At 38.5% G+C, this 240647-nt stretch overlaps 9 protein-coding genes, 1 non-coding gene and 1 pseudogene across 11 annotated transcripts; 6 read left to right on the top strand and 5 right to left on the bottom strand.

Annotated features, from left to right (window-relative positions):
* Positions 1–18557: 18557 nt before the first annotated feature.
* Positions 18558–22982, bottom strand: LOC137283381 (uncharacterized; annotated as a pseudogene).
* Positions 22983–45790: 22808 nt separating this feature from the next.
* On the top strand, positions 45791–53431 carry LOC137283346 (integrator complex subunit 15-like). Its single transcript, XM_067814801.1, has 7 exons — positions 45791–46029; positions 48295–48503; positions 48936–49145; positions 49713–49881; positions 50985–51449; positions 51984–52035; positions 52873–53431. The coding sequence occupies exons 2-7, from the start codon at positions 48312–48314 to the stop codon at positions 52931–52933; spliced, it is 1149 nt and encodes a 382-aa protein (XP_067670902.1). The 5' UTR covers positions 45791–46029; positions 48295–48311; the 3' UTR covers positions 52934–53431.
* A 450-nt stretch (positions 53432–53881) lies between these two features.
* LOC137283621 (ribosomal RNA-processing protein 7 homolog A-like) lies at positions 53882–58855 on the bottom strand. Its single transcript, XM_067815215.1, has 8 exons — positions 58784–58855; positions 58388–58524; positions 57917–58042; positions 57226–57352; positions 56373–56470; positions 55629–55778; positions 54136–54184; positions 53882–54005 (listed from the first exon to the last, which is right to left on the bottom strand). Exons 1-8 carry the CDS (start codon positions 58833–58835, stop codon positions 53920–53922), a joined length of 825 nt encoding a protein of 274 aa, XP_067671316.1. The 5' UTR covers positions 58836–58855; the 3' UTR covers positions 53882–53919.
* Positions 58856–59387: 532 nt separating this feature from the next.
* Positions 59388–87529, top strand: LOC137285304 (N-alpha-acetyltransferase 60-like). 2 transcript variants are annotated; one of them, XM_067817639.1, is made up of 6 exons: positions 59388–59484; positions 64048–64269; positions 66127–66256; positions 72833–72929; positions 73591–73825; positions 75945–87529. In XM_067817639.1, exons 2-6 carry the CDS (start codon positions 64160–64162, stop codon positions 76087–76089), a joined length of 717 nt encoding a protein of 238 aa, XP_067673740.1. In that variant the 5' UTR covers positions 59388–59484; positions 64048–64159; the 3' UTR covers positions 76090–87529. The 2 variants fall into 2 exon arrangements, with proteins under 2 accessions (XP_067673740.1, XP_067673739.1); XM_067817638.1 differs by having other exon boundaries at positions 59388–59511.
* A 1177-nt stretch (positions 87530–88706) lies between these two features.
* On the bottom strand, positions 88707–113280 carry LOC137285290 (RNA exonuclease 5-like). Its single transcript, XM_067817620.1, has 14 exons — positions 112979–113280; positions 107730–107909; positions 107221–107384; positions 99839–99965; positions 98474–98570; positions 97139–97345; positions 94600–94685; positions 94266–94384; positions 93676–93814; positions 92805–92905; positions 91718–91806; positions 91156–91344; positions 89686–90002; positions 88707–89095 (listed from the first exon to the last, which is right to left on the bottom strand). Exons 1-14 carry the CDS (start codon positions 113108–113110, stop codon positions 88955–88957), a joined length of 2088 nt encoding a protein of 695 aa, XP_067673721.1. The 5' UTR covers positions 113111–113280; the 3' UTR covers positions 88707–88954.
* A 136-nt stretch (positions 113281–113416) lies between these two features.
* LOC137285291 (ERI1 exoribonuclease 2-like) lies at positions 113417–122093 on the top strand. Its single transcript, XM_067817622.1, has 9 exons — positions 113417–113593; positions 114044–114129; positions 114323–114403; positions 115029–115156; positions 116163–116301; positions 117474–117574; positions 118024–118105; positions 120008–120096; positions 120433–122093. Exons 1-9 carry the CDS (start codon positions 113556–113558, stop codon positions 121417–121419), a joined length of 1731 nt encoding a protein of 576 aa, XP_067673723.1. The 5' UTR covers positions 113417–113555; the 3' UTR covers positions 121420–122093.
* A 341-nt stretch (positions 122094–122434) lies between these two features.
* On the bottom strand, positions 122435–128975 carry LOC137285301 (serine protease 33-like). Its single transcript, XM_067817634.1, has 7 exons — positions 128866–128975; positions 126550–126956; positions 124968–125056; positions 124161–124453; positions 123683–123828; positions 123428–123482; positions 122435–122952 (listed from the first exon to the last, which is right to left on the bottom strand). Exons 1-7 carry the CDS (start codon positions 128963–128965, stop codon positions 122807–122809), a joined length of 1236 nt encoding a protein of 411 aa, XP_067673735.1. The 5' UTR covers positions 128966–128975; the 3' UTR covers positions 122435–122806.
* A 7853-nt stretch (positions 128976–136828) lies between these two features.
* LOC137285302 (diphthine methyltransferase-like) lies at positions 136829–149076 on the bottom strand. The gene is made up of 8 exons (XM_067817635.1): positions 149008–149076; positions 143642–143805; positions 142330–142646; positions 141229–141377; positions 139948–140017; positions 138330–138395; positions 138000–138163; positions 136829–137035 (listed from the first exon to the last, which is right to left on the bottom strand). Exons 2-8 carry the CDS (start codon positions 143789–143791, stop codon positions 136851–136853), a joined length of 1101 nt encoding a protein of 366 aa, XP_067673736.1. The 5' UTR covers positions 143792–143805; positions 149008–149076; the 3' UTR covers positions 136829–136850.
* Positions 149077–149310: 234 nt separating this feature from the next.
* Positions 149311–168801, top strand: LOC137284506 (Golgi to ER traffic protein 4 homolog). The gene is made up of 9 exons (XM_067816331.1): positions 149311–149423; positions 156713–156791; positions 158848–158929; positions 159743–159898; positions 160605–160743; positions 162506–162646; positions 163336–163411; positions 163636–163702; positions 164063–168801. Exons 1-9 carry the CDS (start codon positions 149320–149322, stop codon positions 164176–164178), a joined length of 960 nt encoding a protein of 319 aa, XP_067672432.1. The 5' UTR covers positions 149311–149319; the 3' UTR covers positions 164179–168801.
* A 1173-nt stretch (positions 168802–169974) lies between these two features.
* Trnas-cga (transfer RNA serine (anticodon CGA)) lies at positions 169975–170056 on the top strand. Its single transcript has one exon. It is a non-coding gene; the product is annotated as a tRNA-Ser (tRNA).
* Positions 170057–218662: 48606 nt separating this feature from the next.
* Positions 218663–227407, top strand: LOC137284261 (homeobox protein unc-4 homolog). The gene is made up of 3 exons (XM_067816007.1): positions 218663–218990; positions 221376–221551; positions 225939–227407. The coding sequence occupies exons 1-3, from the start codon at positions 218663–218665 to the stop codon at positions 226758–226760; spliced, it is 1326 nt and encodes a 441-aa protein (XP_067672108.1). The 3' UTR covers positions 226761–227407.
* Positions 227408–240647: the final 13240 nt, after the last annotated feature.

The raw sequence follows: 240647 nt of genomic DNA, 5'->3' as shown, positions 1-240647 counted from the left end.
AGTTAGTATTAAAACTAGCGTGGAAACTTAAAAAATGATAGTTCACTATTTGGACAGTACAATATAAAAACAGGCCATAGATCGCCAACAACAGAGGGTAGATCACCATACTAGGGAGCATGGGGACTTACAGTACCTCTGTTACATGCATGGTCCCTGGCTGGATTTACACCATCCCCTCAGCTGTTGGCGACTGTATGCAAGATTAGCCACAAATTAAAATGACACATATTCTACGATTAAAAACGTGGAAGATTAAATTTGACTTAAACCGTTTTGGGACTTACGTATCCTCTCAGGAGGACAATAATTTTACGGTACTTCAACCCCCTTCGAGGATACAGCCACTAACAATCTTAGCTGCTAATTCAACTTCCAGTCATAAAATACTTATTTATTTACATGTCAGTCAATAAATTCAATTCTTTTAAAATTGCAACAATTAAATGAGAACGTACGTTACTAAAAAGGTCCTTCATAGTTCTTGATTTAAAATAATTGTCCCCTGTGATGGAATATTCAACACAGTCAAGCAAGACATGCTTGACCGTGATGATTTCATCACATGGGATGCACAACGGAGGATCCTCACCTTTCAAAAGATATTCATGCGTATACCTAGTGTGGCCAATACGACATCGTCGTATAATGACCTCTTCAAATCTGGACCGACAATCCAAGTAGGTGTAACCAACACATGATTTTATTGCATGTAATTTATTGATACCTACTTGGGTGCCCCACTTCTTCTGGTGGTGGTGTCACAGATTTGTTTAGCGCTGCCTTAGCAGCAAGGTCAGCAAAAGTGTTACCAGAGATTCCAACATGACTGGGTAACCAACAGAAGACGATGTCGTATTGGCCAGTCGCAAGATAGTTATAAAGTTCAATGATTTCTATTAAAAGTGGATGTTTACATGCTAGGTTTTTAATAGTCTGAAGGCAAGAAAGAGAGTCTGAATAGATTATGTACTGTTTATGTTTAGGATGTCTTTCAATATATTTAAGAGCCGTTAGTATCGCGTTAACTACTAAAAGTATTATCTGGTAATCTAGACGATATTGTTCTGGATCCAATGATAGTGGCACAAGCCACTGCGCCACCGTCCTTAGACCCATCTGTAAATAAGGATTTATAATTGCTATATTTATGTTTCAACTGATTATATTCTTGTTTGCATTGTAATTCATTAGTTTCTGATTTTTTTAAATGTAGTTAATGTTAGGTCGACTTGTGTGCCAAGGAGGAGGAGAAAGAAGACGGGAAGGAGCTATGTTTTCCAGCTCAATGCCGACCGAAGAAAGAAAGGATTTAATTCTGTGCCTGAGCGGTGGAACTAGAGAAGACTTTTTGTTGTACAAGTCCTCGTAGAGAGGATTGAAAACATAGTTATATGCAGGGTTAGATTCGTTAGAGTATAGCTTTATTATATATTGTAAAAATAGTTTTATACGACGTTGTGTAAGAGATGGTTCATCGGCTTCAACATATAGACTGTCAACTGGAGTCCGAATTATAAATAATTAGTCTACCAGATTGGCCCATGAGCCATCGCCTTCTGGCATAAGACTCTAGGCAAAGTTCAAAGCAACATAATTCAACATCAAAAATGTTTTAGACATTAAAGCCAAGACCAAAACCAATCAAAATCAGTTTCAAATCATACTTGTGCAATGATAAATAAATTTATAATCTATGCACAGGGCGTGGCATGACCAGCCGATTGGTTGAACCGGGCCCATTCAACCTCCCGTCTAGGTGAAGTAAGGGTCGAAGGGGTGTGTTGAGCAAAGGGAGTCACAGGCCCCCAGTGCCCTCAACCCCCAGACTCCCGTCCTCCACCGACACAGGGTCGCAACCCACGGCAAACGGGTTGGTGGACCAAATATCCCTCCGGGTCCACTACAGGGGTGTCGGCAAGCTCTTGGCGCTATCCAGTACCCACCACGCCCTTCTGGCATAAGACTCTAGGCAAAGTGCAAACATCATACATCAAAATCATAAACATGTTTAGAGAATAATTCGGCCAAGACCACTAGTAACAACATTTTGCAAACAGATTAGTGTAATGACAAAAATGTAAGTCCATACACAGGGCTTGGCATGACCAGCCGATTCATAGAATCGGGCCGATTCTACCACCCGTCTAGGTGAAGTAAGGGCCAAAGTGGTGTGTTGGGCAAATGGAACGCAGTTAAAAGCCCAACTGCCCTCAACTACCAGGATCTCGTCCCCCACCGACAATCCACGGACGCAACCCACGGCAAACAGGTTGCCTAATTTAGAGAAATAAAGAAAAAAAGAAGTACATATGTGAATGAATGAAAGAGTAAATGATTCGCCACGGCCAATCCTCCCAAAACATGTGTAAGAACGCAAAAGTATCGCAAAAGTAACACATGTGTTAAAATCAGCTGTCCTTTTTAAAAATCTGTTTTGAGAGATTTTTGTTTACATTGATAATTAATCCAGATACCTTACTGCATGTGGGGAATGGCATGGACATTAACAAAATGTTAACTGACACTGTTACACAGCGCTCAAAAACAGAAAGTTTAAATGAGTGAGAGAGTGAGTGAGTTAATATTTGACGTCACATCGGCCATATCGTGACGAGAACACTTAAATGAACACTTAAATGAAATATATGTATATTGTAAAAGTCTGTCAACGAAGGACAGTAAAACAACTAGAATATCACGATTTTAATTAAAACTAGCGTGAAAAGTTAAAACCAATATGACTATTTAGACAATACAACATAAAAACAGGCTATAGATCGCCAGCAACAGAAGGTAGATCACCATACCAGTGACCATGGGACTTACAGTACCTTTGCTATCTGCATGGACCCTAGCTGTATTTACATCATCCCCTCAGCTGCTGGCGAGTGTACAAAATGCTAGCCAAAATTAAAACAACAAGAATACTACGATTAAAAACCTGGTAGATATAAATTTACATCGAATGTTTTGGGACTTACGTACTCTTTCAGGAGGACAATAATTTTACAATACTCCAACCCCCTTTGAGGGTACAGCCACTAGCAATTCTTGTCACTAATATAAACTACCAATCATAAAAATACATCTGTTTACAGCACATACTACTCATAATTCAATCAAGAAATCAATTTTCTTTAAAAAAAACCCCCAATGATTAAATGTGATTTAACAGTGTTAAAAAGATCCTTGACAGTTTTGACATTGAAATATTTATCCCTTGTGATGGAGAATTCAACACAGTCAAGCATATCCTGACTCTCTCAACACAAGGGATACAAAACGGAGGATCCTCAAATTTAGGTTTAGTTTTAATGGTTTCTGAAGATTTTGGAGAAGACTGAGAAGATGACTCATGATCAGAGGATGCTTCTGATTGGATAAACTGTTTATGTTGATACTAAACAGTGTTACAGACAAAATACTGCCTTGCGGAACACCCTGATCCTCATTATAATGGTCAGACAGGGTTGAACCCGCTCGGACTTGAAATTACCTGTGCTTTAAAAATTGTGATATAAAAAGAGGTAAACGCACCCCTTAAACCGAAGTCATGTAAATCCTTCAAAATGCCATGTTTCCAGGTGGTATCGTATGCTTTCTCGAGATCAAAGAAAATCGATACTGCATGTTGTTTATCATTCTCTTCCCACAGAGGTTAGTTGTATAGCTTCCTGCGAACCTCGGTTCTCATAAAATCCCCTAGCAGCAAAAAAATGGCAGCAGATTTACCTCCCTTTTGCTGTCCAATCAGCACACGTGTTACATTGACTTAGATTCAACTTGACAAATGCAAGCAATGTGCAGAAACAAAAATGACATCACTGAGTTCTGTCTAGAAGAAATATTTGAGTATTGCGTTCGGGAAGAAGTTCTAGTTTTCACGATGCATCCGGAAATTACCGAGATCTTTCGAACGATCACTATTGAAACAAGGTCACTGATTGTACCATTAACTCTGACTGCCTCCAATCACGAGTCTGGAACACTCGCGCAATGAAAGGGTCGTATTAGAACAGAGGTTACGTAGGAAGATGTGACAAGTAACCACTGTGGGAAGAGAATGGTTGTTTATTTACCAGAGCATTTTAAACAAAGGATTCTAGTCGTACCAGATGACCAATGGTACTACGGTTTTTCCTGAAACCACATTGAATATTTGTGATAAGGTTATTGGTTTCAAGATACCATACTAATATATTATTCACCATACGTTCCATGGTTTTATAGATACAACTAGTGAGAGATTTTGGTCTGTAATTAGACGGATTTGTATGATCCCTACCAGGCTTTGGTATTGGGACTACAATGGCATTACGACATGAAGGAGGAAATTTTCAAGACGTCCATATTTTATCAAATATATCTAAAATTGTCATCAGATATGGTTCAGGCAAGTGTTTCAGGAGCTGATAATGAATATTGTCATCACACGCTGCAGTGTCGTGAGCCTGCTCAAGAGCTGTATATAACTCGTGTAATGAAAAGACTTCATTATAGTCTTCACCATTATTGGAATTAAAGGTTTTTCTTTCCTCTTGTTTCTGATATTTCTGAAACTCTGGGACATAGTTCGCCGATGAAGAATCTTTGGCAAGAGGTTCGCCTATTTTATTTGCAATTTGAGTTTTGCCAGTTAATAATTTTACCTCCATCTTGGTGAACAGCTGATTTTGAACCTTTGCCTTTTATTCTCTGAACCGTGTTCCACACCTTTGACATAGGCGTGCGTGAGTTAGGTTTGAAGACATAGTTCTTCCAAGAAAGCCGTTTATTTTGTTTGACGTGGCTTCGCATTTAATTTTTTAAATTTATTGAAGTTGTGGACAGCTGGATGGTGACGGAAATAATTTTCTGTCTTTTTCCTCGCTTTCCTGGCTTGTCTACAATCTGTATTAAACCATGGTTTTCATTTAGAATGTCAGAAAATGTCTAAATGGAATCAGGTACATCATTGAAACATTCTGGTCGTAGTTTCGAGTTACACATAGTTTGATACAAGGATCAATTAGCCTTCGAAAAATTATATCTTGTAAATGATGGAGAATCGGATAGTGTTGTTTCTGAAAGTATTGTTGGCAAGTAGTCACTTCCGCAAAGATCATTGTGAACTTTCCATTCAAATTCAGTAAATAGGTTAGAATCTGAAACCGACGGATCTAAAGAAGAATATGTGCTAGTGGCTGAATGCAGGTACGTGCTTGAATCGTCATTAAATATGCACAGGTCGTTGTTAGAGATAAACTCCTCAAGTATTTTACCTGGTGTGTGTACCTCCCCAGAGTGGGTTGTGGCTGTTTAAGTCACCCATGATAACACATGGCTTCGGTAGTTGATCATAGAGAGACTGATCAGTCTGGTGAAGTACTGACAAAGGTGGGATATACAGAGAGAATAAAATAAATTAAACGCGACACCGGGAGTGAGTCGTATTGCTACTGCTTTGAGATTTTGCAGTGAGTGTAACAGGGCTGTGTATAATATCCTGTCGCACAAGGAAAGAAGATCCTCCAGTGGCCCGATCACCTTGGAGAGAAAAACAATGATAGCCTTTGAATTGACGTAATGTAAAACTGTCTGTCTGTTTCAGATACGTTTCCTGCAAACAGAATGCTGATGGTGTTAAATCCTGGACTAACAGCTGTACCTCATTGAAGTTAGTCCTCACACCTCTACAGTTCCACTGCACAATGTTTTTTGAATAAACTATCTTTTTGGTTGGTTAATAGGGGATCTACCCCTCATCTTTTTCGAGGGCGACAAGTTATGTGCCCTTGGATGGAAGTTTTCAGACACTTCCATGGCCTCAAGCGATCCGTATTTATTGAATAGTTTTACAGGATTTTCTGAACCCTTCTGGGGTCTGCCGCTCTTGTCTAACTGCGAAATGTTTTTTGGACTTTGAGGATTTTGCGTTATTATTACAAAGTGGGTTGTTTCTAGAGTAACCCATTTTGTAATAAAATCGTCTAAATGCAAAACTCTTTTGGACATAGAACATCCTATTACATAGTGCGTTAAGGCGTGCAAAATCTTATTACATTCGCTTCTCAGCCCGATTTGCAACATAAAAAGCGTTTTGTAATAAACTATCAGAAAACTCAGAAGAGACGTGTTTAAACTTAGGTTCACGCTTTTTTTTCACATATTTTTTTCAGTTCAGAAGTATACATATGTTTATTTAGTCTTTACATACTCTACACTGGATCCATCCGGATACATTTCAATGTCAAATGCATAAATGTCAAATACATTTACAAATAATTTTACAGCCAAGTCGTATATTGAGACTGCAACTATTGATCACTGAGCATACCACCAGTGGTCTCCATTTTTGCTCGAATTTGTGTTCTTTCTTGTTCTTTGTTGCCCATATATCTTTCTATTTTCATTATCTCTTTGAGAGATTTCTTGAATTTCCAAACTACCGGAATTTTACTTTTCATGCTCATGTTATGTATGTATTTCTTGCTAGGAGAATGATATGGTTTATACAATAATCTGAGTATTGGGAACGAAAAAAGCTTGTGGAGTTAGTTAAGACAAAACGTGGCATTTTTGTCTTTCAAAAGATCTAGAGCTTCAAAGTGAAGTCAGAAGTTTTTGGTATTGCTGACAGAAATAATATACATGTTCTATATCTTCTCTTTTTTCCGTACAAAATGAACAAACATCATCATCAACAATTTTCAGGTTAGGTAAAGCATATATGCTCTAGTGTTGACAACGAGAGAGATTTGGCGGAAATTATCTTGTGGATATATCTGTATTAAACTCGATCAGTTTGACATCCTTAGTACATGTTATACATTTAGTGAATATATAGAGAATATACTTCTCCAGTTCATATCTTCTGGCAATTGGGTTTTCCATTTTGTACATACCTGAGGTGGATTGTCTATTTTATAAATATATCACAAGTGTGTCTACAACCTTTAGAATATTTTAACATTTCTTAAAGGTTCACGAAGGTTAATATTTTCTCCGATGAATTCTCTATTAGATATAGATGTTCTCCATTGATAAGGAAAATTCAATAACATTTGTACTTAAGTACAGTACCATTCAAGACATATTTGTCTTTTAATTGCGCAAAAAGGTAATATACCTTTTATTAGAGTGACATATATCTCCTATGGTGCAGAGTCCTTTAGAATGCCATGGTTTAATCATGAAACTTTGATGAGTAAATTGGTGGTTAGGCCATAATGTTCTGTGAGAATATCATTTACCTTATTTCTATCACATTTATACAATCTATAATACACATTCCAAGATTCCAGTACATCTTACCAAAAGGGGTTTTCCAGTGAAACACGTCACGATATGGTGGAAATATTGCCGATGTGACATTAAATATTAACTCACTCACTCACTCTCCAGTGAAACAAAGGTATTAGTATTGGCTCCGAGTTTAAATATATTCATCTGCAGGAACACATTGTATATGATTATTGTGTCTCATATACCTTTGGAGATACGACAGTTTTACGGGAGAAATAAATAAAGTGAAAATATCATTCTAGGTCCCCCCCCCCCCCTTCATCATAATCTTGCGTTATAATATCCCGTTTATTTTTATCTCTTTAACCATTCCATAAAAAGTAAAAAAAAATATCTTACGTAACTCTTTGATGAAAGATTCTGGTGGGTTAGGTAAAGCATATATGCACTAGTGTTGACAACGATAGAGATTTAATAACGATTATTTTGCCAATTAAAGTCAAATTGTGTTTTCTCCAGTTTCCTAATATTCTTTTAATATTATCTAGCTTTTTACATGTGTTAATCACCCAAACGGTCTTTCAGACAGGTTGTAGACAGGGTGACCTATTGTCCCCTTACCTGTAGCAGAAATATTGGGGATAATGATTGGACAAAATAAAGAAATCAAATGTATTGCTTCACATGATATTGAACATAAGATAGGACAGTATGCGTATGTTTACACAATCTAAAAAGGTTGTATGGCTAGGCCCTGTGGCAGGGAGCAGGCTACATATTTGCAAAAACTTCCGGCTACATTGTGAAGAAGGTAGTTTTAATGTTTTGGGAGTAACATGAAAAATTAAGTTTACACTCAGTAAAGGGTGCAGAAGCCGTATTGTGTTCACCTTTCAGTCATTTTCGTCTAAGTGCAAAAATCTTTTCAACTTAGAACATGGTATTACAAAGTTCGATGTTATTACAAAGTTCATTGTTATTTCAAAGTGGGTTGGTTCGAGAGTAACCCGTTTTTTGTAATAACCTACTATGTAATAAAATCGTCCGATTGCAAAACTGTTTGAGGCTTAGAAAATTTTACATCGTCGCATGTTGACCTCCTGAAATCTGGACTGACAACCCAAGTAGGTGTAACCAATGTACGGTTTTATTTCATGTAATTTATTGATACCTACTTGAATGTCCCACTTCTTCTGCATCAGATCACGGATATACGTTCTAATGCAAGCTTTGTAATCTGAATATGGAATAAGAAGTAGTGTCACAGATTTGTTGAGTGCTGCTTTTGCAGCAAGATCGGTCATCTTATTCCAAGAAATACCAACGTGGCTGGGTAACCAACAAAAGACGATGTAGCATTGGCCAGTAGCAAGATTATTATATAATTCAAGAATTTCAATTAAAAGGGGATGTTTACATGTCAGGTTTTTAATTGCCTGAAGGCAAGAAAGAGAATCGGAATAGGTAATATACTGTTTATGTCTAGAATGTCTTTCAATACATTTAAGAGCCGTTAATATAGCGTTTGCTTCCGCTGTGAAAATAGAACTATTATCAGGTAATGTGAAAGATATTGTTCTGGATGTAATGACAGTGGCACAAGCCACTGCGCCACCATCCTTGGACCCATCTGTAAATAAAGATTTGTATGTATTATAGTTACTTTTTAATTGATTATATTCTTGTTTATATTGTAATTCGTTTGTTTCTGATTCTTTAAACCTCGTCAGTGTTAGGTCAACTTCGGCTCTAACTAACTGCCAAGGAGGAGACGAAAGTAGACGGGAAGGAGATATATTGGCTAGCTCAATGCCGCAAGCAGTCAAGAAAGGGTTTCACTTTAAGTCCCAGTGGGGAAACAAAAGAATACATTTTATTGTATAGATTCTCATAAAGAGGATTAAACACACAGTTAAATGCAGGATTGGCCTCATTAGAATATAGTTTTGTTATATACTGTAAGGAGAGTTTTATACGTCGTTGAGTAAGAGATGGCTAGTCGGCCTCGACGTGAAGACTGTCAACAGGAAAGGTTCTAAATGACGCAAGACATAGTCTCAGACCTTGATGGTGGATGGAATCAAGTATTTTGAGGTTGCTTTTACAGGCTCCACCATTAACGATGGAGCCGTAATCAAGTTTCGAACGGATGAGAGATCTGTATAAGTGGAGTATGGTAGTTTGGTCTCCTCCCCACTTTGAATTGGAAACAACTTTTAACAAATCAAGTGCCTTCAGGCATTTAGTTTTAAGGGAAAAACTAGATGTGAGTCGAAAATAAGACCCAAGAACTTAGCCTCCTTTCCTACTTTGATGGGGGTGTCATTTAAAAATAATTCTGGATCTTTATGCGGTTTACACTTTCTACAGAAATGCAAGCAATTTGTTTTTGTTATAGAAAATTTAGACCCGTTTTCAAGTAACCATTTTTCAATTTTATTGAGACAAATTTGTAATTGCATCTCTGTTGCATATATATTTCTACCTCTACAAGAAATATTAAAATCATCCACAAATAGTGATCCTTCTACTGAATCACTTAAAACCTTAGAAAGACTATTTAATTTAATAGTAAATAAAGTCACAGACAAAATACTGCCTTGTGGAACACCCTGATCTTGATGAAAGTAGTCTGAGAGGGTTGATCCCACACGCACTTGAAACTGTCTGTCATTTAAAAAATTAGATATAAACTGAGGTAAGCGACCTCTCAACCCAAAAGAATGTAAATCTATTAAAATACCATGCTTCCAAGTAGTATCATATGCTTTTTCGAGATCAAAAAGATTGATACTGCGTGTTGTTTTTTAATGAAAGAATTTTTAACAAATGATTTCAAACGGACCAAGTGGTCAGTTGTACTTCGTTTTTTACGGAAACCACATTGTATATCAGTAATCAGATTATTGGTTTCCAAAACCAAACTAAGTGATTATTTACCATTCGCTCCATGGTTTTGCAAACGCAGCTAGTGAGGAAATAGGTTGGTAATTTGATGGATCTGTATGATCCCTCCCAGACTTTGGGATAGGAACAACTATGGCTTTTCGCCATGAAGGGGAAGATGTTGCGTTATCCAAGTTTGGTAAAAAATGCCAAGTAACGTTTCGAGACATGATTCGGGCAAGTGTTTTAAGAGTTGGTAGTGGATATCATCTGGACCCGCTTGCACAGGGCAGTCTTAGTTACAATCAATCTTAGGTCCCTATAATCAAGTTTACAATCACCATACAATTGCCCTAATCCATTTGCACATTGACGATCTTAAGACAGCATGGATTTAAGATCGCGATCTTAACTGAGATCGAACTCTTCAACGTTGGACGTAGAAATTTCCTGTCTACAGTTGTCTTCAAGTAGGCATAGCATGTAGCACAAATACGTGGAACTGGTTACTGCACACAAATGACATTCCTTCTTTAATCGCTCCTTGCAGATTTTTCATGACAACAACAAAAAACAACAACAACAAAAACCAACCAAACAAAAAAAGAAAAAAAAAAAAGCCCAAACAACCCCAACCCACACGATAATAACGTTGAAGAAGGAAGCGATAACGTAGAAGGTAACATGTATAATCACTCGTACCTCAGGGGCATTCTCTAATTTTTCTACATTCTAATTTTTTTTATGAACTAAACATGTGATACTGCAACCACAGAAATATCATGTTTTATGCAAATATTGAAATACTAACACATACATTAAAAGATTGGGTCTTGAGTTATTGACCTAATAATCATGAAATTAAAAGATAACACATAAATAAAATTTCCTTATGATATAACACTTAAATGTGCCATGATTTGTCAGTGGCTGTCAGTTGAACATAGTTTGGCATCGGTGTTATTTAGAGTAAAATCCCATATATATCCCACAAGCATTAGATTTGTAAGGATATGAAAGTGTGACATGACTGTGGGAGTGTTTCTTGATAATTATTTTTTCGCTTTGTTGAAAAAACCCGTTTTATGTAAAGTTCACATAGTGTATTTTTCCCGTTTGAAAAATACTTGTATTATATTTAAAATGCATAGATTAAGTTTCAGGTTTTTCAGTCAGATTCAGTTTTTACAAGTAGAAAAAAACATAATTTTGTAAGTTTTCCAACTGTAGATTATTTCAATGATAAACTAACAGAAAATCATTAACCGAAAAGAAATATGTGGATATCTGTTCTGTCAGAACATGCATTGTATTTGGGCATGGCAACGGCATAATCTGCAAAGGGAAACCACTCCCATCTTGCGTAAAAACTAAAATTAACTGCCCTTGAGTTATTGAAAAGGTCATGGCCACTGCCAATCGCATGCAGACACCTTTCGTTACTATCCTTTCCTTGTTTATCAAAAAGGTATGGTGATCCTACTTTTTCCAACACTGAATCGGGTGAGAATTGTAGTCTATGATATCGACTCAATAATGACGTTGTTCACTACCGCAAATAACGATATTTCTGATGTTAAATCGATGTTGCATTCTCCGTGTCGCTGAAGTATCGAGGCGAATCATACAGCTTTATGCAATATGAAAGCAATCCCCAAACGTAAAGCTAATTATTTACGTGAAATTGACACCAACTTGGATGCCATTTTGCTACTGACTACACTGATCTTAGCTCCTTACAATTGGTTCCGACCAATTGTAAGTTTTGATTGTAACTTACAAAAACTTACAGGGTTTTGGTAATTGGTCATACAAATCTTGAAGATCAGTCTGATGGAGAATGGAAGAAGGGGAGATATACAAGGAACAAAGAGTAAGGGTTATATGTAAAGTAGGACGAACAGCAACAGCTTGAAGATTGGTTTTAAGAGGAACAGGACTATGAATAATACCAAGTCTCACCAATATGGAAGATCCACCCCAAAGGGGTGAAAAGGAATGATAAGAATGGTGTTTACGCAATTCGAACAAATCATTTTGTTTCAAACAGGTTTCTTGAAAAAAAAAAAATGCTGATGGTTTAAAGTCCTGTGCTAGTAATAGTACTTCATTAAAATTAGTCCTAAGTCCTCCCATTGGATTAAGGAGTTACTGTTCATTTTATAGCAGGTGGTAGTACTGGGGACCGACTTTTCCCCTTCCGAGGCGAACTGCTTCTATTTCGCGCACGGGGATGAGGAGAGACGTCCATGTCTTCTAAAAGTTGAAACTTGTTATAGGCTTGTACAGGATCACGTGATCCCTTTTGTACTCGATCAGATTTTTGTCTATAATCTACTTTATGACAAGGACTTTTCACTGCAGGAGATATTGTTTGTGATTCAGTCTGGCAAGCTGATGTGGCATGATTCTTATCACCAGCAGAATCTGATGTACTTAAAGTTTGTTTGTCAGCTTTAACCCAGGTGATATCTGTCTGACATGAAACAGACAGCACAGATTTAGCATGAGGGCGAGCAACGACAGCAGAGTATGTTATACTTGATGACTGAGGCAAGGCTGCATTTACTAAACGTTTTGCCTCATGATAGGTAACATTCTTTTGAGTTTTGATTTTGATAATTTCATATTCACGTTTCCAGATTTCACATGACTTTGATGAAGACATATGGTCTCCCAGACAATTAACACATTTTGGAGAAGACAAACAGTCAGAACCTTCATGATCTTCTTCACCACATCTGTAGCATGTTGCACGATTCCTGCAAGATTGGGCACCGTGACCAAACTTTTGACACTTGTAACAATGAAGTGGATTTGGAATATATTGTTCCACTTCGATATTACAATATCCAGCTGATATACTTTGGGTGTTTCGGTTGTGAAAAAGAAATCAAATAAATGTTTGTATTTAAAGTTTCTCCATTTTTCTTAAATGTGATTCGTTTGACATGAGTGACTCCTTGATTTTGTAGTTCAGTGGCGATTTCTGTTTCACTCATGTGGGCAAGCCACCGGTCTCTGTCTCTCAAGATGCCTTTGCTGCTGTTCAGAGACTTGTGTGGAGAAACAGATACTGCAGTATTTGCAAGCTGTTTTGTAGCTATGAGGATAGCTGATTGTTTCGCTGTTTTACACTCTATGAGGGGAAACCCAGCTCTAATTTTTGTAACAGCTTGGACATCACCAACAAGTCCATAAATTGCTTTTGGTGTGGCAAATGGATTGAGCTTTAGAGGTTCACCATCGGTAGAAGATACAACCAAAAATCTATTCCATGTATCCGGTGATCTGTTTCTAGCACTGTCCTCATCAGAGGACAAACACTCATTTAGTGCTCGTTTATGTTTTTTGGGTTGAACCATGGTTAATAATAGAAAGTTCACCATCCCAGCTCCCCACTCTCCACCGAGTATCACATGGACAATGCTATATACCAGTGGCTCTCCGACTGGCAGCACCAAGGATACTGAAATGGTATACTCTAGCAGAAGATTAATTCAAAATTAATCGATCCACCAGACTGGCCCATGAGCCACAGCCTTCTGGGCATACGACTCTAGGCAAAGTTCATAACATCAGTTTAATGAATCTTGTGATTTCAAGCATTTGGCTTTTAGGGATTTAATATGGGGCAAAAAAGGTCAAATGTGAATCAAAAATAAATCCCAAGAAGTTAGCCTCCTTGACAACTTTGATAAGGGTGCCACTTAGAAATAGTTCTGGCTCTTTATGCGGCTTATATTTACGGCAAAAGTGTATACAGTTGGTTTTTGATTTAGAGTGAGTGAGTTAAAATTTAACGTCACATCGGCAATATCTCAGCCATATTGTGACGAGAACATTTAGCAAAGAAAAGGACCATATGTATATTATAAAATCTGTCGGCGAAGGACAGTAAAACAACTAGGATATCACAGTTTGAATTAAAACTAGCGTAATATCACCATTCGGACAATACAACATAAAATCAGGCTATAGATTGCCAACACCTGAAGGTAGATCACCATACTAGGGACCATGGGGACTTACAGTACCTTTGATACCTGCATGGGCCCTAGTTGGATTTACATCGTCCCCTCAGTCGTTAGCAATTTAGTCCCATCTAGCCAAAAATTAAAAAATACACATATGCTACGATTAAAAACAGTGGAAGTCTAAACGTACAGGAAATGTTTGGGGACTTACGTACCCTCTCAGGAGGACAATAATTTTACGGTGCTTCAACCCCCTTTGAGGGTACAGCCACTAACAATTCAAGTTACTAATCTAAACTACCATGAATTAAAATGCAGCTATCTACAGAACATAATAATCAAAATTCAACGATGAAATCAATGTCTTTTAAAAATCCAAGAATTAAATGAGAACTTACGCTGTTAAAAAGGTCCTTCATTGTTTTGACATTGAAATATTTATCCCTTACGATGGAGAATTCAACACAGTCAAGCAGGATATGCTTGACCGTGGTTCTCTCATCACAAGGCATACAAAACGGAGGATCTTCACCTTTCAGTAGGTATGAATGAGTATATCTAGTATGGCCAATACGACATCGCCGCATGATTACATGTACCTCTTCAAATCTGGACTGACAACCCAAGTGGGAATAACCAATATAGGGTTTTATGGCATGTAATTTATTGATGTCTACCTTGGTGTCCCACTTCTTCTGCATCAGATCACGGATATAAGATCTAATGTTAGCTTTATAATCACTGTATGGAATAAGAAGTGGTGTCACAGATTTGTTGAGTGCTGCCTTAGCAGCAAGATCGGCTGTTGTGTTACCAGAAATGCCTACGTGGCTGGGTAACCAACAGAAGACGATGTCGTACTGGCCAGTAGCAAGATCATTATATAATTCAATAATTTCAATTAAGAGTGGATGTTTACAAGAAATATTTTTAATAGCCTGAAGGCAAGAAAGAGAGTCGGAATAGATTATATATTGTTTATGTTTAGAATGTCTTTGAATATATTTAAGAGCCGTTAATATGGCGTTAGCTTCAGCTGTAAAAATAGAACTGTTGTCTGGTAATCTAGAAGATATTGTTCTGGATCCAATGACAGTGGCACAAGCTACTGCACCACCGTCTTTGGACCCATCTGTAAATAAGGATTTATATTTACTATATTTATGTTTTAATTGATTATATTCTTGTTTGTATTGTAATTCATTAGTTTCTGATTTTTTAAATGTACTTAATGTTAGGTCCACTTGGGGCCTAACCAACTGCCAAGGAGGAGAAGAAAGAAGACGGGAAGGAGCTATATTTTCCAGCTCAATACTAGAAGCAGCAAGAAATGGCTTAATTCTGAGCCCAAGAGGCGGAACAAGGGAAGACACTTTTTGTTATACAAATCCTCATAGAGAGGATTAAAGACACAATTAAATGCAGGATTAGACTCATTAGAAGCTAATTTTGTAATGTACTGTAAAGATAGTTTTATACGACGATGGTTGAGAGAAGGCTCATCAGCCTCGACGTACAGACTGTCGATAGGAGAAGTTGTAAAAGAACCGAGACAAAGTCTTAGGCCTTGGTGGTGCACAGGATCAAGTATTTTTAGGTTGCTTTGACAAGCTCCACCATATACGATGGAGCCGTAATCAAGTTTCGATCGCACGAGTGATCTATATAAGTGAAGGAGGGTAGACTGATCCCCTAAAAAGAGTGACAGACAAAATACTGCCTTGTGGGACACCCTGATCCTGATTATAATGATCAGACAGGGTAGAACCTACACGGACCTGGAACTGTCTGTCATTTAAAAAGTTGTCTATGAATTCAGGCAAACGACCTCGCAAACCGAAGTCATGTAAATCCCCTAAAATGCCATATTTCCATGTTGTATCATATGCCTTCTCAAGGTCAAAAAAAGACAGATACAGCGTGTTGTTTATTGATCAGTGCGTTTTTAACAAATGATTCCAAACGCACTAAGTGATCGACAGTACTTCTATTTTTACGGAAACCACATTGTATATCTGTTATAACGTTATTTGTTTCCAAGTACCAAATTGGTCGATTACTTATCATGCGTTCCATGGTCTTGCAAACACAGCTAGTTAGTGAAATTGGTCGATAATTGGACGGATCCATATGATAAATATATGAATGCCATTGAATGTAGTGTCTGTTTACAAGTCTATCACCACTTTCCAACTATATTATCAGAACTCAATCCACCTGGCTGCCCATCATATACGAGATGCGTCTGTAAAAGCATGGAACGTATGGTAAATAATAGAATAACTAGGTATCTTGGAACCTATGTCTAAGGTGTGGAACATGATTCAGAGAATAAAAGACCTAGGTTCAAAATCGGCCGTTCACCATCCTAATGATGGTGATAATTTAATAAAAGACACATCTAAAATTGCAAATAAAATTGGCAAAACTCTTGCCAAAAACTCATCATCAGCAAATTTTGTTCCTGCGTTTCAGAGGTATCAGAATCAGCAGGGAAAAACAAACTTAATTTAGATTCAAATAACGTGTTTTCATTACATGAGCTATGTACAGCTCTTGAGCAAGCTCATGACACTGCAGCGGGTGATGTCAACATGCATTATCAGCTACTGAAACACTTGCCTGAACCATGTCTTATGGCACTTTAAGATATATTTGACCAAATATGGACGTCTGGGGAATTTCCTCCCTGGCGTATTGCCATTGTAGTCCCAATACCAAAACCTGGCCCGGATCATACAGATCCGTCGAATTACAGGCCGATATCTCTCACCAGCTGTGTCTGTAAAACCATGGAAGGTATGGTGAACAACAGATTAACTTGGTAACCAATAACCAATAATGAAACCAATAACCTGATCACAAATATTAAGTGTGGTTTCAGGAAAAATCGTAGTACCATTGATCATTTGGTACGTTTAGAATCCTTCGTTAAAAATGCTATAGTAAATAAACAACATGCTGTATAGATTTTCTTTGATCTCGAGAAAGCTTATGATACAACCTGAAAGCATGGTATTTTGAAGGATTTACATGATTTTAGGTTGAGAGGCCGTGGGTTTGGGTTGAGAGGCCGTTTGCCTCTTTTTATATCACAGTTTTTAAAAGACAGGCAATTTCAGGTCCGAGTAGATTCAACGGTGGTGTCTTGAAAACAGCTTTAAATTTTCTAAGTCCCAAACTAATTGTATACACTTTTGTAGAAAATATAAGCCGTATAAGGGCCCTCCCATCAAAGTTGTAAAGGAGGCCAAATTCTTTGGTTTAATTTTCGATTCTCATTTAACCTTCTTACCGCATATTAAGTCCATCAAAGCTAAGTGCCCGAAGACTCTAGATTTGTTGAAAGTTGTTTCCAACTATTGGATTGTATTGTAATTTATTCTCCTCTTGAGAGGGTACGTAAGTCCAAAACATTCTATTTAAACTTAGTACGACCAAACTTTTAATCGTAGTATATTTGTTGTTTCTAATACTGGCTGAAATTCAGTATAATCGCCAATGGCTGAGGGGGTGGTGTAAATCCATCTGGAGTCCATGTACTGTAAGTTCCATGGTCCCCAGTATTGTGATCTACCTTCAGTTGTTGGCGATCTACAACCCGTATTTTATATTGTATTGTCCAAATAGTGGTATTTGTTTTAAGTCTCCACACTAGTTTGAATTGTAACTGTGATAACCTAGTTGTTTTACTGTCCTTTGAAGACAGGTTTTTATAATGTATACATATTTCATTTTAGTATCAAAATGTTCTCGTCACGATATGGTTGAAATATTGCCGATGTGACGTTAAATATTAACTCACTCACTCATATGTCTATCATAGGGTAAACAGTGATATAAATATCTACATACTTCTGGATTATGTAGTAGCATAGACCTTTCTACTTCCATTGACTGTGAAATAATATATGTCTTTATCCATATTCATGATTATATTGCATGTGCACATATCAGTAATTAAATAACAACGTAATTTATGTTGCTTGTAGTATAACGTCACACTCGACAGAATTACAGATATATGGTGACGGTGTGTAGGATATGGAGTCTGGACCAGATAATCCAATGATTAACATAACGTATAACATATGTTAATTTTGAATAAATAAGCATGGCTTCCATATATTGTCTTGATGGTAAAAGCTCAAACCAATTTATGAAATCAAATGAATGTATGCATTGTTTTATTACATACTGAGAAACAGAGGCATGTGAGTTTCATAAAATGTGTGTTTTATAAAACAATGTATTCTCGGTCACCTCTTGTTACATTGACAAGAGGGATAGATCGTATTAAGGACACTTTTCATGATACCAGTGGTGTCTGGCTGTCAGTCATTGTGTTGGTGTGAAATCAGACAGATTGTCATCAAAGATCATTAACAGGAACTTCTAATTAAAAACAAATGGTCAGTCAGTTATATGACATACATGACCGTGACACACCTTACTGCCGAATTTTTCTCACTCGGTGAGAGCCCTCTGGCAGTAGTACCCGTCCAGCGCAGAAACGGACCCAGCAGGACATGGCTTGCACGTGAAAGTCATCTGAGATAGGTACTGTCCTTCTGGGCAGCAGGATTTGTCACAACCAAAGCTGCTGCCAGTGCGTTCAGATACGGAATATTTGGACGACGTATCTCGAATGCTCTCTTGAGTTATCTGCCCTTTGGTTGTCTTATTGTACATGGTGCACATGAGTAGTCCAACTTTGATGGGGAGCTCAGTTGCAGGCTCAGGAACTGGCGAGAACTTGAACCCCTGGAGCTGAATCTTCCAGGTGGAGAACACTGAAGGGAACAGCAACGTTTTGGTTTTGTGTTCGTCGCAGGTTGTCAGGTCGTTACTGAGGGGACAAATATAAGAAATTTTGTCATTTGTGCAGGTGGTATATGGGTTCTGAACTGTCCCTTTACGACAGTTATGCAGCAGTAGTCCTTCTTGGTACTCAAAGATGATCGGGTGCTGTGGGACAATGACGTATTCCGTTTGCCCTGGAATTAGCTCGTTGTGTAATAAGGAAATAACAGTTGATTTTACACGCCTGTAACTCGTCGTTCTTGTTGGTGCATAGACTACAAACTCTTTGACATATGATGCAATGATGTTATCATTCACCCCAATCCAACCATTATCTTTCAGCCATTGTTGATTCTCGATCTTAAACGTAATTTCATTACCAGCATATAAGTCGGATATGTTAACATAGGATTTGTCAGAGCCGTTTGCAGGTACGGTTGGGATATTGGCATACATGCGAACTTCGTTGTCACAGACCACATCCGGTTGTGAAAGGAGAGCGGGGATTTCCGTTTTTACACCTTCACATGCAGCTGGTCTTCGCCCACTTCGTCTTTTTGTACTGTAGGATATTGCAATACTGGTCTACGATAACCCAGGTCTGAACCTTGTGGGTGACGATCAGGACAGCGGTCATTTGCTCCATCACCATCAGCTTGTCTTCAGCAGTTCCTGCCTTGGAGATGATCGTTTCGAAGTTGGCATTCATAGACTGGACTGCGTTAACTGCAATATGGGCTCTCATGTAGGACGCCATGTCCTCTATCAAATCAAACTGAAAGTCGTATATTTCGGAGAAGGTCTCCATCATTTTGGCAATTTCACTTTTGGTCTTCCAGCATATGCCACTTTTCCCTACCTCTCTCTTAAAGTGTGCTGATGCTGATGCCTCTGAGTTCTCGATGACCTTGCAGGCTTCGTCCACAACAGCATCCCAAAATGCTTCAACGCCTACCAGTTTTGGTCGGGTAATTCCAGGCTGATAATTAGCATATTTGGTTAAGAAAAATGTTTTGTCTGCTTCCAAATTGGAGTAAGGGGAATCTATGTTATCGATAACCCGACGGATAATTTTCAAAAAGTCATTGTTTTGGGCAAAGCCAACTGACAAGGCCTTTGTTTCTTTGATTAGACTTGATACTGAGGACTTCAGTTTTTCTACAACACCCAAATCTGCAATACTGTTGGCTAACAGTGCTGCAGTCTCCATAATTTCGCTGGCAGATCCACCATTTATAAGCCAGTCCATAGGGTTACATGCCTCTGCTACCTTCAGTGCTAGCATAGCCGTCTGCTCTCCGATCTGTGCCTGCGCCGTCTTCAGAGCATACTTGACAACCTTGTCTATGTTATCATTGACAGTTCCTTGCAATTTCTTGGAGGATTTTGTGAATTTGTCCAACATCCCCTTAACATATTTCATATCTGCCATAGATTTATCCCGACTGAAAGACTCCAGTTTTGTGAAATACCTTTTCAGTCCTTGAAATTGATTGGCCATGCTCTGACCTATATGGACAGTGAGATAATTAGCGATGTTTAACAGATCAGACTTTTGACCTTTCACAATATCAAGGATCTTTTTTATCTCCGTGTTGAGTAGTAAAGCCTTGAAATCAACCTCAGTTGTTAGGACTTTTCTTGTCTTTAGTGTTTCGTGATACTGATTAACAACAAGATGAGCTTGTTCCACAAGTTTGTGAAGGTTGTAGAGGAGCACCTGTTCTGTCGTTCAACTCAAACTTTTGTCTGCGAAATATGTAGCCTCGAACCTACTGTAGATGGACATCAAAGCATTCAGTCCAGCAAAATCATTTTTCTCAATGATGGCATATATTTGTCGCGTATTCTCCATGTATAACGTTTTTTCCGACAAGGATACGATATTCTTAAATTCGTTTGGACTATTTTTCTGGAGGTCATTGAGATGCATAAAAAAAGCAGCAATAGCTGCTTGAACTATGTCGCTTTCCCATTTATATTTGTCAGCAAGTTTCTTAACTTCTCGTATTGGCTCAGACAAGAGAAACACTTTCTTGTACACACAAAATTTGTCATCAGGGTTACTTTTACATACATTATCCACTTCGGTTCTGAAGGGAGCAGTTACATTGACAGGCCATATGTTGGTGTCTAAGAGAGGCACAATTTGGTCTTTTAGTGTTTTGATGGAGGCTAGTTCCTTCACATAGTTCACCAGTTCATCAGACCTCCCTGGACACAAAGATCTCAGTTTAGGATGCCTATACCAAGCTTGGGTGAGGTATTTGGACAAATGTAGTAGTCTTGCTTTCCTGTAGTTCACAAACTGCCTCAGGATTTTTTCACGTATCCCAACGATTGTTACGATCTGACATTTCTTCAAATGAGCATTTTTGGTGTCTTTACATGTTTGTATTATTCCATGCATGGGGTCCTTGTGACGTGTTGGGTTAAGAAAATGAGGTAGCCCTACTTCTGGGTATATTGCTTCAGCAAATCCTATGTCCGTTTCGGTTCTTACAGTATGGTTCAAAATTATTGAGAATAGCTAAAGCATTTCATATTATTAAACGAGAACAAATCAGATAAAATTGAATGTATTGTGAAAGTGAACTGACCTTTTCATGTTGTGTAGGTAACAATTTAATATTTTATCAAGTCTCCTTGAGCTTCACGGCACAATCTAAGACGGGTAGGCATACTTCCTATCAGAGAGGTTAGTGTTTCGTGGGTTATGCTGTCACAGTATCGGACCACTTCTCTCTTCATGTCTTCAATTTCTGTCAACCCCTTTTGATTCACACATTCCTTCATCATCCCCCAAATGTTCTCAATGGGATTAAGTCAGGACTATATGCAGGAAATGGTAATGCAGTCACATTTGTCTCCTGAAACCACTGCCTGGCATGTTTTGCGATGTGTTTAGGATCATTATCTTGCTGCAAAATCCAGTCATTTCCATAAAACACATGTGCACTTGGAAGGAGAAAATTATCTAATATGTTAGTGTAGCGTTGACTTGTCAGATTTCCCTCAAACACACACAGCGGGGTCGTTCCTAATAAGGATATCCCTCCCCATACATGAAACTTTGGGCTGTATTTAGGTCGTTGATACAACGGTGCTGATGCAGACTTTGTCCATATTTTCACATTATTGGGATATACCCATATTGAGCTTTCATCAGTAAAAATCACATTTTCCCAGTCAAAGTTTTCATGTGCCAAACACCACTCAACACGCCTGTCTTTATGTTCTTGTTTCATGAGAGGAGAAGGAATTCCAGTCTTTTTCTCCCATCCAAGATCAATCAAATTTCTTCTAACTGTAGATTTTGATACAACTGTTGATCCCCTTTCTATCATTTCATACCTGATGTTGGAGATGCTTGCCCTTTGCTTTTTAGACGCTAAAATTCCCAGCCGGACGCGATCTGAGAAGTCCAATTTTCTGGGTCTCCCTGCTCCTTTCTGGTGCCCCAAATCCTTTCCCTCTTTAAAATTCTTCCTAATCCTATACACAGTAGAAAGAGGAGTTCTTGTTCTCTCTGCCAATGTATTTACATCATCAATTCCTTGATTACACAACTCAAAAATCAACCTTCTTTTATCTTCAGCAGACATTGTTGACAGTGCTGAGGAAAATGACGTCTGCTACAAATTCAGGGGAGGTAACTCTAATTGTACTATACTCAGTAGGCCAAGATGAGTTACCTCCCTTATACCATTACTTAGTTTTAAGTATCAGTGAATCAGTTGAGGTGTTAGGATAGCTCAAAGTAAGAAGAAAAATTCTCAATAATTATGAACCAGACTATATCTGCTTGATTGTGCATGCAGGGTACATGCGTTCAATTTTGCACACCATGGACTCACCATAAATGATGTTGTGATAGCAACGTTTAACCTTGTTGGGGCCCATATAATGTTGTTCAGAGTAGACTATGTTATTCTGGAAAAAACTTATCCTCTTAGATATTCCTTTGAAAGGTTGTGCTGCGCCAGGGTCTGTTTGCAGATCAAGTTCATGGAGCGAAGGTCCACTTTGTGCGGATGATGTCGCCAGATACAGGATGGATACAGTGACGTTTAGCCACAGTTGATGCATGCCTGCCAGAGATTCGTAGCTCACAATGTTCCAAACACTTTGTTTCCTGATCGTCTGACACCTGTAAAGAATGCAAATACCTTTAGAGGATGTAAACAGTGTGTTTGGGTGGCGGTGTAGTTTAGTGGTTAAAGCATTACACACACGGGCATGATGTGTGAAGCTCTTCACACGACCTCTGTTGTAATATTGATATAGGGATATTGGGGAAAATACAAGCGGAGTAAAAACATACTCACGCAAGCAGGAGTATTTAGGGAATATTACGATCAGAACATTCTGTTGATTTATGGTAGACTGTTTGTCAAAAATTAAACGACCTATTAATTACAGTTGAAATAATAATCACTGGCTATGACTGTGGTGACCAACAACATTCACTTCCTAACTCAGATGCACGCTGCTGAATGTGAGTGAGTGACTTAATATTGATCGCCATATTATTGCAGCAATAATACAGTCATACCGTGACGAGAACAGTAAATCAAGAATCACTGTATATCAAGAATATTAGAAATTAAAACCCTGTTGACGTAGAACAGAAAAAACCACCATTATATCACAGATATCTATTTTGAAGCCGCAGTACATAAATCCAAAACATTTTAATTATAGAGGAGAATACAATATATAAACGGTCTATAGATTGCCAACAACTGAAGGTAGATCACTATACTAGGAACATGGGGACTTACAGTATATTTGCTACCTGCATGAGCCCTAGCTGGATTTACACTATCCCTTCAACTGTTCGCAATTTAGACACACCTAACCATACATCAAAACTACACATATGCCACGATTAAAACAGTGGAGTGAGTGAGTTAACATCACATAACTTCACATGGGCAATATCTCAGCCCTATCGTGACGAGAACATTTAACAATTAAATGGAATGTAAGCATATTTTAAGAATCTGTCGACAAAGGACAGTAAAAAAAACTAGAATATCACAGGTGTACTTGTAAAACTAGCAATTAAGTCTAAAACATTTTAGCTATAAGGGACAACACAATGCAAAAATATAGGCTATAGATCGCCAACAACTGAAGGTAGATCGCCACACTAGTGACCATTGGGACTTAAAGTACGTTTCCTATCTACATGGACCTTAGCTGGATTTATACCATCCCTCAGCCGCAAAGTTTACTTTGACCATTTTGGGGCTTATGTACACTCTTCACTAACAATTCAAGTTACTAATCTAAACTACTAAACATAAAAATACATCTGTCTGCAGAACATATTGATCAAAATTCAACCAAGAAATCAATTTCCTTTTTAAAAAAACGATAATTAAATGAGAGCTAACTGTTAAAAAGGTCCTTAATTGTTTTAACTGTAAAATAATTATCCCTTATGATGGAGAATTCAACACAATCGTGCATATAATTAGAAGAGGGAGAGTGTTTGACAAGAGTTTCACCCAGTTTATTCACCCAGTTTATTCACAATATCTGATTTATCTCCATGTTTAAGATGATGGACAGTAGATTTAGTACCTTTACCTTTTCTGGACCATGTTCCATACCTTGGACATGGGTGTCCTAGAATTAATATTGGATACATAATTTTGCCAAGATTGGCGTTTGTTGTGTTTAAAAGTACGCCGTGCTTTAGCATTTAAAATTTTAAATTTATTTAAATTATGCACCACAGGATGACGACGGAAATAATGTTCTGCTTTTTTCCTTGCCTTCCTGGCTTGTTTGCATTCATCGTTGAACCATGGTTTTCTTATGTATGGAACTACGGAGGAATTTGGAATACACTCATCAGCTATGGAATTCAATTCATCGGAAAAGCATTTAACAGCATCGGGAACGTCAATAAGACGTTCAGGTTTAAGTTTTGCAACACACAGTGTTTCATATAAAGCCGGGTGGTAGAACTGTCCCGGTTCTATCAATCGGCTGGTCACACCATGCCCTGTGCATAGTAAATGATTTTTGCACACTCAGCTACTTATTGGGTCTTGGCCATTTCGATTTTTCATTTCCAAACTATTGATATATTTAATGCCTAGAGTCCAATGCCAGAAGGGGGTGGCTCATGGGCCAATCTGGCAATGTTGACCTCCAAGTTCAGTATGTGTCCAATCATTTGTCACGGGCAGAACCACCCTGGCAATTTATTTGGTATACAAATGTTGCTATTTGTGTCATAGTTGCAGGAGTATAGCATCCCTGTATCCCTGGTGTTGGCATCTTGGAGATCCGATCCTATTTGACATCGTCCTTGCTGACACTCCATGGTGGGTGGGGAGTAGGGATGCTGAATTCTTTTCCTTCAATCATGGATCCCCAATCATCTGGTTCATGGTGAAATGAAAAAAAGAGACAAATTGAAAATATTGATGAATCAACAAGAAGTGTTTCTTCCAGTGCTGATTCCTTGGCACGTTTCTTAGTGATTGAGGCAACAGACAATCTTCCTATCGAATGAAACCCCTTTGCCATTTCCTAGGCTGTTTCAGGTATTTGTGGAGAGGTTCGCAATGTCACCCGTCTTCGTGGTGGAATGCGCACGGTGACAGCAATCTCTAAATATTTTATCTATAAAATCATTTGCCAATATTGAGGTTGCTGTGTCCGTGCAAAGAACATTAAATTCCTGTCGAGGCATTGTTCGGGACAGGGCTCACTGCCTGTCTGACATATCTGAACAAGACATAGTGACTGAACTTCATGATCAGGGAGTCACAGCTGTAAAACGTTTCACCGTCAAAAAAGCAGGAATCAGTGTCAATACCAATACATGTCCCTTGACGTTTGCTCGTGCAACCTTACCACCTTCAATCAAAGCAGGGTATTTCAATACTGGAATGGACGTGTGTGTCCCAAGCCCGCCTCGCTGTTTTAAATGTCAGAAGTTCGGTCATGTGATTAGTTCCTGTGGTGGTTCGGCTGTCTGTCATCGTTGTGGTGAACAACGCGATAAAACAGACTGCAACAATGAGTTCAAATGCGCAAACTGTTCTGGTCCTCATGCTGCTACGTCAAAATCTTGTCCTGTTGGGCAAAAGAAGTCCAAAATAATAAAACTTAAACGTGAAAGGAATATCTCATACTTTGACGCAAAAAAAACTGTTGACAACTGAAACCACACTTCCATTAAATGAGACCTACTCTGCTGCCGTCACCCACGCTGTTAGGACATCTCCTGTAAGTTGTCAGACAGACTTGACATGGGTTGTCTGCAAAACCCATTACCTTATCCTTAGTTGCAAAACCATCTTCCCCCGGAACTCAATCTACATCTGGATCACAGACTGAGAGACAGCCTGGGCCCAAATCACAATCGTCTGACAAACAGACCGACAGTCAAAAACTGAAAGGAAAAAAATTAAATAGAAAATCAATTCCCATCATCCCTTCATCTTCAGAAGTTCCTGTAGAAAACTCTTTGTGGCCTCTGGATATGGATATCACTCTGTCCTCACAGGACAGCAGGAGGAATGTACCCTCAACACATTCGCGTGGAAGATCACCAACTGAGCCACCATGAACCAGTCCAATCTATTGCAATGGAATTGTAGAGGACTAAAAACTAATTTCAATGAGGTACAATTGCTGATACAGGACTTTCAGACATCTACCCTATGTCTCCAAGAGACATATATAAAAAATAATGATACCTTGAATTTGAGACAATATAGCGATTATCATTCTTTTTCTCCTCCGGGAGATCGAGCTACTGGAGGCGCTTCTATTCTCGTTCATCAGAGCGTAATACATAGCCCTGTCACTCTAAAAACAAACCTTCAAGCAGTTGCTGTTCGCCTGACTTTACACATTGCTTTGACATTGTGCAGTTTGTATATCCCTCCATCTTCCATTATTTGCCAATCAGATCTTCAAAGTCAATATGATCAGATCCCAAAACCATGTATTATTATGGGTGACCTCAACGGACACAATCCACTATGGGGAAGTGACCATACTAATAATAAAGGAAAAATCCTTGAGGAATTCATTTCCGATAATAATTTGTGTATTTTCAATGATGACTCAGCCACTTATTTACATCCAGCTACGGGAAAATACTCTTCAATGGATTTATCACTAGCTGATTCCAACTTATACAATGAATTTGAATGGCTGGTCCATGCATATGATGACCTATGTGGGAGTGATCACTTCCCCACCATGCTGAAAACCATCAACCCTGGTGATGAGCCACCTGTATCAAGACTGAACTTTGCTAGGGCTGTTTGGTCATTATATCAGACTCTGTGTGCTGAACACTTGAAGAGTGATCTTTTTAAGAACAGTGAAGATCCCATACAGTCTTTATCGGATATACTAAATGCCATTGCTGACAAAACAATTCCTAAGTCCTCTGCAATTCCACATATTCGTAAACCATGGTTTACTGACGAGTGTAAACAGGCCAGAAAATGTAGGAAGAGATCCGAAAAATATTTTCGCAAACATCCTACAGTTCATAATCTAGACAAAGTCTAAATTACTAACGCCAAAGCTAGACGTTCTTTTAAACAAGGTAAACGTCAGTCTTGGCGAAATTATATATGTTTCCAAAATAAATTCACGCACACCAATGTCAAAGGTGTGGAATATGGTCCAAAGAATAAAGGGGAAAGGTTCCAAATCTACTGTGCATCATCTGAAGGAAGGGGATACTATATTAACTAATAAAACTGACATAGCAAATATACTTGGCGCAACTTTAACCAAACATTCATCTTCATCAAATTATGTCCCTGAGTTCCAAAAGTATCAGAAACAACAGGAAAAGAAAAGAATCAATTTGAACTCAGACAATGTGAAGATTATAAAGAATTATTTTCGTTGCATGAGCTCCATATCGCCCTTGAGCAAGCTCATGATACAGCTACAGGAACTGGTAATATTCAGTATCAGCTCCTAAAGCATTTGCCCGAATCATGTTTAGAAATCCTTTTAGGAATTTTTGATCAAATATGGACGTCAGGGAATTTCCCAACTTCATGGCGTAATGCCATTGTTGTCCCTATTCCAAAGCCTGGCCGGGATCATACTGATCCGTCTAATTACAGACCAATATCTCTGAGTTGTGTCTGTAAAACCATGGAACGTAGTTAATAAACAACATGCTGTATCAATTTTCTTTGATCTTGAGAAAGCTTATGATACGACCTGGAAGCATGGTATTTTGAAGGATTTACATGATTTTGGTTTGAGAGGCCGTTTGCCTCCTTTTATATCACAGTTTTTAAAAGACAGGCAATTTCAAGTCCGAGTGGGTTCTACCCTGTCTGATCATTATAATCAGGATCAGGGTGTTCCACAAGGGAGTATTTTGTCTGTTACTTTATTCAGCATTAAAATCAACAGTTTATCCAATGTTATAAATGATTCGATTGACGGATCACTTTTTGTGGATGATTTTAAAATCTCCTGTCGTGGTAAAAATATGCATACTATTGAGAGGCAACTGCAGTTATGTTTAAACAAAACTAATAAATGGTGTCTTGAGAACGAAAAAATAATCGAAAAATAATTGATTTTTGACTCACATTTAACGTTTCTCCCCCATATCAAATCCCTTAAGACTAAATGCCTGAAGGCACTTGACTTGTTGAAAGTCATTTCTAATTGTAAGTGGGGAGGAGACCAAACCACCCTCCTACAACTTTATCAATCACTGATCCATTCGAAACTTGATTATGGCTCCATCGCATATGGTGGAGCCTGTAAAAGCAACCTTAAACTTCTTGATTCTGTCCATCACCAAGGTTTAAGACTTTGTCTTGGATCTTTCCGAACTTCACCCATTGACAGTCTTTACGTTGAGGCCGATGAACCATCTCTTACACAACGTCGTATAAAATTATCCTTACAGTACATTACTAAATTATACTCTAATGACTCTAACCCTGCATATAACTGTATGTTCAATCCACTTTATGAGGATTTGTACAAGAAGTCTTCTCTTGTTCCACCTCTAGGGCACAGAATTAAACCCTTTCTTTCTTCGGCCGGTATTGAGCTGGAAAACAAAGCTCTCTCCCGTCTTCTTTCTTCTCCTCCTTGGTAGTTGGTTAGACCACAAGTGGACCTAACATTAACTTCATTTACAAAATCCGAGACTAATGAATTACAATATAAACAAGAATATAATCAATTAAAAAGTAAATATAGCAATTATAAATCCTTATTTACAGATGGATCCAAGGACGGTGGTGCAGTAGCTTATGCCACTGTCATTGGATCCAGAACAATATCTTCTCGAATTCCAGATAACGGTTCTATTTTTACAGCAGAAGCAAACGCCATATTAACAGCTCTCAAATATATTCAAAGACACCCTAAACATAAACAATATATAATCTATTCAGACTCTCTTTGTTGCCTTCAGGCTATTAAAAATATTTCTTGTAAACATCCACTTTCAATTGAAATTATTGAATTGTATAATGATCTTGCTACTGGCCAATACAACATCATCTTTTGTTGGTTACCCAGCACGTTGGCATGTCTGGGAATACACTGGCTGACCTTACTGCTAAGGCAGCACTTAAACGATCTTTTTTTGTCACGTATGTTCTCGTCACGATATGGCTGCAATACTCACCTTTACATGATAGAGTTTCTTGAAGAGAATCGGATCGCCACACAAAGCGATTGGCAATGCCAGATGGCGTGGGGTGTCAGATGGTGTTGGACGACCTTTTTGTAGTCTTATGTAAAACCAGATTAAACCACATTAAACCTCTCCATGAGCATGACCTGACTCGTGCTGAGGTCATGCTTCTAGACAATATCTTAACGAATGCAGTCAACCATCTGTCTGATGAGTCATACCCTCCAGAACCTTGTGATCAGGGCTTCCGAAATGTCATACCTTCCAGGACGTTCAACGTCATCGTGATGAGGTCAACCTGATCTCCCTTTGAAATCCAAAATTAGACCTTATCTTATGCATAGCAACGGGTGATCACAAAATGAAGTGACGCAGGTGTTTAATTAGGTCACCCAGGTGCCTTATTGAAAAAGCAAAATGGCAAAACAATTTTCCAAATACACTTAGTCGCCTCATATGACAAGCATGGATTCGAGATGACCAGGTCAAACTTGCATGATCACGGGCGTTTGCAGAAGGTAAATACTACTTTGCCTTTTCTTCCTACTGTTTTAGCTTTAGTCTGGTTAATAGTCTTGAAAAGAAGGAGGGCCAGCGTTGATAGCATTGGCCATCACGCCAGAGCATTTACGTGAAGACTATTTGTAGTTGCTTTTGCTATGATAAGATCCATTTCTGCAGCCACAAGAAACCACCTCCTGACAAGACGGTGATGCATGGTGAAGTGTCATTCATTAGGAAACATATGTACTACTTTCCTGCTGTATCCAGAGTTAAGGCAGTGGAAGATATGACTTACCTCATACACGTATTGTCTGCTCAAGTATCTTTTACATGTTGTACAAGAGCTGCATGCGTTGGTACCTACTAAACGTCACTGCAAGCACTACAACATCTGCAACTACCGTTTGTAACATAATCTTTTCATGGCCATGTTTTTCAGCATGAGCAATATGAAATATCATGTCAATATCGGTGAAAACATATTTCTCAAATGTTTTGACAGTGCCAGGTTCCAAGTTTTGAACAGTGACAGCTCCGTCAATTTAAGTGGTAACAGTTGGCTCTTCTATTATTGCTGTAACACAAGGTTCTATGTGTGCCAACAGGTCCATTTTCTGATAAATCGTCTAAATTTCCCTACATTACTGATGACTAATATACAGTCCGAAAAGAGTTCTTCGTCACTCTTCTTTGTTTCCAGCTCTTCTTAACCTCATTTATGGCTTTGTTTTAATCAACCAAAGTGAAAATAATACGTAAAAGACACATGCTGTTAATTTGCTTTGTTCAGTCCACAGACTTGCCTGTATGAAGGTCTCAAGCTGTTCTTTTCCTGTCGGTGCCATTTTCACATGATGCAATGGTCCCGACAAAATGGAGTATAAACTTCAACAGTTTCCTGAAATGATTTTAAAGATGAAAGTACTAAAACGACACTATTTTCTGACGTTCAGAAAACACATGATGGCAAGCTATTTGCTTGTATGATGTAGGGATTTGCTATATACATTTTGTTACGGTTACAAAATGCTGGTACAAAAGGTTTGAGAAATCCAATCAGTACTGGCAAAATATATAACACTGAGAAGGTTGATATTTTCAATAACTCCTTATATTAAGCAAAACAAAGGGAAAAATATACAGATTCACAAGTCGAGTTTCATATATATGAGTCAGCTGTGGTCGGGGAGAGTGATATTCCCTTCCAACCTTGTGTGAAGTATCTAGGGGTGCACCTGGATGAATCACTAAGTCTCCACAACCACATCACCAGTGTATCACGTACTTGCTTCCTTGAGATGCACCGACTTGCTGTCATTAGACCCTACCTCACTGAAGATGCAGCAACCAGTCTTGTAAGTTGCTTTATCACTTCAAGGATGGATTACTGCAATTCAGTGTTCTTTGGTCTCCCTCTTGACGACATCGCTCGACTCAAACGAATACAGCACAGTGCAGCTCGTCTCGTGATGAAGAGAAGGAAGCATGATCATGTAACACCCATGCTGCAGCATCTGCATTGGATGCCTATCGCATTTCGATGCAAATACAAGATTGCAAAACTTGTTTCGCCATTTTGATGGTTCACTGCCACCATATCTGTCCACAGAACTTTCTACATACAAGGCTCCATGAACTCTCCGTTCTTCCAGTGAGAAACTGTTAAAAGTCCCAAAATACAACTTAAAGTCAGCAGGACAGCGCTCTCTCAAATACAGTGCGCCCTCAGTCTGGAATGCTCTTCCAAATGAACTGCGCAATTCCCCTTCTCTAAGTTCATTCAAGACTGGTTTAAAAACATTCCTATTCAAACAGGCTTTCCCTTAACGTGTTCTTTTCCATTCAATTTTTGTGAGAGAAATGCGCAAAGAGTCCTTATGGAGATTAGCGTTATATAAATGCTATCCATTATTATTATTATTATTATTATATACAAAGTAAATGAGTCAGATCTACAGTAATGGGTTACAATTACAATCTCAACTCACCGAAGTCTTGATGTGAGATTGAGAAACAGTTATGAAGAATGTAACACAGTGAGCGGTCAGGCAGCGGTTATGTAGATCAAGCATTGACGGAGATTGATGATGTATACTCTGTGTGTATCTCCATGTCGACAACACGGCAAGTAGCCTTTACAAACACATTCAGTCATTTCCTGAAAGTTCGAGCACATACGACCATCGCCACTTACGTGGAATACTCTAGAACAGTAGTATTCTCGTGTTTACCTTTTTTTCAAACGGAGATAACTCTAGAGAACTACCTTAAAGAACGAATAAACTCAATTTTTTGGTACTCTTTTTACCACTGCATTTGAAAGACTTCTGGTTAGGCTAGAGTGTTATGCCAGGAGGCGATGGCTCATGGGCCAATCTGTTGGACTAGTTATTTATAATTCTTCGGCTAGTGTACATCATCTGAGTATCCTTGGTGCTGCAAGTCAGAGACCTACTTGCGTTTAGCATTGTCCTTATGATACTCTGTGGTGGGTGGGGAGCTCAGATGATAAATCTAACCAACTAAACATGGCTTACGGTAACATCAACGTTGAAATGTACATTCCAAAGCCTCTTCGGTGCTTCAAATGCCAAAAGTTCGGCCATGGGGGTTAATAAGTGCACATTGTATGTTGTTTGTGCTCCCTGTGGCGAAAAGACACATACAACAGAAGATTGTGACACTAACATTAAGAAATATACAAACTGCATTGGTGCCCATTCATCATTTTCTAAAGAATGCCCTGTCTGGAAGTATCACATGAAGATCATCAAACTAAAATTCACCCGTGTGCCAAAAAAAATGGTCCAAAGTTCTGAACCTAAAGAAAGCTATGCTTCCATAACCAAAACACCATGTCGGAAGCAAGTATAACAAAATAAACCACAAGCTGTCAAACTGACTTCACTTGGATTACATCAGAAGCTCCTATGACTTTTTCACCTACAATATCTACTCAAACGCCAGAATCACTTTCGTCTCAAATCCAATCAGTAGCATCATCTTCTCACTCAACTTCAAAATCTTCAGAAACCGTTAAAACAAACCTAAAAAGTCAGATCCTTTGAAAAAAACTATGTGGCTGAGCCCCGAAAGGGTCAGAAAATAGAATCAAACTGTACCACAAATATGGTTCACTCGAGGACATGGATGTGTCAGAAAGCATCCGCCCCAGGGCACATAGCTTGTTGCCCTCCAAAAAAGCGAGGGGTAGATCCCCAATGAACCCACCAAAAAGATAATGTCTTCCAAACATATAGTACAATGGATGAAACTGTAGAGGATTGAAAACTAATTATAATGAGTTGCATCTATTAGTCCAAGATCTAGCAGCAGCAGCATTCTGTCTACAGGAAACTCATCTGAAACGGACAGATACTTTTAACTTATGTCAGTACGATGCATATCATTATTTTTCACCTTCAGGTGATAGGGCCATTGATGGATCTCTAATTCTTGTTAAGCAGAATGTTCTCCACAGCCACGTACCACTTACAAATAATCTCCAAACCGTTGCAGTGAGACTTACACTTCATGTTGTCCTTACATTATGCGCAGTATATATTCCGACTTCTTCAACACTTCACCCGACTGATCTAAAGCTCTCTATGATCAACTTCCGAAACCATGCATTATAATGGGTGATCTTAATGGTCACAATCCACTCTGGGGCAGTACAAATACTAACACTAAAGGTAAAATACTGGATTTTTATCTAATAAAATGACCTGTGTATTTTTAATGATGATTCAAGCACTTATCTGCATCCTGCAACTGGCATCTACTCTTCTCCAGATTTGTCTCTTGCAGTCTCTAATCTACTTAATGAATTTGATTGGTCAGTTCACAACGATCTCTGGGGAAGTGATCACTTTCCAACGATATTATCTGAATCTTCTGCGACTGAGTCTTCATCTTATACAAGATGGAATTTTTCCAAGGCGGACTGGTCCCTATTTAAAACTCAACGCACATCTAAACTAAGACCCGAATGTTCAAGTGATATTGCTGATCCTATTCAGGTATTTTCTGACATTTTCAATGTAATTGCTGATGAGTGCATATCAAGATCCTCTACAACTCCACATGTACGCAATCCATCATCCAACTGTCCTTAACTTTAACAGATTACAAAATACTGAATGCAAACGCGCGTCGTACCTTTAAACAAAGCAAGCGACAATCTTGGCGGAACTATATCTCCAAAATTAACTCACGCACGCCAATGTCCAAAGTATGAAATATTGTTCAAAGAATTAAAGGCAAATGTCCAAATCTGCCATCCCAAAAATGGTGATAATTTAATTACTGACACATCTCAAATTGCAAATAGGATTGGCTAAACACTTGCCAAAATTAAAATTCTTCATCGGCACATTTGTCCCTGAGAAATATCAGAAACAACAGGAAAAGACAAAACTTAATTTTGAATCAAATAATAGTGAAGATTATAATGAAGTGTTTTCATTACATGAGTTATACACAGCTCTTGAGGAAGCTCTTGACACTTGCCTGAATCATGTCTGATGACACTTTTAGATATATTCGACAAAATATGGACGTCTGGAAAAATTCCTCCTTCGTGGCGCAATGCCATTGTGTCCCAATCCCAACATCAGGCAGGGATCATACACACCCGTCGAATTATAGACCGATGTCTCTAACTAGCTGTGTCTGTAAAACCATGTAACATATGGTGAATAATAGATTAGTTTGGCATCTTGAAACTCATAATCTTATCACAAATAGTCAATGTGGTTTCAGGAACAATCGTAGTACCATTGATCATCTGGTACGTTTAGAATCCTTCGTTAAAAATGCTATAGTAAATAAACAACATGTCGTATCAATTTTCTTTGATCTTGAGAAAGCTTATGATACAACCTGGAAGCATGGTATTTTGAAGCATGGTATTTACATGTGTTTGGGTTGAGAGGCCGTTTGCCCCTTATTATATCACAGTTTTTAAAAGACAGGCAATTTCAGGTCCGAGTGGGTTCAACCCTGTTTGATCATTACAATAAGGATCAGGGTGTCCCTCAAAGTAGTATTTTGTCTGTCACTTTATTTAGTATTAAAATCTACAGTTCATCCAAAGTTTTAAATGATTCAATTGATGGGTCATTATTTGTGGATGATTTTAATATTTCTTGTCGTGGTAAAAATATGCACACTAATAAACGAGAACTGCAGTTGTGTTTAAACAAAATAAACAAATGGTGTCTTGAAAACGCCTTTAAATTTTAAGTCCAAAACTAATTGCATACATTTCTGTAGAAAATACAAGCCGCATAAGGACCCTGAACTATCTTTAAGTGGCACCCTCATCAAAGTTGTAAAGGAGGCCTAGTTCTTGGGGTTTTTTCGATTCTCATTTAACCTTCTTACCGCACATTAAATCCCTTAAAGCCAAATGCCTGAAGGCACTAGATTTGTTGAAAGTTTTCCAACTCAAAGTGTGGAGGGGATCAAACGACCCTCTTACACATATATCGATCACTGGTCCGTTTCGAAACTTGATTATGGCCCCATCGTATATGGTGGAGCCTGCAAATAGTTTATCAAAAGTTTTAATCGATTCAGTTGATGGATCGTTGTTTGTGGATGATTTTAATATTTCTTGCCGTGGTAAAACTATGCATACTTCCCGTGTGGACCCGGGATAGAATGTGTCCACAGCACCCCTTTGCTTGTCGTAAGAGGCGACTAAATTGGGCAACCTGTTTGCCGTGGGTTGCGTCCCGTGTCGGTGGAGGACGGGATCCTGGTAGTTGAGGGCACTGGGAGTCTGGAACGCGTTCCTTTTGCTCAACACGCCACTTCGGCCCTTATTTCACCTAGACGGGTGGTAGAATCGGCTGGTCATGCCGTGCACTGAGCATGGACACATTCGTTCTGAAATTGCGTAGCATCAAAATTATGAGATGCTTTCAATGAATGTCATCAATAACCTGTTGCCTTTACTATTGCCTAGAGTCCTATGCCAGAAGGCGGTGGCTCATGGGCCAATCTGGTTGATCCTTTGGTTCAACTGGAGTATAACATTCCTGTATCCTTTTGGTGTCAGTATGCTGGAATACCGCTTACGTGTGGCATCGCCCTTGTTGGCGCTCCGTGGCGGGCAGGGAGCAAGAATGCTGAACCACAATACATATAACCATGGGAAAACTAAATCCAGAAAAACCAAAGCGGCAATTGTCTGACTCAGATTCAGGACTAGATTCCTCTGATGATGAAGAAGTTACCAAATTACTTTATTCTGAGAGGGATACTTGGCCTCGTTTTCTAGTTATTGAAGCTAAGGGGGAACGTACCCTTACTTCATATTCACCATTTCTTTTGGAAAAAGGACTTCAAGGTAAAGCTGGAGATTAAAAAGATGTGACAAAACAGATGTCCCAATCCCTAAACCTGGACGTGATCATACTGATCCTTCATACTATCGACCAATTTCACTTACTAGCTGTGTTTGCAAAACCATGGAACGCATGATCAATAATCGGCTCGTTTGGTACTTGGAAACCAATAATCTTCTAACCGATATACAATGTTGTTTCCGTAAAAACCGTAGTACCATTGATCATTTAGTGCGTCTTGAATCTTTAAAAATGCCATAGTTCATAAACAACACTCAGTGTCGATCTTTTTCGATCTAGAGAAGGCATACGACACCACCTGGAAATATGTTAATTTAAAAGATTTACATCATTTTGGATTACGGGGTCGTTTGCCTCAATTTATGTGAAACTTTTTAAATACATACTATTGAACGGCAACTGCAGTTGTGTTTATACAAAATAAATAAGTGGTGTCTTGAAAACGGCTTTAAATTTTCTAAATCCACAACAAATTGTATCCATTTCTGCCGTAAATACAAACAACATAAAGATCCTGAACTATATCTAAATGGCAACCCCATCAAAGTTGTCAAGGAGGCCAAGTTCTTGGGTCTTATTTTCCATTCACATTTAACCTTCCTGCCACATATTAAGTCACTAAAAGCTAAATGCCTGAAGGCACTCGATTTGTTAAAGGTTGTTTCCAATTCAAAGTGGGGAGGGGATCAAACTACTCTCCTTCATCTATATAGATCACTCATTCGTTCCAAACTTGATTATGGCTCCATTGTATATGGTGGAACCTGCAAAAGCAACCTTAAACTGTTAGATTCTATCCATCACCAAGGTCTAAGACTTTGTCTTGATTCCTTTAGAACCTCTCCCGTTGACAGTCTCTACGTTGAGGCAGATGAACCATCTCTTGAACAGCGCCGTATAAAACTATCCTTACAATATATTACAAAGTTATATTCTAACAAGTTTAACCCTGCTTTCAGCTGTGTCTGTAGCCCCCACTACGAGGATTTATACACCATGCAATCTTCTCTTGTTCCACCTCTTGGGCATAGAATTAAACCATTCCTTTTTGCTGCCGGCATTGAGCTGGAAAATATAGCTCCTTTGCGTTTGCTGTCTTCTCCTCCTTGGCAGTTGGTTAGGCCACATGTTGACCTAACTCTAACACAGTTTTAAAAATCAGAAACTAATGAAGTACAATATAAACAGGAATATCGTCAATTAAATAGTAAATATATCCATTACAAAACCTTATTTACAGATGGGTCCAAGGGTGGTGGCACAGTCTCTTGTGCCACTGTCATTGGATCCAGAACAATATCTTCTAGATTACCCGATGACAGCTCAATTTTTACAACTGAAGCAAACGCCATATTAACAGCTCTTAAATATATTCCAAGACATCCAAAACATAAACAATATATTATTCATTCTGACTCGCTTTCTTGTCTTCAGGCTATCAAAAACATCTCTTGTAAACATCCACTTTTAACAGAAATGTTTGAACTTTATAATGATCTTGCTACTGGCCAATGCGACATTGTCTTTTGCTGGTTACCCAGCCACGTAGGCATTTCTGGGGACACAATGGCCGACCTTGCTGCTAAGGCAGCATTTAACAAATCTGTGACACCACTTCTTATTTCATACACTGATTATAAAGTCAGCATTAGAGCCTACATCCATGATTTGATGCAGAAGAAGTGGGACACCCAAGTAGATATAAATAAATTACACGAAATAAAACCATATATCAGTTACACCTACTTGGGTTGTCAGTCCAGATTTGAGGAGGTCATCATGCGACGATGTCGTATTGGCCATACAAGATATACACATAAATATTTGCTTATAGGTGAGGATCCTTCGTTTTTTATCCCTTGTGATGGAAGAATCACAGTCAAGAATATCCTGCATGACTGTGTTGAGTATTCCATCACAAGGGTCATTATTTTAATTCACGAACTCTGAAGGATCTTTTTAAATAACACAAGCTCTCATTTAATCATGGCATTTTAAAAAGAATTAGATTTATTGACTGAATTGTAAATATATAAATATTTTATTATTGGAAGTTTCATAACTGTGCTTGTTAGTGGCTGTATCCTCAAAGGGGGTTGAAGTACTGTAAAACTATTGTCCTCCTGAGCGGGTACGTAAGTCCACAAACATTCAAAGTAAATTCAAACTTTCCACGTTTTTAATCGTAGTATAAGTGTCTTTTTGTTTGCATGGCTAGATTTCCCAAATTGCTGACGGCTAAGGGGATGATGTAAATCCAGCTAGGTTCCATGCAGGTAGCAAAGGTACAGTAAGTCCCCATGGTCCCTAGTATGGTGATCTACCTTCAGTTGATATGACTGAGGACGACATTCTTGAGGAACTAAAAAGCCAAAATGTTATCGCAGTCAGACGTTTCACTTCGAAAAGAAATGGCGAGGTCATTAAGACCAATACGTACTTGTTTACGTTTGGTCTTCCAAAAATTCCGGATTCCATAAAAGCAGGATATTGTAACATCAAAGTGGATATGTACATCCCAAATCCGCTGAGATGTTACAGATGTCAGCAGTATTGCCATGGCTCGCTGTGGTGGAGACTGTACAGATAGTGCTGACTGTATTAAAGATCCATCTAAAGATTGTCCTTCGTGGAAAAGTGAGAGTAGAATCGTTAAGTTGAAACACGAAATGAACATTTCATTCCAAGATGCTAAGAAGATTGTTATGAATGAGGAACAATCTACTCGTAATTCTTACGCTGATGCTGCTTCCAGAAATGTTTCACAGCCAGTATCACAACGTGTTCCTGTTTCATGTGTATCTGTTGGATGTCAAACAGATTACACATGGACGAAAACAGAATGTCCGGAGATAATTCAGCTCGCTTCTAATTCAATAACTGTTTCAACTACGTGTTCACAAACAATCATTTCTGAAGATCAATCATTACCTCAAAATACACAAGCGGATAGTAATGTTAAACAAATCCCAACAAACAAAAGCAAACCAAGGACAGAATTATCCAAAAAGCCTCCAAGTGGCAGAATGTCAAAAGGATCCAATAACAAGATCCAGTTGTGCAAGAAATATGGATCCCTTGAAGACATGGATGTGTCCGATAACCATAATCAGAGGACACATAGCTTGTCGCCCTCAAAGAAAGGTAGAGGTAGATCCCCAAATAATCCCCCGAAAAGATAATGTCTTTGCATATTGTTCAGTGGAACTGTCGAGGACTCGGAAATAATTTTAACGATTTACAGCTTTTGATTCAAGATTTAAAACCACCAGCATTATGTTTACAGGAAACCTATCTAAAATCAACCGATAAATTCGACTTGAGAAGATACGATTCCTATCACTGTTTTTCTCCCCCAGGAGATAAAGCTGCAGGAGGATCATCTATTCTGGTGAGTCAGGGCACAATTCACAGCCAAGTTTCGCTTCATACCCCACTGCAGGCAGTTGCGGTACGATTAACCCTACATATCGTTCTTACTTTGTGTTCACTTGTATATACCGCCATCATCCTCTATAAGGCAGTCTGATCTCTTCAGGCTCTCTATGACCAACTTCCCAAACCCTGCGTTATCATGGGGGATTTCAATGATCATAACCCTCTCTGGGGTAGTAATAGCACCAATGCAAAAGGAAAGACACTTGAAGATTTCTTCTCAAACAATGATTTATGCATTTTTAATGATGGTACAAACACATATCTTCATCCTGCAACTGGCTCATACTCTTCTCTGGACTTATCTGTTGCTGATTCCACTTTATATAACGAATTTGAATGGTCAGGCCATGACGACCTTTGTGGCAGTGATCATTTCCCCACTATTATTTCTGGTATAAACCCCTCTGATGCTCCATCATCCTCACGATGGATCTTTACAAAGGCTAACTGGTCGTTATTTCAAACCTTATGTTGTGAAAGATTAAAACCATAATTATTTATGAATGTCCTTGATCCTATTCAGATATTTTCTGATGAAGTGAACGTAGTTGCTGATGAGTGCATCCCAAAGTCCTCTGCGGTTCCACATATTCGTAAACCATGGTTTAACATGGATTGCAAACAAGCTAGAAAAGCAAGAAAGAAGGCGGAAAAATATTTCCGCCGCCATCCAACTGTTCACAACCTGAATCAATTTAAAATGTTAAGCTCGTCGCACGTTTAAACAAAATAAACGAGAGTCATGGCAAAACTACGTTTCTAAACTGAGTTCACGAACACCTATTTCAAAGGTATGGAACATGGTACAAAGAATCAAAGGTAAAGGCTCTAAACCCGGCATCCATCATCTTAAGAATGGAAGTGAAATATTTACAGATACTTCAGATATTGCAAATAAATTAGGTGAAACTTTAGCTAAACACTCTTCCTGCTCTAACTATGTACCTAAATTTCACACGTATCAACAGCGACAAGAAAAGAAACCTATTAATTTTAATTCAGATAATGGGGAAGACTATAATGAATTATTTTCTATTTATGAGCTTCATAAGGCTCTTGACCAAGCTCACGATACTGCTGCAGGAGCTGATAACATACATTATCAACTCCCGAAGCACTTACCGGAATCCTGTTTAGAGACACTTTTACATGTCTTTGATAGTATTTGGACATCCGGGGAATTTCCTTCTTCATGGCGTGATGCTATAATTGTTCCTGTTCCTAAACCCGGACGTGATCTCACCGATCCTTCTAATTATCGACCAATTTCACTCACTAGCTGCGTTTGCAAAACCATGGAATGCATGATCAATAATCTATTAGTTTGGTACTTAGAAACCAATAACCTAATCACCGATATACAGTGTTTTTTCCGTAAAAACAGAAGTACAATAGATCATCTAGTGCGTTTAGAATCTTTTTTTAAGAATGCCATAATTAATAAACAACATGCAGCGTCAATTTTTTTCGATTTAGAGAAAGCATATGATACCACCTGGAAATTTGGTATTTTAAAAGATTTACGTGATTTTGGATTAAGAGGCCGTTTGCCTCTTTTTATATTCAACTTTTTGACTGGCAGGCAATTTCAAGTCAGAGTGGGTTCAACCCTGTCTGATCATTATACTCAGGATCAGGGTGCCCCACAAGGCAGTATTTGTCTGTCACACTGTTTAGCATTAAGATTAACAGTTTAACCAAGGTTTTAAATGAGTCAAAAGATGGATCGCTTTTCGTGGATGATTTTAATATTTCCTGTCGCGGTAAAAATATGCACACTATTGAGAGGCAACTGCAGTTGTGTTTAAAGAAAATAGATAAATGGTGTCTCGAAAATGGCTTTAAATTGCCCTAGTCAAAAACCAATTGCATCCACTTTTGTAGAAAATATAAACCGCATAAGGACCCAGAGCTGTTTTTAAATGGAACTTCCATCAAGTTGTCAAGGAGGCCAAGTTCTTGGGTATAATTTTTTTACTCTCGTTTAACTTTTCTTCCGCATATGAAATACCTAAAAAGTAAATGCCTGAAGGCGCTGCATTTATCAAAAGTTGTTTCCAACTCAAAATGGGGAGGGGATCAATTGACTCTCCTCCACCTATACAAATCACTTGTCCGCTCGAAGCTTGATTATGGTTCCATTGCATATGGTGGAGCCTGTAAAAGCAACCTAAAACTTGATATGTTCTGTAGATAGTTGAAATTTGATGATTGGGAGTATAGATTAGGAACATTGATTATTAGTGGCTGTACCCTCAAAGGGGGCTGAAGTATTGTAAAATTATTGTCCTCCTGAGAGGGTACGTAAGTCCCAAAATTTTCAAGGTAAATTTATTCTTGCCAGGATTTTTAAGTGTAGTATTTGTGTTATTTTAATTCTGGCTACAATTTCTTACAATCGCTAGCAGCTGAAGGGATGGTGTAAATCCAACTAGGGTCCATGCAGGTAGCAAAGGTACTGTAAGTCCCCATGGTCCCTAGAGTGGTGATCTACCTTCTGTTGCTGGCGATCTATAGCCTGTTTTTATACTGCATTGTTCATATAATGATAACAGTTTTAACTCACTCACTAGTTACTCACTATGCTAATTGTGATATGCTAGGTGTTTTACTGTCCTTCGTTGACAGGTTTTATAATGTACACATGGTCATTTTCATTGCTGAATGTTCTCGTCACGATATGGCTGAAACGTTGCCGATGTTAGGTTAAATATGAACTCACTCACTCACTACTACTACTAATATTGATGTTGTTGTAGTAGTACCAGCAGCAGCACCAACAGTAGTAGTAGCAGTAGCAGTAGTAGTAGTAGTAGTAGTAGTAGTAGTAGTAGTAGTAAGTAGTAGTAAGTAGTAGTAGTAAAGTCAAGAGTGGTGATTTAAACATTTAGCAATGAATATCGATATGCTTTAGTCACATATATGTCGCCTTATTAACTGTATGGCTAGCGTGTATATGAAGAAAGAGCATTAACTAAGATTTTATCAAAATCAATGATCGACGTACATCTAGATGTATGTACTCTTGCAAAAAAGGAATGTAAGGAATTGATCAAGTACGGACGTGGGTACAGGAATAGAGGTAAAAATAGCGTTTAGACAATTTCTCGATACGCAGGGACCTATATTACAAAAAAACCCGTATCAGTTCGTTCGAACGGGGAGACTATATATAGTCTGGTTCATAATTATTGAGAATTTTTCTTCTTACTTTGAGCTATCCTAACACCTCAACTGATTCACTGATACTTAAAACTAAGTAATGGTATAAGGGAGGTAACTCATCTTGGCCTACTGAGTATAGTACAATTAGAGTTACCTCCCCTGAATTTGTAGCAGACGTCATTTTCCTCAGCACTGTCAACAATGTCTGCTGAAGATAAAAGAAGGTTGATTTTTGAGTTGTGTAATCAAGGAATTGATGATGTAAATACATTGGCAGAGAGAACAGGAACTCCTCTTTCTACTGTGTATAGGATTAGGAAGAATTTTAAAGAGGGAAAGGATTTTGGGCACCAGAAAGGAGCAGGGAGACCCAGAAAATTGGACTTCTCAGATCGCGTCCGGCTGGGAATTTTAGAGTCTAAAAAGCAAAGGGCAAGCATCTCCAACATCAGGTATGAAATGATAGAAAGGGGATCAACAGTTGTATCAAAATCTACAGTTAGAAGAAATTTGATTGATCTTGGATGGGAGAAAAAGACTGGAATTCCTTCTCCTCTCATGAAACAAGAACATAAAGACAGGCGTGTTGAGTGGTGTTTGGCACATGAAAACTTTGACTGGGAAAATGTGATTTTTACTGATGAAAGCTCAATATGGGTATATCCCAATAATGTGAAAATATGGACAAAGTCTGCGTCAGCACCGTTGTATCGACGACCTAAATACAGCCCAAAGTTTCATGTATGGGGAGGGATATCCTTATTAGGAACGACCCCGCTGTGTGTGTTTGGGGGAAATCTGACAAGTCAACGCTACACTAACATATTAGATAATTTTCTCCTTCCAAGTGCACATGTGTTTTATGGAAATGACTGGATTTTGCAGCAAGATAATGATCCTAAACACACCGCAAAACATGCCAAGCAGTGGTTTCAGGAGAAAAATGTGACTGCATTACCATTTCCTGCATATAGTCCTGACTTAAATCCCATTGAGAACATTTGGGGGATGATGAAGGAATGTGTGAATCAAAAGGGGTTGACAAAAATTGAAGACATGAAGAGAGAAGCGGTCCGATACTGGGACAGCATAACTCACGAGACACTAACCTCTCTGATAGGAAGTATGCCTACCCGTCTTAGACTATGCCGTGAAGCTCAAGGAGACTTGATAAGATATTAAATTGTTACCTACACAACATGAAAAGGTCAGTTCACTTTCACAATACATTCAATTTTATCTGATTTGTTCTCGTTTAATAATATGAAATGCTTTAGCTATTCTCAATAATTTTGAACCATACTGTATAGAGGGAGAAGAAACACCCCGAAAAGCCCTGAACGTATATCCCTCGGTTCGTTACGTAACCAGTGTAGCCAATAGATGGCGGAAGCGTAGTATTTATAGTTGAGCCCGGTTTATTTAATTTTCAACTGCTGATTAAATTCGCTGAGTGTTGTAACAACTGAAATCCAACATGTAGAAGATAGGTTAACTATTTTGTCACTTCAGTTTAAGTCAGATAATTGGTATTAGTGTCGTATTAGGGCAGTAGATTTGCAGTAAAGTTTTAAGTCGTTATGTTATAGCTCACTGCCATAGCTTCTATTCTCGATTCACAGCGAAGGTAGACTAAATTGTACCGATAAAAACTTCTTTCACACATTCGTTTAATTTTTAGAAGGAAAACATGCCTTTAGCTGAAATGTATTTGCAAGTAATAGTTATAGTTTTATGACTTTAAAAATGTTAAGTTGTATTTTAGGTGTGTGAAAAATATGACATACCGCTAATCTGTTCTGATTCGCCATTGAAATACTAAACACGGCGTTGTTTGAGTGTTTCTAGCTATTTCTTCCAAAACATTTTTCACATACAGCTTTAATTCTTATGTGGGGAATAGAGTGCCATGTGAAATGTGTTTGCCTGTAATGGTGTTACTTTCATAATCTATAAAAGAATGTTGGGGTGTATTTGAGGTGTGTGAAAAATCTGACATATCGCCGATCTGATCTGATCCGCCATTGATACTTGTGATGCTTCAGGGTTAGAGTTCCATAACTTCCTTCTTTCTTGTTGATCTTATTATTTGACAAAACTGGAAAGGTGTTTAGAACGCTTTGTGACAGCTTTTAAACTTTCCGTTTTGAGGGGTGTGTGACAGTGTCAGTTTGCATTTTGTTAATATCCATTCCATTCCCCACATGCAATAAGATATCTGAATTAATTATTTATGGTAAGACAAATGTCTCAAAGCAGATTTTTTAAAAAGGATAGCTGATGCTAACACATGCATTCTCGCGATACTTTTGCGTTCTTTAACATTTTTGGGAGGGAAGGCCGCGGTGTATCATTTATTCTTTCATTCATTCACATATACACTTCTTTCTTTTATTCTTTTGCTTTATTTCTTTCATTCATTCACATAATTCTTGCTAATAATTCTTACTATTATTTATTCATTCATTCATTGTAGAATTCCGACTGATGCAATAAACTGGCTGAAGTTCTGTTAAACAAGGCTGAAGTTGCGTTGGGAATGAGCCAAGTCACTGTGTGCGTTTGAGCATGACGAGGCACACGTTAATTAGTACAAATGGTAAAGAAAGCATGCGAGTGACATATTCCTGTTGTAAATTATCCCTAGTTCGAAACATACTGAAAAATCCACTGTTCACAACATACTCCTAACATTGCATGCACTGTTGTACATGTTAAGCGATTCCCATATCGCCAGTGCACTGAGATTTGGGACAGGTGGGGAAACTGTGACGTAGTTCACAAGAAGCGCATGCTGGTCTGAGAAAGATTATATTCTTCGAAAACTAAATACATATCACTGTTTCAATAACAAGCAGTTAACGCTATTCGATTAAAGAAACTTATTTCCAGAGGCACCAGGGATGAAATTTAGTTGCATCCATATGTCAAAGCAATGGATTGATCAGTTTTTGAAGTGAAGAGGACCGAATAGCCGGTGACTTACTCAATTTTTTCAAAAGTCATTCACTCAGTATTGAGACCCGATGTATCTGTATATGGTCCCTGCCCAGTAGTACCAGTCGAGACTAATTGACTGTTTCGTGTTCTTTGTTCATCTCTGTCATTTCGTTAAAGCAATCACGTCATTTTAGAGTGAATGAGTTGGGGGTACGGGCGGAACTCTTAGTACGAGTCTTACCGAGTGAAGATTTAGATTCTGTAGTGTCACGGAATGAATTCTGTAAACAAGGACAGTGACGTTTTTCAGTAGCTATACAGTCAAGACATCGCTGCTCTCGGCTAGTTTTTCAATAACCCATGCTTGTGACTAACGTTATCGGTTGGCCAGACACAGGCTTGGTTAGGCATATGTCATTAGCTATGCTCAATGATTTTTCTAAACATGTGATATTATCATAAGAAAAAAGCATTATCTCCTATGGACCTTAAGAAAGAAAAACATGTTTTTTTGTGTATTTTTATTGTCCATAGTTTTCATGTGAAAAATTCTACAAAAGTAGCACCGTCAGGACAAAATAATTGACACAAAACAGAAAAAGTGACAACCATACATGAAATATTAACTTTTGATGAGGAAAATGAAATCTTTAAATTACAAATATGTCCTTATCAATGCTGATTAGTGGAAAAGAAAAGTTAAGGTCAAGGGTGTTCACCCATGTCTCATCAAGATAAACAGACTCAGACCTCTCTTCCCTCTTTTGACATATGGTGCGTAAATAATTATTTCTCATTCACACAATATCTGATCTTTCACAAAGAACACTTCTCACTTCCCTGCTAACTTCGATGAATTGAAATCCGAACTTATGAAGCAATTTCCTAAGTTGGTACTTATATATCGAGAGGGAATGTTCAGTTTCTATTTCTTTTTGCAATATGCATAATGATAAGTGTCTATTCTTGCCATATAGACTTTGGATTGTGTTGTGGACAAGTTGTTTTTAAAACTAATCAAGCTTTTCAGTTTTCATGGATTTTGATACACCCTCTTCCTGGGCACTTGTGTTTGAAGATAGAGTTTGTGGATGTTTTAATAATGTTTAACCCCAGTAGCACAAGATGTACGTTTAAGAAATATATCAAGTGCATACAATGGTCCGTTTTTGTAGCCAGATTTGTTCATAGGCTTTTGTAGATGTGTATAAGTAATTTAATAATAGCATTTTGTAAACATACTGGATTTGGTTAATGAAATTGGGGACACCTGTAGAATACAGCACCACATCTTCTCGTGAGGATGTTAGGGTTGGGTTAACCTAACCTCACCTAACCTCAGCCTAACCTTAACCCTAACCATAATCACCTACAATTAAGTGAAAGAGTATAATGATGTGTTTTGTAAAGTTTGTAGTGCTGTATTCTAAAGGTAGACCTGAAGTTGTTATGCTGTATATATGTTAACGACTGGAACTCATATCGTAGGGGGAGAATTTCGTCAAACCTGGCCTGCTGTGAAGAATTCTTTTCATTACCAAAAATACTTACCTGATGTATTTCTTTTTTTTCACAAACTCAAACACTTTTCGTTTACACTAAAGTAATAATCTTGATTTTCTTCATTGAAGTTTTACTAGCATCTATGAATCCACCGATCAATCCATGTATGAATCCACTGGATTTGCAGGTCTATGAATCAGTTTAGTCTACGAATGCACCTACAGCATGCACCCCCTCTCTTGATTCACCTATGTCCGACATGTTATTTAGAGTTCTGCATAATGTAGAAGTTGACATCCATAAAACTCTTACCTATGAGTATATGACAGTGTGAACTCATGAGAGAGCATCTGTACAGGAAGAAGTGCTTATATTTGTTGCTTAACAGAGGGGTGATTGGGTAGCCTACAGGTTAAAGTGTTTGTGGAAATAAGCTGGGTAAGGTGGAGCAGTGCTGTACACATGAAATTTGTGACCATAGGTTTGGATCCGTATTCACATGGATTAAGCTGTCGTATACTTTATATAAGTTCTACCATCTGCCTGGAGATTGCAAGGTTGTGGGTTTGATCCCTGGCTGTGTCATATCAAAAGAAGTTATAATATGATACTTGTTGGTCCCTGCCTGGTGCTTGGTATTAATGGCATTACATGTCAGTGAGCTAGCACTATAAAACAATCTGAAGTCTAGGCAGGTACAAGTAGCCACACATACATACCCATGTACATCATCATATTCTTAAGTATGACGTCAAACCTCCTTTCATCTCACCACCTGACACAAGTCCTTGTTTTTCAGCTTGATGTGCTTCCAGTATGTCGACAATAATGAAGAAGCTGAAGTACCTAGAGTTTCCAGACTGCACACGTGAAGCTCTGTCCTACCTTGCCACCTGCTTCTCCTCACAGGAGGGGGCTGCTATACCGGGCCTTGGGGGTGGAGCTGAGAACTTTGCTGCTGATGTTTGTAGTGAATACATACTCTTCAGGACAAGGAAGAAGAAAAAGGTTCATAATATAATATAATATGTTATGCAGTCGATTAACATTTGGTGTAGGTTTCATGGTAAGAGACACAGGGTAATTGTGTTGCAGAGGAATGTGTCCATGCTGAATATGGCTCATGCAAATTTTGTACAGGGATGTGACGAGAGGCTCATTCTTTTCTAAGATGTAGCAATTTGATGTGTAGGTGTGTTCCTTGATTTGTGATCATGTCGGACATGAGAAATTTCCACAGATTTCAGGGATTTTGGTTTCATTTTAAATGTTTTTTTAATTTTATCCTGAGTTGAGTTTTACCATTAGAAATCTCAAAATACATGTCAATATTGCCAAATTCATTTTTAAGGCTAGACTGCTTTGCCGCTGCTGTTCCTATGAGAAATGTTACTGTGATACCTTTGATTCAGACAAATGAATGACATATTTTCATTTCAGAAATTGAGTGCTATACAAGAACTCCAGTTGTTAGAGATGCTTTGTACATGCTTCAAAGAAACCCCAACGAAGAGCAAATATCATATTTTCAATTTGATCTTTGGGGGAAGGGGAGACAACTCCAGTAACACTTTGCTGACAAAGTTGGTATCCATGGCTCTCTCAGTTAGTTGCAGCCCTGTGTTGGATTGTGCTGCCATCTGGATGCAGGTAGTAACTTCTTTCCATTCATAAAAAGGCTTTTGAATTAGATTTAATAACCTCATCTTAATCAAGTCAAATCAAATCAATTCTTTTACCCCAATTTCATACCTCTCTGTGTCAAGATATCAACTAGTCAGCTTTAAATTTGGTCAACCATTCTTGAATCTCCAGTCATTCTGTTGTTTAGTTGGTAGGCTGGGTTCATCTTACACAACATCCTATGTAGAGTGGGTTAGATATCGACTGCAAAGATTTGAGCAATCTCTTAAACGTTGTAATGGGTGCGGTACACAGTTTGAACAGGGTAACCGTTTGAATTAAAATGTTGTGTTTTATCTCCTGTAATGCGATGTTGCATGATAAAAATGCCTGAACAGGTTGACATCATGAAACTAGCATATTTTCATGCTAATATTCTACTTCATTTAAATTTGTTAAAGTTTACATGAGGATCATCTTTAAATATATAGATCTATCAATGTATCTTTAGTTGCATTAAAATATTTGCACTGTACATGTTGTAATCGATTGTCAAGATGGATCTGTTTAATAGCCCTGTCAGTGTTTTTGCAGGAGAGAGGTGCAGACAGCCCCTGTGTGCTGGACCTGAGCCAGAGGGTAGTGGAAGATTACTGCCTTCTCTTCCCAAGCCCTTCTCAAGTCTTCCTCAAACTTCCTTCAGTCTCCCCACTGTTCGTCTGTAACTTCATAGCATCTGTGACTTCCATACACACCCTTGTGGGTAGGTACTTTACTGTCCAGTATCACTGCTCTCAAGGATCAGACCAGTGAAGATCCGAGTTTGAACTGATCTTCAGTAACCCATGTTTTTTGTAAGAGGCAACTAACAGGACTAGGTGGTCAGGCACACTGACTTGGTTGACACATCATCACATCCCAATTGCATAGATTGATGTTGAAGCTGTCGATCACTGGATTGTCCCGTCCAGACTTGATTATGTACACACTGCTGGAATATTTCCAAGTGCAACGTTAACTTCTCTCACTCACTCACTTGAGGATCAGGACCCTGTGGTACATACAAGCAGGATCTGTAGACCAGAGTCTAGATTTTCAAAGCTCTCTTCATGCTAAGATTGTCGTAGGTGCCATACAATTACAATTATCATAGTGTTAAGGGAGCTTCGAAAATCTAAGCTCAGGGCCTGCTCAACCTAATGATCCTAGCAAAATGGCAACCATAGGCCAATGTTAAAGTATGGGAGTTAAGATCAGTGCTAAGACCACTTTATAGAACAGGGACCTGCTTGTTTAACACTAAACATACAAGCAGGATCAGGAGACAGGCTTCTTGACACCATAGTTTTTGGGGAGGATCAAGTGACCAATTGCTTGACACTATGGTCCATGCAAGTAGGATCGGGAGACCAGCTGTTTAACCATGTCACAGATGCAAGCAAGAAATAGAATTTAAATTACAATTGTGTCCATGCCATTTTTGTCACTGGCCAAATATCATTCATGACCTGCAGACACAATAGTTCAGCAGAGGAAACTGCCATACATACTTAGTTCAGAATATCTTTACACACTTAATATCTGTTGACTGAGTGAGTATGGTTTTATGCCACTTTTAGCAATATTCCAGCAATATCACAGTACAGAATACCAGAAATGGGGTTGACATATTGTACCCGTGTGTGGAATCAAGCACGGGTCTTATGCGTGACAACCAACGCTTTTACCACTTAGCGAACACACTTCCCCTAATATCTTATGATCTCATCTGATGTGTAGGTGAACTTGACTATATGTTCATGGAACCTGTAGCAGGCATTTTTTCTAAACTCCTGAACTAAGCAACTAAACAACCTTTGTTTTCAGACAAGGTAAAGATCCTGCCCCAAATGTTGCTTGAGCATGTGACAGAGTGGATCACAGAGGACTGCACCCTGTGTTGTGAGTCAGTGCGACAAGTCAGCATCCACAACACCTACTGTTCCCCAATCCCGGGACTCACAGGCTGGTGTGTGCGGGGACCAATCATCTTCAACATGCTGCGCAACTGCAAGCCACGCAACATCTCACAGGAGAACATCACGAAAACATTGAGCATCCTGTCTAAACTCCATCTGGGGCTACTTCAAAGTCTGCAGTTTTGTGAAAACACGCACATGTCTCAGTACCTGCTGACAGTAGGCGATGTGATGAATATTCTCAATTCGGTGGTGTACCTGCAGAAGAAGGCGGAGCTTGCAGCTGACAACCCCGACCTTCACACTGCGATCGAGAGACTGGCACAAGTAATGCAAGTTGCTATTGTCAGTGGCTGTCTCAGAATGGATAGAGGTAAGTCAGCTGTCTATAATCTGGGGAAAGTTTTGCATTGATGAGTATATTCTGACAGTGGACAATTACTGTGTCCAGGAATGAAAGTCGGAACTATTTATATTGCTTTTTGTATAGGTTGGTATTTAGATTAAATCTTAGTCTCACATTTTAATTTTGATAGAAACAAACAGTTCCTTGTAAATTGAAAAGGAGCCTTAGTCAATCAGAACCTGAGAAAACCCAAACTTGCTTCATTTTGGACTCTAACATTGGCGAAAGGGCTGGGCAGGAGGGAAAAAAAAATGCAAATTGACATTTTTATAATGCCCACATATCAATCAAGTTCTTGGTATTTTAGCATAAGGTGATCAAAATCAATGGTGGATAGTCTCTTATGAGCAGATATTTTCTGATATTGAGTCAAAGTTGATTATGACTTTTCAGGGTGTTTCAGTATCTAATAAGGTCATTCTTACAATATTTTATCTAGCTAATTATGAAATGATGTGACTTACGTTGATGTTTGAAGACAACCTGATTTTCTTTTTACAGGTAACTTCCAGGAACTGAGATCAATAGTGTCTACATATCTTCCCTCAAATCGGTTAGTGAATAATACCAGATCTTACTCATGAGCCATTAAGTCAAATGCAATCTGAACTAATAGAGAGGGCCAAATGATGCCATAACAGTTTCTGTTATTAATCTGTGGCAAGCTTTTTGATGCAGTCATTCAGTGTGTTGTATTTCCTTTCTATTCTCACTGAACATTCTGGTTACTACATCTTTGTGAGATCTGGGGTAGGAAATGTTTTCAGCAACCCATGCTTGCCACAAAAGATACTATGCTTGTTGTAAGAGGCGACTAACAGGATCAGGTGGTCAGGCTCACTGACTTAGTAAAGCACATGTCTGGACAATGGAAGGTTGGGTAGACATACCGCAAGACATTCAAACATGGTACTTGATGTTTCATGTGCTTAAATAACACAACACCAATTATATATGCAGTTGTCCAGTCATGTGTACACATACATTCTAGAGTTTGGCTGTTAACGCCATGCTCAGTAATATTCCAACTATATGTTGGCAATCTGTAAATAATGAGTCTGACCCAGACAGTTCAGTGACCAACATCATGAACATCAATCTACACAATACATGCTTGAAACTGTCTGAAGCTAAGTACTTTATGCCCTATACAAGCAAAGTATTTCAAGCAAACAGGATGGAGATATTATAAGCTGTTTATCAAATACATCCATGCGAAAATTTGTCTTAAGCAGTGTTTACATATGGCCTGAAAATCAACAACCTTTTGAAATAATATAGCTGATCACTTTGAGGAAGTTTAGTTTTACGCCACTGTTCAATTAGAGAATTCAGATTATTTTCTGATAATTATTCTGACTGATTATTTCCTTTTAATGACTTTTTGCAGGCTGCTTCACATGGTTCTACATCATCTTGGAGGAGAAGAGACTCCAATGGACATCAGGTGATAATATGATGACAGACGTTAATGGATACCAGATGATCATGTGACATTCTTGTGATCATGTGACATTCTTGTGACCATCATCTACATAATTTGTGTGGAGGAGGGACTCAAGACGATCATGTGTCTCATGAACCTGCATTATGTGACCAACAAAGTATGGTCTCACTGAACTTGATATGGATTTTTTTATGAACACAGTGCTTTCAAAGTCTGGATAAGTATCACTGAGTCATCTGTTTCCTTGATAGTGCAGGAACTTAGATTATGGAAATTAACAATGCATTCAAAAGGAAAAGAGAGCAGGATTGTTAAAATCATGAAAATCATGATTTTGCTGTCAGCATGGGAAAATGCTTTGGTCAGGAATGGTATTTAGAAAAGTGTATATTATGTGTATGGTTTGTTAACACATTTGATACCTTGCTATATGATAGCAATCAAATTGTGTCTTCATGTATCATGTAACCCAATTCATTATTGTCATAAATCCATTGTCAAGCTGGAGTGTTTGTGATTGACTCATCCTGTTTCATCAAGGTGACCATTTTATAGTGTATGAAAGCAGAAATACCTTTTCCACAAGCTGTTATGTTACTGTGGATCTGAAATATATTATTTAGAGAATAACCAACTATGTACAAGTGATTACGGGAAAAATGCTCTTGTTGAAATAATGTTCACAGTGCCAAGCCTTGGCAACATTAGCTAAAATGATCAAGGCAAATCATGGATTCAAATAAAGGATCACAACATTCCTTAGGTAGACAAATCTGCACAGCAAATTGTCCACTGTGGCTGGATCTCAATGTTACTCCCTGGATTGTCTGGTCTAGACGTGATTATTTACAGATCCTCTTATATCATGTTGAGTGCAACGTGAAACATGTTACACAACAAGAAGTTTAGGTAAACTGACAGATGTGACCATGTCAACCATTTCAAAAAAACATTTCATTTTAGAAATACTTTATTTACAAAAACTATACACTAGTAGGGTTTGAACTTCCTTGCAGCTTTCATCACAGATATCTTTTGTTTGTCTTCTTCGAATTTCTTCCGCAAAGCAGCAATCTCTGTAAAGAAACCAGCAAAATTCCGATACTGACTGAGATTGTAGTATTGAAATAATCTTAGTTATAATATGGGTACAACATTTCCATTTGGGTACAAGAGAACAGGGTTTAAGATTTAAAGTACACTTACGATCTTTCTTTGTTTCTTTGAACTGAAAGGCATAGAAATTCAACAGCTCCTGTGGAAACAAAATGAATGAGTGAGTGTTACTCAGCCTTGATTAATGCTTCTTGGGACAGCATTTCAGAGAGATCACATGTGAGTTTAATGAGCGAGCTAGTTTAGTTTTCACACTTCTCACATTGTACCTATGTGGGGAATCGTACCTGGGTCTTTGGTGTGACGAATGAAAGCTTTAACAACTACCCCAACCTCACTGTTTGACAAGTGAGGATGCAGGTTGACTGCACTGGGAACCCATCACCATGAAGGGCTTGATTTAAGCACTTAAAACTTGCATTGGTGCAACCTCAAACTGGTAAATGCTACCTCTTATGTGAATCAACTTGCATGCAGTTCATGTTAATATTTTGTGTTTGGAGCACACAGACTTCAGCTGGAAAATAGAATGATGAAGAACTGACTTGGAACAGTGACTCAGATAATTGTAGGAACAGTGACAGTATTATAACAAAAGAAATCTGTAGTTTCACACTTTCATGAACAATAATTCCTTCAGGCCCAAGTTATAGAGTGAAACCTTCATTTGGGTTGAGACCCTAGTTATAGTGTGAAACCTAGTGTTGGGTCGAGGCCCTGGTTATAGTGTGAAACCGTCATTTGGGTCGAGGTCCCAGTTATAGTGTGAAACCTTGTGTTGGGTGGAGGCCCTAGTTATTGTGAAACATTGTGTTGGGGCAAGGCCCTAGTTATAATGTGAAACCTTCACTTAGGTTAAGGCCCTAGTTATAGTGTGAAACCTTCATTTGGGTCGAGGCTCTAGTTATAGTGTGAAACCTTCTGTTGGGGCAAGGCCCTAGTTACAGTGTGAAACCTTCAGTTAGGTAGAAACCCTAGTTACAGTGTGAAACCTTGTGTTGGGGCAAGGCCCTAGTTACAGTGTGAAACCTTGTGTTGGGGGAAGGCCTTAGTTACAGTGTGAAACCGTCATTTGGGTCGAGGCCCTAGTTATAGTGTGAAACCTTGAAACCTTGTGTTGGGGCAAGGCCCTAGTTATAGTGTGAAACCTTCATTTGGGTTGAAACCCTAGTTATAGTGTGAAACCTAGTGTTGGGGCAAGGCCCTAGTTGTGTGAAACCTTCACTTGGGTCAAGGCCCTAGTTATAGTGTGAAAACTTCTGTTGGGTCAAGGCCCTAGTTAGAGTGTGAAACCTAGTGTTGGGGAAAGGCCCTAGTTGCAGTGTGAAACTTTCAGTTGGGTCGAGACCCTAGTTATTGTGTCAAACCTTGTGTTGGGTGGAGGCCCTAGTTATTGTGAAACATTGTGTTGGGGCAAGGCCCTAGTTATAATGTGAAACCTTCACTTAGGTTAAGGCCCTAGTTATAGTGTGAAACCTTGTGTTGGGTGGAGGCCCTAGTTATTGTGAAACATTGTGTTGGGGCAAGGCCCTAGTTATAGTGTGAAACCTTTGGATGGTGTTGGTCCTTGTTCCTGTACACACCTTCTCTTTCCTTCTTTTCATCTCCCTCTTTGTGAGATGCTTTTTACGTGCCTCTGTACGTGGGGTACCTTTGTTCTTGCCAACCCGGGTCACAGTGACCCACCCTTCCTCATCTGCAACCCCCTCCTGGTCTTTCAAACGCTGTTTTTCCTGGAAGAAAGACATACATTATCTGTTGATCTCTGACGCTGGAGATGGTTTATCCCTGGATGTGCTTCATAATTTATCTTGTTCATGTCCTTGACTATGTTAGTGTGTTCATATGATTAAAACATGAGTGAATATTGTAGCTATGAACAATTTAGGCAAGGGAAACCTGACACGTTAAACTTACAGTTGGATATAACTGAAATGCATATGACTCAAATGATTAACAATCATTGGGAAAAAAATGTCAATGATGCCAAACTTTGATATTTTGCAGTTTGTTTCGCACAGATGCTATGCTGGTACATCTCTTTGCTGAAGGGGATCATCCTTATTTGGCTAAAACATTTCCAGAATCTTCAGTCTGAAAAATTGTTTGTAGATACAATAGTCTGGACAAGACAGATATATAATTGATTGAGAAATGTCTGAAATATGACACAGTCAGCCAGCATTCAAAACCATCCAAAATACCAGAAACTGACTTCATACATTGTACCCATGCTGGAAACTGACAAAAAGACATTTCAGGCTATGAGCCAACACAACAACTCTAGATAGCCCATTCATCAGTATAGAGCAAAGATCAGACCATACCTCCTCTTGTTTAGCATCAAACTTGGCCATATAGTCTTCTATTTCTGTCTGTAGTTCTTTGATGTCCACCCTTCTTTTTGAATACTGTTGGCACCATTCTATTAAAAGGACATCTTTCAAAGTGAAACATCCATATGATACATACAAATCAAACAGACTTAAAAGCACTTGATTATTTCACATTACTTTTGTAAATATGTCTCACCATTTTGTGTCCTGCTACCAGTGAAATATGACATGTTTCAACCAAACCATCACATTATTTAAAACTGCACATATTCACATGAAATAGAAACTTAGTAATTCCAATTCCTGCATACTTTGGGCCTCTGACCTGTGGCTCCTTTCACGAAACAACCTTTGCTAAAGTTAACCTTAACTCCCATTGTTTAACATTGCTCTAAGGTTACCTTAGTGACTTACGATCACCTTAGTGCTTTGTGAAAGGAGTCCCTGGTCTTACTATACACCTGAATATATGAATCAATCAGGTTTTCTTCAACTTCTTATTTGCAGTATTTATATATGGTCACAATAACATGTCATAGCAACATCACCAGTTCCAATGGTTGTAACACCCAGAGAAACACCACAGTTCCATGGTAGGGTAACTGAAGGATTTGCTTGTTTACAGCAGCACTCTGCACAATTCCAACTATTATGCATCTTGTAAATAACTGACCAGACAATCCAGTGATTGATATTATGAACAAACATTCCATACTGTATAAGTCACCAAGTCTGATCACCCCATTCAGTAAGTTATCCTTGCACCAGTACAGGTTCTAACCTGTGATCACCATGGTGCGGAAAGAGATGAAACCCATGAGTGACATCATCACAAAATACTCACTGTGAAGTCCAGTGCTGCTAACAATTTTTTCTGGTGTGTTGAGAACTAAAGGCGAGTCATAGGACAGTTTGCAGGCCTGTTTGACAGCTGATGCATTCTTGAACACGATGTATGCAACTTTAAATCCCTGAAGATAAATAGGTGCACTGACTTTACATGCAAAGCCAAAGTTGTGTGCGTGATTATGAGAGTTTTCACTTTAAAAAAGTACTTTTCAAATAAAAAGATTACTGTATGAGTATTTGTATCAGTAATAATCACAGCAGTATTTTTTCCCAATTTGTCCATTAACTAAAGCAAGCCTATAAATTTTAACTTTACCAGTCTACCAGTCTGATTACTATATCCCATGTTTACTGGAATGTGTTTTTTTGAGTTAGTAGGTAAACATAGTTCAACCAAATATGTTATCACCTATTTCTACCTGAAAAATAAATGATCCTTTTACTGATGAATCAATTTTCATTTCTCTCACTCTTGCAATAACCTACAAATTCAAAATACATTCACTAACTTTTCTTCTGATTAAGTGATCTGTGTTATACAGTATTTTAAACTTGTTTACTTCAGAAGCTCTTCCTTCTGAATCTTATCTGCTGTGTCCATACTTTCTGATCTACAAATATCTTACTCTTGCCAAAACACTATCTGCTGCATTGCATGTATTGCAGTCATGAACATGTACACATACTGGGGTAGTGATGTTGATTGGGAAGTACCGCGAACCAGTACTTGGGAGAGCTGTAAGTGTTGGCTTGTCATGTAGGTACACTTGTGCAATCTTCCCACAAGGTGTAAACAGCTGCTTCACACAATCCTAGAATGATGGAATTAATAATTACAAATAAAGCAAAAATGGACATGACATCAACATTCTCATTAATTTCACAAGTGAATTAACTCCACTTATAACATTCTACTATGAAACAAATGAGGACATTATCTTCCATTGTATTTCATCCATGTCCCATAAACATCACATCACTTTATCATGGCTATCTTTGAAACTGAATTAAATCACACTCTGCTAAATACTGCCATCAAACTTTGATTCAAGGCAAATTTCTACGGCCATTTCTACTCTCGTGAATGAGATATAATCTATCCTAAGATAACATCCTTCACTTGATATCATTATCATAATGATCACGGTCATGCTTACCTCATTGCAGTAAGGTGGCACATTGAGCACAAAGAGAGTTCTATATTGTGGATAGGCAGAATCTTTCTCTCTGACACTGTGTGCTTTTAGATAGAGGCAGTGGGCAGGTTTGTCAGCACTGAACTTCAAGGGAACAACTGAAAAATAAATGAATGAACGAGTGAGAAAACGTATTTGTGAGTGAATGAGTTGAGTTTGCTGCTGCTTTGAGCTCAATTTCAATCAGATTAAGTAACATTTGCGATGTCATTCCACTGTCTGCTCGCTCCATTACTTGAAAGCATGGTGCGATGTGTACCAGTTTTAATTTACGCCACGTGTCAGAATAACTGGCACGAGTCGGTAGATGGAACCCGTCCGTCAATCACAGCGTAGATGTAAACAAGAAAAGCTTACCCGTGAAACCCTGAACTGTAACAGCCCCATGTGTTTGGTCGGGTGCAGCCATTTTGTAAACATTAACGAAAATCCGTCGCTAAAACATACGATCAGGGAATCAAACGAAAATAAATCATCAACCATAAAGCCTAAGTCTTATAATGTCAATAATGCAAAGTGTTTATAGAATCAGGTTCAATATTTACTACATCTCTCATAGTTTATTTGCTAACATTCGTGTTTGCTACATTTCGTATTCGAAATGGTCAAATTTTAACACAAATCCTACAGGTGATAGACCTAAAACTGCATAGCTCCAAAACGTCAAAAACAGAGCACCTGGCCTGGAAACGCCACTATTTATGAGGTAGCGCGTTTGAGCTAATTGTTGGTTGAGCACAGCAGTCAGATTAAACGATCACATGGGGAAGTAACAGGTATCGTTAGGGTGCTGAGAGGCCTGCAAACGTGATTTTCGGCGATATCATCAGGTTTGTAGCTTGCGAACACATCATGCCGTTTCTATATAATTAATTTCGTGCCATTTTGAAATAGTGCTGATTTGGTCTGATTCCTTAACCATTTCCAGTTGTTATCGTTTCCGGGTGGGTTTGACAAGAAAGCGAACTTGCGACGATCCTGGGCTATCGCATCAAATACGAGCACCTTCCCAGACCGGAAGTTGTTATATTTTCCTGTTTATATTGAAGCAAGCGCAGGTGATTATTCAGGAAGATATTTATGATGTATGTATTTCGTGTTTTCACTGCGGTGCAGATCTAGCCACAGAATTTTCTATAAATACAACTAAACATCTGAGATGGATGCAGGTCTAATTGATGTTGTTACTCAGTAGAGGACACTACAGCTTTTCTGAAATCATATGCTTACAAATTCTAATTTCAAATGAAGCTGAACATGCTTTAATGCTATGGCAGATGTCAAGAAGCTACCAATCATTATTTCAGTTCAAACACTCAGAATATCCCAATCAACTGTATTGTAGAATATTGGGTACTAGTTTAGGAATGCTTCTGTTAATGATTTTGAAGAAAGTTTTATTGTTAGCATTGATTTGCATAGATCATTGGCATCAAACCAAATGAAGTTACTTCTGTCATCAGTTCAATCAGTTGTTGACTTGATCATGAATCTGTATCAAAGAGCCCAGTTATGCTGTCCACAACCTCACAATTGCTGTAATATAGCTAAGAGCATCATAAAACCATGCTTATTTTCTGTATCAAAGAATGATATACAATGATAAACACAGATCATGTGGCAGGCTATGTTTAACTTTCATCGTGATAGATAGAAAGGGTCGATTTATAAGTGTTATGTACAGTACCATAATCCTGCTTGACATGTGTCTTGATCAGATGTTCTCACACCTGCCAAATCAATATCAACTAACTGAGTAAACACATCCATAGTGTTTTCATGGGTAATTAATCAATTCACATCATATACCTTCCGAGAGATTAAGAATGAATACACTTAGTCATGTGTTAAACAGTACTGACATGACGCATACATATACACATGTGCACAGATCTTTCTTTCCAGATAACAGAATCATTTTTCAATGGAAATCTATGGGAATGGTTTGAAAATCCTCCATCCGGGTCCAGAAACATGGGGTCTGGTTTAGCGGGTACAATTTCTGAATGCAAGTTTCATTTCACACAAAAATCATCCATAACAGCATTAATTAATCATGTTATAGTTGTTTATCTTTGCAAGAATATTTTGGTGCATAAATAGTGAACTTTTGTCGGGTATTCACCTGTTTGATGGTGTAATCTATGCTTTTGGAAGTCAGTTTATGGAGAGTGTATGGCCAGAGACAATCCTTTATGATAAAATAGCTCTGTATATTTTATGTGGAAAATTTGGTATTAATCACATCGTTGTTTAAAGGCTAGAATTACAGTGAATTATTCTTTTCCCATGCGGTGAGAAGGTGTCACCCACTCTAAACTACTGCAGCATGACATTGTCATGTAACTAGCTGGTATTTTGTGGAGCCACACATCTAGGTAACAGATGTGTATAGGTTATGTGTTACAAGTCATCAGTGAGTCACTCAGTAATGAGTGCTGTATATAGAAAATTCTTTCATATTTACTGCACAGGTTTGAATGCTGATACAAACAATTTTCTTTGTCATTATGTCAAGTCCATTAATTGTTAGTTTTTACAGAATATTACAGCATATTTCATAAATGGTTGCTATAGAATGTTTCTTAAATTGTTGAATATTTGATAAATTATTCTGGGTGATACATCTGCTGAACAATTCAAAAGCTACTCTGAAAAGTAACTCTCTTCCATAGTTATATTGACATTGTACAATTAAGTGGGTTAGTGACTTAAGTTTTCAGCCACACTCAGCAATATTTCAACTACAGTGGTCTGTAAATAACTGGAGTCTGGACGAGACATTCCAGTGGTCAACAACATAAGCATAAATCTTTGCAGTTGGGATACAATGACATGTGCCAACCAAGTCAGTGAACCTGACCACCCAATCTTGTTTGTCACCTCTTATGACAAGCATGGGTTAATATAGACCATTCTTAAGCCAGGTCTTCACAGGTTTATTTACTCATACCAAACTGATAATTTTTTTTGCAGATCCATCTAAAGAGGGTTGTAGCTGTCTAACATGCAACCAAATGGGTTGTGATCAGTGATGTTGATTGTTACTCCCCATATCATCTACTGTTTTCTCTGATCCTTATTCTGATATTCATGGTCTTCGTACCCCTGAAGGTCTGGGGTAGAATAGGCCTTCAGCAACCCATGCCTGCCATAAAAGACTCGCTCACTTGGTTGGCACATGTCATGTGTTCCCAAATACACAGATTAATGCTCATGCTATTGATCACTGGATTGTCTGGTCCAGACACGATTATTTACGGACAACTGCCATATAGCAGGAATATTGCCAAGTGCAGCATAAAAGTAAACTCACTCACTCACTCTCTATGGTCTTCGTAATTCAAGGAATATGGCAGATGACTAGAAACATTACCAATGAAACTAATTTTATGCTCTGGTTTTTGGCTACTTTTTAAAGAAAGCAATCATGCTCCTGGGGGTTGTTTACATCTGAACATTGGAAGTTGTGCAAGGGCATGACTTATGACACCCTTCTGCAGTGATGATCTTTTCCTAAAAAATAATCTGTAGCCTCTACAACACATACCTAAATGCATTGAACAAGGGTGGTCAAAGATGGATGATTATAAAAATGAAGTAGTAGAAACTTAAAACAAAACTCACCGAAACAGGTGCTCCGTCCAGAGATGCCAAGTTTTGATGTGTGAGTTTCCTGATGTGACCAGCAAATCATGGAACGGAGCTGAGAAATCTCAGATGATGGCCGAGCATGTTTCCAGTATTACCGACATTGCTTCTGATAGGGGCGTTGCGTTTATGTTATTACCACTAAACTACCGATATCTCTGCAGTTGTTCTGCAAGTGGTCTGCATTTGTTTACATTTGAGATGCAGTTCCTTCAAATTTGCCGTAATTCCTTCATTTACTCGGGTGGCCTGGAGGATCTGTCCGGGGTGAATGCCAGTCTATATGAGATGATGAGTGGGATCTTGCTGCATTCAAATTCCAGCGTGTTCAAAGCCTCTGCTTCAATTGTTTACCATCTCAATTAAGATCCCGGGGTAGAATAGGCCTTCACCAACCCATGCTTGCCATAAAAATTTTATTAAAATGCTTGTCGTGCGAGGTGACTAATGGGATCGGGTGGTCAGACTAGCTGACTTGGTTGACACTTCATCGGTTCCCAAGATCGATGCTCATGTTGTTGATCACTGGATTGTCTGGTCCAGACTCGATTATTTACAGAGCACCGCCATATAGCTGGAATATTGCGGAGTGCAGCGTAAAACTAAACTCACTCACTTACTCAATCCTAAAATTTTGATCTGAGCAGAAGAAACCCACCAGTGACCCAGTGTCTATTCTAAAATACCACTGAGAAAGCAACAGTATCCGTCATGTCTCCCCCGACCGATACATCTGTTAAGGAGACGTGTGAATCAAAAGGTAAGCAAAACCCGAGACTGCCCCCTGTCCGTCCGACTGTAAAAAAACTCCAAACCAAGTGTTTTTCAGAAAAAAATGGTTGCAAGAATGGTCATGGCTCTCTCAAAATGAGCTTGGTGCTATGATATGTGACTATTGTAGCCAAAAAATAATGAGCAATAGTGTCACTGGTGGTGGTTGCAATAACTTTCATACATCAACACTATTTTGAAAGACGGTAATACAGGTATTCCCACCTACATTTTCCAAATTCCCCCTCCTTTTTTTGTAAGGGGGCGACAAATCCCCCCTAGATTTTCAGTTCTGAAACAGACACTGGCGACCACAAATACTACTTACAAGTAAATAGTACAGCCATTTGACTGTAGATGCCTAAGAGCTCATGGCCCTGTTCCAGAAAGTGATCTGAGCATTAATGTTACCATAAGCCCATGTTGAGGTGTATTAGTTAGGATCACCTTAGACCTATGAAGATCTAGGTTAGAATGGATCTTCAGCAACCAATGCTTGTTGTAAGAGGTGACTTACATTATCATATAAAACATGCAGGGATGGAAATAATTCTTGAATTGCTAATGTACCCTGGTACAGTGGCATTTGTAAAATTACTTGCCCTGATAATTTTCCCGCTAAACCAGGCGATTTTCTTGTTAGTTATTTAAATAAACAACATAATTAACGATGGACAGTCAACCGGACATCGGTACAGCATGATATATAAATTAGCATGTCTGACAGAAAAAGCCACTAGACTGTGACGTTGGGCAATGGGTTGTTTCCAACCCTGAGAGGTCATCATATCCCAATTGTCTCTGTCATTGCTCATGATGTCTCAGTCTTAGAATTGTCAGATCCATACTTTATTAATTACAGTCGTATAGCTTGAAATAGCAGCGTCAAATGTGAAACAAGCAAACAAAAGAGAACCTAACTTACGAAAATCAATATTTTGACAGTGTGGCATCTATTTGATTGTGTTTTCTGTACATTACATCAGGCTGTTTAGAAAGGGTTGCAATATGTTTATTAATATAGTATAAAATATGTTTGGCACTATACAAGTTTTATGTATATGGTGCAGATTTGATAAATATATATGGCAGTATTGCTTTGATAATGGTGTAAAGGAATAATATTGAACACCTGCTCTGCCATCATCAAATTACTCCATATATGTATTGTTGCATCTTGTTCCTTTGTTTTCTTTCAGACTCGTTAATGGTAACAGATGACTTTGACGATATGAACCTTTATAAGGGCCTGCTGTTACCTTGGTAACAGGTATCTTGTTGCCTCTGGCGCTTGAGATTGGTTATGCCTCTATGAGCCAGGTCCTGTCTCTGTGTGTGCAGCAAGAAGTGCAGCTGCGCTTTCTCTGCCCTCATGATCTGGATGAGGTCAAGAGATTATGTGCAGAGTGGTTCCCAATAGAGTAAGTACATCGCTAAGTTTGGCTCCTATAAAGTAAGTACATCGCTAAGTTTAGGTCCTATAGAGTAAGTGTGTCACTATGTTTGGTTCCTATAAGTACATGGCTAGATTTGCCTCCTATAGTGTAATAGTGTAAGTACGTGGCTAAGTTTTGTTCCTATAGTGTAAATACATGGCTGAGTTTGGTTCCTATATTGTAAGTACATGGCTAAGTATGGTTCATATAGACTGAGTACATGGTTACGTTTGGTTCCTGCAGTGTAAGTACAAGGCTACGTTTGGTTCCTGCAGTGTAAGTACATGGCTAAGTTTGGTTCCTGAAGTGTCAGTACATGGCTAAGTTTTGTTTCTATAGTGTAAGTACAAGGCTAAGTATGGTTCATATAGACTAAATACATGGTTACGTTTGGTTCCTGCCGTGTAAGTACATGGCTAAGTTTGGTTCCTGAAGTGTCAGTACATGGCTAAGTTTTGTTTCTATAGTGTAAGTACAAGGCTAAGTATGGTTCATATAGACTAAATACATGGTTACGTTTGGTTCCTGCCATGTAAGTACATGGCTAAGTTTGGTTCCTGAAGTGTCAGTACATGGCTAAGTTTTGTTTCTATAGTGTAAGTACAAGGCTAAGTATGGTTCATATAGACTAAATACATGGTTACGTTTGGTTCCTGCCGTGTAAGTACATGGCTAAGTTTGGTTCCTGCAGTGTCAGTACATGGCTAAGTTTTGTTTCTATAGTGTAAGTACATGGCAAAGTATGGTTCATATAGACTAAATACATGGTTACGTTTGGTTCCTGCCATGTAAGTACATGGCTAAGTTTGGTTCCTGAAGTGTCAGTACATGGCTAAGTTTTGTTTCTATAGTGTAAGTACAAGGCTAAGTATGGTTCATATAGACTAAATACATGGTTACGTTTGGTACCTGCCGTGTAAGTACATGGCTAAGTTTGGTTCCTGAAGTGTCAGTACATGGCTACGTTTGGTTCCTATAGTGTAAGTACATGGCTAAGTTTGATTCCTATAGTGTAAGGGGCGGTGGGGTAGCCTAGTGGTTAAAGCGTCACGCCGAAGACACGGGTTTGATTCCCCACATGGGTACAATGTGTGAGACCCATTTTCTGGTGTCCCCTGCCGTGATATTGCTGGAATATTGCTAAAAGTGGCATAAAACCAAACTCACTCACTCTCCTATAGTGTAAGTACATGGCTAAGTTTGGTTCCTATAGTGTAATGGTGTAAGTACATGGCTAAATATGGTTCCTGCTTAGTAAGTACTGGCTAAGTTTGGTTCCTATAGTGTAAGTACATTTCTAAGTTTTGTTCCTATAGTGTAAGTACATGGCTAAGTATGGTTCATATAGTGTAAGTATTTGGCTAAGTTTGGTTCCTGCAGTGTAAGTAAGTGTAAGAATCGTTCATATAGACTAAGTAAATTACTAAGTTCAGTTAACTATACTGTAATTCAGTCCTAAAATTCATTTTTTTTCGGTTTTCATACCATTATTTTATTAAACTTTTAAAATGCCAATTTTGTTCCTTCAAATAACAAAGTTTGTACTTATTTTTTTCATGTTATTAAACTAAATGTAAGGCATGCTGGTTGTCAGTTTTCTGCATTATGATTGTATCTCACACGTAACCTAAATGGACTGAACTGAAGGCCTTATACCACAATATGTACTGTACAGAGCATGCTGTCATTTAGTGCAAACAAACAAGCGAACAAAACATTCTGTTTTTTCCTTATTGTTTTGATGTGAATGTGTCTGAACATGTTTAAAGATTAGTTTCCTAATTATCGTAAGCTGTGAAACGTACAGAGTGTGATGAATTATGAATGTCGGTGATGTTTCAGATACCCTGACACGTGGTACAATGACATCACATCCAATCCCCGCTTCTACTCCCTGGCCGCCACCCACCGTGCTCGGATCATAGGACTCATTGTAGCAGAGATAAAACCAAGGTCCAAGCTCAACAAGGAGGTAGGATTTCCCTATGTCAAATGGCTCTGCTGGTCTATATCCTGGCCTTTAGTAGAACATGGCATGCCAACATTACTCAGTCAAAATCGGGATGGTGGGGTAGCCTAGTGGTTAAAGCGTTTGCTTGTCACACCAAAGGCCTGGGTGTGATTCCCCACATGGGTAGAATGTGTGACGCCCATTTCTGGAGTTCCTCTTGTAATATTGCTGGAGTATTGGTAAAAGCAAAGTAAAGCCCTACTCTCACTCAGTCCTAATCATAGAATGTGTGGGTTTCTACAGTCTGTGTAAATTTAGTCTCAGTATTATTCTTTACATTCCTCTTCTGAGTCTAACAAACCCTTGTAGGAAGTCATGTCAGATAACCTTTGAGATGGACCATTTGGAACACAGCTTTCCAAATCACAAGAGTGGACATTCGCACATATGTATATCCTGTATATCCTACAGTTCAAATATCTGATTAATGCGGATTTTCATTTGTTGAGGGATAAGTGTCAGTGATTGGAGAATTTTGTAAGTCCCGTCAAACCCTCAACAGTAGCTGTTATCTGATTGGTTAAATCCATTCGGCTGTATCACGTTTGATTGGATGGTCCTAGGTCGCTCAAAGGTTAACTGACCTGACCTCCTACAAGGGTTTGTTAGACTCAGTGTACGGGTGTCACAAAAAATACTAAGACTAACTTTACGTAGACTTTGTTTTCGCTTGCATTTTGGATGCAGAACACTGTAACTGATTTCGTACTGTTATCTTTACAAATGCTTCTCTTAATGATTAAATAAGTTTGTATACATATGTATTTACAAGAACTTCTACATCTTCTCACGTTGAGTTATAGACAAATTCAGTTTTTCCTTATCCTCACTCATGCTTATTATGCTTGTCGCCTTTTTCTATCTGAACATAGAAGAGGATGTAAAATCAACACTCACCCACGTGTAGCATCCCTTTATCCCCTGCATTAGCACGCAAGTTGGTCACATGATTGTCCATGCCTGTGACTCTCTCCTTCATCGGCCTAGACAATAGATGTGAGTGTGCTTGCCTCCCGATAGGGCATATATCCTTTCAATTTTTGACTTTGTATTACCTAAGTTTCAGCTGTATCCGTTTTTTTTATCTGTATATTTACATTATGTAGCAGAAATATTACCAAATTGTACATATTTTATGTGTAGTTTGTCTTGTTTTGCATCATTCTATGTTTGCTAACATTTGATGAAAAATTGCTTGGGTTGTCAATGTGGGATCATATTAGAAGGCACAGCCAAGTTATGTTGTGTTAAAACACTGATAAGAGCACTAGTAGTCGTGTGTCAACTGCTGCTGATATACATTGTTTTAATAATCCTGGGGACAGTCCTCTGCTACAGTGGCAGTCTCTGTCTCCACCCAGAAGAGATTGTCACCTACCGAGATGTTGTCATCCCTAGTCCTTTGTCTATGGGGAAGAAGGAAGACAGCAACCCAAAAGACTTTGTCAAGCTTCTGTTGTGGTTCATCACTGCTCAGAAGTTGAAGTCATTCTCTTCGGAGACTGTCCCTACTGACGAAGCAGATGTTTTTGATGACCCCCTGATCCTCTTGACAGAGGAGTGTTCAGTCACCATTTGACCTGGAGGATTGTCACAACCATGCACGGAGGGATTATCATGAGCGATGAGCACATGATCTCTTGGAGAAAAAGACCTGTACAAATGTTTACGTTTGTTGGTTGTTTCAACTATTAGAAGTCTGGAAGATGCCAGGATTGCAGGTTCCTAAATGCAGCAAGTTTTACATATGCAGGTTCCATGTATGCACATTCCATGTACACACGTTCCACAAAAGTAAGTGCAGTCATCAAGGAAGATTCCACGAAATTACAACTTCAGTAAGGTGTAGACAGCACCTTAGCATTCTCGAAACACTTCCATTATATCATGTCAGGTTTCGGCCCACAGCGTAGAGCTTTGTCCCAGACGTGTCCATTAAGCATGTAACAATGTAGATGTTGGCTATGTTGGATCAATGTGTGGCTGACAGAAGAGGCACACATCTGAAACTAACGATTCAGGTCCTTTTCATTTACATTGTTCCTGTACAGTGTACATAGATCAAGGCGATAGTTTGGCAGTCGTCACCAGCCTAAGATCGGACTAACAGTCTTTGATGTATAGTGATTGTGATGGAAATATGAACTCTATAATAACCTTTTGTGCATTACACAATTTGGATCTTCAAGAGGATTCTACGGCACTTCAATGAATCCAGTTTCTACAGTCACCCGGTAACAACATTAAGGAAGCATGGGAACCTCATCACATCATCTGTATACGATGGCAACCGCATTAGTTTCAATAAAGGATGAAAAGTGGAGGAAAAGACACAACTGCCAGGGAGACAGTCTTATTACATCAGTACTATGTGGTGAAATTTTTTTGTGCTCTTCCATTCAACCACCAATACACGTGTTCACTCGTGTAACTCCAGGACAGGCCCTACAGTCAGATTACAGACAATGTTCGAGTGTTAGCAAAACCATCAGTGACTGCACAAGATTCAGTGATGATCATTTGAAATGCAACACTTGTAAAGTCACTTTTCTGGAATCTAATTGGTCCAATGTTGACAACGCCCTGCGCAGAACTCAGGAAGTCATTTACAGATGTAAATCAGTCTTTCAACAGGCAGAAGGCATCAGTTACGATCCACATAGTGTACAGCATTGTTCGACTATCTTCACAGGTCAATAGAGGTCTTCAGTTAGCAGATTAAAGGTTATTTGTCTGCAACTCAGGAAGTCATCTACAGATGTAAATCATCCTTTCAACAGGCAGAAGGCATCAATTACGGCCCACATAGTAGTGTACAGCATTGTTCGACTATATTCACAGGTCAGTAGAGGTCTTCAGTTAGCAGATTAGAGGTTATTTATCTGCGACTCGAAGCGACAACCATCACATGGTTTCGGTTTGTGACAGCCAGTCTCCATTGCAATCAAGCCTACTACAAATAGACTTCCATTGATATCATTGCTTCATGGATCATGGCTGATTTGAAGTCAAAGGTTGATGCATCATGACTGCATATTGCCGAGATACCAGTAACAATATCTTCATTAGAGATGAAGCATGTGCATAGTTGATTCTACCTCAGCCATATGACTGTTTACATGAGTAATCAGTTGATGGGAGCACTTCGCCAGCAACAAGTATTCTGCAAACATCAGAATGACATCATGTTAACGAAAGATTGATGAGGTACAATTGAAGCCATGATACCACAAGCAATACTCTCTTTGTTGACATTTCGCGGTTGGCAGTGTTTACTTGGTCTACTGACTTGCAGGGAGAGGTTACAGTTACGCCTGTTACAGAGAATTGTTAATGATCACCTGAACAACACCAATCTGTTCTACCAGATCGTCTCAAGCCATATCCGCTTTGATGGATTCACAGAGACAACATCTGCATGAGGAGCCTACCTAACAGAGCACGAACTGCAATGTTCATCTGTATGTAGATGCGTCTCACCAAGGATGGGGTCTCACAACAACAGCAAAGTAGTCTTGGGGAAGAGGTTGAGACAAGATCAAGTTTGATCAGACTAGCATGAGTGACTGTATTCCTGTACTTGTATGCTATGTACCTGAAGAAGGCATTGCAGCTTCAAATGACATATGTGTCAAACGATGAAGCTCCTGTAAGATAACCCGTAGGACACTAGTGTTATGAATAGTATAACACAACGCACAACGAGGATGTCATTCAGGATTGGTGATAACTTTCCTGTAAGTAACTGTTTTCTACAACTGCTGTGACATCATGTAGACAATTGATTGTGACGTCATAGACATAACCATGACGTAATATGGTTGGATACAAAAGGAACATCGTACAGTGGACAATAAGTGGCAGTTACTGTCTCTGTTCTGCGAAAACTAGTATATCTAGAACCACACGAAGATCTCACAAGTTTGCAACCCTACAGGGCCGTTTTCAAGTTCCCATTAGGGATTAAAGAACAGAAAAATAAAGACAACCAGAGAATCCAGGAAGTGGCATGACCCACCATCGATTCTGTCATTTTCTGTCAAGCATAATTGCATGAGTCAGGATCTGGAAAAGTATGTAATTTTCTGATTAAAACTGATATTTTATACTTATTCGGACTCAAAAGGTCAGCACTCTAATCCTCCTTTCTCTTGACATTCTGGATTTCATTGTAAATCCAGGTGTTGGGCTGTGTGATTCTGAGAGAATGATAAGCATGGCTGGTCATGTGACCGATGTGTAGGCCATGTGCTGAAGGGAGACTACTCATTGGTGAGTGTTAATTTTAGGTCCTCTTCAGTGAAAGGAACTTCAAGGGATTCAAGTTTTCCACAATGTTATGATAGCCAAAGAAGACAAGCACAATAAGCATGAGTCAGGATAAGTGTAAATATTTTTACACACACTGCATAATGTCTGTTTACAGTTTGCATGTCTGTGTTTATGTGTTTACTTCCAGTGATCACAAAGTTCTTAGGTCTGATTTTTTACTCACATTTAACGTTTCTGCCACATATCAAATCCCTAAAAAAACTAAATGCCTGAAAGCACTTGATTTATTGAAAGTGGTGTCTAATTCAAAGTGGGGAGGTGATCAACCTACTCTCCTACATTTATATAGATCACTTGTCCGTTCAAAGCTTGACTATGGCTCCATTGTATATGGTTGAGCCTGCAAAAGCAACCTACAGCTATTAGATTCTGTCCATCATCAAGGTCTAAGGCTTTGTCTTGGCTCCTTTAGAACTTCTCCTGTTGACAGCCTTTACGTTGAGGCCGATTAGCCTTCTCTCAATCAACGCTGTGTAAAACTATCTTTACAGTACATTACAAAATTATCCTCTAATGAGTCTAATCCTGCATTTAATTGTGTCTTTAATCCCCTTTATGAGCATCTGTATAACAAAAAGTCTTCCCTTGTTCCACCTCTTGGAGTCAGAATTAAACCATTCATTGCTGCTGCTGGCATTGAGCTAGAAAATATAGCTCCTTACCGACTTCTCTCCTCTCCTCCTTGGCAGATGGTTAGGCCACAAGTGGACCTAACATTAACCACTTTTAAAAAATCAGACACTAATGAATTACAATATAAACAAGAATATCATCAAGTTAAAAGTAAATACAGCAATTACAAAACCTTATTTACAGATGGGTCCAAGGACGGTGGTGCAGTGGCTTGTGCCACTGTCATTGGATCCAGAACAATATCTTCTAGAATTCCAGATAACAGCTCTATTTTTACTGCAGAAGCAAATGCCATCTTAACAGCTCTTCAATATATTCAAAGACACCCTAAACATAAACAATATATAATCTTTTCTGACTCTCTTTCTTGCCTTAAGGCTATTAAAAACCTGTCATGTAAACATCCACTTTTAATAGAAATAATTGAATTGTATAATAATCTTGCTACTGGCCAATACGACATTGTCTTTTGTTGGTTACCAAGCCATGTAGGTATTTCTGGTAACACAATGGCCGATCTTGCTGCCAAGGCAGCACTCAGCAAGTCTGTGACTCCACTTCTTATTCCGTACTCAGACTATAAAACTGCTATTAGATCTTATATCCGTAATCTGATGCAAAAGAAGTGGGACACCCAGGTAGGTATCAATAAATTACATGAAATAAAACCTTATATCGGTTATACTTACTTGGGTTGTCAGTCCAGATTTGAGGAGGTCATTATGCGACGATGTCGCATTGGCCATACGAGGTATACTCACGAATATTTATTAAAAGGTGAAGATCCTCCGTTTTATATCCCTTGTGATGAAAGAATCACAGTCAAGCATGTCCTGCTTGACTGTATTGAATATTCCATCACAAGGGATAAATTTTTTCACTCACGAACTTTGAAGGATCTTTTTAAAAATGTTACCTCTCATTTAATTATTGCATTTTTAAAAGACGTGAATTTGCTAAAGGAATTGTAAATAGATAAATTGTAAATAGATAAATATTTTATTCTTGGAAGTTTGAATTAGTAACTTAAAGTGTTAGTGGCTGTATCCTCCAGGGGAGGTTAAAGCACTGTAAAATTATTGTCCTCCTGAGAGGGTACGTAAGTCCCAAAACATTTAAAGTACATGAAAACGTTCCACTGTTTCTAATCGTAGAATAACTGTCTTTTTACTTTATGGCTAGATTTCCTGAATTGCTAACGACTGAAGGGATGATGTAAATCCAGCTAGGGTCCATGCAGGAAGCAAATGTACTGTAAGTCCCCATGGTCCCTAGTATGGTGATCTACCTTCTGTTGTTGGTGATATATAGCCCGTGTTTTATATTGTGTTGTCCAAATAGTAATATTAGTTTTAACTTTCCACACTAGTTTTAAATTGTAACTGTGATATTCTAGTTGTTTTACTGTCCTTTGCTGACAGGTTTATTTATGAAATACATATTATCTCTTTCGGTGTTAAATGTTCTCGTCACGATATGGCTGAAATATTGCCGATGTGACGTTAAATATAAACTCACTCACTCACTCCAGTGATCACAAAGTATTGAAGTCTGTTTGTTTGATTTGTTCAGGATGCAGATATTCTGGCGTCCTACTATGGGCCAAGTGTGCAGGTGGCCTATATACTCAGTCTTGGGGTGGTTGGAGATTTCAGGCGAAATGGTATAGGTGAGTACTTACTTGCTGGAACTATCTCCACTTGTCTGTATCTGAATAGTGTCTTTTCTTTGTGCCACTCTTGCTGTATTAAAAGCGTCCCCGAAGAAAGTTCAGTGTGTCATGTTAATGCACACTTCTACATTGTGGATTTGATACAGATAATGAAATATTACTTAAATCTATAAATGAGTTACTGCCATAAATGACTTCATTTTGCATATTTATGAGTGAAGTTTAAATAGAGATTCCATTATGGGGTAACTCCGTCAAGACTGATTGCATTTCTTGTCAAGACTGAAATGTCAGTGCGTCTGTTGTATGGATATTTTGAATATGTTTAATCATTGTAACACCCCATTCTTTTGCTTCCACTTGGTCACAGTGATTGTTTGTTGTGTCCACTCTAATTTTATACACATACAGGATGCAGTATATTATATCTGTTAGTAGGAAAACAGTATATAGCTTCCAAACAGTTTTTCACCAACACAGCAATAATCATTGAGAACCTGCTTATTGTTGTTTGTGCGTTTTCATTTTGGCTCCATAGATAAGTACCATCAGTGAAACTATATGAAGCTTAAATTTGTACTGGTATCTTATCTCATTACATTTGTTTAAGAAGTACAGTGTTGACTGTTTGTGGTAATGTGCCGTTTTTTCTCTGTAGCCTCCCTTCTCTTGGATAGTCTACTGTCATTCCTCACTTCCAAGGAGGGCTATGACTGTAAGGCTGTCTACCTACACGTCCTGGCTACCAACTCAGTGGCATTGCGCTTCTATGAACATCGGAACTTCAAGCCACACAGCTTCCTGCCATACTACTACTCCATACAGGGCAAACCTAGAGATGGCTTCTCGTACGTTCTCTATGTTAATGGAGGACAGCCACCTTGGTCAATCGTATATCCTTTTATATATTACCATCTAAGCATATCTAGTGCTAACGTTGTCAGCTTGTCATGGTTTAAATCCTCAATATTCGCTTCACATCACAGCTACACGTACTGTGAGGATTGCCAGCCGAAACCTGTATTGGAGGTGCGTGAACCTAATCCATTGATCCGGCCTGATTATGAGTCTTATCATGTGGGTAACCACTGTGGTTATGATCTGTTTCCATGAATCAGTTAGGTGATCATAAATCACTAAGGTAACCTCAATGCAATGATGAAGAATGGGAGTTAAGATTGACCATAGCAATGGTTGCTTTGTGAAAGAAGACCATGGTCTATAACTTGATTGTTTGCCTGAAATCATAGCCATAACCACTAAATGCAGAAATGCCAACCTCTACGATTTTATCGTAGTCGCTACAAATTTTATCCTCAAACTATGCCAATACAATTGCACTAGAAATTCTATGAAATTTGATGAAAATTCATTAAATTTTGATCATACATGCAAGAACATTTGTTGATTAATACATTTTTGCCTAAAAGAGACGATATGAAGAAATTAGTCTAAGTAAACTTCGTCTCAGTGTATTTCATTACCCTCCAGTAGAAGATCGCGTCAGGTAACCTTTGAGCAACCAATCAGAGTCCAATCAGATGCGAGACGGTTAAATAGTTTTATCCAATCAGACAACGGCTACTATTTAGGGATCGGAGGGACTTTCAAAATATTCAGGTCACCGACACAGATCTCTCCACAAACAAAAATCAGCATATAACACAGTTATTTGACCTGCAGTATATACGCTTTGGGGTTTACCATAAGCTAATATTTCTGCCAGATAACATCCTTGAATATTGTCAAAAACACTATTTTCAGCGACTGTTTACTCACTGTTCTCATGGCTGTACGTACGCCGTGTGCATCACCCGGAAGTGATCGTACGCTAAACAGCATTCAGAATCGTTCGGGTACAAACTTTTTTGAGATAAAAAGTTCAAAAGGTATGTGCAAATGTGCACTTTCGCGATTTGGTAAGTCGTGTTCTGATTGGTCAATCTCAAAGGTTACCTGACGCGACCTCCCATAAGGTTTTGTTAGACTCAGTGGTGGAGTGTAACGAAAAGTACTGAGGATAAGTATACTTAGACTGTGAAGAAATGGAATGCTGATAATTTGGAAATCTGGTGTTGGAGGTTTGTGAAATTAATGCGTTCTCTTGATTAGTGTCATATTATCTTTCTCCAAATCCATCATAATTTTAAGTATTTAGCTGAATCCTAGTTTTATGGTCCATCTACTAATTTTGATCCTTGAAACTACTATTTGAGGTTGGCATCTCTGCACATGGTGTCTATATGGACATTGAATTGATTCAGTACCAGACTGAAAGTATCCTATAGCTCTAGAGCTGTCATTTTACTTGAGGCATGGTTCGTAAAGGTGTTTTCCTGCCCTTCATGAAAGTGCGATGGGTGTCTGGTTGTCAGGCCTTGTAATGTCAACATTGCTGGCCATTTTACTCAAATATAGCGTTCTACTTGCAATTTTTTTGCATTTTGGTCTATAACTTCTTGGTTTCATGTTCCAACATTTTGACTCACTCTTTTTCAGATTCAAATACAAATGTTCTTTCACAAGATTACCAATGAAAGAATCCCATGTCACAAATACTTTGAACCTGGTTATAATTTTAGATAACACAGACTAAGTCTGAAATGAACCTTTGTACTTTCAGCGACTTCTTGTTAACCTACTAATATCTTGTGAATTTTTCTTATTCATATTGAGTTCTTATGGACCGGACCTGTGAAAGTCCCGGGGTAGAATAGGCCTTCAACAACCCATGCATGCCATAAAAGGCGACCGTGCTTGTCATAAGAGGCGACTAACGTGATCAGGTTGTCAGGCTTGCTGACTTGTTTGACTTATGTCATTGGTTCCCAATTGCGCAGATCGATGCTCATGTTGTTGATCACTGGATTGTCTGGTCCAGACTCGATTATTTACAGGCTGCTGCCATGTAGCTGGAATATTGCTGAGTGCAGCGTAAAACTAAACTCACTCACTCACTCACTCTTATGGACCAGTTCATTGTGTCAGTATATTACCTTAACTCACATTCACTGACTACATCAGCCATTGTGGGAAGATGCTGACCAAGATGCAGCCATGTGCTCTCCCCAAGCATATGTACCATGCAATCCGCAGCATCATCAATCGGTTCCTCTTTGGGTCATCACAGCAAGAGAATGCAAGTCATGTCAGCTGATGGTCACCAGTGCACACTCAGCAACCAAGGTCAAGGATCATCAAACATGTCTAGGTCAAGGTCATTTACAAGGGAAACAACTGATGGCATCTCTCCTATATGCAGAAATCATGCCAAATGATTTTTGAAACAATATTATAGTCCAATGCATTAGTTTATATGCAATGAAATTTATGTGTTGAAGTAGGAAGTCAAAAGCGATTTTGGGTCAAGAATATTGAAGAGAATTACTACATTTAAGAACATTTTTAATGGAGAGTATTTCATAAACCCGGGACAATTTACACGTGTATCATTTTCACATTTTTTCTATTATAGCCTGTCTACATCCACCCTAATTGTATCAGATTACTCCACTTTAGAGTAACCTCCCTTGTTTGATGGTGTCCTTGTCATTGGTTGATGCAAGTGTGTATGTCCCTGTTCAAGGATCCAAGTTTCATTTGACCCACAACACATAGCTGTGAATACACCTCCATCCAGATCCTCTATAGTCAAACAAACCCACTGATACTTCCACCCTTCGTGATACCTCGTCTCCTCTATCTGTGAGCCTTGTGTGAACGTTATGAAAAACATGGTTTACAGATTTGTTGGAATTTTTGTTTCACCCATCTGAAGTGTGGTATACAGCTGCAGCATGTAGCATATCTTCATTACCTGCTGTCATTTGTCATGGTGGACTGTCTGTGACACAAGAGAATATTTTACTACTGACACAATGTGAAGGTCAAGTTAATCAGGTGATGCACATCCTGTTTCATACTTTTGTCGCTTTTGATATCCCAAATTTGTTACTGAATTAAACAGTTATGTTTGACAAATGCAGTTGTGAAAACCTATGAAACTGTGATTGTTATTTCAGTTTTTCAGAAATTGTGTATGATGTTCATCCTCGTGGGATTTAGTAGAGCAGCTGTGTGTTGCAGTGTAACCAATTCCAGGAGAAATGGCAGGTTAGGTGGGTGCTGATCACAGAAGCACTAATATCAGAGGGCCTGCACTTTGCTGTTGAGAGTTTCTCCGATGATGTTTGCCAGAATCCCCTGATAGTGGGTTTGAATCCTAGACAAACCTGATCATGTTTCTAGGTTTTCAGCAAGTTATCTGTGTTTGTGGGTTACGTCAAGGTGGTAAATATTTAAGATATTACTGACTTTGGTTTTCCCAGTACCCGACACCAGTGCACTATGATACAAGTCAAAACCGTTGTCTACTCACAATAGCCTATTCTCAATAACAAAATGATCACCATTTTGACATGGATATTAGAAACTGTTGTAAAAATTGAAGAACATTTCTGCCTCTTTTATGATTTTGTTTACACTATCGGAATCTAATTTTAAATTAATACCTAAATAAAAAGGCATGTCTCAGAATGAAAGAAAGAGTATTATCTTAATGGAAGTCACATAGTGTATTCACAATGGAAGTCACAAAGTTAACAAGACTACATTAGAGGGACACATGACATGTCTCCTGTATCATAAGTCTGTATCCACCTGTGAAATACAGAGAAAAACAGTGGCGTTTTCGTGGTGTCAGAATGGAGCATCAGAACTGCCTCTGTTACAGCCACATCATTTCCTTGTCTGATTGTCTGTGACAGAGATTTGTGTATTCAAGAGTCAGTGTTGACTGCAAAGACTTCTGTGCAGTTTTGTTGATCTCTCTGAAGTTCCGTTGAGCTCGATGAAGTTCTGTTAGTGCAATAAGACAATTGCTGATGTTTGCTAATTTCTGACTGTGTGCAAAGGCAGTATTGGCAGTAGTGTCAGTTTCTCAAACCGTTTTATGTATTAGGTCGTTATTTTATTGAAATAATCTTGGAATTTCTCTTTGTTTTATTAAACATATGCTGTCATAAATAACCAGGCGATTATGAAATAGTTGGTTCATGGCAGCAGATTTAAAAAAGATTTTTCATGTCCCCTTTTATCGACATGTAGTCGGTGTTATGAATATATGTTTTGAGGAAATAATCTATATTCCAGGAACATTTGTAGCACACAAACTGTGGAAAACACGAACTTGTTTCTTGGTAATTTCATGTTTATGATGTTGTGTGTATCATAACAACTGCCATTTTCAGCATTCATCATGTCATATTCTCAAGGTCATTACCCATATTCAAGGCAGATAGCTTCCAGAGGTAACAGAAGTTAAATTCCTTTGTGTTTTTGAGGATTGCATGATAAAATCTGACGAAATTGGTAGGTTTGTGATCTACTTGTAATTTAATATACTGTTTAAAGAGCAGCACATACTCAGTTGCTGATAAGATGTAAGACTGGATGAAATCTGGTGTTTGTTAGATCTGAATTTTAAGGTTACCAGTACACATGTGATGGTTAACTGCTAGTCTCTGTTAATACCATTTTCTTGTACAATACTGACGTAAATCAAATAACCAGTATGTTTGATTTGAATAATCCCTTTAATTTGAGATTACAGTTTTCCTCCTCGTATTTCTATGTTGTGCTTTTAATATGAAGTCATAGAGGGGTCATCTCAAGAATTTCCTTTTGATTTAAATAAGGTACAATTGTGTAGGTGAGTAACTTTACATCTATTCTTTTCCTAAAGAGCCACCCATTTTGCACTCATTTGAGATTTGTTGATGTTGAAATGAAGATGGAAAGTGACTTTTGAAAGTATGAAACCATCCCTAACATTGGGTGCAGTGTCTCTCAGGGTTTGTTATGTATGTTTCTGTCATGTACTCATCCAAATAAGGTGGGGATCATTCAGTTGTGCCCGTGCTCTACATATTGGCATTTTCAGCTATAGTCATTTCACATTTGTCAGTGATTGGCTTATTGACATAAAGACTGATTTTGCATGATCCAAATTGAAAATAAGAAAGTTCACATCAAATATGAAATGGTGAAAAGGGTAAGTATTTACTTAACATTTTTTTCTTAATAAAACATGACAGTTTTATTGTGCAGGGTTAGTTTGAACTGGTGTGTTTTCGTTATACACCGAAGCTGTGTGAAGGAGTCTTTTGTTCATTTACTGAACTTCAATATCTTGGGTCACTTGTGATGAATCAGATTTTTTTGCTGATGATCTATTGAGATGTCTCTTGAATATTATTAAATTTCTATTGTAAAAACTCAGATTTAGTTTTAAAGACTAGTCTCTGATACAGCACATAAAAAGTGAAAAATAAGTAAAGCAGTTTGTTTAAAGTTTCAGTCCTAAAGTATTCATATTAACAGCCAAGTCCACCCCTATATGCTACATTGAACTCAACTGAGGATGTGTTTTTCTAGTCCATGTAAAGTGACTACTGGTATTGATAGCTCTCCTGAAGCAAAACTGATACTGAGGTGGTTCATAGTTATCAACAGGATTTTCAGATTAAGCACATGACTGTGTCCAGCTCTCATGATGAATGAATTAAGGAACTCAGACTCTCTTCCATCATTCAAAGCCCACCGGAAGACCTACCTATTCAACAACTATCTTTGACTCTAGACTGTCTTTGCTGAAGCACTTTGAGCGTGCATAGATGTGTGAAAAAGCACTCTACAAATGTAACTATTATAATAATTATTTCATTTTATGGTTACCCTGTGTTAATGACTGGTACCTCATTAGTTGTAGCATTTCTGCAATGATTGATCCCTTGTATAGTCAATAATGACTGGTCCCTTGTATCATCAGATCCCCAATACTTCACAGGCCCGAACTGATGTTCCTTTACATGTTTAACATGATTAGAACACAGATAACACTGTTATCATGAAAACTAAACAGCATACATGCGCTCCATCACTGATCCTTGTCAGGCAGCATGAATGAACCCCACCTTGCTATTTACCTTGTACATTTTAACTTTGTATGGTCATATATTGGTGATTCTATTTATTGTTAATGTCTGTTTTATTCACAATATTTATCATCCTGTAAATAGTATTTAAAATCTATTGTACAGTGATTATTGTTTGAGAGATTATGTTTGATGATATTGAAGATTTTATCTTGAGACATTAGTTACAATAAGACAACAAACTGACAAGACGATAAGACATATACTGAGGCAGCAATGGTTTACTGGAAAACCCATCTTGGGGAGGTTATGCACCAAAACTGGCTTCATTTTAAGAACTGGTTAATTGTGATATTTTCAGATTCCATAAGGTGTTATCCAGTGGAGCTGTAGATACAAATGCTAAAGATCTGCAAATAGTACTTGCTTCAGTCAGCATGTCCTTGATCAATATGTAGCTACATGGGTGAATGATATCATATTTTGTTTCTTAAAAAATTTAGTTTTTTTATTTGTGATAAATTTCTTAAATACTTCAGTGCCATTGACTATCACTGTGTTTGCTGCATATGGTTGTATGATATTTTAGGTTGAAAATTAGTAGATGTATTTATGTATTAATGTCAGAATTAATCCAACCCAACTTGACAAAATAATCAGAGGTGTTTTGGGTATTAATTGTCATTTGTAATGAAACATGAATATCAATAACAACAACTTACTGTAACCTTCAGCTTGCGTGTGCAATTAGGAAAATGCTGGAATATGAAACTGTCAGGTGAATCTGGTTTCATTTTACAGTTAACTGGTTCTACTTTTTGAGAAAACCGTTGCAGCCTTAACCATGTTCACATCCTAATCTTGCATGTCATTTCTTCCACATGTGTTTGTCTAAAGTGGATGATATTTGCTGCTTACTTGTGTGAGCATTGTGATCATTGTTGTTGTGTGATGTGTACAGATTTGTTTCAAGTGCTTACATTAGTAAATATTACTGCTATATAATGTCAATTTTGTGTAAGTCAAGTCAACATTAATTGCCATACTATCAGCCATTCTGTCCCAACGAACGAATTGACTAGTGTTTTATGTCATTTTTATTAGGATACGTACCTGCAACCCTTTTTGAAATGTGATCAAAAGTTGTGTATAAATTTGTAAACAAACTTGTAACACATGCCATCCCAATTAAGTAAATTGCAAATCATGATGTCAGTCACTGGATTGTCTTGTCCAGACTTCATTGTTTAGTAACCGCTGGAATATTGCTAAGGGATTGTTTAAACAACAAAGAAAGTTAAAAACATGCTGTAAGGGAAATGAGATGGATAGATGAAAACTAAAGTTGAGAAATACTGGCTTAGTATGTTCTGAGTATTATATGGCAGTGGGGTAGCCTTGTGGTACGGCATTTGCTCATCATGCTGAAGACCTGGGTTCAATTCCTCAAAAGGGTATGAGGTGTGAAGCCCATTTCTGGTGTTCCCTGCCATGATATTGTTGAAATGTTGCTGAAAGCAGCAGAAAACCATACTGACTCACTCAGAGTATTATTCCATTATACAGCATTATTGACACGGTTGGGTGGATGGGAACACCAATGCTTGTGTTTTCCTAGATGTTGTATACACCATACTCATAAAGAGTCAGCATAAAGGTTATCACAGTATATCAAAAGTTCAAGCGGTTTTCCATTGGTAAAATGGTCTGCTGTTCAAGGTAGATACATGCTTTGAAACAACAGGAAGTTTCATTTTCTGGTAAGTGCTTGTTGTTATGATGATCATATGCAATCTCAAGAGATGTTACTTGCAGTTAGGAGGAATCATATGTTATATTCTTGACCTCAATTTTTGTGGATCTAGTGATGGGGAAGTAGCTTGTTTTGGGAGGATGAGGAATTATGAAGAGTTGCAGGAGGCATCCGTCATCTAGTCAAATCTGCTTCAATATAGAACAAATTTTATGGTTGCCACTGAAAGAAGGTAAACCTGTTTCAGTTTCATCAAAACATTTACCAGTGTTAAAAGACTGAAACAACAAACTTTTCTGTTTTTAAACATTTAATATCACTTTAAATACATTACTGATTAGACTGCAAGGTTGATTATGTGTACATATTGCTGTGTTTTACTGCAAGTTTTCTGAATATTTAGGGTTTGTTGTTAAAAATCAGTGCTAAAAGATAATCTGCCAATTTTCTAAGAAACCAAAACATCTGTCTTGAACAAAACCTTTAATGAGGAATTATGTTTATGATATCAACCACTTTTTTATGGTCTAGTCTATGAAATCTGTCAATATTCTACCATTTGCCTGTCATGTAATACTCTCCTTGACTTGTCAGTACAAGTTCGTAATTTATCCTTATCGATAAGTCATCAGGATTTATATAACTACTGTGCAAGCGTGTATCAAGATCACTTGATACAGGTTTCAAAATAACCATTTGGACCTTATGCATGCCTTTAGTCAAATGATACACTCTCAAATATCAAATACTTGGTCCCAAACTGACCTCATAGTCTGTCTAAGGCCACACCAATTTTACTTCTTGTTTTATGGATTTTTGTCCTCAGGCAGGAGATAAAAAAGGAAATACCGGTCAAAGTGTTATTCCTTTTGTATATACTAAATGTATGTTACTTATGGCAATTTCTGAAGTGTATATGAGGCCAAAAAAATTTTTAAATATTTTTACATTTCTTGCCACTGAAAACATTAGAAGCAGAGAAATTTAACTTTTATTTTTTCTTATTCTTGAAATAATACCACTGGCAGATTCGTAAAACAAGAAATAAAATTGGTCCAGCTTAATGAAAAGGCATACCTGTAAAGCAGTCAGATTCACCAAAAAGGGCCGCTGGATGGCTCCTCAGGCCTGGCAATGAAAACAGAAAAAGATGAAGTTGGGGCATTAAACCTATGTTCATTGTTATTAACTGAATGGCATTATTGTTTGGTGTGTTTCTGGAAGAGCATGTGAAACGTAACATTTTTTAAGCTCCTGTAAACATTTTTAAACTTTGTCTTTATCATGGCCTAAAATGAGAGGATTTCTAACAAATTAGTTTGGTCGTACAAACGCTTAAATTAGGAATAAGAATGGATCTCAATGTATTTCCTAAGATTTAAGATTTTCTTCTTGCCAGCATTAACACAAGATGGCGGGGAATCAGATCCTCTGGTGATGTTCTGGTAATAATAAGGCGTTCACTCTCAGTAGCATTAGACCAGTGTGTTATTCCTATCTATGCATGTTTCACAACCCAAACCATGATACTTTTCTTACTACGGCTCTGATAGGTAAAATAAAATGGATTTGAGGAATTTATCCTGATCAAGACTTGCTTGCCAAATGACAGCTGTCATTATTCACACAACTGTTATGACTAATCTGAGGGAAAATGCTTTCAGACATTGTAGTGTTTCATTTCTCAGTCTGGCACAAGCATATTAGAGAAATGATGATGTGAGTTATCTCCCTTGGATGGGTAACTTGCATTCATATTTGGATTTGTGTATATGTAAGCCTCATCCATGCTCAAGTTTTCAAGTACCTATCACAGCCTGTGTCACAGCTGGTTTGTTTTGCTGTTTTATGGTGGATTCAATAAATTTTGATGTAGCTGTTCTACTGCTAATGCAATATGGTAATGTCGCAATATGCTTAATCAGCAATTCTCAGCGGCATGTTTGCCAAGTGATGCTAATAAATAGCTGTTTGTAATCCCTCCATTTCGTCTCCAGCACTGTGTTAGTGTGTGTGTAACATTTCATGTGTGTGTATATGAGTGCACTTGTGGTTATCCTTCCTACCAAGACTTGTTTGCTTCACTGTTTTATTTACAAAGCTTCATGTAGGCTGTATCATATCCAATATCCAGTGCCTGAAAATAATCTTCAGAATTTCTAATGGTGATATGAACTACAGGAAAAGTCTGTTAATGCTGCATATTGTTTTTGACTACAGATGTGAATTCACAGTATTTAGGGGCAGTGTGGTAGTCAAGTGGTTAAAGCATTTGTTCATCATGCCGAAGACATGGGTTTGATTCCCTACATGGGTACAATGTGTGAAACCCATTTCTGATATCCCCTACTGCTACATTGCTGGAATATTGCTGAAAGTAGAGCGAAACTAAACTCACAGTGTCTAACTTTAAGTCTGGTATTTCTTAAGAACTCAGTTTGTTAAAGATCTGTCAGAACGAAAGAGAAAGGGTTTACAGCCTATTGCTAGTAGGTGCTCATGTTAATTAACTGTACTAAATTAATGCTTTACTAAAATCAGTATGTAGATAATAATAACAAATACCTTCATTGGTGAAAATGTACACAAATTTTAATTTATTGTTATTAATTTTTAAATACTTTATCCACTTCAGAATTAGATATCAATTTCAAATGTGAGCAACATTCCATTGAGGATAGAGTCCAACAAAACCAACACTGCACAAATTACTATCCATTATAAAGATGTAGGTGCATCTCTGACTATGTTATTCTTGGCTGCACGACTTATAGGTAAACTGCATGTCTCGATCTATGAATAGCCTTGTATGGATTAATATGGTTTCAGTGTTTTTCATATTAATGGAAAACAAGCATTTCAAGAGTTTTTAGATGTGCCACAAACTGCTTGACAAGTGGATTAATGACGAATAATGATATTATGCTCATTGACAAAAAAAACCCAAAACACCCGATATCCACCTGTTGATACATATTTGTGATGTATGAAAAAAAACCCATATGGTATGTTTTGTAAAATTATGTCAATTATTTAGAGTCCTTCTGATTAATTTTTTTCAGACAAGAGAATATTAGGAATAAAGGAAATGAACATTTTTATTTTGGGCCATGTCATATTTGCTGTTATAAAGGGCCATGGTTGTTAAGAAAATAGACAGACGTGGGTACTTTTTTAAAATTCACTAAGAAGTGATATGGAGGTTACTATTTTTTTCAAAATGGCTGCTCAGAAGTTTGACTGCATGTATTCCATTTTCAAAAATAAAACATTCAGAAATCAAATTTCTAGCATCCAAGCATGTTTTTTGTTCTTCTAAACGATAGTGGTCTTATGAGAAAATAAGCTCTTTAAGATAAAAAGACTTGGTGGTGAGATATATATCTATATATGTCATTGTACTCCTAGATTGTACAAAAAGCAAATATATTATTTTCTATCCCTCAAATGTTCATACATTTCTTAATGTTCTTAAAAGAAATGGAATTATGACACATACCTGGTACATTTGCCAACATTCTCCATCTTAGACGAGATACAGGTCCCCTCATCAAAAAGGCATTATTAACTACTGCATTTTGATCAAATACACCTCTGTTTCTGGACCAGCATCAAAATCAGTTTTTCTCCAAATAACTGCCTCTTCCTTAGACCAAAAATACAGGTGACGTCCCTTATTTTCCTATTTATGCAAATCATAATAGAAGCATAGATGGGTTACATTATTGCATTGTAACTGTAATGGAAATTTTTTGTACTGTTGACATTTTTACTTACAATGAATTTAACTTATTGTTTATGTTTTCAACACGTACCCCTTTTGTAAATTTTCTGATCTTCAGCATCTTATAGTATTATGGCAAATATGGTAATTCAACATGAAAGGTTTTTAGCATTTACCTTTACAAATTCTTAAAAATAAACAGATATTTCATCTGTTTCAAAAGTCATTGTCCTGCTGTGATACATGGCAAGCAATAGGAAATGTTCTACTGAATTTTGCTTGTTTATCTAGCGCTTAAATGCTATCTTGTTTAATATGTTTCCAAGATCTTTATCACCCCAAGAATTCCATATCCAAGACAAAGATATGTGTATTGACATTATATTGGATGTGTGTATATGTTTACTAGGATGATTTGTGCATGCTTGTTTCTTTAAGACTTCCATTATTTAAATCAAACCAAAGGTTTCTTGTTTATTTCACATTTCAGACCTCTTGATGTAAAAGAGATTGTTTCCAACATCCTAATATATGCATGTTCTTTCCTTCTATTATTTTTTTTATAGTTTTATACTAAATTTGTTATGCGTGACGTTATCATTCATATGTTTACACTTTTGTTTTCTTGAAACATTCTTGTGTTATTATTTAACATTGCTGTCTCCTTGGCAGTACGTGGGGTACAACTATTCATGTGTGTATGTGTTGTGGATGGTTTCTCTGGCATTGTCCTGAATACACTTCTCAACTTTTATAAATAATCCATTTAAATATACACTTATTGGCATAGATTTAATGGATGTACTATGTCACTAGATGATCAGTGTAATACTGTGGGTTTGACACAAGGTTGATCTCATGAAATTTTGCTTGGATACAAAATGGTATAAATATGTAATAGGGTAACATAAAAATGGTATGAAAATGAAATACAAAATGATTTCTTTAAATGAATAAAAAAATTCTCACACTGTTTATTACTTTTCAGCCTTTATGAACTTAAAAAAAACTTGACCATTCATTCCAAGCAGAGTTGGAAAAAAAAATTCTTCAATATTAGAGTTTATATTTAAAATCATATATTTATATCACAGCCATATGGAATTTTGACTTAATTTACCATTACCTACTGTGCTGTCTCAGTGTGATATCCTATAACCATGCATAGGTGAGTAGTCCGATGTGCCAAGGGACAAGCAGTTTCACAACATGTTCAACCTCTAGCTCATTTCTACCTGTTTTTGTCAGTCTGTGATGTGAATGGATTGTCTTGTGTATTAGCTGCACATGTTCAGTAGTGGTAAGTGAGAGGGGCACCTGCCTTCACTCCTCCCAAGCCTCAAATAGTTGGGCTAGTTGCACTCTGTAGCCAGATAACTTTCACATTTCTTGATTTTCTTAAAAGACATGTGGCTGTCATGGGTCCAGAGTACATTTGTAGAATTGAAACTGAACTGTAATCAGAAAGTACAATAAGTTTACAGTGATAAGTATTCTGTCATACTTATGTTTGAATGTAGTGGCTGAATGCCCTGTGGTCAGCTAACTTGAAGAGTGTCCTTTGCTTTCAGTACATGTAGGGTAATTGAATCATGTATTGTTCAAACAGTAAGACGCAACTCAGTTATGCAAAGCAGGACATTGGGCTGATGTAGCACTGAAACCTGACAAATTCAGCAGTTCTAAAATTTAAGTCCTATGAGAAAATAAGGTTTACATATACAGTTTGGGGGAAGATCTGTGATACACAGTTGACCTGTTCGCAACCAATGAGCTGACAATTCCAATTTAGAAACAAGTAACTTCAACCATATACATATGTCTTCATGACAAGAAGTTATTTATTCTATATCGGATGTTAACATGCGTATGACAACTGTGAATTCTGAAGGAAGAAAGTAATACAACTGTCCTCAAACTGTGAATGTATCTGCTACTCTAGTCCGAGGACAGAAGGAAAGTAAACAATCCTTGGAATAGAACAGTTGAATCTCTGCTTCAAAGGTGTTGACTATTCTGATCACGCAGTGGTGTTACTTATGGCAGTGGTTGGGGAGGAGTACGTAAGAGAGGGCACATGCTGCCTTTCATAAAAAGGGCACCTGTTACCATGCTCACAGGGCACATGCAACCTTGCTCACTTTCACCTGTAGCTTATACACACAATAAAATGTTTCCACTCTCACAGTTCTGCTGTTTTCTTTACATCGTTGTTGATAGTTTGTGGTAATTTATTTGTTTGTTTACACATACCAGTATTATCTTTCAGTTATTACGATTCTTGAAGCATCTTCAGGTATTGAATGTTACAGGTGGTCATGGCACCGTAATTTGCTGTGCAGGGTTATGCCCCTTGGGCAAGGTGACTACCAATAGTTTTGGCTTTGAATCCCAAATCTTGGTTTGTCAGGATCAAATACATCCTCTCCACTTCCACTGAAGTCTAAGACAGACATCACCTCAGGATTTCTTCCAATATTAGGTGGACATGCATTATTAACATACTATTCACATTCAGGTTAACTCACTCTCTCACACTCACACAACTCCTGCTGCTATGGCCTCGTGTCCACTAAAATAAATAATTTCATTTGATGACAGTTAAAAATATATTCTTGTCAACATCCTGCAGACCTTCTATATACTACAGTGTGCTGAAGAATTTCTGCAGTCATCCATTCCTGCAGCAAAGTATCCAGTATCCACTTCTTGGTGAAGTCGACGAAGGATGACTAGCAATTTATCACTGTTTTCCGAGTTCATGATTGACTATCAGTCTAAGGAAGCATAGTTTCGGTATTATTCATTACCCTTTCTTACACATAGTCTAACACATAGTCTAACAAACCCTAGAAGGTGGATGCCTCATTGAACCCTTGGGTGACCTGTGACTGTCCAGTCAAATGTGAGATGAATGAAAGGATTTATTCAATCACATGTTACTGTTAACGGTTTGGCGCGACCTACAAAATTCCCTGGTTATTGACACTGATCTCTTAACAAGCGAAAATCTGCATAAAACACAGATATTTTACCTGCAGCGTATACACTTTGAGGTTTCTATTGACATCGCATCCTAGATATCTCCAGGGTATACACTCCGAGAGACTATCCCATGATTCAACTTGAAATTTGACATTTTTCTGTGTATGCAGCTTTGACATCATATTGTAGTTCTTGTTGTGTTATGCAACAGTAGTGGTTGCCTATCTCAGGTGCCTTGCATGTATAAGCACAGATGATGCAATGCTTCATTAGAAATAGTTTTATACCTCTTGCTGCATTTTCAGTGCAAAATCAATTTAGGGTATAATGTAGCATGTTTATCTCCAAATTTGAAAGAAATTACAGGAAAAACAAAATAAACATTGTATTTGCTTTATTTTCTGTACATTAAGCTGGACCTGGACCTGTTTGACCTGGGACCTGCTTGTAGTCACGGTCACCATAGCGCTAGGATCCATTTGAAGAAAAGGGCCCTGGTCACTGAATAGTCACCACTGACCAATCACTTGTTGTGAAGTCCACTCTGTCACTCGTGAACAATAATCTTTAAACAGAAACGATAACAATATCCTGAGAGTATTTTGTTGAATACACTTCACAAGCGTCACATGATATTCAGAAGCACTCCTGCATTGTGAATCGCCTTCTTACTTGGTTGCCCTGACAACACCACACACAACAAGGATTTGGGTTGGACGTTCTTTGCAATCCTCTTCACTCTTTTGTCAATTCGCTTCATATATCTCTGAAAACATGAATGTAAATCTGATGGTAAGGAGCAACATTTAGTCACTGTGAGGAATAGTAATGGAGGTGATATGAACAATAACATTACATATTACTTTATTTGTATAGTGATATGTATGCATGGTGGCTTCCTGTTCTAGTCTGGAACAATGCCACACTCCCAGAGCCAGACAATGGGAAAACCAAACTACAGCTTAACATGGACACCACACTGTGACAGCGATTGATGGGATAATCAATCAGTCGACTGATCTTGCTTGCATCAGCAATTATCAATGGATTTGTGAGAATAATATTCATTAAAAAAAGAAACATGAAATGAAACTGTAGAAAGCATGTTCCAGGTTAGAACTGATCTTCACCCATGCTTGTTGTAAGAGGCGACTAACAGGATCAAATGGTCAGGTTCCCTGACCTTGGTTGACCTATGTCATCAGTTCCCAATAGCATGGATCGATGTTCATGCAGTTGATCACTGGATTGTATGGTCTAGATTTAATGTTTCACAGCTGGAATATTATTGAGTGTGGTGTAAAACTAAATCATACTTAATGTTGGAACATTTTGACTTATTCAGTGTTGCCTCACCTTTATCAAGTCCATGCTCTTCTTTTCCCCTTCCTCCATTTTTTCTTTGTCTGAGTCGCCAATTTCTGACTTCCCCACAGATGCTGCCCTTTCTTCCTCCTCCCCGGACTCTGCTACTGACTTCTCCTCCCCTGCGTTTGCAGTTTCTATTTTCTTCCTGTGATTCAGTGCATGCAGCTGCACCCACACAAAGTCCTGCTTCTGTACTGCCTGGGCTGCAGTCGCTGTTCTGGCTTTGTCTGATGTCTCAGCAGAACAACACACAGCCACATCTGACAGGTGTGTTGACAGTGTGTCTGGTTTGTCAATAACTGTAGCTGTAAATTTCAATCACTGATTACAGTACTGTAAATATTCAAATTGATGCAACTGGGTGGTCCTTCATTAAATTTCTAAATTATGTTTCAAAAATAACCTAACAAGATGACATCACTTTGTTTATCAAAAATACCACATGAAATATACTGGACAATATAAGTTAGGGATATTTTATCAGTGTGTCAGTGAATAACTACATCATTATTCATAATTTCAAAATTTACAAATACCCTAGCTATTTTTATCCAGTATATAAAACCCCCAAATTTCTATTCCACATCATGGTGTACTGAGAAGCATTTCTAAAAAGTATATATCAGTAACAATATGTTTGAACCCAGGAAACTGCATAATAACCACTTGAGTCGATAACGTGTCTGACTTGCCAACAACTGCTTGTGTACATTACACTTGATGTAAATTTTCCAGGTTTTTCAACATTGTTTCAACTGTATCTACAGAATATGAAAAGTAACAGAAGATTTGATGAAAGCATTAAACAATTGATCGCCTTGTGATGACATTTGACAGGGATAATACCTTCAAAATGTTTCAACCACTGGATTGTCTGGTCCAGACTCGATTAATTACAGACTGCCACTATACTGTAACATGTCATACTTGAGATTACACTTTTTCAGTCAAGTACAAATTTTTGCACTGTCTGGTTGAGTTCCATCTGGGATTTGAACCTGCACCTTCAGAGTTAGGCACCTAGTCACCAGCACACAAAGTCAGCCACCTAACCCACTCAGTCACCGTGACTTCCAGTACCCTGCTGTAATATTGCAAGCATTAAACAACAAACTGGTAACTATGGTAATAAACCCTGATTTTAGATGGATGTAGGACATTTGCCACCCACACTACTGTGGCTTAGGACAAAAGAAACTGACTTAGGTTCTTATGTTTTGGGTGGCAATTGTCCTGGGTGGCAATTGTCCTAGGTGGCAACTGTCCTCAGCCTCCTTGCACGAAGGTGATCATAAGTCACTAAGGTAACTTTAGTGCAATGTTAAAGAATGGAAGTTGAGGTTAATCTTAGTAAAGGCTGTATTGTGAAAGAAGCCCCTGTGTGGCAATCGTCTGGGAGGCAGTTGTCTTTGACCCAGTCTACTATCTCCAAGTATTCCTCACTAAACGACAACCCACCTGTCTTCTTTTCATCCATAATCATGGTAAGGAAATTTCTGTAGCATGACTTATTTTGTTGGAAGAACAGTCGTCTCTTGTCCATCACCTGGGTGGCAGTTTCCACCTCTCCAGTCACTTCATCAGATGCTCCATTGGCTGAGGGTGCTGGGTCTATCACAGACCGTGTTGCATCTCCGAAATCCATACCTGTCATGGATTCTTTGTTAGTTTAGCATCATGATTCATCAGGAGCCTGTACATGACTGTGGGAAATTAATACTGAAAACACCTCTTTCTACACTAATTTTGATTGTTTTCACACTTGTTGGCACTGAAATGGACATTTGCGAGAATAGTTTACATGTGAATGAATACTGTTTTATGTCTCAGATGTATTTCAATATAACCATTTACTCTGATACCATTCTTCTCTACATGAAAATCTGAAGTCACCTAAAGAATTCATGACCAGCGAACTTTGAAATCAGCTCATTGATGCTGAGATTCTGAAATTGTCAGTATAATTAAGAAAAGCATTCTGGCAATCTTGAAAAAAAGCTCAACTTGAAACAGTCATGACCTTTCTGTAGTTTAAGCTGGACAAGTTCCATGGCGGCACACGCATCTTCCACCGAGCAGTGACCTGACGACCCCAACTGAATGTCCTGTCTGAATGAAACAAGATTCACCTCAGTGATGTTATGTAACAATATCATGAAATAAATGATTTAAAAAAAGTTTCAACATGCAAAAGAACTCAGAAATGTAATTTTTTGCCTACCATCTACTTCAAATATTTCATAATATGACACCCATAACAGCTTGTTCTTGGTCAGACTGGAAGTATGGCATCTATATGATGCAGAATTATTAAATAATACCCAAAGCCTGTTCAAAGGGAGGAAATAAAAAAAATATAACAAACCATTCTTTCACTTTCAGTATCACCTGAATACCCTCTGATTGTAATCTTTCCTTGTAAGTTCCTGGACTTGTATACACCAGATTCTCCATCACACAGGAGTATATATACAAGGCTGTGTGATACAGTACTTAAGCGTCTCTTTTCAGTAAGCTGATGATGCTGATTACATCTCACGTATGTCGAAAGAGCCTGTACAACATGTAATCCGTTCTATGTGTCCAGCAGTATAGCCAAAAGGCTATGGTACACTGAGCAAGTTGCTCAGAGCACCAATGGAACCTAGCACTCACTTCAATCAAAACAGAACCTTTCCTGGAAAGTACTCTTTGTTTATTTGTTTGTTTGCTTGTTTCATGTTTAAAATCAATGATTATGGTCTCTGGTTTAACACCATACTCAGCTATATTGCAGTCTGTAAACAATCCTGCCTGGACCAGACAATCCAATAATCAACATTATGAGCATCAATCTACGTAAATGGGATACGATGACCTGTGTCAACCAGGTCAGCAAGCTTGACAATCCAATCCTGTCAGTCATCTCTTACGAAGAATGGGTTGCTGAAAAATAATTATACCCAGAATCTTCACAGATGCACTGGAAAGTAAAGCCATGAGACATTGTTCAAGTTGGTCAGAGTACAGATGGGAAGTAAAAATATGTATGCAAGGTTGATGGAGGGACAGGTATACAAAATGCTGGAAGGAACTTATCTGTCCCATGTTGAAAGTACTGAACATACTTAAGGAAGTGTGCTGCAAGGGCCTTGAGGCCAGTCTTCTTCCACTTCATCCCAGACATGTTGTATATGACGCTTGTATCAATCACATAGGGGTGGAACAGCTGAAACATGTAATCATGGCAACTCGTGTCAGCTCAAGTCAGAAACATGGAAGGTCATCTTCCATAGAAATCATTTCATGTACATGTAAGGAAATTCATTTTTTTGACTTTTAAGAGGACATTTTATCTTTTTAACTTGAATTTTCATGACAATTTTGTACATGAAGTTTCGATTAGAAGGCTGGGACTGAATCACATCTTGACAAGTATAATCCAAACCTGGACAAATTTGCTGTTATAATGTCTTGTTGATTGTGATCATGACTGATGGATATCATGCATAATTTGGGAAGATCATACATATATCTTTGTTTGTTGTTTAACATCACACTCAACTATATGACTGCATTCTGTAAATAATCAAAACTGGACCAGACAGTCAAGTCAGCAACATCATAAACATCGATCTATGCTGTTTAAATACAATCATATGCATCAACCAAGTCCGCAAGCATTACCAACTCATCCTGTTAATCGCCTCTTTAGACAAGTAAGGGTTGCTGAATGCCAATTCTTCATGGGTCAAGAACACATGGACATTTGATAATGAGTAAGTGAGTTTGGTTTTATGCCGCTTTTAGCAATAATCCAGCGATATCACGGCAGGGGACACCAGAAAATGGGCCTCACTCATTGTACCCATGTGAGGAATCGAACCCGGGTCTTCGGCGTGACGAGCAAACACTTTAACCACTAGGCTACCCCACCGCCCCCATTTGATAATGGGGAACAATAGCAAATATTGGATACTTTATTAAGGGTATGTGTACCTTGAGTGCAGCAAGATCCCCATTGAGTGACTGCCCCACCCAAATGGAGTCTGAGGGGAGGAGTTTCCTCAGATGTTTCTGAACATCCTTCAGCCGAGTTTTCACTGTCACCAACATCTTCTTTGTAATACCACTGTATCTAAACACAGCACAGCAACCTGTTACTATGGATACCAGCAATATACCTACTACACAGCAAAAGATACTGACGTCTTGTCAAGTTTTTAAATAGAAGACCTAAACATGAACATTTAATTTTGAGATTTAATTTTTTCGAAAAACATGGCTTTCTTTTGCTGTTTAGTACATATGATTATATTTTTGCTTGTGACAAATTCTTTCACTTGTGTGAAAGTTAATCCCATGACTTAAGGAAACATCTGGCTTCAGTTAGTAATCATTAATAATAAAATCAATATAGGTTTTCAAGACAGATTAAAAAATATCTAAATCATCCCATAATGATCAAATTGGTGAACATTTTGAAAACTGAAAATGGTTAAAAACAAGATTCAGGTTAACCACTGCTACCTATGCTGTTATGTAAATCCTTAAAAATGACTGAAACTGTTTTCTTGAAAAATGCTTACTGGGTTAGGTAGTTGGTGATCCTGTTGAATGGTTTGACCAATGTGTCATACACAGTCTCTAACTTCTCGTTGATCACTGACACTCTCGTCAACTCATTTTCCTGGGCAGTCGTGAGACACTGAAAGTCACAACACAGCACTACAAAAATCTGTTCTTAAACCCAAGCTGGTAACATAAAACCATGCAATTTTTTTCTTCAAAGTGAACATTATTGTTGTATAGTATCTTTTGACAATACAAAGTGGCAACCAAAACTATAGCTAAGCTTCAGAAATATTTGCATATTGTATTTTAACCTAAAACAGGAAGCAGACAACTGTACATCTGTCTTACCATTTCACAATCTATAGAAAATAGTGGGCTTTTATGAGTCACAGATTTGTAACTCTTAAAGCTGAACTTGAAATCCTTGTACCGATCTGAAATTGGAAATTTTAACTATAAATTGTATATTCATATAATTATCCTATCTCACGATTTGCAATCTCTATCTTGCTTTGACACTAAGTGGAATGAATGAGAACTTTCCCTGTAGGCCTCTCTTGTCCATACACCCTTGTTCCGAAGGCTGCTCTACTTATAGGACAGGTCCCTAGTCCCATGCAGAGCATGCAGTAAGCTCCCCTATCTACCCACATGACTAGCTCGGAGTGATCATTCTCTTCTAGAGTCAACGTTGTAATCTGAGTAGCAGGGAGGCTGGGTGGGCATACACTGCATGAGATAGGATAAGTATATAAATATACAATTTATAGTTAAAATTTCCAAACTTTAAAACTTATCCTATCTCACGATTTGCGCTTATCCCATGATTCAAAGGTGGGTCACAGATTTCCCTAGGTCAAAAAGCATTGACAGAACAAGGGAGACCGGATCCAACTAGCATAGTACCTATGTTGGTGATGGGTTCTCCTGAACCCCTTGGCTTACTAGGCATAATTGCTCCCAGGGAGTGGGTGCTCCTAAGCACTGTGGTGTGCAGCTGCAACCTTCGCAAGAGGACACAGCTTGGTGACTCACCTCACTTCTTTACAATTTATCAGAGTACCCCCCATAATTAAAGTCTCATGACTAGTAATTGATCCCGCACCTACTTTGAGACAGCCCCCAGACCCCATCACAAAAAAGGGGAAAAGGAAACTGAATCAGAGAAACTCACAAGTGTAACATTCAGTACCAGGACAGCACACTGATGTGATTGCTCCACGGAGTGGAGGTCAGCAAGCAAGATTGTCAAACACTTCTACATTGCAAATATGAGAAATAACCACTGTAAATCTATATACAAACTAATTGCAATAACCCAGTAAAACTGAGTGAAGAGTTTTAATCCCAGAAAAATTTTATTCAGCATGTACATGAGAACAAATGCATAGACGCACACTGTGCTGTTCTGTGTTGATGGGCTGATAATAGCTGCTGAGCCAATATAGCTGCTGGTCCAAACTGGAGCAAACCCAAACCCTTGACCTCAGTGATTCAATGATGTAAACCGTTTGGTGACAAGAAACAGTCATACATGGTGAACTGACGTGATGTTGTGACCCAATATGATGAGGCAAAACAGTTCTGCCTGGTGAATCCATTCAGAGTGGTTAACCGTTCTGGTGTGGTGAATCGATTCGATGATGTGAGCTGTTTCAACAATAAGAAACAATCAGATGTGGTGAAATGATTCTATGTGAATCAGTACAGTGATTTGACGAAGTAGGTCAGCTGTGTGAGTCAGCTGGCAACACAGGGCAATTCGATAAGGTGGAACGACGAGTAAACATTTCATTACACGGAGTCATATAGGTATGGATTGGAATCCCGCATGGGACTCGACCCAACAAAAAAGGTACAAGACATCATACTTAACAAGTACAGTAGACATCTGACATCAATAAAATCTTCACTTTCCAACAGTGGAATCTTCAAATGACGAACAGTCAATACGGGTCCTTGAATGGAGGGGATTTGTCTGACGACCCACCATGCTCTGTTGAAGTGTAACGAGTTCTGTCGGCCAGCCAATGGGAGCAAGCATGTCCATATGCTCAAAAAACATCTTAGATACGGGAGCACATTCCTGACAACACATGCTCCAAGTACAAAGGCCAATACAACCAACACATGACAAGTGGGGATCTGCGGAATAAATTGTTGTTTATGCTATGCGCAAAAACAACACAGCTGAGGTTTCAATCCTCATGACATATTTCTGACATTAACTTGTAAGGAAAAAATGAGAACTATCACAATACGTCCACACAGTGGTGTGACAAGACAGAAAATGATCACTCTGAGGTCGTCACGTGGGTAGATAGGTGAGCAAACACTGAATGCTCAACATTGGACTAGGAACCTGTCCTATAAGAATAGCAGCCTGGGGAACATAGGCGCTTGGACAAGAGAGGCCTTCAGGGAAAATTCTCATTCCTTCCACTAAGCATCGACGCAAGAGAGAGAAGTACAAATTGTGAGATTGGATAAGTTTCAAAATTATGCGAATATGCTAATGAAAACTTCTATTTAACCTTGCGGCGTGACTAAAATAATGGCTCCTGTAAAATATCTTAGTTATACATAAGCAATGAAATTAAGCTAGGCCACTGTCACAACTGAGCTTGCCATTATCAACACAGATAGAGGTCACCGGTGCAACTCAGATTTTTGAGAAAATCATACAGACAAATTGACAGGTCTGAAAGAGCTCCTTCTGCCTCTTATTGCCATGTTTTATCGGTCAGATAATTTACAGAAGTGAGTTGTCATTGGTACACTCATCTTTCCAGCACACACATCTGATTGGATAAAAAGCCAGCAAAGGGAGGTAATAATCATTGAGGCATCTAGGGTACAGTGGAGATTTATCAGAACATATGGATACCTCTCAGTGTGTTCACAGGCATGGGGTAACCTTCCTGCATCATCTGCATGGGATTCAGGAGCAGGTGGGTTCTGTTAAAGTCAGGCGCCGGCACATGTTTGGATGTGTCGGGTACTGTGATGCCCAGGGATTGCTGTAGCTGCAACTGGGTTTTGTGCACCCCATCAATCTGATTCTTCAACATAATTCTTCCCTCCTCGTCATTCACTAAAAATCAAGAGAAAAAAGCGATGGTATCAAGTACATACAAGTTTCTCTCAGATAGTGATAACATACATCACCATTCAAAATACATGCCTGTCCAACCTCCCAGGAAGGCTTATTTTCAACACGACCTGTCCTGTTGTCGGGGTAAATTTAGACATGTATATGAGTGAGTGAGTGAGTTAAGTGTTACGCCGCTTTTAGCAATATTCCAGCAATATCACGACGGGGGACACCAGAAAATGGGCTTCACACATTGTACCCATGTGGGGAATCGAACCCGGGTGTTCGGCGTGACGAGCGAACGCTTTAACCACTAGGCTACCCTACCATCCCCAGACATGTATATGACATGTATATGAAGATATTCATCACATTACAGGATAATCAATCATTATTAATTCACTCGTAAAAATAAATGATAAATTCCAATTGGATGATAAACTATGTTGCTTATGAAGCCTAAATTATTTGTGAGCAGGTAAGGTCAGGGTTGGCAAGTTTTATATCTAACCAGCCCAGTGGTCTGGCTGAAATGTTTGGACGTTTCACACCCTACATATACAGCACACCACCACCTAGTTCTAATCTGGATGTAAACTGACAAAATCATCATGGCTACCTGTAAATAACTTAAAGTGAGTCAGTCATTGAGTATGGTTTTACATCACTTTTAGCAATATTCCAGCAACACCATGACTGGGACACCAGAAGTGGGTTTCACACATTGTACCCATGGAATCAAACCAAGTCTTCAGACTGACAATCAGACACTTTAACCACTGGCCTGCTCCAGCGCCCCTCCCATTTCCACAGCAAGATGACAGGCAAGGCAAAAATTTGACCATGTGATTCAGACACCTTGTCTTGTAAGTACAGGTGGCCAGGAACTTATGTTTTCCACTTCTAAATGCCCTTCAAAGATTTAGGCCAGGAACTTGTTTTAACCCTGAATCCTGACAGGGGCCCATTTCTGTAAGTTCTCATGACAAGCACAAGGTACTAGTGACCTTGACTAATGAACATATATAATTTGATTGTAACAAATATAATATTATCTAAAGCAAACACAACATATCTGGTTGAAGCAGGCTGGAAACATGACACAATAACACAGGACAACAAACTCACTGGCTTTAGAGTTGATGCTCCTTTTGCTGACAGGAACATGGAAGACATCCTCCATTACTGAACCGCCATATTGATACGGGGAGATCATTTCTGTAAACTGAGAAAACAAATTCACATCAATCAATAAAGTCCCGCATGCAAACACTTGGTGTTTGAGACTGTGCACTATAGAAGATGACTTATCACTATCATTAATTAAGGAAATTTATTTTATGCCCGAGTTACTATTGATATAAGTATACAACAAATGTTCCATTAGGATACTTCATCTTAAAGGTCCACAAAGGGTCAGAAGAAGTGTTTTAGTTGCGCTAGTGTGAATGAACTAGTGAGTGAAGTGGTAGGGACTGAGCTGAGATATTTAAACAGACAGAAAAATGTCTGAAACATTTTCATTCAGAATTATGTGCACATCTAAGTGTACATAATAATTATGTGTTGATAGTATATCAACCTAAAAACAAGAAGAAGACATAGTCATCAGTATCCCCCGTAAAATACTCCTCATGAATATGTCTATGAGTTACATTGTCAAATGTTTTGGTGTGTATATAGAAAAGTGCAAGGAGAGTATTAAAAGGTTTTATAAGTTCTGCTCCAGAAAGGAGCACTATCACCACTACTGACCAGTTTGTCAGTCTAAGTCAAACTTGTTGCCATGGTAATGCCAAAAATATGTTATATATTATATGTTATAAATATCCAAACTACCAAAGGGCAAATCTATGTGCAAGTTTTGGTGAAAGATATAATGAACGGTTTTAGAGTTCCACTCCGGAAAAGACCCGTGAAGGTCCCGGGGTAGAATAGGCCTTCAGCAACCCATGCTTGCCATAAAAGGTGACTATGCTTGTCGTAAGAAGCGACTAATGGGATCGGGTGGTCAGACCAGCTGACTTGGTTGACACATGTCATCGGTTCCCCATTGCGCAGATCGATGCTCATGTTGTTGATCACTGGATTGTCTGGTCCAGACTCGATTATTTACAGACCGTCGCCATATAGCTGTAATATTGCTAAATGCGACGTAAAACTAAACTCACTCACTCACTCCACTCCGGAAAAGAAATCATACTTTTTGCTATGCAAAGGCCAAAAATATTCTATTCAGAAATCCAAAACTATCAAAAGGCACCAGTAAACCACCAGATCTATCCATGTGCTAAGTTTGGTGAAGAAATACTGAATGGTTTTGAAGTTTTCCTTCGGAAAAGACAAATGTCCACAGATGCATGGAGGAACGGACGTGGCCTATTTTAACAACCCCTGCAAAATGCGTTGTGGGGAATAAAAAGAGGTGGAATATTTAAGCATGGTAGATCCATAAAGTGTCAAAATTATCTATTCAACCATAGTTTTTCTTACTAGGTCAAACGTTTTCTTCATAAAGGGAAAGCACTCTTGGTGTTCTTCTAGATCGTTTGAGCTGAGTTGGTCTATCACTATGACAACCACTGATGCCACCTTTCTTGGTCGTGCCAACTTACACCATCTGCAGAAACAAAACAAGATAAACAAGCAAGCAAAGACAACATTTTCTGAACATGCTTTACCAACCTGATAATAATCTGGTTTGATAGAGATGAAAATCTGTGAAGATGTGGGTTAGAATCAATCTTAAGTATCTATGCTTGTCGTAAGTGGCAACTAATGGAAGCGGGTGGTTTGCTGACTTGGTTCCACATGGTTGGTCGGCCATGATACTCACTCTCTCCTATAATCGTCTGACATGAAAATATGAGAATTCAGCATGTCTGTCAGTGGCGGGTGGGAGGGCTTTCATCATGAGTCAGGATAAGTATAAAATATCAATTTTATTCAGAAAATTACATATTTTTCCTTATCCTGACTCATGCTTAACTGCTTACAGAAACTGCGACAGAAATGGCGGTGGGTCAGACCACCCTGGATTCTGCTGGCTGTTCAAAATCATTTCCAATAATTCCCCCCCCCCCCCCCCTTACGGGAACTTGTAACGGTGATAATTCGGTTCTGTCCTTTCTAATATTCATTGTAGATTCTGAGGGATCAGATCCAGTTGAATTTGTCTTCCATAGACAACTTTGTTGACTGGCATGTGATGACATCAAAAGTAACTAGCATCCTGCTAGATTCTGATGCAACTAAATGTCAAGATATAGCAATCGAGACTAGTTGCGAAATTGGACCATGCGCTTCAGACACCTTGTCTTGTAACTACAGGTGGCCAGGAACTCATGTTTTCAACTTCTAAGTGCCCTTCAAAGATTTAGGCCAGGAACTTGTTTTAACCCTGAATCCTGCTCTCATGACAAGCACAAGGTTCTGGTGACCTAGACTAATGAACATATACAATTTGATTGTAACAAATAAACTTGGCACGTGTGATGTATATCTTCTAAGGTCTGAGTGGACATAATGATAAATCTTGAATATCATGGGGTCTAAGGATTGAAGATAGTGTTGGTATGTGGAACTGTCTCTCCGGTTGACCTAGGAGTTGATTTTTTGCAATAAAATCCCATCGTAGACCCAGATGAGCTGTCTACTGATGATTTGCATCAAAGCTTGTGCGGTTGAAGTCTAGAGCATGAATTTCTGACGTGCCTGCAGCTGTAGTTAAGGCAAGTAAACGTAGCGTCTTCTGAGATAGCAGATGAAATGAGGTCCAATCAAGCGGTTCATACACATCACTTGTGAGATGTTGAAGTATCATGTTTAGATCCCATGCTGGAGCTCTAAATCTACCCTGTTGACCTTCCAACTTGAAAGAGCGTAGCAAGGCAAGTAGCTCGGGTACTTTAGTCAGCTTGGTTCCTGTTTCCATGGTGACGACTGAGCTGCCAGCTGCCAAGTATGTAGATGATGTAGAGCCTTTTAGACCTCTGGAATGTTTGCTATCTGCAGACATGTTGCTCTGATTTTCTCGATGACTCTTTGTAACAACACTGTAGTAGGAAATGTGAATGCATTTAGTCCTTCCCAATGCTGAAAGCATCTGATGCCCAAGTTAAAGGTTCTGGTAAAAGTGACACAAAGGTTGCTGTCTGTTAGTTGATAAGTCTATTTGCCATAATCTGAACCTCCGGTTGATTAGTTGTAATGCCTCTCGATGCAGCATTATACTCTGTTGGTGATAGACGAAGAGGACGAGATAAGGCGTCTGCCATGATGTTGCAGGCTCCTGGTATGTGAGATACTTTTATTTGGAGATTCAGACTGTCAACCACATTGAAGAGTAGAAACGTCAGGTGTAGTAGAGATGGAGGTCTCGTTGATCCTTGTTTACGTAGAAGGCTACTATTGAGTTGTCCGTATGGATCATCAGTAGCTTGTCTCTCGGTGTTGTTGACCAATGATGGATAACATGCATCACCACTTTCATCTCCAACTAGTTGATGTGAAGAGCTCGATCTTCCTTCTTCCAGAATCCTGCTGCAACCGGTTGTTTAGATGGGCACTCCATCCTTGGAGAGACATGTCTACCTAAAGATGGTTGTTGAATGCTGGCTCTAATATGTAAGGTCCTGCGCAAACATTGACTGGCGAGTCTACCATAGCAGATATTGTCTCAAGATGTCCAGAGTCGTAAACTGGTCAGGACATGAAACCATGACTCAGGAACCGCTGTCAAAGACGAGTAGTAGACATCTTCATCTGGTCATATACTGAGGTGACTAGAGCAGATCAAGTAGACATTATCACTCACATAGTGATAACGGAGAGAGTAGAACTTGTTCTAATCATTGGCTTGAACTTTGACCCACCGATCATGGGACAGTGATGTATTTCAACGTAGTGATGAATCAAATCCCGAGGAGTTTGATTCTCAAGTCATCCAAGCTGAGTTAGTAGCCTGACAGTGACATTCCAAGGAAGTCTACTTTATAGCTGGCTGCCTTTCTGATCACAAACTGTCATTCATTGCTATAAGTCTCCTGATATTGAACGTTGAGTCTGCTGTTAGAATATCTCTACGCCGTCTGAAGAATCAAATGATGCTGTAGACTGCTCATCCAGTGTGTGAACAACATCTTTCCATATACAAGACACAACTTCTTTAATTCTTTTAACACAACGTTTCAAGGCTAATTCTTGCCCCTTCGTCAGGTGGATGATTTTGACGATGGGTTTGGATGCTGTCTGCTGCTGGAGGTTGTTGAACTTTGTAGTCTGGCATTGTTTAATCTTGTCATTGAGGGAGGCGTTGTTGATGGTAGTCAGGGACTGGACTTTCTGTAGGTGGTCAGGGCTGAGGGTGAACTCTAAGTCAGCTGAGGTCTGGCGAAGGTTACTCTCCAGGGATGCTTTCTTCCATCTGAGTTGTTGTACTTGGACCTTGAGGATTCTGCTACTGGCTTGATGTAGGATCTTGGAGATAGATGGGTTGTCAGTCTGGATGGGAGATCGGAGTTTGAGTCCATTAGGTACGATGTTGTTGTCTCTGCAGCGGAGTAGGAAGGTGAGGTGATTCTTGGTCTTGACGATCTTAGAGTTGACAGAGGAGTTGAAGTTGAGGAGTCGGACTGCTTCATCTCCATGTAGATGTCTGATGAAATTCTTCAAAGGCATTTAGAAGTTGGTGAGGTAATACAAGACACTATTATGGATGACAACTTCTTTAACACGACGTTTCAAGGCTAATTCTTGCCCCTTCGTCAGGGCCTTGAAACGTCGTGTTAAAAGAACTAAAGAAGTTGTCATCCATAATAGTGTCTTGTATTACCTGACCAACTTCTAAATGCCTTTGAAGAATTTCAACATCTTTCCATCATTGAAAGAAGTCAAAAGTAGACGACTTCCTAACACTGAAATAATAACATCACATTCTGCACAGGGCGTTGTCTCTCAAGGACCAATCAGATTTTAGATGTAACGTCACTGGCTCTCTTTGCAGGGCGTTGTCTCTTGGGGACCTATCAGATTGTAGACGTGACGCCACCGGTGAAGCAGATAACTGATCATCGTGAATCTTGTTTAAACGGTGATACCCTTGCTAGCATTTAGGCTTGTCCGTAACAATGCTGTTTGGCGAGAACATGTCTAGATGAGTAAAGCACATGAAAAACTTTTGCCGCTTGAAACTGATGTAGACAATATTGTCTTCCAGGTAAGTGTGTCAAAATTTTTCCAACGAAAATAATATCATCATCTCATGTGATCGGAGGTGTAGTTTGCAATGGTATGTTGCAGTCGTCTCGATGAATCTTCATGACATATTCATCTTTGAGAATTTCCCGCTTCTTCCAGTCAAGTTGAAGACATTCATCCACTGGCGACGGTTGTATGGGAACAGCTGAGGGTGGAAAACTCCAGTCGTTCAGTCCCTGATCTTCAATGTTTACCTCCTGGAGGCTCCGATATTAAACTTCTTATCTCTTGTACTCTGGACTCTGGAGAACTTGGACTTGTTAGTGTAACGCTGACTTGAGCACCATTGTCAAGGTGTCGATCATCATGACTTCTCTGAAATCTTGGGCGATCATCACTGCTACCTCTTCAATCTTGTTGAGGAAGAAGATTCAGTTCTGCAGGAGTTGAGATGAGACGTTTCAGACGTAAACTGCTGATTCATCTTCTGAGTGACCAAAGTTGACAAGATCATTCACTCTTCCTTGTTTGCAGGATTGCTGAGCTTGAGATGAGAGTCTCGTTGCTGGCTCTAAATCGAACCAGTCCGAAGAAGGTGCGTCTCGGAGAGGTGACCAGCAGAGCAAACCGCTTGTCGTCTATCTTGTAAGATCTGTTGCGGGGACTGCTGATGATCTTGTATGCCTCATCTACATCTGGTGCTCTGATGGAGGGCTCCACATGGTGGAGAGGGAAGCGACGAGCGTTGAAAGGTGGCATATGTTGTTGTTGAAACTTGGATGCTCACTTGAATGTCGTAGATAACTTCTCAGAAATTGTAGATATCGGAGCTATCGCTGTCAATGCATGTCTTCCTTCTTCATTCTATAAGTGTTGGGCTCGTTGGAGTCCTTAGATGGGGAGACTAAGTCCAAGCCATTCATGATCCACAATGTGACTTGCGAGTCCGAAAAGAGAGCTTCCTCCGGAGATGACGATCAGTAGTATCTGTCTTCATCCTTCCATGAGTGTGACGCATTTGATGGATGCCGACGATCTTTCTTAGGAGAGTCCAGGTCTGAAGGGGACGACGAGTGCTGACTGCACCTTCGACGAGCTGGGGAGACTGATGAAAATCTTCTTTATTGATGACCTGTGAGAGCACTCACCCACGTGACCTTTCTCACTCACGCGGGTGTAGTCACTCACCTGAGTGCACTCACTCGAAGTAGCTGGATCTCTCTCCAGACTGCAACGGGATGATAAGGACGATGGTGACAATATTCCTGAGGTGCGTGCATATGCCTCCTCTTCATCCTTTGGAGTGAGTGCAGATCTAGTTGAGTGCCCACACAGAGCAGCTGTTGACATGGTTGAAGATTGTAGTCTTCGTTCTTCTTCAACATGACCTATCCAAGCTCATGTTGCATGATGGCGTCTACGTCGAACAGCTGCGTTGATTGCAAAGACGGCTAACCTGTAGATATGTCTACTGCGATGACCAAGGCTGCTGACGAAGTCTACATTATCTGGCGACCCAGAGTTGTCTATGCCGGTTGACATTCTGCTCGAAGTGTAGCATCAACGGCAGCTTATCGTAGATATGTCGTTCCTGTAGAAGGATGATCTTGTCACCACAGAACTTCTTCATCGAAGAATGTTGTTTCTGCGACAAATTGTTGCAGACGACTTCATCTTCAACGGCGATGGTGATCAAGACTTCTTAGGCTGCAACGGCCCTGTTCCCAATGATGTACTCTTCTGTGGTCTAGGGGACAACTCGCTGGACCCAAGGTATAACCCTAGAGACACAGCTGACTGGTAACTGGAATGAAATTCAGCAATAAATAAAAAAACAGTTACCCGAAGCTAAATCATCTGATTAGACATGACTAATGAAAGTCGACTTTGCCTGTCCCTCACACACCTGTGAAAAGAACGAATTCATACAATAAATTCTGAAACAGATAAATTTCTGTGAAATTCACAGCAAATAGTGGAATAACATAAGGGATTACACGCCAGAGAAACTAAAAGCCGGTCAACCGCAGACAGCCGTAATTTACACTGTAAACACAATTTTATCAACCGAGACTAAGTCTCAGTTGACAAAATATGTGCTATATCAACACACAATAATTACAAATAAACAAATTGTGATACATATACATAAACCAAATACTGCATACGACATAAATATAGTTAATGGACCGAAATAGTTGAAAAACTTATCGCTGTAGTGGAGACTCCAGGTAACTCCAGCCGCCCTCCTCGGGCGATAAGGAGAAAATAAGCATAGTGGCCGATCAACCATGTGCGCGGGAGGGGAGGTAACTCATGGGTGAGTGTGAATTTTACGTCCACTTCTTTTAGAAGGGAACTTCAAGAGATTTCAGGTGTTCCACTACCTTTGCCAGGAAGAGGAGATAAGCAATTAGCATGTGTCAGGATAAGGAAAAATAAGTAAAAAATCTACTCGTTACATACATAAACTTGTAGATTGTGGTAAGCAGCCTCTGTCACAAACAAAGCTTAATGTCTGGTTTACTGACACCTATATGTCTGCCTGCCTGTGTGCTAAAGACAACATGCAATACACAGCTTCAATCATTGACCACATGCAATTTGAACTTAACACCCATCAGGCTATACGCCATAAACAAAATAAATTGATTTATGACTCGTGCACCCGAGTCCTGTCTCTCCCAAATTATGTAATTAGGCAGGTATGATACTTATACACATGACATGTTTATATGTCTGTTGGGTTGCACACAAACTACATCCATTTTTCTTGGATGACTGGATCTGACGGAAACTGGTGAAAACTCAGTCTCAACTCCTGTTTTGTACTTGAACGAATGACAGTTTCCAGCCATGCAGTAGTTCACCATCAGATGATTTTTGATTGGATCGAACACAAATTCAGAGAACATGTATTTACAAAACCCAACATCTCTAAAAACATTCCCTACAGATTACAACTTCTTCTAGTGTATATGATTTTGCTTGACAACAGTATATGAATCCATACTGAAAAGACGCATCAAGCACAATAAAAGAAGTTGTTATCCATAAAGAGTCTTATTTTCTTGTGACCCGCCATACTTCTAAAATGCCCATCAATCAGATCACCTTTTTGTACACAATGAGCCCTCAGCATGTCAGCAAATGAACCAGCCAATCGGAAGCCGTCATTACACTTGAGTGCACAGCCACCCGCTATGACTGGGTTCGGTCTGCCGAGGGCTTCATTTCGAAGGATATGATAAGTGACGCTCACCATTTGTTTTCAGTGATTGATCGGCTGTCATGAACCAATCATCAATTGTGAGATTTCAACCAATTCCCAGCACTTGTGTGTGCATGTATGTAGGTACAATCAATGTACTATGCTGCAGTTTAATATGGAAACACCATATGGACACAGTACATGAAATCCCAGCCAGCCAGTCCTTGTTTTATTTCTGTTATCATGTTCATGCTCAACATCAAACATGGTAACAACAATTATCATTTGTAACACATTTTGGTAAAATGGGGCCAGGAATTCAGAAAAATGAGTGTGAGTTTGACAGACTGACCATGGTGCCATCAAATTTGATCAAATTTCAGTAAAATAGATGATGACTTTTCAATGCATTTATTCTGACATCCCACAATCCAACATTTCTGATTAAGAATGTAAAGCTGCATACCTTGGATAGTATTTATATGAGTCAGGCAACAAAGCAAAGGTCAACAAATGCTGCAAATCCAACATAAACAAGGGAGGTAACTCCTCATCTGATTTGAGATGCACTCGTTTGTTTCTTTGTTGTTCAAGCAACTCTTTCAGTGTCAGATACAAAGCTGGCCATTCCTGTAGGAAACAATAACTTTGTATGAGGCTTTCAGGAGATATAGTTTCTGATGCAGTTCTAAAAGTAAGGACATAATTGTAATGCAAATTATGCAAACAATGGGGACAAGAGAAAAGTTCTTTATCATAGAACTTATTAAAAGCTTAATTATGGTTAGAATATATTTGTTATAAAAGGGAAACACTAACTGCGCTATTGATTAAGATAAAAAAATGGATGAGTTCTCGACAGACAATTTCTATAGACAACATTAAAACCACTGGAGAACCTAAATGGTTGACATCTACTCTGACTAGGAAATGTTCTGTTTGAAAAAAGTGTTTATACAATATATGATAGTATACCGCTGTGTCTTTCTTGGCTGGTTTGCTTAATTTTCTTTTTTCTTTCATTCTTTGTTTCTTCAGTTGGTGCAGCTGGTGCTTCCTCGACATTGTCTTTCCTTCTGAATCTGAAGGACTGCTACCCTCTGGGACTTTGTTAGGTGATGAACCATCTTGTATCTCACATACAGCCATCTTTACCTGGAAACACCTTCAAGAATTAATCTGCAGTGGAGCTCACTAGGCTAAAAATGTCTTTGAGGAGTGAAATTATATAATGGAGTGAAATGTACAATCATCATCTTTACAACTGAAAATATTAGCAATATTTCAGTTATAATAAACTTACTAATATATACAAACCATCCACTCTATGCAAAATTAGATGTTAGCAGCAGTATCATTACTCTCTGTGTTCTGATTGGTCAATCTCAAAGGTTAACTGACGTGACCTCTCATATGGTTTTGTTAGACTCAGAAGTGGAGTGTAACGAAAAGTACTGAGGCTAAGTTTACTTAAACTGCACTGCACTTGACATTCCAGAGACAATCAACAACATGAGCATAGATCTACGCAATTGGGAAGCAATGACATGTGTCAACCAAGTCACCGAGCCTGACCACTCGATCCTGTTAGTCGCCTCTTACAACAAGTATAGTCGCCTTTTATGGCAAGCATGGGTTGCTGAAGGCCCATGCTAGAAGTATATGAAAGACCACTGAAACTCTAGTGAAAAGAAAGTTTGGTAAATGACCTTTGAAACACCAGTGAAAATAAACTGTGCAAACCACTCCCCTGAACTGTGCACCCCACACATTCTCAAAAAATTGTACCAGTATTATGATCAACAACTATATATAGTAGCAATGAAGAAATAAGTGAAAGGTGAAATATATGGAAAATTATGAGAAACAGGTATAAAGAAAAGTTAAGCTTACTGTTTTGTGTCATATTTCATCAATCCTCCAAAGTATATTGATCAAAACTTCAGCTTTACGTTTCTAGTATACGAGTCTTTTAATAGTTTATCACATTTACTCATCCTGACAAAGCCATGTATCACATTTGAGTCTTCCAGTTTAAATAAATGTGTCTAGTTGTCAACCAGCCCTTCCCCCTTAGCCTGAAAATTCAGTAAATGACCATATAACACTTGTGAGACTAACTGTTCAAACCACCTACCCCTGTACTCTGCACCACACACTTTATAAAAAGGCTGTACCATTATTATGATCAATAACTATATCTAGTAACATTGTAGAAATAAGTAAAATATAAGTGAAATATACATGAAATATAAATGAAATATATAAAATATGGTAAGAGTTCCACCCGTCCACATTGGTTGAGGTCAGCATAACAACATCGCCATGTATAAGCTATATTCCATACAACTGATCAATACTCATGAAATGTACAACATACCTCTACTGGCCTCCCGAGTAACTGGAGCCAATGTCCTCTAGGATTTGCATGAATATGTCTTTCTCGGCACTACAGCGATACATATATTCGGCTACATGTAGAGCAAACTAGTGTTGCCGAGTGAGTGTTGTCAGTAGTTTCCTTTTGATGCACCACCACCAGTTTTCAGGTTTGTACAGGCAAATAAATCATTGCTGGAAATGGCGGATTATTTGCAAATCATTCGCGTGCATATACTGTACTGCATACACTTACCTTAAAAGTTCTCTAAATGGTTGACTGTACTATGGGTGTAACCCAGGTCAGACAGTCCATCGTAAGTCTTCCAACAGTCCGTAACAATATGACTACCCCCCCACCCACTTTCCTACAAATAACATCAAGTAATGTCAGTCGGTTGCATGTCTCTATAGGAACAAAAAAGTACTGTCTAAGTCTCCCTACAAATACCACCCAAAACCCACTGACTCTCTATCATCCTACCTCTATGATACTTACATTTCCCAAATTTACTTTCATCAGTTTCCATCGTCAAGCCAGCCAGATCAATTCTGTACAAACCATTCTTTTCAACCATTGCAGATCATACCTCTCTACAATGCATGAAATAGTCTGATACTATTTCTTTTGACGTTTCTGGGACTTTCCCATCACCATCACCATCACAATCAATACTCGTTTTTCTGATTGTGTCTGCATATGACATTTTACGAGCACAGCAGTAGGTAAGCAACACAGTTTTCCTCAGTGACAAAACCACTTACCCCACCATGCTGGAACTTGATTATGGTTACTTTTTTAACATGCTTTGCGGTTACACTATCAACGATAGTCAGGAATCTTACCCTTGCGATTAACAATGTAAGTGCGAGTTAGTACTTCCTGACAGTTAGGACAAGTTGCTTGGGTGGGTAACACCCCGTACCGCTGGCAAAAAGAGGCAGTGCTTTTGGTGCTACCTAACTGTGAAATTAGAAAGAAAAGATTCATGGGACGGGGGGTGTTTAGCATTGGAACGTGTAACAACCCGAGGTGCTGGAGGAGGTGCTGGGAAGACATTACGTGCTGGAGGGGTGTGGGGTGAGACACTGCATCTAAAGCTGAAGGTGTCAGAGAGGTGGAGTTAGTTGCCAGGCTTTTTTGTTACACTTATGGGGGCGACTTGTTTCAGATGTTTTAGCACCGTTTTCAGGGTGAAAAAGTTACAAAGCGAACCGGACATTTAAAGGGGCACTAATGCAGAGCAATTTCCGTGGACTGGTGTAAACTTTTGTTATTGTTTTTCTCCCGTGAGTACCCGGATGATATCCCATAATTCGTGACTGGTTCGTGACCTCTGCTGCGCAGTCCGTAGGCGCAACTGATAGTTTAATTATAGACAGATCAGCTGAGGTGAAGTCATTTTTTACTTCATTACAAATGTATTGTGAAAACAAATGAAACACTTTGAAGGTTAATCATCTGCCAGTGGTAGAAATGGTAAAAAACTATTAGGACGGAAAAATAACGAAGCCAGTGTACGTCTCTATATTTTGCCTCATAACCCTAATTAGTTTATTGTCATATTTGTATGATTCTGAAAATTAATAAAAGAACACACGATCTGCTTATACTCATAGTAAATTTCTAACATAACAGCAACATTTATACATTGTATAGATTGCCAATGTGGATCCTATTTCACACACATACGCGATCTAGTGTCTGTTTTCTGTCATACAGATTCTGCTGAATGCTACAACAAATAAATTAAAACAAAATGCAAATAATGAATGTAAAACAGACTAATTTTAAAGCAACAATGTCAGGCTACTACCTTGTTCAGGAGTGTATCCATCAATATCCACGTAAAAGAAATCATATTCCATTCATCTGCAGCTAGTAAAAAATCCTGCTCTGTGTCGCGTGTCTTACAACTGTCTCATTTGCGAAAAAGTAACACATCATTTCACGTCTTTCGTTGATGAAAACCAGATAAACCTCTAATTGGTCTCCCAAGATAGCACACCTGGCAACTAATTGTATGATGTCCACTATTCTAAGTAATTTAGTTAACCAATAATGAGCAATCAATCAATCAACGCAAGGGTGGTTAATTCTTTGAAGGGAGGATGTTGTTTTTGCACTCACACTTTACGACAGGGTGTTGTCATCTACACACTCTGCCATTTGACAAATCCGCTAGAAGATAAAAGTAATTAATCAATCAGTGTGTTATCGGTTAATCCTTTGATCAATGTTTGCTTTTGTAACTCAGCTGATAAAACCACTTGCATCACCAACATGCACATATTACATAACATACAATACATTTGCCATTACAGACCTTAATTTATAATGTTGAGTATTTACTCCAGACAGGAGAAATGCCAAATGGGAACCTTTGTTGAGTAACCGAAGTGGTGTTACTACTAATTATACCTGTTAAAAAATCATTAATTGACCATCCAGGAAATGATGACTAATAACATATGTATTTACACCATCAAGCGCGAGTTACAGCAAGGAAAATGTAATCTCTGTGTCGCATGGAAGCACGAGTTACAGCAAGGAAGATGTAATCTCTGTGTCGCATGCAGCCTGAAAACACTTATGGGCCAAAACTGTTTTGAGGATACCAACGGAATTTCGTTACATAAGGAATACACACTGGCATTTGCTGTGTACTTTGTTAAATAGGTGAAATAAGGGGTTTTTTACGTAAGAAAATGTTCAGATTTCTCTACCAAAGGCAAAGTCATCGTTTTTTGCTTACGAATTCAAATAAATCAATTGTGTGTTTTTATTATCATAAATAAGAAACCATTGTAGTTACCATAGCTACCAAAATTTACGTATGATATTTGCTATCACAGCTCAACCAACACTCAAAACTACCTAAATATAAAGCTTTGCAATCTTCCGTACTGAAACAAATGGCTTGCAAAGTGCCTGTAGACATCATATTTTCATGTAACATGATTAAATATTGAGGTTAAAAACGCAGAAATAGGATCAAATTGGATCAGTAACTATACCATCCAAGCATCCGAAAAGTACTACACTGCTGGGATATTTGGTTACGATCGGACAAGAAATACCATGGATATTTTTAAACAAATGGCATATGATGGGCATCCGGCCTCCTGACTGTTTAGGTGAAAAAATTCTGCTAATATGGACAGGAGCCCAGTTCCTTTGTCCGTCACGGTCGAAGGAGCGGGCGCTGACCAAATTGCGGTTTGGTTTCGTAATTAGACCGTTGGCGAGAAACATTATTCGCTCCGCATCAGTGCCCCTTTAATAATGCGTTTAGAATTAGGCATGCTAGAATGGGAGGAGATGACCTCCTAGGATTTGCTGGAGGTACGGCAGCAGTGTTAGAACTATTACTGCTGCTGTTAATATTTTCAGTAAGTAAAAAAGATACACCTGTGCTGGACACTGCACAATTGCCGGGCTGACTGTCAATCGTTAGTCGCTCAGTTGATGGGTCAATAACGCTTGATAACCCCAATGAGTCTTCGTTCAAGTTGTCAAGTGCTCCCTGACCTGGGTCGATGTCACCATCCGATAATAGAGGAAAAAAATGCAAAAGTGGGTCTGGTGAAGAAGAGGGCTCACGATCTCATACTACGTTAGGGGGGAAGTTTAAACTAGACAATGACGACATGGCTTCTAAATTTTGTCTTTCTCTTACACCGGGAATGTGTACCAGCGTCCTTTTTCAGAATATTACATTGGGAATAAATCCCCGGGACCGCATTTCTTATTGAAAAAAGAAGGGTGGGTGGGTAACGGGCGGAACTCTTTCCTAAAAGATATGTAAATGATGATTAACAGGATAAATAGCGGTTCTGCTTACCTTTTTGTGTGGTACTTCATCAGTCCTCCCGAGTAAATTGATCAAAGCTTCAGCTTTACGTTTCTTGTTTGCCAGTCTTTTATCGCGTTTACTCATCCTGACAAAGTCAGATATCACCTTTGAGTTTTCCATTTTTCATATATGCGTCTAGCTGTTTCTCAATATTGCCTTAGAAGATCTAAAGTTAGGCACAGGGCCGACATGTAGAACCATGTGTTTATGTTGACATCACTGGGAGCTGACATCTTGGATCTTACAAAATCGTACCGTGACGAAAAGTTCGATTCGCTTTTTCCTTTACTACCATTTTGCTTTGCAGGAGGTACTGTTAACATTTTAATGATATAAAATACATTCTAACATATTTGAAAACCAAACAAAGTAGGTATGGCAAATGAACAAAAGTGAAACAATATCCATATTTCGTATTATGTTTATGTTTTTGATCACCCCAAATTCTCGCTTCGTGGGATGGCGGCTAATTTGAGCCCCAAAATGGCGTGCGAAACCATAGAATTTCTTTATTAGTGACTGTACTTGTCTAGTTAAGGTTTAATGATGTGCTTGAGGTTTGCAGATGTGTACAAAGATGAAAACTACCAAAGAACTTGCTCGGTAATATTTCTGCGGGCATTACAATGTGCTTATGTTCGTACTCATTTTTGAGCATTTTATTGATTATGAAATAAATAGAGGATATTTTGTTAATGTTGTCATATCAGCTTTGGCAGACCACGAAATGAAGTATACATGAATCTGACAACATTAACAAAATATGCTATTTTTTGTATTACATTTTCATCATTGTTTGTAAATGATCGAGACATCGAGTAAGTCGAGTAAGTGAAATAACATGTTATTCTACTCAGTGAAAATATCATTTTTATTTTCATCAGTATTTACAATTTTCACTCTTAAGAGTATAATAAGTGTTAAGTTTGGATGAAACTTCTTCAATACCTTTTGACATGTGAACACAAGTTTAACTTGTGTAAAATGTAAATATAAATGTTATGACATATACATGTAATACATGTAGTTACACAGGTTTTTCTTTATTCACAGTGAACTTGGACTCCTGAGAAAACGTTATATGCCAAGAGTACAAAATGGAAAAGAAGATCAGATGAAAAAGCCGAAATTGTGCATAGGTGATGTGATCTAAATTTCAATAAGCTCCTTTGCCATGTTTTCAGTTAACTGAACGTTTTTCTTTAGTGCACTCATTTTATGACCCAAAGTTAAATCAATTGTTTGTTCATATATTTCAAAGTAAACTGAATATATTATATTGGAGACATGAGGAATAGGCAGGTAATATAATAAAACATTTTATTCTTTCAGGTCAGGTATTTTCATATCTTGTAGTATTGGATTTTGAATCAACATGTTGGCAAGATGGAAAATTTCGCACTCAAGAAATCAGTAAGACTTTCTGATTCATACATATCAATGTCAAGATGATCATACCGTTCACACCAATTAAAAGTGTCATTTGTAATTTTCAACTTAAAAATAGTAACCAATTACTCAAGTGTTTATTTTTTAGTTGCACTGTTGATGATAAAAGAAATGCAGCATACAAAATATATTACAACCTGGCTAACATTTGTAGACTCTTTGAATGAAATGAGGCAACCTACATACACATTTCTAAATTTGGGATTATCAGAACAAAAGACATGTGTTGCAAGTTCTTGGTTTGAAATATGCCACTCATAGTCCAGCTGTAAAAGTGTATCTAGAAGGTTGAGCTGGCTTAGTTTGTATACTCCTCAGGGTGATGAGAATGAAAATCAAGTGCTCATTATGTTTGACTAATTGGAGTCCTACTGTAAAACTCTGAACATGCACAAAATTGTGAATGAGTCACGTTATCGAATTCACATTAAATATACAATTTTTGTCAGTTGATAATAGATTTCATTTCACCATCATGATTAAGTGGTGTGTTGTTTAACATGATATGTGTTTAACATGAATGAGTTTAAGTTGAGTTTGATTGTAACACAATACTGGCCACATGTGCATGCAATATATATTCTTTTAGTTGAGTTCCCAGCGGTGCTGTGTAATACGCGAACCGGGCAGATAGAGAGTGAGTTTCACCACTATGTCCAGCCACAGGAACAGCCAGTGCTTAGTGACTTCTGTAAGCGGCTCACTGGCATTACACAGGTAGGCTGGCATTGTTTCTCTCTTTTAGATTCAGAGGCAGTTGGTTAGCTTAGTGGTTAAGTGTTTCCTCATTTCAGAGACCTGTGTTCGATTTCACACATGGGTACAATGTATGAAGCTCGTTTCGGGTGTCCCCAGGCGTGATACTGCTGAAATATATCTAAAAGTAACATAGAACTATACTTGCTCACTCACTCACTCCCTCACCCACTTACTCACTCACTCACTCACTCACTTACTCACTGAATTGTAGATTCTAAAGCAGACTTGATTACCTATTCCAGTGTTTGCAAGATGCTATAAGTGTTTGTCAATTACAACCACACATGCATCTATTGTTGATAAAGATTCCTTTTTTACCAAACTATTCTCAAAACATAAAAAATGACGTGTACAAGTGCTAATAAACTCATAGTAAGTTACAGAACTTACTGAACAAATTTGAGGCTGTGGTAAGACACTCACAGTAATTTCATGGTGCAAAACTTTCCCACATACTTTATGATGTATATTTTCATTTGCTTTGGTATATAAAAATATGAGGCCATTAGCAAAGATGATGTGTAACTGCATTTCTGTAATGACATACGTAAACAGGTTTTGATTGTGCAGTGTTTGCCCTAGACATGAAAATTTAGGAGTCAGCATGACTCCCCAAAACATGTCCATGACTCCCTCTCATGACAGGGAGGTTTTCGGTAGTCTTTTTCATTATGGAACTTTTATCAAGACATCAACTGTGATAATAATAACCATAAAACAACAAGGTAAAGCAGGTCTGTTATGTAATCAGCATTGAGCAGTTTACTGACAAACAATAAACTAAGTAGTTTTAAACAACATAAATAGCGAGCATAGATTATTTGAACCTACGGCCCAGTAGCACTGAGTCCACAATGATGCGTATCTGAGATGGTTCGTGCATCAAATACACAGGTTTTCTGCATCAGGGCAAACACTGGTTGTGGGTGCTTTTTATCTCTTATTATCTGCCTGTGTTCTCCAGGAACAAGTGGAACAAGGAATCCCTTTGTTTCTGTGTCTGCGGAAGTTCTCTCACTGGTTAAACCAGATTAAACAGGAGAAGAATATTGTCTTCTCAGAAGAGGAAGAAGGGGCCAGAGCCACATTTGTCACTTGGTCAGGTCAGTACCAAATTGAACCTTTATTTGAAGGGGATCTTTACTGTCAGACATTATGAAAGATCCTGTGATCTTTACTGTTGGATAATGTGAAGCATCCTGGGGTCTTCACTGTTAGACATCATGAAGGATCCTGGGGTCTTCACTGTTAGACATTATGAAGGATCCTAGGATCTTTACCATCTGACATTATGGAGGATCCTATGATCTTTACTGTTAGACATTATGAAAGATCCTGTGATCTTTACTGTTGGATAATGTGAAGCATCCAGGGGTTTTCACTGTTAGAAATTATGAAGGATCCTAGGGTCTTCACTGTTAGACATTATGAAGGATCTAGGATCTTTACCATCTGACATTATGGAGGATCCTATGATCTTTACTGTTAGACATTATGAACACAGGCCCTTGTGTCATTGCGAGGATTAAAGATAGAAAGATGGAGGATGATAGCAAGGTAAGTCTGCATAAAAGAGGGTGTGGTCAAAGCAAGACTTCTCATTGGTCAACTGTTTGCTATCGTCCTCCATTTGTGTCAAGATCATTTAGTTCAGAGTGAAAATCGGCTTTCAGTCAACTTGTAAAAGTAACAATAAAGAACTAGTAGGTGTCATGAGTGGTGATTGATAGGCCAGTCACCCTTGATTATGTTTAGATGAAGTTTTAATCGATTGTATGTGATGGTAGCATAGCAATCTTCAAAGCAGGGTACACTGAAGTGTCCAGCCTTGTCACGATATATTCTACTGTGAATAGTCATCTCAAAATTATTTTATTTTTTAAAAAAAGCTGTAATGATGTGCAGTGATTTGAGGGCCTGTGATTATGAAGGATCCAGGGGTCATTACTTTTTGACATTATTGAGGATCTTGTGGTATTTAGCATTTACTTCTGGGGTATCTGTATTAATTTATAGATCCCATACAACATTCACATTAATGATATGACAATATCACATTCATACAGTATTTCACATATTTTTCTCACATACATTGACTTTGTTACACCATTGGGTCAATTCATTTTAAGTTTAAGTTTATTTTAATTTTGTGAAAATGATAGTAGACAAAAAAGAAGTTTAGTTAAGGTTTTATAAGGTTTCACTGAAATAAGCTTGGAAATATTTCCACAGTGTAGAATTGTCCTATGCAATATGTTTTGTCAACTACTTACAGACTGGGACCTCGGTGTGTGTCTATTGTATGAAGCTCGTCGCAAACAACTCCCCAGACCCCCTGAGATGAACAGCTGGATTGATCTAAGGGCCACATACAGGGTAGGGGCTTATGTGACATATAACATAATGCACTCATGGCATATAACAGAAACATGGTCTTTGTTCTTCCATGCCAATATAAAATAGTTTGGCTTGAATCCCAAATTCAACCTTAATTGGGGTCACAAAAGAGGGCCTGCTCCATAGGCTTGTGTCCTCTTCCAGTCAGGGTCTAGATGTTCAGCTGTGTGTCTCTTTTTGGACTGACACATTTTCTTATGGGTACATAAGGAATCTAGAACAATCTGATGGATTTACATCATAATGTTTGAGATAACAGACAAATGACACTGTATAGGCAGGGGGTGCTGATGTGGAAGGGATTGAAAGTTATTGTGCCATGTTTAGACTTAATTTGTAAATGTGTGTTTTCTTTAGAAATAAATCATGAAAGTGAGACCTGATTACAATGTAAGTGATTGCAATTATTCTTATATTTTACTTGTCAGAAATTCTATGGTCGAAAGCCACATGGTTTAAATGGAGCTCTGCAGTCTGTTGGTATTGAGTTTGAAGGGCGTGAACATTCAGGTGAGCTGTTAACACATACTAACATATAACACCCTTGGATGTTGTTATGGACAGCAGTATCCTAACTTATGTTCCTCTTCATGTGTGGAATATCTATGTAATCAGATAGCATGATGAATAATAGCCCCATTACTGCTCATGGGGAGCCAGGTACCGAAGAATACTGGGGCTATATTTTTTAACCTCTCTTTGCGTTAAGGTTGTCTAAGTTAATGTTAATGTGTGGCACTCACGATTATCTTAGTGCTATGAGAGCTTCGAAACTCTAGGCCCTGGTTCTTAGTAACCAATACTTTCATGTGGGCAGCTCAGTGGATCAGGGGTCATTCTCTGTTACTTAGCTGATGGCATAGCGTTGCATCTCAGCAAGTCAAAATATTGATTACACAACAGTCTCAATTCCTACTGACTGGGTTCCATCCTGTTGTGCAAGTTAGTACAATATCCAGTCCAGAATTTTGATACCAACTCACTGAATGGAATGTATAAACATTAATGAGTATTATTTGATACATCTGATGACTTGTTTATTACAACCCTATGCTCCTTCTAATCCTTGCAAACATGCTGTGCAGCATGCTCTGTCGTACAGCTTTCTCTGCCAAACAAAAGTCTGGAATTTTCAAAACAAGGCTCTGTTGCTAGAAATGTTTGGTTGTCTGGTACAGACATGACATTTTGTGTCAATCATTGTACATTATGCAAATACACTTAATAAGTGCAAGGAACACAACAGGTGTAACCAGTAAGCCAGATGAATTGTGAATAACTGTACGACCTCTTCAAACAGGGGCAGTCTGTGACACCTTATTTAACGACATGCTGCCTACACCTCGACATAAAATATAGAAATACAATGATTTTAACATTTAAAATTAAAATCAATTTGTAAATACCGTTTCCTTATGAAACATGGAATTGAAACTCAGTGTAACCATAGTTGTTTATAGTGTCTCTTTTCACTTTCGTAAGAGAAAATTCGGATCATCTGAAAAGTAAGTCATCGTCTGAATTTGGTAATGAGACTCATGTTTCAGTTTGTGTATGAATTGGTAACTAGTCGCTTCCAAGACTATTGTATAGTGTGGCGTTAAGCAACAAGCTAATGAAGAAACAATCATTTCATTTCACAGCTACGTTGCACAGCAACTTAATGACCTGTGAAGATCTGGGTTAGAACTGGTCTCCAGCAACCCATGCTTGTTGTAAGAGGTGACTAATGGTCAGGTCTGCTGACTTGATTGGCACGTGTTATGGTATCCCAACTGTGTAAATAAATGCTCATGATGTTGATCACTGGATCTTCCAGCCCAGACTTGATTACATACAGACTGTAGTCATATAGCTGGAATATTGCTGAATACATCGTTTAACAACAATCAATCAACATCAGACTAAATAAGTGTTGACATACTTCGACAGACTGCAATACATGTATACTGCAACTGAATGTTAGTGTAAGGCCCTTGATTGATTGATTGTGTGAAACCTTGTGTTGGGGTGAAACCATAGTAATAGTTTGACACCTTGTGTTGGGGTGAGGCCCTAGCTATTATATTTGCTCACTCACTCACTCACTCACTCCCTCTAGATAGCTGTATATATGCCACGCTCAGCAATATTACAGCTATATGGCAGCGGTCTGGAAATAATTGAGTCTGGACCAGACAATCTAGTGATCAACAACATGAGCATCGATCTGCGCATTTGGGAACTGATGACATGTGCCAACCAAGTCAGAAAGCCTGACCACCCGATCCCGTTAGTCGCCTTTTACGACAAGCATAGTCGCCTTTTATGGCAAGCATAGGGTGCTGAAGGCCTATTCTACCCCAGGACCTACACGGGTAGCTGTATATTTGTGAAGTATGGCAGCTGCATTTTGGATCTGTTGTGTTCCAGGTGTGGATGATGCTCGGAACACGGCTCGGTTGGCGTGGAGGATGATGAGAGATGGCTGTATCATGAATGTCACCAAGAACATCGGAACGGTACGCAGATAGACTCTAATTACAGGTCCATCCCAGTCAGTGCAAACAAGGATCTCTTGCAATATGTTTTGTACATCTTTTGCGTACTTTTAAGAAGGTAGCTTGCTTTTGTGTTGCATGCATCAAGTGTGTATTTATAAAAGAATGTCATCATGTAAATGTTGTTTGTACTAATAATGTTGTTTGTACTAATAGGCATGGAAACGAGACTCATCTGTAACCAGCTTCTCCATATTTTATTGTGATGTTTTTACTTTTATTGTATTTTATTTTATTTTTAAATTCTATAAAAAACAATTTGATATGTAACTGCAAGTGTTTGTTCTTTGTTATAAGGCAGCATCTGGCCAGGATGATCCACATACTGTTAACAGTGATGAAGCCCATAAAGGAAGACACAGAACACACATCTCTCCAAGCACAACTGTGCCTGAACCATCAAACTCTGTACCTCACAGTGGAAAACTTCTTCAGACAAAACTTCAGCTGGTCAACCAAAGCCCTGATGGAAGGGAAAATGCATTTGTGGTACCAGGGGGTTTAAATACTCATCGAAGCTCTGTTGGGCTGAGTGTTCGAGATACCAATACTGGGTGTGATAAACGGGGTGATATGAAATGTGTCCAGGCTGTGAAGAGTGGTTGGACAAAGTGTACAGTGGCAGGAGGTCAAGGAAGGCAACCAGAGCCTGGTCATCGTGTAGGTAGTGGTACTAAGGTGTCTAGTGTGGTCACTACAGGCAGCAGTTGTTCTAAGACATCTTTAAGAACTCCAAATCATTGTCCTGTCCATGGAAGCTTTAAGCCCCCAAATCAAAGTGTTGTGACTCCTGGACAAAGATCTGCTTCTACATCAGATTCTGTGTCAAGAAGTGTTTTCAAAACTCCAAATCAGAGGATACACCGCAGTGCTGAAAGCTTGACTCTTGGGGTTAAGACACCAAATGAAAATACTTTCAAAACACCAAGCCCTCTGCAAAACAGGTTAACTGTTCCTGGTTGCAACTTTTCGAGTATGAAAGCTACTCCACCCATGTGTAAATGTGGTCGACGTTCTAAACGACGCCTGGTTCAGTCCCCAGGCCTGAACATTGGTAGGTTCTTCTTCACATGTGGTGTGCGCACTTCTCAGTATGATGTGAAAAGAGGTTGTGAATTCTTCAAATGGGAAAGTTCGTCTGCAGGGGGAGGTAACTCCAGACATGTCTCAAAGACAGGAAGTGGTAGTGGTGTGTCTAAACCGTTTACCCCTGTTACACCAGTAGGGGTCAGGACACAGACTAAACAGGGAGTCAGAGCAGCTGTTCCTAAATATATTCGATAGACTAGATAGACATGTAGCCATAGGTTGATTCCTGAGTCAACAAAACACATGGCGATTGTTGTCTACCATAGATAACAAGATCATTATGCTTCCAATTTTGGATCATGTGTTTTATACATTTATATCATGGTTAACCAAACTCAAAGCAATGATTTCAATCTTTCCACATGCCCAAAATAGTGTACCATCGGTGGGTAAGTTTGTTGGCATTCCTTTTGAACCAGTCATCTTTGAAGAAATATATATATATTTACTTATTTATCTGGGGAACATTGAAGAAGCATTTTCAGGTGTGACCCTAATCTATTTCTTTGATACTGTGACAAAGTCATGGTTGCAAATAAGAATCAGCATGAACTAGGAACTTCTTCATTCACAATAAATATCTGTTGCGTCTAGCAATTGTAAACCTGAATGGCCTACTCTATAACAGTAGCAGGTAGACCACTCTGTTCTGTTCCACATACCTACTTGTACATTTGCTTGATGTTAAGTATTAAATGTGTGATCATGTTCATGCGTACCAGTTTGAGGATAGTTTCATCATGATGGACAGATGTGTAAGATGCACTGATTGTGTGTCATTAGAATTTTGTTATGTTTGATCTTTTGTTCATATTGTGGCATGTGGATTAAAATATGATATAATACAATAAAATAAGATACATATAATATGATCCTTCAGTGTTAGTCTTGATTGGCTCTCTGCATAGCCAATCAAATGCCATTAAACGGCAGTGTGTGGGTGTCTTAAGTGAAGACGTGGCTACTTTGGCTGTTTCACCTTTATGACGATAATATTCCTGAAATATCAAGTCAGCTACAGAACCTGTTTTTCTGATTACTTATACTTGATCATGCAGTTTTGGCTTGTCAACGTATGGTAGAAACATTGCCGATGTTTAAATATTAACTCTCATGTTAGTTTTGGCAGGCTGTTTTGCATGTAAGATTGTATTGTTTCCAGTTATATGTTCTATTTACTTTGTAACCATACACAAAGACAGCTACCTTAAATGTCAGGATGATATCCTTGCAGAAAAAACATGCTTTATTGTTTGCTATAAAAATACATTTTTAAAAAGTAGGTCAGGGTGATATACTCAACCCATCGTCATTTTACATTTTGCCTGAAGACATTTTTTCTAAAATTATACCCATTTCATACATATACATTTATTGTTTTACCAAATCACAGGTTTAAAGTAATCATCATGATCATTCTCACCCCAAACTTTTCAGAATATGTAGCTTCGAAAGATAAATAGGATTGCTATTCAAACATGAAGAGGAACTTGTGTTACTGGTGTGGATATGTCTTTTCTCCCAATAGTCTCGGTCTGGTGGAGCTGCTGGTGAAGCACTAGGAGATCTTGAGGGTGTTCCTCTACAAATGCCTTTTAAAGCTGACCCTGTAGTCACGGTAAAGTGTCCTGTGTATCCATTCCACATAGCTTGCTGTCAGGGTGTACACACCTGGTCTCATGGCCACTGCACAGCCAGACCCACCGGCATCACCAAATGATGTTGTTCCTGGAAGTGGGTAAATTCAGTTTCATCAAGAAATCGGTGATGTGACATTGCTGATTGATGCAGTGACATTATCTCAGGCATTACAGCTTATGTGGCCATTAAGATTGATAGCGTATCAGTTCTGATTTGCATTAATCTGTTCCCCATATTCAAGAGGTGCCAGAAAGTATGTTGGAAGTACGATAACAATTACAGAAATAAGGATAGGTAAGATTCTATGGGAGAGCAAAAACAAATTTATGCCACCCACCCATCCCAAGAAATATCTGTATATTATTCAGTTTCGTATTCAGGCTTGCAAATGAAGCTGAGAAATGTTGTTTTCAATTTACGTATTGCTTAAAATCAGGGTGCTGAAAATACCCATGCAATCACCCAGACTATGCCAACTCGATTACTGACAAACGGAAGGTGGAATACTCTCCATAATCAGTGTTGTATGAATGAATAACGTCCTATGATATCTAAATCTCACCGGCCATCACCCATCTGTTGTTCATCTTGCACTGAAGGGGCCCTCCACTGTCTCCCTGCAAATACATACGTCATCAGTGACAGTGGAGTATCAGTGGCCTCTCCAACAGTCGAGACATGACCCTGTTTTACAAGACTGAGTCAGGAGCCTATTTACAGCAGAGGATGAAACATCCAAGACCAGATCCTTCTAGAGGTATTGCGTGTCTGAAGTTAAACTGCCTTTAGTATTTAACTAGTATGATTAGCTGCTTACGTGACATGAGTCGACCCCACCCTCCCTGTATCCCGCACAGACTGTGTCATCCGTAACCAGATCATTGTATCCAGGCAGCTTCTTACAATCAGAGTAACTGTACACCGGTACAACAGCCTCCTTAAGGGTACCAGGAGGCCCAGTCGCTGGAATAGATACCATGGAATAATAATTAAAATAATCTTCATTTGGAACTTATAATGTAGTGTTAAGCAGAGTGCGGATCTGGATCTGTTGGAATTGGTTTTAAACTCGACATCAAGGCATTTCTGCTATATCTCGGTTTAAGGATAAGGATGAGGTCGATGATTGGCTATACACGTTTTCAAGTAATACGATAAGGTTTGAGCTTCGCAGGCGACTTGTTAGATGGTATTATTCCAGATGTAAAATAATTTGCAAATTCAAATCTATCTCTTCTTTAACATAATGGTGCATTTGAACAATAGGATGTTTCACCAACGATTGCTACACGCACGTGTTATAGAGCCCCAGCCAGTGATGACACACTTCTGTCCGGTGCTAGGAATATCATCGTTGTCTGGAAGACACAGAGGTCTTGTCCACTTGTTGAAGGTCACGGGGTGATCCAGTTTCAACAGGACCAGGTCTTTTCCCGGTTGCAGAGGATCACTGGCGTTGAATCCAGGAGGGGTGTTGACTTTAATGAGTTTCATGTTCTGTTGGGTTGGCTCTGGCTGTGCTCCAGGTGTTGGGTCGAATTTTCCAAGACGTGCCTCCCATAGTGACAGGTTGCTGAACACAGGCCACCTGTGGGGGGATTTTCATATTAGCTGATTGATTGTTCAGGTATTTAAATGATACCACTTCTGCGTACGCCAAGGATGTGCATCTGTGTCGGCTTCTCGTTAAATGTTTAGGATTGGGGATTGAAACTTTAGTCAGAGAAAAAACATATATTTAAGGAAGAGACGAACAGTGAGGTTTTTAACATTTTACTTTATTCAAGACATCCAGCAAGCCTAACGAGCAATATACATTTTTGAAAACCTAGGAACCTTTTCTATGTCTTTTCTGAAACGAATTGTATATTTCAAAGTAACATCTCTCCAACCAGTTTGCCAAGAGATCGGATTGTTACTAGATGGAGACGGGTATTTCTCAATGTGGCATAGAATGATTCTGGCACGATATAATCTTATTGGAATACCCATCAATTTTTAATCATAGCATTATAAATAACTCGCTGGAATCATGAAGTTGAATACACGTTCCATCAGCAATGGTCATCCATTCGAAAAACGTACTGAGTAAGGTAACTTACCCAAAGAAACAGTGACCTGCAGAAAGGACCCATTGCTTGTCCAGAAGTACCCCGCCACACCAGTGCTGGTTGGCAAACTTGAGGGAAACCTGAACAGAGGAGAGAGGGAGCTGGACTGGTCCATCTCGGAACAGTATTTACGCTTCTAAAATGCCAACAGGACTTTATCAGAGGACAATACGCTCTATTTTGCATTGCGCCACAATGCCTTGGCGTCACTGCGTCTAGACGGCCCCTCGTAATCTAAACACTTGCGTCACAATGAAACCGACGTCACGGTGCATGTGCGTTGCCATCACCTCGTACAGCCTGCTACAGTAAACCCCATTGCATCCAGTTTCTTGGTTTGCAGTTGCGTCAATCAGCTAACATCACTAGTGGAAACATTATATTTATGCTTTCTGACGGATAAAACGTCTCACATTTCGATTAACAATTTTCCAGCGACACGGTAACGTTCGCAAATGTTTACATTTCCTCAATGCAATCGTGAAATGTCGCTGGACTTGTGTACTGAATTAGCTAACGTTGGTGGTAGAAACGCGAAGTTCATATTGCCCCTATGGTTTACACGCTGTAATCAAAATAATTTTGAGAAGATATTTAACCCGAACGTAAACCGTCATCAAACTGTTTATCATCTGTTTTGACTGGTACCGTTCGTCATACCGTAGGGCGTCAGGCATTTCACAGGAACAGCGCCCTGTCAGTTAGCCCTGAGCGAGAATTTTTAATTTAGGTCATAAGCTTTATTATATTTTATGCTGACATTTACCATTTTTGCGAAACCCAGAAACATGGGTAATTTCCAGACCTACCGAAGAAATCTTTCCCACTTTGCAAAAAAACAACCGCAGAAAACTAAACTTATTCATAATAATCATAAACATAGCAACATATCAATAATAAAAATAGCAATATGAGCACCTATCTACTGAAACAGGTAAAACGGCAACGAAAGACTAGATTGCACGATTTAAATATCAGAGAAACGTAATCTCTACTGCGCATGTGTATTGCGATCCGGGCTTCTTGCAATATTCAGAGCAATCGTGAATCGCCTCGCTTGGTGAAAGTGTTGGCTATGGCGAAACAATAGCTGTCAATCAGTTCATACGAATAGCAAGTAAACTGAACAAGTGTGCGCACAGTTATGATGATGATAAATGCCAAATAACACAAAGGAAATACTTTTTAAAAGGTAACTTTTGTCCAAACTGGAGAATATGTCAACATGTGGTCGAGACTTCCTGTTTCATGCGAGCATGCGCAAAATCGAAGGCGCAAGCTGTTCGGGTTTTCTATCCAGTTTCAGTGATGAAAAGTTACCGTTTTTATTGTTTCAGTAGTGAGGTATTACGCTCATGTTGTCATTTCCACGATTATTGTTGAATATTTTCTGCACAGCGGGAAGGTTTTCTTTGGTTGGTTTGATTTTAGACTGTCTAAGAATCATAATTAGAGGCATAACCATACTGTTATCCTACTCCTAAGGAACTCTGTACGTTAATTAGTGGAGCCTTAGAAGATACTGCAACGGTCTTCTTCTGCCTTCTCATTTCTTTGACGGATTTTAACTCACCATCCAAGGCCAGCTACCTGGTAAAGCATTGCTTCCCCCAACAACTCTCAGCATCTTTAGCCTTGGTTCCACGTCAGGAAGACCACATTCCCCAACATCATCTTGCAGCCACCCTTGGTACCATGTTGTAAAATCGACCGGGCCCTCTGTCGTCTTGGGTGGTGTTGGGTGCTGGTCGATGCTTGGCATGTTGTGCCACCTAGATATGAGCGAGTAGAGGGCGTTGTGAGGCAGGACATGCCAATGGGGATGAACATTCCGCAGCCATGCTGCAATCTGCTGGACGCGGAACGGAGAAAGTCTGGAAGGGGACACCCATCTCGTTAGCGGGTTGCCGCTGGGGAGATTCCATAGAACCCTTCTCAGAATGGCAGCATCTTCGTCACTGCTGTCTCGCGATGGGATATCTAGAATAAGAAGAGTAAGTGACTATGGCTTTACGGTGCTTTTAGCAATATATCAGGAATATCAACCCTGGGGAAACCAGAAATGAGATTCACACATAGTACTCATGAATTGGATCGAACCCGGGCCTTTGGTGAACGCTTTAACCACAAGGTTGTGGTACCGCCCTTTGGAGTGATAGGAGACACCATTGGCAAAATAAACTGTTATATTCAGGATTTTAAAGATATGGGTCTGTTCTTCTTTTACAGTTGACCCGTGAAGGTCCGGTGTAGAATGTTCCTTCAACAACCCATGCTTGCCATAAAAGGCGACTATGCTTGTCGAAAGAGGTAAGTAACGGGATCGGGTGGTCAGACTTGGTTGACCCATGTCATCGGTTCCCATTTGCGCAGATCGATGCTCATGTTGTTGATCACTGGATTGTCTGGTTCAGACTTGATTCCTTACAGACCGCCACCATATGTAATATTGCTGAGTGCGGCGTAAAACGCAACCCACTCACTCACTCTTTTACAGTTTATACTAACGTATTTTGTTTAAATGAATATGGATGTAGGTTTAAACGCAGGCTAGTCGTGTCTAGCACTATGCGTGAGTGCGTGAGTGAGTATATAGCATTTACTCCGTTTATAGCTGTATTCCGGTAGTACTCTGAAAGTTCACAACGTGATCTCACACACACTGCAATGTAATAATGAGAATTTTAGCGGGACGAGCAAGCTATTGTTTCTTCATCTGTGCTGCACAATGTCGGTTAAATTTGTGTTTTTCAAGAATACAAAATCATTATTATTTTTCCATCACTGATGTCCACGTCTGAATTTAACCAACACCACTTACATTCCAACACACAACTCGACTCGGTCCGATTTGACCAAGCAAGCAAGGAATTCACGTTAGACTGGTTTCAATCACGTGACTATATCGCCTGGCTAAACATAAACAGATGACTATGATTCTGGCAATGTGTTCAAATTGTTTCTTCAAACTAAGGTTTATATTTGACGTCATCGTTTTATACAAACTATATATGGCAGAATCTGCAGTTGCACGATTCAAATATTATTTCACCTACTGAACTGATTGTGCAACACGGCTCACAAACCTGCCGTGTTTGTGGCCCAACAGGATATAATCACGAAATGAAAAGTAATGTTTAAAGAATTAGGAAAGTTATGTTTAAAGGTTAACCAGGGTATCATATCTCATTTCTGGCTCTTGTCAACGTAACGATCCTATCTCACTCTACATCAGGGGGTGCTGAGGAGGTTTTGCGCGCCAAAACGCACCAGTTGCATTTCCTGGCGTGACGCGTTGCGAAAACACACCTTGTTTCGCGAAACGGCGCGTGAGTCCCGTGTGGAAACCGTCGACTTAAGACACGCGACTGCCTGCCCTCAGGGGTCAGTTAGACAGCAGAGCTTGCCAGGATAACATCACATTTTCAGCCAGTCAGAATATAGTTTGATACATGACATTTTGGCTTTTCCACATCTGCACGTGGGGAGGTGGAATAGCTAAGTCCTGAAAGCGTTCACTCGTCACTCCGGGTTCGATTGGATTCGTGTATAATCAGAAGGACGTTCTTGTGTTTGATTTCAAAAGCAAGCAGACATTGTAAACATTACGTCTTCTGTTTAGAAAATATAATTTGTAACAGGATTCAAACCAGAACCTATTTTTCGGATTCTTGATAATGGTAAACTCTCTCTCTCTCTCTCTCTCTCTCTCTCTCTCTCTCTCTCTCTCTCTCTCTCTCTCTCTCTCTCTCTCTCTCTCTCTCTCTCTCTCTCACTCACTCACACACACATGATATCGATTTAAATAACAGGTGACATATATATATAATATATATATGCAATAACACACAAAGACTAATACAATCCTATAAGTTATGTAAAATCTTACCTGCGGCACAAAGTGTAAAAAGTAGAATTAGGCCTATCCATATACCCGATGGCATATTCCTCATACAAGATGACTGTTGTGTGTGATTGTATCCCAGCATAAAACAGAGAACTACCATTCGTCAACAGAAAGCCATACCTTATAGGGGTTCCTGAAAGTGGGCGGGTCACTTACCTCAGCCTTTTGAATGGATGAATGTTTCTGACGACCGAAGTATGGCTGCGTTTTGGCGAATACAACCACGTTTCTTTGATGTAAAAGTAGCTGAAAATATAAGTACATGTAAATATGTAAACATGCACATGAGATAATTGACTGTGACACATAAGGGTGTTCGCCCCCTGAAGATAAAATATGAATGCGTTTTGGCGAATCCCACCTCCAACTTTACTTTGATATAAAAGTAACCGAAAAAAATGAGAAAATATATAAATGTGCACGTGCGTTAATTGACTGTGAACAAAGGGTGAATACTTCTGACGACCGACATATGGATGCATTTTGGCGAACACAAGCACCGACGTTTCTTTGATATGAAATGAAACAACACAAAAACTTGTTAACTGACACGAAGGGAGTTTTAAAATCTTTGCAATGTTGTGATTTTTCATTTCAGCTCACTCTTCACATATCGTAAAGTTTATGAAGTTAATTTTGGTACATCTTAGAATGTCTTATTCGTAAATAATAGGATGTATAAGGCAACCTTGTTCCTTGCGTTTGTTACCAGGGAACCATACCGGAATTAGGGCATTTTTTGGACTACTAGAACAGGGAGAATGTTAGTTGCGGAAAATAATGATAGTAGAGAAATTATGAGATAATTTAAAAGTTCACAAGCAAGTCTCTCTAAATTAGGATTGTCGTTTACATGTGTATTCCAGTATATTAGAATGGCTAGCATAAGCAAAAACAGGACGATATTGCCAACTTCTAGAAATGAATCTAGCCATGAGCCAGTCTTGAAGTTTAATGTATATACTGTACATATACATGTACTGTTATTATATTCTTATGTCCCAAGAATATTGCCTGTGTTAAGGGAGTGATTGAGTGATTGAGTTGAGTTTTACGCCATATGTGGCGGCGGTCTGTAACGAATCAAGTCTGGACCAGACATTCCAGTGATCATCAACATGAGCATCGATCTGCGCAATTGGGAACCGATGACATCTGTCAACCAAGTCAGTGAGCTTGACCACCTGATCCCGCTAGTCGCCTCTTTTATGGCAAGCATGATTAAGGCCTATTCTACCCCGGACCTTCGCGGGTCCTGTGTTAAGGACGGGGTCATGCTGAAATACTGAAACACTTCCTGTCAAAACCGCTAAGTTTAACCCGTTCAATGCTAACATGCATGCATAATAACGATTATTCAGAACGATTTCTAAACATTTCCTTATTCATAAATTATGCAGATTATAATGCAGAACTTTCGTCTTGTACTTTGTTAAATTCAAACAGAAAAGTACTGGGTGTGTCCGTTTCATAACCACCCAACTACATGTTCTGTTATACGTCAACGGATATAACCACTGGGGGTTTAAAGTGAGCATCCTTTGCATACGCCGACGTAGTCTTTCGGTGTTCATGAATTCAACCGCTACCACCTGGTCAATAGTCGTGGTTCTCCACAAAAAGAGGTACCCTGTACCCCATGCTTCTCTAAAGAAACGCTTAAACGATACTACAGCGTACTTTACGCCTAACCATGACATCGTACCACAACCTGACTAGTTTGGTTCCTGTCAACCACATGTTTGATCTGGCAGGATTAGATTCTCCTAAACCAAGAAAATGTATATTTTTTTATACCGAAATAGTTTTTAATGCGCTGTAAGACAGCATAGAGATCGTCCTAATATAACTACAAATGTGTGAACATGAAACATTTAATACATATTTGAAATTTTACAAGGATGAAAAGTGTTGCCTAGTGACAGCAAGTCTGAGGTCTTAAATTCACGTCCTGTGACACCACAGACATTCGTTTACGCCACAATCCTACAAGGGTATATACCTTCTATATTGATGCTAAAGTATTCGTTCGTTCGTACCTGCTAAAGATGCGTTCGATTCTAGTTCAACATGTAAAGTCTATTTCTGGTTGTCCCCACCAGGATATTTGTGTAATACTTGTAACATCGGCGCAAAAACATATTCATTCACCCATGCATTCGCATAACAGATGAGCAAAATGCTTAAACCTTGGCCCCAGTATACTCTTAGACCTAAACACAGGGCATTTATCAACCGTTTATCACTTGTGAAATATATCCTGGGATATTTTTCCTGGACCACATACGTAGCTTGTACATAGCTGTTTTAATTCATTATGGATTAGATATATCAAGGTGGACTTTGCTCTTCACACATGAACACGACAAGCCAGCTGGTGATAGTGGAGATTTTCGGGCGCTGGGCGTGCGTACGGTGAAAGGTGTAGACGTTATTTAAACATGGTTTACGACTGAGCGGTTAATGAAACATCAAAACTTTTAAAGTCTTTAATATCTCAAATAAACAACCTGGCGGTAGTTTTTCGCCGTGACATGGAAAAGAAAAACAAAAAGTAATAACAAAACAGAGACAGGAATAGGAAACGGGAATTAATACATAAACGATTTTTTTTTAATGTAGGCTAAATACGACTTGCATCCGATATGTATTTTATACATTCATAATTCCTATTTATATTTTTGGCTATTCAACACCGTTTGGTACAAAATCACAATTTACTGTGTGCATTCACTAACATACAAACGAACAAGTACATACCATGCTGATACACAGTGAGAGAATGATTCGAATACAGTTCAAAGCAGTTGCATGTCTGATATACTCTTCAAAAAAGTAGGGGATCTTAATTTTTTAAAATTTACGATTAAACATATTTAGGAGATTCATCGAAGTCAATCAATGTTGATATGATATTATTGCATGTTTTGAGAGTGCATCACCATTTGCACTTCCTAACAACCATAGTTATTTGGAATGTATTTTGAAAGATGATTGGTGGATGGCATGTAATTTGCATGCATACGATTTTCATTAAAAAAAAAACAAAAACAAAAACAAAAAAACAAAACAAAAACCACTAGCAAATGTATGATGCAAGATGAGTGTCAGATTTAATGTTCTAATTGATTTATCGACATTCTTGAAAAAACGTCCAAATCAAGAATGAGACCCCATGCACGTGTATGGGGCTACTGCGTTGTGCACCTGCATATCATGCGTTGTATTTAGGGGTGGTAATAGAGGGAAATGGTGGTGCGTTCATAAGATGTCTGTCCTTGAAACGTTTGTTAACGTTTACAGTTCCTATCCAAATTGAAAGTTCAGGTTCCCTTACTTAGTTTGAAGAGTAATATTATAACTATTAAATGTAAGTTGAATAGTCATTTAAATGTTAAATAACCCGAAGTCCAAAATTTCATAAAGGATCTATCAAAAATAGCCGTTTCAATACCATTTTGAATATGTCTGATGTGATGTCGGACTTTGTGGACATTATAGTGTATGGTTATTGTGATAATGCTGGGCATTTCATTTCTTTTTATCTACATAGTGTCCAAATATGTTTTTAATCTTACAAAGTTCAAACTGAGTCGCGTTTATGATTTGAATCCATGATGTGACTTATTTCAACACCTTCCATACATGTATGTTATATGTAATATTATTTCTCTTTCAGTTTGACGAAATGTACGTACAGATCTCAAGTATACCGTAACATATTTCAATGCCTTTCTTCCATATAAGGACTTGTCAGGAATATTGTATACGAGGCATATTCGTTATTTATCTTTATATAAGTTAATTTACAGTATGTTTTAAAAATATGATAATGCCTGCATATTCTATACAGTTATTTTAGCAATCAAATATATTCTGAACTTTTAAAGATAACAAATTGTTCATTACGTGTATTTTTTCCATATAATCTTTGGGAACGCGCTTTAATAAGCTGAAAAGTCCAGTCCCTTTCAAAACTAAATATACCAAACAAACAGTGTTGGCAAAATCGTTTATTGATTATTATTTGATTTTAGCATGCAGGTAGTATATAGGTTTATTTCCTATACGTATGTATTCACCGCGGCAGATTCACTGTTGTTGAATTTTACGTTTGATGGATCGATCACCTGAAAAATAACAGGTCAGTCGAGAAATCGTCAGTTCATTTTTGGTAATATATGTGCCCCGATAACACCTTCCAAGTTTTTTAAAAATAATTTTCATGTTATCTGTATATCACTTTTCGAAAAAAGAGGTTTTTGAATTTAGAGTTGCTGTTTGGTAGTCTTTTAATCAACGATATATTTTGGCATTACTTTTTATACAAATTCGTATCTTATCCACTCTACTCAATGTTTGCCATAAAAGACTCAGCTTGTCGTAAAAGGCGACTAACGGGATCAGGTGGTCAGGCTCGCTGACTTGGTTGACACATGTCATCGGTTCCCAATTGCGCAGATCGATGCTCATGTTGTTGATCACTGGATTGTCTGGTCCAGACTCGATTATTTACAGACCGCCACCATATAGCTGGAATATTGCTGAATGCGGCGTAAAACTAAACTCACTCACTTGTTAAGTTTCTGATCACTTTATAATTATTCATATTCATTTAAAACATATCATTTTCTGCATTAAATTCAATTCTTCGTGGTACCATCAGACTATAATAATTTTACCCCTACGTCTCACTTGAAAATGCATAAAATTTAATTGGGTTTAGTATTTTATCTATTTTGTATACGTTAGTTTCGACCATACTTGTTTACATCGGCTAAAATTAAATGGGAAAAAAATATTAGGGTGTGTTTTCTTATTCAACGGCTTCCTTCCAGAGCAACGGTTACATCCTTTGGACAGGATAATGTGACTTGCCCATCACTTAATCTCTCCATCAACAAGCCAACACGACCTTCCCTGTTTTCGTAAATCTTTGCCACTCTCCCCACGTGGGTTAGACGCCTGGTGGCTGTCAGCAAAGGAAGGGCCAGTCCTGGCACGTGCCAGTTCAAGTATTCCTTTACCTCATCAAAGAGAAAGGTCACAAGTGATGGACATGTTGATATAACGAGAAGATAACTCGGTAGTCAACTTGACGGGTCAGAGGCGTTAATTATCCCGGGGTGTGATGAAACAAGACTGCATTACAAAATCAGTAAGACGACGGTTTCACGGTTTCACCTGGAACTGGATTCAAACAGTGTACATATGTGGGGAATCGAACTCGGGGCATAGGTGAGACGAGCGAGTACTTCAAGTAATGAGCTATCCCCTCCCTTCACGTCAGGTGATTTCTGTGGAATGTATTGGCTGAAATACAGTTCGCTCTACCCCTAATGGAGTACGAGGACGCGATCAGTGTCCTGGACTTAAATTAACAAATCTCGTTCAGGGTTAACTGACGTGCTCCTCTACTGATCTGTCTGAAACATTTGCACCCCTCGTGTTATGAAAATACAGCTTCAATTATCAATCACTCTTGTTAGGTAACCGAGCTAAAACGCATACCCATTGTCCTAAATAGGGACCCGTCAACTAACGTCAGCCAAAAAATCGCAAGTTGCAGGTATAGTTATAATGCCGGGTTGTCCAGTATCGGCAGAAGCTGGCTTCTTGGAGAAAGATCCATTTTTCAGACAAGAGCTATGGTTTTCAGAGGACCATGCTCAAAGGAACATTCGAAGACTATGCATGCATCGTGCTACCCGTTTGGGATGACCATACGTTTATTGACACATTGTGTTGTCCTAATTTCATTTCTATTACTGAACCCATGTTTAATCAAATTATACCTTTCAGATATTAAGTTGTTGCCTTTTTATTGACGCGTTTTTTAGCACTTTGGCTACAAATTAATATCTTGTGAAGACACAAAAGACATATAAGCTGTGATTAAATATAGGTCCTGTCATAAAACTTGAATGTTGCATCACTTTTTCCCATCTGTACACATCAGTCGACAAATGCGACAAGCTCTGGTTACTAAGGACTCCACTGGGGGCGTTGCAACACTGACGTCAATCCATTGACGTCAAAGTATACATACTTTATCATATGTCTTATATGTCATGCACTGGTATTAAATATATTGTCAACATGACCACAGTTACCGTGGTACTACAAAACTGAGCTTACCTCAAACGCACCTCGCTTCCCTTATCTTCTTGGATCCAATGATTGTAGGTTCGAATCGCCAATATTATCCTTCGTCTTTCAGATCAATGTAATTGTTACTCTAACACTAATAATTCTTCTAAAACGACAGCAGCATTCCACGACCCGATCGTATCGTTTCTCGATGGCAAGACAACCCAACGATCAACAACATAAGTATCGATCTGCGCATTTGGGATACGATGCCATGCATGAGTCAGCGAGCCTGACCACTCGAGACTGGGACGGGTAAACCAGATATCCGGGTCGGAGTTGGACTCGGGTACCCGTCTCAATACGCTTTGATTACGTGACTAATAAATGAAGAATTAATTGAATGTTTCTTGACATAAAATCATTTACAACGAGTGTGTAGCCTGATGCTTGAGATTATGAACAAAACGTGCACTGAAAACTCACAAGATATCAACTGTGGACAACTAAGCCTGTCACATGTAACATAAGGTGCCAGTGCTCAAAGTAGCTAACTGTTTACATGTAAAAGACACAGGGACGCAGGCATCCGCAGCAAGTAGTCTGAACAGAAGAACCGCCAACTGTCCACGTACATTATTCAATATTTTCCAGTTATCAGATTCAAATATATAAAGAATTATTCAATTAAAATAACTTGGTTGAAAACGAACCTTAATCATGTTGGATAGGAAGTGTAGTCTCGATTATAACCTTGATTGTGATTGCTTGCAGTTGTAATGAGGTACGCGAAATGATTTTATAAACCACCTGACGACCTTTGGTGTACTGCATGATGTAATTTGGTTAAACGGGAAATTTGCATTCATCACCGGGAGGCATACGTGACACATCGAAAGTCTGAAGAAAAGGTCATCAGTTTACCCCCAATTGCAAAGTACTCTTCATGAATATATCAACTAGATATGACTAAGTCAAATATTATGTTGTTCTTCACACATATATTTATGTAAACTATACATATACCAGCACGATTGTATCATCAACAGACTGCTTGAGTGTTTCGATGTACATCAATTGTCGTGATACTGGATACTGAGTGGTACTGTTGGTTTATGTCATTAGGTTGAGTAATGAAAGTTGTTCTCCAGAAAGGAGCACTACCAACAATTTCAGTAAACGTATTGCCATGGAAATGAAAAGAAATCCAATGTTTAATCCAGCGAACTTTTCAAATAAGATATGACATACTCTTTATTACAATGGCTTGCATTGCCCAGTACCTCTTTACATTCCTTTGTTACTTGAACGTTCATTTTCATACCCTATTGATTTATACCTTCAGTTGTATATTGCCTGTAGGTTTTACGAACGGCAGTTGTTTCTAATGGAAGGATGTTTGTTATACAGATGTATGCATATCTATGACATACCCACTCCAATGTGGCTTAGCTGCACTGAGCACAATATGCATTTTGTCGTTGTGCCTGATGCGACGGATTCAAAATATTTCAAGACACCGCCCTTAATCTCGGCCATGACTGGTTTATAGAAAGGGACTATCTGCCAATTAGTGTTATGAGGGGTACCCCGATCGGGTCGGGTAATTGGGGGTCGGATACCCGTGTAGGAAATTTGGACCCGCGTCAGCCCTACTGACCATCCGATCCCGTTAGTCGAATCTTACGACAAGCACCGGTTAGTGAAGATCAGTTCTAATCAGAATCTTCACGGGTAATGAATGCTTTATGGAATGTTCACAGATCGCATCACCCTTAAAGTCCAACTAGTCTTACACGCGTACCGTTAATAGGGCTTCTCAGTGAGTTACAAGTCAAAAACATTAAGCATAAAAATAAATCCAACTTTATTCACCGTTATGTTGGCCAAGATCTTAATTGTAATGAATGATCATAGAAAGAACAGGTTGCAATAAACGACGTCGCGTCTGTTGTGACGTCATCAGTTGAGGATTCACGTGCTGCACGTGACTTATGACACCAGTCTGCGCCATATCCAAGATTACTTGCTGATTCGTAGTGGGCCTTGATCGACAATGTATCTGTGAAACAGAACATTTGCAGTGAGCATGGGTGTATTCATTAGGTGTCGCCTCCAACACGCGAGCGCTGCTTCTGAGTATTCTCTCCAAAGTTGGGACGTCGATGAGAAGGGTTTTTGTATATTGTTTAACGCCGCACTCAGCAATACTCCACCAGGAAGGGTCCCCAACTGGCTGGCAGCATAAAATCATACATGTACGATACATTACAACAATTCTGTACCATAAGTGTACGGTAATTACTGTTGAGACTGATGCGTTGGACGTATACTGAAAGGCAAAAGAAACGTCGTAATATTGGAAATAGCATTTCAGTATCAGTGGAGTACCGGAAGTCGTTTGAGGACAAACATGGCTCGTGATCGAATACCTTGTTTTGCCCAATAAAGTATTGTTTGAGATTGAGGTTAGAAACGGTTTTGTTTGAGGAAAGGGAAGAGTTCGCACGAATACAACATTGAGATGCACAAGCGTCACGCATGCATTCAGGCATAAATTGCCGGCTTGAATGGCAATCGTTATTTTCTGAACACTGCAGCTATGGCTAGGTTAAAGAGAGATCAACGACAACGAGGCATCGAACGTCTTGACGCAGGTCAACATGCTAGAGTCATTGCTAATGACTTCACTTGCGGGGTACAAACGTCCTTGACAGCGATACAATGGCACCAACAACACTGATGACCGTCTACCTAGTAAATGAAATACATAAAAACACAAAATGTGAACTACAACCATGCATTATTGTTTTCATTACGTTACCAAGATACTCTCAGGTACTGACAATTCAGAATCCTTGATTCCTCATTTCAGTCATCATTGCAATATTCCGGAGGTCTCCAAAATCCCTTAAGTGGGAAGGCCAAAAAGGCAAATTCAAGACGAAAAGGTTCACCATAGCTCTAAACACTGACAATGCTGTGGGTAGAAGTGTACTTTACCAGTTACTTTCGTGTGTTATTACCTGATGCACCGACGATATGAAACCCGTTATACATGGTGGCTGTTAGAATCGTATCTCCTTTAAAGGGGTCCCACTTGACACGCCAGATACCGCCACCCAAATCACAAAGCGCCAGGGGGCGCTTCATCTGGCGCGTGTCCCAAACGTGCAGCTCTTCGTCGTAGCTAGAAATATAAAATGTCAACTATCAAAGTGCAAAAATCCTTGATTCATACTTTCAAACAAACATATCTTAATGATATGTGTTATTCATTACATGATATGATTTAGTCACACCATAACGTTTACCAATGACTATTTTGTTATGGTTCCGCGAAGTAAACGCCCTACCTCCCCACTGCCAGCTTGTATTCCTGTAGTCGATTGCTCTGTATGCTGCAAACTCCCATACTGTGCCTGAAATACATCAGCATAGGTGTACGTTTGCTGACAAAGTAAAAATATTTGGACCTGGCACATCCTACCAACACTACATGCTGCAACATCACCCTCCCTTTTCTCAAATAGAAGGAACCTATAACCCATAGTTTGCTAAGGATCGCGTTGCTGTGATGTAAATAAATTGTGTAACAAATAAAGAATAACGCCGGAACATGGTGTACCTGATGAGGTGCCGAATGTGCTTATTTCCACTTGACGCGAAATAACTAGATAGAATCTGACGTGGGAGAAGTTCACTGATCAATCAATACCGTGACAACCTCATCGATGCCGAGCATGAGGACTAAATCATGGTTTGAGGTTGGACTAGCAGATCTGGAAGAGCCGAACTCCATTTCTTACAGACTGGTATGATGACACAAGTGCATCCGAGGTTGACATTCACGATGTGTATACACATCTATGCTATCGAACCTCATATTCATTGACAATAATGTCGTGCCAAGGTCCATCTTACAGCATACATGAGACTATAGTCCGCATGACGTAGCCGACCTGGTCACCTCGGACACATGAGGAACGAAAGTTCGGCAATGCTCTTTCTGAAGAGTGAAACAATCTTTCCTTGCAAACCATCAGCACTGCCAGGCTGTGTGCGCATCAACTGGAGTTTTTTAGTTGGAAAAGGAATTTATTTCGATTTTTTTACATTACAGTTTTGCTGTGATACTTTCATTATGACAGGTAATCAGCCAGACTATTGCTCACATGTTGTGTGAAGCACGACAGCGGACACTTGACACTGAACCTGTCATCACGCATGGTTATTGCTGGTTATTTCAACAGATGCAGACGTTTTGACCCTTAGCAAACTTTGAATATATATTACTACATATTTCACATTATACCAATGTCATCTCTATATCAAGGTTAAATGCAAATGCCCAATAAATCATTCAAGTTATGGTCGCAGTTGTAATACGAATATGTAACTCTACCTTGCAATAAAAGTACATTGAACCTTAGTGCAAGCATGACACATATCATCTTCATGGCACTCGTGTCATTTCCGGTTAAGCCGAACGGCTGTCCTTACTAGTTACATAGTGGGCGAGTGTTCAAGAATGCTCCTACCAATATAGACAGAATCAGACCAAAGTCTTAGGTATGACAAGTGGATTTAGAAAATTAATATCACCTGACAAATTGTAATTAAAATATTATCAAATAGCTTCAAGGATTTCTCTTATCTTGTTTATCTACCATATTATTTCATTCCTACGATCGGACACATCAGTGGCGGCATTTATCAACATGAATGTCAGTGCTTGCAGTCCTCATATTGTATATATAAACGGGAGAACCATTGGTGTCAGTGTTATGTCCACGATTAAGATTAAATCTGATTGGTTGGTGGCATGTCGTCAAAATGGGAAGGTATTTCAGAAATGTTTCTTGTAGGTATACGTGTGGGAATTTCATTAACGAGATTACGATGGGCGTTAACGCGGGCTGAATGGTTTAAAGCATTACTGTTGCATAGTGGTCGCTGGTTTTGAGGGCTTACCGTTTGTTGGTAAATACAGGCGTCGTGCCCCCACGCAGATCCCATCCCTTGAACATGCCGTCGTCCCCGCCTGTGGGACAACATATCGTAGGTGTTATTGATCATACGAATCACCTTGGTTAGAAACGGGACTGTTACTAGGGTGAGTGACGCCCGTTAGGACAATATTTCGGTTATATCACAGCCTGTTAAAGTTGACGTGGGTGGAATACCGGAAGCGATGTCCGTCTCAGAGCTTTACCACCAGGGTGTAGCTTTACATACATCAGTTAGGGTATGGTCAATTAGAAACATGATCAGTATCATGGTTTCTGACATGTGAGTGAGTGAGTGAGTGGGTGAGTGATGTCTTTCGCAGCACTCAGCAATATTCCAGCTATATGGTGGCGGTCTGTAAATAATCATGTTTGACATTCAATATTATGTCTGACCAGACTATCCAGTGCTCAACATTATGAGCATCAATCTACGGAATTGGGATACGATGAAATGTGCCAACCAAGTCAGCGACCTTGGCCACCCGATAGTTGCCGTTATATTCCGTAAGTTGCCTCTTACGATAAGTATGGGTTACTGAAGATCAATTCTAACCCGGATCTTCACGGCTCGACAGATAGGGGCAACCCAACGACGAACTGATGCGCCGGAGACGACAGGCCCACCTATCCAATCCCATCCTCAAAACACCCGCTTTTCCTTAGTTAGAGATTACAGGATTTCTTTCAATAAAACTGAAAGTACACAGTCTGGTACACAAGGGCTTGTACTGCTAAAAATGATACGTCCTGGGTCCAACAAGCGTACACTGATATCAACATACATTGTTGGACCCAGGAATTATTATTTTCAGCAATACAAGCCCGTGTGGTTTCGTAGTCAATTTTCACTTTCTTGTTTGGTGGTTGTGAATAACAAAGTATACACCTGATAACACGTCGAGCACCGCCCTTCCTTTGAAAGCCTTATATAAAGAACTACCATGCATTTTTTAAATTATGTATCGGTTTCGATTTCCCTGTTTCAATGCGCCTGTTGAAAAAACACACACAGCAGTTGCTTTTCTTCAGCAAACTTACATAGACACAATTTAAATATGGCCGTATACTATTCAGCGAAACAGTAAGCTGTGTTTAGCATTATTGTTGATATTAGCAGCGAAGATTAAACGCCAGAAGAAGGTAACAATACTTCGAACAATGCACAAACGACTCGTCTAACACTGGACGCTGTCATGTTTGTTCAGTTAAAAGTTTATTTTGTGAGTCTTTTTATGAGACTCACCTGAATATATAAAACCTTCTTTCCATTTGTCATATGCGCAGATCCACGCTTCGTACTCATGCGCATGCCAAGAACTGACCTTCGTGAGGTCACTAGCTACGTCAAACACCGACAGTGACCCTGTTGAGTCGGACGTCACGATCTGAAGACTGGAAAATATGAAATTTTATATAATTTTCAGTTTCCACAGCGCTATTCAAAGCTGGTGATGAAAACTGGAAAATATTAGAGGAACGCATGTATTTTCCTGTGATCATTTATCTGTTTCTCTCGGTATATTAATCCTGATTCTTAAAATATTACTAATACTGGGAGAAAAGGTGATTTGAGCACCACTAAATTTTTAGGCCCTCTTTTCAGGGAAACACACTTGCCCAGTCTCTAACAAATCCCATCCCAACTCCCGTATTAATATATATGACTACCAGTAATCTAGACACAACACTTACTGCTTTCCTATTCTTTCCTTGCTCTGAGCAAACACAATAAATACCATGCAAGGAACACAAAGCTAATTCGTGTCGCTTTAACTGGTATATTGTGTTTTCTTGTTTGATTGGCAAGCTTTAGAAAACGACGAATCACAAAGCTGACAATTTCTGGACAGCAATTTCTTTATTTTAGGTCGAGTCGTAGTTTTTGGTAAAAGAATCAGAATACAGTAGAGAAGTTGTTATCGATAAGGTATGTGTTTCACATATTATTGGTACTTCATTTGAAATTATTATCCAGATAAAGTCATTTGTCGGAAGTAATTATCAAGGAAATGAAAAGTCGAATTGGGTTTGTCAGGCGATTTCAGATTCGTAACATATGTTATATTTGGGATTACACTTTCTTGGTAAAGTACAAATTCTAGTACTTTTTTCAGTTTAGTCCCATCCGAGATTTGAACCCACACCCTCAGAGTCAGGCACCTAATCGTCAGCAAACAAAGTCAGCCGCCTGAACCCGCTCAGCCATTAAGACTTCCACAAAATGAAAGTCGGATAACTGGTTGTCTAGACTGTGGGCTTTGTGTAACCCTGATAAGACTTCCATTTTACGTACGCTTCAAGCTAATGTTAATTTAGCACTGGGGAATAAGACAACAAGTAATACCTGCCATTGTTACTGTCGCTCCAGTCAAGGGACAGCCCCAGACACGACACGCCCAGGGCCGTCTGGGCCAGCTCGTTTGGGGGTGTCACAAGTGAGGTGTCTGCGACCTGCCACAGCTGTAGCTCACCTGCAGCGTTGACCAGTCCACACGTGGGTAGTGGACAAATCCGGGCACACCACTTGATATCCAGGACTCCCGGCATGTCCAGACAATGGTGCAATGAGAGGTTCGTGCAGCTGTCGTTTGACTTCAGACGGTACATCCTCAGTTGACCTACGCGGGTCTGTGGTCGCTTTTCTTCACAAGCTGCTTCTTCCTATTTGTCGGTTGTAATGCATTATTTTATTTTCGTTGGTTGGCGGCGGTGTGTAAATAATCCAGTCTGGACCAGACAGCCCAGTGATCAACAGCATGATCATCGATCTACGCAGCTGGGTTACGATCACACGTGTCAGCCAAATCATCGAGCTTGACCAACTAATCCCGTTAGTCGCCTCATAAGGCAAGCATTGGTAACTGGAGATCAATTCAAACCCGGATCATCAGAGGTGGCATTATATTTTCACATTTGCCTTTTACGTTGCGTTGTATAAATTCTGTTTCTGATCACTCAGTGTTTGTTAGATATTTGCGGATATGTAGTTTATATCCAATAGTATATTTGATTTTGGTTCTTTGTTACTATTGCGACTGACAAAAGGAGAGAGTGGGTTTAGTTTTGCACCGTTTTAACATTATTAAAGCAATGTCATGGTGGGTGACGCCAGAAATTTGCCTCACATATTGTACCTATGTGGGGGATCGAACCAGGGTCTACGACGTGACGAGCGAACTCTTTCACCACAAGGCTACCCCACCGTCCACTGTCAAAGAACATGATAGAACTGTGGTTACTGCGCTTCCAGTGGATGTTCGGGTCTCAATGAGTGCATGATGGTCGGTGATACTGTATACTCTATAGCTTTATCATCATGGTTTTATTGTGATGCATTTTTTCGGGGGGCTGTGGGGTAGTCTAGTGGGTAAAGCGCTGAAGGCCCGGGCTCGAATCCCCACTTGGGTTCAATGTATGAAGCCCATTTCTGGTGCCCCCGAAGCGATGTTGCTGGAATATTGATCAAACTCACTCACTCACTCACACATTTCTCCGTTACTAAGTACTAACCATGGATGACAATATAAAAATATGTCTAACCAATTCACTTTCTCCTCTTTCCTACCACCCTCGATGTTCAAGTGGGTACAAGTGCATGATATTTCAAAACCCTGTGTAATCGAACAGCTCTATCAGATACTGAATAACGTGTATACCTTATTCTGTTCCTCAAGTTGGTAAGTGCCACACAGCAGTATATCCTGACACCCCTCCACCGGACACCATTCCACCGAATCTGCATACAGTTCTGTGTCGAAAGTCTGTACCAATCCTCGACTAGAGGGGTCGCAGGAACCCGTAGCCATGGCTGATCGGAGATCTACAACAATTACGGGTCGACAGTTAGAGTCAGAGGACTTTTGAAATTTAAACGAGCGTGAGGCGCTAAGATGATCGTAACTCCCATACTTTATCTTGGACTGTCGTAACGCTATGATGGCCCTAAAGAACGGGGCCTTGGCTGGTCCTGATCCGGAAACCGTTCGTAGCGCTGTAATATTTTCGTAAACCTGTGGAAAACTGTAGAGGTACAAGTCGCAACATTACCAATGCTTTGTGCATCTGGACCCTGAACAGTTGGTTGATCGTGTTTTTTAGTGTGGGTGTGTTTTAACGTGGCCAGTTATCGAATCTGTACCAGACACCGTATTTTCTCTATTAAGCGCCGTGTCTCTATTAAGCGCCGGTCCTCTAATAAGTGCTGGGGATAAAGCATTGCTTTAAGAAATAAGCACCGGGCCTCCAATAAGCGTCAGGTATAGACCTTTGCATTTTTTCGCAAATGTATTCTCCCTTGGTCTAAAAATAAATACATTGAGGAATGGTCAATTAAATGAGACTTCCTGTCATCCACATTGCACGGTACAGGCTACCGTTCTTTTAATAAGCCCCGGACCTCAAAAAAAAAAAGAAAAAAAAAAAGAAAGAAAGCGCAGAGCCTCTAAACTGCGCCGGGTCTGGAGGTCTGTCTGTTTTTTTTCTCTCTCCGCTTGTAGGGAAAAGGAAGGCCTCGGTAAAAAAAAAGAGTATCAGTAAAGTCAGGCGAAATCTTCGCTGAGGTGACCTCGGACTCTCCAATAGAGGTGAGGGCTCTACTGGCAGATCCAGAGGCGTGCATGAAAACTATGCAGAATGCTAATGCAGAAACCATCTTCGTGGGTGGGTATTTCAAGATGGCACCTACGATTTGCCGCTGGAATGAAGTCCATCCCCGGGTTTCGGTAGTGTCAGTGAACATGCGACTTTATAAATCTCAGAACTAGATTATCTTACGTCATCATGTGGTGCATTGAAAAAAAATATTTTAAAAATATTAAAGCGGTGTTTTGCTATAGATTTCTTGTTGGAGAATGAAAAAAGGACTTTTTTCGAGGACTCTTTACTGGGATTCTTTACTGAGGAGTTCAGCTTTACTTCTCAAAGAGAAATGGAGAATGCATTTAACATATATTGTCCTGCATGTTTGCATGAATGTGCAAGTTCTAATTCCCAGGTTCGACATCCTGTCAATCATCATGACCCTTTATAAAGTGGGTTTAGATTTACACCTCTTTTAGCAATATTCCAGCAATATCATGTCAAGGAACGTCAGAAATAGGCCTCACACACTGTATCCATGTGGGGAATCGAAATCGGGCCTTTGCCATGACGATGTGCACATTCCAAATCGTCCAAAAGCTGCTTTTCTCGGGCGAAAGTGGGTTCTAGGGTGCCTGCCTCTGAAGCAAGATTTTCAACTCGGGGCTGCACTAAACTGAGCTCTTCCTCCCGTCACGTCAGTCTTCTCGCTTGACACTACTTGTCACAGTTAAAGATGCAGTAGGTTCAAAGTATCACCTGACAGACACTCGGGATGGGAGTCACTACAGCTCTGGTTACATACCTTTGCAATTGTGGAAATCCTGCTCTTGTTGAGGATACTGTTGAAAACCTCAAGATTTATAGTAATAGTTCATTGACAACCCTTTCAATTGCTTCCCTTGCTTCAAGGTATATGGATGACTCCATATAGAAGAAATAGTCTTCTTGTGAGTTTGGTTTTACGCCGCTTTTAGCAATATTCCAGCAATATCACGGTGGGGGACACTAGAAAATGGGCCTCACACATTGTACCCATGGGGGGAATCGAACCCGGATCCTCAGCGTGAATCGAATGCTTTAACCACTAGGCTACCCCACCACTCCAGTCTTCTTGTGGGACCTGCCAGCAGGTGGAATGTAATCATGTCATGTTCACCATTATTAGTATTTTAAATTATGAATTTACACTTAACCTTTCAACACTGTTATGAACATGTTCACTTCATAACTCTCCAGAGTGTTATTACGCAAGTTTTATTAACAAGTCATTTCAGTTGTGTCCATTGTTGTCTCAAATTCATGATACTCTGAATTATTCAGGATTTCATACATACTGAACAAGCCATTTGGCAACAGACTATAAAATGTGTATTTTATTTATAAAATATCAAATAAAAACAGAAGCTTTTAAAAAATCAATTTATGGATCTACGAACATCAAAATTTGGCTGATCAACTTTTTGCAAAATACCACTTTTCAAACCTTTGAACCTCACATCATATTTTCTTTGAACTTAGTTATGACGGTGGATGCACATTATGTCAGTAACTTCTGGTTTGTTAGGGTTACCATTTTGCACTGTATTATTCGGTGTCTGGCAAAAAAGTCATCAATTCTCACAATGTCATGGGTCTTCCAAAATGGCTATTCCAAAGAATGATGGACATTCAGAGCCAATTTAGCAACAGAAATGATGATGGTGGTGTTGGACACTTACAAATTATAGAAAAAGTAGTGAATGGTATTATATTATTCTAATGGAGATACATAGGCCACCTTATAAAATGATGGAACCCAAAAGTTGGCTACCTTCCTTATAGTTACATCTTCACTTCCACAAATCCGTAATGTGAGCTGAAAGTATTAATATGAAAGACAAAAATAACCAAAACATTCAATCTTGTATACTTTTAATACAGGCTTCTATTTATTTCAGCACTGCTCAGATAAGTGCTGAACATGATGAACAGACCCTCTGACACAATAACTACACGTGACATTACTCTGTCTTTAAATGATGAGTATATTTGTCATATCAGCTAATCTACAGATGAATCTCATGCCAAGCACATTGTTACTGTTAAAATGTGAATATTTATAGAAATGATGGAAGACAAGGAAATTCTGAGAATGAGACAAATAGTTTGATTCATATCAGCAACACAGTGACCTGTTCCATGTTCCATACGAGTAGAAGGTTCTGGTTTCACACATCTTCTGCACCTTCATAACAAAAGGACATCAATGATTCACTGACGTATCAATAGGTTATTCTTGATGATATGATAATGCTACACCAAACCAGAGACTGAAATGTATGTCACTGTCCAAATGTCAAACATATAGGAGGGAAGCAGTTCTCATGTCAACCATGGCCCATCCATATTTGGAACATGATTTAATTCAGTTTGTGTTTTTTTTTTCAAATGCACTGTATACAAAGTGAAGCAAGGTCCCTTCCTGATAATGATTTACCTAAACATTATGTGAGTAATGACACCATTAATATTACAGGAGATTTATTCTGCATTACTGTAACAATGTGGCAATGTTTGCCATTGACATGAAAATTTAGGAGTCATCATGACTCCTATTCAAACATAAACATTGTACATATAACACATACAAATACAGCATAAACTGATAGGAACGAACAGACAGTAAACTGTTGATGGCCAGTAAATATGTTAAATTGTTTAAGTAAACACGTTTTAGATTTAATTATATGAAAAGACACATGTGAATATTTGTTCCACAGATGACCTCTAACTTACGATCCTACACATGGGCATAACTAAAAGCTCAAACTGGAAACAAGATTTGCTTCCTATGACCAGCCTTTCTTTATAATAAAATAAGGATTACATAATACGGTCATGCCAACACAGAGTCCTACTTAGTACTGAGTGTTCATGTAGATTAGGTGCAGGTTAGTTTTAAAGAGAGTCACACTGTTCTTCAGAGCAGGGCACTTGGTATGCAGAAATTGTTATTTCACCATTTTGTTTGGCACTTTCAAAAAGAAAAATCCAGCTTTCTAGCATTTCTAAAACTAACGTGTTAACGAAAACAACAGTGATGAGTTGGAGGATCATCACAAAATACTGCATTTGTGTCCATACTGAACTGTCTGTTCATCCTTCACATTACACAACAACACTTTTCTATCCACGTATTAATTCATGATTGATCTTCATCAGTGTTGCTATTTTCCTTGGAACAGAGCAGAGGCACTGATGGATTATTTCTTAAATGTTCATGAAGCTATGACTTTGTCAAACAATGTCCTCTTCAGTAGTGGCAAATAATGATCTTCAAGTTCTTGCACTTCGTTCACATTCCATCAAACATTCCCTGACAAGGATTCTGCCATGAACAATGCTTCTTTTCAATCTCTCAGCCGATGTCCTGTTACCAGCATACGTTGGTCTGATGTCTCTACCCATGTCTTCTATAACTGCCAACAACTGACTGTATTTGCTCATTTGCTGATGGTGTGCCATTGGTGGGAGCTGTTGTTGTCTGGGAACCACACCTGGTAATGGGGGAGTAGCACGAACTTCTGAAGGGTCAACTGATCGTGGAGTTCCAGGATTACTTACAACAGGGGAGTTGGTTTCCATTATATTTTCTTCATCAGCCATAATCTGAAAAATGAAATAACAAATAACATAACAATGTGTTCCAATTCTCTTTATTTGCCAAACATTATCATTACAATAACTGTTTAAATTTGTTCAGAAAGCAACAGTCTACAGGGTTTTTTTTCAGAGGGCTTTTTCTCCAAGTGGGCTTAATAAGATAAAATAAGACCAGATAAAAGTTTAGATAAATAAACATCAAATCTGAGACAAAAGCACATGCAGTAAATGATATATATCCAACAGACAAAAACAACCACTGTCACCAGAATTGTGTACATGGTCTAGTATCTGCTTATACCAAATCATTGTCTAATTATATACATTTCTCTTCTATAGAATTTCAGTTCGTGTGTATCTAGGAGCACGGCATAGGCGCTCGACACTGATACGTATTTGGAAGTATGACCTACATATCTTATATATTTAGGTCATACTTCCAAATATACATCAGAGTCAAGCGCTTATGGAACACGGCAATAAGCTAGATGAACAAGTGTATATCTAGCTCCATAATACGTTATAATCATATGAGCATATCCCTTTAAGCATTTATAACTTTGAGTAATCCTACTGACCGAAAACGCCAGCAAAGTCCAAATACGGATTCAAGTCATAACTCTTGTTTTGTGACAGTCAGTGATCAGAAACAAAGCGAAGTTCTCGAAGACTTTCGACTGAAATTCGTCCTTCATATCCCGTGCGCCTATACCACATCATGCATATTATGTAACTGACCTTTAGGTAAATAAAATCGAAAATATTTTCTTCACGTTCATTATTAACTTTTCATACGTACCAAAAGCCTTTCCTCAAACGCTGTATTTTGGCCACGCTCAGGAAAGGTAACAAAGACAACTTCCGGTTCATCTGTTTTCGGGCATATGTAAAACATGACGCAGGAGGCGAAGCAGAAAGTTGTATAAATATGAAAAATGAAGTAGTGTATCAAGTCAAATCTTTAATCGTTCCTCCCTATGATTGCTGAAATTGTAACATATTTTCTTGTGACGTTACTGTAAAGCGACGTCAGTAACAAGAACGTAAAATCATTATGAACAAATCTAATTCCGATATCAAGTGGATCTTTTTTATTAGTTGACTATTCAAGATGGCCGCTCGCGGTGTTGAGCGTGTTCTAGCAAAATGTGAAGCATGTGTAGATGCTGGTAACTATTATGAAGCTCATCAAATGTACAGGACTTTATACTTTAGGTCAGTATTATTAATTCTATATAATGTTAATTTGATTTACTCAGAATATTTTGAAGCGTTCCAGAAACTTCATCCAATCGTCATCTGCCCATATATGATCTTTCACATTGTCATTTACCTAGACGCGACAGCTAGCATCTGTGAACACATATTTCGACCAGAAATATAATTATGTACCTTAATAAATATATGGCACAGATTTGCACATCACATGCGTTGTGACAAGAGCGGTTTTAGAGATTACTTACGTTAAAAGGAGGGTAGCCGATAGCCGCGATGCGGTCCTTCACAGTCAAAACCCCACATCGCGGCTCTCAGGAGGGGTGTTATACATCACAAGGATGTGGCAAATATTAGAGATTTGATGATTAGTTTTCTTCTGTTGTGACTGAGTGATATTGTGTACAGTTGCTATTCTGATTAGCAAGAATACAAACTTGTGGGAAAGAGTTACTTCCGTTCCCCATATTATTTCTTACGCAAATCAACAGAGGTAACACTAAGTGGTTCAACCCTATGTATTGTACTTAAGTAGAAGTTTTTTAGTTTAACTTTGTTATAGTTATTTTAGCCTCCTGGAAAACCCATTACAAGAGTGTGTAATTGTTTTGTTTTTCTCTCACTGAATGAGGCTATATAGCAAACATATCTGACATGAACCCATACAGCACGCCACAAAAATATTACCCATTATTCATAGTTATAACGAATTTTCTTTTGACTCAAGTGCTTGCATTGATTGAAAAGGAAACATTGATGATTATAATAATCATGTGCATTTATTCATCTGAAGAGAATCAACTGATTCTTCCATTTAGATAATACTTTTGGTACATGCTGTTAAGGTGTACATGTGTCTTACTGTATGTGTGTGATTATTAGATTTCTTGTGCTGTAATATGTAGTACATTAATATGCTTACCTATGCATGACTCCAGTTAGATCAATCAGACACACTCAAAGGCTGAAATTATTGAGGTAAAAACATCTTTTACATGTGACAAAATGATTCGTTTCTGCACACATAATTAAAATATAACTTCATTCTGATCTTAATGAGAAATGTTTCTCACTCACATTTTTTCAAAAGTGATGAGCATGGAAGGGCTCTTTTTTTTCAAATGTTTGGTAGAAAAAAGTGGAATACATTTTTATTTATTTCCCTCAGAAATACAGCTTGGAAAGTTTATGAGCATGCATTAATATAAGTTGTAGATTCAGTTACACTCGTTCTTCAGACACTCATTCTTGTAGTGGACAAATGGATGATCTGGACACACAAAATTATTTTTTTTTGAATGACAGTAAAACATTGTTATGCACTCAAGTAATAGTGACGTGTCAATGCCCAAGAAACATTTCACTTTTTTGTTTAGTCTAAGTGTTGTAGTGGCAGCACTTTTGTTTGTTTATGAACACTTTAATGAGGACCAACAGCGCATGAAATAAGCACCCAGTGACTTATAGATAGACTTATAGTGACAGATACATGGACAGTATCAACATTAAACACACAACGTGTGTTAGATCTGATGTGTAACTGCACGTTCCAGTACAACAGTGTTCATTATATGCTTCTGAAAAGTGATATCATAGCCACTAGACTGTACAAAGTTTAGCCTCTTTCTGACCATCAATCAGGTCAATTGGTAAAAGTATACTGACAAAAAAGGGTCCACATCAATGTCCTCCTTATTACACATATTTGACCAATTTATGAGAGTTGAGAAATGCGTGACTCCAGTTATATTCACATACTGCTTTACTGGAGAGTCATTTAAAAAGGTCTATTCTATGTCATATTCTCTTTGTCTAGCATTGAGTGTAGTTCAGTTGCATTTGTGTGTGTGAAATTTTTGAACATGTTGAGGTGACTGTTCACACTGGGTTTATTGAAGCAACAGCCTGGTCTTAAGTATTCCTTCTGTAGACATATTTCATGGTTGGGCCTAAGCTTGTATTACTCAAAGTGTTTATAGAAGTTTTAGGTAGGATTTTGTGACGAGCTACATACCAGCCTATCATGTCTATTGAACATATATAATGGATACACCAGATGATCTGCAGTTGAACATGAGTTAAGACATTGCAAAGTCTCTTCAGTGACAAGTTAGAATCACTCGTCTCTAATCATGTTCCTCAAAACGCCTTTGATCTTTTTTTTTTTGTCATGTTTATTTTTACCTAACTGTATTTATATTGTGTCAGAGAGAAAGTCATTTACAGTAATAAACAGTCATGCGAATGAGTGACCCCATCTCAGGTTATCAACATGATCAATAGTACACATAACAGGGGAGGAGGAAGCTTCCTCAACTTGTAATCATGATTATTGTCTTGCAGTAGCTATGTGTAGACAAGTACATATGTAGACTGCTGCTGATTTGATGCCAATAACCATATTAACAAATGCCATTCACTTTCTGGCACTGAGCCAATCAGAACCAAATCATGTCAATAATCAGTGAGTGAATATGGTTTTATGCTGCGTTCAGCAATATGCCATCAATATTGCCGCTGAGGACACCAGAAATGGCCTTCACACATTATTCCCATATGTCAGTCAAATTGAAAAACAGACACACACACAGACACAGACAGACACACACACACAGACACACAGAGAGACACACACACTCACACACAGAGACACACACTCACTCACTCACACACTCTTGCACACACATACTCACACACACACACTGCATGGTAATAATGAGTTTAGCTGGCACACGTATACAGGTATCAACCCAGTTTGCAGACACCTATTCTGACACTCTCACTTTCAGCTCACAAACAGACATGGGTCAGTGATTTTTTGTTTCCTAATAATCCTAGGTTGACCAACGAATGTTGAATGTTTATCTGCATAAATTAAACAAGTGAATCCCCACGACTCAATTGATTTTGATGTGCTTGCATACAAATAGACATGAAAAATACAAAAGCACAGTGATATAACTACCATTCTGAATGTACATAATCTACATTTGTTTTTCTTTATGACCCAAATTTTTACCTATTGTTACACTTAGTGATATGATTTTATTATTTTTAATTAAAAGCTGTTAATAATTCATAAACAAGGTGCAACGTCTCATGTATTTTTAACTGGACATACTTGTTGGTTTATTGAGTTTATGCAACATTATGCACTTGGGAAGAGGTGTAGTGGTACACCGATAGCCTGGTGGTTAAAGTGTATGCTCATCACACCCTACACCTGGGTTTGATTCCATGCTTGGCAGGTAGGTCCAGTGTTTGAAGCCCATTCTGGTGTCAACCTGCTGTGATATTACAAGAATAATGTGAAAAACAATAAAATTATTCTCACTGTTACACACTAGGGGCCAATACTAATAGACATCATTGAAGCAGAATATTTTGAAATTGCATAAAAATACATATACCCTGCACACTGGACTCAAAGAAGTAAAAGCTATATACCCTGTGTGAATGTTAAAGGTCACATGCAACCAAAAAATCAAACATAATTAAAACACAATTATCACTTATTCATGACATATAATATACATTGCTGCTTTTAAAAAAACAAATAAACAAAATTATAAGCGTACAATCGCGATTCAAAAGTGATATATTTTGTACTTAAGCTTACTTCCCCCGAAACGAAGCCCCCGGGAGACCGAACCCAGTCATAGCGGGTGGATATGCACTCAAGTGTAACGACGGCTTCCGATTGGCTGTTTCATTTGCTGATATGCTGAGGGTTCATTGTGTGTACAGAAAGATGATCTGTTTGATGGGCATTTTAGAAGTATAGCCAGTCACAAGAAAGTAAGAACCTTTGCAGATAACAACTTCTTTAACTTCATATACTGTTGTCAAACAAAATCATATACACGAAAAGAAGTCGTTATCCATGAAGAATGTATATAGAGATGTTGGGTTTGGAAAATACATGTTCTCTGAATTTGCGCTCGATCCAATAAAAAAACATGTCAGTAGAAATGGTAAACTACTGCATGGCTGGAATCTGTCATTCGTCAAGTACAAAGCAGGACTTGAAACTGACAAGAGTTTGCACCAGTTTCCGTCAGATCCAGTCATCAGAAAAAAATGAATGTACATGTAGCTTGTTTGCAACCCACAGACATAAAAACCTGTCATGTGTATCACACGTGCCTAATTACATAATGTGGCAGACACGGGACTCGGGTGCACGAGTCATAAATCAACCCATTTTCTTTATGTCGTATAATCTGATAGGTGTTAAGTTCAAATTGCACGTGGTCAATGATTGAAGCTGTGTATTGCATGTTGTCTTTAGCAGACAGGCAGATAGACATATAGGTGTAAATAAACCAGACACTGAGCTTTCTCTGTGACAGAGACTGCTTACCACAATCAACAAGCTGTTTTGCGTAACGAGTAGATTATTTACTTGTTTGTGTACACAACCAAGACTAGACTACTGCTCACGACCTTAGACCCTGGGCATGCATACTGTTCCAAGCTCCGCGAAACTATTCACTGCGCATGCGTTATAGACGCAGCGCAGCACAGTTGTTGAAACCAGTTTTCCCCCCAGCGCTGGGGGGAATTTAGTGAAACGTTTGAACTCCGATTTCGCGGGCTTTTTTTTCATTGCGTTTTTTTCAACTTTATAGGTTGAATTGGCATTTTTTATGATTTGTTTCGGTAAGTGCACACCGAAAGGTACCAGAATCTGCAAAGTTGTGTTTTACGTTGCATGTGACCTTTAACATTCAGTGATTCAAACATTATCTGAAGCCCTGGCTTCAATGAAACTGAAAACAATCACACAATGGTTGTTGGAAGGTTGCGCAACACTGAAGGCCATGGGAAAAGGCTGATATGTGCTTCAGATATGACATGTACTTGTGAGTATGACCAGTGAGCATGACATGGTGTTAGCTGGATTATCCATGCTTTGTTACCAAAAAATCCAGCTTGAACATTTGATTGAGACAAGATATTGTGTTGTGACAAAATATTCAGTATTAGGTGTATACCTGGTTGAAATCTGTGCTTGAGAGAGTTAAGTTTGATACCCAAGGCAATGGGTCACATTGGGTGTGTTGGGGCATCACTTGTATCAGCTGTGCAATGATAATAAGAGATTCAATTTGTATCTGGATACACTGGTCATTAGGGCTGCAGTGATTCAGTTCAATTCATTGAAAATCAAATCTGACACCTCAGTTTCGCTTTTCAATAACCATTATCACTATTTCACTTCGATTTTTGAAAACCTATAATTTGAATTATTTTCACACAACCAGAACATTATTTTGACTCCATGTTGTGTAGTTTGGAGCACTGGAATAAGGTGAAATGTGATTGGTTGATACTGGTCTAATTAGAAAATGTCCTTTCCTGTTAGACATTGGCAGTTGACAATGGATTTCATGATATTGATAAAGATGCTGAAACTGAGAAATCCAATATTTTTACTTGTATGTAGAATCATATAAAAAATAATCAAATCAAGGGTCCAAAATCAAATTCAATTGAGGTCAGGGTAAATCATTGCAGCCCAAATTGTCATGATATAATTCACATCTCAGTCACATCACAAATGTCATGAAATGAAACACTGGTGAATATTAGATGAGTGAAAAAATGGTGACAGGCTCACAAAAAGTTGGGAAGCCAAGTTGATTCCAGTTATCTTATTTGATGGCTTTTTATCTTATAACAGATGGCTTTTAAAGCTCACATTTATCCTGTTAAGAGATGGTTATTCTTTTATTGAGTATAAAAAATTATCAATTTTGTTTCATCAAATATCATGATAGAGGTCTTTGTGCACCATCAGGGCTCCCACAAGGCCTGGAAAACCTGGAAATATCACAGCCATTTTTCAGTCTTGGAAAAATCATGGAATGTGAAAGAATGGATGAATTCATGAAAAAAATCGTGGAATAATCTTGGAGGTTTTTTTCATCTCACAAAACTACATTTTAGCCTTAAAAATACTACAAGGACTATGGCAGCCATCAACATATTGGTTATGTGTCAATAAAGAAAGTAAAGAGTTAACAAAAAAATTGCAACATTTGAATTACCATGTAAATTATATGTAAAGCAAGATGGGAGGTCATATTTAAGATATTCTATTTGAGACTCATCCTCGTTATCTCTAGGGTATACGTTCCGATAAGTCTCCACTATACCCTGGACGCATCTACGGCTCTGCCTGATAAATTTATTACCTCCCTTTGCTGGCTCCGCCTTCTCACAGTAGCCAAACAGCTAGGCCGCCATTGTAACTGAGCTTGCCAGTGTCAGCAAAGGTAGCGGTCGCAACTGCGAAGGTTTTAGGGAAATCATACAAGCAAATTGACAGGTCCAAAACTTTAAAACAACATATGCAAGAACTCCTTCTATCTCTTACACATAACCTCTGCATGGTTTCTGTTGCCAAGTATAATCGGTTAGATAATTCAAAAAACGAAAGTGAGTTGTGATTGGTTCGCTCAACTTCCCAGCGTAGGCACCTGATTGGATCAAAAGACAGTCAAGGGAGGTAATAAATTTATCTGGCAGAGCCGTAGATGCGTCCAGGGTATAGTGGAGACTTATCGGAACGTATACCCTGGAGATATCGAGGATGTTGAGACTTGACTATATATGCTATCAAAATACTCCAGGACTCTCTTGTGTTTGGGAAAGCAATGTTTGCCTGGAAAAGTCATAGAAAAATCTTGAAATTTCTTTTCCAAATTCCTCCAAAATGTGGCAGTCCTGATTATGTATGACAGCAAAGACCTCATATGATTATGGTGGGGCGGCTTGGTAGCCTAGTGGTTAAAGCGTTGCCTCGCCACGCCGAAGACCTGGGTTCAATTCCCCACTTGGGTACTCACTAACTCACTCACTCACTCACTCACTCACTCACTCACTCACTCACTCACTCACTCACTCACTCACTCACTCACTCACTCACTCACTCACTCACTCACTCACTCACTCACTCACACATATGATCATGGTGCAACAGTTTCAGTGTGTCATTTCACCCATTTATATAGAACCCATAAAGATCTCGGTTAAAATTAATCTTCAGTAACCCATTCTTGTCATGAGAGGAGACCGGCGGGATTGGATGGTCAGGCTCACTGTCTTGGTTGACAAATTTCATTGTGTCCCATTTGCATAGATTGATGATCATGGTGTTGATCACCGGATTGTGTTAGCCAGAGTATTTGTATTTACAGACCTCCATCATATGGCTTGAATATTGTAGAGTGCAGTGTAAAACTGAACTCTCACTCAAACCTTTCTATGCTTGATGATTCCAGGTATGCAGCTGGTCAGAAGTATGCCGAGGCTTCAGACCTCCTCTACAAAGGTTCCCTGACCTTACTTAAACACAACCAGGTATGACACAAGTACAAATATTTCAGTGTGATATGCTCTCCATTGTGATAAAATAATATTGCAAAATTGTTTGATTATTATGAGTGCTGAACAAGATTTTAAGCAGTGGAGACCAGTGAGACATAGATAGAAATGGAACATATCAGTACATGAGACTATGCTTTAAGTAAGTGACAAAGAGGTCATGGACGTACCACCAGAATATATTCTTGTGCTTAAGTCACAGGAAATTGCTCTTGTATTGTGTGATCACAACGCATCAGTTCGCCATTGGGTTGAACCCATCTGTCAACCCATGAAGTTCCATTTTAGAATTGATCTTCAGTAACTGTTTTATTTTAAACAGTATTTACAAACATTTGGCAATTCCAAAATCTTATGTTAGACTACTTTTTATCGATTTTTTCATCTGCCTTTAACACAATTCAACCTCACATTTTATTGCAAAAACCTTTATCTATGAAAGTGAACAAGAATCTTCTTCTCTGGATTGAACAGTTTCTGATCGACCGACCACAATTTGTGCACGTGAACCAAGCAGATTCGTCAGTTATGCACACTAACACTGGGGCACCCCAGAGCTGTGTCATCTCGCCTGTGCTTTTCATTCTCTATACTAATGACTGTGTAAGTCGCAACCCTGATTGTCTGACTGTCAAATTTGCTGATGACGCGGCTTTAGTTGGCCAGATTAGAGAGAAAGAAGCCCACTACAGAAAAGACGTTGATAGCTTTGTTCAGTGGTGTGACGATAATTACCTTCAGCTAAATGTTTCGAAAACAAAAGAACTCATCATTGATTTTAGAAGCAAGAAAACTGACATTACTCCTGTTGAAATTAAAAATGAAAATGTTGAAATTGTTACACACTACAAATACCTTGGTACTATTATTGACGACAAACTTCAGTGGGGGCCAAATACTGATTTCATCTTCAAGAAGTGCCAACAAAGATTACATTTTATGCGTAAATTGAAATCTTTTAATGTTAGCCAAAAAGCAATGTTGTTGTTTTATCGTTGTTTTGTTGAGAGTATTTTAACCTTTTCAATTCAGTGTTGGTATGGTTCTCTTAATCTCAAAAGCAGATCTCATCTTAACAAAATTGTTCTTATGGCAACCAAGATTTCTGGAATTTCTGTTTCATCTTTACAATCCATCTTTAATGATCGTGCTGTTAATCTCGCTGAGAGAATTTTATCAGATTCAAGTCACATGTTATTCCAAGAATACAGTCTTTTACCTTCAGGCCGGCGTTACCAAATGCCCCGTTTTAAAACTAAAAGAGTTCAAAATTCTTTTATTCCATCAAGTATCCGCCTTTTAAATGACTGTTGACTGTTAGTCTTTGTTGTCGTTTTATGTATCCTAATCTTTATGTAGTTATTTATGTTTTAACTGTCTCATATGAGTTCAGTTTCAAATGTAAAAAGAATTCCCCTCGGGGTAATAAAGTATTGTCACTGTCATTGTCATTGTCATAACCATGCTTGTCATAAGAGGCAACTAGCGGAATCGGGTGACCAAGCTCGCTTACTTGGTTGACACGTCATCGTATCCCAGTTCCGTAGATTGATGTTCATGATGTTGAGCACTAGACTGTCTGATCAGACATAATAATCAAATGTCAGACTCAATTATGTACAGACCACCGCTATATAGCTGGAATATTGCTGAGGGCTGCATAAGACCTCACTCACTCACTCACTCACTCACTCAGTCACATGTCAGAAACCTATGATACTGATTATGTTCCTCGTTTCATGACCATAGTCTGACTTGTGTATGTAAAGCTACACCCTGATGGTAAAGCTCTGAGACGGACATCACTTCCAGTATTCCGCCCACATCAACCCTTGCTTGTTGTAAGAGGCAACTAATGGCATCAGGGGTTCAGGCTTGCTGACACATGAAACCATAATATTATCCTATTTTCATTGATCGATGCTCATGTTTTTGATCATTAGTCTGGTCCAGACTCAGATGTGTAGAGAACATGCCATATAGCTGGACTATTGTATTCATAATCTTATGACTAATGTTTGGTTTATTTCAGTATTCCAGTGGTGCAGATTTAGCCTTGCTCCTTGTAAATGTCATGAACAGCTCAAAACAGGAAGTTAGCAGTGATACAATCGGTAAGAAACGTTTTCATAGGCAGTGTGTTGTCAGTTTTCATTTTGTACATGGTATTTACAGAGATGCCAACTACACTGATTTTGGAGGAGTTACTCCAATTTTCAAAGACAAAATCCACTCTCCAATTTGTCTGTAAATATCTCTGAATTTTAGAAAATACAAATATGTTTATAAATTTAGAATGTTTGAAAGAATTTTAGTAAATAGTTGTTCCAATATGTTCATTTGAGTTAAATATTATCTGGTTAAGTATGCCCAGAAATTGCATATTTCCAGCAGACTGAATCTATTTTGGTAGGGGGCTCATTTGATTCTTTCCTAGTAGCTTAAGTCACACTTTGCCCATTTACTAAAGCGACAAGGGAGAAAAATAGTATGCGTCAGAATTTTTTGGTAGCTAAGTATAAAACTAACAAGAAATGGTTATTCAAAGGAGATTTGTTTCATGTGGTTCCCATAGTGTTGTTCTGGCAGTTGGTTACATGGTGAAAGCATGATACATGAGTGTGTCAAATCCTTACCTTTATGGACTTGTGAAGATTTAGGTTAGAATTGATCCTCAGTAACCCATGCCTGTCATAATATGCAACTAACTGGATCAGCTGGTCATGCATGCTGACTTGGTTGACACAGGTCATGCTATCCCTGTGTAGATCCATACTCATACTGTTGATCACTGGAATGTCTGGTCCAGACTCGATTATTTACAGATGGCTTCCACATTGTTGTGTTATTGCTGAGTGCGGAATAAAACTTAACTGAATCAATCAAAAAACTTTTCCTTGATGAGTGATTTATGCTTTGTTTTTTAGATCGGGTTGCAACACTCTTCCAGCAGATGGACCCCAACTGTCCAGAAAGACATAGTTTCTTGACCTCAGCCATTAGGTGGACAAACAAAGTGAATGCAGACCACAAACGAGGTCATCCCGACCTACATCAACGATTTGGAATTACCTTTTGGCAGGGTATGTTCCATTCTTCTGAGTCAAAGTGCAAGTCATTTAAACGCTGTTGGGATTTAAGGTTAAATCATAAATACAACAGTAGCCTATACAAAGGTAAAACCAATGATCAGGGTCAGAATTGGTCTTCAACAGCCCACATTTGTCATAAGAGGTGTCTGTTCCTGTGGTCAGGCTTGATGACTTGGTTTACACGTCATCGCATCCTAACTGCAAGGTCAATGATAATGGTGATCACCTGCTAGTCTGGTCCAGACTCAAGTCATGCACAGACTGCTGCCATGTAGCTGGAATATTGCTGAGTGAGTCCTTTTACAACAAACAAACATACAAAACCCTACTTAAGTAAGTCAAGGTAAACCCCTGCTTAGGTGACACATGTATTTGTATCCTAAATGTGAAGATTGATGTCGTGATGTTGATCACCGGACTGCCTGGCCGAGACTTGATTATTTGCAGACTACCGACATATAGCTTAAATGTTTCTGAGTGTTTTGTTAAACAGCATTTTATACACACAATAAAAACCAGCTCATACAACCTGGTCAAAGTCTGCCACTTGTATCTCAACACGAGCAGATGCTCTTATTATCAAACACTGGTTTGTTTGTTGAATATTTGATAGTTTACAGTAGACTATGATATGACTTGAATATTGTTGAGTGTGTAACATTTTCTGGCTTTAATTGACTTTCCAACATATTTCCAGAGAAAAACTATGCACAGGCTCGCTACCACCTTGTTCACTCTACTGATGGGAAAGGATGTGCAGCCATGTTGATAGAATATCATAACAGTCAAGGTTACCCTTCTGAGGTGGACCTGTTCATCGCACAGGCTGTCCTGCAGTGAGTAATGGAAACATGCTGACCCATGAGTGTCCAAGGTAGCTTCAGAAACCCATGCTTTCCACAAGAGGAGACTCTACTTGTCGTAAGAAGCGACTAACGAGATGGATGATCAGGCTTGCTGACTTGATTGACATGTCATCAGTTCCCAGTTGTGCACATTGATGCTCATGCTGTTGATCACTGGATTCTCTGGCCCAGACTCAATTATTTACAGACCGCCACCATACAGCTTGAATATTGCTGAGTGCGGCGGAAAACTATTCACTCACTCATTCACTCAAGCCCAAACCCATCCTCTGTTGTAGCTTGGTGAGTCCATCAGGCTGTCTAATGATTGACACACTATATTGTAAAGGCATTGTGATCAGTATGCTGGGATTTATGCTCTTCTGCACTAACCAAGACTGCAAGACTTCAGTGTGAAGTCACTGTCCACATATCGGCAGTACTGACAATATAGAAGTCTTTCACTATGTTTTGTCAGTCTAAGTAAACTTAGTCTCAGTTTATTTCGTTACTTTCCACCACTGAGTCTAACAAAACCTAGGAGAAGGTTGTGTCAGGTAACCTTTGAACGACCAATGACTGTCCAATCAAACGCGAGATGGTTAAATAGATTTAACCAATCAGACGAGGGCTACTAAAGTACTATATAGGGATTGGAGAGTTTCAAAATATCCAGGCCTCTGACAGTGATCTCTCCACAAACAAAAATATGCATATAACACACTTATTTGACCTGCAGTATATACGTTTTGGGGTTTCTGTTGACATGGTTACCATTAGCTAATACTTCCGCAAGAAAACATCCTTGAATATTGCAAAAAACACCATTTTCGGCAACTGTTTACTCACCGTTGTCATGGTTGTATGTATGCTGTGTGCATCACCAGGAAGCAAGCGTACGCTAAATAGCATTCAGAATTGTTTGGGTACGAACCTTTTCGAGATAAAAAGTTCAAAAGGTATGTGTGAATGTGCACTATCGTGATTTGGTAAGCTGTGTTCTGATTGGACAATATCAAAGGTTACCTGACGCGACCTCCCATAAGGTTTTGTTAGACTTGGTAGTGAAGTGTAATGAAAAGTACTGAGAACATGTTTACTTAGACTGTATGTTTTGTGTTGAAATAGTATAGTTGTGTCGAAGATGAAGGGACCTACAGATTGTTTTGAGTTTTGAAGAGCTTGCTAAAGCCAAAATATGATGACCATATTTGGAATACATAGGGGCAAATGATTGACTTTAAAACAGTTTAGTTTTGTACTCATCAGTTTTGGGCTGTATCTAAAATTGACAAGGTACCAGTTGTACCAGGTATCTGAATTTAGTTTTGTAAAAGTAATCTATATTTGAGGAAATTGATGGATACTATCCATTGAAGCATCAAATAATTTTATCACTGGATTATCTGGTCCAGACTATATTGCTTATAAGCCATATTATCAAAGACCTGTAATATTGCAGAGTGTGATGCGAAACAATAAATTAAGAAACAAAACATTAGATATTAATGTGATCGTTATAGCGTTAAAGTTATTGTAGGGACGGTGGGGTAGTCTAGTGCTTTGAACGTTGGCTTGTCAGGCAAAAGATCCGGGTTTGATTCCCCACATGGGTACTATATGTTAAGCCCATTTCCAGTGTCCCTCACAGTGATATTGCTGGAATATTGCTGAAAGTGTCGTAAGATCATGCTCACTCACACACTAAGTTATTGTGTACTATTTCTGTATGATGGTGTTTGTTTCCTTGCAGGTATTTGTGCCTACAAAACAAGGACACAGCACATGCTGCATTTGTTGCCTACACAACTAATCACCCACACTTAGAGAAGGGGCCTCCATTTGTGAAACCACTCTTGAACTTTCTCTGGTTTCTCTTACTGGCACTGGAAGGGTAAGGCTCTAATTCATATTTAACCTTTTGAGTAAATGCATTTTTTAAATAACTGGAAAATGAATAACCACTGCAATCCATATTGTTGGGTTTTTTGCAGAGTCATAACATGTACCCACTCTTTCCTAATTAACTGGAATTCTCCAAATCAAAGCAAAATTATCAAACGTTGTAAGTGTAGCTCAGAACATGCAGCTATTACACAATTATGCAGTAATGTGAATCTCATTCTCATGGAAAATAAATTCAGAACAGCTCTCATAACCTTTATTATCGAAGAACCTGTGAAGGTCTTGGGGTAGAATAGGCCTTTAGCAACCCGTGCTTGCCATAAAAGGCGACTATGCTTGTCGTAAGAGGCGACTAACAGGATTGGGTGGTCAGGCTAGCTGACTTGGTTGACACATGTCATCGGTTCCCCACTGCGCACATCGATGCTCATGTTGTTGATCACTGGAATGTCTGGTCCAGACTCGATTATTAACAGACAGCTGACATATAGCTGGAATATTGCTGAGTGCAGCATAGAACTCAACTGACACACTCCCACTTTATTGTCGAAGAAGTACAGTTACCTCCCTTAGATTATTTTCAATCAATTTAAAAGGTCAATAATTCCTGTATGAGCAGGACACGTAAAAGCCATGCAGTATTTCAGGGATGACAATACATTTTCTCACCTGTTTCAGAGGCAAATTAGCAGTGTTTACGATATTGTGTGAAAAATATGAAACTTCCTTAAAACGGGATCCTAGTTATAAAGAGGTGAGTAATTCTGGTGATATCATCTTTTGAACAGTTTTTCCATCACTGCTTTAGGATATGCAGTTTTGTTTGCAACATAATATCTTTGGAACAATTATGCTATTTTGGTATGTAACTTTTGACAAATTAAGTGTTTTCTTTCTTTTTATGGGGGAACATATTATTCCTTTAAAAGTTTATCTTTTGTCCAGTAATTCTGAATAGTTCTGTGTTTCAATTTCCAGTATTTAGACAAAATAGGACAGCTCTTCTTTGGAGTTCCTCCCCCACAAGTCAGCCAAGGATTGTTTGGTGAGCCTATTTACAAGATTATTTTGCCAACCTGTGTTTTGAAAGATGGTCCATTTTTACATTACTTACATTTAAGCATCAGATGATTTATTCAAAAGAAGGATCCACATATTCTTCAGTTTTCCAAAGTGTTAGCTACTTCAAGGGACACATGCCATTACAATATTCAGTTGGTTAACTTAAAGTAGGGGTCAATTTGAGAAAAAAATTGTAATGTTGCTAAATATTGTCAGTGATATACAGGTTTCCAGTAATTAAATTTACATTAGCATTTAAAGAAGAGTTTGTAAAGTTATGCTCAGATATTCATATTTGTTCTTTTGATTTCTTTTTGTGTTACATGTTATGTCTTGTTTTCAGGAAATTTGTTAAACAGTCTCCTGGATGGTGGTGGTGCCGAAGACAGTGATGATGACATGGCTGTGTCTGCCAGTGCCGCTCCAAAACGAAAAGAGACACAATTTGATATGGATTAATTTTCTTGCAGATGTGTGCCTTTTCTTCATGGTTATCTCCCTTGGGACTCTGTACCAGACATTCTAAATACACGTCTTGCAGGGTTTTGTTCCTTCATTTAACACTGCAGTGAGGTTTTGTATTTGTCGCATTCAATTATGACTGTTTACACTGAAAATATGAGATGCCTCCAAATTTCACTTAAAGAATTAGTTGTATTTGTAACACCAATGAAAAAGTTAAATTCATTTTCAGGCAATGACTGTCATAACATTAATTTGGTCAGATGATATCATTCATTATGAAGATGTGGATTTTGCATCAGCTTCAGGGGTTTATATAGACTACAGCCTCCCACCAAAACCAAAGAGTACATAGGTTACATTGGGTGTTGAGGTAGCTTAAAGGGTAAAGAGTTCAACCATCAAGCTAAAGACCCAGGTTCGATCCCCCACAAGGGTACAATGTGTGAAGAGCATTTCTGGTGCCCCCAACAGTGATTTTGCTGGAATATTCCTAAAAGTGGTGTAAAACCCAACTCGCTGACATAGGTTAATCCACTCTGTATTTACTATCTTTGTCCATCAAACTGAAGAACTAACTGATCCTAGTGAGAAGGAAACTGATGAGTGTCACATTACGTCATGCACAGGGCTGTTTCTTTCAAGGAATTGTGTTTGATGTGCCATCATCTTGCAGTCTGTCTTCAGTACCTTGCTTCAATATAGGGCAGTGGTACGATTCACACAGAGCTGCTCTTTCCAAGGGTATCATGTGCCAAGACGTCACTGACTTTACATGGCTTCCTTTAATGAAGATAGAAAATTGACACACGTCATCACTACACTGATATCAACCCAGTGTAACCAAGGTGATGAGGCAAATGGTGTATATTCACCCTTAAAGTATTGACTTGTAGAGTTGTGATGGACCATAGTGACTAAAAATAGTTGATTCCTTTTTGTATCCAACTTAAAATGAGACACAGATTTGTGAACTGTGCCATGGGAGCCGTTCCCAATGTATGCTTGTCAGAAGGAAACAGAATGTATGTTATCTAAGCTACCAGTTGTACAGCTTCCGTTGTTGTTGTGAAAGCTGCAGAGGCTTAGACTTTGTGTACTGGTAATTAGGTACCTGACTCGGAGACTGAGGGGGGCTGGTGTAGTCTAGGGTTAGAGTAATTGCTCATCACACCAAAGACCAAGGTTCCATTCCCTTCATGGGTACAATGTGTGAAGCCCATTTCTGGAGTCTTCCTTCCACCCCTTTCCTCCTTCAGTGTTTAAATGAAGCAACAAAGCCATGTGTTATCCTTTATTCCTGTTGGTTTTCATTCCTGTCTTATTCAAGCTAATCACCTTATCACTCATCAGCTACTCTAGGAGAATCATTGTTTGAACTGGTGAATTGGAAGGCAGTGTTATATTACAGGTATTTTAATGTTATGAAACAGTTAATATGAGGGTGACCTAATAGTTATGAATTGCATATGTTCTACTTTGGTCTGTGACAGTCTGTGACAATTCTAAAACATGACAGATTGAATGTCTGTTAATGATATTTTCCATGAAATATTTGAGCTAGAAATTCTCATTTATTTGTGAATATCATGAAGGACCTTTGTGTTGTTTCTGTGTGATTGTTGAGAGAGGGATAATTTGCGAACACCAGAAAATTATGCTGTGAGCTGTTAATATGTTACTCTGAAAAAGTACTTCCCTGAAAACTCCTTCACTGGAAGCATGGGCGTCAGATCATAGTGTTCTGGGTTATTCCCGGTACATATGACTTTACTTGAGCCAGTCAAATACTAGAGTTTGGGATTATTCCAGTCAGATATCACATGTCTGGGTTACTACAGTCAGATATCACATGTCTGGGTTGCTCCAGTCAGATATCAGCTTTCAGGGTTGCTCCAGTCAGATATTAGTGAGGTAATACGCAGAGTAGTGAAAAGATCTGATTTTAACAACATTGCTCTGATGTGGATCCATGTGGAAAATATTCAATATCCATGATAAAGTATTCAAATGAGCCTTGACAGACTGGGATTGGATATATACAGAAGTAGTATCTTAAGGTATGCAAAGATAATGCTTTCCTAGTTTGTGTAATGTTGGTAATTCTGCAGGAACTGATGGCCTCTATTCTGTCTTAGCTGGTAACAGACAAACATTTGCTTTGGTATCATGCATTCAACCATATCTAGCAATTATATTGGCTATAATAAGCACCCAGTTTAAAAAACATTCTGAAACGTCATTCAAAACTGCTGGCATAACAGTTAAACAAGGTTCGGCTTTTGAATACTCACTGTGTTACTGTTTGAACTAACATTTGAATTTTTGTTTACATTCAGAAAATTGATTATCTTGTGGAATATAGTATCAATACTGTATTTCAATTGTTTCTTTAGTTCTGTACTACATGGAATTGAAATAAGGATTTTCAAAGATATGTGCTTATTTTGAACATTTTGCTTCAGTTGATTTGAACTTAATTATTTCCAGTGAAAGAAACCAGATTTGTAAACAAGATTTTCTTCAGTTTCCTAGTGTATATCCTCTTGTATTTGAATACCAGGACCAATTAACTAACGTAGGCTTGCTGATATAAAGATTTCCTTCCCATTTTTATTACTCAGGAACAATATTTTCCAGTTAAAAAGGCATTATAACAGTCTTCTGAATTGGTTCTGGTTTAGTTGTGAAGGCTTGCTTATTCCGAACTACAGTTTTGCATTTGTGACGCTCTGTCAGTAAAAATCAGATCTTTTGCTCATGGCAATAGTTCATCACTTGACTTGTACATTTTGGATTAACCTTCACAGAAATATAACCAAACTTCATTTTCAAGCTTTTTTATTGAATAATCATTTTATTATTTTTGTTATGTTGTTAAAATACAAATATTATCCAAAATACTCTGTATAGTCTCATGTTATACAAAAATCCTTTAATATATGCTGTGTACATGCTTCAGTAATACACAAATTAATATATGCTTGCCTGAGGTTTAATGCCATGTAAAACATTGGGAAAGAGTGTATCCTCCCTAAGTTTTATTGATGAGGAAAATATATATTCATATTCAGGTAAAATAATGTGACTAGAAGACATAAACTAAGTATGAAAATGACTTTGGGCACACAGACATTTAGTTATGAGAGTTAGAGTTGAGAGCAAAGTTTGAGGGGAGTCTATCCACTAAGGGAGCCACTATCTGCATACTGTAATTAACTGGAGTATATGCCAGTTTTGATGGAAGAATGTGCTTGTATATAGGTGTTTGAGAAGTACAACTTGATACTTTTTTGTTTATTTGTCTTTGACCTGTGTATTGCTTTCTCATGAGATGTTCGATACGTTTTTTATTTATCAAAACTGATTTGTACAGAAATAATATATTTTCATCCAGTTTGATGTTAGTAGTGATGACATCATAGTGATGAGTTTGTTTTCAATTTGTGTATACTACCAATAGATAAACTGGAAATGTGCCATTGATATTGTTTCCCTGGAAGAAGCATTTGTTTGATTTTTTAAGATATTTCACCATAACTTATAGTTAGTTAGGACCATGTTCGCAGAATTTTGTAAATGGAACATTATAACAATCTTGTTTTCTCGCCAATGCTTTGTGTTGGGTAAAGAACTTTCAATGGTTATGAAAGCTGGCATATACAGTATGAAGAGCTATCAAGGAGGAATTTTCAAACATGCACATGCTTTGGCTCCACCAATGCAAAACATTTACATTAATTTGGTCTTTAGTCATTGTTAGAAGGGAAAGAGGCGGCTAACAGGATCAGGTGGTCAGGCTCGCTGACCTGGTTGACATGTTATTGGTTCCCAGTTGTGCAGGTTGATGCCCATACTGTTAATCACTGGATTGTTTGATTCACACTCAATTATTTACAGACCATCTCCATTTAGCTGAAATATGGCTGAGTGTGGCTTTAAGCTTAACTCACTCATGCACTCATTTTCAAAGAGTGGGTAAGGGGTTCCAAACCCACTGACACAACCCATCTGCCAACTCAGCAAAACAGGTGCATACACTCAGACATGGTCTTATGTAACAAATACATGAAAACGTGACAGTTTCTACAAATATATGGAAATAATTATTTCACACAAAACACTTTACATGTTTTTCTCTGTGATATTTGCAGGCTGCATAATTTTTTTTTTGATCCAGCAGCAATCATTGCAAAGAACTACCCATAAAGTATTGCAGGGTCCATAGTTTTCTTTTTGTAACAAACACAATCTGACTTATTCTTCTCTACTTAGTGACAGTTTAATGAGTTTTTTGTGTCTTATTGTGTTGTCTCACAAAAATCTCCGAGAGACTAAAGTAATGAGATTTAAATGTTGCTTTGTAAAATCTTCATACTTATCTCTCAGAAGGGTGTAATTTAAAAAAGGAATCTATAAAAACTACTACATCACAAATGCTGTGTGTCTAAGATTGGTATTATTCAAAGTCCAAGAATGATGGTTTCTTTGTTCTGCATACCAAGGCATTGGTGGTGTGTTTCAGTTTCTTTCTTTAGAGTCAGAAGTTACAATTGACCCTATGATATGCAAATGATTACCCTGTACAGTCTTTGTTGTATAAAGTGTCAATGCATCTGGGTCTGTGTGTTGTCTCTTTAATGAAGTGTGTTGTGGCTCTTCAACTGCTGGACCAATCTGTGAAGATGCAGTTCAGGATTGATCTTCAGTAACCCGTACTTGTTATAACAGACAAGTAAGGGGTTGACAGGCACGCTAACACATGACATCACATCCCAATGGCAAAGATTGACTCTGATGCTGTTAATCACAGGACTGTCTGGTCCAAATTCGATTATTTCCACCGTCATATAGCTTAAACGTCACTGAGTAAAACTAAACTAATCTCACTCAACTGTTGGGCCTGTGGTGTTGGAATGTAGTTTAAAGCAGTGTAAATCTAGTCTCGTCCAACTAATGGACACGTATTTTGCCTCACCCTTTGCTCCTTTCATTTATTTTTTAGTTTCATTTCCGGTTCATCAATTTCGTATGAAAAACCTATTCAAACTGTTTCATTGTTTTTAGTCATTGGAACAAACGTTCGAATTAAAACTAACTCAAAGCCAAGTATTCGTTACAAATCCACTCGCAAGAGGGACATTTTAAAAACCGAATAACACGTATCGGAGCACCTTTAGAATACAGCAGCACAACTTGTCATGAGGACGTTTATGGTAACCTAACCTTGGCACTAATCATCAACGATTACGTAAAAGAGTATTTGTGGTGCTCTATACCAAAGGTAGTCCCACGTATGTCTACCAGTCAAAACTAGGGATAATGGTTATTTTCAATTCAAAGTCCAATTTCTCATTTCCATCGTAAGTTTAAAACTAAATCGAGCTGATCTCCGTCCTTCTGTAGGTGGAAGTAGATCTAGTTGTGCACACGACTTGACAGAAAAGTGGCCTGAAAGGTTTAGCAAACATTATGAAATTAACGTATAATCGATGATTGTATTATTTTTCTTTCGATTCACAGTTGACTGATCTCAAGTACACAATTACAGAAGGCTCTTAGGTCCTTAGTGTGACAACGAATAAACTGTATTAGATATTAGAAGCGTTCGTAAAATTCGAATTGATTAAATGAAGCGATAGGTCACGTGAACGATATGAATCAGAATCTGGTCGGGACACATTACATGGAAACAATTTATTGGAGATTATAATTTGGAACGAATACGGAAGTTAATTGGCTCGTCATTGCATTGTTAAAATATATAAAAGATAATTTGCCCATAAAGTAGGAGTCGTCGTGGCCGAGTGGTTAAGGCGATGGACTCGAAATCCATTGGGGTCTCCCCGCACAGGTTCGAATCCTGTCGGCGACGTATATTTTTGCGATGAATTTTGATTGCTTTTGTAACGTAAATCTTTGAGCCAACTGTACATTGTTGAAACAACTACTTTTGTCCTTTCATTTCTTACTATGAAAAAAATTGTTTATCAAATAAAGGAAATCCTTGCAAAAGACCATACGAATTTTCAAAATACATCGACAACACTAACAAACCTTTAATACAAACAGCTAAAATCCAGCCTTAAAAGTTGGTGACTAATCGAAATACCCAAATCATGCTGCGTTTCAGTCCAAAAACGTTTCAAATCAAATTTAGTTCTCATTTATGTAGTGTATATTATACTGACTGAAGTAAAAGTTGGAAAATACAATGCTGTCTCTTCCTTTCTTGAATATTCTAAATCGGATATGGTCTCATGCAATTGAATACCTAAGATTCATTCAGTGATGTCCGACCCGTGAAGGTCCCTGGGTAGAATAGGCCTTCAGCAACCCATGCTTGCCATACAAGGTGACTATGCTTGTCGTAAGAGGCGACTAACGGGATCGGGTGGTCAGACTAGCTGACTTGGTTGACACATGTCATCGGTTCCCAATTTCGCAGATCGATGCTCACGTTGTTGATCACTGGATTGTCTGGTCCAGACTCGATTATTTACAGACCGTCGCCATATAGCTGGAATATTGCTAAGTGCGACGTAAAACTAAACTCACTCACTCACTCACTTCAGTGATGTCCACATTATTTGACAGTCTTACACAGTGATAATATGTTTGATGCTAAGAACCTCATCAATAACCCTGCCACCAAACATATACTAGTATCATATTGTACAATGTCAACTGGAGCGATCGCTGCTCAGCCCTACATTTCCCTCAAGAAGTAATCAAATAAGAAGTAAATCAGATTTATATAAATTCCAAGATAATGACTCAATTTGATTATGGTGTAAAATGTGCAAAAATTATTCAAGGATAGCCTTTTTGAAATATCAACTACTGTCAAAAATTCAAAAAATGTCATTTTCGTTTTGAGATGATATGGAACCTGTAAGTATGTTAATAAGCTATAAACGTTTTACCGTTTTAACAATAACATAAGACAAAAATCAAAATATAAACAAACAATGCAGGCAAAATTTGTTTGTTTGGGGTTTTTTTTTCAAATGATACATCTGTCTTACAGCATTGGGTGTTATACAGTACATTTGTTTCACTTTATATGTATAGGGAGTGAGCGAGTTATCATTAATGTTTGATTAACCAGGTGACCATTGCACAGAATGGTATCATCTAAATCACAATCTTATAAATCCCATGAACCATCTTATCGTACATTATTCATCTAAGTCTCAGTTCACCTGTCTAATCTTCTAGTGAACCTCCCACAAAAAACGCGTACAAAGTTGTCTCCCTTGGAATCGCGAGGAAACCATGATTGTGAGTTAGACACCCCCCCTCCCCCTTCAGTGAGAAATCAGCGTTAAAATCCAAGCTACTTCACTCACTCCATCGTACGAAGTCCTCCATCATTTCCATCTCATTCACTCTTCACGTATTCCTATATCCATCGTATCCAATTAAAGTGGATACTCGCTCGATATGTAAATCACTGGATGATCTGGTCCCAAATAACCACCTAATCTTTCTTCCATCTAAGCGTTCAATGTTATTCAATCTTCCATCATCACTGTTACTTCTTCCTTCAGTCTTTCATCTCCATATTATCATTTCTCTGATGCATCCATCGTTGACATTTTAATGTTCCATCCATCTCATCTTCATTATCAACTCTGGGATCTTCCGTATTCATTCTTTTATCTAATCCATTTATTATTTTCGACTCCCTGATCTTCCGTTAGCAGTTGCCACATCTTCTTTTGTTGCACACAACTGCCTGTTTCCATTATCCGTTCTCTTCTTTCATAATCTAATCATCCATTAAATATCTGATCCTCAAGAATTACCACCTCCCATAAAGTGCTCGAATTTACCCATCTGATCAACCTGGTGTTCCTTTATTATTTTCTTCCATCTATCCATCCATGTAATGTTCATCAGCTATCTGATCTTTCCATAACAGTTTTCACATATTCCATATTCAGTTCTTTCATCAATCTAATCTTTCAGTTTTGGTTATTATCTGCCGACTGCATTAATCAGTCTATCCATCTATGCATTATGAGTAATCTGAATTTTCAGGGAAGAATTAATTTCATCATCAAATATCATATCATCGAAACCTAAATCCATCTATCCATTGTTTATTTGTTCATTCTTCTAATATCTCACCATCTGGTCGTCCATCTTTAATCTATTTCTTTCTTTTACAATCACCCGGCACATTCTAAGCTTCCGTGGCCCGTTCGTTATTTTTTAACAACTGAGGGTTTTCCTCTCACAACAAGCTCTCTCCGTATGGAAGCTGAAATACTCTCAATTACTCACTCCATGCCTTGAGCTGTTCCGGGTTCATATCTCAATGAAGGAAAAATATTACAACAAACGTTTTGTGACGCCAAATTAGATGACTTATTACTTTGCTTAAACGCAAGAATCGATACGATTATAATCATGAAATAATGGCATTTTAAACATCAAAGCCTTTCAATATAAACACTAGTTTATAGACATAGTTAATAGACATATATTTCGTCATGTGATTAGACAAGTTCAGTGTAAATGCTAAAATGCACGCAATGGCCACAGTCTATTATCTGCCGTAAGAAATTCCTCAACGTGAAAAGGCGATAATGCGGCGACCTATATATCAATGGATAATAGAACGGAAACAAAAGAGGCATTCTTTATCTAGATGTATTATTACACATGTGATATTTATATAACGCATATATCCTCGCAACTAGTACAAGCTCATGGTGCTGGAGTGTTCCTTTGTGTTTTTCACCTACTCAACTCCCTGGGGAGTATTCAACTCAAGCAGCATGTTAAGCGTAGCGAGTTATCACACAGCCTCACCCTCAGAAGGCACCCATTTGCAGCTGGGTTTAGTGGGACACATAGTCACAGTTATCTATATCTTTACAGGTAAATTCTATGTTCTTAGAAATACATATACTGATAACACAACTATTACATATTATACGATCAGTAAACACAGAAAATAGTTGCAAAATGAGATTTGTTTGTGTGAAAAACAGTGACGGTAGAACCGCCATTAACTCTTCAGACACATTTTACCAAATTCCATCGAGTATTACAAGACGGAAAGAAATATTCGATATTCATTACCACGTTAACTCACTTGAGTCTCATGTCCTCACTGGTCACTTTAAGACCGTGTTGACACGTGTTCCGAACTCTCTTATTTAAAACAGCGGGGGGTCGAATGTTAGTGTTTCATCGCCACAAACCGATCGATATTAATTTATGGCAGCTAATATGCTTTAATTACTTTCTTTGTACAATGTCGATTGCTGTAATTAAATCTGCATGGCCAGAAAAGGAACACAGACATTGCTATTGGTGATCGTGGAAAGGTCCTGGTCATTATTATTATAACAAACACTTTTCGCGGGTAATTACAGTCGGCGAAGTTTATCAGGCACTCAGTAACTGATGCCGTATTTGCTCTGTTTACGTTCCTAATGGTTTTTAATTGAAATATCAGTTGAACTAATCTGGTGGAATATGGACACCAGCAGAGTTGCTGATCGGTTGAAGTCTAATGCTGAAAACAATGGGGTCTTTAAGGGTGTATACATACACCGCCTCTCGCCATGAATATTCGCCTTGACGCCAGTCCACATTTAACTATGATAGAGGCACTCCACCTCATGCATTTACTGTTAAGCACGTGCACGCGCATTTCTATGCATTTATGAATTCTGTACTAAATGACCGTTAATTGGCAAGGAAGCAAAAAAATCAACACGTATTTATTAAGACACATGGATCATCGACTTATTACAGAAAAAAATTGTGATTGAAATTATGTGGATGTCCTACCAAGATCACAACTTGAGATGCATGGTCAGGTTTCAAAATTTGAACTAAAACCCTTCGGTAAATAATCGAGTCAATATTTCAAGGAGTTGAGGCATGTTAATTTTGCAGCAAAATTGATTTGCCTTAAAATGCAGTAGATTAACCTTACAGCGATCTGCATAAAATGTTTTAAGGATTTCGAAAGTCTGTTCGATCCTTGTTTCGTTTTTGTTAATTTATTTTTCAGTCGGTGATTTTCTTCACATTTTGATTTTAATAACATCACACCCTGAACCCGACGAGCAATGGCAAACTACATTAACTTGTCAACATAACAGCCTTGGTGTTTTTCACTTGTCTAAGGAAAGATGTCCACGGAATAATGGTTTAGTCAGATTGAAATACATGTAATGGTGACTTGAACAAATAACAGACTGCTTAAAATCGTTATTTCCCCCCGCTGCTGTTCGTCTTAAAGGTGTAACCTCGTGAATGTCTAACAATTTTCACTATCATATTTAAAGCACTACTGACAGAGAGATCTGTCCAATGCAATACGGTATTGTTATCTATGCCCTATGTTCTCGTGTTCTTTAGATAAGTAATTGCTTTGCCTTACAAGTGTTTGTGACTTGAGGAAAAGAAACGTTCATATCTACAATGATACCCGGTTTTAATACCATGTGAAATAATTCATAAACATATGTGTAACCGTACAATCAGTGTGCGATATAACCACTGACCCTCTAGACCATAGCTAGTAAAAGTCCAGTCGGGCCAGTAATCTTCACAGTCATTGGTCCGACTGGCTAGTGAATTTTCATGGAGACATTTTGTTTATATATGGATCTCTCCGACGTGTTAAGTTAATATATGCAAGATTGTGACCTGATAAAAATGTTCATTACATTCAAATTTCGGGCAAAATCTGAAATTTAGGATGACTACAAGTGATTTTATTGTTGCTTTCTATCTACCCCCTGGAAGCATAGTTTTTCAGTTTGTTTTCAGGCGCATATTTTCTCAAGGTTTGAAAAGCAGACGTGCGAGAACTGCTCTCCCTTGGTCCTGGATCTGCATACTGCTACATAATTACACGAAATGTAGAATATTATATTACCGATCCAATGGTATAAATATAAGTGCGACTTCCTCGTCGGTTTTAGAAACAGACACTGTTAAATGCTGTCTATTTTGAAAGGTTATTTTAAGCACTTTACCTTTGCCTGAGATACTAATGCATGGTATCAAGAAGCAGAACTTCCCTCAAAATTCAAACTTGTGAAGTATATTTGTGTACGTGATATATTTAGAATTTTATTGGACTTCAAAATGAGGGTTGTAGAGGAAGGACATATATGACTCTCCATCTGGCATCCAAGGGGTTAAAGTTGAGAACCATATATTTTCTGAACGGGCAAATTCTAGTACCAGTCGAGTTGAGGATACGCCCCTCCATGCATGGATCCTCCGACAGCTCCAGATTCAGGAGAATAAATATGCAGGTAAACAAGCACGCATTTGCACAAAATAATGCGGCCACAAGCATGCGAACACACGCAGACACATTAATACAGGAACATGCCCACATCGCAACCACCTCGCATCTGTTAAACATATCCATATACACGAATTGGTGACCTCTTCCGCATTATAATTTAATGCGAACATAACGTATGTCATCTTAACGCCAGACCAATCTTTCTTGTTTATTGATGACTCTGTCCTAAACATTTCAACGTAAAAACATTAAGACATGTATAAATGTTGTGATTGATTGAAAATGTATTTACAGTGAACGTGTATTGTTCTTGTAACATGAGGAGAAGTTGTTTTCATGTTGAGGAAAATATTTAAGAAAAATTCAGGATGCACCTAAGCATATTACCAACGAAGTAGTATATGACTGTAAATTGTTCTAACATGCATAGCTGGATGCAACTTCGGATAAATCGTATAATGAGTTACTTACGTCTTAATCCGTTTTTGTTAATATTCCATTAATAACACTACAGGTGACACCAAAAATGGACTTAACACATTGTACCAACGTCGAGAATCGAACCCGGGTCTTCGACGTTACGAGCGAACGCGTTAATCTCTTAGGTATCCTACTGACCTTCAACCGTATAAAACATCGAGAATTAACCTTAGATTAACCTTAGTCTATTAATACTTATCATTTTGATAGAAACAAACAATTTACTACATATTGAAAAGGAGCCCCAGTGAGATGAGAGATTCAGAACCTGAGGAAATCTGGACTTGCTGTATCTAGGACCTGATTCGTGAAGATCCGAGGTAGAATAAGCCATTAGCAGCCCATGTTTGCCATAACAGGCGACTATGCCTAAGAGGCGGTCGGGCGGGTGGTCAGGCTCGCTGGCTTGGTTGACATCGGTTCCCTGTTGCTCATGCCGTTAATCTCTGGATTGTCTGGTACAGACTCAAATATTTACTGACCACCGCCAGATAGCTGAAAAAATTGCTGAGTGCGGCGTAAGACTAAACCTGGTCACACCCACTCAGTTAGGACCTTAGCATTGTAGGGCTTGGTACCGAGCACTGTTTCCCCTTCATCCGGCCTTCTCTACTGGGAAAATAATGCAGTTCGGGGACATGAGGGAGAGTAATATCGAACCATGAACTGTTGTTATAGTTACTGTTTTAATGAAATCGGATACATTGTAAAGAAATACATGAAAATCAATGAACAGCTGTTGTAATTGATAAAACGGAAAGTTGCATAACATCCATAGTAAGACAATAGAAACTGTATATATTTTAACAATGATAACTACATGTAATTTAATTGTGTTTAACGATATCGGATACAGCTAGTATTGTAGCTGGTTAAAACACATTCGATGAGTTGCCTGAAAACTGTGAAAATGAAAGCGAAAAATGGACAGCAGTAACTTTAGGAACTGGATAATCCATGAAATAGCACAAAATGTAATTCAAATGGTAAAATGTAATCTTTATAAACTTATTGGATAAAGCGTACTAAGGCTTCAGAAACAAAACCCACTTAACCTGTCCAATATTGTAACGACTATCACTATCCCAATATTGACGCGTGACATTGATTTTCATACGTGTGATAAATATGGCGCTAAGCCTATTTGAAATTGTCAATTTGAGGGTGATCTCTTGCACGTTTGTCGGAGATTTGTGTCAAATATTTTAGATGTGTTTAATGTGTGTAAATTTTGCACTAACCTGTTAATTACTGCAGATATTTGCCCCACAGTTTAACATATGCACTGTATATAGACACACGTTTTCTTTTTCGATCCTTATTTAGAAGTGTCCGTGTTTCAAGATACCACTAACCTTTTGCAAGGAACATATACACCACCGAATATCCCAAAATGAAGATCTACACAAATTGTGAAAATACAGGAGTTATATTGAACTAAATTTATTTACAGTGATACGTTCTCTGTAATATATCGGTAAGACAGAGTTAAAAAATGATATATCAATAATTTGTATCCTATCCATTTCACTGGGAACAGAACATGTTAAAAGAATATTTGCACAGCATACTCACATGCACGTGTTTGCCAGACCAATTTTATATGATTAAATTATAGAGATTCTAACAGTAGTCTCATGCAAATATTGTAAGAGTAAAATGTAATGACTTGCCAGGGAGATATAAGAGTTACTGCGTGGGTGGGTGAGTTTAGTTTTACGCAGCTTTTAGCGGGGACACCAGAAATTGGATTCACAGAGTGTAGGGAATCGAACCCGTGTTTTCAGCATGACGAGCCGGCGCTTTAACCACTAGGCTACCCCATCGCCCCGGCAATATAAGACGCTTCAATGACACCCACTGTGGCAACGTTAGGGCAATGCTTAAAGGGCAAATTAGACGGACTCTGCTGCCGGAGTATTTTTTAAGGTAAAATGAAATGGACTCTGGCGTTGTCAGGGCAAGTGCAATATCGTCATAAAAACCACGTCGGTCATTGTCTGGGTACAATGCTGTAGTGGTAATTACGGCGGCTTCTCATATTACCATGATAATTATCAAACGGTAGAGGTGGCTTCCGATATTTCTGGCACAATAAGACAATTTCGATGGTAATATCACAATATCACATACTACCGTGTTATAAGCATAGGGGGCGAGTAAAGGAATCAGGCAGTGGTCAGGCTCCCTGACTCGGATTGATGAAGATCAGTACTCATGACGCCAATCAGTGGATTGTCTGGTGGATTATTTACAGACCGATGTTATATAGCTGGAATAGTGTTGGGTGTAGCGTTAAACAACAAACAAACACCTTTGCAATACGTCAGTGGACTTTGATGGGAGGGAAACAATTTGAACAGGACACACGACTAATCATCTTACATTTTTAAAGACCGATTTTCCATCCTCGACCAATATCATCATTGTCTAAGTGACACAATCATTCATTCGCCGCCTTTCGCTAAATAATCTACCATCAATCACAAAGAGACATGTCATTATTAACATATCAGAATATGATTTTAAACCGTGCCATCTAGTCCCAAGTAATCAGATCATTAATAGCATATATATTCTCTACTTAAAATGTTTTGCTCCTAAGCTTATTTTTCTTTCATCATTACTACAGTAAATATTAATCGGGCAGGAGAGCCTGTTTGACCGAAGGACATGTCAGCAAAGGAACTCGAGTCTTATTGTAGTCCAGGTGAAGTTTACCCTCTATGGATACCGTTATAACAATGCGATTACTAGCCCCCCCCTCATCAGCGAAAACACATTAAGGGATGATTAATGTCACCAGTTGGCTGTAAGTGTCGTCAGTGGCTCCCCCTGGTGAGACGCCGCATACTAATGGGACGGCTGTTGAAATCCGAGACACCTTGTTAAACTGTAGTGCTCTCCTCCCGCTCCAGATAGTCTTCAGTACATTTCAGTACCATTCATATAATTTGTAACTTCCCCAGCCCATTTTTGATGTTGAAATGTTTTCTGTTACATTCTCCACAAATGTTAACAAAACACATATGTGTTTTTCGCTTAAGATGTATACCAAAACGTCTCCTTGTGTTAAATTTGGATTTTTTTCTGAAAGAATAGTTTTTTATGTGTTAACATAATGAGTTCTAGTACGGAAACCTTTTAAACTTTTATCATGTAATTCTTCGGAGCCTCTTTCAACAAAGTAACATTAGCGATATGTCTAACGTATCTATTATCTGTCGTTGGCTTGTGATAAACGCAGAGGTAAGATCAGGTTGCAGAATAGGGACCAAGCTCTATTTCATCAATATGACCAAAAGAAACATGTATGGATTTCTTGGGTTCATAAAACGATTGAAACCTGTAGTGTCCCCCCCCTCTCTTTCTCTCTCTCTCTCTCTCTCTCTCTCTCTCTCTCTCAAATGGGGTGGGTGGTTTACTTCAGTTATTTGAAGACGTTTCGCCATAATGTGAGTCGGAAGTCAGAGATAATTCAAGTTCTAGAGGACTTTTACTACTTTAATAAAACCCACGATCACGACTGGGCGATTTGTCCACATTTAAAGTAGATAAGAGTGGTGTGGCGAGACCTACTCATAAACTGGTACGAATACTCAAAGGCAGCGTATTCACAGCCAAAAAACACCTTCGAGGTATTCAACCAAAGAGCCGATTTAAAACATAAAACCACTGTGTCCTTACGCCACGACTGGTATAGCTGAAGATAAGGACATGACCACAAGTAAATGATGAAGCTTATGGTCAAAATGTACGAAAAGGCAGAGCGTAACATGTCTAGATTTAATGTCATAACAGCAATATTTTCGTATAAGACGACAATCCTCGCAGAAATCCAATTGACGTCCACTTCACGGTTAGTCTTCTCTGTTCTCCGATTGTCACCGAACGTTCACTGAATTACTAGCTGACGATCGTCATTTAGCGTTGGGCAACTCTCAATCCCTCACTCACTCGGGTTAACACTCGGAGGCCTACAAACCAGTAGTCATGGAGATATAGAATTTTCCATTATCTGTTGTTTGACTGTCTGTTTTTATCAACTCCACATCAATACCCGAGGAATACTCAAGCCATATGCCGGGGTTGTTTGTGTTACTATGCGAATCTGGGCAAGACAATCCGGTGATTGACGCCATGAGCATTGACCCACGAAAATGTCCATACAATGCCATTCAATGAAGCCATTGTGTCTGACAACTGTGAACGTAAGTGATTTGAGTTCATACTTAATAGAGGCTATTCATACTGAATGTACATTTGAGCTATTATTTTCATTGTTGCAGAGAAATTAAAATATAATAAATGTTGTCAATGCTATATGTGGAACGAACTGTAGAAGGTTATAAACCTGCATTCCTGAGTACACCGGAAATACATAGCTTAGATTTCATATAAATGTGAATATTACAGAAACATAAGTCATAATGGTGTAGTCGTAGTCAATCCCTAAATCCTCTTTAAGTGAGTATGCATGAATGCGTATCTTACTTCCTTACTTTCCCCCCACCCCCCACCACACCCCCACCACACACACACACACCCACACACCCACCCACACACACACACACAAAGAAACAAAATGACAAACCAATCCCATAAATAAATAAATAAATAAATAAATAAATAAATAAATAAATAAATAAATAAATAAATGAATGAATGAATGAATGAATGAATGAATGAATGAATGATAAGGAAACATATATAAGCAAATAAGATTAAAATGATAACAAAATTAGATATATACGATGCAAAAGCAATTGAATAGATATTAAAACTAAATAAATAAATCTAAATGAAAATTTATAAAACAACAACCACAAGAAGCAAAAACAAGAAACCCCGTACAAAAACAAACATACAACAACACTAGAAAACAAATACTAAAACAACCCCCAAAATAAACAAAACAAACTCAAAACATCAACAGGAGAACTCACTCACTCGAGACACGCACTTTGATCATCATACAATATTAACCTGTTGGATAGTATAACATTTTTATGAATGGAACTACAAATACAACATTAAATATTACAGCCACCTTATGATAACCCATATTTATAGAAACATAATTACAATATGATGACATATGTCTGCATAATTTACTAATACTCAGTATCCATAACCTTCAATAACGGTATTCATAATCATTATGCAATACATGTTTCTCAAGTTCTTGATGTTTTATTGCGATTGAAAGCGATTGATAGTGACTTACATCTATATGACTGATGCATGGGTTGTTATTACTAATCCACATATATCTTAATGAGCTATCATATGAAACAAATGAGATGATGTAATAATGCTAGAACCGTCAACTATCAGCTTTTGACACCCATCACGTGACGTCATCTCCGTCTCTATGATTGGCCCTGGGATTTGCACTGATTGACAAGTGACATTGACATTGCTACTCAAATCGGCATTCACATAAACTGTTTCCACTGATGGTTATCGCAAGCTCCCGCATAGATAGACAGGATCCCAGTCAATCCACCAGCGTGCTCAATATACATGTTATTGGCACTAGTAAAGATACCTGAAACACTGAATTAATTAGATAAACACATAACTTAAAGTTGTCCTTGATTTACATCATACGTGATGTGACTAAGAATATTATAGAACTGAGGATCGTTTTATGCGATTTTCAATGAACTAAACTAACGATCACTAAGCCACTTCTTTAAGTGACATTTTTAGAAGTAGAAGAACTTCATGGGTAATCAACTTCGTTATACGGGTGATAAGATGTTTTGATACAGATTTTTGACAACGATACAAGAATCTGTATCGAAACATCGCATCATTTGAATAAAGCATTTGTTCATTCATAATGTTTGGTCTTTAGGCCCATAACCAACATTCTTGAATCTTGTGCAACATGTTTTCAGTTCTGTGAGACATTTTGTGTATTTATTTAATTCTTTGTGAGGCGAATCACTTTAAGCGTAGTTTGGTTGAATACTGAAGCTGGTCACTCATCCCAAAAACAAACACACAAATTAAGTGAATCTGATAGTCATTTTCTTCATCAGTTGTGTTTAACTATTTAAAGCATATGAATATATTAACCACATATTCATATAGGACATCTGAATATATTAATTACATATTCATGAACTGAAATAACGTTGGATTAGTATATCTTTGTAAAATAGCTTTATAAATTTGGATAGTCTGATATTTTGCAAAAATATAAATTGATGCTTTTTAAAAATTATTTCTGCCAGACCTGTTTCCGTTAACTATTGTTCCACACGTGCATTCGGAACATTACAACGTGTATGTTGTGACATCGTGTTTCGTTTAAATAATATTTATTTATATGTTTTAAACTGCTTGACAATATAGCTCTTGTTGCTATCCATGTCTCGTTGTTTACAAACATATTTAGACTAATGTAATCTCTTTGTCTGCTAATTGCAATACATTTATCTTAGGTAGATTTATTTGTAAAATAATCATTTCACACGAAAAGGAACAACAAAAGCGAACTCTAATACTATCTCATATCGACCCCTGTAATGGTAAACTGTCTTTGAACTAGGAGCGTACACACACAAGTAGGACAACACTGTAGACGTCTGTTGTTGCAGACGTCGACGTTGCAGTTTAATTGAGACTAATTACTGTACTTTTCAAAACGATCTGTATGATGCACTTTGTTGTTTCGATATTTTCAAAAGCAGAAAAAAACAAAAGCATCCGCAATTTAGTGGCACGAACTATTTGTTTTCATTAAAAAGTAAAACATTTAGATTGAAGAAACGATAATAATGTCTGACGTAACGATCTATAGTGTCTTTGTCAGGTACATTCGTTTTTGTACAACATCCTTCTTCATACGGTCTCTGATTCTTCAACGATGCCAGATTTGAGAAAAATTGATTTTGCCATGGCGGGAGATCGTCACCGCCATTGAAGCAGTTAGCTCTATTGTGAAGCCAAATTGAATTCCGATATGGGCTTGAAGGAAGATACACAGACCTAACTGTGCTTGTATAAACACAACTCACTATTGGGTTGATTATTTAAGCTTCGCTAATTGATCTAAATGGAAATTTGAATGGTGAAACAAACACATCATTATTCTCGGTAAAACTATGAGCTGCATGTCCCAATTTAACTTTCGACAACAAATATTTACCCACATAATGGATTTAATTGAAAATAACGCCCTTAGATAATGAAAATTACGACCCCAGTTGAAGCGTGTTGTGAAAATAACTCTCGGTGTATCTTTTATAGGGGTAAAATTATTTCTGGATAAATACAGGCTTAAAGGTTATGAAATCAAATTCGCTGTTATATTTGAACTATGGTGTTCTTTTGATTGATTTTGATTTGAGAGGAACAGGTATTTATCAAGACGTGACAGTGCACTGTGTGATTAGTAGCTATCGTTTTCCGGAAAGAATGTCGCGTTTTTGTTTAGTGACGGTGCATTACTTAGATCACAGAGTACGAGTGATAGTCAGTGATGGGTCATGTTATTTCTCATTGCATGTCAAGTTCAACGAATAAATATTTGTATATTATATCCACATTGTAATGGAATCTTTGTCAAGATAATGTAAATAATAATAATAATAATATTAACTGTAATTTTGCTTAATCTGAAGAAGGGAATGTATTTTGTGTTGTTTTAAATATAAACTGACGGGCCCCCTTTTTTAAAGAGGTAACGCATGAAGAAAAACTAATATGGTTATTCATAAATGTGGTAAACATGTTTCATTTGTTTCGCGCCCTTTTTCAGCCTTGCATGTTTCGATAATGGTTTATTTTCATGTCCATTTCTAGACATATTCTCTCTTGTTTCCTACAGTTTAGGCACAAACGGTACACACACATAGGTACAAAGTCGAACATAAGTACCTCATTAAGAACTATCGATCGATAGAAATATTACATTTTCCTTCAAATTTTGCTTCAAATCTAGTCAGAGGGTGTTAGATATAGAGATATACAGTTAAACCAACTGATCGTTTATTGATAATTACTTGTATACTTGTATACAAGCACGGTATTTGTAGGTTTTTGTTTTCCCGTACGTCAGTTTAAACTACAACTCTATGTATGTAATAATTATGAACCCATATCGTTTCAACAAGTTATTATATGATATAATATTTGGCTACGGTATACTACGGTGTCCGTGATGGCGCATTACATATTCTCAGATTATCTAATTCATAGAAATATGTAGCATTTGTAACCATCAACAGCCATGACGCATCTTCTCTGTAATTAGTTGACTTGATCTACATATCATGACTGGCACGACATTCGGTAAAACCTTAAAAACTTCAAAACTATTCAATTACAACGTCCAAGTTGGTGTGATATACACACATAATGTCTTTTCTCCTTTGAAAATCTATCCAGCCTTCAAACCTTCCCGCACTATGAAGGAAACTATTAAACTTCTCCGTATGAAAGGTACAACGCAGTTAAACCAGTTAAGTGTTAGATCAATGTCCGTTTAACTTGATTTAAAACACAAGGAAACAAACCAAAGAGTTCGCCGCAGTGCTTAGTAAAGCAATACAAACGTAATACCCAACTCGCCATTGAAATATACACGGGTGTCCGAGCCACTGCGGGTAAAGATCTAGACAGAGTCCTAGTAGTTAGGGTCAGATGAGGCTGTTAACGCTGACCAGTCAATCCCCCTAGATCCCCTATATCCCCGCGTTAAATAGATACCTCTCTTCTCAACCCGCCCCGTCAGATCCTACAATGAACGAGATACGACTCCATCTGTCTTTCTCGGTCAGTCTATAATCAAGCCTTCTCCGTGAAATCTCAACAGCTAATGCAGCGATCCCCTTGTCATTGTTAAAAAATAACGCCCTTAAAGTACCCCGACTATTGGGGACAAGGTGTCAGGGGGAACGGGTTTGACGTATCGGTCGCCTCACACAACCCTTCTTGTAAGTACCGGTTGGGGGGAAACGAAATTTGATAATTAGCTTTTCCGCATGAGACAGAATAATATAGATGCGTTTTCCTTGTTGTGGGATTCGGGAAATAACAACTAAAGGTATTTCTCAACTTAAACACGGGTTATTCGATAATGGTTTTATGATAAGTATTGAAGTGTCTAGTTGAGTCCTGATCAAAAGAGTAGCGCTCTCGGGTCTGTGGTTTGACTTGTTTGACTATTTATTGGTTTCCGTGTTTGATTTGTGTGTTTTGTGTTTGCCCGAGGTAGTGCTATTTATTAGTCGGGTGGGTATTTTAAACTAATTTATTACATAGCTTAATTCTGGTAGACCCTATTTAACCAGAGGTGTGAGAGCATGTGTTGGTATTGTACAACCCTGGCATTGATATACACGAGCTCCTCTAAATGCAGGTACTCAGATACGAATTCAGCTTAATCAGCATTGAAGAACTCAATGTTTTGCAGAAAATGATTCTAAAAATATATATGTCAATATCTTTATGAAACAATAACTTTCAAAGGGACTATGACATAACAGGACCTCTTGAATAATAGTTTACGGTGAGGAAATTTTAAGCGCATTTTGAACACTAAATTAGTTAAAATGTTATATCGCAATCTGAAATTACAGTAAAAACCCCATTGAAATTAACTGTGTAATGTATGACCGTAAAGATATTTGGATAAATAAAATCCTTCATATCACAGAACAGATTCACAAATCATTTATCCGCATCCACCGTCTTATGACTACAAGACCGACACAAACCCGTATTGCGCTATCAGTGCAAACGTCGATAATTCTGACTTAATTATCACATGGAAATCTTGCAGTTCAAGATCCAGATTTCATATCAGCATCTATAGCCCCTTAACAGAGATACAGTTTGTCTCAAACTGATTGACAAACACACATTTGATTCATGCCCTAAGTTTGCAATTTGTGGAACATTATCACCTAATTCACACAGAAAGTTGCAAATGAATCGAATCATTTTTGGTCTTATAATCAGATGATTTCTGATTTTTGACAAGATTGCTGTTGACTGATCTGAGCTTAGCTGCGTGTATGGATGTTTATGTACGTTTGATTCATTTTAGTTTTTTTACACCATTTACTTTATATGAATTGTAATTTTACCTATAGGTTCAACATTTTCATTGATGTTAATTCGGAGAAGAATTTTTAATACACGTATATCCTTTGTTATAATCCTCACACACGTTCTTTGTAGGTTTTGAAAAAAACCCATATATTCATACAAATACACTTTCAATAATTTGCAAGATTTGATTTTTGTTTCCTACGAACATAAATAATAAAAAATGTTTATTTTTTATAAGAAAAACTTACTAAACATAGGAATTGATGAGACGATGTAACAGCAGAACTCATTATCGTAGCTTGCGCGTTCGAATTGATAAACAAGTTATACCCAAATTAAAAAGTTCTAACTAAATGAATTTATTCCGTATTATTTTGTTAACCACATTTTAAGGGAATTGAAGAACAAATCTAAAGTCGCTGTGGTTCATACTGTTTCATTTCGAAAACTATTTGAGGGCAGTTGAAAATTAAGGCTTTCTTTTAAGTTAAGTTTCCATTTAACTTTCAAGCCAAATTAAATTGGATATTTTAAAAAAAGATAATGGGCTTCGTCGAAGTACTCAATACCCCGTTCCGTCTGTGCGAACGCCGGGATCAGCCCGAGGGAAACCAAAGCGAGGAAATTGTACAACAGAATGCCACTGTGTCCAAAGAAAATCCTCCCTGCGTCTGCCCAACACCTTAACGAGCTAAAAGAATTTTCTGAATCCCTCTCAGATTTGGAACAAAACCCTTTAAATTCCCAGGACTATGTTACAACGCAGGGACAAGCTTTATTCTACGGCTACGGACTAAAACAATCCGCGGTGTGATTTCTACTCCACTTTATGGGTGTCGAGTAATGAAGACTTGGCGATGCGATGGTGTTTGCTGGCTGCTGTTCTCTTGCCAGATTAAATCTCGTGACTCCTGGGAGACTTACGAGCCACGCGAGACTTCGCTCGGCTCATTGCCCGGGCCAATTTACAATGTAATTTCGGCACATTCAATAAAGCAGTGATTACCTCAACTCTACATATGCCATCTTTTGGAGCTCACTTCCATCAAAACACCGAAAAACTCAATTATCTCTCGTGTTCATTGCGTTAACAATATCGCTGATTAATTCAAATTTAATTACTTCAGACACCAATAACAAGACCCTGTGCTAGCGAGTATCCTTTCAATCAGATGAGTTGATGGGATTTCGCTCAGGCAGAGAGCGCGATCTCTGATACCGTCTTTCTATTTCCATGCAAATGACTCGTATTTTCCGGTATTAGGCCTCCAACACTGTAGCTATTTCCTGGCACGACAAATGCGCCGTTTTCCACTTTTTGTTAAGCGAAACTTGAGACCAGGTTCTTTAGTGATGGCACCATTGGTTTATCCTGCGAATGATGGCCCGGTAGATGATAGCCGCAGCAGCCGCGCTGAGCCAATGGCCAGTCTAGTTGGCAGCTGGCATTAGCGAGACGGTCTGATGTCTCACAGTGGTATCTCAGCTGTGAAATGTTGTCGTGCGGTGCCGTTATTGTGTTTAATTGTAGACACTTAATATCATCCGTTATGTTATTTGTATTGTCCATTAAGATAAACTCTCGAGGTTATACTATAATCGATAACAATTGCATTATTTTCTGCCTCATATTAAAACTAAACACTGACTCTACTGACATGTTAATGTTGAAAAAAAAATCAACTTTATACCAATTGTTATGACTGTTCATACTTTGTACAACAGAATTTCATCTCATTTTGATACTTAATTTATTGTAGTAATATTTCTCTTGTAAGATTTCTTGTAAACTATATATTTTAGTTTCCTGTTGTCCATAAATTTCCATTGCATGAAAATAAAAGTGAAAACGAGAAAAGAAATTCCAAAATCACAAACAAATGTCTGCTGAAAACAAAATATACGATTCCCACTGTTTCAATAAGGTTCTGTTCGTGAACAACAGTCAAGCGATGAGTCCAGGTGTACCCGCGAAAGTAAGTGTGTCCGGTTGCATCGGTGGGTACCGATTACAGGTATGTGTAAATGCAAGTACATGTAAATACAGTTCACCTAAAAGGTGGTAACCTAAGGTATAAATTAAAATAGTGATTTGATATCTGATTTGTCTCTGAATCGTCAAATTTGAAAATGTAACGAACCTTAAAAATGATTAGAATGAAGAAATAGTGTTAATTATTGTACAAATCAATAAATCACGGATACTTCCTTTCACTGTGGTTACTTATACTAGTATTTGTTATCTTATGGTATAGTTCTGTGACAGTGTGAAACCTGATGGGCATACCTTATAATCGTGTCCAGTATACAACCTTTCACCAACAACATGCCAGACAGGAGACCTGATTATTTCTCAGGTATGAGACCTGGTTATTTCGGCTTTGTTAAAAATCAGGAAGAAGAGATTCTTCTTTATACATTTATATTTATAAATCTCTTTTATATTGTATTTATATTTTTGTTTTAAACAAGCCTATCAGTTCAATAGCAAGTTCATCAAAACATTTGCATATTCTGCGCCTTCTTGTCGGATATTAATTTATGGTAAAATATTTGTATTATTTACGAAATGATGAAGAGAAATTATTATGAAATATATTAAATGTGGGCATGAATGAGAGTAAGACTTTCGTCATTTTAACTGTAAAACGCTTGGAATTTATAACAACACTAAACAAATAGACAGGTAAGGCTAAATATGTCTTAAGTTGGAGGCTTTCAGTACGTCTCATACTCAAACTGATTGTTTCCCTCAGGACATAACACTATCAACATTTGACAACAAATTCAGCTATTCACAGTTTCGCCAGGCCGACGACCCGTGAGGATGGGTTAGAGTTGGTCTTCAGGAGCCCATGCTTGTCGTAAGTGGCGACTAACATCATGGGGTGTTTAGGCTCGCTGACACATTGGTTGACACATGTCATAGTACCCCAATTGCGTAGATCGATGCTCATGCTGTTGATCAATAGATTGTCTGATTCACACTCGACTATTTACTGACCGCTCCCATTTAGATTGGATATTGCGGCGTAAAACTAGCTCACTCACTCATTCACCCCGACCTCCTCATCCCCTACAGACGCCGATGAGACAAAGTTAGACACACAGACAAACACAGGCACAGACACATCGACACACACACTATTGGCCAATCAAGGGCCATTACTCTATAACTTCTATTTATCAATATTGAAAGCGAGACAAATGAATCATAATTATAGAGAAAACACATGGACCTGTACTGGTATCATGCTAGCTGACAAGCCACTGTGTTTCCATCCAATACCCAGTGTACCACCCAATACCCAGTGTACCGCCCACGTGACTGCACATGATCATTATTCGCACGAAATATGAATGTGTACCTTTGTCAGTTGATGTCAAAATTTTATAAAGCCTTTGTGTGATTCATTCCCTTGCGGGCATATCACAAGCAACGTCAAATCAGCTGACAATGCGACAACCATATTTCATATTCTTAAGGAAAAGTAAGGTTGATTAATGTACACCATCATCATTAATCGACAAAACAAAGACTCTACCCTCTTTGATATTGGCAGCCATGATGAGAAGCCAGGTGCCCTGTCGAATGCCCCATCCTAAATATGCTCCAAGGCGTGGGTTTTCAATAATCAGTAGCTTTGAGGGAAATAGTATATCCTGTTTTTTCTTTATGGAGATCTATATTGATAAGTTTATCTGATTTTTAATCTGGGACCGGTGGAGGTAATTCATTGCAAAGGAATTTGACCTTTATTAGATATCATATTGTTGAGTTACACATTCCGTGCCTTGTCAAAGAGTTTTACTGTGAGGGATGAATATGCTATGAATATGAATACACACGGAAATCAGCCATGTGTGACAAAACGGTCTCCTTTGAATGACACCGCAAACTGCACTATCATGAAGGCGTAGCCCTTTGACACAATATCCAACGGGTGTAAAATAATTATGGCTCCATTCAATCATATTTGTAGCCAAGCAACGTTTCTGAAAAATTAACCTATTGGACATTTTTCTCTGACATGTATTTCAGTTAACATTAGGTGATTTATTTCGAGTAATGATCTACAAACATGAGCATTTTTTCTGAGAGTGTAACTCAAGGGAAGTAAGCCACACCTTGATGCTACGCTGACGTGATGAGTGTGTAAATGGAATTGAATGACTTGACATAATATCTCCATAGCTCACATGTATCCCTAATGGTATAATGTCAGTAATAAAATGGCATTTCCAGAGTGGTAATATGTTTTGCATGTTCCAAACCAGGCCAACCTCAAAATAACATGTCATTGTGTGATTTCCTATATATGTTGGGTATTAAAAGAATGGGTTTTAATGCGTCTATCTGTTGATGCCCCAAATAAATTATCCGATGTTGCACAGACACAGACAGGGAGACAGACAGACAGACAGACACACACACACAGACAGACACACACTCTCTCTCACACACATGTACCTAGACTCAAGAGAATGTCAGACACACACACACATACATACACACACACGCACTCATACACACACGCACACACATACACACATAGACACTCACGTATGAAAATATCATGATGTCATTAAAAGCCAGTCTAATGAAATTTCATGTGCTCAACTTCCTTTGCAAATCTGTACAACATAGCCACAAGCCTCATCAGTAAACCTATCTCGGAATCACATGTTGGCCCAGTTGTCAAATTCAACCACATATTGTCAAACAGTGGGCGTATAGTCGAGGTAAAATTCATCACAACGCCGTCAACAAATCATGCTGCTAAATTTCCAACGAGGCATGCGTGAATCAATTATGCCATGTTGCCACCGAGATCTGTAATAGGGCAATATCTTCAACACCCTCAAGATCGCCTTGTAAATTGAGCAAAATGACGGAACATTTTGTGTGATTCTCCCCTCGACGGGAATGTCTCAGCTGGCCTCGTTGTCATCAAATTACCACCAAACTGACATTAGAACAATCTGCTTTAATTTCCACAAGTCCAAATTAATTGATAATTTTCGTGCGGAGGGTAATTGTTAATAGGAAAGCAATTGAATACTGTTGAAGACAGAGCAATAAACGCCGACTATTTTACTGGCGTAATCGCCAACAACTGTCTGTCGTGTCATCAGCTCGTTCAGAGCCAGAAGAACTTGCAACAGAACCTGATACATCTTCGAGGTCCACAGAGTGCGCCGATTAACGAGCCCACAACAAACCACGGTGACTGGATTCATGTAACCAGACCTAGCTCTCATCTTTAACAAGCCGGAATGAAGTCCATGATGTGATGGCCTGCTGGTTCCAGCTGCAGAGTGTTTAGAAGGCTGGTACGTGGGTAGAAGAAACATTCAACCTGACAGTCTGACCGTGAGTCAGGGGCCTTAATCCTTGATTTGGGTGACACAAGTCATCAAGGACATGTCACTTTGGACTCCCGAACGGATTTCACTGTATTGCTTGTCGTAACAGCTAACATTTGTTAAACTTGGTTATATAGCGTGGTCAGTTGTTATCATGATCTTTTGTTATCCTGTTAAGCCGATCGCAAGATGACATGAAGTAAAATTTGCATTTAAAATCATTGCAGTTAGAATCATTGGCTATATACTCTTCACAAAAAGTAGGGGAACTTCATTTTAAATTTGCGAAAGAAAAAAGATATATCGGACCCATTCATTCTTATGACCATAGTTGTTTGCACAATGACAGCACTTGAAAGATGATTGGTGTAGAACATGAAATTTGCATGTGTACGTATATGCCTGTCAGCTGGGCTAGAAACAAATGCTAACAACTGAAATGCAATATAACTGCATCAAATTTGCAAAAATTCTGCAAAAAAGCTCACGGAGTTGGTATGATGTTTTGATCATGATCAGCGTTTCATTGAGTATGTTATGTTTATTCGTTTTAGAGTTAGATTGAATTTCATCGGTCCGCTTTCGAGCCAAACGGACTATGATTACATTGGTTAAAACCACGTGTGAAACCTTCACTCATTGGTTCTTCAAACATAAATGCATAGTTGACCTGAGTAAAGGCATCTGTATCTGCTCGAATGGCACGTGCAAGTTTGTAACGTCCTTGAAAAGTATAACTTATTTTAATTCTCTCAAATAATGCATATATTTTATGTTTCTGTGTTAACAAATCATAGCACAACCACATATATGTGATTTAAGCCTTTTATCCCAAATTTCATGCTAGGAAACACATTTCCACAACATACATCTGCCAGCGTTAATTTGTTAACTGTATATCCAGTGATAACAATGCTTTCAATTCATAGTCGTTTACAGTTAGTATGTTTCCCCAAAGGGGATGGAAAGCCAAGATCCCAGCTCCTGTAAGCTCCCTATGTCTCAGACATCAATGGCAGATCCCATGGTCATGCAGGAAGACCTTTCTAAGAGAGGTCCTAAGTCTCAGTCACAAATCAATGGTGGGACCTGGGTCAAACTAGAATATTCAGACGCTTGCTTCGGAGAAAGACATCTTTTCCACAGAGACTCAGGACAAGTCCCGATGTCCTACTTGAAGATTAAAAGACCAGCGTCTGAGAGAGATATAAGGCCTCCGCCATAAAGCCGGGGCAAACCCTAAGGTCATACTAGAGCATACCAACACTCGTTTCAGAGAAGAACGTCTTTCCCACAAACTCAGGACAAGGCATATCTCACATTCCCTGAACCACATTATTTTGACTAATGCCAGGCGTTCTTTGCAGTGCTGAAGCAAGTCTAGATTTCCTCAGGTTCTGAATCATTGGTCTCCCTGGGGCTCCTTTTCAATTAAAATGGGCTTGTTTGTTACTATCAAAATTACATATATTCAGAGACTGGGCCTTAGTCAAGACAAGTCCCTATCTCCTACTGTGAGACTAAGACACCAGCGTCTGATAGAGGTATTAGGCCACTGCGCCCAAACCGGGGCATATCCTAAGGTCATACCAGAATATGCATACACCTATATTCTATTGACTAGGCCATACTGGTAGACTAAGACTATTTTTATGGCGTTGCATCTTTGAAGATCAGCGACTACGACTGATGCTTGTCGTAAGAGGCGACTAACGGGATCGGGGGGTCAGGCTCACTGACTTGGTTGACACGTGTCATCGGTTCCCAGTCGTGTAGAGAGATGCTCAGAATGTTTATCACCGGAATATCTAGTCCATACTCGATATTTTTACAGGCTGTCGCCATACAGCTGGAATAGTGTCAACAGACAAACTCAAATTTGCATAAGCACGCATGTCCTTCTCGTTTCCATGAAATATTTTCATTACATCGCCATGGTGATTCAGGTGTAACAAAGACTACAAAAAATACTTTTTTCCATTTTCAGTGGTAATCTAGTCTTGCCGAATATTGTAGCTTGCATGGACGTTCTTACATACAAACGGTGGCATTATAGCCAGGGTATGCTGTATATATGTTTCAGGGTATGCTGTATAAATGTTTCAGGGTATGTTGTATATATGACAAGCACCCTCATTTTGTAGAATGTGCTTTTATTTACCAAAGATGGTTTTAGGATCTGTGTTTTAACATCAGGAAAAACTAACATCACAACAAATACTACCCTCTTCATTCGGACGTTCACATGTTGCCAGACTTGGGCAATATCCACCCGGATAACCGAATTAAGATCTCCTGTGTATTTCACACCTGTCTACGATCTGTGTCCCTTACTTCATCAACCTCAGTGATAAATCTACCCTAACCGGATAACGACTGTATGGCTATAGCAGCCAATGTTTAAGTGACGGAAACCAATCCGTTCAAGCACCCGCTGGCATTGTTAGTGGTGAACAGTCCACATTCCGCTGATGAACTCAGTGCAACAAATAACAGTTAACAAGACAGGAAGGCCCGTTCACGTGAAGATTGGCATGGCACGGTCTAAATGTCCCTTCGACGCTTGACCCGTCTTGACTTCATTATATCCCTGAGACGTCAAGTCAGAACCCTGGCAACTTATTTCCAGCAAGTAAAACCCAGCCTGTCTAAGTAGGCGTAAATTACTCGACGTATCTTTGCCCGATAAAGGCTTAAAACACCAATAAAACGCATCGGTGGTATCGTATGTCTTTAAGCGTGTGTAGGGTCTAGTTAAGCATGTGATATATGAGGGGGGACTTGATAGCTACCCGTTACTGTCGACTAGTCGACTAGCCTAGTGTCATGTTGCCTCCCACGTTGCTCTGTGGTCACAGACGATGTCTTCATGGCTGGGGGAAAACAATGAGAGGTGAGGAATAGGAATGACGGACCAAGGGTCTGTCACACGGTGTACACCTGACACCCGGAGTAGGACAAAGACCCAGGGAGTCGGAGCATGGGAAGTCAAGCGGTTATGACCGATCGCAATTACACTGTCACGACTCTCTCTTCATATCTAATTGAATTAGCGACGTAGTCGATTATTACTGTAAGTTACGGGTCGGTTGCTGGGACCCGAGGAGTGTTGTCGGAAACAGATAGGTAGGGGTTTGGTGACTAAACATGTCTCCTCTAGCAATGTCACAGTGCAACACCTGTGAAGAACTTTTCATTAGTAAAGCTTGCAGAGGAATGGTTATAACTTTGCGAAATGTAGTTAAGTATGAAAATGACTTAGCCCGCATTTTTGTGACTCAAGAGAGTGGAGTAGTTGTTAAAGCGTCGGAGCATCAAACCGAAGAGTGCACGTACGTACGTGCGTGCGTGCTAGTACAAGTTCAACAACACTAAATCACAAGCACTTGCTCGCTGAGCTAGTGTTGTAAATAAACTTCTGGCACCTAGAGACACCTGACAACGGCGATTGGAAAAAGTAGTGTTGGATTGCTATGTATTTTAAAAGCGTAGTAATGAAGACTTACCATAATTTTAAGCAATTAGTGCTGTCAATTTTAAAACCACGATCGATGCTTGATGTGTGTACAGATAATTTTAAGTAGGTGACATTTGGTTTGAAATTCTCGCTTGAAATTGTGCTGATGCGTGTGTCACGTCTGTTACAATGGCATATGTTATCCCACTGGTCCAAGAAGCTCACTTATACTCATATCGGTTTATCAGTTTCATGTCATGATATCGGACAATGAGAATACCAGGTAAGGATATCATATTGTCAGTTCATGTCATGATATCGGACAATAAGAATGCCACATAAGGATGTCGTATTGTCAGTTTCATTTCATGATCTCGAAGCATGAGAATACCAGGTAAGGATATCATATTGTCAGTTCATGTATGATATCGGACAATGAGAATGTCGTAAGAGGACGTCATATTGTCATGTTCATGTCAAGGCATTGGTTCATGAAGTTGCCAGACTCAGTTTGTCAGTATCGTATCATAGCACGTTCATCATTCAGTATAATACCATAGTACAGTACTGGATTGTCTTTCCAGACTCTATTATTTACAGACCGCCGCCAAATAGCTTGAATATTTTTGAGTGCTGTCTTAATCAAGGAACGAACGAATACACGAACAAACAAAAACGTTTCCGGTTAAACAAAAATATGACTTCATACCTTGAGGACAAACTAACGTTTAAATGGTATGCAATGAATATGATGCATCACATATTTTAGATAAAACTTTTTTTTTGCAGCCATGAGATTATCGTGAAACTATCGGAATGCATCACATACCATGCTACGGTCTATATGTTTTAACCGTTAAGTCATGACAGTCACTGTGATAAACTAACACTACTCTGAGTCACCTCACAATCATCACTGTCAGCTGCCAATGTACCGATCGTGTAATATCCCAGTTGGGTAGGTGATTAGGAGGTAGAGGTTAAGGCAATGCTATTTATCAAAAACAAAACCTTTTTCTTTCAGATCTCTTAAATATGAGCAACTTAAACTGTGGTTTGGTGGGATAGCCCAGTGATTAAAGCGCTCGCTCGTCACAACGAAGACTGAACTGCCCCCACTGCTTATTAATAAGCTGGGACGTTGGGATAGGCTACTGATTAAAGCGTCCGCTCGTCACTCCGAAGTCCCGTGTTCGATTCCCAACATAGGTACAATGTGTGAAGCATATTTCTAATGTTCCCCCTGATATTGCTGAGATACTGCCATAAGCGGCGTATAACTGTGCGTAAAACATGTCCAAAATCATAAGAATTCTGCTAAAAGCAGGGTCGACCTTTGATCAAGAGTCCTTCGACGTTCTCTGACGTTTTCTCAGCTAAATTGTACCGAAAACGTATGACACCTCAGACAGATTTTCTAACTGGATACAAATTATTTTACAGAACATCCACGTGTTCAGCGATTGATCGGTTTGGGGGACAAAGGCATGAAGAAAAGTGTTGTTTTTTCCTGGATAATAATTCTCCAGGTTCAGACTTGGCATCGGTTCTCAAAACACATCCTGCTTGGTCTAGCAATGCACAACATGAAATGGTTCCACGTCGGTTCTCTGTGTGGTAATTCTCTTGGGATGGCCGGATGATCTTGCTGAAAAGCCTCAGCAACTTTCATAGTCGAGCATCGTAACATGACAGATACAAATATGAATTAACTTATTTGTATCATCATCAGTTACCCTAGGAATTTTCCATTTATTTCGTTGAGACAAACACTACAGACCCATTCACCACCATGAATTAGCCTGAGTCCTATTCAGAATGATAATAATAATAATATATGAGTGTACATATATAGCTTCAAACTCATAGTGCGAATACCGAATAGCACATCACTGTCCAAGCTGCCTGTCAGGCGCTAGACGATTATAGTCACATGACATATACCACCGGGTACCCATGTTGTGGTAGGTGACACTGTCTAATTGCGCTCCAGCTTACAAAACAAGTTAACGCTTGTCTTTTTATACATTCGTAACAGGATTTAGTCTTGGGGGGAAATTCACATGACATTTGATCTACTTTTGAATACCACCATTACCAGATCAAACGTAAGTCTAGGAACATTGAAATACTACTTACAAATCTTTTTTTTATGTTTATGTGACCACTAACATCAAAAGTATTTCCTGCTGCTGGGCGAAGTTCGTTGTATTTTTGTTGACAACAACCATCAACGTTCCACGCCACGATGCAACTCCAACATATTTGTGTCATATGAGAGATTTCTGACACTTTCCGATCCTAAGCACGATAGATTTTAAACATAAAAATACCGAGTTCAAAACACAATCCCTGGGTGCTAAGAGAGATATATCCTTGTACAACAAGCAGCCAATTCGTCACTATTCGCCCATTTCCGTAACCTTGGTATTCGGCTCGTTCTGGGGGGATGATGAACGGTTCTGATCCCTGAACCTGTTCTGGTAAATCCTTTGCCATGGCCACTGCAGGCCCTGTCACGTGAGATAGTGCGAGGGAATAGTTTTGCGCCGCACTCAGCAATATACCAGCCATATGGCAGCGGTCTGTAAATAATCGAGTCTGGACTAGTCAATCCAGTGATCAATAGCATGTGCATCCATGTACGCATGAGATACAATGACGTGTCAACAAAGTCAGCGAGCCTGACCACCCGATCCCGTTAGTCGTCTCTCATGACGTTCATGGGTTACTGAAGATCAGTTCTAACCCGGATCTTCATGGGTTGTCGTTGGAGAAGTATATCCATTGGCAGTGTTCACATGCAGTGCGTCGGTCATAAATGGTGACATCATGTATTTCATTAACATTTTCCGTTGTGTTTTCAGTAGGAGATTCTCAGATTCTTGACACACATTTGTCGGTTTTAACCATTAGGGATAGTTGGGACTTTCGTAAGGCTCGGAGCTTTCCAGACACCTTCTGTATGTCGGGAGGGACGCGTGACCTAGTCACCTACAGCATCGCAGCAGAGCCTGTTACAATGGGAGACCCAAGACAGTGGCTCCTAGAGTCGCCCTATCTGTATATTTAGGTTAGTTTTACCAAAGCGATGAATGACCAGCACCACTTCATGCTGACCGAATCAAGTTGACACAGTGGTCAAAGCTTGCGACTCACAAACCTCACTCACTCACCCATTCACCATTTCTTGAACCAGGCCGATGTTGTAGCCCTGTAGTTAAAGACATCCTTCCCCACATCCATCCCTTCTTCCCTTCGCCATGTTGGTAACATTACTGGAATATTGCAAAGTCCTGCGTAAATCACTACATACTAACAGAACTCTACGTCCATACAGAAGCACCCAACAAACGTTATAACAAGCAAGCGAGTATCGTATTAGCAATTTTTCCCAAAATATCACTTCAGGACACCACAAATGTGAGAATCGAACCCTGGTCTTCGGCGTGACGGACGTTCCAGCTTAATTATATGCAATGGGGATGAGTGAGTGAGTTTAGCTTTACGCCGCACTCAGCAATATTCCAGCCATATGGCGGCGGTCTGTAAATAATCGAGTCTGGACCAGAAAATCCAGTGATCAACAACATGAGCATCGATCTGCACAATTGGGAACCAATGAAATGTGTCAACCAAGTCAGCGATCCTGACCACCCGATCCTGTTAGTCGCCTCTTACGACAAGCATAGTCGCCTTTTATGGCAAGCTTGGGTTGCTGAAGGCCTATTCTACCCCGGGACCCTCACGGGTCTATATGCAATGGGGGAAATGCAGTGGCATGTACATTTCATACTGAACCAAGTAACAGAGTTAATACGCGAATATATTGTTCATCTTTAATAGGCGAATATATAACAGCTTGTGCACTATGTAAAAACATTACAAGCAAAACTTCACACGGTTTGCAATAGTCATATGTATGTTCAGTATGTGTTTACGTAAGGACAATGCAGGAAATTAAATTGTTCTATATTTAACTGTCTCCGCGTGTTTAAAAACCATGTGTACATATAAACAGTTTATGTAAGACAGTCGATAACAACCGACAGCATGTACAGTCGAACTGCATGCTGCGGGCGATTTGAAGCGCCATGGTAGGTTTCAAGCATTGATCGCTTCCTATGGAATATGCTCAATCCGATATTCTCCTCTGCAGCGTCAAGCTTCATCTGGTTGATCGGGCCTCGGTTTCCAAGTTGTCGGAAACTGTACACAATCCTTTCGGATCTCCGATTATGGTGAGATCGACTTTCACAGATGCATTAGTTACCATCAACATGGCGTATTTCAAATCAAACATGATGTTTTAACCTAATCGTTCATGTAGGCTCTAAGAAATACACAAATCACCAGCAGTTTATGTCTTCAAGTAACAAGGCTAATTCACTTTACGCCATCTGAGCTAATTAATTCTTACCGTCCAATGTTTGCTGAACACTTACAGCGCATTAAAGTCGGGCTTGTGAGCCTGTGCGACTCTGGTTCTTGAAGCTCTCAAGCACAGCGCTAACAGAAGACCACGGGCAAGACGCAAAGCCAGTTCCGGTGGGACGCCCGTGTTAGGAAGAGTATTGATGTCAGGGACGGGATCACACGACTAAAGTTTCATTTGAGAGTATTCGCTGTCAGTAATGATTCAAACCAAGATGTTTTTTGCCATATTAAGCTAAAGGAGCGAATAGCTCTATGTACATTCCACTAAGTCAACAAGACGTCATGTCAGCGAGACAGCGTGCCACAATGGCGTGAAGAGGTCGAGCTCCACACAGCGTCTGATCAAAGTTCAATGGTGTCACAAATGCGACGTATTTCATCAAATGTTATTTCTAATAACGTTCCCCTGCATTGCCAGATAACAATGGGAGAAAATTTAAAAAGGATTTGCTTTAATCGTATTGACAAGGTGTGTTGATTTAAGCTAATGTAGTAATGCGCCCTATAATATGTATATTTACACGCCATGTAATTGAGATGTTTAACATAGCACTTTCCTGAAGCGAGAGTCTGAACAGGATAAAATATACAACAGGTCAAGATCTATGGATTGCGAAGTGAGTTTCCATTTTTTTAAAAAAAAAAGAAAAAAAGAACACATGATTTTCTTTTAAAAAACTGTCAGCAAGTGAAATATTTAGTACGTGTTCATGAAAATATCAATTATTAATAAACATTGACATTTTTTTCTAAGGCCAAAAATAGTCAACTATATATATGAGAATACATTATGATAATGATAATGATAATAACCACTATGAGTGTGAAGGCAAAATCACATTATTTTATCTGATAATTATATAGTAACTCCACGATAACGGTATGCAACTCTCCATTGCTCAGATAAAGGTCATACAGCCCCGTATAACGGTTCTGTTTGATGCTACAACATTACGTTAATCAATTCGAGATATATAATCGCATCAAATGTCCTTAATGACTCAAAACCGGGTTATTTCCCCTGCCTTCGTCACACTTGACCGCCGCCATATTCTCGCCGACGGCATGTTCCACTTGAGGTCCCTTCAGCGTCTTCTTATCTACTAACAGTCTATTAAGACTCAATATAGACTTCCAAGGACCGTGCTCGGTTTGATCACCGCGATCCTTACCATTTGCTCTTATCACCTCGAGTGTTACACCAGCAATAACCGCTACAAAAGACGGGCGTTCGATGCCGCCGATCAACGCTCCGTTACTCGTTTCAAGTACCTTATCGCAAATTAGTGGGATTTAATCAAAATAAGGATTACTTTTCTGATTAAAACACCATTAATGATTTGCCCGCCGGCAGGGTGGGTCTTGTGTGAACAGCGAGATTTCATGTAGACATTCTGAGGCCTTTTTTCCTCGACGCACGTCTTGTTTTAATTGTATAATGGCGGTATTGTTAGTAGATTCTGATAGCGTCTGTAGCTAAGTGATATGCACAATGTGTTTTTGTTGTAAGTCGGAAGGTCATCTCTTCACAAATAATGACGTAATTTCGATGTAATTCACATATAGATTTAGGATAACAGTAGCTTAGGATTGACATACTTGTGTTGTAAATAAAATACAGAAGGTTCATACATTTTGTGGATGACTTAGGCAAGAGACCATTATATAGTCTCTGCTTAGGCTTAAGTCTTTGTAGGTAGTGATTTTGCTCTCAGTCAGGTCCTTTTTACACATGTGTGTAAAATACACCAGCAACCAAGTACAGAGTAGAGACAATGGGGTAGCATGGTTAAAGCGTTCGCTCGTCACACCGGCGTTCGATTCCCACATGGATACGGTGTCTGAAGCTCATGTCTGGTGTCCTCCGCCGTGACATTGCTGGAATATTGCAGCTAAAAACTAAACTCACCCACTCACTCAAGCAGAGAATAAATAAAGTTGCTTGAGCTGAAGGCGTTCCTCCACCATCCCCATCCCTCCCCCACTCCACCCCCGCCCCCTACACAAATGAACCCCTTTTTAATGACGGGAACCAGAGGACTTTGTTCTTTGATCAAGCTTGTGGATGCATTTTTCTCAATCATAGAATGCACCTTTTCTTTTCTAAAAATCTGTACCTTGCACCGGGACTGTGTGCGTCATACCTTCACTGCCACGTGTCGAGTTTGCAGTTGGAGCCTGAGGGTGGTCAATCACGGATATCTATTCGCCGTTCCATGATGATTCTAAACCACATCATCTATGTTTACCAGACAAGCATTTCTTTCTTACAGATTGGTTTTATTTTGGACATTACCTGAAGAACAAACCCGAATAAGTTAAATGAACATTCGTCAATAGGTTTATACACGTGTTTTGAAAATCATCGCATTAGCACCGCCTAAAGGAATCGGAGATAAACATTAAACTATTCCATGCCACTGTACAAATGTTTACGAACTCATACTGTAAGCCCGCTTCCGCGGCCATAGGCCAATAGCTGTCAAAATCACGTCACGAGCTGCAGAACCTTGCCTAATAATAGTGTCTGTTTTCACACATTTCATGTCTTGTGACGTCATGAAATATCGTTGGATATACATTCATGTCGGATTGTAAAATAACGTGCTTCAACGCTTGCTTGAAGATTATTTCAGACATTTTCATAATACGGGTCAATGTAGCAAAAGTATGAAAAAATATTGACACATTTTATAAACAAATCTAACATATAAACCATCTGTAAAATGAAAAGACTCTTTAATTGAAGCCGTTTGATGTTTAAACGTTACTGTGCACCTCGTTTACCTGTTCACAGCTGAACACTATAATTGGGTTGGAACTCCGCTGATGCAGGTGCACAACGTTCTTACTGGATATTGTGAAATTCATAAAATCAATCAACAATGGAAACGAGCGAATAATCTTTAACGCCGCACTCGGCGATATTTCAGCTATCACTTTGGTGTGTAAATGGACACGCGTGGACCAGAGAAAATTGTGCTGTATATTGTGAAACAACGCCACAGACATTCCCCAAGAGATTTTTTTTAAAGAACACAGACATTTTCTTTGTCGCTGTGAGCGCTTACCATCCATTCCACTTTAGGTTGCTGACTCTGTATCTTCATGGGGAGGTAAAGAAACAGCGCAGATTGTCTTTGTGATTACGAAAACTTCATTTTACTTTTCACAATCTCTGCCAACGTTAGAGTCGATGGCACGTTTTCGACCACCTTCCGAGCGAGTGTGAAGACTTCAACAAACAAATTCAATGGAAAGTCAACTGTTCATCTAAACGACACCAACTAAAACAAAGGGGCATATTGACAAGCCTTTGCGTGAGTTTATGACACGTGCAACCTGTGTGACAGGATAGGTTACTTTCTGACCAACATCTGGTATCAAAAGTATTTGATAGTGATTCATAAACACATTCTTGTCTTGTAATCGGAACTGGAAGTCAATTCTGCCTTTAGTAGATATTTCTTGTGGATGTAGAAACTGTTTCGTCGCTTTTGGGGGCGATAGTGTAATGGTTAAAGCGTTCACTCCTCACGCGTGAGGTTCGATTCCCAAAATGGGTAAAATCTGCAAAGCGCATTTCTGGTGTCCCCCGTCGTGCTATTGCTAAAATATTGCTAAAAGCGTCGTAGACCTAAACTCACTTTGTCGCTTTTACTTATATTTAATGAAACAGGCAACACTTCTCCACCAAGCTGCTACACAAGCCCTCTACACTTCAGACCTGTCATTCACCAAAGTACAGCTTGCGTAACGCCGTCCATGCCCCCATTCCCCGTAACATACTCGTCCCCTCCCTAGCAACCAGCTAGACTAACACTGTCTCCTCAGCGAGTGATACGGAAGCTCAGACGACAATTGAAACCCGTCCTTCTCATAATGCTTAAACATGGCCGTTCGGTCGACAGTTGAAGTAAACACTGCTAATCCCCACTACTTGATACGACTTGACAAGAACGGACAACCTGTCATTTTGGATCACACGTCCAACCACCCATACTGTTTAAGATACCCAGGGTATCGTGCTGGTATCCTTCTTCGGTGAATAATAAAAAGTGTCTGCTTTGCTGCACCTGCAAACTATTTGTAAAAAATATATTTTTAAAAATGATTTTATTGTTCCCGTGAATACAGGCTTCGGGGACATGTATACAGTGGAAGCTGTCATAACCGGCATCTGTCCAATCCGGCACGTTGTCAACACCGACATAAAATCTCAGTCCTAACACTGGCTTGTACATTAATCATCAGCTCTGCAATCCAGCATGTTGTCTAAACCTGATTATTTCTTCAGTCCCAGTGAATGCCGGATTAGACAACTTCCACTGTAGTTACAAGAAAGTATACAATCCCAATATATCAAATATATGCATATTTTGCATATCAAATTTCTAAGGTTGAGGTTTTTTAAACTTTGGATGTTTTTCCAGGGTGCAACCATAGATATGTCTTTTAGCGGAAAATATCATGTGATAAAGAGGCGAGTTAGTACCAACTTTTTTCAGTTGCAATTTATGTATGTTTTTGGTTACTCTGAAGACCTTGTTTCATAAATTTACCTTCATCATCTGTACCGGCTGTGACAATGTTTTGTGGAAGACTTCATCTTAGGTCAGAAATAATAATCCAGTCTCACGTCGGTACGTAAGGTATCTGTTTTCTCTTTATAATTAGTTAAATAATATTTAACAAATGCATCTTGTTCAGAGTCATGGTATATGTTAGTCGACTGTTTTGGAAGTCTAAACGACAACAGCAATGGCATTATGCGAAAACATCCGATTTTTCTCGAGTGTAAAATATGGAGCGGTGGGGTAGCCTGGTGGGGTGGCCTAATGGTTAAAGTGTCCACTCGTCAGACGAAGGCCCGGGTTCGATTCCCTTCACGGGTACGCAATATGAAGCCCATTTTCTGCGCCGTGCTGGAATATTTCTAAAAGCGCAGTAAAACCCAAGCTACTCACTCAAACGTAAATATTGGTTTAGAAGGTTGTTTCAAGTCCTCGTAGTGTTACCTGAAACACTATTAATTCTTTCGATCTTCTAATATCCATAAGATCCATGTCAGGCGGAGCGCAATGATGTCTACTGTTTCTACCCACACTCGAGTAGTCAGCAAGGAGTCGACACAAGGATTTACTTTGATTCAGGCGTTCTTCGCCGCTTGGCGTATTAAGACCCGCCGACAAAAGAGGAATATGTTTTCCAGTTTACAGTATTTTGTAGGCTGTACCAGATTACCATATTTATGAGCTAATAAATCTCAAATGGTTTCCATATTGGCGTGAGATAAGTAGTGATTTAAAGCTGCTGGCTGAGATATTATTCATATCAAGTGCGGTGAGGTAGCCTTATGGTTAAGGCGCTTGCGCATAACGACTACGACCCGGGTTCTATTCCCAACATACGTACACTGTGTGAAGCCCCTAACGTGATCGTGCACGTCTTGAGTATCGCAAAAGACGGCGTAAAACCATACACTCACTGTTCATATCTACATCTATTCAGTTCATGTATGGCTGTATTGCCATGGTCTATTTACCTCTTGTAATATGCAAAACAGAATATAGACGACCTAAAAATGCAAAATAATAATATAATAATTCAAATACAGAATATGTAGTGAGTAGAATTTAGCGATACCCCCTACCTCAACCACTGGGCCGTCCCCTCACACACCCCACCCTCACACCCCAGACGTCGTGCAAACCTTACAGTAATCGTCCTTGCTTTGTCGGAGCGGGGATGGTATCTGCGGCAATATGGCGCCTGGCCAAAGTCGACAAAGCTTAACATAACTGCATAAGATTTGAAAACAATGACCAATTCGTCATTTGCTTGACAACTTCATATATTTTGACTATTGTACATATTTTATATTTTTTTTTCGAATTTCAAAATTCCTCAGTCAATATTCTCCTTTATCAAAAGACTTTTCATTGAGCACTGTTGACTTTTCGTATTAAACTTCCCAATACATTATTCATATCGCTTGCTGTATTTATCTCTGTGCAGGCCTGTTACATCATCTAGACATTTGTATGATCAGGGAGTTAAAACTAGGGCAATATGATTGATGCTTTTATGAATATGTGACTGAACAAAGAGTTGAAACAGTCTTAACGTTTGAGAGTAGATGCTCCTGTTTTTGTCTATTGATTGCTATCTTGAGGAGATGATTATGCTATTCTACATTTATCCCAGCTGATCCGTGAAGGTCATTATTATGGCGACAACAAATTCTTTTTCACTTCTATTATTTTTCCCATATATATATTATCATACACACATCTGTAATAATTCAGGTCGGTAGGGTAGCTTATTGGTACAGCGTTCGCTCGTAACGACGAGAACCCGGGTTCGATTCCCAACATGGGTACAATGTGTGAAACCCATTTCTGGTGCCCCCCCGCTGTGATATTGCTTGAATGTTGCTAAAAGCTGCGTAAAACCATACTCACTCACTCCCAGAGTTGTAGAATATAGGTGTTGTCATGGTTGCCATAACTTATTGGTACAAACTCAACTTATCCCACCCTGCCAGGAGCTGCTGATCATGGGTTCGAATCCCGATTAGGATCCTTGTCAGTGTCATAGTTGTGACACCAACTGAGAATTCGAGTAAGGTTCCACTATTGCTTCTTGTAAAGAGGCTACTAAAGTTTTCGCCAGATCAAGCTGGGCATTCAACTGATTAACACGTATGGTTTGGTTCACCCAACTCGCCAACCAATCAAGAAATCAACAAACAACTTGTATGTGAACGGACCTGGCTTTCTTGGGGCTTTATTACTACATGAAGCTGATACGCCGTGAAGTGAGTGAGTGAGTGAGTGAGTGAGTGTTGTTTTATGCCTGTTTTAGTAATATTCCAGCAACATATTAATATTACGGCGGATCGCATTAGAAATTGGCTTCTTCGCACATTGTACAAATGTGGGGAATTAAACCCAGGTCTTAAGCGTGACGAGCTAACGCTTTCATTGTACATAATGAAGGGAGTTGAACCCAGATCTTAAGCGTGACTGGCGTACACTTTAAAACCTAGACTACCCCACCACCCCGATACGCCGTGAAGTTAATGACTCAACGGGATTACACCAAACCTACTCATAAACCCTTCAGAGCCTTAGTTTTGACACGTGACCGTGAAAATGAACAGATTTACAGATTTATATCATACTGCGTATATGTTCGGGTTTTTCTATATATGCATATTAGTTCTTCATAAGTCTTCGGCAGTCCGACGTAAGAGGCGACTAACGGGATCTGGTGGTCAGGCTCGATGAGTTGGCTGAAATGTTATCGTATGCGGGGATCGATGCTCATGACGTCAATCACTATACTGTGTGGTTCAGACTCGATACTTTACTCACCGGCGTCATATAGCTGGAATGGTGCTGAGTGTAGCGTTAAACACAAAACATACAATTGTTTGATGTCGTAAGTCTGTGGACCTTGGTGGGTGGGGAAGATTTCTTTTTATGAAAACAGGGCACACAAATAATCGTCTTATATTTATAAAGACCGATTTTCATCTCCGATTACTTACAGACTGCTTTCATGTAGCTGAGTATGGCGTTAACTAAGAAATAAACTATATAGAAACTAGTACTCAAAAGAAACTAAACCCTGTCTTCTGACTTGTGATTATTTATGGCAAATTGAATGAATACAAATTGAAAGATACAGGGATAAAGTTTTACGCCTAGCTGTGCTGCCATTTATCCAGCCACAGCCACTTGGTATTGTCTACCAGCACGATAACACAAGACCTCAAACAGAAAGACTGACAAACGACTTTCTGCAAAATGCTGACATCATTGTTTTGCTGTGGCCAGTATGTTCTCCGGACATGAATCTGATAGGACTACCTGGATCGACAAATTAGGAGACTGCCAGCGCCACCTGTCACCGCTAAACAACTGGAACAATGTCTCCGACAGGAATGGCAACGGATCACACCCACCGTCATTCATCGTCTTACGTTATCCATGCGTCGTGACGTTTTGGCGTGTACTGAAGCCAATGGTGGCCTCACTATTGATTTAACGTTTATTGACCTTTTGAAGAAAACGGCGCCTTGATGATTTGTGTAAAAGTTCAGGCTATGATTCCACGTGTCAGTCAAACGGTACTTTCGACTTTGTATGAAATGAAATTGAGCGCATTTGCTGTATAGAACTAAACTCTCTCTGCACATTAAAGAGATGCTGATTTATATATACTTTTGTTTTCCTTACAGGCTTGGTCAAACACACTGTTTACTTTCTTTTGTTTATGTAACAATGAAATACGTTATTTAAAAAAAGTAGGGGATATTGGATTTAAAAGATTGATAAAATGCAAATGATGAAGCCAAAGAAATGATGAAGAGAAAGAGATGATGAAGAGAAAATAAGGAAAAATGTGACAATTTATTCCATTTCTTTGGAAAAGCTTCATCTGTACGGGTTTGTATCACATTTTCTCATAGGCATTGGCATTAGATACTGGTATGCTCGAAAAATGGAATCTCCCTTACGTTTTTGATAGTATATGTGTTATTATACGATCTCTCTACCGTACACACTTATGCTTGGTGTTCACAACGATCCTTGTTAACAGCAGCAGCTGGTAGTCATGTTATATTAATTCAATTCAAAATTCAAATACATGGTTGAAATAGAAGCTGGTTTATTTCACCAAGGCGAGATAACTAATCATAATGGTAATTTAGAGCATCCGAGATGATGCCTATTGTGTTTATTAAGAGCACTGTGAAAAGTCATCAGCGGAGATGACTGTATCTTTTCATCAGTTTTGTATCAATTGGCTTCAATTTGGATGTTACATCACAATTGATCTTATCTTACCGACAATCGCTGATTAGGCGACTAACTCCCCTAAACCCAGCTAAGTCCCTTAGACGATGACGCGAAGAGGCGAAATCCGTGCTATCTGTCGAGCGGCCCGGGGCGAGCGATGCTGAATGATAACTCGGGCTTTCCCGTCTCCCTAAGCCGAGATGACCGGCCCGCCATCTCGTCGATTCTCGGAACGCCTCGCTCCCAGCTCCGTTATTTTCTGATAGTGATGTGATAATACTGAGAAACTAATTTATGATACGTGTTTGCCGGCCTGGAGCAAGAATCCCTTCTTTAAGATATGTATCTCTTTGTGGGTGATTTCACAGAACTGTAATGACTTCTTCTATCTCGTTCACGCCCAAATGAATTTCTTTAATTACTGTTAAGTCTAATCATTTCTTAATGACTTTCCCCGAGGCCTCTAGCCAGTGCTATCGCATTGCTAGAAATTTCGCTGGCTCGTCGCTCACAGATTATGAAATGGACTCGGCATAAAGATATGTCCTTTCTAATCAATCAACCCTCGTTTCCCGTCTTCTGAATGATTTGCATTTTACCGATATTGGGGATTTTGTGAGAATTGGCCCCTTTCTCGGTTCCTATCTCTCGTGTTCCAATTATCAGCAAGCTTCCATACAATTTAGAGGATCTTTCTGGTGCCCCAATGGTTATCGAGAGAACGCTAGTCTTCGACGGGTTTAATACCAAATTTATTTTCTTTGAACTTTTATGGAATACCGGTTGTTTATTGGAGATTAGTAGAAAAATCTGTTGGCGCCCGTTACTTTGATGCAAAGGGCATAGATAGTTCTTAAGAGGTTGAGTACAGGGAGTCTCCTTATATAGAAATCAAAGATAAAACTCTTCACAGACCATAATTTTTGATATTTATTACGTCGTGTCAGCATAGTTAAAAACTATGGTTGTATGACACGTGTTTAGTCCAATATCCGTAGCTCCCAAGAAACACATATTTATTACAAAAATAAAGATAAATGTAAATGTCAACAACTGTAACCATTATTCACAGAGTTTGGTAAATCAATAACTTTTACTTTAAGAGTTTGTAAACAAAGGGTAAAATATGATACTGTGGGTATGCGTTAAATATGACAAATAAATGTTTAGTTCAACAAAATCTCTGGAATAAAATCAAGGAAATAAGTAATACATTATTAAGTATGTCTTTTGATATAACGTGCCACGAAAAATCTAAGGTATTACCCTCTAAGTATACGTATGTTTCATTATTATTATTTACATCTTTTTCTGGAACAATAACTTTGTATTTACAACGACAACAAAAGAATTATGACGACGGCATATGGAATTGCATAACACGACTCATAGCCAAGGTTAAATTGATATTTCTAAAATTAATAAAAAAACATATTAGCGAACTATATACGTCAATGTCACTGCTCTCAACTCTGGTAATAGTTAGCTCGTGTTTGATATGATAAACATCATCACAATCATGACAGAAATACAGATATCTTCTGATATCAATTACAACCAGTACATGTATATGTGTTTGTTAAGTTAAGACGTTTAAAAGGCATAAAACAAGAGGTCCCATCAATGATGATCACGTGACACAGCGCCCCGGGGGAGGGAGCTTTGAAGACCAGCCCCGTGAAACACTGTACTTGATCACATGAACTATTTAACCTATTGACGTCACTTTATTGTTTCCTGTCTTGATCGGGCAAATCTTACTTTACACGTTACATTATTATAGCATACTTACAGTTCATGTTTATACATGTGTCACATGCAGATATGTACTACATACATTTTAAACTTACATGTTTACTCACAATCATTTATGCATTTGCATGGAGGTACTTGTTTTCATATTTCACGTCTAGCTGCATACTTTACATAAACGTACGTGTGTAGATCCAACTATATATTTTACATAAACGTACTTGTTTAGTTACTTCACATCAAGCTATGTACATAAACGTACATGTTTAGTTAACATCTAGCTATATACTTTACATAAACGCACATGTTTAGTTAACATCTAGCTATGAACTTAACATAAACGCACTGGTTAAATTATTTCGCACCCAGGTATATAATTTATATAAATGTACTTGTTTAGTTAACATCTAGCTATATACTTTACATAAACCTAATGGGTAAATTATTTCACATCAGATATATCCTTTACATAAATTTACTTGTTTAGGTATTTCACATCCAGCTATATACCCACATGAGTACATTGTGTGAAATCAATTTCTGGTGCCCCCTGCCGTGATATTACTGGAATGTTGCTAAAAGCGGTGTAAAATCATACTCACCCGTTCACATCAGCTACATTCGTTATATGGAAGTATTTGTTTTCTTATTTCACGCTGAGGTGACTTACTCCAACTTTTCAATGTTTTCATTACTTTGCATTATGTCATCATGGATATGTTAACAAACACATGCACAAACAAACAAACACGTTGACACTAAAATCAATCACACAGATTTGAAAAAAATGTTATTAAAGTGAAAGATATATTTATTTACGCTTAAACTATCACCTTCCCCTTTCATTTTACTTTTCTAGATAGTTCACACATATTTACCTGTACTCACGTCTTTTTGTCCACACGTACACACGCACCAAACAAAACACTCACAGAGCGTCGATCCATGTTGAAACTGCCAGTGATATAACTTTGCCGAATTTTCCGGATTTATAGATTTCCAACATGTTAAATCGACGTTGATGTTTAAAATTCTACTTGTCAAGCTGATATAATGTGATCATTTATATTCTCGTGCTAGGCTTATGATGAGGATATGGTCAGAGACGTAAGGACTAAGGACAGGGCATAAGGTCGAACTAAATTAGTTTTATTCCTCAATGACCAATGAGAAATAAGTAAACAAAGATTTGATTTACCATGATCGTGGAAGAATATCACATTAATAAATGTGACTCTGTCACTACGTTGACCTAACCCTGTTGTTGTTCTTGTCTTGCCTCGGGTAGTGGACCACTCAATCAAAGTCATCAGAAAACATACACGGTAGACCGCTTTGTATATCGACACGCATGAGGAAAATAGTATATGCTGAATACAAAACGAGGCCTAAAATGATGTGTAGGTCAAGTGCATGTTAATTGCCTTCAGGGAGATATCACCAAGCATTTGTTTGTGTTATATTTATCTGTCAAAGAACAGTTTAGAGGTATTGATGTTTAGAAAACGATGCTTTTCAATTTGCAACATCCATTTGCTATGTTGGCGCCAATAATTGTGTTTAATTATTTGAAAAGCATTTATACATGTCTCTTTTAATATCTCAGTTTACTGTACTCTTTTCATGCTTTGAAAAGAACAGAGCAATCTAATTTCCATATGGATCAAATCATATGATCAAATCATCGTCTATTTCATTGTTCATAAACGATTTGATTGATTGAGAAAATTTAGTTAACGTTATGATATGGAATGACAAACCATACTACCATTGAGAGTTTGAAACAACTTATAAGTTAGATGTATACATTTATATCGCTTTCTATACTATCCTGTTCTGTCTAAATAAGCTTACGTGCATTGGGTTGGATAATATAAACACATACGTCCGTAATTCCACACGCATTTATGCACGCGTTCTCCCGCGCACAATCACACGTGTCACACGCCTCAGGCGGGAGCCCAAACCAGGACGAAAGAAGCATGAAATTGACAACAGAATGTCAATATCTTTGTCGGTAACACCTCCGACGGCTCTGGCATAAATGACGGCAGTGATGTCTTAATACTGAACCGAGCAATTGAGAGCAGTAAGGCTCTGTACGGAAACATATGTTATTCCTTCCACGAGGAAACTCTGTACGTTTGATGTGAGACTCCAGGCTGTTCGTGGGTTAACTGGTAAATGCATAATATTTGGATTGTAATTTCTCCATCAACAGAATATCACGGTTGCACTGTGGGACCTCTATATTACGGACGGCATTATTCCGGAAATGCAGAATTTCGGGCATTCGTGATTGGAACGTCTTTTTCATCAAGCGACGACTCTTTAATAATGGCATTAAACTGGCTAGTTCGGATGCAGATAACTTACATAAAATATCCATCTTGAAAATGTTTTGGTTGGAAAATATAAACCTTCATCACCAAAAACTTAATATTTAAACTACTTAAATTTCTAGGTGATGAAGGTTTAAGTCTCACTTACTTAAAATCGTAAAGGTATGAAACCAGCACATTCTTAATGCTTAATTTTAATAATGAAAGTACTAAAATGGCTTTTAAATGTGCTGATTTCATATCCTTATGGTCTTTAATTTTCCAGTGTATTTGCGAAGATCGATATTCATGCTGCTGATTACTGGATTGTCTGGTCCAGACTCGATTACTTACCGACCAACGCCATATAGCTAGAATATTGCTGCCTGCTGCGTTAAACAACAAATATTTGCCAGGACATTGACAGCAGTAACACATGTACTGTCATCGACTACAGTTAAAAAGAACGGTAACTCACTGTAACAATACAGCTACGGTGTTGTAGAAGGCACTTTGGCACCACTTCGTCTTCACTTGTAATCTTAGACCCGTAAAAATCAAGGGTAGAATAGGTCTTCCTCAACCCACGCTCGCCAGGCGACTATGCTTATCGCAAGAGGCGACTAAAGAGATCGGGTGGTCAGGCTTGCTGATCTTGTTGACATATGTCATCGGTTCCCATTTGCGCAGATCGATACACATGCTGTCGATCACTTGATTATCTGGCCCACACTCGATTATTTACAGACCTCCACCATACAGCTGGAATATTGGTGAGTGTGGTGTAATACCACTCAGTATGATCGTAGATGCGAATCAAGATTAATGTTTAGCCCCCGACAATAACAAGTAAACCCATTTAAATTCAAAAGCCCCTTTGAGTTTGGGACATGTTGCCTTGCTTTATTTATCGCTAAGCAATGCGGCCGCCATATAGCTGGAATATTACTGAGTGCGGCGTAAAACTAAACTCACTCACTCAGCTAAGCAATGCGGGGAGGGATAGGCAGTAGGGAAAATGATGTGGTTCAGGGACTGTGAGACAGACCAGATCGAATTCGAGTTCTCCTTGATTACCTTTTTCATTTTCAGCTCTATCGGTACCATCCGGCATACTTCCCACATTTAGCTGACCACCTGCAAAATAACGGTAGTACTATTCCAAGCGAGACTGTGAGGATCCGGGTTAAAACTGGTCTTCGCCAACCCATGCTGTTCGTTATGGGATCGGGTGGTCAGGCTGGCTGACTTGGTTACCACATGTCATCGTACCCAAGTTGCGTAGGTCAATGCTGATGTTGTTGATCACTGGAGTGTGTGGTCTAGATTCGATTATTTACAAACCGTCGCCATATAGCTCAAAGATAGCATGAGTGCGGCGTTAAATAAAACAGAACAAAAACCAACCAAACAGCTGTTCAAAGCGGAGTTTAACCCACCCCACTCACAAGAAATATGACAGATGTGTCGATATATATCTGTATGGTTGTCCCAACAGACATCCAAGATAATAGGAAGGTGACACCCGCATTGTCTTGTAATCAAAATACCTCACCTGACCCCCCACGGCGCAAGGTAGCACTTTGCTGTCTGCTTACAAGTCCACTTGAGTCATATGTCATGTCCAAGAGTAATATTAAGTAAGAACATATAGTGACGTGACATACACTAGATTGATGCATATCTTATGTTCTCGTGGTAATAATAATAATGATATTATCTAACTATTGTTGCACTAATGATTGCAATGATATGAGGCTATTGTCTGCCACCTTGACTAACGAGGATGCGCCCTGGGGGTGCTTTCATGATGGGGAAGGTGTCATCTTTGGCACAAGACACTTCATTCGGGGTGTACTACTTGACGACTGTCTGCAGGCCTCATCTGACACCTTTGGATCGTTTGCATATGCAAATGAGTATATTAAAATTCTGTTCGCGAGAGCTTTATAATATATGAATTATTGACAGTTAACTGAAATTGGGACATTAACGAGATGAAAGCATAAATCTGCAGAAAAAGATTTCCTTTGACCAAGAAAGTGAAATGGGGATCAAATCACCCGTTATTACAAATACTTATTTCAGTTTTGTAAGCATATTAAAAACTAAACCAAATTGTTGAAAAATCTCTAGAATACAAAGACAATATATATACAGTACAATGCTCAACAAACTGAACGTGGTTACTGAAACAACTATTCAATTAAACAAGAATTTCAAATTTACGATGGCTAAAAAATTATAAATAAAGTACACTGTCAAGATCACTAACCAGTAGACTCGTTTGTGCTATCAGTAATGCATACGACAGGGTAGCCACTAAAGCACATTCGCAATTCGAGTACAATAATGTGGGTTATCCTGGTCTTCACACAGCAATAACTTTGTCGATAAGTTCAGTTCAAATCTGCATTATGAAAATGTTCATATGAGGTACAAAATGATGAATGTGCACCGAAAATACTTCACTTATCAGTAGATTATGTATGTAATTGTGTTCTGAAGTGAAGTTTTGCGGAGACATACAATACGATTCTTTAGAATCGTAACTGTGAATTAGACTTTGTTGCTGAAAGAGTTAAATCGATAATAACATACAGACGTTGTATTTGAGAATTGTTTGTGTGATGGGGCTTCATAACTTGACATATGCAACGAAATGGAAATCCTACAATACTATGTCTTGCAACATATATTGATTGATCTAAAATTATTTTCACAATAATACAGCTTTAGGCTCAGAGAGAGTAGAAAGCTAGAACAAGAGATTTCACTTTCAGTTGTTTTACATATTTCATACATAATGTGGATCGACACGAATGTACCAAGGATGGTACATTCTCGCTTTCGTACGGGATTAAGTTGTCATGGATTGAAGTTTAAAAGTAATGTATCTTTCAATGGCATCTATGTATTGTATTGTCCAGTAATTAACACATGACAAGTCCCTGTGGACATGTACTGTCACTTCTAGTGCTAAATGACCGACGGTCAGCTGGTTGTGATGTCATCATCCCCAGTTTGGCGTGCCTTGACCAAGCACGGGATGGCCGACTTGGACATAGGGCATATTTATGACAATGCATCTGCTTCCTGATTTCATCAGTTCGTCAGGCTGACCCTTGACATAGACACGTTGACGCTTGTCATGTACATGCGTCAAGAGATGTCAGTTTCAGAAGCTAATAACATGATATCAATCACTGGTATCATAATGTCTACAATCTGCTAATAATGACCTCATCGGTTGAATATGAGAATATATTTTTAGATTTCTCCGAAACGATTTATCTAAGGTTGACGAAAACTGCTTTTGATGGGAAGGGACTTTAATCTTGTTTCCATGCACAGCAACAATCACTTTCCCGCTTGACTACCGACAGGGCTTTTGGCCCAATCATTTAGAGTCAATTACTAACTATGGTTTCAATTCCTGTTATTCCGGAAGGAACCGCCCGCCCACCACATAGTCTTGTAAGCGTATCATTAATTCAGTCTAAGTCTTTGTTTTGCAGTGTAGCCTTGATAACAAGAATACAGACAAATAAGTGATTGTTTATACTAAGGAATACATTTCCTTTGTTTACCAAAATGAGAGAATGGGACATTTCACTTTCAAAATTATATGTATGTATGTATGTATGTATGTATGTATGTATGTATGTATGTATGTATGTATGTATGTATGTATGTATGTATGTGTGTGTGTGTGTGTGTGTGTGTGTGTGTGTGTGTGTGTGTGTATGTATGTATATATGTGTGTGTGTATGTATGTATATGTTTGTGTATGTATGTATGTATGTATGTATGTATGTATGTATGTATGTGTGTGTGTGTGTGTATGTATATGTGTGTGTGTGTATGTATGTATATGTTTGTGTATGTATGTATGTATGTATGTATATGTGTGTGTGTGTATGTATGTAGGCATGCATGCATGCATGTATGTATGTTGGCAGGTAGGCGTGTGTATGTATTACACATTCATAAATAATCATCTCTCATTTAATATGAACATAATAACCAATATCTCCTCTCTAATGATATGTATGATGTCCACCACATAGTGATGGAATTACAGTTTAATCTGAATGAAATACTAGGCCACAGTAGCAAAAAAGCAACACGTACATAAAGAAAAAGTAACAAAATAACAATCAATGGGAGTATGGGGGACAATCATGAACGCTCTGATGGTCGAGCGGAGTGACATGCACGTCCGTCGGATCGGTTCAAGTGTTCTCATTGTAACTGTATGTGTCGAGTATTCGTCTAGGCCACCCTTAATTAATCTAATATAAACACAAACAAAATATGTTCAAGGAATCTTGATTGTTTTCTTCTAATGTAACAGTAAAGCTATGGAAGTTTATACAGTTTTTTACCTTTTTTATGTTCCGTTGCTCATGAATTTGAATATTCTGATGATTTGAATAAACAACATGATGATTTTATTAAAATCAATAAAAAAATTGCAAACAATGTAAATACAAAACAAACAAACGAAACAAACATTGATCGTAATTTGATAACATTTAATCAATATCGAAGTTCAAACTCATGTATTTAGTGGATTAAAATAATATAAAAAAACAGGAATCATTAAAATATGATAATGTTTACAGTAAAGAAGAAACACTAACACAAAACAAACTGTATACTGCAAATAGAGGAAAATAAACATTTTAACTACTGCAATGTAAGTGTTGTCACACGTGATAAAATATTAAATAAAAAGGGCTTTCAAACATTAATGTTTCTGAAAAGAGCTCTTCACTAATCCTTTCTGAGAGACGTCACACGGGGGATTCCGATGTACTTACGGCGAGATTCTTGAAGGAAATTCTAAACACATTATCGACTTTCCGTAGTCTGACATCAAAAATATGAAATATGAAATGAAATAAAAAACGGATAGGCCAGATATTGTACATCACGAAGTGAATTTTGAGTCGAAACTAAGATGTTTTTGTGCCACTTTGACGTTTCTTTCTATCATGACTTCAGATGGTAGCCCAATATTAATTCCATGATTTGGCAATCTTATTCCCCGAAGAATTGGAGAAAATCGCCTTTTCGTGAAGTAAAAAAGCAGTCAAGTGTCTTGGCTGATTCAAAGTGGCTTCCACCGTCAAGAGCTTGTCAAATCTTACAAATGCTAATAGCTTTGGTTGAGCGCATCAGCCCAGGTAGTTGGCGATTGGTTATATTACTGCACATTTCAATTTCCTGAGGGAAAGGACCCAGTGCGAAAACCTAACCTTTTGGAACAATTGCGACAGAGAGGATAGATTTACACAATTCGCAAATCGTTTAAATTATTGAAGACTGCTCGCGCGAGGCAATGACAGGTATAGTATGGCTTCTTGAAGGAAAAACAGATTTCTTAATGGTTTCCAAGTCAAATTGACAGGGAACCTTTCCAGAGAGATTTTTTCCGTCTTATTCCCAATCTCTCATTACTATCGCGATGCTCTTTCGCTTATTTCACCACATTTCTGGCAATTTGGCAGTTTACCCTGCGGATATTTAGTCTAAAGGTTTGCTTTCAAGTACCTCGCGTGAACATGGGCTCGCGAATGAAGCTCCGTTGCGGCAGGCGTTTGGCTTCTTCTTCCAAGGATGCGACCACATTACCAAATAAATTTGAAAGCTTTCATAGCTTCTGATCGAGGCAATTCATGATTTGTAAACAATATTCAATTAACCTTTAAACATTGTATAAATGGACTCACTTGTTCCACCCAGTCGGAGAAAATATGATAGTATTCTCTGTGCAAATTGGAGTTAAAAAAGCCAGCGCTTGTCTCTGTAGGCTTCAATGCTTTTAAACAATTGTTTATTCGTTCTAGGCGCCACACGTTTGGTCTTTATTCGTCCATAGCTTCAGGCAGTGAGTGATAGTGAAATGTTTTTATACTTCCACTCCTGGGCTGACTTCCTCTCTCAATTCTTTCATCATCTGATTCAAACGACCACGCCCTCTAGTCGCGCTCTCAACGTCCGTGCAAACAGCTTACTTTATACTTTAATAACGCCACGAAACATAAGTGATAATCAATTGTGCTGTTGAACCCCACCCCGTTCATCTCCACATTTTCTGATAATTTGACAATTAGAACAATATTGCACACATCCACTCGTCTGATCGACCGACTCCGAGGTACCCCTTTCTAATGTGTATAAAATCTATTAATCGAGGTTTGTTTTTGGCCCCGGGCTGTTTCAATCCATGTGTTCATTATGGGGAACTGTTAACGTCACATTAATCAAATGTCATTTCACTATTTCTCTTTATTTACAGCTATCTTGTGCGCTCTTCTCGCTTCAAGCGACAGGCGGGTATAGCTCAAGCCCCGCCCCCTTCGACCCTACTCAAACCAAGGTTTCTGATTGGCTAGCGACATGCACCCTCTGTTCCCTTGGTCCCATTCATAGATGACTGCCCGCGGAGCCACCGTCAATCTCACAGTATCTTCCCAAGTGTGCAATGTTGACCAATATCGGACACCACTTTAACTTTCAAAGTTTAAATGCTCAGATGAATCTTTTAGAAGCGTCTTACCCCCATAGCTATGCGGCCTTGTCAGCGTTACAGAGCTACCCCCATTACAGCGGACACCTACAAGGGGTGACAGGACCTCCTTCTGATCAGATCGCAGCTTTGGATTGTAGCATAAACCAGGGCTATTATTCCACCGGTCCTGTCAAGTTCTCCGTGGATAGAATTCTTACAACCGGGGAGTCTCGTTCACGAAGTTCTTCTCCTGTCGTCGACAAAGAAGACTCAGGCAAACACGACTCTCCGCATAGCAGGGGTAAGTAACTCTTGACATTCAATCACAACTGTTATTGCTAACAGACTTTCACTGATCGATGATTTGTTATTGAAACCTTAATTGGTAATTGTTCAAAGGTATTTATAGACAAAAGGTCATGCTTTCCACATTTTGGTTTGTTTACATTTGTGGACATAATCACTGATGTTATTGTTTTAAGCTAATAATAACACTATATCATCACAGATGACTTGTTTAATTCAACTGCTTGAAGATGTCTTTCGTGGTAAACCTGCTTAGGTATGCTTACTGCTTGTTGTCATATATGTATAAAATGGATCTGAGATAAACAGCTTTGTTCAAAACCATCGTTAATAACTGGTTGATTTAAACACGGTAAGCTTAGTTCATATGCCTTCACATGTTTTACTTTAATCGTTTCTCCAAAGGGAATGATGTTATAAAACATTAATAAAAATAAGTAAATATGTAATATGATTCTGCCTAAGTATATGCTTGTTCTATAACCTTTTAAAGGAAAATGAACAGTATTCAATAATAATAATACCATAGTGATAAATTTGAATTATCTTATCACTTTTCAGTGGAAATAAATATACTTTTAGCTATAAATGTTTTGACTCGTGGTCAGTTGGCGCATAAGTCACAGATAATGATGACACAACGGATCATCTGGTTGTTTGGTTCCAGTTACCAGTTAAATTTAGATAAATTTGTTTATGTAAATATAGCCGAGGCGACCATTTCTCCTACTCGCTATATTACCTATAGAGAATGTCAGTAAATCAACAACAATGTAGTCTTACAAGCATACTGGTTTGATGAAATGTTTTCAGCAAAATTATCTCCTGTAATAAATACTGAAAACCAAATTGAAATTTTGATAATGTGACTGAAGCCGGTTACAGGCAGAGATTTATATCATTGTGGAGAATATATGTGTAACCCTTCAGAATGTGCCTACTCTATAAAATACATATTTTATTTTTATAACGTGTCGCATTTCCTTGCTGATATTGCTTTTAACATGTACACGTCTCGTATCCTGGTCATAAACACGTCCAAAAACTAATTTTAAATGTAAAATGAAATTATTGTTTTTGAATATCAAGGGGGTACAAGTCACTTATGTGAACAGTTTACGATTGCTATTTCGCGATTGAGCAGACAGCAAATGAAAATAGCACTTCTTATTAAAACTGTTCCATTTACACTGAAACAAAATGAAGTTTAGTACCTTTAATTTCTTGTTATCCATAAATGCTATCTCTTTTGTTTTGAAAGCATGGGAAAAGAATGAATTTCTAAGGATGCTATTTCTTTGAATTGCCCCCAAAAGACCGATGTGCCTTCGGAGATCCAGACAAATTTGATGGAGTTGTTGAGTGATATATTTCCAGTTTGGTTCGATACTGGATAATTTGTACGATTGTATCTTCTTCATCCCATAAATATTGTCCCTGCCCATCAACAACATCGCAGGACAAAAATACAATGCTTTGCATCAAAAAAGATCATTTCATATTCCAACAGAGCTATTTCAGAAAATATCATTACATGTACAGCACGTGCGACACTATTCGTTCAGAAGTAAATAAACATGTTTGTTACTTGGGTAGTGATTTAACACCTCGAGTATTTATTTATCAATTAAACCCCATAGCGGCCGAATCGTTCTCATGTTTTAGGTTTAGATAGATCTTCACACTGTACGTTCTAGTATTTTGGAAAGTAAACAAACGTCATTATTGCTTGATTGATATTTTATCCGAATAGAAATATCAAAATCATTGTACATAAACATAAGAGCACGTGCTGATGATATTATAATCGCCTTTTCGTTTAGAAATATTCTATATACTTTTGTGCCTGTTTAATTATTATTAGTCGTTTACTATCGGTAGTTGATAACCCGAAGTGGGTGTGATTATATACAAAGGTTGACAACAAGAAAACAAAAGCAGACATGACAGAAATTTGACAGTTAAATTCCTTTGCTTTCTCCTAGAAGGATATAACATCATAGCGTAGGTATTGTCTCCTTCCTTTAGCAAGGACACACACATATATACATATCCTGAAGATTGAGTTGAGATAGTTCAAACATCAGTTATACATGTTTTTGGATTGTTTAAATTCAAATTCCACAGTTCCACATTTGAACCTGTCAGCGAGATGTTTTGTTAAGCAATATAATGCCATATGATCAACAAAATAGATGCATTGTATTTGGGTTGAATGAGCTCTGAGCAGAAAATTCTCAGCACTTGAAAACGTCCTTATTTGTTTATGATATAAACATGCACGCCGTTTGAACAAACGCCACTAAACATTACTAGGATCATGTTTTCTATGAATGCATACGTTATATTATCACATATATCATTGTTATTGTTTTTTCAGATTCAAAAGACGATGGAAAAGACAGCCAGTCTGTAAAACGACGTCGAACAAGGACAAATTTCACTGGCTGGCAGTTAGAAGAACTGGAGAAGGCGTTTCAAGATAGTCATTACCCTGATGTCTTTATGCGTGAAGCCTTGGCTCTCAAACTAGATCTCGTGGAATCTCGTGTTCAGGTACGTCACTTACATCGAAACGTTTTGTTTCGACGTTCTGTTTAGTTTCTGTTAATTATCGATCCTAAAATAGATCCCTCGGTATATGTATTTGAAGAGAGTTTCTAATGAGAGAGAACACAGTGTATGTTTTTCGATATAAATTCGGTTACACCAACAGCAATATTTAGATTTGTTACCCTCAGTCTGTAAGATAGAATCAAGTAAAAATATTCAAGATGATAATAATATAGAACGGATAATGTATTTGATGATCAGTTCATTTTACTGTTTATAACCTGTCATGTAATTGTATCGATATCAATGTCAGATAAATATATATGAAAACTTGAATAGGTTAGCTAGAACGGAAATTATTACGTTTAACAAATGCAAATATTTCCTGATTCTATTTTCAAACAAAATTATTTTCATTTGAAAATGTCTATACAAGAATACACAGTATCACTAACTTTTGAAAATATGATCAAAGAATAATATGCCTTAGCTAGGTGAACGGCAAGTATACTGACAATGTTTATACCCCTAAATCAATGTTATGCAGTTAACCATATTTCTCGATCCGACCCAAAATGATTCAGACCAATGTAATTAACACGTAAAGTTTAAGGGTATTTAGAACTCTATTTACTTTGTATTAAATCTAAATACAATTAAAGAGAATTAAAAAAAAAGTTAAAGCACTACCTATGTGAACTACCGAATCCCCCGTGCCACCCACCGTATTTGTACCCCGGGCCCCCCAGGGAAATACTTCTCTAACTTACTCGTATCGTATAACATCTACAGATTGTTTCACTGTAAATGTCTGGAGTGATTTTCAGTAGCAGGGCAACGCGCATTTCGACAGAGATCCGAGCAAACACTTGTCAATTAGAATTAATTACATCGCGGGATGTGAGCTAATATCTCAGCGACCATCGGAGTACCTTACGTTAAGTCAGCAAAATAGGTTGTATTTGTGTGTGGACTTTGACGGACTATAGCTGTCCTATGTCCACAAAGCGCGGACATCACAACAAAACCCCCTGTGTGTAGCTGCTACTTAAACACTTGTTCAGCGAGACAACGAATAGTTCAATTTAAGTCTTTATACATTCATATTCCTTCAATCCCCGTCTTAATGTCCCATCACGTAACTGACTTGCACCCCATCTTCTCATGTATGCGAGGCTCGCGCGTTTCTCGGGGGACGTTGTAGATGTTGGTAACGTTACGTTGTCACCGTGCTGTCACACAACGCTGATGTTTGTACCGCGCTGCCTTACACAACCCGTGTTTAGACTAACACATATTGTAGAAACATCTTCATCAGTTTTCAAACCATGCCCCGAGTCAAGAGGACAATGAATCATTGTGCAGCATTCACAAACCCAAATGAGGTACATCCTTAGACCATATTTTTCGCATGTCCCTCAAGTGGCTTTAGTAATACGAACGGTATGAAATAATCGCTTTAGAAGTTGCCCTTGATCGCCGACCGATGCTCCAGCTAGAGTACGACTTACATAGTTTTGAAATTAAACCCTCTTATCCCTGATACAGATAAAATACAACAAGGATTACGAATGCTTTGAAATAAACTACTTGGATGCAGTCAGTTGATATACGGGGTTGTAAATATTCCTGGTTTAACAAAAGAACAAAATGCACCTTTATCAACGCCGAATGTCCGATGTAACCCTACTTCTTACACACAAAGGTGGCTTTCATACATAATGTCTGTCTCTCCCACAGCACCACTAACGTGTATGATAAAAACTATTTACATCATACGTGTCAATGATAGCAATATGATATATTAATCATCTGTCGTTTTGCTTTTTCATGGTTTTGAATGAGAAATATTACCGGCTCAGTGAACCGCGGTCGCACCAAGCGGGAGGCTACGATAGTCTGGGTGCCCAAATTGTCACCATCTTAAATACAGCAATAATTTATTATCAATATTTATTTTTCGAACAAGTGACTAACTATGCTAGATTTTCTTAATTGATATTCTGTACCAAGACGCGCTAAGCTCCGACGAGCCTGACCCCCATTCTAGTGCAGCGCGCTGTGAATCTTCCCCATTATAAAGTCCTTACTACGGATGTTCCTCAACAGGCATTCTGTAAAACCTTTGAAGCAATTGTACAGCATTTCAATTTATGATTCCACTTTGCCGTCAGATAATAATTGATGCAATTATCTTTTTAAACACTCCACTTTCCTCGGCGTCAGATGATATCTTAAAAGTTAGCTAATGTTCGCTGATGGCGGTAATTGATATTTCTTTGACGTTGAGGTACACCCGAATTTCTAACTATTGAAATCCGCTTAACCAGGCCTCAGTGATAGGCTACTCAACTAAAATTACCCTTTCGACATAAAAGCGTGACTTTTAGCTCGGTTACAACGTCATATTCAATTACCGAGGGATAGGTTTAGATAGTAATGTATATAGGTATGTATTCTCGTCTCTGTCTCTGGTAGTCTCAGTGTACTGGGCTAGGTAAGGATGGGACCAAATCCCACCTAGGCACGGTACATTTAAGATCGTAGTGGACACGTTTTAGGATCTACCCGGCGTGTTGAAGTACAATAACCGCCAGGCCCTTGTAACTGATACCACTGTGCCACCGACGCCCTGTCATAATTCGCGGTTAGACGACCATACATCACAGTTAACAAGGCCCTACCCCGGTCGGGTGCATGAGTAGCAGGACAGGCTATTATTATGACCACCCTATTGATGTTGTCTCGTTAACACGAATTACTTCCAAATAACCACAGGGTTGTTCAAAACCTTATTTTAATGTATTTACCGATATTATTAAGAATTAGACGACTTTAAGATATGAAATTTGAACCAGGCGTCAATCCATCCATCAAGTCTTACAAGGTGGACACAAGAGGACCTTGGTCAGTAGAATTATACTGGACAGCCTGTAATCACAGGCTGGGTGTGTAGTGTTTTTTTATCTTGTGGTCGAGATTTTCAGGGAATGGTAGGAGTCATTCAAGGCTGAAATTATGTTAACCAATCTTTTAATTACCTGAATATAATTACACAGCTAATTAACCTTTTCCGGAAATTAGGGTCGAACATGATAATAACCTATCGTGTATAATTGACTTGATTAAATGAAGCAAATACGGATAGGAAGTTAGCACCGCGGACGAACAGGGCGTTCCGAGTTGCTAGCCAACGTTGTTGGTGGAGCAAAATAAACAAAGTCATACATTGATTTGTCAGACGTCTTCTTGTCAAAAGGAGAAAATGTTTTCAACTTGGAGTAATATTTGCCCAATACGACCCCGATTCGCAACTTAAAAAGACCATTTATTGGAAAATCAGAAATTATCGTGACCATAGAATCTCCCTAGCGATTAAGAATGGCAGACAATTGGCTTTGAGAGCTTCGGTTTCATAGCACGGCAGTGTCAAATCAATTACTGAGAGTATCAAATGAGTAATCATTTAATTGGCTTCTCACAACGGCTTTGTTGTGTATCAGCGTCTATGATAAAGACACGGTTCGAATTGATAATTGTTCCGTGTAGTTCAAACAGGAAACACGGTAATGCGCATCCGCTGAGGCGACCGAGGGCGCAAAGATCGATGGGACACGGCGCGTGCAGCGATCGTGTCGTCTGCTTGAGTTCTGCTACTTACTAACTCAAGAAGCGAGCAGAAATTGAATGAAAACATTGCTCCTGCTAAACATTACAAGTCTGGTAGCTCTCTGATCAACTCTAGTGTTTATTATGTCTATTAAAGCGCGGGCTTGAGTTACGTTGTAAAAATTAAAACTGCAACGAATTACGATGAAGGATCTCGCGAGATATCGATCGAAATCTCGAGCACACATTAAGGGATTTAGGAGTCGGGCCTGACTGGTAGCCGTTTGTTTGGAAACAAGGCTGTGATCGGCGTAAATGATCTTTCTAAATACGTCATTAAAAGCTAGAAAATCAGATTAATCTTCTCCTCGAATCAACAAAGTGGCTAACGGTGGCTGGACAGAGAGAGTTGTCCAATAAACCATACGTTTTCTAAACATCTCACTAAATACAGTCAATGAAATCTATAGGAGAAAATAAAACCGGGGTACATTTATATCTGTGTAATTAGTTATAAGATATAGTGGTACTTAAAACGCAATTAAAGAAGCCTACGGGTAGTTCACCGAGTGTAAACGAGAATATTACTATGCCTAGAGCAGGTTTTTCTATTCAGTTGACAGTCAGTGACTGTATTATTGGTTTTGATGAGTTCCTCAAAACGGTACTTACTTTGTGTGTTACACGTACAAATGAAGCTTAAAATTGATAACGAATGTTATTTTCTGTCAATAAAAACTTAAAAAGTAGTTTGTCTAAACTTTTATTTCCTCATTTTTAGGTTTGGTTCCAAAACAGACGGGCAAAATGGCGAAAGAAGGAAAACACGAAAAAAGGTCCCGGGCGCCCAGCCCACAACGCACAGCCGCAGACATGCAGCGGGGAGCCAATGGACCCAGAAGAAGTGAAGCGAAGAGAACAAGAGCGTGCAGAGAAGAAAAGAAGGAAGCAGGAAGATCGTCTACGCAGACTCGAAGAGAAGAGGCGAGTTTCAGGTGATGGAAAGGTTAAACTGTCCCTCTTGTCACTGTCTGACCTGTCCAGCTCCGCCAGTGACGGCCCGTACAGTTCGTCACTTTTATCACCTAATACCCGACCAGATACCGGAAGTGATGACAGCAACCATGGCCAACCGGAGAAGCGGAAGTGCCCTTTCAGTATAGACAGTCTTCTAGAAACGCCTAAAGTGCCGCGTGGTCGAAGACCGAATTCAAAATACCCACGTGTGCAAGCATGTAAATCATTAGGACCTTTAGCTCTGGGCATGATGCCACTGTTCCCTATAACACAACCAATAGGATTTGTGGTTGAACAGCTCTCCGAAGACGAAGAATATGATGGTGATAGTGACACAAATATGCCACACAACCTCAGTGTTAAAGAATCAAAAGACAATGATGAAACTCAAGAGGAGGAGAAGAACAATGTTAAATCGGAGGAAGAAAGTGGTAGTGTTGAGGTGCAGCAAATCAAAGAAGAAGAGGTAGCCGAAGAGCATATCGATGTACTCGAATGTTCCCGTGACGAGGGTGAGGAAGAGGCATTGGATGAAGAGTGTGATGAAGACGTTAAGGAGGAAGAAAAGTGTGTCAGCAGTCAGTAGATTTTAGCTGACCGAGTAGCTGTACCTGTTAGTCTGTGATGCATGAACCTCATGATACTCTTTGTAATACTAGGGTTCATTATAGTTCAGAACGTTTAGGTGAGTTTCCCTTTTCGGACTGAGTTTGAGAAGGTGTAATCATTATTTGTGAAACTGACAATGAGGAACTGACTTCTCACAGAAGAGGTTGGATGGGGAAAATACATACAAAATCCGATAACACTCCCATTTGTAGGCTGTGATCGTCAAGGTTGACTGTTTAAGTATTTAAAGAAATTTCAGATGAATTACATGTTTGTTACATTAAAGACAAATGTGTTTTTTTCAGATCAATATGTCCAAATCTGTGAAACAGATGTGATAGAAATGTGAAGGTTTTGATACGTAGAGACTGGATTTCATACTAAGTCACTGGCAACAACTGCCACGGTGAAAGTTCGTCGATACCCAACGTGAAGTGCCACTATGTGAAACTGTGTGGGTGAAACCAGTACACCTGTGTGAATGCTGGGGTGAATATGAGCGTATGAATGTGGTGTTTGTGGCGTTTAGTTGAGTATTTGTTGAGAATGTGCCATAGTAGCCAATACTTTGATACTAGACTATGCTCGGGTCTATATTGGTCACAATAAAACCCTATTACAGTATGCTATGTGTATGTTATGTTTATGATGTCACGATGCTGACGGATGTGTGCTGGTGTCGACACAGATTCCAGACATAGGAAAAAAATATTTATTTTGCTTTCACGTCGTTTTAGAAGGTTTAATTAATTTATCACCGTCAGATTGTCAATGAACCACCTCGCAGTATTTCTGCTGCGAGAGATAGATTTATTCGGTTTGCCGGTTTGAACTTTCCCATTCTCTTTCCCCATCCTCGTCTGCGTCTCTCTTGCTCCCTCCCCTTCTTATTCTCGATCCTCTCTTGCAGTGATATAATTTCGAGCAAGGAAGCATTTGTCTTCTATAAATATTGTTATGCTTTATATCATATAAATTGCATACAATCTCAAGAGGCACCATATTCTGAACAACATTATAAAGAGCAGAACAGTGTTTCATTCTCGTATATCACGCACAGTGATATAGAGCATACATATTTACTAAAATTTACATTGGATCGTATTGTTTCTAATAAAACATTGCTGTAGACCAGCTTCTACATGTCTGGTCATTCTGTGTACTTACATACAGGCTGACTTAAATGTCATCTTGCGGTGTTTGGGCATTTAGTCGCCAACATATTGATGACATCAAACAAATCAAGTTATATATCTATCGGATATAACAAGCTGTGTATCTTTCAACGAGGAATGTTATTGTTAGAATGATAACAAGCACAGTTCGTTGTGACAGAAGAGGCAGATATCTGCAGTTTCAGGCATCATATAATTTACATACACACGTAAATATGCTTCTCATCATTTGGTTGTAGACACATAAGCTTGATAACGGTGTAAGAATTTGTTATTCGCATTATGCAATAAACAAGAGGTTGTTATCTATAAAGTCGTATTTTTCATTTTAACTCCCCAACTTTCTAAAAGCCACTCAAACAATTAAATAAACATTTCCCCGTAAATCAGACATGAATAGCTGTCTATTTATTTCCTTACATTTGACATGAAATATGTTTAGCATTGGAATAATTACCCTGTCACAGGTAGTGAGCATAAGTGGACTAATCTGTATGTTCAGACCATTATTATACAATGTTGTGTACACCTCTGAATAACCGCAGTCGTTAAAAACAGACAAGACAACACCAAGTGTATGGTTTCTTAACTGTTTCGAAACAGTGATGTTTACTCTTAATCTGAAACTTAACGCTAATCGATTGGCTTAAGTTATCGATTGGCGTTCTTCATGATTCACATATGATTTGATAATCGCATCTGCGCAGACACCACAGTGACATGAGACTATAACTATGTACGTCTCAACTGATGACCAGTCTATTTTCCTAGGCAGGTAATAAACATGGAATGTAGTGTAATGTTAAAACACTTAAAAAGTGCTAAAACAATTATGACAAAGCATCAGGCAGAGGTATTTTTGATGACATGCATTTATTTAAGTCAAATTAAATTGACGTGATATCTGTCAACATCAAACAGTTTCACAAAAAGTAAAGGACAACATATACAAGAAGTAAAAATAAAATATTGTTAAAGTCAAATAGGCAACGACGCTAGCAAAATGGTAGATCTGTATAAATGGTGTCAAGTCGCTTACGTCTGTGGAACATCATCGATAAAGCGTTAGCTAACAATTTAATTTCTGGTCAAGTATTTGTTGTTGTGTTTGTAGTTTCACATTACAGTAAATGTAAACAGTGGAGCTGTCCAGTTGATCTGTATTCGATCATCGATCCACACAATACAGATAATATGGCTAGCATCACACATGAACCAGGTCAGCTAGTCTAATCACTCGATCTTACCTGAATATTCACGCTGTGTTTTACCACATGCAACAAATAAACAATATTCTTCGAATTAATAACTACCCTATGTAAGATTGGGCCAGTGTTTCACCCGTGTGTATGTGTATGTGTGTGTGTGTGTGTGTGTGTGTGTGTGTGTGTGTGAGAGAGAGAGAGAGAGAGAGAGAGAGAGAGAGGGAGAGCGTTGTGCATGTTCGTGTTTCTATGTGTACATTGTTTTCTTTTATCAAAACGTTAATATATTGCATAATATGGAAGTGATCTATAACTCACATACACATTTTTCCTGCATTGAAAAATATTGAACGCAGACAGCTGAAAGCCAACATGGCAGAATAAACTTGACTGATGAAATATTTCTCTTGATTCATTCACCCTGTTAAATGATATGTTTGAATTCCAGACGCAATTACATTACCGTTATCGCAATTATCATTAATTTCTCGACACAAATGTCACACTGCGTACAGCACAGAGGATTCGATGATGGATCATACCTATACCATGACGTTTTACTAATATCTAGATGCATCACTTCGGTGAGTTTGTAACAATAGACTGGTAAAGAACGAAGGATCAAATACATCTCTTCGACACAGCCCCAGGCGTACTGCAACGTGGTTAGGTGTTATGAGCAGATGAGTCAATTTGAATGTTTTGTGTGTGACGATGTAAACGTTAAGCTCTCGAGGGAAATAAAACTTGATAACCGGATAAAAGGAATGTTGGGGTTTTAGACAAGTTTTGGGGTGCATGAGACGGGAGAAAGTTCATATGTTAATTAGATGAAAGTAGTGTTTCAATTTTACAACTGAATAACTTTAGTATATGTTTATATTGTTACATGAGGTGTATGTATAGTCATATACTTTTTAAACTTTTGGAGTTTTGTTGCTCAGTGACAAAATTATCTTCAGAATGGTTCGAATGATAATTGTTCTGTTTCGGAATACTGTTACATTTGTAAATAGCAGCTCACTCCCTAGCAGTTGTACACAGAAATGGTGTTGTTCAAGGGGCAGTGTTGCAGTCTAGTGGTTCAGGCTATCGACCATCAGATAGGAGACCAATGTTCGAATCGCCACTTGGGTACCATGTATGTTGCCTGATATTCCCTTGCCGTCATATAGCTAAAATGGTGATGGTGTTGGACACGTCTCACTTAGTGAAGTGTCTGGGCGGTACATTGCCTTATTGTCACGGGGTTGAATCCGGTAATCCTGCCTTCCTTGAGCATGCACCGTTCTGATTCCAGCATGCATGCTAACCGTGTATACTATAAACCTTGTGACATTTGTAAGCACAGACATTTTATTACACATTGATGTCGAGTATACTATGACATGTGCAACACAAACATTTTATCACACATTGATGTCGAGTATACTATGACATGTACAAACACAAAGAAACATTTACATAGTCTCATATTGCAAAACTGCTTGCTGCACCACTGATTGTAATTCTTCCTTCCTTCCGTGCAAGTACATTCTTAAACTCTATCCTACTGGATTCAGCATCAGAACTGTATACTTTCCTTCCTCATCACTCACATGTAAACAACTTAAGACTCATATCACCCCGTATCAATCACAGGGATGTAATACATGCTTGTCTTAAAGTCATATAAGAGGTAGTGGGGGTAGCCAAGTGGTTGAACCGTTTGCTCTTCATGACGAAAACCCAGGTTCAGCTCCTCACATGGGTATGCATACAATGCGTGAAGCCCATTGATAGTGTCCCACCTTGACATATTGGTTCTTGAAGCGGCGTAAAACAATATTCACTCACTTTATATACTTATATACACATGCGAATATGCGAATACTGTATTACCTACTGATGATAAAGCTTCTTGTGTGTAAATTTGGATTGGTAGTAGAGTTTGTTGGTCTTGACTATATTTAACAGCATTGATAAATAATATCTACTCCGTGAACACATCGCTTGGGACTTTGCGTCAAAGCTTGTATCTGGTGTCATATGATATTCGTCGGAGGCGATCAAATATATCCGGATTACTGCGTCGGAGCGTACACAAAAAACTTGGCCGTTGTTCATAATTTCAACCATCGGAGTTTCTAGGTGAGGCTTGCTGTGTTAAATAATTACCAGTGATCGACAGTAAGAGCATCACAAGCTGATGATACCATTTACCATTGAAGGCTAACGTGCCCATCCTACACCTAACAATGACATAATGATTTACAATTTCATTATGCAAATTAGACATGTGGGTGTTTGATAATTAACACAGAAAAGATGGATCATTCAGTGGGTGCCACCGGCTGGGAAGGATGCAGTAGGTTTAGTTTCATTTTTATTTGATGTTCATCATAATCATTTGCTCATGGAACATCGGAACAGTAATCAGCTGTGCTATCAGCAGAAATATAGAACAGCATGAAGGGCTTTGTTGGTGTTGTTCACGACAGAGGTCGGATAGATAGCATTGTTTCTTTATCAATGCATGTACGATTACACAATTATACAAATATTTATCTAAAATATCTAATTTATTATGATATTCCATCCTCAGGGTTAAATTTAGCTCACGTTTAGAGAATTAACACATGTACCCTCAGACCTAACACCAGTTTTTTAAAGTATACGTCAATGTAAAATACTATCTCTAACTAATCAGCTGAACAGAATATGGGCAGCTTGTGGCTAAATGGTTGAAAGTGAAAGAAATATTCGGTTGAAGTATTTCCTAAACACAAACCACAATCTTGATAGTTTCGTAAATATATGTATAAGATAGACAAAACGAAAGTCCATGTACATTTTCAGTTTGGAAACAATGCATGGGGAGGTCTCTTGTTTACGTATTTCAGTAAAACCCGTTGGTATTAAATATGATATAATTTGTCACTAAATCCAGTTTGAAAGTGACTTATAGGTTACGAACAGTTTCATCCAATGTGAAAATGGAGAGCTAAATATTTTGTTTGGATACCTGTTCTTCTATGTTCTATATTTTGTTCTGAAAACAGAGCATACTGACAAACATTTCTACGTCTAAACTGCAGCTTCGCGTATTATATTAATGTGTGTGTGTGTGTGAGAGAGAGAGAGAGAGAGAAAGAGAGAAAGATAGAGAGAGATAGAGAGAGATAAGTATATTCCTTTCATTTCGGGGAGGAAAGTGTGAAGTAAACATATAGAAACATGTGTCCAACATTTGCATATAAACTGTGCTGTGTCAAGGTTAACCCTTGAACCAGTATTAAAGGAGGATGTTGTAGATCGATATGTGTGAGTGCTTTCCAAATTCAACTTCGGAGAGTCAAGCCCCGTCATTGTTAACACTGTCAACAGGCGTTGTATCTCAGACTTGTACTGCTGACGGTTGGCTTTGTCGTAAAATACAATGTGCTATAGGGATTATCGGATACATGTTTTTGTCTCAATGTTTTCCAACCAAAATGTGTTTTGAGAAAGAAATTATTATAGAAACATGTACATTTGGAACTGTCCTTGGCCCCAAGGGATGTGACAGACAGTTAAAGGCGAAACATCTCTACTCGTCAAGCCATTTCATAAAACCATTCTCTTTTCCACGAACAAAGTAAGTCTCGAAGAAGGGGTGTAAAGTCATAATCATAACATACCAAACATACCAGGTGTTAGTAGAGACCTCCTATAGAGGCGTATGCTTATGAAAACCCGTGTGTCTGTTCGTTAGATCTACCTAAACTCCGTGGAGTGGTTTGTTTATATGGGTCTAGATAACAGTACGTCATAATACTGCATCTGAAGTAGAATGGAATGGAATCACTTCGAGATACCAGGATATTCGAGCATTGCCAAGAGTTAGAAAGTTTTACGCGCTTTTAGCAATATTCCAACTATATCACGGCGGGAGAAACCAGAAATGGGTGGACTTCACACATTGCACTCATGCTGGGAATCGAACCCCGGTTTTTGGCGTGACGAGCGAACGCTTTAAACACTAGTCTACCTCGACTCGCATACCACCCCGCATTGCCAAAAAGGAACATGAACACGATAAAAGTAAGGTGTCCAGAACAAACGTTGTAAACTGAAACTATTTGAAGTTAATTAATTAATTAATTAATTAAACAATATTGGAAGGTTATATCTGCAAGTTTTCAAGTAGGACACATAACTCACGGATGTGTCAAAATGTGATCAAATCACATATTTTATCGTATTATTTACACATAAAATTAATTTGTTTGAATGAACTCGTAGATTCGAGAGATCGTTATACATTGTATATAATATATTTTTGTTATTGAATTAGAATGAATCAGTAACGTATGATAAGCAACACAAAAGAAAATATATACCGTCACGGCAATGACTGTTTCACCGTGCATGTTGTTATGTATTTTTATACCCATGTGACTTGAAACGTTCAAGATTACGCCAGTTAATGTCAGACCCATGATAACATATTATAACATACCAAATTTCTTACCATTGAAAAAAACCCAAATGTATTTAATGGTCATAACATTGGGATGGTTTGTAAAGAAATTATTTTCTGCAACAAAAACATAATTTTATTGCAGTCAACGATACGAAACAGCGGCACCAATTAACCTGAAAAAACAAAACAATGTAGAAAACAAGACAGTCTGAAACAACATGCAACAAAAATTAAAGTAAAATGTAAAGAATTTTGTAAGTGGTTTATTGAACACCGAGCCCCAGTACTGGTAGTATTGAACATATTCAAGCTGTTATTACATAATTGTTAAGAGATTATGGTAGAAAAGTGTGCATCTTGAATTGTCTCTGACCCTGAGGGATGTCACGGACAGTTAAAGGCGAAACGTCTTCACTCGTCCTCCATTTCATAATACCATCCATTTCGTCAAGGCTACAGTTCCAAATAAAAGTCTGTTCTAAATCAGTTTCATCAGATAATCTTTATATGCTACTTAAAGGCGTATAGACTAATCCCCAGAGGTTATTGAGTGGTCAGTTTAAACGAGCTAAACTACTTTGTCCCTTCTTGCCCAAGGACCATAACGGCTCACTTGACTAACTTCAAAGACTTTAAACGGTTTACAGCTGAGAGTAGCCATGTTCTCGTTACATACCATGATCACCGCGCTCTATCAACCTGTCTATAAATCCACCATAATCGGTAATTACATTGACTTTGACGGGTAAAAAACGTTCGTTGAGATATGATATGCTGATAGTCACGGCTTGAGTACCGGTCTGGTCACTTTGTGGTGGTCATTCGGCCTCTCGTCATTGCTAAAACGTAAAACTAAACTACTCACTAGGAATATTATCATGGGGCAGAGATAATACCTTTGATAACAATGTTTCTCAGGTTTACAACAGCTTATTTAGGATTCAAACTAAACCGAGATTAATTTTACTGGAAAACGCCAGGCATTGTTGTACTTTTAGATGTTCATTTATGTCTTAAACGTTCAGCAGAAAATAACCAGTTATCTCTATGGACAAACACTTACATTATTACCCAGTGTCTGTATTTGTTTGGCATTGTAATCAAAAACTGCCAAAAGCGAATTAAAGGCTTAATTCGATTTTAAACATATATTTATGTGAAAAGGCCCAGTATAAAAGTGTATAGAATAGTATTGTCATAAATCCGATGAAGAGATTAATCGATTGACACTTCATGGGTCCTCCACATTTTGTGAATATTCCCAACATGTAAAAAGTGACTTTGACTGTTTCATATGGGTTAACTGTACAGATCACTTTGAGTTCACTTTGTAGATATCGGTTAAAATGTTCCTACGTCTAAGACTAGAAATCTATAATTAGATTGTCAAAGACTACTGTAGATATTTTCGGTGTAAAATCTGCGTAGCATATATAATACAGACTCAGGCTGGTTTCGAATCTTAATTCATCACACCATCCTTAACTTGAGATATTGTGCTTCTAATAATTTGCTTATATGCATAGTTTTGTACATTTTGTTTCAAACAGAACATACTTAATTCACCAAGAAATGTTTACGATATATACTAAATGAATTACAAAACCGCAACAAGATTCGCTTACAACAATTTTATGCACTCGGTGTGAAATAAATTAATTAAGAATTTTGAAAAAATATATTTTCTTTTGCAAATGATCAAACATTGTTATCAAAGTAAAAATAAATAAAAACATCAGATAAGAATGAAATGTACTATGATTGCAGAATACACACATATGTGCAGAGTTGGGCTGAACATTTTTGTTGATTGACTCATCAAGTCATATAAATTTATATGCGTATTTTTTCCTTAACGTTTTAACCCTCTGGCAGTGTCTCTCTAACGATGGCACATCGAACGCCATAAATATAAATTTTAAAATGTGATAAAATAAGTTACTGTATCATTCAGTTCTTCGTGGTATATATGTTTATGAAGTTTGGTATGAAACAAACATAGGGTGATATTGTGAACAACACAAGCATCATATTCTGCTAGCTACATTTCATATATACATAATTAATCTTCAGACTTGTTCATTGAATTACCAAATTATAATGAACGTTCATCAAACTTCACTTAATTAAACGAACTTCAAGTGTTTGTAAACTTAATCATTAAGGAAAATGCACCTGGTGTTTTAGGATTATTTTCCACAATGCAAAGTTAATATTTTGATAAATACTTTAATTGTTACTTAGGCACAAACGTGTGTACTTGTAACCATAAAACCACAGGCATGTTTCCCGGTAACGACAATATGTTTTGATTTTGAGCTCTGCTCTTACATTCGGTCAAAGAAATTTCATCCTCCACATACTCTATACATGACGGCCATAGCAGCTAGGAAATTTATACAAAACTCCGAAATTATCAAAGGTATTATATAGAGTTTTTTTGGTATTAGGTATCGCTTTTGTATTAAATCTCAGTGTATTTCATAACTTGTTATTTTTAATTGTTTCTCATAAAAAAGTAATTTGACTGACGTGATCAAATATTCGTTTCGCTTCCTCGGTTTCCTTTTGTTCTACTTTTAAGAAACATAAATGTAAATCTGTGGGGAGAGTGATCTTCGTTTTGTTCTACTTTTAAGAAACATACATGTAAATCTGTGGGGAGAGTGATCTTCGTTTTGTTCTACTTTTAAGAAACATAAATGTAAATCTGTGGGGAGAGTGATCTTCGTTTTGTTCTACTTTTAAGAAACATACATGTAAATCTGTGGGAAAAGTGATCTTCGTTGTCACAACTTGTGCCTGTTCGTTTGATAATGATACATTAAAACAAAATGGCACATATGGAGCTCTAGACACACACTTAGTCGTTAAATCTATTTTAATTATAATACCTAGTATTGTTTGAAGAACAAACAGCTCTAAGAAACTTCGTTTATAACGAACAGCGATGAAAAGACCCGACAGATATAAGGAACTGTTATTTTTGGTCCCGTCGATTTGTTGTAAATTTTAGTCGAAATGCGTATATAGAACTGCTGTTACCACGAGCTCCAATTAGTGGTCCCTGAGTTCGTTATAGCAGTAGTTAGCTTTGCACGTCAATTGGAAAGGAACACCAGTGAACGTCAGTAATATCTAGACTTGATCTATTTAAGACAACATCATTAACGTAAAGGGGCAGAACGTAATTTAAAAATAATTTGAGTGACTGATTTCACTTTTACGCCTCACTCAGCAGTATTCCAGCTATATCGTAAAGGTCGTATATAATCCAGTGATGAACACCGATGAACACCGATCTACACAGTTGGGATATGATGTGTCAAGGCAAGTCAGCAAGTATGACCACCCGATCCCTTTAGTTACTAGACATCAATTTTAACCCAGATCTAGATGTAATGATGTAATGATGTAATCATGATATATACACAGAAAATAGTGCTTGTCGTAACAGGCGACTAAATGGATCAATGGTCAAGCCAAGAGGCTGCTTGGATTTCGCAGATTGACGCATCACTGGATTGTCTGGTTCGGATTCCATTACTTAAGGACAATGGCGTATTATTAAACAAAAAACACGAAAATAAACAATGTAAAACCCTCTAGATGAAAATACAAGCCTCATGATTTAGAACGCCTTTATCCCAAACTTATTCTCTGGTCCTGACACCGTGTTATCTCGAGTGTCTTTTTATCTCGAAGTCACAAAACGGTAACGCTTGGTTTGATATAATGATTGTCGACTAGAGTGTTTACAGGTACTCCGCTACAAGGTAACTGTAAATAGATTGTGTAAGTGATAAGTCCTTGGTTTCTGTTTAACTTGCATACAATATTTCAAATTGTCATTATTAAATGCACAACATAGCTTTCATAGTGATCGAATCATCCGCGAATGAGATCATTTCTTTAATGAATGTGACTTCTTTGAATAGAGGTACTTTCTGGCGCATCGGCGCTGATACTCTTAAACTTGAATGAATATAATTATATTGAATTGAATACATTGTGAAAGTAGGATTTTGGTAGTCGATCGCTCTGTGCATAGTGAACAACCTATAAAACACGCCGTGAGATTCTCATGTATTTATTTTGAAAATCTCCATGTGTTACACGACACTAAAACAAATGTTAGTGAAATCAGTTTCATTCTGTACTTTCCGTATTCATTCCGCCATAGATTATGAGTATAAAGGATAAAGTTTAAACGTTTTTAGGAGCATTTAAATCAGAAAACCAACAGTAATTAACTTTGGAAACGTTATATTGATGATATTAACTGTGTCTAATTCTGTGGTATTATACGTGTACAAGGTGCATCAGTGAGTCAGTATGGTCTTGCTCAGCCTCTAGCAATATTCCAGCAATATTCCAGCAATATCACGGGGGAGGATACCATAAATGGGCTTCACACATTGTACCCATGTGGGGAATCGAACCCGGGTCTTCGGTGTGACGAGCAGACGCTTTAACCATTAGGCTACCCCACTGTCTAGGACGACCTCGTCTTCACATGCGCTCTGGTGAAGTTTACAATATGAAACAAATAGTTTTACAACATTTGTTCATGTTCAGTCATTTTAAACAGTCTGATTTTCGTACTCGCTATCCATCTTACTTTTTTATGGACTAAAAAAAATGTTATGTTGTCCATACAAAGCAATTACTCTAAGTATGCTGTAAATGATATTAGTTGCAAATGCTAGAGCTGCTGAAAACATTTTGAAAAATCATCATACAATTTATCTGAGGAATATCGGTTTTAGAAGCAGTGTTGTAATGTCATCATAAGAAAGATTAAGCTATGTGAGTACTTAATGCTCCCTTTCCCCCTTCCATCACGTGCTCTTTATTTTTTTCATTTTAGAAAATATATTTATTTAGTTTTTGTTAAGCTATGTCTATAGAAGTATTTACTACGTTGTGACATCCTCAGCTGTATTCTTTTCATTGTGTAGACCCGTCAAGGTTCGGGTTTGAGTGACTCGTGTCGTTAGAGGCGACTAAAGGGATCAGGTTCGCTTGGTTGACTCATTGGTTTCCGGTCTCGCAAATCTATGCTTATGATGTTGATCAATGGATTGTCTGATCCAGATGATTATTTACAGACTGAAGACATACGTCTGAAATATTCCCGAGTGCCGCGTAAAACTAAATCCATTCACCCACTCAGCATTGTAGACAATAAGTTGAACTGATTATGAACAACATGGGTCCCAAGAAAGAATCGGTTTCTTGTATGTTCGCATTTCATCTCGACGCTGTGGGTTGTTTCTGTTGATATCATTTACGGTTTTTCTGTTCCAGTCTCAATCAATAACATACTATGTCTCGAACATAGTATCACGGGTTATAACACATGGAAAGCAAAAAAAAAAATAATAATAATAAATTAATAAAAAAAGAAAGAAATGTAAATAAAAAAAATAAAGCAAATAAACAAATAAAATAAAAAACTCTGTGTTTAGTGTGTGTATTTAAACATAATATCTCGGATAGTCATTGTATCCATTATGATAAATACACGACCAAAGCTTGTACCCCAACGCACGATGCTTTTTTGACCATCCAATCAAATTAATCATATGGATGATTCTAATCTCAGTATTAGAGGGGAGGTTGTGATTTGTTTTTAATAACGATTTTAGCATTTATATAATTTCATATCAGAGTATTGCCGGAATATTGCTAAAAGCGGTGTAAAATCATACTCACTCACATCAGAGCAAAGTGAACGGAATTCCCATAATGACACATGTCTCGGAAGTTCACCAATTTCATTGCGTAAGTGCGATTTCCGGTTCCCCCTCCACCACACCACACCCCCACCCCCCGCGCGCCCTGAATATGCAGGGAATATTGCTAAATGCGGCGTAAAACTAAATTAAAACTGATGAGCTGAGGCAAATGAATCTATACAACGAAACTAAACTACACTCCATGAAACTCAGTAATGACAGCGGTTCGTGACATGCAAACATACCACATGACACGCAATTCGTATGTATTTTTTTCATTTGCCCCATACTGAACGATAAATATAATATGCCCTTTTTATTGCAGATGGGGCGTCCATTGTCTTTATTCATATTTACAAAAACCTCGATAAATAACTGTCATCCGTTTATGTTGGAATAAGACTCCAGGAAGCTCCGCACCTTAGTATGAACTGGCACTGTTTAGCTGTACTGAATGATTTCCCTATAAAAATGTACTCATGATATACAGTTCAACCTTTGAGAGAGGGACTTACCGACTTCTAAGTGCCTTCAATGTGACTGATCGGCGGGAGAAGCTGTCACACAAATAACAATCAATATTGCTTGTGAACCCACTCATTTTTAGATACATTACAAATAGAAAAAAAGTTATGTACCGTCCCATATAACTACGCTAGTTGTTTTTGAACCTCCACATTTCCATCGATCATGTGGTCGACACCGGCTATGCTACATAACATATATACGTGTACTGTTAGGAGAATGTACTGCATGCCATATATATTACTAGATGTTGGGGCGGTGAACGGATACTGCATACGTTACTTCTAGTGATAACTAATGCCATTGAGTCTTGTTACACACACAGTTATAGCAGAACAGAGAAATTACACATAATATATACATGTACGTTGTGCGTAGGTAATTGTATGGCCGCTTCGAAGACATTTGAAAATAAGATTTCGTCTATGATGTGTTACTATTGATTGTTGAGGGGGAGAGAGATATTGATACATACACAAGCACGGTCACTCTACACACATTCACGCGCATATATTTTTACACACACACAAATGCACACTCATGATCAGTACACGCAATCACGCACATACATAAATACACGCTCACAGAGTATCTATACTTTCATGAACGCACATATGCACACTCAGCACACATGCAGGACACACTCACACGCACACACACACACACACACACACACACAAATGCACACTCATGATCAGTACACGCATTCACGCACATACATAAACACACGCTCACAGAGTGTACACACTTTCACGGACACACATATGCACACTC

Source organism: Haliotis asinina, chromosome 5 (assembly GCF_037392515.1).
Source record: "Haliotis asinina isolate JCU_RB_2024 chromosome 5, JCU_Hal_asi_v2, whole genome shotgun sequence".
Taxonomy (NCBI): Eukaryota; Metazoa; Mollusca; class Gastropoda; order Lepetellida; family Haliotidae; genus Haliotis; species Haliotis asinina.
Note: the sequence above shows the minus strand (reverse complement) of the source record. Positions and strands in the feature narration are given on the sequence as shown.

Bases quoted from the DNA above. Each gene is read 5' to 3' on its own strand.
- LOC137283346 (XM_067814801.1), top strand. From the start codon at position 48,312: ATGTCGACAATAATGAAGAAGCTGAAGTACCTAGAGTTTCCAGACTGC. The intron at 48,504-48,935 runs GTTCATAATATA...TTTTCATTTCAG, and splicing joins GGACAAGGAAGAAGAAAAAG to AAATTGAGTGCTATACAAGA. The intron at 49,882-50,984 runs GTAGGTACTTTA...CTTTGTTTTCAG, and splicing joins TTCCATACACACCCTTGTGG to ACAAGGTAAAGATCCTGCCC.
- LOC137283621 (XM_067815215.1), bottom strand. From the start codon at position 58,835: ATGGCTGCACCCGACCAAACACATGGGGCTGTTACAGTTCAGGGTTTC. The intron at 58,525-58,783 runs GTAAGCTTTTCT...TTTATTTTTCAG, and splicing joins TACAGTTCAGGGTTTCACGG to TTGTTCCCTTGAAGTTCAGT. The intron at 54,185-55,628 runs GTGTGTACAGGA...TTGTTTCCACAG, and splicing joins TGAAAAGAAGGAAAGAGAAG to GAGCTGTTGAATTTCTATGC.
- LOC137285304 (XM_067817639.1), top strand. From the start codon at position 64,160: ATGAGCCAGGTCCTGTCTCTGTGTGTGCAGCAAGAAGTGCAGCTGCGC. The intron at 64,270-66,126 runs GTAAGTACATCG...GTGATGTTTCAG, and splicing joins GCAGAGTGGTTCCCAATAGA to ATACCCTGACACGTGGTACA. The intron at 73,826-75,944 runs ATATCCTTTTAT...ACTCACATTCAC, and splicing joins CAGCCACCTTGGTCAATCGT to TGACTACATCAGCCATTGTG.
- LOC137285290 (XM_067817620.1), bottom strand. From the start codon at position 113,110: ATGGAAAACTCAAAGGTGATATCTGACTTTGTCAGGATGAGTAAACGC. The intron at 99,966-107,220 runs GTATGCAGCTTT...TTGTTTCTGCAG, and splicing joins TCATATAAATACTATCCAAG to ATGGTGTAAGTTGGCACGAC. The intron at 94,686-97,138 runs GTATCCATATGT...TTCCAATTTCAG, and splicing joins GCCTGTGAACACACTGAGAG to ATCGGTACAAGGATTTCAAG.
- LOC137285291 (XM_067817622.1), top strand. From the start codon at position 113,556: ATGTGTACAAAGATGAAAACTACCAAAGAACTTGCTCG. The intron at 117,575-118,023 runs GTAGGGGCTTAT...TTTACTTGTCAG, and splicing joins ATCTAAGGGCCACATACAGG to AAATTCTATGGTCGAAAGCC. The intron at 118,106-120,007 runs GTGAGCTGTTAA...GTTGTGTTCCAG, and splicing joins TGAAGGGCGTGAACATTCAG to GTGTGGATGATGCTCGGAAC.
- LOC137285301 (XM_067817634.1), bottom strand. From the start codon at position 128,965: ATGCTGGGATACAATCACACACAACAGTCATCTTGTATGAGGAATATG. The intron at 125,057-126,549 runs GTGAGTTAAAAT...TCCTCTGTTCAG, and splicing joins CAGGTAGCTGGCCTTGGATG to GTTTCCCTCAAGTTTGCCAA. The intron at 122,953-123,427 runs GTGAGATTTAGA...ACCCACTTCCAG, and splicing joins CAACAGATGGGTGATGGCCG to GAACAACATCATTTGGTGAT.
- LOC137285302 (XM_067817635.1), bottom strand. From the start codon at position 143,791: ATGGCTACGGGTTCCTGCGACCCCTCTAGTCGAGGATTGGTACAGACT. The intron at 142,647-143,641 runs GTATACACGTTA...ACCGACAAATAG, and splicing joins AACTTGAGGAACAGAATAAG to GAAGAAGCAGCTTGTGAAGA. The intron at 141,378-142,329 runs GTATTACTTGTT...CATATTTTCCAG, and splicing joins AGCGACAGTAACAATGGCAG to TCTTCAGATCGTGACGTCCG.
- LOC137284506 (XM_067816331.1), top strand. From the start codon at position 149,320: ATGGCCGCTCGCGGTGTTGAGCGTGTTCTAGCAAAATGTGAAGCATGT. The intron at 159,899-160,604 runs GTATGTTCCATT...ACATATTTCCAG, and splicing joins TGGAATTACCTTTTGGCAGG to AGAAAAACTATGCACAGGCT. The intron at 160,744-162,505 runs GTGAGTAATGGA...GTTTCCTTGCAG, and splicing joins ATCGCACAGGCTGTCCTGCA to GTATTTGTGCCTACAAAACA.
- LOC137284261 (XM_067816007.1), top strand. From the start codon at position 218,663: ATGTTGACCAATATCGGACACCACTTTAACTTTCAAAGTTTAAATGCT. The intron at 218,991-221,375 runs GTAAGTAACTCT...TTGTTTTTTCAG, and splicing joins CGACTCTCCGCATAGCAGGG to ATTCAAAAGACGATGGAAAA. The intron at 221,552-225,938 runs GTACGTCACTTA...CCTCATTTTTAG, and splicing joins TCGTGGAATCTCGTGTTCAG to GTTTGGTTCCAAAACAGACG.